We start from the raw sequence: 270042 nt of genomic DNA on the forward strand, positions 1-270042 counted from the left end.
AGCTTTCTTTATTGTGACAGTTTCTGCAACTTGTAAAATTGATAAATAACAACTGTTCAAAATGCTCAAAATATAAATGAAATAGAAGAAAAAGTAAAATAATTAAATAATGTCATGTGGTGTAACAGTTTTTTCAGTGGTGTAACAACAATTTTTGGTTACACCACTGACCGTTATACCACTGATGTATCCATAGTAAATGTAGCAGTATCTCCCAAGAGAACAGATACTACACAAAGCTACATAGCCTATGTTATAATGTGATAAACATTCATCATTTATGTGAAAAACTTTTTTGTTCTTTCATAATAGAAAACCTTAAATAGCACGTTATCCCACTGACACAGTTTACATTGTATTTTTCGGAGCATACTAACATTTTCTGCCATATTTTCTATCACAATGATGTCATCACTGATACATTTATCTTTTTAGTAGCAGGGAATGATGTCACTATGATCTGGGGGATTCCAACTGTAGTACAATATTATTTACTTGATGTATTTTAAGATATTTTTATATAATTTGCCTTGTAACACCAATGACAAAATTTTTTTGTACACAGTTTACATTGTATTTTTCGGAGCATACTAACATTTTCTGCCATATTTTCTATCACAATGATGTCATCACTGATACATTTATCTTTTTAGTAGCAGGGAATGATGTCACTATGATCTGGGGGATTCCAACTGTAGTACAATATTATTTACTTGATGTATTTTAAGATATTTTTATATAATTTGCCTTGTAACACCAATGACAAAATTTTTTTGTACAAGCATACATCTCATCAAATTCATTGTTTTTAAAAGAGAACTTGTTAAGGAGCATAGCAGAAATTAAAATATGAATGTTGTTTTGAAAATAAACAGTGATTTTTGGAATAAAACATCAATATTATTGAAGATATTGTAGGTTAAAGACGTTGGAAAAATTTAATGACAACATAAATTCACTGAAATCTCATAACAAATAATTTTTTTTTATACTTTAAGCAGTAAAATTGTCGATTTTTTTGTTCAACAATGTAGGTTTAAGTTTCTAAAATCCAATGGTACTGTATATATTCCACAGAACATTATTTTTCCCCATTTAAATTGACACTGACACAAAAGGCTGCATATTTTGATAATGACCCATTTAGCATAGCTGCATTCAAAATAAAAACGAACTAAATCATGACCTCAGCTTTGTGTACAAACATACAGTAGCATTGTGCGCAAAGCTCTGTATCTTGCTTATACTTCGAAGCTTGACTCTCAGATTAGAAAATAGAAATTAGTAAACAATTAAAACAAGAGAAAAATGCACTTAAACAAAGAAAAAAAACACAATTTATTTTTCATTATATATATACTTATATGATTCTAGCAGCAAGATTAATCTCTGTTTAGATTGAAATTGCTGAGCATCTTAATAAAACATGTTGCATTAATCAACCATTACGTAGAGATCGTACCAAATTACAATACATGTACCAACATAATGAATAATAGTTTATTATATGTTGTTAGTGCATCAGATTTTGCGCAGGTACATGTCAAAAATCAGCTGACTGATTTACCGGTCTACACGTAAAAATTTTAAATTCTGAAATAGAAACAATGGTTCCTCTCAAGTTAAAAAAAAAGAAACTATAAACATGTTAAACGAAAATCAAAACAAGCTAAAACCACCGTCACAAATGAAAATGTCAACGCATTGAAATATTTAATCTCAATTTACTTCACATAGACGGCACAACTATATTTTTGATGTATCAAATATTCCCTTAGCATGCAAACTGTTGCACAACAAGCAAATTCATCTCCGTTCAAGATGGCTACTTCTAACATAGACCAGTCCTCGAAACTGGATTTCGATATACGAAATATCGAGCCCGAAGTTAAATTGATTGACCCCCATTCTCTCTGTCTTATTATTATTTTCGTAAATTACTCAAATTTGAAACAGAATTAGCCCTTGATTTCCTTCCCATAAGGATGATTTATGCTAGATTACGTAGAATTTGACTCAGTAGTTCTTGAGAATAAGATTTTAAAAAATGACCCCCTCCCCCTTTTTCTACTTTTCGAGGTCTTCTCCACCTTGAATAAAGATCGCTCTTTCATTTCTGCAATTTATATTTGTCTTCCCATAAGGATGCTTTGTGCCAAATTTGATTGAAATTGGCCAAGCGGTTTTAGAGAAGTTCAAAATGTTAAAGGTTTATAGACGGACAGACAGACAGACAGACAGACGAACGGACGACGGCCAAAATGTGATCAGAATAGCTCACTTGAGCTTTCAGCTCAGGTGAGCTAATAAATTATTGCAAAGTAGCATGGTAAACTTTTTAATTTGAACTTTGAGCATCGATAATCCTAAGCATTAGGTAAAATATCTTTACCAATTCTAACATTCCTTAATACCTCCTCTTGGGTCTGACCAGTTTTTTGTGGTTTTTTGGCTTAATGGGGTTCAATGTTTGTGGGTAACCAAAATTTTCTTGGTTCGTGGAGACTTTATTTCGTTGGAAGTACATGTATAATCATGATAATTTTAATAAATATTTTAAAAATGTGTATAGGTTCGTGGAGATGTATATTCGTGGACAGTCAAGTATTACCCACAAAAACCACGAACATTGCCCCCCCCCCCCCCCCCCCCCCCCCACCGATGATGATTCCACAGTATACTTATGTTTGGACTTTCTGTGACATTTATTCGCAGTCAGTCAATATCGGATTCAAATATTTTGAGAACATCCATACATTAAAAATTAAGTTAAAAGGTTCAGACACTCTATGTTAAATACGTGTTTCGTACCTTATCAAGACATGTGAGCATACTACCCTGATTGATTCTACTTTTGAATCGATTATATTGTAAACTTTGGGGTGTTTTAATTAAAAGTGAATGTAGTTCTTATGATCATAACCGGGACCTTGAGAGAATTCGATTTGAAAGTAAAGCTTAAGATTATCTTTAAGAAACAAAGAAAAAGCTAGCATATTTCATATGGAAAGGGATAAGGTAAGGACAACTTTTTGCAGGCTATTTAGATAATTTATCGTGGTGGTTTTAGCAATATAATATGAATGATGTATATTTATTAAAATTAAAAAATATGAAATTTATTATTGATTGAACTAATATGATGATAAAAAAAATTCAAACAATAGATTTTGCAAGGATGTATTACAATAATGGAGATCAATTATTGATGTGCAAAAAGGAAATTGTGATAGAATGTTAAATGAACAAAAATCGACAAAAAATCAGTTTTCTTAAAGGATTTATTTAAATTATGTTTTTATGTGGGGATATGTATGAAAATGACAATTAGATGTTTAGGTATAATGAGTTGAAAAACAGATTCAATTTAAAAACAAATTTTGTTCAATATCTCGGTCTAACAAAAGCAATTCTGTGAAAGGATTATATTAACAGTTAACCAAGAATTGTAATACTGATTACCCAAATACAGTAGCAATATTCTGTAGATCGACGAATTATTGTAGTGACATGTACAGCCTCTTAAAGCTGACATGAATTCATAAAAGCATTTGGTCGCCATATTAGTTTCGATCGCTCCTCTACTGCCGCTGGGGTATATGTACCGGTTGAGAAAGTTACGGTCCGTTGCTTTCCGATCGAGGCATTCAGGTTGCTAGGACTTCTAAATGCATGAACTACACATTGTAGTAAAATGTTTGTAATAAAGAATAAAGGAAACAACAATCAATAAAATACAAAATATATTTATTCTTTAAAAGAATTTCCAATGTATCCGTATTATTTTGAACAGATAGTGCTGCCTTACTTCGTATGCACATCGAACACGTGTGTCGTTCATATAGAGTGAATAACGTCTGCATCTTTTTGAAAACCCCTGCGGCACTACATCCAACACAGTAGATAAACGATAGTTAATCTAAGAAAGTAACAACGGAACATCGTTTCCACCGGTCTCTACCAAAAAAAAAACCGCTGCGTTTCTAAAAGCCATGCAAACATTCACATTGCTAGATCTGTCTCAGTGTGTGGTTTGCACATGTGGGATGGTATAACATACACACGGAAGCGGTCTACAATTATCGAAGATTTTTTAAGTATCTGTGTCTGGATTTCAGTCTGTCTTGTTTCGTCGTTCATTGGATATTCCTTGCTAGTGCAGTGGTTATCATTTTATTTTTGTTCAAATCGCGTTTCTACACGTCTTTTCGACCAAGGTAACGTGTTCGGGTGTATGAAAATCCTGAATGCAGTGAAGCATGAATAGTGCTCTCGGTCTTATATAGGGGGTGTATAGCGATGAGCAGAACAATAAAAATCCACAACTAATGTGGCGGTTGTCGGAGATAAAAGGGAAATAATGCGTATTTATGAATTCATATTAGCTTTAATATCAAAGAAAAGAACCTATCCAAAATCTGGAACAAAATGGATGTCAGAAATCGAATTAACTCAAAAACAATGGAGGAAAATTTATAATCTGCCCTTTAAGTGCAAAAGGATTCTTTGAATTTTTCCTTTTCTTTTTTTTTCTAAAAAGAAAACATTTTCACATATATTATATACCACTATTTGTTCAAATTATATTGTAACTCTTCTGAGGAGTAATATATATATATAGGTACATATACTTTATATCAAAATATTGAATGTATCTATCAAACGAATACTATAGATGTATACGTATACCTTGCAACATATATCTATGTTTATGCGCAATACTTATACTCTGGTACGTGAATATGTGAAAGTTCAATAAAAACACAAAATTAAAGAAAATCATTTTGCCTATTGTTTGCTTTATTTGCAATATTTACAAAGTTTTAAAGCTGATTCAAACTTTGGAAAATACATCATGTTAAATTAAATAAACTTTTGACACAACGCTGGCTTCAGATCTTTGGTCTCTAATTTACAATACCTTTTTTTAAATTATTTTTTATATGATAATACCATCGATTACATCAGTGGCTTTACTTTACAATGCATGACTGTTGATAAATAATTGGATTTGTCAGCAAACGGTTACAAAACTGAATACGTTGAGACTAACGTCCTTCAGTATCAGTTCTTTCCTTTCAGTTTCTTTATCTTCAGTTGTAGGTATTCAATCTCTAGTTGTATCTTCTGTACTGCCAGATCATCCATACTTGTACTGTGGTTCATTAAATGGCACTCACATATTTTCTCTATATTTGCAAAACATGAAAAAGGAAAGACAGAATGAGATGTAAGGATAACATGTCTCGTATAACGCAAGTCAAAACATGTATTAAAACTCTTGTCTTACTCTAACGTCTAGACCCGCCACAATACTTAATAAAAATCAATCGTTTTATGCGATGCACTTTTGAAAACTACGCTGTGTGAAATAAAACTCTTTTAAGGTATTTATATTCTTGATATGTTGTTCCAAAATGCAATATTAAAGGAAATGTTGCTTTTACCAGGACAATCTCCCGATATTTTGTCACATGTTTCGTTGCACTCTGATGGACATTTCTTCTCGCATAACCGTCCAAAGAATCCATCGGGACAACCTTCACTGCAGTTGACTCCATATTTTCCAGGCGTACACTCTATCAAAAAGAATATTATATTTATACATTTGTTTGGGGTTTCTTATTATCAGTACATGTACATGTAAATTGGTTAACTATATTTCGTAAACCTTAGTGATGATATTATGATATTGAAATGTCATTAGTCTTATACCGATCAAATCTTAAATTCGCGACACCTATCAAATAGTCCAATCCACACTTTTCAAAATTGTTTACCTTTGAGGGGTCAACCCAAAGGTCAGAAGGGAAAAACCAAACTTTTTCCTTCTTTAGGCTACCAAATATTTGGGCGTCCTGTGATAAAATTTCTTTGAATTTAATTTATTTCTTCAATGTGTGGGTTGCCCCATCCTAGGGCAATCAAAATTCACAACGGAAACGGAATTTTATTGCCAAATGAAAAGTTACAAACCTCTAAAATACAAAGGCTACTGTAAGAAACCTATAGGTTTTTCCCCAAAGATGGCGGCCAGGGGACATAACTTTTGTAAAGTGTGGATTGGTCTATACAGGACAGGAAACCAAGTCTTGCTACAGGTGTTGCATATAGCAGAACCAAATACTGTGGAATCATATAAATTCGTGGGGGCAAATTTTCGTGGATTATGGGTTTTATGCTTATTCTTGGGGGATGCAATTTCGTGGATTGGTCGGTTTTCAGTTTCAGTAAGAATAGTTACTCTTTCAAAATCTGTTTTCGTCGAGGATGTATATTCGTGGGGGAGGGCTACCCAGGAATACCACGAAAATTGAGCCACCACGAATTCTAATGATTCCACAGTAGTAGGGTATATGTTGTTCGTATCCAATTTAGTTTTGTTTCATAATTATTATTTCACTGAAGAACTTTTTTATATTCCCTGGACTATTCCCACCCTTTGTCCTTATCTTTTTCATTAATATGTATACATTATACAAAACCATGGGCTTACATCATATAACTGTTGAAACATTAATTTATCATATCATTGTCAATTCACATCATTATTTACTTATTCAAAACAAAACGCATATGTCATATTTGTATTTATCTTATTATCAATGTCTTGTATTGCTTCTTTTCAAATTTCGATCCTCTGAAAACCAAAACATGTTTTAACTATTATCATGTTACCTGGGCACTCTCCCGATATTACGTCACATGTTTGGTCACACTGTAATGGACATACGTCCTTACATAAACGTCCATAGTATCCTTCCGGACAAGCTTCACTGCAGTTCACTCCATAAGTCCCCGCCGGGCACTCTAATGAAAATAAAATCGTATGTTCATTTTGTCAGATTTAATTATATAAATTTATTTTTCGGTAATTGTCAAAGTTCAGTATATACCTATGCACCTGTTCCCGTCAAATATATAGTTTGAGCAGCAAATATTGTATCTGTAAAATTGAAAATGGAGATTAACATATGTTAACAGCTGTTCATGTTCTGGTGGTGGTATTGTATGACAGTATCGACCAGTAACCTTACCCACACAGACTGGGATCCACCAAGACTGAGCCCAGACACAAATGGACACCAATAACCAGCAGTGCCGACTTGTAAAGATGTACTGTGTCCTCCATGTCTTTAAAGAGCAGTATATGTGCTGGTGACAACTTCCCTGTGTATTTCTGTTAAATCTATATTTTGCCCTCTTGATTTTATGTAATACATAAATTTTCTCTAACAGGAAAATAACTCTTGTTTCCTCATTCTGATGTGACTTTTGGAAAATCATAAATACAGGAAAAAAGTTTGAATTTATTTATATTTGATACATGGGCATCGTACAATAGCGATGATTTCAAATTAATTACTCAACATAATGATATTGTGAAGGGAAAGTATCTGAAAATAAAATTTCTTGTTTGCCAATGAACATGAACGTTATAATTTCATAATTGTTATGCTACCGATATGATGAGAAAACAGATATCATGCCACGCGTTTTACGATAAAAAAAAAGAAGAAGAAGGAAGTTACTCCTTTGTAGCAGAATATAGCAGAATATTAAATATCAATATTTAATATAACTGACCTTTTGGCGTCCAATAACATTACATTTATAGAGTAAACAGGATATACATAGACATCATCTCACATTTTGTTCAGTAATATTGTATTTTTGTTTCTAGAAAACAGAACCTTTGCTTTTAAAAACCATTGTATTTCAAAGTATACACAAGAATAATTTTTAATTGCATGTTAAGTAAAAAACATATTCTATAAAAAGCAACTAAATTATTTTGATTTTGCAGGTTATTTGCAAAAGTACAACCATTTGTTTAATTGAAAATGACAAAAAAATAGAAGATTCAATTTAAGTACAATACAATAAACTACTGTGTAATCATTAAATTTCGTGGTGGCTCAATTTTCGTGGAATTCGTGGATACCTCTCATCCACGAATGAACATCCTCCACAAATTAAAAAAGATGGTAATAAAGTAACATTCCCTTTTGTCAATACAAGAGAATACACGAAATTACGTCCCAAAAAACCTGTAAAATTTAAGCTATCCACGAAAATTGGCCCCCACGAAATTTAATGATTCCACGGTATACTTTAAAATATATACATTGGCAATTTACGTAAGTGAGTACAAATATAAAAATAGCATCAATTAATCATCTTTTCAGAAAACAAATTGATCGTACTGATCAATCAATAGCACAAAATAGATTCAGAGCTAGCGTCCTGCGTGGTGTCGACGCCATTTCAGATCAATCATTAAATGTTGTAAATTATCTTTCAATGTTAGATCATCTTATCTTACACCAGCACAGCTCACTAACCATCCAATGTAATTTTAAGGAAAATAAATAACGCAAAAGTTGCTCTGCTGTTTTGTAACTTTCCTTTGGACTTTCGATTTTGAACACTTTTTGTTATCACCATGTTTCATAGAAAATTTCAAGATGCATTTCAAAAAGTTACATAAAAAGTCTACTCCAAATTCATGACCAGACTACTTTAATCGAATTGTAATCAATCAAAAGTAATAGCACGCCTTTTTACAATCAACAGAGTATATCTTTTTGATATACATGTAATATGTTGCTACTTTAATGAACGTTGTCATTAAATAGACAAACACAGCTTAAGCGCACTCATGTCCTGTCATTTATTTACAGATGAAATACATGTATATATCCCTTTACAAATTTTGATTTATTATCACAAAGTTTAAATAAGATTAACAAATGAAAACATCAAATAAATTAGCTTATACAATGGTATTCAATAACAATCTTAGAGTCAATCTGAAGCGTCAAAGTTTATAACGTTTATACTTTATTACTTCCTCTTGATTATTTATACAAGGAAATAAGAACAAGATATGTGATTTTATAGTTTTATTTGGCGAACATTGGCCGTGGCATATTACTTTGTGGGATGCCAATAAACACACAACTTTTGGGCAAACCCACACAAAATCAACAAATGCATCAAAATTTATACAACACACAACATATGTTAAATGGCCACCCCGGGTAAACCGCGGGTGGTTACTTATTTAAATGTAAGTTATATGCACAAAACAATGTGAATCCACATCAAGCAAATATTTTACAAACAAAATGGTTTAGCATTTTACCCCCCTTCACAGTTCAATGGTGACAACTTCACAATAATACAAAGCTTACATAGGCCTCAGTTGCTTTGGTGTGCGCAAGCGCCACATCAGTGCTTATGCCACGACATTTCTTGAAAAGAACCAATAGATACGCCTTCCAATGTTATAATCTGCAAAATCAAAGGAAAAGCCAGCAGCAAAAAAACAAAAAAACAAGCATATATCTGCATTGAAAACTTTATTTCCTAAACAAATTGGGAAAGGGTGGGCGGGATATTTAAGGCGGATGCAAGAACTTTACAGCATATAATTTAAAAAAAATTCTCCCATACAATTTTTCAACCTACTCCTATTCAGCAACTTTTGGAAAAGGATGTTGATCCCGAGCTTCCAGACTTAAATAATAAAAGAAGGCCGCAGGCCGATCCCGACCAAAATTAAGATAACCCTTTCCCGTAAAATAAAGTCATCGATTTTATATGCATAAAATAGATGGTATTATTTATACAAGGAAATAAGAACAAGATATGTGATTTTATAGTTTTATTTGGCGAACATTGGCCGTGGCATATTACTTTGTGGGATGCCAATAAACACACAACTTTTGGGCAAACCCACACAAAATCAACAAATGCATCAAAATTTATACAACACACAACATATGTTAAATGGCCACCCCGGGTAAACCGCGGGTGGTTACTTATTTAAATGTAAGTTATATGCACAAAACAATGTGAATCCACATCAAGCAAATATTTTACAAACAAAATGGTTTAGCATTTTACCCCCCTTCACAGTTCAATGGTGACAACTTCACAATAATACAAAGCTTACATAGGCCTCAGTTGCTTTGGTGTGCGCAAGCGCCACATGACAGCGAACAATTAAAGGAGAGTTCGCAGTCATCCCACACATGGGGGAGCACCCAAGCAACTGAAAAAAGCCCCCACGAACCAATGTTCTCTGGAACAAGTTTTAAGGATATACCTGCCCCAGTTGCGACTGGAAGAATTCTAATCCCCCTTGGAAATTATTGAGGAAGAGCTTATTTCCTAACTCGTTGAGATGGACGCCATCAGGCATCAGAAATTGGGACATGTTTCTCAACAGATCAGGGTGCTTAATGTAACAACCCCCCAATTTTAAAACTGATGAGGCAGCTACCCTATTGGCCTTGAGACGGCATCTCTCCATTGCTTTGTTATCATTAGAATACCTCCATTTAATTCGTGGAAGCATCTGTGACCAAACAAGTGTGGACTGTGGAAATTGAACTTTAATAAATTGTAAGTGGGTTTTAATTTTTTGAATTAATGAAAACAGATCAATAGCCCCAATATCATTCACCCCACAGTGAATAATTAAGTAGTCTGGTGATTCTTCATATTGTGTTAGAAAAAAGAGCTTTCTTTTCAGCTCCAAAAACTTCAAACCTGAATATCCTTGCCACCAAATATTCATATTCAATCTATCCAGTCCTAGATTTGATCCCCCCGGTCTGCATACTGATGCCATCATAGCATTCTTGATAATAGATGAGCCCACACACCACACTGTAACTTCAGGGACCTCTACAATTCCAGCAAGAATAAGTATTGAACCTGATTACTTTTAAAAATTACATCTTATTTGTTCCTAACATCTGCCCAATAGGACATCTTATGTATGTCCTATATGCCCTAGACTTCCAACGGCCTGCTTCCATTATAATATCCTGTGTGCACCCAGCCTCAAATGCTAAAGTGGCTGCCCCTATACGAAACGAATGGGCCCTATAATGTCCCTCAACTCCAAGAGCATGAAGTGCTTTTTCTAAAATAGCTGAGAACTGATACCTAGTAAGAGGGTTCTTTCCCAAATGAATGAACAATGGGCCTTTAATTTTTGGTCGAACAGCAAGATAATCAATCAAACCTGCTACTGGACACAAAATTCCCTCAATTCTATCAATGACCAGAGAAACACCCTTCCTATCCTGATCAGTTTTTGAGCTTTTTATGAGTACCAAGAGCTTGGAGTAATTAGCTTGAAACTGTACATCTGTCACTTGCAATATTGAATGAACACCATTACCAGTAGACAATGCAAATTCCCCTATTCTGAGAAAACCAAAGAAAGCTAATAAATATGCAGCTCGAAACAACTTTGTTTCATAGGTATCATGACAAATACCTGGTAAAGTCTCCACAAGTTGTTTGAGTAATTCCAAGGTTATAGGTAACCTTGCATCAGCAGACCTACCAATTCTTCTCATACCTTCAAGAACCTTCAGAACAAGGAAGTTTTTTGTTTCATCAACCAAATTTTGAACTTTGCATTGAAAACTAATGGATGATAAGTAAGACCTAGCCGTAGCATAAGAACATTTCTTAAGTGACAAATAAGAAACAAATTGAACAACGTCCCTGAGTGGTGGGGGCCATAAAATCTCGTACCCAAATTCTCTCCGGAAATTAAAAAATGATCTTAGCCCTGTTTCATAAGATGTCTTGGTGTTGCTGGAGATTGAAGCATCTAACAATTTGTTCATTTGAATCTGTAAATCATGTTGACTAATTCTAATGGAATTGGGTCTGGTCTGGTGTGTGCCTCTGGTGCCAACCTCTTGAAGCGGTACCACTGTTTGCGAGACAAAGAATCTGCAACTTTGTTATCCAAGCTAAATATGTGTTTTGCCCTAAATATAACATTGTTCATCATAAGTCTAAAAACCAAATGTCTTACCAATTCCATAACTCTTTTTGATTTGGAAGATTGGGTATTGATGACACTTACTAGTGAAAGGTTATCCACATGGAACTGAACCTTTTTGTGTTGCAACCTAATTCCCCATAACTCTATTGCTAATACTACAGGTATGAGCTCTAAAAAAGTCATGTCCCTCAAAATGTCTTGGTTGTTCCAATGAGCTGGCCACTGTAGAAAAAACCAACTCCCCCTAAAGTAACCCCCACAACCTAAATGACCTGAGCCTGCACTATCTGTAAATAATTGCAAAATGCTAGAATCTTCCCATACAGTATCAGGAAAATATGCTACCCCATTGAAGTGGTCTAAGAACACAAGCCACATTTTAAGGTCACTTTTAATTCCAACTGATAATCTTATGTGATGGTGTGGCTTAAAAACCCCTCTAAATGCATCATACATTCTTCGAATAAAGGCTCTACTAGACCTGATTGCCTTTGAGAAAAAATTCAGCATTCCAACTAATGATTGCATTTCTTGCAACCTAACCTTTTCTCTACCTAAAAAGCTCTCAATTAGGTTCCTAAGGATATTTACCTTTGCTTCTGGGATCCTAATAATCATCTCCAATGTATCTATTTCAAAACCTAGAAATATTAACTTAGTTGTTGGGCCTGAAGTTTTATCATGAGCTAGTGGTACCCCTATTTCTTTAGCTAAGTGACTAAAAGTAGACATAAGTATTGCACATTCTTGACTTCCACACCTTCCTGCAAAAATGAAATCATCCAAATAATGATCTAAGGTATTCAGCCCAGACTTAAACTGTGTCAGCCAATGTAGAAAAGTTGCGAATGTTTCCCAAATTTTGCAACTTATAGAACATCCCATGGGAAGACATTTGTCTATGTAATATGAGCCATCTACCGAGAAGCCTAACAAATCAAAATCCCCTGGATAGATAGGAATTAAACGAAATGCACTTTTAACATCCATCTTCCCTATCAAGGCACCCCTTCCCAAACTGGCAATCATGTCAACTACACCATCAAAAGATGCATATTGAACTGTACATAAATCTGGATCTATAAAGTCATTGATCCCACGATCACTAGGGTAGGATAAATGAGTTATCATTCGCCACCCCCCATCCGATTTTGGAACAATGCCAACTGGCGAAATGTGAAGGTTGGAAATAGGCAGTTGGTCAAAAGGACCCATAATCCTGCCCAGCTTAATTTCTTTACTTATCTTATCCATCAAATGATCATGGTGTTCAGTTGCAGACTTGAGATTTTTTGAATACACATGAAACCTTGGGCCAGTATAATTAATTTCAAAACCTTTGGAAAAACCATTTTTTAAATAATTAGCAGCATATTTGTCTGGGTATGATTGTAAATACTCATCTAACACTTTAGTTCTAATAGGGGAAGTTCCTAGGGCCCATATATCTTTGTGGTCTTGGGGTTTGTGTTGGGTGTGACACAGGGGGTCTAAACTGGGATTGTCCCTGCAATGGTGCCCTGGGGCGATTTGTGGCCTTGAACACATGGTTAGAAAGGGGACACTGGTATTGTGGATGAGCCCCTGAACATCTTATACACTTATGCATGTACTGACAAGACGGTCTGTCACAAATTCCCTTGAAATTGAAATTATAGCACTTGTTAAATGCTGGGCTATTTGGGCTAAGTGTAACTTTAGATTGCGGAGATGATGTCATAAACATCAACCATAACTCATAGTCTACTTTAGACCATTGTTTGGTGGGATCGATACTGCGGCGAAGTCTAAATTGTTCATCATATTTCTTCCAGCCCAAATCTCCCTCCCCACATCTTGATGCCCCTAGTCTAATGTCATGCAAATATTTCAGAAGACCTTGAAAAGATTCTGGATGGGCCGAAGCATAGATACTTGCATAAACTAAAAATGCATCTGTCCATCTACTGATAGATTGAATCTTTATGCTGGGCCTAACTACCTCTCTTGTGACCAACTCACCCTTATCATTAAAAAATATTCTTTTCTCTGAAGATTCCGTCAGAGAAGTATTATCAAGCAATAAGCTAATGTCAATGTATGACGAACTGATAATTTTTGATTTCAATGAGTTAGAGACATTGCTAGATAACAATGTATGAATGCTATCGACGTATTGACTTTCAACACCAATGCTTGTACCTGATTGAATAGCTAAAGCAGGAACAGGTGTTGGGGGCAAACTTTGGTTCACGGTTGCCACATCTTCACTTTCTATTGCGATGGCGCATTCCCTGCTTCGTGATGGACCTGGTTCCTGAGATGCCTGATCGTCAGTGGATGGAGCTGATCGCTCGGGTCTTGACCTCTTTGACCTTGATCCCTTCCCCTCGTGGTGTCTGCAATTCCGCTTATTATTTTTTGGTGGCATTTCCGCTCATTAAAATGAACAATACACATACAATAACTCACTTGAGATTAAAAACACGATTTTAAAAAAAAATACAAATTATATGTATAGTGCCTACTGATAACACCCTGCTTTTAATCCGGCCCCATCAATAGAAAATATAGACGCCAGATTAAAATTAATGTAAAACACAATTAACTTGTCTATCCGTTAATGAAATTTCATATATATTTAAGGCGGATGCAAGAACTTTACAGCATATAATTTAAAAAAAATTCTCCCATACAATTTTTCAACCTACTCCTATTCAGCAACTTTTGGAAAAGGATGTTGATCCCGAGCTTCCAGACTTAAATATTAACTATTATCATGTTACCTGGGCACTCTCCCGATATTACGTCACATGTTTGGTCACACTGTAATGGACATACGTCCTTACATAAACGTCCATAGTATCCTTCCGGACAAGCTTCACTGCAGTTCACTCCATAAGTCCCCGCCGGGCACTCTAATGAAAATAAAATCGTATGTTCATTTTGTCAGATTTAATTATATAAATTTATTTTTCGGTAATTGTCAAAGTTCAGTATATACCTATGCACCTGTTCCCGTCAAATATATAGTTTGAGCAGCAAATATTGTATCTGTAAAATTGAAAATGGAGATTAACATATGTTAACAGCTGTTCATGTTCTGGTGGTGGTATTGTATGACAGTATCGACCAGTAACCTTACCCACACAGACTGGGATCCACCAAGACTGAGCCCAGACACAAATGGACACCAATAACCAGCAGTGCCGACTTGTAAAGATGTACTGTGTCCTCCATGTCTTTAAAGAGCAGTATATGTGCTGGTGACAACTTCCCTGTGTATTTCTGTTAAATCTATATTTTGCCCTCTTGATTTTATGTAATACATAAATTTTCTCTAACAGGAAAATAACTCTTGTTTCCTCATTCTGATGTGACTTTTGGAAAATCATAAATACAGGAAAAAAGTTTGAATTTATTTATATTTGATACATGGGCATCGTACAATAGCGATGATTTCAAATTAATTACTCAACATAATGATATTGTGAAGGGAAAGTATCTGAAAATAAAATTTCTTGTTTGCCAATGAACATGAACGTTATAATTTCATAATTGTTATGCTACCGATATGATGAGAAAACAGATATCATGCCACGCGTTTTACGATAAAAAAAAAGAAGAAGAAGGAAGTTACTCCTTTGTAGCAGAATATAGCAGAATATTAAATATCAATATTTAATATAACTGACCTTTTGGCGTCCAATAACATTACATTTATAGAGTAAACAGGATATACATAGACATCATCTCACATTTTGTTCAGTAATATTGTATTTTTGTTTCTAGAAAACAGAACCTTTGCTTTTAAAAACCATTGTATTTCAAAGTATACACAAGAATAATTTTTAATTGCATGTTAAGTAAAAAACATATTCTATAAAAAGCAACTAAATTATTTTGATTTTGCAGGTTATTTGCAAAAGTACAACCATTTGTTTAATTGAAAATGACAAAAAAATAGAAGATTCAATTTAAGTACAATACAATAAACTACTGTGTAATCATTAAATTTCGTGGTGGCTCAATTTTCGTGGAATTCGTGGATACCTCTCATCCACGAATGAACATCCTCCACAAATTAAAAAAGATGGTAATAAAGTAACATTCCCTTTTGTCAATACAAGAGAATACACGAAATTACGTCCCAAAAAACCTGTAAAATTTAAGCTATCCACGAAAATTGGCCCCCACGAAATTTAATGATTCCACGGTATACTTTAAAATATATACATTGGCAATTTACGTAAGTGAGTACAAATATAAAAATAGCATCAATTAATCATCTTTTCAGAAAACAAATTGATCGTACTGATCAATCAATAGCACAAAATAGATTCAGAGCTAGCGTCCTGCGTGGTGTCGACGCCATTTCAGATCAATCATTAAATGTTGTAAATTATCTTTCAATGTTAGATCATCTTATCTTACACCAGCACAGCTCACTAACCATCCAATGTAATTTTAAGGAAAATAAATAACGCAAAAGTTGCTCTGCTGTTTTGTAACTTTCCTTTGGACTTTCGATTTTGAACACTTTTTGTTATCACCATGTTTCATAGAAAATTTCAAGATGCATTTCAAAAAGTTACATAAAAAGTCTACTCCAAATTCATGACCAGACTACTTTAATCGAATTGTAATCAATCAAAAGTAATAGCACGCCTTTTTACAATCAACAGAGTATATCTTTTTGATATACATGTAATATGTTGCTACTTTAATGAACGTTGTCATTAAATAGACAAACACAGCTTAAGCGCACTCATGTCCTGTCATTTATTTACAGATGAAATACATGTATATATCCCTTTACAAATTTTGATTTATTATCACAAAGTTTAAATAAGATTAACAAATGAAAACATCAAATAAATTAGCTTATACAATGGTATTCAATAACAATCTTAGAGTCAATCTGAAGCGTCAAAGTTTATAACGTTTATACTTTATTACTTCCTCTTGATTATTTATGATTCCTTTGATAAACTTTAATCGTCGCCATAGAATAAAAGTATTCTGAATTTCGGGATATGCCTTTCTAATGGTATTCTTCTGAATTCTAAGCTAGTATTTTAGGTTAAAATGCATGGTGTTAGGTTTGAGGTATGAAAATATGTTTTGTACAGAGAGTGTTACCGATCTTGGAGAAGGTGAAATTTTTCTATATTTGAAATCTTGTATTCTTGTTCTATGCTGACGATACTTTTATCTCGCTGAAAAAGCTAATAATTTAAAATTTATTTACTGTGTGAAGTTTTGCACAAATTGCATAACTAAGTATACAGCAGATGAATTCTTTTGTACTTCAATGTAATACGTTTTTGTGAATTTTATATATAGTGTGTGTTGTGTGCGTGCGTGCGTGATTTGATGAACGACCGAACACTTTTAAATATTGTAAATGCTGGCATATCAACTCACCCTTAAAAATCTAGATTAGCTTCATAGGTTACGCGGGTCGCTGATCTTATGTATTTATTTTGTCGCGTTTTTTGGTTTTGTTTTTTGTTGTTGTTTTTTTTTTTTTTGTAATTTATGCTGTTTTTTTTTAATTTCGACAATTTGTCGACTTGATATAATTTGGTATTTTGATTGCGTATATACTTTTGAATCAAAATTAATGTGCTCACTGAAATCTTATTGTTCATTTTTAATCTTTATACTTATATACACATGGATGACATTTTATTGGGAATGGGAAAATCGTGTGTTAATAATTGTATACATGGTATAGTGAGAGGGCTACATAAGTTTAGAACTTGTATCCATACATTACTCATTGTAATTATATTGCAAGAAAATAAGTTCAGATCAATTTGTTATTTGAATAGAAAGATATTTATAACCTTGTACCACAAATTAATTAAGGTGTAGTTAAATAAATTGTATTCTAAACCTCATTTTGGATTTAACAAATAGTTAAGGTTTTAAACTGATCATGATTACGCATAAGATAATTACATATACTTACAACTGATTAATACAAAATTTATCTTTAATCATTTATCAGTTTTAAATATACATGAAGTGATAAATATAGTTTTTCTCTAGGCCCTGATGAATCACTCTTGAGGAACTAGTCTTTTTACCTGTGAGAAATAGGACGGAAAAGTGAGATCGCCTGATCGTTAATGACGTCATCCAGGATCTAAGCGTACAGTAGTAGCACAGCTGAGAACACGGGCATACGCACGTGCAATCTGGCGGTAATGGAGGTGGCTGGGATAGAGGATACGATAGTCGGAGTGTGGGCCCTGTATAGGAACGAGAATCTGGACGGATACCTGAAGGAGTGCGGTAAGAGACTCGCGGGGACGGTCGAAGTTTTGATCTTAAAGTATAAATATGTATCTCTGTCTTTGTTTAGTATCTTTTCTATTTATCAAAATACAGGTGTCTATATTTATATTTTTCATGCGTATCGAGCTTTAACTGAAATAAAAAATATCCACGTGATATTTTTTTTTTATCAGAATTGGAATTTTTAAGTTGATTCTGTTAAAAACTAATATAGGTAATAGAGAAATTTTGATTTCATAAAGAACGTTTATGTTCTTAATTGTTCTTTCAGAATATAATTCAAATCTTAAAAAACGTCATGTATGGAATGAATTTTTATCCATCATTTCTATTTTCTTTTTTATTGTGGCTAGGCGTGAACTTCATCCTTCGGAAGCTTGCCCAAGCCGCTAGTTTGTACGTTACTATGGTGATATCTATGGAGGATGGACAACTGAGGATACAAAACAAAGGTCCCAAAAACACAGACCACAAGGCGCCCCTGGGCACGGAAATCTTTATCACGGACCTAATGCATAACCCAATGAAGGTATGAATTGTTAGGGGGGGGGGGGGTATTTTTTTATTTGATTGAACATTAGATTTACAATCTGAAAGTGAAACTTTGAAAATTTTACAGAGCGAACAAAGAAAACAATTGAATTAGTTCTTATCCTGCAATGAATGTACATTTGTAAACAGCATGAGTCATTCAACATTCATGCAGAGAGTAGATTAATTTTCCTGAGCTGTCGACAGAATGGAATGATTTAAACTGCCGAGTACTTTGTGAACTTCCGCGCTGACGTCTGCTTTCTTTGTGTTTTGTTCAGGAGGTACACACGTGGGACAAAAATCAGCTGGTCACGGTTTCTGAGCCGACCCCAGGCTCCAAGGCGCTGCCAACCCGCGTCATCCGGGAACTTGTGGAGGGTCAGCTGGTCATGGTAGGTGACCCGTCTGGGCGGTCCCAGTTTGATTTAGGTCTTATTCTGTACAAGCTATATATACAGGCGTTTCTTTAATGTATAATTACTAGTAATCAGCTCTTAATGACACAGATGATCGATTGTTGAATAAGAATTTAACCATACACAGTAAATGCCACCGTTTCCGTCATATTTGCACGATTTTTTAACGCAGAAAATATATACACACACCTGTCAAAGAAATACAACTAAAACTGATTTAAAGGAAATGAAAATAGTATATATTTTTCACTGACATGTCAGCGTTTTCTATTTTCCATTAAAATTGACAAAAACGAGAAATGTCACGGAGATTTGTAATGGGAAATCTGACATTAATTTCTAACTCACACAATTTTCTTACACGTAAGATGTACATGTAAGATGTACATGTAATTTTTGATGTTTGCAATGAAATATATTCGTAGACTTATTTTTTGGAGGCGGTTCAATAGGGAAAAAAATTCTTCATTCTAGCAAATACAAATTGTTTAAACTTAATGGTTATGAATGTCGAAAAAGATTTTCAGAAGATGTGCTGCATAAACTTAATGGTACAGTGTTTGGTCTACTATTGTGACGCCTTTCATCGCAGAAAACAAAAGAAAATCGACGGAATGCAAGTTGTGACCGATAACAATAAATTTCCGAGGCTTCATTTTCCTATCTTAGTAGTGACCTCCAGAAAAGTGCATGTAAACAAAAATTAGAGTTATTTTCTCATTCATTTGGCTGAAGAATAGAGATAAAATCTATCTAAATTCCCGCTGTTTACCCATGCATGAATATCATCAGGGAGTAACTATGATCAATATTTGTATTTTTTTTTTAATATATTCGAGTGCGTCTAGATGGTTCTTAATCAAAGTGAACAGATTTAATGAATACATGTATATATACATATCGTATTACTTCATTGTATTCCGATTTATCCTGGCCGGACACAGATGTATACATGCATTTCTATTTATATCAACTTAATTTATTTTACTGTGTTTTAATTACATTAATTCTACTCTACTCATTTTTACATTACCAGTTCTACATGTGAATACATTATTTCTAAAAAAAAAAAAATAACAAAAATATTTTATTTCTACTTTCAGTTAGTCATTTTTACATTATTTGTTCTTTTAATTAATTATTTGTACATTTTTCTACTTTTAATTAATTATTTCTAAATTATTTCGACTGACTTGTTTTCTGCTAAAAAATTTCAATATTAAATTTCTACATGTACCTTTCTCCCTTTTTTACAGACTCTAATAGTGAATGACGTTGTCTGTAAAATGTTTTACAAACGGAAGAGCTGACGAATATCCTGGACAATTAGACACACATAAATTGTGAACAGACAAAAATTCGAGCATGGATTTATTGGCGTGCGTCGGCCATGCTTGGCGACCCGCCATTGTGTTGTGATAAATGTGCGGGTATCCATAACTGTTGACCTTCATGTGTACCCGTGTCCTTGACGTGTCTCATTATACAAGTACTGGTACAGAACAAGTACTGCTGTAACATATGGTGGAATATAATACACAGTGTCTTAGTCTGCAAAATTCTTATACATTTTCATGGAATCAAAGATGAAGTAAAAGGAAATTGATCATATGCATTTAATATGTGTTGATGATGCTGTGTTAGTAAAATGGAATGCACTCGGGGTTCTTTTATTTGTTTTTATTCAATTATTTAGTTGTTAGTCAACTGAATGAATTTCAATTATCGGTTTCAATTTGTATGATTTGTATCATCTCAAAAACGGAAAATATAAACATGCCAGTACTTTGATTTTATAGGTCGTGTCCCTATCACTATAGACAAGTCTTCTTTCTGATTATCATTACAAACCGATAAGCTTTACAGAGATTAAAACTGCATTGTTTTGAATTAAGGGACATACATTTTATTTTTATATAGACAAATGTATGGATAGGGACAAGTCGTTGAAAGTGCAATGAAAAATATTCATTATTTTGTTAACTACATGTACATTGAAGAATTGAATCATCAAAATATTTTAGAACGATTGGGATTTTAACGCTACGGATTAATGACTCGGAAAAAGAAACAAATATTTAAGCTGCTTTTGTTCCAGTCCTTTTTTATTTATTTATTTTTTAATTTTTAAGCTATTTCTAAGCTTTAAGGACTTTTTTTTCTCTAGAATATGAAGTACATCCTTTGAAGAGAGAATAAAACTTTCATAAACATAGAATTGCATTTCACTCATTGAAATATACACGTATAGTCCGTAAGAAGTTTACTTACAAACATATCGGTAGTAGTTTTCATACTTAGGATGAGTCAGTTGCTGCTATGTCATTCGTGGACTATGATTGAGTTCTTTATCAGTCTCACTCTGATATTACAAGTATACACCACTTTTTGTACCAGTTTCTTTCAAAAGCCAACCTGAGTCAGATTAACTCAAGAAAGAAACGGCAGTGCCTCCAGTGTAATATTTACACATATATTACATCGGGATCGGGGTCAATATTATGGTGAAAACACGTGTTCATTTCTAGTTTCACTTTTGATCGCACAACATGAGTGAATCAAAGAAACAGAAAATATCGAACGTAGATACATCTGATGGGACGGATTCTGCGAATTCTAAATTGAAGGACGAATTCCGATTTAGTGAGGACCCATCTCTTGAGAAAATGTAACTTATTTACTATGAACTCTTTATAACTGATACATGTATATATACTGTACCCTTATATTGTATACACATGTATTTACCGATCTTGGGCATGTACTTTATGTCCAGATAGCTAGTTGTAAATATACTTTACGGTGATGTTTCAGACGAGAAATGCAAGCTGTGTTCTGTAGGGAGAGGAACTGGGACCAGTTTCATACACCCAGGAATGTACTACTGGCCCTGGTCGGAGAGGTTGGGGAGCTAGCAGAAATCTTGTGAGTTTTTTGGAAATCAACTTATTAAATTCAAATTGTAAAATTGAAATAACTGGAAAAAGGTTAAGAGCAGAGACCATTTCGTTTCTCTCGGCGAAGAAATTGTTCAACGGATTCTCTGAAAAAAATATGGCCCCGTGCATGGTTAAATGAAAGCTGAGCTATTTTCATGTTGCTTTGTTTTGTTTCTGTTTTACAGTCAGTGGAAAGGAGAGGTTGATGTAGGACTTCCGGGTAAGATTACAAGCTGTATACGATGTTACATGCATGGATCAATCTACATTATCTATTAAGCAAACAATTAATCCTAGTGCATTAAATGTTTTGTTTTGTTTTTTTGTAAAATTTTAAAACAAATGTTTAATATTTTAATTTTTCATTAATTGCCAAATAATGTATTAAAACTGTGTATTACTTTAATTTTGAAAACCCTTACTGCAAATGATGTTTTGCTCTCCAGTGCTCACACACTATGTAGAAGTTATTAATAATGTTACAATATTCCATATTAATATCAACTTCAGATTGTTGAACCACATCCAATAGCAAGTGTATGTAAACATGTAAATTGTTTAACTACAGACTTCAGTCAGGAGGAGAGAGATCACGTGGGCCAGGAGATGAGTGACATTCTGATTTACTTAGTGAGGCTGGCAGACAGGTGTCTTATTGACCTACCCTCCGCCGTGCTGCAGAAAATAGAACACAACGCACAGAAATACCCCGTCAATAAGGCGTACGGTAACAACAAGAAATATACCGCGTACGTGGCAGAGGATGCTGGGAAGGCACTCCCCAGTGGGGACCAGTAAATGAATGAGACAACAATATTTCTTAGCCAAAGAGCATACAGCATGTATGCGTGCATGTGGCTACATTTAGTACACATGGGTTTAACTATGTGTACATTTTATAAAAAAGACTGGCTGTCAACTGGGCCCAGTGTCATTGAGAGTTCCTCACTGGTGTCTGTGTGGAGATTAAGATTTAGGAGCATGGACGGACAGACACTTAGGCACCCAGACACAGCCATTGTTTATTACAGGGTCCAATTTTTCTCTCAGCCAAACTGATTTAAACGTTGATTTTGTTTTAATGTTTGATGTTGTAAATAAAGTTTTATGTTCAATTGTTCCTTTTTACTTGTGATTGATAGATTGACTTGCTTTTCTTTTAAGATTTAAAATTAAACCACATAATCTGATATATTATAGCATTTAGCAAAATATTTTTAAAAAATTATACACGCCTTGAATAGTGGCAACAAATGGAGATAATTTTAATTGCAATTAAGAAAATTAGAGATGAACCAGGACCTATGAAAAAAAAAGAAAATCATGCATGTTCAGAACAACTTGGTCAGCGCCATATCATTGTCAATTCATTTCATGCGCACATCAAGAAAACTCTTCCGGTGGAATAACTTACATAATGGTGAATAATACAAAAACCAAAGAATTAAATAAAGAATGTTATTTATGTCTCTGCTAAAACCCTGCATCTGATCCTTTTAAAACAAACTCTATAGTCGGAAGCAAATTGAAAGTGGGGGCTAGACTGGACTGATCTGAAATCTTGACAAGAAAAAAAAGGCTAAATCCCAAAATCATGAAAATCCTAAGGGGGGGGGGGGGGGGGGGGGGGGGGGGGGCTAGTATACATATACTCCCCCTCCCCGGTTCCGACGCTTATCTTAAGTCTATGATAACTTTACCCACCATATATTGCAGTCATATGAATTCATAATTTAGAATACTCAGTACTTGGTAATACATATGTATATGCTTTCGATTAGGAAACATTTTGGCGGGTTTAATAGATTTGGGGAAGATGTACCCAACAATCATCGGGATCGGGGTTTAAAAATGCACGTGTTCGTGGTTTACTTTCTACTTTCGCTTTACAATGAATAACAAGGAAAACGAGACCGGCTATAAATTCAGCAGTGACCAAACACTTGAGAAAATGTATGTACTGATGGAATGCATTAGATATAAAGGATACAACCAAACCTTTTTCTCATTTATTAAAACGATCAATATGAATATAAATATTGTCAGATGTCGTGAGTCTTCTCCCGAGGCTTCACCAGCTGTTCACATAAATCAGTGTTGCATTGTACTAGAACAGCTAGAAATCTGTTGTAAGTTTTATCGATATGTAAATAATTTAGGCTGGAAGAACACCCCAGACCTGAACAGTGTGCTATAACATATATTTCAGACGTGAAATACAAGCCGTGTTCTGTAGAGAAAGGAACTGGGACCAGTTTCATCCACCCAGAGATGTTCTCTTTGACATGGTGGGGGAAGTCGGGGAGCTGGCAGAAATCTTGTGAGTTTTTATGGAGCTGTAAAAGTTGTAATGTGAAAACTGAAACTTAAAGAAATCTGAAATGAATAGAGTGGCTCTCAGAGTAATGATTGATCAATATATAAACAGTTTTGATGCGTTCTCTTTGGAGTTCCTTTTTTTCAGCAGAACACCAATTTTATAAATACATACATTGTTTGCTTTTAATTTTACAGTCGATTTAAAGGACATGTAGAAGTTGGTCTTCCTGGTAAGGCTACAAGTTTTAACTTTTGAGATTTTTTTTTTTAATTCTGTAATGTTGACTATTTTTTTACTTGACTAATGATCAGTATTTTGTAATTATATACCCAATGAAGAATTATTGTTCAACACACTGTTAGTATAAACTTGTATTATGTATGTCAGTGGACCTATTACAGAATTCAGTGAGGAGGAGAGAGATCACGTCGGCCAGGAGATGAGTGACGTTTTACTCAGCCTGGTCAGACTGGCCGAGAGATGTCACATAGACCTACCCACAGCAGTGCTACAGAAGTTCCAGCTAAACAGGGAGAAATACCCGGTCCACAGGGCCTACGGTAAAATCAATAAACCTACAGAAAACACGGCAGAAAAGGATGGAAAGACAGACACTACTGGTAAATAGAGAAAGTTTCAATAAAAAGACAAATAGAACTCTTTAACAGCACAGTCTTTGTAAACAGCAATAACAGATCAGGATACCCGAGTCGGTGAAACATTTCCTCAAAGAGTGAAACCAAAATGTACAAAATGACAGGAACCAATAACATCACAGAGTAAAAATAAACCCTGAATTAGCCTAGTGTTCTAACCCTAACCCAGTGTCAATGGAACCAAAATAGCAGAGAGTAGAGACAAACCAAAATCGACACAGTATTAATAGAACAACAGCACAGAGTGAAAGACAGGCAGCACATAGTACTCTGTTCTGGTAACAGTGGTCTATTATTTTCACAAATAACTCAGTTAGATATGAATTTTTATTATTATTAATGATTTTTATCATTGAAATAGATATTAAACTAACTTCTTAGACCTACGTGTGTGACTAATAATTAATAAAAGGAAAAAAAAGACAGTAATCTGCTCAGTGTTTTTTACAATGTGGAGTGTAGCTGGCTTGAAAGTTTAAGCCTACAAAGTACCGGAAAGGAAAAGTGGGTATGTAGGTTACAGAGGAAGGGACATTACATTGAAGTGGACAGGCATAGCCTACATCCACTTCTTCAAAGAGAATAACCCCATGCTGGTACAAGAAAGGGGAGTGAACTATACAGTAAACAAAATGGGATCGAGGGACTTGCTCGTATTTTATATTACTTGGGACTCTATAGACCAACTCTTACTTTTTAAAAAAAATATTGACCTGGTACTTTATCCCAAACCAATCCTTGCTACTTTAGTAGTATAGCTCCTGACTAGAGTTGCAGGTGTCCTGGTTCGATTCCCGATCCAGCAATATACTAGTATTTAAAATGTAATTATATGCCCATTCCTACTACATATGGTTCGTGGCCGTCCTTATTCAGGCAATATGAATAAGTCCCGGCAAGCTGAACTTGTGTTAATTGTGTCTTCAGGGTTAAAGACCATTTAAGGAGGGAGGAATGTAGTAGCTGGGGCTATATGGACCGTGTATATCGACCTGGGCATTTCAGTGGTAGAGCTCCTGACTAGAGTTGCAGGGGTGTTGGTTCGATTCACGGTCCAGGTATATATTTAGGATGTATCTGTATGCTCACCCCTACTACAGATGGTTTGTGGCCGTCCTTATTCAGGCAATATGAATAAATAAGTCCTGGCAAGGTGAACTTCTGTTCTGTCTTCAGAGTCAAAAACCATTTAAGGAGGGAGGAGTGTAGTAGTTGGGGCTATATGGACCGTGGATATCGATCTGGACATCTCTGTGGTAGAACTCCTCAGTAGAGCTGCAGGGGTTCCGGGTTTGATTCTCACTATTGCCGCTCTATATTTCCTTGTATTTATATGCCCATTCCTCCTTTCCTACTACAATAACAAAAGATACATGAAAGATGGAAAGAAGGGTTGCAGGGACACCAGAGAGGAATAATAGTATTTTGTTATTACAGAAAGAGACCGGGGTCTTAGCGTTTGGTGATTAGTCAAGGGCGGGAACTGCTGGTGTATCATTATAAAATCAAGGACAGCATGATAGGTGCAGATCCGCATGCTCCAGTGATGATTCAAATAACCTAATACAAGTACTTGCTGGGAGAAAGAAAATAAAGTACAATGTGGTTAGAATGTAATATCCCAGTCATTAATGTGATGTACGCTGTAATTAATGTGTTGGTCTAAAAGGAACAGATGAAATCCCTGTTGTATACACAACCAAGTCAGGCAAAAAACTCACAGTGCATGAAACTGTTTGTTCCGAGTACGACAATTATTATGCAAGAATTCTGTTACTCGTGCAGGGACAAACTGACGGCTTCAAATAACATGTAAAAAACGTAAGGATCATATTTGGTTTTGTGTGAATTTCTGGGACGAAATATTTGCATTATAATTTCCTTATACATATATGTGATCGTGTAATTTTTGTAACCAAACTTATTTTAAACTAGTACAACATAATGAACTTAAAATGATTGACATGAACAAAAAATTATAATAAAGACTGGATGAGCTAAAGTGTATCCAAACGAGTTTTAACTGATTATTATTTGATAAATTTTTATCAAAACTACCAACAGGTTTTGAAAAGTGTTCCATATATCAATGTGGGACAAACTCTTTCTTTCAATTTAATTGTGCTGAATTCCTTAAAGCATTCCTCCCCGTCCCACTTTACTTGATGTATTATCTATGGTATAGATGTTCCCTCGTTTGTCTCCAGTGTTTGAGCGTCGTATCGTTCTTGATATACAATACCGGGCCAGCTCTCCATTCCTGGTGACACACGTCAACCCCTCCATTTACTAGATTGGGATTCAATTGTTCAGGTGTAAATTTCAAATTAAAGTTTATACCTTACACCTGTAGAGACTCACTGTGGACGCTATAGATACTAGTTATAACCTCCTGCTGTGTCCAAATTCAGGAACGCATTTCAAATTACAAAGGATTAACTTGCATTTTGTGAAATTTTTAAGACATTCCTGAACACAGAATTATTCTTCATACAGTTTATACACAATTGAAAACACTGATAAGTCTAGAATTATAAAAAGGGCGATGAATATCGAAAATATACATTTCAATGCTTACTTTAAATGAGTCTGTGGTACATATGATATTTCATCACCTATCTATTATTGCAGCATTGTTGCATTTGTAGTGCGTTCGAATTGGATTTCGAGTTGCGCGGTCATATTATAGAAATATTTATTGTTTATTAGCTGTATATAAACATGTTCCTGGTGACAATAGTTCTCATATTATACATGGTCTTTAAAATTCGGACAATATAGGTTGGAACAATTTGTCCCAGCAACGGAGTTCCAGGCTATTGTGTCACAATACATGTGATACGGTATAAAGTCATACAGTAAGAAGTAATTCCTATATAGACGTCGTGGGCCCAAAAAAAGGAATGGGTGTCTATCGGTTTATTAAAAAGATGTAAAAGGAATGGTGGAATTTATCTTATATGGAATATATATTGACGGCTAAAAGTCGCCAAAATTAAGATATAATTTTTAGGCAGTTATGATGTTCCTGAATCAGCAATCATTACTGATGTACCATGAGAAATTAATGTGCTGTCAAGAAAAGCATTCAAATTAGTCTCGATTATCGTATATATATCCGGTGAAGCAAAACTCTTTGCTAAGTTAACACTTTTTTATCCTGATACCAAAAATTGTTAAGAATTGTAACTCACTGAAAATTTGGACGGCTTCAAATAACGTGCCGAGGAATCCAAGTTTTGAGTGAATATTCAGGACAGCATATTTGCAATTTTTTCCTGTCTATATGATTGTGATCCATGAAATGTGTTCCTCAATTTTGACCTCTTTCCAAGTATTGCGCACTTAAGGTATCTCACTCGATCCTTTTTTGATTTCATTGCGCAGATGATCATTATATTTTAAACGAATATGATTTTATTTATTTAATCATCGCAAAAAGATCATTATTTCTTAATTACATAATATTCATAAAGAAAATCCATTTGAATTCAAGAAACAAGCAGGTTTTGGGAGAAACTATTTTTTCGTGCGGAATGCTTTTTATTATACTTTATATATATTGGGATATATTTTGAGAGTGATAGACGTTTAGCATAAAATCATGCAAATATGGAAAATGTCTGAATTTTTGAAGCCAAATTTTGCGATAATTATCGAAGTCATATATCTAAAATTTGACTTCACTTACCCCCATGTTTTATTATGTCAAAATGATACTGAATACATATATCTAGACAACTGGATTAATTTTATAAAATTCCTTAAATTCAGAATGTTTTTTATTTCAAATCAAATTGAAACTATAAAATAATTATAGATATTGTCTATTTTAAGTGCAAAAAGGTCACAAAAAATATGCAGCTTCGTACAATTTTTTTTTCATAACCCCTCATAATACATATACGGTTTTCACGAGGTATATCATACCATCTACCTCGTTCTATAGGCAATTTAGCATTACTTGTTCTAAAAATACAAAAAGATTTCTGATATTTGGAAGGCAGATTCAATAAGTATTTTTCCAAGGATAATGTGGTTTTAAAAATTCTATGGTTAAAACCTTTTGATGAATTATACATTTCACTATTCCATGACTGCTTGAATTGGTCTAGAAGTATATGAAAAACAGTTTTCTTAAGCCACTGGATATTTACATTTTGTTGCTACAAAATAAAAGATAGACAATCATTCAATATTTTAACAATAAATTTAAACCAGCGTCTGTTCATTTTACCCATTGCATTTTGTAGTTTTGACGAAACTTTATTATTTTGTGAAAAGAAAAGTTTACTCCAAAATGCTATCATGCGAACTTTAACATTAATTATTAGTGGGTATCGTCCAAGTTCCCCATAAACCATATAATTTGGTGTTGAAGACTTTAGGTTTAAGATATGTTTACAAAATTTCAGATGTAACTTTTCAACCAGTGCTATATTACCAAATCCCCAAACTTCACATCCATATAGTAAAATTGGTTGAAATCGCATTTAAGGTCAAATTAAATTGGCCATTACTCAGAAGGATGAACACTGACCTCCCATTATCTTTGTATTTTTAAGCATGTTTTGTCTACAGATTTCAAAGATATAATTCTCAAAAAATTCTTGATACAAGAACATTGAAGAGTGAGATACCTTAATCTTATAAAATTTAAGGAATTCGCGTATTAATATTAACATGTAATGCCTATTTCGCTGTAACGTTTTGCGATTGAGAATGTTAAATTTTTAACATCGTACCGTCCCTGTGCTGTCTATATAATAAAGGACCAGCTCTCTAGTCCTTCTGACACACGTCGACTTTTCTATTTACCTGATTGAAGTCCTGTTGTGAACGGTGTAGATTTCAAATTACCATAAATAGTAGAGTTTAATTCTTACACCTGAGGGCCCAATATTCTACCTGTATGGATTCTGGAACTTTATGGATAATGCCTAGTCTCTCGCTGTGTCCAATTTCAGACATGTATTGTACACAACAGGAGTATTATAGAAAGGATTTATTTTGACTTTCCTAAATAATGAAACATTTAACATATCTTATATGTAGTGCAACCGCATTTATAACTAAAGGGGCATGGTCACGATTTTGGTCATATATTGTTTTTCCGTTTTTAAAGGGGCATGGTCACGATTTTGGTCAAATTTTGGTCAAATTTTATTTTTCTGTTTTTATTTTAGGAATGCATTTCTAATGATCAAATGAAATTTGGGTGCCAGTCGATGAGTTTTAAGCAAGATATAAGGCTCACAACTCTTCGTCATGTAAACAAGGCTCGTGCCCTGTTTTTGTTATTGAACATAGGTTCAATATACCAGTAAAAAATCTTTTTCAAGCTGATTAATTTTCTTATTCATTTTAAGCACAAATATACAGTTCCTAACGATTGACACATTTATTAGAGGTCTAAAACTGGATTTTTCACTTCAACATTCAAAATATAAACAAAAGCTTTGTTTACATAGCGAAGAATTGTAAGCTCTGTAGCTCGCTTATAACTCAACAAATGACACTCAAATTTTGGCTGCCTATTAAAAATGCTTTACTGAAGCATTGTAAACATTAAAATCGAAAAAATAATTTTTTACCAAAATCGTGACCATGCCCCTTTAATGTTTACAATGCTTCAGTAAGTCATTTGTTATGGTCCACCAAAATTTAAGTGTCAGTCGTCGTGTTAGAACATACAGAGCTTACAATTCTTTGCCATGTAAACAAAGCTCTGTTTTGCGTTTTGAAAGAAGTGAAAAGCCCAGTTTTAGACCCAAAATGAATGAGATAAACAATAGATACTATTTTTTTATGCTTAAAACAAATTAGAACAAAAAGAAATTAGCAAGAAAAAAGGGCTTACTGGTGTATTGAACCAATGTACATGTAAACAAAAACAGGGCACAAGCCTTGTTTACATGACAAAGATTTGTGAGCCCTGTGTCTTGCTTATAACTCTACTACTGACTCTCAAATTTTAGTTGATCATTAGAAATGCATTTCTAAAGCACTGTGTAAACAATGAAATTTGACCAAAATCGTGACCATCCCCCTTTAAATTCACAATGGAAATCCATTAATACTACAAAGATACGACAAAAAATCATGTCTTCATCTAGATTGATTTGTCATTCGGTATAGAATTACTAGTACGTATTTTCGTTAACTTTGTTATTTATTATAGTCATGAATGAGTAGATCGAGTCACGTGGTCACAGTGTATAGGTAAATGTACTATGCTGTAGTATGGCACTGTTCGCTGTCTATCAGAGAGACACTGCAGAGAAATGCAAAGAATCCCGAACCCCGCTAAACAATTTAAAGAGTTCATTGTTAGCTAGTGCTTATCAAAGAAAGGAAAAAAGCTATGATTTGTCTATGTATAAAGCGACGCAGTAGTACCCCGCGGTAGTGTGGCCCTGTGGGCTGTTTATCAAAGAGAGACACTACAGAGACAGAGTCCCAATTATTTAATATTTGTTTACTATCCTAGACAATGACGACATTGCCAACTAAGCCTAATAGAATCATTCATTATTACGAGTGTGGGATAGTGAAATTCCACCGAGGGGACAAGATTCACTGTCTAGGACGAGGCTTTGCCGAGTCCTAGACCGTGAATCTTGGCCCCGAGGTGGAATTTCACTATCCCACACGAATTTATAATGAATGATTATTTTTCTCGCATTATATTAGCTTAAAAAATGATGTTTGACAACTTTCTGTTGTGACGTTCAAAAGATTACTTTCGGTTTATCCCTCCGCGTGCTTCAAATAGTGCAAGTTAAATGAAAGCATACGACAGTTTTTTCAATTAAAATATGAAAAATTGTAATTAATTATGCAACACAATTACTTAATGGATAATCTCAATGCACTGTTTTGCATTTCCCTACAACGTTTGTTTACGTTTTAAAACGGCGTAGTAATACACAGTGTAAGACAGAAAAATCTCACACTGCTGTCTCACACCGGACAAACCGATCTCACACCGTTGATAATGCGAGAAATTGATATCACAAATCTCTTGCGCCGTGTAAAAATGAGTACCGCGAAAAAAAATACCCGCCAAAAAACAACTCAGCTAAGCTGTTTAAAAGAGGGACTTTCAGTTCATTGTTAGTGCTTATCAAAGAGATGAAAATATTATGATATTTCTATGTAGGATGCGATGTACGCATGTTTGTGTGATGATTAAAATGCTACGGTTATGTAAACCTATCTTTCTATAAACATGATATTGCCCCATTCTTTTATTCATTGGGAGATACGATCGTGTCGTATTTATAAACATTTAAAATATCAAGCTTATGTTTACCAGGTCATGCAGAAAGTTTGATAATTAATTCGATCTTTTTTTGCGCAAGTACAAAATATATATGCATGGATTATGTTACCAAGGTGACGATTAAGAACGGTTTCACAAAACAAATGTGACGTGTGAATTTATGGGACGAAATATTAGCATCATTTTACTTTTGTATATATATGACTACCATCTTTAATTACAATTTGATCTCATCTTAAGAATACACTATGAAGGTCTTAGTTGACTCCTTGGGAGTTACTATGTAGTAAATATATAAAGAATTTCTCCTTATTCTCCGTACTAATATACTGTTCGGATATAGAAATTTGTGTTCAAACACTATTTAACATGGTGACATGTTTAAATTAAACACGCTCTCTCTGCTGTGAAAAATTTAAACTGATTGGATTATCAAAGATCGCATCAAAGTTCAATATCTGATAAAGCTTTGTTATTGGTCAATATATTTTATTGGGCTTAGAAAAATTTACGTCTTTTCATGCAACCAAGTTAAGATGAGAGAGGACTGTACGTCATTATTTGCAACGTATTTCGTTATTGTAACAGATTTGATTGGATCATCTTATATTATTTCTAACATGCGGTAACTTCTTCGTATTCTGAATAAACAGGTAAACATTCATATACGTAAGGTCATTTCTTACAACTGAAGACTAGCGTTCTAGTTTCCACCTACATAGGCGACGGAACCGTAAGGGGGGGGGGGGGGGGGGGGGGGCTAAAGGGGCACACACACACACTTTGTTTGCAAAGTTAGACATTATTTTTTTTGTCTTGCTTGTCAATGTTCCTGATAAATCTAGCCCCCACCACCACCACCACCACCAATTTTAATTTGCTTCCGACTCCACTGAGCCTTACAGAACAAGATGTTTGAGATACACAGATACCCTCTTATCGTGTCCAATACTTTAGTATTAGGAACGTAATACAAACTACGGAAGAATTTAAAAATTTATATTGACATTTCTGAATAAAAAACAATTTTTATAACAAAATAATGTGTTTACATAAATCACTATAAAACTGTAGTCTATTAGTATACATATCGAACAAAATATTGAACAAGAGTTATACAAACATATAAATGCCCTATATACCAATATCTAACCAGTTTACATGTTTATAGAAGATCATTTTTCTTTCAAATACAATGTTTTTCAACACTGACCAACAGACCAAAGTTTTCAGAATTTTGTTTTTAAATTGTATCAGGAGCCAGGTGAATGAATTCATCCAAAACATCATATTCATCAGAAAAATTAACATATTATTATTAAAGTTAACAAGTTTACATGATATGTTTTAAATATCTATGTGTGTGGGAAGGCAGTGTGTGGCCTATTACTATCACATTTTTTAATTTGTGTCTTCATTTTTTTTTTACTCTATGCCACCCATTTAAAAAAAATAATAATAACTTGCATCGTTCGTTACCGTAATCAATGACTGTGAGACATTAAATACAGTTTTGCTTACATCCATACATTGAATATTTATATATTGGAGGGTTGTATAAAAGTCATTGATCACATTGTTTACATATTACAGGCCACCACTATAATAAACTATATATCATATTGCATATTTGGAAACTTAGCACCGTCCCACAACAACACAACAATCAGTCGTATTGTAACATTTCCTTCTCTTCTCTATTTCCATTGACAATTATTTTAGTGCCATTTTTAACCTCTAAGTCCACATCGCCACGTTTCGTCGCATCCTTTTCCGGTACGCTTGCGTATATATCTTTGTTACAACGTTTGTAAATTTGGTAGATAATGGTGAGCACAAACAGAGGTAGAGGGGTCATGACCCCGGAAGCAATGGGTGCCACGGCTGCTATCTCGCCGTCAGGGGGCGGGAAGGCAGTGAACATGAGCAAAATAGCGACGCCCTGGTTTTGAATGCCAGTCTCTATAATGATAGTTTTGACCTTGGTCCAAGATTGTCGCAGAATCAGACTGATGATGCCGGAGAGTATATAACCACAGTACGGCAGCAGGGACCCGGCCAGAATCACCTTGGGTTCAAAGAACTTGAAGATAAAGAGATTGGTGTAGATGCCCACGGAGATGAGGATGATGATGACGAAGAGAGTGACGGGGGTGATGATCTTCATCAGGACTTTGGTCAGGCGCGGGAGCTTGTACTTGATGGCCACGCCCACCAGTAGCGGCACGATCAGGATGATGAGGGCGGTGAAGATGTTCAGGAAGGGGATATCCATCTTGGTGGCCCCGCCCAGCTCGTCAGTGAACACTTTACCCAGCGTGTAGATCCACAGAGGCATCATTCCTGTAACATACACACTCAGGATACAAAACTTTACTTGACAATGCTTTCTTTAGAAAACATACTACTTTAGATTCATATATTTGACTTAGATACTACATGTAGTATAACATTTCTAACACTTAATAATCGCGAGCGGAAGAAGATTTTACGTAACGTTCGTCGTTTAGTTTGAGGAATAAACAACGGACATTACGTAAAACTGGAACATTGACACACACATGAAGAAATTGTCTACGTCCTAAAAATTAAAGGTACTGGCAATGATAGACACAAAATCCTGAAACTAAACCCAAGAACGGAGGGGGTGTCTCGCTATTGTTGACTAGTGGAACAGGCCATAGGTTCCCCTATTTTATTCCATTTATAGCGACCACCTCATCTTCAGGATCTTTTTTTAAATGAAAATACAGGTGTTTCATTGAACTTTCGTTTTAGACATTTTCTCTGAAAATTAAAATAGTATCTTAAATATAATTCTTGTTACCTATTTGTAAAAGTAACAATGTTTTTTACCTTATATTTTGTCAACTGAAATTTAAAACTTGGTTTATAACCAGATCTAAGCGCATTTATTTTTACATTCTGCATCTTCGCTAGCCAAGGGTCTTCGGTCCATGGGGGGTGAAGTGGAAGGAAAATCCCTTGGCTTGTGAAGATGAATGTTGGTGATTACAAATTCTCATTCTCCCCCACGTCTTTAGTTTGCTCTTTTAGCAAACTATGTGAGATACTAGCTCTTAGTAAATAACTTCTTTGTGTCAGAACAATCCATATTACCTAGAGCAGCAATGGTACTAATAGTTGTCATGGTAATCGAGAGTGACAGGTCTCCATCCAATAGATGTGAGTAAATGTTGCTGACTCCGCCTCCTGGACATACTCCGGAAATAAATATTCCAAGAGCCACAGCGGGATCGTTTGGAACAACTAATTTTGCAATAGCAAATGCGATCTGAAATAAACATTAACACAGATATTTTCAATGTCTCATTACCTTAAATATGCGCTCAAAAAATGACATTTTTTTTCAAGTGAACCATTTTTCTCAAGACTTTTACAATAATAAGATCGGATCGGAAGACAATTGATTTAGAGGAGCTCACATTGGTTCAAAGCCTTATTTTCTACTATGTATTCCTTTGATAAGTGAGACATCAGATGTTTTATAACTTGGAGACTGATTAATTTAGGGGAGTAGTGCAGAGTGACTCACCATGGGCATCAGTATGTACTGACAGCACAGACCTATGGCGGGGGCAACAGGACGTCGTAAGTTCTCCTTCACAACATCAATGTCAAGTTTACATCCAAAGGCCAAGGTCACAAACACTATGAAAATGTAAATAAGGACCCGGAAAACCGTATCGAACACCCCAAGTTTTCTAAACACTACCACATTGAACACGTGACGATCTGCCGTAGTCTCGTTTTGGAGGGAGTTCCCGACCTTTTGCAGTTTGACGTCCAACAACGCTCGCCCTATGAGTTCACCATAAAGAGCCAAGGTCAATTTTCCGCGGAGACCCTTCCTCTGTATGACGTGATAGCGAGGAGAGGGTGTAGATGACGTCACTGGGATTGGAATAACCTGTGGACCGGTGTCGGTTACGTTCATCAAAATGTCCGTGGCGTTGGAGCAGTAGAGGACAATGGCGTCCTGCCGGACGGTAAAGACCACGTGACGTTTACTGGAGATCTCCACCCTGTACCGGTCACTGCTGTGATTACAATATAAAGTGTACTCCACAGAAAACGTACTCTCTTGATACATGGTCAGGACAAACGGCTGCAGCGGGCCCCAGCTCAACTCCATCGGGCCCCCGGTTCGATTCGATGCATTGTCTGGTGCCACTTGACCACTCTCAGCACTTATGCCCTCCAGAGTCAGTAAGAGTATCGCTAAAATCCTCAACGTCATTTTTCCCGGAATGTCCCTTATATTCTAAATCGGCGTCTGCATACTTTAAATCCTGTTAAATCTGATTCAGAAATCACATCCGAGAGGTCGAGTTTCTGTGGCCGACCGCTGAGACTGACGGGTATCATGTACACCAAAAGAAAACTGAATGGCGTAAAACTTTAAACCCCTTGCTCATTTTATGGACTGTTAATCGTCAGACACTGGAGCTTAATCGCCAATGAAAACAGGCCTCCTTGGCTATGGATTTCAATCAAGTTCGTCGCAAGGTCTATTTGTTGACTTCAAAACTTTGTATTTGTTTGGAATTCCATGTTCTTATGAAAAACAGCCTGGGGTTATTTATTTAGTCGGTGTTCTAGCTGAAATACAGAGATGAATAAAAATTACAGCAATTTAAAGTAATTTAACGTCAGTCCCACGCAACCTTTTTTCCATTCACTAAATTTCTCCATTATACGATGACTGACCCTAATGAAAGCTTATGTAATCTACATGCACTTGTGACTTTTATAAAAATAAGCTTGCGTGTCTATGTCTGAGTAATACTGATGCCTCTTGTCAGGAAAGAAATGTCCCAAAATGTTCTATGATAGTGGAATGGCAATCACATATTGCTTTCAAAAAATAAAAACGTACAGCAAAAAATATCCATAAAAACAAACACTTAAAATTTGATACGGATTTATCACTCAGAAAGTAAAAATCGTTTTTCGTTGCTGGATTGTTTGCTTTCTCGCCATTTAATTTGGCATTTGTACGTGTGATTATGAAAATCACGCTAATAGTTTGTCAAAAAAAAGGTCAAAAGCAAAATAAAACGTGCTGGATAATTAAAATGGGTGGGTCACTAATAAAGTGAAAATTGTTCTGCTTTGTTACTTTGTTTGGTCTCCGTCCATTAAATTTACATGTTTACTAAATTCGGTGTCCAAAGCAGGTCTGGTCCAAAGCAAACACTGTAGGCAAACAAACTCTCCATGTTTTGTCAACAGACAGCGTCTGCAGAGTGTGACACAAATAAAATAATCGGGGTGAAATGATAAACATTATATTAACCGTGCATATATATGTAACTACTGGTGTGCCCCTGTAAACATTTTACTGGTTATCAGTGGCCCTCAGTGAAGACGATAAGAAAGTCCCATTTATAGAGGAAAAGTTCATCCACCATTTCTACATAGGGACTTTTTCTACTTTGTGAATGTAGCGGAACATGGTCACTGCCCCCAGGGAAAGTACCCCACCGACTACTGGGTACTCCCCTATCGCTACCACGAACAAAACTGTCCATTTTACAGATGCTTAATAGACCATGATGTTATCACAGGCTTCCAAAAAATAAACTTAATACTGGGCATTTATAAAACTGAAGATATCTCACTTATGCTTTGAAACAGAGACGCTTTCACGTCATCTAACTTTCAGTAAAGATGACCAGTGGAACGGACAATTCCCACGCATGCATTTGCAATCGCTCGTTCTAAATTCACTTAGTGATAATAAGGACGGGCGAAAATTAAACTTGAGCGAAAATTCTGCGTTCAAGAGTTCTATCAATAAACAAAAAGGATCTTTCACAAAGTTTTAATAATGTAGGCGAAACTTTTAACGCCTTATATTTACCTTCCAAAATTACAATATTTGATAAAGCTTAAATGTTACCTCTCAGGAATCATTGTCCAGCTCCTCACACCTTTAGGGTTATCATTCCCAACTATCGGGGCTGTGACGAAGTCATTTAGGTTAAAGACCTGCAGTAATTTATATTTGGATATAATGTGTGCAAGTGGTCCTAAAATATGCAGGTATATCCATTTAAAAGTGCGATGTCAGAAACTGTGTACAGCTGATCTCACCTGGGGCCCGGTTCTACAGCACCGATCGCTCACAAGACTATACATAGAAGTACGTGGCAGGCAAATGCCAAAAAACCCAAACAAACAAACAAACAAAAAAATGTTGAAATCAAACAAAGGAATTCATCCATATGTTCCGTTTACCTGATCGAGAGGTTGGCCCTGGGTTTGCCCATTCAGCAGTCATTGGAGTCTTTGGGTGCTAAAATGTTGCTTCTCTGGTACTGAAAAATGCAAATTATACAATGTATTTCATTATACGTTTGTTGCTCAGATTTGGCAGATCTACTCCAAGACAGTTATCGTATTAAATCTATTTAACGCGAATTCAATCCAACAGTTATCTCTGTAATGTGCTGTATTCCTCAAATTGAATTCCTAATGAAGTTGATATTAAATAAAAGCTGACTGTCCGAAGTCTTCTGCATGGGATCTGATTTCCTAATTTACATTATCATATCTAAAGATTTGCCAAAGGACTTTGTTCCCTCTCAGGATGTAGATTAACATTAAACAAGAAAAATTTTTCCAGAAAAAAATATAATTCTTGCATTTTTTGAAAGTTAAGCATTTAAAAAAATCCTGTCATCTCTCCACGTTATTTGTTTCCAACACGCTGGTACACTGAAGCAATGTTGTGATCAGTTCTGTATCTATAATTAGAAATAATTTAACGAGGGTTTTTTTACACCCCGATTTCGTTTTTTTTCTAAAAAAAAAAGAAGAATTAAGAAGTTTAACTTATACACACCATACCCCTCATTCCTAGCCGCTGGTATCAGCTATCAGCCATGAACCAGTGAGTGGACTTCGCTGACGACGGTGACTGACACATGCATTTTTCTGTCAGCATGGACCTTGTGGTGCGATGAAGTGTAGTGCATAGGTTTTTTTTTGTTCACAGCATTTAATCAGATTATAATAGAGATTTTGTCAACAAGAAAAAAAACAGACGATATTTAAGATAGCACACTTAAATCAATAGCAATTTTAATCAGGCACATAGCAACAGGATGTCGCAGCAAACAGTTTTCTTAAATTTACACGTAGGAAACGTTAACGTTTTTGAATTGAGCCCCCCCCCCCACCCCCATTTTGGGGGCCATGTAGTGAAAATAAGGAAATGAAGAGTAAAAGTTATTGATATATTGCTCTACCCCCCCCCCCCTCCTACGGATTAGGATTTTCATGATTATGTATTTTTTGGGGACGAGTCTGCCCCCTTTCAAAAACAGCGCCACGTGCCTTTTAAGCAATGCAATTGTAACAAAATTATCTAAAAACTTTTCATTTGGTTAGTTAGTTGTAGGAGAGAGAGAGAGAGAGAGAGAGAGAGAGAGAGAGAGAGAGAGAGAGAGAGAGAGAGAGAGAGAGAGAGAGAGAGAGAGAGAGAGAGAGAGAGAGAGAGAAGAGAGAGAGAGAGAGAATCACGTACTCACTTTTCGTCCCCTCTATCAGTGATAGCCAGAAAGGAAGATAAATATACACGCAGTGCTCAGATAGCAGACGATCAACACACGCACGTGTGCCTGCTCACATGGATAGTTGTTTTTTGAAAATGAAATTTATGGTGCACAAGAATTTTAAGAGAAGGAACCGGATAACGGAACTAATAAATATAATGATTTCATACAATCTGATTCGAGTGAAGTCCCGACTTGTTACTGAGGAAAGGTCCATGGACCTCAGTGGACAAGTTATGGTCAGACGACACGTCCCTCAGTTTTATATAACTTTCTCAAGGAATTTGTTACTGTCTTTCAATATCTTTGACAAGCTTTCTTGCCAAAAATTAGGGTACCTAACCAGGCATTTGTGCAAACCACTAGAGAATGCAAATTCTTATTTAATCTTATTGAAAAGACATATGAAGTACTTGTATGAAAATTTTTGGCATATATATAAATATTTTTGAAATTATAATCATTTTAAAAATGATAATAAATAATATTAATTTTATTTGGTATATAATATGGTCGTTGAAAAGTACGTTTAAAAATAATTATCATTTTCGAGGAATGTGTCGTCTGACCTCAACTGTAACTGTTGATTTAATTAAACATGATGACGTGAATGGCCCGGCACACATCCTAGTCCGTAAAAAAAAAAAAAAAAAATATATATATATATATATATATATATATATATATATATATATATATATATATATATATATATATATATATATATATATATATATATATATATATATATATATATCTCTGTGTGTGTGTGTGTGTCCCTGCGAGTATCAATGTATGCGTAACTGGTTCATACAATTACTGTTTTCTTCCATACATGTAGCATAACCTTTTTTTATTTACATTGGGGTTGGGGTGGAGGTGGTAAAAATGCTTTTATTGAAATAAAAGGCTTCAGATCGTCCAAGGATTATAATGTATCAATGAAATAATGTTGGTTTTTTGCTACTGGAATTAACGGAACCAGCAATCATAATGCCGCGCATATACATGTGGGTATATATATATGTAGGTAAGATCGATTTTCAATTTTCAAGTGCCCTATGTATTATTGTAAAAAAATATATATTTTTTTATATAATTCAGTAGCCCATTTGATTGCAGATAACTTTTACGGGGAACAAATATAGTTTGTTAAGGTATCATATATCAGGTAGAGCTTTAAAGCAAACCCAACACAATCTCAAGTAAAGCGGAAAATACTCGTATGTTACATATATATCTTCGTTAGACCAAATACAATATTAATACAGCAATAATATACACTGTTCTGCCATTGCAAAATAAATAACTACCGGTATAAATCAAGACACTGAACTTGGAAGAAAATTACTCTACAGGTAAACATCGAAACAAGGTCAATGTTGTCAATGTTTTAAATCGTTTTGTCAGGGGTAGGTAATAAATAACACAACTGGTGAATGTTACAAATGTTTATTGCACTTGTTCAATAACAGAATCTCTTAAAATGACTGCGTTATGTCTATCCACACACCCAATCTATCAACTAGAAACCTCAGCATTTTATACTACCACGGTTCCACAGCATTTACTGCCGAGATTTTTTTACAGGTGTATATACAAAATATATGAACACATTATGTTTCTTCATGTGCTATGCTAAAAACAACTCTACAATTTTTATATAAATGGCACCAATTAGATAATGACTAAGTAAACAATATAACCAGTATATACATGTAGTGTACTGTTATCACTGCTGTATAAATCTTATCAATATGATATCAATTACATAGAACCGTTTTAACAAGACCTTGGACTTTCAGTAGGACGTAACTATCTATTTCTTGCGTCAAAACAAGTTCAAAATGACGCTGGTTCAAGCAAAATTTACACCGATTGCATAGTCTTTGCTCAAAAGCCAGACAAATCTTGTTGATTTCAAAGAGCCATAGCTGAGTCGCCTGCAATGAAATAGACAGGCCTACGTCACATAGCTGCTTAACACAACTACCTAAAGTCCAACCTCTCGTTAAAATGGTTCTAAATCTATATATTTTTTAATGAATGGAATGTCAATCAATATAATCCTGTTTAAGGCCTATTAAGATATTTGGCTCTGATAAATCGTGTCACAATGGGTGAACCTCACAATGGACTACCTTACAATTATAACGACAATGTTGTGTGTCTTTGGACAGGTACGGCATCATCTGGACAGATTTATATCAAATCATGGAACAGAACACACTGAATAAAACTAGAAAACATGTAAACGGGACATACATCAGTCCCAGGCTTTTTACACACCAACACACACACACACCTACCCACATATATAAACATTAAAGGACTGGATGTATACATATGTGAAGTGATGGTGTAATATCAATTTTTTAATGAAAGGACACTTCAAGAAGTCAGATTCAAAAGTTGTAAGATCTGTCATCAACTGGATTAATTTAATATCACACAGTGTCTCTGTGGTCACTTTGAATTGATGAGGATTTTGGCAAGACTACATGTGATTGTCTACTTTTTGAGAGTTTGCTCCCTTGCATCTTAACAACTCTGTAGCAAATATAGCGAGACATTAAGGTGCCTCACTACACCTTGAAATAGTTTCTCAAATTGGCAGAAAATAACTTGATTATGATAGAAAGCATGATGGATATGAAGTATACATGTCAAATAGGTGGAAAAATGTTCAATTTTAGATAATAAATGATATTTTCAAAAATGTCATTCAGTAAACATGAACAAAAGCCCAAGGTGACCTGCAATCACAAGCATGATACTTTAACCACTGAGCTATGACGATACACATCTGAATTGGTTGATACAAACGGTTTTATTAACAAAACATTTAAATAGCCATCTTGTGACGTAGTGTCTTAAAAAGTATAAGTCTTGGTGTAGTGAAGTACCTTAAAGTGAAAGTGAACCAAAAAGAAATCATAATAAAAAAAGATGAATTGGATCAAACTGATACAATAACTTGTTACTAACTAGATAAAACCAATCAATTAGAAAGGTGATTTCAACATTCATAAACAAGAAACTTAAAACAAGATCTACAATCAAATATTTCCAATGCTAGTTTTTAAGAAATTCATTCTAGTACCGAGTGGAGCTATATACATAATATCACAGTCCACTTGGCATTGATTTATAACGCTTATTTACAGCTAAATCCTGGCTCAAATTCTACCTCAGTTTCTATAGCAAAAGCTCAATTTACTTTTTATCAGCTCTTGTCTGATTAATTTCTTTGCAGCACCTAGCCTGATTTACTTTTTTAAGTATCTAGTTGAAGCATTCTTTTTGAGAACTTGCTATTTTAGAAGAAATAACACTAAATTCTGATGTTGATGATTTTTACAATGAGTATGAAAACTTGATTTAAAAAAACTTTCATTTTCCTAAGATTCATATAAAAAAATGAGAAATTAAAGTACAGTGTTTAAAAACTATATGGGCGGTAATACCCACAGACTGGATGGACATTGCAGACCATAGTGTTCACAAATATGATTTACAAGCATCTAAACACTCCTTGGTATGAAATTATCTTACAAGGCACAAATATACAATAAAATGAAATGATTCAAGTTTTGGCACATCTTTACACCGATCACAGAAATTGACATTGTCCATAAGGTTCTTAAGTCAGAAAAAAAAAATCACTATATTACCAAAAATCCAGTTGTCTGATTAGAAACACTCTGAGGTATGTTCCAAACAAACAAAGGGATCAGACTTTGACCTTGACCTTGGATTTCACCTGACCTTCAGAGGTCACTCTCTCTTTGCCTCTTGATCCTCTGACTCTCCCTGGAGGTTCTCTGCCCCTGGGTTGTAGTAGGCGGGGCTGGATTCCTGAACAAACTCTTCCCTGGGGGTGGGGAGGGTGGGACTAGGGATGAAGTCCTCGTCTAGATCTTCAAGGTCAGCATTGGGGCGACTTCGGCGCCGGAGTTCCGTCATGGTGTGAATGGTCTGGTCCCGGCTATCCTGCTCCTCCTCCAGCCAGCTCTGTTCATACAGGGACATTCTAGTGATAATCTTATTTAAAATAATTCATGAATATGCTAAAAATTTATTCTTTTTATAATTATCATTTAAGGCCACATCTTTGCTAGACAAGCAAGAAAATCCATGGTGTCTCTATTCACTCTATATAATTTGCTATCGTAGATGTTAAGGCCGTTGAACAGCTGAGTGATGTCACATGGTTATATTACTTATATATTTAATTTGACAGCATTATTTTGAACTTATTGGTGACACCTGCATGTACAATAGGGAGAAAATGATAAACATATGCATGTAACTGTACTGCGACACAAAATCTGTCAAAATACGTAAACTCCTAACCTTGACCTCGTCCCCGTACATCCGGAGGCTGAAATCCATCTTATTGCGGTACCTCTCGCCTCGGTACAAGTAAGGGGTCTGAAATAAGGACACACACAATCTATAATAGAGCTCACTGAAAACATGTATTTATCAAACATTTCTACTGTAAAAGTAATCCGTCTTCATGCAAGATTCTAGGTCTGCAAGTACCTGTGTACCATACAGAGGGCACTCGATGACTCAATGTTTTATTGTTTGATATATCGGGTATATACCTAGTTCCTTTCACCAGAATATAAATTATTACAATATTGTAAATGTTGTAAGTATTAATTCATGTACTAGTGTACAAAGTCATTTCTCACTTCTCTATTTCTGAATTGATCAGTCTAACATTAAGTAACTATAAAAAGACAACAAGCGATGAAAACAATCACAAATACACTTAACTTGTTTACCAATATTTAAGATACATCTTAATTACCTGTTAACGAGTTCTACCAGTACTTTTTACCTGTAGATCGGTGGAGTCCTTCTGGAGAGCGATCAATCCACCGGTCCATTTATAGTCATCGTTCTCACACATGATCTTCTCCTCATCACTCAGGTAAACGTGTGCTGTCTGTTTAGCATGGTCTGAGACACAAATTCACAATTTCAGTGTTATCATATTTATTGTTATTATTTATTATTTATTGGCTGACCAAAAAAGCTTTCCAAGAAGGTAAGGAAAATTAAGGCAAAAACCTCAATTTTAAAGTATTTGGAATCATGAAAGATTTTTAAAATCATAAATTTTTGCCAAAAAAGTTGATAAGGAAAATTAGGCAAATGCCTAGGTTCTTAAATATCTGGAATCACTTATTTTGAACCATGAACGATTTTAAAATCAAAAAGTTTTGCCAGACTATCTGACTGACATAAGCCAAGGACTGAACTTCGTTATCCTACATGATTGTGATGTAACAAAACACAACACAGACATTTTTAAGTGTTGTCATTTTGTGACAAGAAGGTTGTCAATATAGGGCAAAATAGATTGATTAATTCACCATCAATGTCGTCCAGTTTGAGTTTCCTTCTGTACTGAATACGGAATAAAAACAGCTCCAGGATGAACGCAACAACAATCGTCATGACAACCTACAAAAGATAAAGAGCTAGCTGGGATAACAATAACATTGTTATATTAAAAACTTAAAATAATTTAAACTGACAGTTGCTGCTCATATTTATCCAGGTGTATTGAGGATAAGATAAACTGTATATTCCTAATTGACCACGAGGAAGAAATCGCGAAAGGCACCCTTCGCGGATTTTTAAATCTTGCTTTTATTTTCTAAGAGTTAAAAACTATAAGAAATAAGGATAGAAATTCCGGGATTGCGATTTTATATTCTCGCGATTTGATCCGAAACCGCTGGATTGCGGAATTAAGTACTTGCGTAATAAAAGGAATTTACAGTAGGATTGCTACATGTAATATTAACAAGGATAATCTTCTTGTCCAGATGGTGATAGTAATAAAGTCTTGTCAACATCACACAATACAGGATGTCTTAGAAGAACATAATAATAGGTACATGTATCTAGTCCTAGTCTCTTACCATCATCACAATGTAAAACGTCATAAAGAAGACCCGCGATACTTCTCCTATATGATGTGCAAAGCCATCCTATAAATACCAGGAAAAAAGAACATCATGTTATATTGTCGAAATGCATGTCACATTCATTTTTAATTTGCAAAAATAAAAAATATTTACATATGAATTGAAATTTCAAAATATAACTTACGAAAACAAAATTTTTGAACAAATGTGCTTCATTTTTGCAAAATTTGTAATATACAAAAATACAGCACATACAGTTATTAACATGTCTATGTTTCCACGTACACAGTAAGTAACAAAATTCCAACATTCCAAAACACTGAATAAAAAAGATGTGATTTTTTTCAGGTAAAGATCATTTGAAACATCCTGTAAATTTTAATGATTCTCTATATGATACTCTTATATAGAGAACTATGAAGTGATATACCATGATAATGAAGTGATTACATACCATGATAAAGTGAAGTGACTATGTAACATGATGTAATGAAGTGACCACATACCATGATGTAATGAAGTGACTACGTACCATGATATAATGAAGTGACTATATACCATGATATAATGAAGTGACTATATAATATACTGTAATGAAGTGACTATGTGCCATGATATAAGGAAGTGACTATATACCATACTGTAATATAGTGACTATGTGCCATGATATAAGGAAGTGACTATATACCATACTGTAATATAGTGACTATGTGCCATGATATAAGGAAGTGACTATATACCATACTGTAATATAGTGACTATGTGCCATGATATAAGGAAGTGACTATATACCATACTGTAATGAAGTGACTATGTGCCATGTTATATTAAAGTGACTATATACCATACTGTAATATAGTGACTATGTGCCATGATATAAGGAAGTGACTATATACCATACTGTAATATAGTGACTATGTGCCATGATATAAGGAAGTGACTATGTGCCATGATATAAGGAAGTGACTATATACCATACTGTAATGAAGTGACTACGTACCATGATATAATGAAGTGACTATATACCATACTGTAATGAAGTGACTACGTACCATGATATAATGAAGTGACTATATACCATACTGTAATGAAGTGACTACATACCATGATGTAATGAAGTGACTACATACCATGATATATTGAAGTGACTATATACCATACTGTAATGAAGTGACTATGTACCATGATATAATGAAGTGACTATATACCATACTGTAATGAAGTGACTATGTGCCATGATATAAGGAAGTGACTATATACCATACTGTAATATAGTGACTACGTACCATGATATAATGAAGTGACTATATACCATACTATAATATAGTGACTATGTGCCATGATATAAGGAAGTGACTATATACCATACTGTAATGAAGTGACTATGTGCCATGATATAATGAAGTGACTATATACCATACTGTAATATAGTGACTATGTGCCATGATATAAGGAAGTGACTATATACCATACTGTAATGAAGTGACTATGTGCCATGATATAATGAAGTGACTATATACCATACTGTAATATAGATATCATGTGCCATGATTTAAGGAAGTGACTACATACCTGTATAATGAAGTGATTACATAACATGATATAATGAAGTGACTATGTACCATGATAATGAAGTGACTATATACCATACTGTAATGAAGTGACTATGTGCCATGATATAATGAAGGAACTATATACAGTCGGTTCAAGAACATCTTTTACAACATACACCATAGCATTGCATAGCATTGAAATCTCATACCATAGAAAACAATCTCATAGAATCGCATCCGGCATATCATACCATAGCATAGCATACAATATTATTTTAACTGGGTTTTAAATGTTTTTATATGAAAAAAAATAAATGTTAACATTATAGATTTGTCATTAACTTTGGCTTCTAATTATTTTACTTCGAAATATGTAGAACTCTTCTGTGTTTTTTTTCAAATCTCATAGCATACCATAGCATAGCATAGCATACCATATCATTAAGCCCTTCATTTCAATTTCTCATAGCATAGCATACAATTCTCATAGCATAGCATACAAATCTCATAGCATATCATTAAAATCGCATACCATAGCATAGCATACAATTGTAAAAGATATGCATGAAATGACTGTACCATGATATAATGAAGTGACTACATACCATGATATAATGAAGTGACTACATACCATGATAATGAAGTGACTACGTACCATGATATAATGAAGTGACTACATACCATGATAATGAAGCGACTATTTACAATGATGTAATGAAGCGACTACATACCTTGATAATGAAGTAACTATTCACCCTGATGTAATAAAGTGACTACATACCATGATATAATGAAGTGATAACTTAACATGATATAATGAAGTGACTATGTACCATGCTGTCATGAAGTGACCATGTACCATGCTAATGAACTGACTATGTATCATGATATAATGAAGTGACTACATACTATGATATAATGAAGTGATAACTAAAGATGATATAATGAAGGGACTATGTACCATGATGTAATGTAGTTACTATGTACCATGATATAATGAAGTAACTACATACCATGATGTAATGAAGTTACTACATACCATGATGTAATGAAGTGACTACATACCATGATATAATGAAGTGACTATATACCATACTGTAATATAGTGACTATGTACCATGATATAATGAAGTGACTATATACCATGCTGTAATGAAATGACTATGTGCCATGATATAATGAACTGACTACATACCATGATAATGAACCAGTTGTTAACCACGGTCAGCTCAAACAGCGTCACTGTCAAAATAAGCACAATCATTAACAGTGTTCAATAGAAACCTATTGATAAAACTATTTCACTTAAGGTATCCGATCCATAATAGCCTCAGATTCAATGAATCTGGCTGCATAACAGATATGTATGGGCTTAACACTCTTGAACAAATTGTTCCTATAATTTAAGTATCAATATGTAAGTGTGGAATGTGTCCTAATTAATGACCTTTTCCTTTTTCTTAAGAGTTGTCCCCCTTTGCTTTATTCTATAAAAATTAATTCTAAAAAAATCTACACGGAATAAAATTTATTTTCAATAGTTTTTGTATTCCCATTGATAAAATACATCTTTCCACCAAAACATTTTTTAATATTCCTAGTAATTACTTTTTTATCTTAAAAAATGTGCTTGTCTCCATAGACCTTAATGCAAATCTTTATTAATTAATTACTGCTTAATTAATAATATTTTTGAAAATTTCTCTCGGTAAATCTTTTTCTACAGTAACTCTTAAATGCTTTAAATGAATATCAAAGTATTAAATACATGATGAATATTCAAGGTTGGAAAAATTTGGTCCTAATATGGATCGGATACCTTAAATCAAAGTTTTAGGCTTCTAAAAAATTTACATATCCCCCATAGTGAGCATCTTAAAAGTGACATGGACATGTTTTAAAATCAAATTTATATAATTCCATTTTGACTTATTACATTTCACTGATTTACATGTATTGCTAATGGATAGCCAAAACTTCAACGTCAGTTGTTGAGGTTGATTATTTTAAGGACTGGTCTATGAATACAGGGACTTTGATACTACCTACCCCCGGAGACCATGAAACCTACCCCCAGAGACCATGAAACCTACCCCCGGAGATCATGATGTTGCTGAAGTCGTTCAGATAGTAGTAGCCCTGTGTTCTGCTGTCATTGGTGAAGCGGTAGAAGTCCTCTACGCTTGTGTTTCTACAAAACAAATTCAAAACAAACCTTAACAAACCATTGCTCGACCGATAGAAGTCTTCCACATTTAAGTTTCTACAAATATTATTAAATAATGAAACTTCAACTGAATACCTATACATGTATTAGATAAAGGCCTATCAATGTACGACATCCATGCAAAATCTGTTGCAAGTCATACGTGAACTCCACGATCATTGACTATGTAACAATGTATAACAATCCCATAATACTTAAAATAAGTAGATGTTTTTCATACTAATTCAATAAAATTCAATTTACAATTATGAACAATCACTAAAAGGGGCATTTTTGTCAGAGAAATTCCCTGAACTGAAAACTTGCTTACTACTTATTGCTCCAGTATGGATGACTTACTTGCAGCAGTTCTTGAGATCTACATAAAGGAAGCACTCCATGCCGACAATGGCAAAGAAATAGTACACCAACATTATGACAACCACCAGGCTGAAACCAAAGGTCAAGGTCAAGTTAAAACTAACACACAAACAACTATACAAACCCATTTTATTCATGTTCTCTTCAGATTTCAGAAATCTTTTTAAGAAACTGTAGATTTATCAAGTACATTTTTATGTTTGTGTGGTTTTTACACTGATTTACATGGATATTGGTAACCAATAGCAACAGTGAGCTGTGAACAGTCGGTAACCTTACCTGATGAGTCTGGAGAAGAGAACGAACAATGTCCCCAACACGTCCCGGTAACTCCGCTTGACCTTGAACAGTCTGTGCATACAATGGACAGAGAATTGGAAACCAGTGAGATTTAGTTACAGGAAAGAATGAATCAAAATTTCAAAAATTTGATGTCAGAGCAATACATGTACTTGTCAATAAATCTATCTGACACATAGTATTTATTCATGAAACCATGTAACAAAGTTGATGCTATTCATCCAATTGACAATAACAATTTCTAATTGATAAATCCCTAATATCTTGATGCAAACATGTGAGAGTGATATCAGTATATACTAGTATATTTTGATCCTCGAAGTTAAGAGATATCTGCAGCTGTTATATCTTGATATTAGTAATCTTTAAAATGAAAACAGTAATGACAAAATTTTGTGCTGGTAATAAAGTAATTTATCTGCATTAATTACCGCAGTAGTCTGAATGGGCGGAGTACAGTGATGTAGAAGAATGAGTCGTTGAAGTACTCGCCCAGTAATCCTACCACGCTGGTCATTGTCACCAGGAAGTCAAACCTACAACAGACCGACAACGTTACTATTAATAACACCATCAGTACTCGCCCAGTAATCCTACCACGCTGGTCACCGTCACCAGGAAGTCAAACCTACAACAGACCGACAGCTTTACTTTTAATAATGGACGATCACTGGACAACGTTACTATTAATAATGGACGATCACTGGACAACGTTACTATTAATAATGGACGATCACTGGACAACGTTACTATTAATAATGGACGATCACTGGACAACGTTACTATTAATCATGGAGGATCACTGGTCAACGTTACTATTAATCATGGAGGATCACTGGTCAACGTTACTATTAATAATGGACGATCACTGGACAACGTTACTATTAATCATGGAGGATCACTGGACAACGTTACTATTAATCATGGACGATCACTGGTCAACGTTACTATTAATCATGGACGATCACTGGTCAACGTTACTATTAATAACACCATTACCATCAACAATGGACGTTCAAACAGATATATAGCAGTAGAATCCTACTTCAATGTGAGGAATTAATATCTGTGTCAGATCAAGTGAAGCCATTGCAGATATCAAGATCTTGCTTTTAATTTCCTGACAGTGAAAGCTATGTGAAATTATTATAACATTTTGTGTTTGCAATTCTATATTCTTATTGTTTATGTAGTAGATTGACCCTGAATTAAGTGCTCACAGAAGCTACTGCTGTAACACATGTAAACCCTTTATCAGAATACTTCAAAACGATACTCACAAATCCCAACCGGTTGTAAAATATTCTACTGGACCTTTGCCAAGAATTTTAATGGAAGCTTCTAAAGTGTATACTGAAAGAATCGTGGATAAGGTATGTTAGATACATCCAAAAAACAAATTACATTCATGTTTTATTAAATATGACTGATCTGTCAACATTTATATTTTCTTTGTATATAATCTACATGAAAATATCATAGGAAAAACAAAGAGACTTACTGCATATAAAAATAATGGAAGCCCAGGTAATTGTAAAGTTGTAGTGCTTAACATCAATATTCTCCCCTTAAAAACAAAAACAGATCATTTTTACACATTGCACTGCACTGTCCAATGTAACTATATGATCACCCAAGTCTTTCCTACCTATTCTTACACTGCCTACTCTGTCATTAGAGCGTTTACTATCCATTGCTTAACTCTCAGATCTTTCTTATTTTATACAGTGAGCTCGCTAATGTTAAAAAATCTTCTCTCACAGCATTCTGCTAACTTTTTCTTACCCTAACCGCTACTCTTTGTGACCTTTTCTTTCCTTGACCTCTACTTTAAATAACCTTTCCTCTCCTTGACTTCGCTCTCTATGACACATCTTTCCATGACCTCTACTTGACACTACCATTTCTGTCCTTGACCTCTACATTCCCTGATCTTTTTATATCCTTGACATCTACTCTCCATGACATTTTTTGTCCTTGACCTTTATTTTCCTTGACCTTTACATTCTTCAACCTATTTAAACTTCCTCTAACCTTCACTTACGTGAGAGAGAAATAGTCTCCTCTAAGATCCAAGCAAAATTGACAGCAATTACCAAGTCTGGAAAAATCAGTGAGTTCATGTACATGTATTTGTCAAAAAGATCTGTATCTAACATCCTCAAATTATCCAGTGTACAAAAAATAGTAAAAACTTTATCTTCATATGAACAATTACGTTGACAGTTAATAGGCATACACTGGCAACAGACATATCTTTGATTGGTTTTAGATGATCAGTATTGTTTTTATGATTTTTTTTAGGGTTTGGTTAAATTTAAAATTTGAAATTCATGTACAGGTTATAAGCTGCAAAACGTAAACTCTATCAATAAGTGTCCAGGAAGCATTCCTGGATCTATGCTGGTCTCAAGAAGACCAAGGCATTAGGCATTTTTTCCAACAGAACTTCAGTCCTGGTTATGCTTCAGAATCATTTTATCTCTCATTAGACTTTTAGTCCAAGTTTATATAAATTATAATCTTATCAAACAATACTTACATATGAATCCTTCAAAACCTCGCCAGTTGACAAATTCATTCAGTTCTACAGATGAAAAATAAAATCCAGAAGTTAAAAAGATTTTAATCAATGTCCATCGGGTAAGAGTACATGTCATTGAAACACTTTCATCATTTTTGGCCAAAACTTTTCAAATTGAAGTTTAAAATAGAATTTAACTCATTTTTCAATTTCATAAAATGAAAAAATGAAAAATGAGTTATTCATCTTTGCAAAACAGAAATAAAATTTATCTGCATGTGGCAGCATTTGGCCTAATGTGACAAAGCCTGAAAACTAACAATTCATTTTATTGATCTATCTATAACTTGTATTGATCTGAACTGCTTTATCGCTTTTCATTGTTCTTATAGAAACTTTCAAAGGTTGATCCCATTTCATATATCAAAAGTTTGCATAATATACATTATATATTACTGAAAATGCCCCTCTCACCCCTTCTCTCGATAATGAACCATATACTTCAAAGAATACCAATAAGAGAGCCTAAAATTGACTATAAAGTTAACAAGGACAAGTTTAAGTGATGAATGCTTAACTTTTACTATGAAAAGAGCTACTGTATGCAGGGATATATATTGATAGGGTCATTGGCCACAAATCTATGTATCCTTGGAACTGTGATTTTCACTTTATTCACGAAAATTGATAATGAAACCACAGTAGGTGTTATGTCATCACTTACTGGTACTCTATAACCATTAAACTATTTCAATGACAAACTAGCATATCACTGACATACCCTTTTTTTGTTTATAATTTTCTAATCACCCAGGGCATTTCATGAGGTTAAATATACTTTAACAATTACTGTCAACTAACTTAAGAAAACACTTACTTTTGAAAATGAAGTTGAATGGATATCTGAAATTTGATGACCAAATCTTGAACTCCTCCTGTTTTGGCTAAAATATGATTACATATAAATAGAATCAAGATTTCATTGAGTTTATTTCAGTGCATAGAAATAACACACACATAATGTTTGATTAGCAGATATCTGAATGACAGTCAAATCAATTCATTAATGCCAATAAAGCATGGCAGAATTACTCCTGGGAGCCTCAATACCCTAATCTCTACATAAATTCCTGTAAGTATATAAAACCAATAAACTGTTGGATCCTGAGGGTGTTAGAGATTGGAGACTGACCTGCCACTGAAGGTCAAGGACACTGTACACGCCGTAGAACTCCTCCATACTGAGACGACCCGACCGCGACTTGTTCAGCGTCTTAAAGATCAGGTAGGCATCTAACCTCTCTATACATAAAACAAACACCACTTTATCATCATGCTATTAGAAAAAAGTAACTGGAAAAAAAATTGTTCATTCATAATTTCATTCATTGTACATTCATCAATTGTATTCATAATTTTATAGATACTAAGGAGTCTGGGCCAGTGAGACCTACTTTTTTTGGGTCGGAGGTACCGCAGCATTCCGATAAAGTTCCTGATATTGACTGTGTTAGAATCCTACAAGATAAAAGCATTCAGTCAGCTTGGTCCTTCAGACACTTGTGTAGAAAAATATTCATATGAGACTAATAATTTTTATGTTCAAGATATAACTGAAATATGAATGAAATATTGTTGTTTCCTATATAAACCCTAGGAATAGTATCCACTATAATGATAGAAATTTAGCGTTCACAATTTTATGTTCTCACGATTTGATACAATACAGCCGAATAGCAGAACTAAGTAATTGGGTAAAATAAGGAATCTACAGTTAATATTAATGACTGTTTTGTATAAAGACTTCTAAGGATCTGTTAGCTATATGTATATATTTTGTAACAAAATTATGCAGGCATTCTAAAGGTGCATACCTGTTTTGTAACAAGGAGCTTGAAGGCATGTTGGCAGCCAATCCTCTTGTGAAAATATAACCTCTTTAATTTTCTCTTCTCCAGATTTGAAAACGTATCGTACACAACAGCAAGTAGCTACAACAAGGCGATGAATTACTGTGGAGTTTCCTCTTAGGAAAATCATTAACATAAAATGGTTTAGCTTTGTCAAATTATGACTTGCATTAAAAGCTGCAATCTGCTTGACATCACTTTTTAAAACTTGTAGAATTTAATGTCATTTATTTTGGACATTAAATTGTCCTTTTTTTTCACATAATGATAGAAAATAAAACATTAAAAAATTTCTATAAAATACTTAATGAGGCCGGGTCTAATTTGTTCTGACCTTAATTTTTGATTGATTTTTTTTTACATGAAAAACTAATGATATAATTATAATTTTAAGATAACAAAAAAAATAAGACATTTACCACACCGTTTGTTTAAGGGGTCATCTCAAAGTTTGTTAATTTTTAACATAGGACCCATTGGGATTTTGCTTGAAATGTATCAATTTTGCACATTTTTTACATTTTTTTTTAAACTTTTGCCCTAAGGATTTCTTTTTCTGTTCTATAATTAAAGTTATTGCTAAAACGCATCAAATGGTCAAATAAAAAAAACCTTTCACCTCCTGGTTTTTTCCAGGGGTCTTATCAAAGTTGTTTTTTGTATGCCCAATTTCCCAGATTTGTCAGATTATGGCTATATTTTATTTGACAAAGGCGGAAATAGTGATCTTTATAGTATTATTAAAACATTCAGACATATTTAAGTAATAAATAAATATATGACATCACATAAGAAGGGTCATTAATATAAAATATATGGTTACTGTCTTGAAATATATGAATTAAGCTATATTTAGGCGGGTTAAGAAAATGTGACGGAGGGCTCTTCACGTTTTCGACCCGAGCCCAAATATAGCTTATACATCAAGACATTTATGTTTATTTCACAATATAATATCAATTTTACGCATCAAATAAGCTATTTTCAACACATTTTGCTGAATATCTGCAGTTGAAACTATCAAGCCATGGCGTCAACAAAGCATATAGATGACGCCACAATACAAATGAAACGCTGCGCGAAAGCGTACGTACTCGTTCTGTACTCGGCCTCATTAATATACAAAAAGGAATACTTCAATTTAAGAGTGGGGTAAAATTGTGATACCAGACTGAGACATCATAATAATGGTGAGCAACTGTACAGATGGTGGGGGGAAATGGAGAAGGTCCATTAGATGTTAGATAAATGCTCTGCATTATTCTAATTGCATTAAAAGCATCAAAATATTTTTAAGGAAAGTGTAAGCATATTTGAAAATAGATATTCGGTGACATAACTTCCTCTCAGGAAATAGACTCACCAGATTCATAAGGAAATACAGAACTAAGGCCAGATACACAATGAAAAAGGCAGCGTTGAACCGCGAGCTGGCGTAGGCTGGCATCATCACGTCCGGGAAACTGAAGGCAAGGACAGTCAAGGTTAAAGCACTGGTTATAGCATTGATTTTGAAAAAAAAATTAATGAGCTAATTAATGCAAAAGCTTGAGATGCTTTGTTTTAAAAGGAGGGGGGGGGGTCAGGACTATCAAACAGAAATCACACAATTTTCTTACTTTAGTACACATAATGTGGTTTTTTTTACAAAATCAATTGTTACTGGAAGAGAATTACAAAAATTCATTGTCAAAATGATTTTATTATAAGTCTTTGAATTCTCCAATTTACATTCAAAAGTAACTTAATGATTTAATTTCACATTTATTAACAGCATTTTATATATTGAAACACACTTAAAAACAAAGTGCCAGAAATGGGTGATTTCGCTTCATTATAAGAGTAATTTGTAATATGTGTCAAGTTTACAACATGTTAATAAGTCACAGGGAATGAAAATCACTTCACTGTAGGTGTCAAATCATTATAAACGTGTTCACTATAACTGTGTTTCACTGTATATCTAAATATTTACCGTAAATAAAATATCCTCTTTTATAAAAATTTGTGTTCAATTATGCCCAATATGTTTGCATGTGTCTAACAGCTTCGACATGTTTGTAAATTAGTATAGGGAGTCAACAGTAGCATTGGGCGGCCTCGTTAGTGGTATATGCGGGGTTACAACGTATGAGGGTGCTTACTTTGCAGTGGTCAATAAAACAAAGAGGCTGACAAAGCTGTCCTGTAGAGTGCTGAAATACTGCAAAAGAAAGTCAGAGTCAGTCCCTACAGGTCCAGAGAAGGGGCCCCAAAAGCTACCATCATCACACATGGAATAATACAGCACATAGGAGCCACAATAGCTAGCACATTTTTACACAGAATTGTATCGTAAATACAGTTAAACTCCATTATATTTAAGTCCTAGGGACTAATGGATTTACTTCATTATATCAATAAATTGTAATATCTGTATAACCAATTCGTAATAATAACTATAGCGAAATCACTATTTTCTTTCACTAGACTACAATTTTTGCTAATTGAGGCTTAAAATGATAATACATTCTTTTGATACCTTTAATAATCGGATTGTGAATTAAAGAATTTATGTGAAAATAAATTCATTTAAACTGTTATGTTCAATGATGGTGCAAACTTTTTAAACTGTAGAGAAATTTGTTGTAAAAGTGTTAAAATTCATCATTATTCACCTCTACGGGACTCAAAATTAGTTTGCTATAACCGTAATTCTTTATATCTGACTTCATTATAACCATAAAATTTTGCAAAGATTTGTTAAGAATTTTAACAGAAACTCAAAAAAACTTCATTATAATTTCGAGATTTTGCTTTATCCGTTTTCGTACCTAACGAGTTTTCTGCACAAGCCTAAATACCTTCAACATTTATACATGTACATAGAATTTAACAATACATAGGGCCCCAATACACCCCTGCGAATGTGTTCGGAATGTTTTCTTTATCGTTGCTAAGTATGTAATAAATCCAGAGGTGCTCGAATGAAAGTTCACGAGACTTCACCGAGATTTCTTCAGTTCCTGTGAAATTTCGAGCGGAAGTATAAGTGTTCGGATAAAATTCTCAAAATACGTAAGTACTGATCGATTTTCATATCATATTTTACTTTAATTTATGTTAAAACATCAACATCTTTTAAGATGTATGTCTTATTTCACCATCTAGCGGTTTTTTAAAATTAAACGATGATATTCAGAATAGAGTTATCGTTCGTGTTCGCCCACGTGTAGAGTGGTTGATAATATAAACATTGGGTTGCTTAATAAAATCATAGCCATGTTTGATGCTTGTGGTGTGCAATACCATGTTTTTAAAAAAAATAATGGGTGAATGTTTTGCATAAAAACTTAGTATATCGAGCCATTTTCAAGGAACATTCTGCATAAAATAGTACAGTCTGTTTCACTATTGATGTTATTACTAGGTCAGGCGCGGATCGAAAATTAATTCTTAGGGGGAGATCTCTACTACGAATGTTAGTTGTCGCAACAGCAGAAAAATAACTATTTTTTGTATTGTCACATTTATTTCTAGAACACATTTTATCCACCAATTAATGAAGATAAAGTTTAAAATCAATAAACCTCTAGAATTTATATTTGACTACAAGTACCTAGATTCTCTAAAATAGACTATAAACACGAGGCACGATTTTTACTGCGAAACTGAAAGTGTCAAATAAAACCACGTGGTCTAAAATTTAAATGACAATAACATTCGCAGGGGTGAATAGCTAGTATGTTCTGCCAAATGAATGAATTCATTGTTTAGATAAGCATTATTTTACCATCAAGTATAGGAGTCAGCATTTTCTGTCAAAGTTTCTTACCGTGTCATTGGCAACTTGCGAGAAGAGATAAAATCCTGAAAATAAAAATACACCAAGTTGTGTATACTTTGCTTAATCTGTTAGTTACAAGAGTGAATATGGGACAGGGTTTTTGTCTGTTCCAAAACTACAAGTGTGCATGCAGTCTGACATAAGAAATTTTAAGGTAAATCAAATTTAGAACAAATCTAGAAGTGAAGGGATTAAATATTGTGCTCAAATCTTACCGAGTATGGAGAAAATTAAGATGAAGAACATGAGTAGGAAGATGAGTTCTAGGATTGGAGGCAGGGACATGAGGATCTGACGACTGATTCTGTAATCAAGATTAACAAGATTAATGTGATCATCCAATATACTTATATCAAGTCCAACTCTGACGACTGATTCTGTAATCAAGATTAACAAGATTATTGTGATAATCCAATACACTGATATCAAGTCCAACTCTGACGACTGATTCTGTAATCAAGATTATTGTGATAATCCAATACACTGATATCTAGTCCAACAACAGCATTTAATGTCCATAATCCAATCAAGAAAATCCAGTTCAGTGTAACCATTGTTTTGCACAATACTAGTGAATAAATCAATGCAAATTCATTTTACTTTTCAAAAACATTATAAAACTCTACTTGACTTCAGATCTGATTCTAATCTGACTCCCCTGATATCTAAAACAATGTCCGAGTCTGACCTTCTGACCCTTAGACACCAATACATGTATCAATATATTAGTCTGACCCCTTTTATATCGATACCTGAGCCTGACATTTGACCAATACATGTACAGTAAAACTCGTTTAGTACGAACACGGATATAGCGAATTCTCGGATATAGCGAAATGCTTTTGAATCTCCGGTAAAATTCTTAACTTATCTTAGCAAAATGTACGATTATAACGAATTCGTATATTACGAATTTACGGTTATAGCAACTCATTTTGAGTCCCGTAGAAGTGAATAATAAGGAAATTTCACACTTTTATAACGAATTTCTTTACAGTTAAAAAAGCTGGCACTACCACTTAACATAATAGTTTGAATGAATTTATTTTTCATAACTGTTTTTCAATTCATAATCAGATTATCAAAGGTATCAAAGTAATGTATTTTTATTTTAAGCCTCAATTAACAAAAATTATAATCTTGTGAAAGAAAACATGTATATAGTGAATTCGCTATAGTTATTGTTACGAATTCGTTATACGGATATAGCGAATTACGGATATAACGAAGTAAATCCATTGGTCCCTAGGACTTCGCAATAACCGAGTTTTACAGTATCAATATATTAGTCTCACCCCTTTTATATCGATACCAGAGCCTGACTTTTGACCCCTCTGAAATCAATAACAATATCTGAGTCTGACCTTCTGACCCCTATGATATACAATATCTGAGTCCAACCTTCTGACCCCTACCATCTCAACAACTATATAGAGTCTGGCCTTCTGACCCCTACCATATCAACAACAATATAGAGTCTGACCTTTTGACCCCTCTGATATCAATAACAATATCTTAGTCTGACCTTCTGACCCCTCCGATACCTTTTACCAATCTAATTTGATAGTGTTATCAATATCTGAGTCTGACCATGTGATATCAATATCAGTATCTTAACCAGTCTTTTTGACCCTCTAATAACAATATCTGAGTCTGACCTTCTAACCCCTACGATATCAACAACCATATCGAATCTGACCTTAGCCCCTCTGATATCAATAGCAATATCTAAGTCTGACCTTCTGACCCCTACGATATCAACAACAATATAGAGTCTGACCCTCTGACCCCTCTGATATCAATAACAATATCGAGTCTGACCTTCTAACCCCTACGATATCAACAACAATATCGAGTATGACCTTCTAACCCCTCTGATATCAATAACAATATCGAGTCTGACCTTCTGACCCCTCTGATATCAATGACAATAACTGGGTAACGACATAAATGACATACTAACCATGCATTTCATAGGTATATACAATAGAAATATGTGTTAAAACTTATGTGTTAAAACTTATGTGTAATATTTCAGCGCAAAGAAGCATTTTAACTACAGTTGCTGATTTTGAATTTTGTAATTTAAAATTGATCTGACACAGAAAATGGAAGGTTGTGTTCAGCTAAAAAAAAAACAAAAAGAGTTTCTGCTACATTAACCTTGCTTTCGAAATCTGTAAATGATGGCATGAAAGTTGTAAGTGACTTAGAAGACTTTTGTGTATTAAAAAGCAATTTATACATGACTTTAAATGTTTAGTCAGATCAATTTGGGCACTCGATTACTTTGATTTACTATATGAATTCATTTTCCCAGATATGTTGATAGGTACAAAATATCGTTTTCTTTTTGTTGGTTTTGATTCGGCTGGCCCCGATGAAGACCTTTTCTTATTGGAAGCCATCACACTTAATGGTTTAAACCTTCGGTTTGTCAAAGCAACTCACGATAATAATTAACACTTGCTGTGTCTGTTATATAGCCATATTCAGCATTGTTTACGTAGCTCGTAGATCCAAGCTCAGCTTGGGTTCATAACTGGAAGTCAAACGCGCAACATAATTTACGAACCAAATCCGGAAATCGGGAGATTTTTGGATTGTTCAACAAAAATCGGGTGAAAAGCATGACCCGCCGGGTCATAAAAAATAATCGGGTGAAGAGAAAAAAACGGGTGTGACCCGACGCAAGCGGGTCAGTTGGCAAGTATGGATATCAATAATAATATCTTAGTCTGACCTTCTGACCCCTCTGATATCAATAATAATATCTTAGTCTGACCTTCTGACCCCTCTGAAGTAGTGTGTGTCAATCAGGAAGAGTGGGCGGAGCGCCCTGGTGACCCGGAAGTGATTAGTCTGTCGAATCAGCACCACAACAGACTCTATGAACATAATGGCCAGTGTGACAGACTGAAAAAAGGTGGAATACAAACATTAGTTCCCAAAAGTAGATTTTTAATTGACTGTCCGGTTATTAAGGCAAATTCATTTTAAAGAAAAAATCAAGGTTCTGCTTTTAATATATAGCATTTAGAAATATATTAAATCTTATTTTCTTCTGACAAAATTGTTAATTAAAGGACTATGTGCGGTATGGTCAAATATCTGCCCCCGATTTCAACCAATTTCTAAATAGTATCGTATAAAAAAAATCTTCACAAATCATTGTATAGAGGATGCCTATCACTTTAATCTTGATTTTAGTCATCATTGCTCATTCGCTGTTTATCTATGATGTCACCTAAATGACATAATTCCCGCAAATTTGCAAACAAATGAAAATATTCTCATTTTTGCTCTATATTTTGCATTCGGAAGTATAGAGCGGAGGTCTGCTCAAGTGCGATTTTAACATACGTTTTTCTTCAGATAGTTATACACATTATGCTAAAAAATGGTACTTGAGCAAGCCTGCGCTCGATGTTTCCCAGTCGAAAAACCATCGAAAAACACCCATATTTTGCTACAAAACATCAATTTATCGAAATAATGCAATCTTTCTGACGTCCTTTCTACATTATGACGTCACTGTGGTGTTAAGCTTTTACACCCTTATTTCCAATATGATTTTAACTATCTTTCACCTTAATTTTAAAGCTTTTTCTAAAACTTTGATTTTGGGGGCAAAAAATGCATAAAACCGCACATAGTCCTTTTACACGAATTGTACAGATCTTTAAAGAAACATTAGGTTGAATTTCACCTTGATGGAAGTCCGCTTGTGTTTGATAAAAGTCTTCCAACCTAGCCATCTCATCTTGATGGCTAACTGTAGGGCAAGAATTAGCTGGCCCAGAATCTCCAAAGAACCATGGACCTACAACATAGATTATACATGTCTGAGGAACTCCCCAAAGAGCCAAGGACCTACAACATAGGTTAGACATGTCTGAGGAACTCCCCAAAGAGCCAAGGACCTACAACATAGGTTAGACATGTCTGAGGAACTCCCCAAAGAACCAAGGACCTACAACATAGGTTAGACATGTCTGAAGAACTCCCAAAAGAGCTAAGGACCTACAACATAGGTTAGACATGTCTGAGGAACTCCCCAAAGAACCATGGACCTACAGCATAGGTTAGACATGTCTGAGGAACTCCCCAAAGAACCATGGACCTACAACATAGTTTAGACATGTCTGAGGAACTCCCCAAAGAGCCATGAACCTACAACATAGGTTAGACATGTCTGAGGAACTCCCCAAAGAACCATGGACCTACAACATAGTTTAGACATGTCTGAGGAACTCCCCAAAGAACCATGGACCTACAACATAGGTTAGACATGTCTGAGGAACTCCCCAAAGAACCATGGACCTACAGCATAGGTTAGACATGTCTGAGGAACTCCCCAAAGAACCATGGACCTACAACATAGTTTAGACATGTCTGAGGAACTCCCCAAAGAGCCAAGGACCTACAACATAGGTTAGACATGTCTGAGGAACTCCCCAAAGAGCCATGAACCTACAACATAGGTTAGACATGTCTGAGGAACTCCCCAAAGAGCCAAGGACCTACAGCATAGGTTAGACATGTCTGAGGAACTCCCCAAAGAGCCAAGGACCTACAACATAGGTTAGACATGTCTGAGGAACTCCCCAAAGAGCCAAAGACCTAGAACATATTCATCTTGTTGAATCTTTTTCACAACTCCATATGTGCAAAAAAATACTTGACGTATGCGAACCAACAAAATATAAAATTAATTCTATCAGTTAAGGAAATTGTATTTAATGTTAAAAAACTTAAATCAGTTAGGAATATTAAAAGTGGTTTTTTTCCTAAAAAGCTATATGATAGAGATGATATTCAAACTGTAAACTGAGATGGGTACTTAGCATACATGCTGTATGTACTCTAATGCTTGCAAGGCACTAAGGCATATACAGAACAGGTGATATAGTATGAATATCTTTAAGGGATGGTACTCCAACAAGTAACCAACTGGAAGTACAGTGAAAGCTTATGATATCCCAACAGGTATTGTAAGGTATCAATAATTGTATGAAATGTTCACTCCCACAGGAAGTGCAAGATATTAACACCTGTATGAATGCTTACTCCCACATGGGTTCTTACCCAGACAGGTAGTATAAGATATCAACACCTGGATGGATGTTTACCTTACAGGTAAGGTAAGGTAGGTAATGAATCCTTACCCCTACAGGTAGTGTAAGGAAGGGCACGGCCGGTCGTTCACACGCAGCCAGCAGCAGGAGACCAAGGGCTGCCACCAGGTCCAGAACCTGGAACCACTGATGATGGGCTATCTGATAGGCGGGCAGGGCGTTACAGTTCCGGGGGTGGGTGTAGAACTTGTCGTTGTTCTCGCCTTCCTGTAGAAATATGGCCGCCTCCTGGTAGTTCAGCTCCCATAACTTCCTGTTGTCTCTGCGACTCATTTGGGCAGAGATCGGGATATCGTAGCCCATGTTACCCGTGTCATTGACAATTTCATACTCGGACTCCGCTAACAAAAGAAATTCATTCTGAGTATTAACATGTCTGAATAGAATAAGAAATCATTACAAAGTAACTATATGTCTTGATGACATCTTTGTAACTGCCTAGCTTACAATAACTTACTAACTACTTACATGAACTACATGTTTTTATTAAATTCTATGCTGCAGACTCCAAATGGAAAAAAATATCAAAAATAATTTTAAAAATTTGTAATATATAGAACCACTTTAACAAGACTTTGGATTTTCGGAGGAAAGTAATATCTATTTCTTGTATCAAAACAAGTTAAATATGATGCTAGTTTCGCTGGTTTCAAGTGAACTATGCATAGATTGCATAGTCTTAGCTCAAATGCCAGAGAAAGCTTTTTGATTTCAAAAAGACATGGCTGAGTAGCAAGCAATGACCTAGACAGGCCATAGTCAAAATGCGTTTTGACAACAACTCAAAGTCCATTTAGCTCTTGTTCAAATGCTTCAATCATTGCAGTACTGTAAATTCCTAATTAAACGCGAGGAATTTATATCTGCGTAAAATCGCAAGAAGCATGCCTAGCGGATTTTAAAACCTCCCTATTATTTTCTGGGAGTTGGGAACTATAAGAAATATTCATTTGATAAATGTTCTGCGTTCGCGATTTTACATTCTCCGAATTGATACAAAACCGCAGAATTAAGTACTCGCGTACTATAAGGAACTTACAGTACTCAGTAAAGCTGGTAAAATAAGAGTCAGAAAAAAATTACCATTCTCTAAATCTACAACAAATCTAGATCTACTTCTAGATCTGTAGCAGAAATACTTTCTTCACATCAAAATACATTATTCTCTTACATATTGTATTCAATTTGAAACTTGAATTATTAATTTTGTGTGTTTTAGACAGCCTTCAAATTCCTTCTATAAAATATCCTAAAATACAAAGAAATTCAAATAATTAATTTCTTTGTATATAAATCCTTGATTCAGGTAAGAATAGAATTAATGATAAACAATAAGTAATTTGATTACATTGTTCATTTAAGCACTAAAACATTACTTTTGAAAGATGTTAACTCAAAAGTGCAATGGTGTGTGCATACAAATTGAGTTATGCGCTCTTGCACACAACATTGTGGATTTAAGACCGCATCTTTTAAGAAATAATGCACAAATTAATTACAATTTTATTACATAATTTTATTTTTCATTCTGTTAATCACTAAATAAAACCTTTGGTATAATAATAAATCAATAAATTGAATTCATTTATTCATTTAACAGTTAACAAATTTTACACCAATGAAATGTTTTTCAGTGTAGGTACAAATGCAATTTAACGGGGGGGGGGGGGGGGGGGGGGGGGGGGAAACGTGAATTCAATGTAAATATCATCTATTGGTAATAACATTAAATAAGATCTTTCATGCTTTGATATATCAATAAATTTAATATCACTAGACAGGTGACTTTAACAAATAGGTAATGTGTGCATTTTGAAACAATGGTTAAAATTTAAAACACAAAATGTGGATTTTAAAAATGCAGTGAAAAATGTATTCCTTTTTTAATTGATTTCACCATATACACCTTTATGACATTGTTATTGTAATAACTGGTAGCTTTAAAATTTTATCTCATTCTATAAAAGTGTATGTAAATATAAAATTGATAAATTAAATAATCACACATTGAGTAAACAAATTATTGAATCAGATGTGTTTGAAGCTTTCAATATCATGGTATCCATCATAAATTACTGAATGTTAAGATTCAGAGAAAAAAAAATGACTAAATAAAAATGGTATATTACATGTACATGTACAAGTCTATATGTCAAATGACTATATATATCATAATACCAAATCAGTGATAAAACAATGTGTATTTATTTTAAAAACTACTGGTAATGCTGAAATGTTCCCCCTAGTTAATTTCCTGATCTGATACTCGAGTAAAAGTATGAGTGGGCTAGCGATTAAATGAGAAAATTATTATTTTTTTGTAGGCAAACTTTTAAGGCAATATACATAAATAAATTTGTGAGGAGGATTACATTTTTCAACTTGATTCTAATTTATAAATTAAAAAGATTTAAAATATGAAAAATAGTGCAGAAATAGAACGGAAAACAGCAAAAATCTACCAAAAATTTCCTGGATGCAGTAATTCTATCATTATATTTATAGTTTGTTAAATACAAGTGTGCGGGTCTGTTGAACATGATATATTACATTGGTGAGGCTTTATATGAAATTGTTTTCATATACTGAAGAAGCAGAAATATTTATTGAGTATTTGATTTTGTTACTTTCCTTGGCTTATTTTCAATGAAAATAAATCCTTGATGAAATTTAACCCCGGAATTCAGAAATACAGAATTGATAAATAATAAAAAGTAACAATTTAGAGATTACAAAATGACAGAATTAGTTAGTTAAATCCTTTTCCGTGCCATGAAGGCACATAGGGTTGGTGCTTATCCCCGGTTTCCGTGGTGCTAAGCATAAGCCAGTACCCAATTTCAGCTGTGTGGTCTGGGGTTTGAACCAGCAACCTTTCAGTTACTGGCCTAACGCCCATAACCACTGAGCCATGTGCTTCACCAACTTACAATATGACGAAATTAAATCCCAACAAAAATTTGTTGTTCAAAGACAAAATCTAAGCTAACTAATATCTATGCTTCTATTGTACACACACGACTTTATTTTGCATCCTTTTCATATTTTTTTCCTGAATATGAGTACGATATGAACACGTATCTCTGATGATTGGTACATTTTTCTGTATATTTGTTTTAAGTTTGATTTGAGCCAATAAACTGAACTTGAACTTTACAATGTGCCTGTACAGTAATTATAATTCAGGAGTATTAGAGAACAGGAGATGACAGTCCTTGGCGGCTGTGCTAATGGGGTACAGATCTCACTGATCTAAGAACAATGTGTGAGGTAAATCTAAGGTGATCAAAAATGATGATGTGCTTAGACTCTTTCATAAAAGATTACATGTGTCAGTTGTAGCATAAATCAATATTTGCTAATACAGAGCACACACGCTGATCAGTACAGTATATTAACACATGCTGTCCCTTCCAAAATATTAATAAATACAATACAACCTGACCATCAAAGTGGTTGTAGAATACGAATGCAGTTTGAAAGTTATGTCAGACAAACCTCAATATTTGGACACTAATTTAACTTTATTAAAAGTAAAAAACTACCAATACATATCTGTTCATTAGTATTTCCTTAACCCTTAGAATTTTAATTGTAAATGTACAGACCAATTTCTACCAAAGCCGTGGACTATGTCACCCGGTTAACAGGTGTGTGTCTGTCAGTCAATATATCAGGACTTGATAGCTCATTAGCACAGTACATAGGGGCCCTGGCCCCTGGGTTCAAGTCAATTTGAAACTATTCACAACTGTTTACATACATGTAGTGAACAGAGATGATACGTTGTGCGACTGGTATTTAGAGAATTTTTTTTTTTCGAAGACTTATTATTGTAAAGTGTTGATTTCCTGTTCAGTACTAACACGCAGGAAAACTATCTAATACATTGTAAAAAATGTTATAAATATTAATATGGCATATATATGTTTGTTTATTCAGTTTCGATCTGAGTGTCCTTCAAATTTTTATATTAACTTTGTTATTGTATAAGATTTCCTCCCAGTAAAATCAACATGAGAGAAAAACAAACAATTTTATGACAGACATCATTAACATATATATAATTATATTTTTATGTAAATGATGTTTGATGTAAAAAAAAAATTTTTCTTCTCATGTTTTCATGATATACATGTATAGCGTACATATCGGGCTGGGCCTATAGGATTTCATTTTAATTTCAATTTAGTTAAGTTTCACAGTTTTCAGTGGTGACATTTTCATCGTCATTTTTCCACAAAAATTTCAGCTTGAAATTTATACATCATAAACAGTGTAATGTGATCATCAAGGGTAGGACTGAACACATTATACAGTATCATGTTTCATCACTTGCATCTCATTCCATCTGTTAGGGCTAAAATACTTCCTTAAATGGACACATGTTCGATAAAAAATGTTTTAAAACCTGCTGTAGTCTAGAGAATGTGAACTCTTCTCCTCTGATACTATGGCATCAGACTGAACAAGAGTACTTGTTTAAAAGCTCTAAAAGTAAACAAGTTTGAAAGTGAAAGTTTATCTGTTTATCGGGTAACCTTGTAAAGTTCTTGCTACTTATTCAAAACAATGATCGAGAAGACAGAGTATGTAAAAAAAAGTATACATTAACATTTGCCTCGTTAATTTGTGAGCAATACTTACATATACTTGAAGTCCGCTGGTTTTCACGGATTGGGCGAAGGGGACGGTCTACATTACCCGCCATACTTGTTTATCCATTCGGAAATTCTCCAGTCGTGGGTTCCGAAGGGAAAGTAGTCCTATTGGTATATTCATGCGCTACTTGATAAATAACTTTGTTGAATTATGTGAACATCTGTTTATATTGTTCCAAATTTGAAATTAACTCTCTCAACATGATATTTTGATATATAATTTAAAAGAATACTTATAATCATGAATTGATACATAAGAATATATATAAGATACATGGAACTATCTGTTGCTAGTGTAAGACATGTCAACAAATTAAATGTGATAAGGTTAAATCAAGATGGCAGAGTCCGTTTAGAGTAACTGACACAACATTGTATGTAATTTTTAAAGAAAGGAAAGACAATGGCGACGGGACAAGTGTCGCGTGTAATTACGGAGGCCATTCCAACTGAGCCTACCCTTAAATTACATATGCCACACCCGCCTAACAGTAAGTTTGGTGTTCCTCCAAACAAAATTCGCAATAAATTGCGATTGGATCCATCAAGAGCATTAGAGCCAACAAGAAAAAAGATTTCTACGATCGAGGCCCAGCGTGTGATGTCAGTGTTTGAGGATACGATTTGTAAAGCTGAAATTGTTTCAATCCTTCCATTCATTTTAGAGAATAGAGAGAGGTTTCGAGTAAGCCTTGGAGCTGAACTCTCTTTGTTATTGGATATTCATAAAAACACTGTGGAAAGCTATGAAGAAATCAAACAGCAGCTTGATATTCAGATGCGCCAGAGACGCATCAGAACAGCTAGCACAGAGAAGAGTGAAGGTTTTGAGGATGAGGGAATGGGAGAGTATGGGGCCAGCACAGAGAGTCCTATGCCTGAGGCAGAACAAATGGGTGGGTCACGGAGGAGCAGTGTAGCTAGTGCACGGTCCGTCCGATCGGCCCAGTCTGTGGAGAGCTATGACAGCCAGACAGAGAGGACCATGAGAAGTCTCAGTCTGGTAGCACAGCAGCTCAGCAGCTCCTGTAAAAATATCCTCAGGGCATTCCTGACCAATCCCAATGCCCTGAGCATGATCAAAAACCAGGCAAGACGAGCAGAGCCTTGCAGTATGTTTCTGAAGGATATGTCTGACCTCAGGGACATTTTGCTGAACAAGCTGTTGACCACCCCAGAGGAAGAGAAGGAGAGAATGCAGTACATTCAGGAGGTTTCCAAGCGGGAGAGACAGAACGCCACAGTGATTGAGGACCTGGAGCAGAAACTCAAGGCGGCCATGGATGATAAAGATGAAGAAGTATCTCATTTATTCAGCTTCTGATAATTAATTTCTTGATGTATATTATTGAAAAAAAGTAGAGTTCTTATTCGTAATTAAGAATTATTTAAACTTTATATAAAAAATTTGGAAGCATGTACAATAATATGCAATGGTTATCTCCACTGCTTAATAATTATTTATGAAATTAGAAACATCTTTGACACATAAATTTTTTTAAATCTTATAGAATATCAAAGAGAAAGTCCTCATCTATGAATTGTCATATGTTACACTCTTTTAACAGATCAAGAAGAAGAATTCCATCATCAGAAAGCTCCAGGCAGATCTGCGTCAGATTGAGAAGTTTTCAGACGAGAACAATAAAAGAGTGACCAATGAGGCGGAAAAACAGGAACAAGCGGATCTAAAGAACAGCGAGGGCAAGAAACAGCGCCTGATGACGGAGCTGAACCAGCTGAAAACGCAGCTGCAGAACGCGGTGATGGAACACAGGGAAAACGAGCAGGAACTGAGAAGAGTACGTCTTGTTACTGGTGTAGTGTAGTAGTCACCTCCCCCAGAGTTCACCCCCTGAAACCAGCACAGGAAATATCCCTCTCCATAGATATAGATAATTGATCAAACTTACATTGATGCCTTAGAATTTTTGATCTCTCTCTTTTATATCAATATATTTTACGGTTAGCTTTACATGCATTTCATATTGATTGTAATTTTTACGTATTTTAGTAAAGTTAATTTTTTAAATCTTGAACCAACCCCCCCAGAATATTTTATGTGCTGGTTTTGAAATCTACCCTAGAATGCACTGAGTGTAAAAACTCCTCTGGTACAAGGATGACATATTCCATTTGTTTCATAATTCTTGTTTCAAAATCAAAACTTCTTTCATTTATATCAGCATTTATATATAACCGGTAATTCAGAAATTTATTTTCATTTTCCAGCTTTGCTTTTATCAATTCCTTCAGTCAAAATTTAAATCTATGAATATCACTTTTTGGTAACAAGTTTTGATTCAGAAATACTTTGATGATTTTTCCAAAGAAGTTTGACCCCTCCGTCTATGCCATCCTTGTACCCGTGTAAGTTTGCACTCTGGATAACTTGGTAGCACTTCCTCTGTAGATGTTGTACTCCTAGCATGCACTATCCTCTGGTAGATTTGTCCTCACAATCTCTCCTACATAGATCACATATACCAGTAGATATGTAGATATACTAGTAGTACCTATTATATCTTTGTAGTTCTTAAATAGAAAGTTGTCTAGATTACATTTAGAAACTCTTGTAGATTTAAAAAACAAAACCAGATTTTTATTTTCACATTTATGATTTTTTTTTTCACTCTTCTATCTTCTTTCTTGAATTTGTTAGGTTGGTTTTTTTTTTTTATTTCTAACAAAAGTAGAAACATGAACTAGAAACAATCTGTCAGCATTAACATGAATTAGGCCATAAAAATTAAACTCTTGGTTTTAATTAGGCCAATATTTTCAAAAACAGATGCGGTCGGGTTGTGATAATTTTTTTTTTCATTACAAAAAAAAGATGAAATATTTTTTTCTTTTATTTTAATAATGCGCAATTCTTATTAAAATCCAGAAATTAAAAGCAATGTTTCAAAGCAAAAAAATAGTTACCTTACGATGAATGTATCTATCTTATCAGATTAATTAGCTAAAACTAAATAAAATGAAGAAGTCATCATGTTCTTTAAGAAACACCACAACTACAAGGCTTGAGAAAGCCATGTGTTTAGGCATAATGGGATATTTACCGGTAGTATAGTACAAGCTGCAGAACCTCTCCTTCTGTATACATTTGTAGTTACCGTAAATGACTTTCTTCTTCATACCAAAACTAAAATCATTGCTGTCGCGATCATAACTTGAATGTCCTCTAACTAGAGTTGGCGGCCATTTTCAAATGAAATAGTTAAATCTGAATTATCACGATGATTGCAATTATGTTATTTAATGAAGTCAAGCGTTTTACTGACTTGAGTATCTAAAACAAGTTCATAAATTTATCCGAATTTTTTTATAGATTTTCAAGTGCACATGCGAAATTTTAATTTTGTTCATTTAGTGATAAAAATAGGCAATGTACAATGTTAAATTAGATGTGAGCGGATCTTTGAACCATTTTTTTTGTTGGCTTAGGAATTTCTTTAACTATTATTGGTAAATTTATTTTGAGTCAGTTTTAAAAGTAATAGTAAATAATTAAGTTAGGGTAGATGCAATAAATTTTATTGCTTTTTTGAGACTTTTCAAAAGCAGATTGAAAAAATTTCCAAGGGGAATGTATCATTATATACCAGGTATATAAAACTATAAGGGGTCTATAGAGGATATCTGAACTAGATGTGTAAACTGGAGTACAACATTTATGACAGAGTAACCTCCCCTCTGAGGTGGCACTACATTAACACTCTGTGACAGGTCGGTAGTTTTCTAGTTCTGTGTTCCTTTGACCTGTGTCTGAAGGTCACTGAAGGTCACTCTCTCTCTTGCACTGGATTATGTTTGTCTTTTGTGGTCACTCAAGTAAGCATGTTAATTTCCTTTTCAAAATGCACAAGATTGAATGGGAAAGAATTACATAGAAGGTGACTTAATGTTATTTACTGAAACCCCTGCATTTGCTCATTGCGGACTAGAGGATATGATGTACATTTATAAGGGTTTTCATGATTTCATAAATAATCTTATCTAATGCTTCAATCAAGGTAAAAGCATTTGCAATAATGAAAAAACAGTAACATTTTCCTTTGAACCAGATTTTATCTCTCCTGAAGTTTTTTTATTAATCCAGTTAAGTAGTCACATCTTAGGATCTAGGAAACCCTGAATCTCAAAGTTCAATTAAAATAAAAAAGCCATTAAAAAGGTTTATTTGCATGCAAGAAGTTTTCTTAGGATTGTACAATCCTCGTCGACTTGAATATATCTTGTCACAACCTGTCTCTAATTGGCTGGTAATATATAATTTCCATATAATCCCATAATATGTTAATTAACGGTGCTACTGTTGTGGCGAGCGCAGCAAGAATTACACGTACCTTGCATCATTGTCAACTTAATGTTATTTAGTTATTAACAAACGTCAAAGAATTTTTGAGAGAGAGAGAGAGATTATTTTTTTTGTACCTTTTTTTTCAGGTTCATTTTAAATTGTTTAAAAATTTGTTTACTTTTGAATTCTAATTACATACGTTATCCGTGCCCCGAACCCCTGTTTGTAGGAGTGTGATTTTCCATTTTCAAATTTAATGTTTGACTATATGCAATATATGCATAAATTTTTGAACTGTTTATTTTTTCTCTTTATTTTTTTTTTTTAGTTCAAAATATTTTTTTTTTTTAATTTCCTCCCTACTCTTCCTTTGTACATGCATGCAAAAATGGCTTAAAATTGGATCGATATGACAGTAAAGTATGGCTCTTGCTAGTATATATATTATCTCTCTATCAAAAATTTTTTTTTAAAAACCATGTCAATGAGGCAGGTATCGCAGTCTATACTGAAATAGCTAGTACACAAAATACAGATGTTTGATCCACCTCTAAATATATCGTAGGAAATATTTGTTTACGTACATGTATATCTTGACTCAATACGAAGGAATGGAAGCATGTAAAAAATCTCTTGGATCTTACCAAAGCTTGTGCGATACTCAAAACATGTCTTTTTGTCTTTTTTGGCATAGCACCATTGATGAAAACATTAGAGAGCATTATGGGATGTAGACAAAAAGTTTTTCTTGATGAATCAGTATATAGGTTTAGCTCGTTCTTTTTTCAGGGCACACTGGTTCTTTGAGCTCACTTAGCTCACCCATGCTGCGTGCCAGCGAGCTGCATCTGCTATAATCAACATCTCATCCCAAAATTACGGTACCGATCAGACCCACCCTAACAGAAAGTAATTTTTAACCCCCAACTAAACCTTGGGTTTACTTTTGGGGTTTACTCTGGGTTTACTTGAGTGGACCCAGAGTAAATTCAAAGTTAACCCAGAGTGGACACAGAGAGAAAACCCCCGTCAAAAGTGTATCCCTGAAAGCAGGTGCTACATGAGTATTTGGAATACAAGGGCAGAAATTACAGGCAGTAAGATGATAAGATACAAATGTAAAAGACGGGTCTGCTTCACACTTCAGTTTGAAAAGTGGACCTCAAAAGCAAACCACGAGTAAATTCAAAGTAAATTCCAAGTGGACCCAGAGTAAACCTCAAATGGACACGGGGTTAAGTTGGGGTCTACACTTTTGTGTTAGAGTGGGTTTGATCGGTAGTGTAGTTGTCACAAATTTGTTTATCTTGGTAAATCAGAAAAAAGTCATCACAAATAAAAATTGGTGAACGGTATATTGATATACAAGGAGATGTAATATAGTTTGAAGTATTTTGAAATTCAAGTAATGTAACATATATCAAAGAGAGGTAACTTTATTTTAGTGATCACCCATACTTAGTCAGATATACAGTAACGATCAGACCCAACCTAACAGAAAGTAAACCCCAACTAAACCCTGGGTTTACTTTTGGGGTTTACTCTGTGTTTACTACAGTGGACCAAGAGTAAACTTAAAGTATATCCAGAGTGTAAACAGAGAGTAAACCCCGACCAGAAGTAAACCCCTGAAAGCTCACTGACGCTACATGTGTAATTGGAATATACAAGGAGAAGGGGTTACAGTTACTAACAGTTAACTGTAGTAAGATGGTAAGATAAAAGAAGGGTCTGCTTCACACTTCAGTGCATACAGTTGAACCCAAAGCAAATCCCGAGTAAACCAAAAGTAAAACCTGAGTAAACCAAAAGTAAACCCCAAGTCGACACAAATTTTGAAAAAGCAGGCCCAGCTAAGCTAGAGATCTCGGAATTTAGTTGGGGTTTACTTTGGTGTTAGGTTGAGTCTGATCGGTACTGTAGCTGCTTGAGTTGGACACTGTTGCCAAGGTGAACAAAGTTGCCCAAAAGCATATTGTCCTATACTAATTAAGTCTGCAATCCCTAATAACCCTGAAATCTTCAAATTTAGATTTCATTTAGAAACTGTTGTTTGGCCACTAATGCTCACAAAGTTTGTCTCAAAATGTCTTAGTTCAGATTTTCAAATAGTCTTTGACATGTAGCACTCTCTCTGCATCAGAGGAGAGGGACCCTTAATCAACGATTTTGACTGATTGGCTGAAATAACTGGTTATAAATGACAAATGTCCAGTGACTACCAAAGGATTGGGAAACCTTAAAAAATATAGAATTGTTATATTGTAATTTGATTTTGTTTTTTCCAGAAAAAATTCAGAGTTGAGTCACAAGTTGAGAACTGGATCCAGAAATATGATACAGACATGAATGAAAGACAGGTAGGCCTGACTGATAAAATAATGTTTGATGTTCCATATTGAACAGTCTAAGTTTAAGACTTTTTTCTCTTTAATATTGAAGCTAAAGTTTTCAATTGTGCTTGTCACAATCTAGACTATATGACAAAAACTGTTACATTGAAATAAAGTACTTTTGATTGTTACTATTGTATCTCTTTTTATAGAAGTATGAGATTTCTGTGTTTAACAGAGTAAAGTTTTTATCCTATTTATTAAATCAAAAATTTCTGTTTGCCAGAGTGAGTACGAGGAGATAGACCTGGTGTACACTGAGGAGAAGAAGCAGCTCCATGAGTTGGAGGAGCGGTTCAAGACGCTGGAGGCAGAGTACCAGCAGATCATGGAGGAGCGCCGCGTGGCAAGGGAGAAGCGAGAGGCGGCGGAGAGAGAGATGGCACTGATGGTGAAGGCCGCCACCACTATCCAGGCATTCTGGCGGTCCTTCAAAGTTCGCAAGGCACTCAAGGCCCGCAAGAAGAAGGGTGGCGGCAAAAAGAAAAAGTAAAGCTTTGTGTGAGGTGGCTGTGTTGTCTGCGGGTTGGTGGGGCATGCTGAGTGACATCACTATATTTGTGACATCACTATATGTGTTTCATCACAATAGCATGCATTGTCTTTGTAATTAAATAACTATCTATACCATCTGGTTGTTGAAATGTACTCACATGATATATGTAAACACAATAAATTGTCTGCTTTTGTTGAAGTGTGGTTTTTTTTTAACTTAGACTAAATTAAGCCAGATTTAGTTTGCTATTTACATGTGTAACATTTTGGTGTGGAATTCATGTGGACTAATTTCACCGCCATCATCAGACCTGAGGCACAGAATATTGTTTGTCACTTCTCCAGGAGCTCATCAGAGAGAATTTACAACCCATCAAATATGTATTGCCTCCACAATGTTTCTTTGTCAGTTCATCAAGTGTCCATCATGTTTGGTTTGCACATTATGATTATCAATGTTTTATTTCTCAACAAATTCTTATTTTTATAAAAAAAAATTCATTTTACCAGTAAAATTACATATCTGGTAATAATTCATGTGAACATTTTAAATGTTTATTTTCTATTGCTCTATTTACAACACATAAAGTATGTGGTTTATTTTCACAGTTCAGCTTAAAGAATGAGGCTCACGGAGAGTAATGGTAGCCAGGTTCCTTCCCTGTATTACTGTTTATGAAATCTGGACGTGAAGATAAAACATTGGTGAAAGTTCCTGTTTATGCATTGTTTGATATACATGTTTACCCCCTGTTTTACAGTTGTGTATTTGCTACTTCTAAGATAAATTCTTTTTACATTGTTTGTAATGAAGTCTTTTCTTTATTTTTGAATTATTGTCTGATAGTCAAGATAACCAATATCCACAATTTTCCCATGAAACAACCACAATGTATTCTTGTCAATTTATGAAAGAAGAATTTATAAATCACTAGATGCTTTACAATTATTACTTTGTAATTCTAGCCTTTTCAACTGTTTTTTCAATCTCAGTTAATCATATGTCATGGTTAATTATGACGTCACACGGCGTAAGAATACACGAGGTAATTTCAAAAATGATTTTGTGATGTACAGATATAAATATAAACACGAGCTATGTATTTTCTCTGAAGCGCTATAGTTACCTTCATACCCGTATGATTCACCAAAGAAAGCAACTGATACAGAGCTTACATTATTTCACAATTTTGTTATGTAAAAAAGAAATTTAGCTTGTGTTACCTTTAACAATTATTTAATGCCTGTATTGGCAGTTACACACCTGCATGTACGCAACTCATCAGGTACCAACGTGAACGCAAGCAGGGAGTGCCGCACACTTGCACCAACAACGCAACCTAACTCAAGCAGGGTTGACCGCACACTTGCACCAACAACGCAACCTTAGTGGCACTAACACGCTTTGACAGCATAACGGAATATTGAGTTTCTGGTCAATATGAGAATTCAAGTGGAGATAAATATCTGATAAGTGGAGATAAATATCTGACAAGTCGACATAATTATCTGACAAGGTAAAGTGGACATAATTATCTGACAAGGTGAAGTGGACATAATTATCTGACAAGTGGAGATAAATATCTGACAAGTCGACATAATTATCTGACAAGGTGAAGAGGACATAATTATCTGACATGGTGAAGTGGACATATTTATCTGACAAGGTGAAGTGGACATAATTATCTGACAAGTGAAGATAAATATCTGACAAGTCGACATAATTATCTGACAAGTCGACATAATTATCTGACAAGTCGACATAATTATCCGGTGGCAGATCTATGTCGCCATACGCAAGTATTCGGCAGTCATTTATTAGACAGGTCCATCATTACATTTTACCAAGCGCGATCATGAAATGATTAAACCATGATGATCTTGGAATGATAATTTTTTCACCGGTTACAGAATCAGTTCCGAATAGGTTGGTCAAATGTAAAAAAAAAAAAAAAATGTTTAATTTAGACACGAAGCCTCGGGGAGATGGGGGTATCTACATATAAAAAACTGAATGTTGAAGGAGTTGCCACCCATACACCATTCTTTTTAGCTCACCTGAACCGAAGGTTCGTTCGTCCGTCTGTATGTATTAAACTTTTCACATTTTTGACTTATCTAGAACCACTGGACCAAATTTAACCAAGTAAGCATCCATATGGGGAGTAATGCTAATTATTTAAAAATAAAATGGAGACCTTTTTTGAAAGTGAGATAATTATTAAACAGTGAAAATAGGATGCGTGTCTTAAAAATCTTCTCAAGAAACATTTACTAGTAGTGTCAACATTCTTATCACACTCTGGTTTCAGGCACGTAGCATCAGGGGGGCCAGGTTGAAATTTCCTTTCTTTTTCTTTTTTTTGCTTGTCAAGATTTTTTGGATGAGTCTGCCCCCCCCCCCCCCCCCCCCCCACTTTCAAAAACGATGCTACGTGCCTGGGTTTTCACCGTCGTGATGTTCGGGGAATAGCTCAGCAGATTTGTGGCTATGTGAGGTACTCACGTTCACAATACCTAAGGAATCAAAATCCGTAGAAATTAATTAAAAGATGTTTATTTCGATGAGCCGCAAGTTGGAAAGTGATTTCGAAAAAATCATTTACCAACGCGGTCACTCTACGGACATGAAATTGACCAATCAGGTAACTCATTTTAAAAAGGTTAACGCCCAATTTCGGCAAAATTTCTTTGATGCTTGACACTGTTAGCTAAGCCAAAAAGTGGTTACAACAATTACTCGCATTTCCGCAAAGAACCTGTAACAAAGACAGGATTAATTAACTTGAAGCCCAAACAAAATAATTAAGTTTATCTACGTGGAATACGCACAAATTTCTATTTCAAATAACAACATTTTTCAATTAATCGAACAGTGAAATATCATGAATTGCTGGTTCATGTTACTTATAACTGTTACATTAAAAAAAAGTTTAAAATTTATCAATTTAAACTTAACTATAAACTGTTACAGTACTTTAAGTTTAAATTGATAAATTTTAAACTTTTAATGTATAACATTTACATCACATATAAAGAGAAGATTCTAAATTGTTTAATTTGTGACCCCTGACCAATAATGGGGTCCCAAAATGGGTTTAAAGTTTAACTTAGAAATATAAAGGAAACTGTTTTCAAATCTTCTTCCCAAGAAATACAATTCTACATTTTATTTTTAAGCGATGAAAGCTTATTTTTGAATGTCATCGGTCCTATAACATACCAAGGCTTTGTGAATGCCGCACTATAAGAGTATTTGTCTGCACAGTCTTGATGTGTTAAAGGACCAAGGACATCTCAAAATAAGCATTTAATGATTATTATTTATATTCATATTGCTTTTTATTTGTATAAGGTATATTTGTGAATAGTCGCTAAGCCATTAAATACGCACTTTATAGTCAGGGATATGACTCAAAATATAATGCTAGAAACTTTGTAGAGAAAAAAATCTTTTTTATTAATGAATATATACAATTCAACGTTTATTTTTCACGTCGGAGTACATGTACATGCTAAATTGATAGCTAATATGTAAGTTTGAACCTTTCATTTAATATTAAAATGGTGATTATTCAAAACGCGTAATGACGTTAATATTTGTGCTCATGGCCGTGAATAGGTTAAGTGTTTTTACAGATATTTGAACGTCGCAGATTTCCAATGTGGAAATATTCACTAAATGTAAATTATATTTTATTGTGTATTAGCATCCTCATACCTCATTGTTCTCATAAAAAGATTACAATGACCTTTAAATCTTCATTTTGTATATTTTTATTTTGATAAATTTTTTTTGTATAATTATGTACTAGTTTATTTTAAATACAACTCCGTTATCTTTAATACGTTGTGGCCCAAGATAATAGGTTTGGCCAGGTGATGCATTTTGTATCTTAAAATATGATGCCAAATAATTATGCTTCTTTTTATGCATTGTAAAATCTTGGAATATATGAGAGTTTTACACTTCTTTTAAATAGTTCCATATTTAAAAATCTCGAAGTAGAATGATACAAGTAGTGTTCCGGTGAGCGATGTGACCCATGGGCCGCTTGTTAGGGGAGCAAATATAAAATTGTAGTTAATTGATGTTATAGGTAATAACATCGTCTCAAGCCACGGGTTTTGTGTCCATTCTATTTCGTGGAAATAGAATGGACACAAAACCCGTGGCTTGAGACGATGAGGTAATAAGAAATAGCAAAGCTCAGACAATATTTACATTCACCATTAAGTACGATTCCCTCTATTTCGTACAGAAATTGATTGTACATTCATAGCTCTTTAGAAACTAACAGGACTGAAATCTACCAACCAAGCTAGTGACCTACAATGTACGAAAAATCACGGACTGCACATTATAATCATGATGATGTCAGACTTAAGTTTCCATGGGGTTTTTTTTAATCTAAAATACTGATATACACGATAACTTGGTTCTTCTTTTTTTATAATAATTTCTTTTTTTTTCGATCAAATTATTAATTTGTTTAAAAAAAAAGATGTATATTAAAAATAAAAAGCAAAATATAGAAAGTGAATTGTTTGTTGATGTGATGATGTCTATTCTTTTTCTTTTAAGATTCTAAGACTTTAGTTATGAGAAGTAGTAACCTTCAGTTGATTGTGCTAATGAAAAATAAATACTGTGGATGCCTATCATTAGCTACAGTCCTCTTGGAGAGAATACTGGTATCTTAGCTATAGTCCTCTTGGAGATAATACTGGTATCTTAGCTACAGTCCTCTTGGAGTGACTACTGGTATCTTAGCTACAGTCCTCCTGGAGTGACTACTGGTATCTTAGCTACAGTCCTCTTGGAGTGACTACTGGTATCTTAGCTACAGTCCCCCTAGAGCGACGACCGGTATCTTAGCTACAGTCCTCCTATAGAGACAACCGGTATCTTAGCTACAGTCCTCTTGGAGTGACTACTGGTATCTTAGCTACAGTCCTCTTGGAGTGACTACTGGTATCTTAGCTACAGTCCTCCTGGAGTGACTACTGGTATCTCAGCTATAGCCCTCTTGGAGTGACTACTGGTATCTTGGCTACAGTCCTCCTGGAGTGACTACTGGCATCTAAGCTACAGTCCTCTTGGAGTGACTACTGGTATCTTACTTACAGCCCTCCTGGAGTGTCTACTGGTATACTGTGGAATCAATAGAATTCGTGGTGGCTTAATTTTCGTGGTATTCTTGGATAGCCCTCTCCCTCGAATTTACAACCTCAACGAACACAAATTTAGGAAGAGTTGTTATCGTTACTGAAACTGAAAACCGACGCATCCACGAAATTACATCCCAACGAATAAGCAAACAAGAGGCCCATGGGCCACATCGCTCACCTGAGGAACAATAGGTATGATAAAATCAGCTTAATGGAGTCATAATACAAACTATCTGGACAATGTACAATAATACATGTTGATCCTGTATAAATAAAATCCATTTTCCCCCTGGATATTCTTATGTTTATAATCATTAGTCCCTTTTCTAACAGGATGATTTTATAGTCATATAATATGTTGAGAATTGCAGATCTCAAAAAGATCCTTAACAATTGTTTATATATGGGATATAAACGTACATAAACTCTGAACCTTCTTGTGAGGCCAAAGAATTGTCCTGGGGCCAAAGTCTTAACAATTATAAAGAATCATCTGGCTGATTAGTTTCTGAGAAGAAGATTTTTAAAGATTTACCATATATATTCCTTTGTTAAACTTTGACCCCCCCCCCCCCATTGTGGCCCCACCCTACCCCTAGGGATCATGATTTTCACAACTTTGAATTTACATTACCTGAGGACGCTTCCACACAATTTTAAGCTTTCCTGGCTGATTAGTTTCTGAGAAGAAGATTTTTAAAGATTTACTCTATATATTCCTATGTAAAACTTTGACCTTCCATTGTGGCCCCACCCTACCCTCGGGGGTCATGATTTTCACAACTACGAATCTACACTACCTGATGATGCTTCCACACAAGTGTCAGCATTACAGACTGATTAGTTTCTGAGAAGATTTTTAAAGATTTACTCTATATATTCCTATGTAAAACTTCGATCCCCCATTGTGGCACCACCCTACCCCCGGGGGTCATGATTTTCACAACTTTGAATCTACACTACCTGAGGATGCTTTCACACAAGTTTCAGCTTTCCTGGCTGATTAGTTTCTGAGAAGAAGATTTTTAAAGATTTACTCTATATATTCCTATGTAAAACTTCGATCCCCCATTGTGGCCCCACCCTACCCCTGGGGATCATGATTTTCACAACTATGAATTAACACTACCTGAGGATGCTTCCACACAAGTTTCAGCTTTCCTGGCTGTTAAGTTTCTGAGAAGAAGATTTTTAAAGATTTACTCTATATATTCCTATGTTAAACTTCGACACCCCATTGTGGCCCCACCCTACCCCCAGGGGTCATGATTTTCACAACTATGAATCTACACTACATGAGGATGCTTCCACACAAGTGTCAGCTTTACTGGCTGATTAGTTTCTGAGTAGAAGATTTTTAAAGATTTACTCTATATATTCCTATGTAAAACTTCGATCCCCCATTGTGGCCCCACCTTACCCCCGGGGGTCATGATTTTCACAACTATGAATCTACACTACCTGAGGATGCTTTCACACAAGTTTCAGCTTTCCTGGCTGATTAGTTTCTGAGAAGAAGATTTTTAAAGATTAACTCTATATTTTCCTATGTAAAACTTCGACCGCCCATTGTGGCCCCACCCTACCCCCGGGGATCATGATTTTTACAACGTTGAATCTACACTACCTGAGGATGCTTTCACACAAGTTTCAGCTTTCCCGGCTGATTAGTTTCTGAGAAGAAGATTTTTAAAGATTAACTCTAAATATTCCTATGTTAAATTTCGACCCCCCATTGTCGCCCCATCCTACCCTTCAGGGTCATGATTTTCACAAATTAGAATCTACACTACCTGAGGATGCTTCCACACAAGTTTCAGCTTTCCTGGTCTTATGGTTCATGAGAAGAAGATTTTAAAAGATTTACTCTAAATATTCCTATGTTAAATTTCGACCCCCCATTGTGGCCCCACCCTACCCCCGGGGGTCATGATTTTCACAAATTAGAATTTACACTACCTGATGATGCTTCCACACAAGTTTCAGCTTTCCTGGTCTTATGGTTCATGAGAAAAAGATTTTTGAAAATTTCTCGAAAATTTTCATAAATTCCTAATTATCTCCCTTTGCAAAAGGGCGTGATCCTTAATTTTCACAAATTTAAATCCCCTTAGGCTAAGGATGCTTTGTGCCAAGTTTGGTTGAAATTGGCCCAGTGGTTCTTGAGAAAATGTTGAAAATGTGAAAAGTTTACAGACAGACGGACAGACAGACAGACGGACGACAGACAAAATGTGATCAGAATAGCTCACTTGAGCTTTCAGCTCAGGTGAGCTAAAAATCAACACTCCACGAAAATTGGCCTCCACAAAATTAAGTGATTCCACAGTATTAGCTAGTCCTCTTGGAGTGACTAATGATATCTTAGCTACAGTCCTCTTGGAGTGACTACTGGTATCTTAGCTAGTCCTCCTGGAGTGACTACTGGTATCTTACCTACAGTCCTCTTGGAGTGACTACTGATATCTTAGCTAGTCCTCTTGGAGTGACTACTGGTATCTTAGCTACAGTCCTCTTGGAGTGACTACTGGTATCTTAGCTACAGTCCTCTTGGAGTGACTACTGGTATCTTAGCTACAGTCCTCTTGGAGTGACTACTGGTATCTTAGCTACAGTCCTCCTGGAGTGACTACTGGTATCTTAGCTACAGTCCTCTTGGAGTGACTACTGATATCTAAGCTACAGTCCTCTTGGAGTGACTACTGGTATCTTAGCTACAGTCCTCTTGGAGTGACTACTGGTATCTTAGCTACGGTCCTCATGGAGTGACTACTGGTATCTTAGCTACAGTCCTCTTGGAGTGACTACTGATATCTTAGCTACAGTCCTCTTGGAGTGACTACTGATATCTTAGCTACAGTCCTCTTGGAGTGACTACCACTGTAAGTGTATACAATATCTGTTATCCAGGTCCAATCAAGGATGTACGGGGATTTACCCCGAGTTGTATTTCATACGCCCCAATGTCGCAGGTGACATAGAAAATAATGGAATTTATTGAGTATCAAGTATTGCAAAAAACTAGATCTGCTAAAGCAGGACTTGATTCAGTAAACAAAAAGTTTTCTCAACAGTATAGCTGTTACAGTAATGTATTGTCAAGAGAAATATTTTATATATATCAAAATTTTCTTTGTCCACATGGACCATGGACAAAGAAAATTTTGATATATTAATTATCAATATTCAGACAGATATCAGATGTTCTACCCTACATAACAGAAACTGTGATATCAATTCGATTTTATACATTCAGCATCTTATCATTACAAATTCTTCATTAAAGTAAAATTAGTTGTACACAAAAGGTTTTATAACAACACGTACAAAAACATGTACATTGTACCATATTCTGTAAATTTAAGACTAATGATAAATAAACATGTATAAAACCTGTTAGAACATGAGTCCTAACCGATCATCCCTGTTTATACTGTAAAAGATTCAGATCATAATAAAATTACACTGATCACAATCTCAGTCCAACCTTCTGACAGAAGAGATGATGTTGTTGACAATTGACAGTAAATAGTCCTGTAATATCACTACACTACAGTGCTATCAGGAGGCCTTTGTTTTCTCCCACTGCTCTGGAGTTAAGGTTTTCATCTGGAATGCGTGGATGACCTTTAATTCTTCTTCTAAAACTTTATTCACAAGCCTACAAGAACAAAGATAAACTATTTTCATTTCTTCCACAAAATGGTTTTGTCCTGTTACACTGGTATTTCATTAAAAACCAAAAAATCTGTCAAAAATCTTGAGAAGCCTTAACAAAGAGCCTTGGTGAATTTTAATGCCATTTTTTTTAACTTATTAATTTTCCACCTTTGTCATATTAATATTCTTCATTAAAAACCGAATTTATGTCAGTGAAGAGTTCCACCTGTGTCTCTGAAGAAGGGGAAGCCCCTCAAACTTGGAGGAGACAATGACGGTCTGAAACTTGGCACCACATCCATCTGACATGTCCACAACTTCCTACAAAGAATAAAAGTACTGAGAGTACTGAAGGATGAAGGCAAGCAAAATGTACATGCATGCATACTGTAAACGTACTATATTTGGCGTGTACAACATTTGGTAGAAATTAGTTTTTGAACAAGTTGGAAGATTTGAATTAGCGTATTCCTGAATGTGACTATTCTTATACATATATGCTTGGCATTTAGCGATGTAGTTGATTTAGCAAAAGTCGCATTCCGCCAAAAGCACTAAATAGAATACACAGCAAATGTAGTGTGATAACAGTATTACAACATCTGAGTTATTTAAGAAAAACAGTCTATGATATTTTTTTCTATTGCATCTAGTCTTAAGGCCAGCATTTTTTTAATTTTAGGTTTACAAACCCGCCGCTCGGTTTTCTGAGTTTTTAGAAAAAAAATAAAATTACAAAAAAGATTTTTTTTTCTCCCCGACAGCAAATTTTTCCTAGTAGGAAAAGTGTATCGTCATTGTTATCACAGAGGCATAAAATCTGCTCTTTTTGTGTCATGATAGCCTAAAAATTTCTTACGCATCTTTTTCTCGTGCTACATTCTTCAGAGAAGCTTCTACAAGCACTCTGCTGTAAGTTTCATACTTTGAAGTTTTACCGACAGTGTTGACCAGTGGCTAGACGAAATAGTCACACTTCACTGAACATGGCTTCGATAGTTACCTGTGCAGCTGTTTTCAAGTACATCACTGTAAAATGATTCCCTTTCTTTTTGTGTTGAATTGGCATATGTATTCATTGGCTTTTTTAAACATTTATTTTACAGAGAGAAAGACAGAGAGAGAGAGAGAGAGAGAGAGAGAGAGAGAGAGAGAGAGAGAGAGAGCGATGTATTAGAGATATTATAAATTTCTGCAGTAACTATTCTCATGAACACAATTTAAAGTGACTTGCCTAGTGAATTAAAAAAAAATCATATTTTGCATATTATTGTTTGTGCATTTTCCGTTATTTTCAATTAAAATTTACCATTTCATAATTCATTGCATAGTTGTAATTTGTACATGGAAATTCAACAGGATAAAATACATGCACACATATAGTTGCAGTGATTTTATAGAGTCTGTTCACATTCACAATGTTATGTTTGAGTTTTCTCACATATAAACACCCAAACCAATTTTGTAAATAAAATGTGAGAGATCAATGAAGTTGAATATTTTTTAACTAGTCTACTGCAGAAAACATGAAAGTAATAAATATTTTGTATAGTAATAATTATATACTAGTATCATACAGGAGAAAACATTATGACTTTATGTACATAAAATTTAGGTTTTTTTTTATAAAATGAAATGTTGACATGTTCGACAATAGTCTGACTAGGAACTTTGAATCTTGGGCTAGTAACTTTGTGGCCAATTTTTGTAATTGCACACCCCTGACATTGCTATATGTACATGTAATTTCAAAGCTGTATGTCTAATATTCTATTGTACTATTTCAGTGATATGTTACACAGATGACATACTTTTCATATGCTACACTTGATGCAGTTACACATCACTATCATGAAGTTGTCATTCATTATATTATTAGAATAAAGATGATGTCATAAAAGGGTTTTTTTCTCCTACAGAACTTTACAATTTTGTGGTTCGTAAACCTAAAAATAAGAAAATTGTAGGTCAAAAGAGGTTTTTATTTTTTTTTTATTTCCTCCTCCTACGGAACTTTATCATTTTGTTGTTTGTAAACCTAAAAATAAAAAAATGCTGGCCTAATGATTTTGTGTATCCCCTCAGCATCTGGTGACATAAGACTCCACGGCTTTTCTGTCACCTTGAGACAAATATTTTGGTATTTTGTCCTTTGGCAATTTTACGCAATGTAGTATATGTGAAATAATAACTCTGAGAGATATTACACCTTATGGGTGTTATTTACTCAGGGTTTCAGTTCTCAAATTCCGATTGTTAAAAAGTTCAATGTAATGAGTAAAATTTGTTCTAAACACAAAAAGTATTTATGAAATGAATTATTATTGACAAAACATTCAATAGTTTTACTTTATTATGGAATTATGCTCAAACAAAAATTGACTTTAAGCCAAACAGAGGAAATTCGGACTAAATTTTGCAGATTTTGATTTCTGCTAAAAGTTTTTTGGCAGTAGTCTAAAATTAAAAGTTAGGATTTTATATTAAAGTCTACGTAATTTTGCATATTTTCCGTTGGTTTTACCTCACTTATTCATTAAAATAATCTTATGGCACGAATAATAATAATATTGAAAAATGCTTAAAAACGATAAAAGACATCATATCTCAAAATTTTGATCATTGACCTCATATAAATTTTATGCCAACAGAATAAGGTCAATATAAGTAGTTCAATATCATAAATGTTTTTGTATTATCATCATTCAATTTTTTGTAAAATTGAATCAAAAATGGGTAGGGATTTGAAAACTGATAGAGGAAATTCGGACTGAATTATTTTTAAAAATTGATGCTGAAATCTTAATGTTGTATACTTATTTAGTGCCACTACCATTCGTAAACTGTATCTTATTTTTTAAAGTGTTTAATTATTTTTAATATTTTATAATTAGGAAAATCTCAATCGTAGTGTAAAATTTTAAGGGATTTTTCTTGAATTTTCAATAAATATTCAATTTACTCAAAAAGTAAGTCATTGACCTACTTTTCTGAAAGTGAAAAATAACAATACAAGCAAAGGTCTATAACACACAATAGATGGGTTTTCATTATCATCAGTGGATTTTTTTTTCATTCTGAGTAAACGTCATCCTTATACAACCTCTAAGGCAAGAGAGACAACAAAAAGTTTGGGAGAGTCACATCCAACGTATGCGGGATCATTTTTAAAAGAAGTTTTATCTTTTATTATAATGTTTCAACTGTCTATATTAAACAGACAGTTTAAAGCAACTCATTTTATACTTTTTTGTAAAAAAGCAAATCATGACCTCTCGATTACCTTCCATTTGAAATCTGTCTAGTAGTTTTGAAGTGTTTGAGACTACTAGATGCATAAAACACTTGGAAAAATGACCAACACAAATTTATTTTGACTATTGATATCTTCCATGCAGTATTACTTTTTGGAAATAATTGCTATAAATACCAATAGGAGATTTACATTATGTATTATCAAAAATCTACATTAATTTCACTCATAATTTCTTAATTATTGTAATTATATCAAAACCTAACCTAAACAGTTTATCTTTATATTTACAAACCAAGTATCATTGTTTACAGCCAGACAAATTGATTATGAGTCTGTTTGGGTACGAGTCGGTTTGGATACGACTTTACCTGTTTACTTGATTCCATTTCTCATCCCATTACAGCCCCCAACCCCCGGTCAATTTTGGTTGTCTGGTAATACATAAAACACACATCGAAAACATGAAAAGGGAAGCTTTGTTATGTTAAACTACTAACCAAGTGTGTGATATCGCCGAGTTCCTGAGAGGATCTCAGCTTCTCTTCGATGTGCTCAGTGCTGGACATGTTTTCTTTGCTTTACGAATGAACTATAGCAAAACGAAAAATTCAATGAAATGTTATTCAGCAGGTTTTTCAACGAGTCAAAGAGCTATAAAATGTTACATAACTATATTCTATCTTTATATTTATTAATCAATTCACCTTTAATGTGAAATTGAATGACGATTTAATTGATTAAAAAATTAAAAGTAATTTTCGTTTTGAAAACTTTATCCTCTTAGTCTTGAATGTGACATGAGGCTACTTTCACTTTTACTGACACTTCTACATTTCGGTGGCTATGATTTTGTTTTAGCAAGGTCCAGTGACTGTTTTAAGTTATCAATTTTAGATCTAGTCACAAATAGCCAATGTCCGAGACATTATGCTCCACAAAGTTTTCATACATGGCGATTTGACCGTCATCAAGATCTAGCCGCCTCCTTCCCGTTGGATCCTATTGCACAAAATTTTGTTCGACAAGTCCCGGGCTGTTTGTTTTCGGTCACCTATCCTCTTCCACTGAAGTCAAAACTGCAGCTTGTTGCTTTTTCTAAGCCGGTTTTTAATGATATTCTTGGTCTGACTGATGCTGCAACCTCAGAAGTAGAGTTTGTGGAATTTGTGAGTGGCTCTCTCATTTTGCCTGGTTCTCTCCCTTTGTCACACAGGTATGGAGGGCACCAGTTCGGATACTGGTCGGGACAGTTGGGAGATGGGAGGGCGGTCATGCTGGGGAAGTTTGTCAGTCACCGCGGTGAAAGATGGGAGCTCCAACTGAAGGGGTCAGGACGAACACCGTACTCACGCCATGGAGACGGTCGAGCGGTGCTGAGGTCATCTGTTCGAGAGTTCTTGTGTAGTGAAGCAATGTTTCATCTCGGTATGTTTATGCTTCTGTATGTTATTATACTGGAAATGGAAAAATAAATAGATTTTTGAAATGCTTGCATGTATATGCTTCCTATGTTTGAGACATGTATTAAGATTGAAGGCAAAAGTAAAATGTCTACCCCTATGGAAAAATATGAATTTGGTAGCTCTATTTCAAACAGTAGTAATTTCTTTCTGACCAATTTTTCTTGTCATTGATATTCATATGTATCAAAGTTTTATAATTTCTTAATATATGTATCTTAAATGTAGGTATTCCAACCAGTCGAGCGGCAACACTTGTAGTGTCTGATGATCCAGTTGTGCGTGATCAGTTTTATAACGGTAAACCACGAACAGAGAGAGCTGCAGTTGTCCTTAGGTTGGCTCCTTCCTGGTTCCGAATTGGTTCATTAGAGATATTGGCGAAAAACAAGGAACTTGAGCTTCTCCAACAGCTTTTGGATTTTGTCATCAAGAATCATTTTCCTCAGGTTGATATTAAGGCTAAGGACAGGTACTTCGCTCTGTACAGTACAATTGTGTCACAAACAGCTCAGCTAGTGGCCAAGTGGCAGAGTGTGGGATTTACCCATGGCGTCTGCAACACCGATAACTTCAGTCTTCTTTCTATCACCATTGACTATGGACCTTTTGGGTTTATGGACGAGTACAATCCTAGATTTGTTCCCAATACTTCGGACGATGAAGGAAGATACAGCTATGAAAACCAGCCAGATGTTGGTTACTTCAACTTGGAAAAACTTGGAGATGCTTTAAAACCAGTCCTGATAAGATCTCAAGTGAAACAACTTCAGAACATTCTGAAAGGTTATGAGAGAATTTATAAAGACAAGTTCATGGAATTGTTTAGGAGAAAACTAGGCTTATTGACCATTGATGAAGATGATGAAAATTTAGTGGCTGTATTTTTAAAAATCATGGAGGACACAAAAGCAGATTTTACTATGTCTTTTTGTGAACTTGGAGAAATTGATCTGAGAGAAATATTAAATACGAAAGAAGTACCCAAGAAATACTGGGCACTGACTTCAATGGCAGACCATGAGTGGTTCTGGAATTGGGTAGATAAATATAAAATCAGGCTAAAGCAGGAAGGGATAGACGAGGCGACTCGACAGACACTGATGAATAAGACCAACCCCAGGTACATACTGAGGAACTGGATGGCTCAAGAGGCCATAGAGAGGGCTAACAACAATGATTTCAGTGGGGTCCAGAAACTACTGAGGGTCCTGGAGCACCCCACAGACTGGGACCCAGAGGCGGAGCGTGCAGGGTATGCCTCACGACCCCCAGACTGGTCCAAATCTCTGAAAGTCAGCTGCTCCTCATGATTCTAGGAAGGAATGATTAACGAGGGAGGGGGAGGCATTGTGTATACATGTTTTGTTTGCATTATTAAAGTCTTTGTTTTTTGTTTTTCCTTTAAGTTATTTGTTTCTTTGGTCAGCAATTTTGTAGCCTATCCCCTGTTTATTTCACTTAGCTATATTATATTGGGGGTGTCAGGTACAGGTACTGTATGTGAGGCGTTGTCGCACAATTCATGGTCATTCTGCTACTGTACAATACATAGTATGCTCTGTTTCTTTAGGTGACCATTGTTTAAACTGTAAAGAAATATTTGAGTCGAAGGATAATCACAATCCTTAAAAATTTATAGAAAAGACAATTCAAGTCATTTATTCTCAAGAACCACTCAATTTATACACACGATACAATATCATATGGCACATGAGGTACACAAATATAAAATCAATATTATATTTGACATAGGCGTCGGAACGGGGGGGGGGGGGGGGCTAGGGGGGCTTAGCCCCCCCCCCCCCTCCCCCCACGTTTTTTGCAAATTTAGACTAACCATTAGGCACATAGCAGCATAGAGGGTTTAGCCGCCCCCCCCCCCCCCCCCCCCCCCACTTTTTCTCGCCGGAAATGTAATTGCTCCTAAATTTACATTGAAAGATTGAGAATTAGTTTTTTTTTTCAATACTTCTGAGGATTAGTCACACCCCCCCCCCCCCCCCACTTTCAATTTGCTTCCGACGCCAGTGTTTAAATATAATTGTCAAGGGTATGAGCATGCAACTAAATTGTCAATCTATTTGAGGTTATAAGAATTGTTAAACAGCATCGTGGAGGAGAGGTTTACTAATTTAGTTTTAATTAGATTGCTAAAATGTGCAAGTCAAAGTTCTACCAATAAACAGGGTGGGGTGCATAACGATGCATGCAACAAGTATGAATGAAATGGAATTTTGGAAATAAATTCATTGAATTTCTTATATTTTACAATCATGATGACACGACAATTTCCTTTTCATCACAATTGCATAGTTTATTAATAAGTAATTTTAGAGAAAAAAATATTTTGTGTTAAAAAGAGGAAAAGAAAAAACTTTGAAATTTCCAAACATATATTTCTCACAGGGTGGGGTATTTGGCGCAAATCCAGGATTGTTTCCAGGGAGGGGGTTGAACTTTGCCCCTACTCTCCCACTCCTCAAATGGTTTTATTAAACAAAAATCACAAAAAAATTAATATATTGAAATAAACTAAGACCAACCTGTCCTCAGAGCTAGAGCCGCAATACACTAGGGCGATGTGGTGTAGAACTGTTTTATAGAACATTTCTTCTATCCTCCCCAACCTCTCTCCCTGTAGATACGAGCATAGCCTGGTATTACGCTACAGTACAGTACATTCGGCACTAGAAAACACCCTCGGACGATATATTCATGAACGAAAAGCAAGGTATACAAATCAAAGCAATGTATATTCTAGTTTAGGACATGTATAGATCGACATGGTGTCATTTTCCCACAAAACGAATCGATCTCTGCAGTTCTCTAGCACACAGTAGTAAGCATGGTAAGGGGGCGGTTGGGAGATGGCTGTTATATTAACACATTGTATTTTTTTTCAAATAGAAAAATATATTTCTTTGGGACGGTGTCCCTACCACTACTAACATAAGGCTTGTGCATCAGATAAAAACGGTTTAGTATTTTAGTATACATGTATTATAAAATAAACGAAAATTATATATAAGATATCGGATGATAAATATGTAAATACATCATTATGATAATACACAGCTGTCACATAATGTGAATCAATAAACTGAAGTGATGGTCGATAAAAAGGAACGTTTAAGGTAAATCATATCTTTGGCACGCGGAATAACTCTTGTATGGGTAGGGTACTGGCTGAAATAAAACCGTCATATATTTCCTGATACCACAACCCAATATACCCAGCTATCAATAGCTATTATATACAAGAGCTTCTGGTATCAACGTATCAGTGAAATCTCTGAAGCGGTGAAGTCCCGAAGTGTTTGACAAACATTTTTCAAATATTTTTGTTTTTAAATTATATTAATTGATGATGTATAGAAAATTCCTATTTAATCTTATGCATTTAATGTCTAGTATAAGTGAAGTGTTGTAGATGCTTGACTTTAAAATAACAAGTTCATTTTTATTTGAATCTACGAAATACCAAAATAAAAAACAAATAAATATACGGTATTTGTTTATAGATTGGTTATTTGATAATAAAAATGAATGGGTATCACAAAAATAAGCGTTTGTAGTTAACTTTCAATCGATACGAACTGAGGCACATCTGTAAGTAATGTACATTTGTACATGCAAAAAAAATACTGTGTGTAAGAATGATTGGTATATAATGCAAAATAGACACATAGAACTTCATATATGGATACGACATCAACGCAGCAGTAATAAGACCACGCGCAAACAATGATTAAACCATGCATACACAAACTTTAAACAGGATTAGGACGTACATGTATTGCATCCGCACAAAATTTTAACTGTAATAAGACCATGCTCAAAACTTTATGCAGTAACTATATATAGACCATGGATGCTCAAACTTTGAACAGTATTAGGAAGTTCTACGCACACACTTTGCTCTGCTGTGTGAAACTGACGCTGTTTCAGCGAAATATACATCCACGGATGAAGTCGGACGAGTGTCATTGTGTTCAATGTACGCATACCAATGGCTGGAGAGTTAACCATAAGAAGACCCCGCCGTCATCAAATTGGAGTTTATCACGTTCTGCCCAAAGTCCAAGCTCTTGTTAAAACGGTTCTAATTATTTGCATAAACTTAGAGCTGTTACAGTCATCTTTCCAAGTCAAGGGTTTCTGATCCGCACTGCTCCTCAGTGTAATATTTGTCCAAATATGGTCCAATGAGATATATTTAAATGATATATAACCTCTAGAGGTCATGTGCATCTTAAATCTTTTTAAAAAACCTAATTTTGGCTTTGGGAATTATTTCGATATTAACCTGTAAAATTAAGAAAAGACTTCATTAAATTTGTTCATCAAACCATCGTCTCCCTCGCTCACAGAAGAGAAGGGCAGATAGTATAGTATCCCTCTAAATGAGAGACTGGGGTGATTGTGCAACAAAGTACGTCCTCATTGGTGATGAATTTCATTATATCTAAGAATGCTGGGTCTTAGAAGAAACGAGGGATAAAATATCTAAACACGAAGTATTAAAATAAGACCAAATGTTTTAAGGTTCTCTGAACTTATGACCAATAAAAAGAAAATTGTGAGTCTTTATTTCAAATATTTTCTATGCTGTCTGTTTCCCCTTAGTGTTTGGGTTTGGGTGGGGATGGTTAGTTGCATGCTTCGTATCTTACTCCATTGTTTTTCTTATTCACTTCTTTCCTTTAATTTTTTTTCCACACTTTTGGAAAAAAATGGAGGAGTTGGTTCATTACTTTTTATTTTAATCAATAAGTACTAGTAAAAATAAGGCTGTGAATAGCAGCACTCCCCCTAAAAAAATCATTTAAAAACGATACCTTTACATTTTGAATACAAAGTAATTTCATATTTGTATGGATATCTGAAAATGGCTAATAATGTTAACACTATCGCCTATCTCGGAGGGGTGTTTATGTATGTGTACATACTCCAGGCGCCCGTGATCAAACGTTGCAAAAGATATAAGGGTATACATTATATAGATGTCACTGTGATCCATACAGGTACACTGTCAATCAAAAGATAAAGCTGTCAATCAGAGACATAGAGTGGCTTTACTTGTTCCAGATATAGTTTCTGGTTCCATCATAAAAATTCCAATGTTTGACATGTACGTGTTTTATGTAATTACGATAATTGAACGGGAGCACTTTAGTTTGGTTTTTTTAAAAATATTTATTATATATTTTATTTATCTATTTACTTATGTATTTATATAATGATTCAATCAATCATAGTGTATCTATCCCCCTTTATTTAAAGGTACAATCAATCCTATAATATTGAACCCTGACAAGTCGCTCTCTCCATGACATTTATTTATTTATTTTTTTTTTTTTTTTTTTTTTTTTATTTATTTATTTATTTAATAAATTAATTATAACCCTGTATCTATTCCATTTTATTCATTCAAAAGTACAATCAATCCCTGACAGGTCGCTGTCTCCACTATCAGGTAAAGAGGGTGTAGGCGATAACATTAAAACAACAGATGATAAGAGACACACAACAACCCACAATTCACGCTCTCTGGATCAACAACCACTTGACCCGGCTTGACTTTGAGGTTTTGGAGATTTAGATGTAATTTATTACCCATTAGAAAACCACTTTTACTTCGACCTGTGTCGCAGCACCTTGCATAAACTGCACGGACAAACAGAATACTGAGTCAGATGTACATGTTGTAAATCTGGTGGAGTATAGACAACACAAATGAGGAAATTGTGTAAACAGTTCACAAAGAAACCAAGTATGAGGAAAATTGCTCTTATAGATACATATATTATCCTACATATTTACTGTATTTCTCAGTTGTCACGTACTGATGTAGTGTAAAGTGTCAACTGGGGGATGAGCTTGGATGGAAGAAGAATGTCTACAAATTAAACATGTATTTTTATCCTTGTTGTGCCAACCTTCAGTAGGTCCATGGTATATAAGAACTAATAAACTATATTTTCTTCTATATTGTATTCCATATACTATAGTCAATCTTCCCGTGTAGGGTACATACAGTATGTTTGTACAACATACAATAGACTATTTCCCCGTACACTGTTAATACTTCTGTTGTATTTCGTTCTGTACAATAAACACACCTTCTTTTCTCAAAAGGTTTAAATAAAACGACTGACAAATGTTTCTGTTTGACTTAGATTTCCTTCTTTGAGTTAATTCAATTCTTTACCTCGACTGACAAAGTCCAGAAGATAAATGACACTAATTACTTGTTCTTTATTGAATTGCCACTGCCTTATAGACACCTTGACCCGAGACTGTGGAATTCGGAGAGAGATCTGAGGTATGCGCTATTACAACACACGCTATATGCTGCAGGGCCGGTCTCTTACAGGGACAAAGTCACTCAGGTGTGACCACAGGTAGGACGCGCTTCAATACTCTAACGGTCGTGGGATATTATTCATAGCTAGGATTTGTCATCGTTTTTGAATTACACAGGAAGGGAGTATGTGATGTTGTGAATTTTCGAATTTCGAAGTACTGTAAGTGAATATTAAAGGATTGATAGAATATACCTGTGAGGTGTACGATTTGTGGACAAATCCAGGTAGGATCTACCTGGTTATCGATTCCTAATTAATACTGGATCACCGTACCACAATATAAACACATTCAAAATGGCGGAGTCGGTACGGTTTTCAAAAACAGCCAGTGTTGTGAGTTTTGTGATCTTACTTTTTCACGTTGTGACATCGTCCACAAACACACCAGTAATAGTCCCAGCAGACGCCGGGGTGGGGTACAGTATTTTAAAACTTGATTGTGATAACTCTGACCTACAGTTAAGAACCAAAGATGTGTTTGGGGATTTTTATGAGAATTTTGTGATGACGGAGTCCGGTGATTTGGTCCTCAGAAGACCGGTCTCTCCCCTGGGGGGACAGAGCTATCAGCTGACCGTTCTATCCCACAGGAACTGTTACGATAACGTCCCCAAGAAACGGACGTTCGACATCCGAATTAGGAGCACGTCCGAGGTGTTCCCTCAGAGACTGTACACAGGGTACACCGGGACCACCGATATCCTGGGCTCACTGGTCACTCACCTGTCTAACATACAGGTGAGACCAGAACCCCAGCAGGAATTTGTTTTACAGGGATTTTATTCCGACTATTTTACCATTCTGCCCTCAGACTTTAATGATCAAATCAGGGTTGTTCTTAACAAAGAATTCCCCATAGACTTCCCTAAACGTGCTTTTTATTTTACCCTTTTATCCAAAGTTGGGAATGAAGTTCGAGGCCACACCGGCATCGAGATTTTGCGAGTGGAAAACCCTCACCAAAAACAAACACAATCTCAATCAGTGTCAAACAATAACCCGGGGTCACCTCGCCTTACTGCCACATTTGATCAGGATCTGTCAAACAGCGCCAGTTCTCACGCTTTACGTTTGCGACGTCAAGCCTCCGCCCCGACCAGCCAGCAGACGGTGGAGGTCTACGAGGACTCCAAGGGGGGAGCGGAACTCTTCTCCGTGGACAGGAGCCAGGTGGCTGGGGACAACATCCGGTTTGAGATTCGCTCATCAGAACCAGAAGACGTTTTCTCTATTGACGTGGACACCGGGAAAGTGAGCCTAAAATCCAACGCGAAGCTGGACTATGATTACGGCGGCGTTCAACAGTACGTCATTACTGTTGACGTCAAACGTCAGGATGACGGGACAGGTACATAACGTCATTCAACCATATACGTAGCTTAGTCTAGGTATCCACAGTTCAATCTTCAAACAACACAAACATGCACTTGATACAATCTCTTTTTTTTTAAAAGGCAAATGAATGCAAAGAAATCTATAAGAAAGCTATGAAGCATGCATCTAAATTAGCAATATGAATTACGTAATCGCTTCTCAGTATCCCATTCCCTTTTATATTGTGCAAACAAAATGACAAAAACGATGGCTCATTCGCTTTGAATTTAAATTCAAATGTATTATATTTGAGTAAAATGGAACCCTTTTCATATTTCTGGTAAAGTGTCCTTTTCATATTTCTGATAAAGTGTCCTTAAAATACAAAATGAAATAGATGGGGCCTTGCAGTTGTTTGGTCTTTCTCGCGATCTGATTGTGACCCTGTAAGCCGTGGAACCGGAAACTGGTGTTTAAATGTCCCAGGACGGTTCTAAATCCCCCATGACAATTGTGAAATAAGATTACAAGACAATAGATCAAGGGTACGTCATGTATTAAATCTGTCTGTTTTGTTGTAGTTTTGGTTAAGCTACACATAAGTATGTGTGTGTATTCATCGACTTGTAAATGTTATATGTTGATAATCTTGGAATTTTAACTAGCGTGGGTTGGGCCTAAACATTATGTCATTTTTATATATAATGAAAACAACTTCATTGTTCACATTGATATAATGGTACAAGAGAAATGACAAACAATATCTTTGGTATTAAATGACCTCTATTTCTGGCCTTTTGTAGCCGGGCCGATCTGGACAGGTGTGTATGTCTGTCTGTATAGTTCTACCCTCTACGGCATCCTGCATGTGTTAATAGCACCCGTAAACATTTTCCTTGATTTTAAGGATTTTAAACAATTTACTAGTTGTTGTTATAGCGTCCTTTTTATTTCGTTTTTTTTTTCTTTTGGTGAACTGAGTTCCCCATTCATTGTACGCCTGTACCTGGGACACGTTTGATCTCCTGGAAACACTTGTTTTCTGGGGGACATACATCGGCCGCTGTCTGTGTCCTGATGCCTGGTGGGGGGAGGTCAAGATCCGTGATAACACTATCTACTATCTTCTATCTACTAATCACTGACCACTCGTAAATTCCTGCCCCTCGTACTGAGGGCTTATTGTTGTCTGTATCTCTGTTCGCATCTGTAAGCATGACATTCGTTATCCGCCAATATCATTTTAATGTTGTTTGGTTATTTTAACAAAAGACAGATTAAACAAGACTTTATTGATTATTATGGGCGCATGCTGGTCTCGGAGACTGGGAATGACATCGTGAGTTCAATCAGATACTCTCTCGGAGTTGTAAGTCCGCTGGACGTGACTCACGCGGATTTATGTGAGAGAGTAAACATTGACTGAAAGGCCATTCAGAGATTTACCCCGTCACTTAGTCCAAATATTTGAGCAGGTTACACCTTTGCGTGAAGCACTGTATCCCCCGAGTCATCGGAGGAAGCAAAGAATGCTTGTACTATCGGAACGCGGTCATTGAATTATTCAAGTCGAACTGACACCTCCAACAAAGCTCGAATTTCCAGCATCTGACGGTGAAAAATCGAACGAAAACGAAATTTTAAACTGAAAATCGAATTTGATATTTTTATGAAATTACAATCGGGGATTATGTTTGGTAAATATTGTAGCTTTACACAAAGGCCCCATTAATCGTATTAGTTGGTCTGGAAGTCTTACTAAGCGTACGTTCATAGCACGGTATTGTGTATCTCTCACCTTGATCAACACGTGCGCTTTTACCTGCAGAGTTTAAGACCCCAAATTTATTTATTGTGTCCTGATATTCCATCTAAAATCATTTATTTTCATCTTAAATTGCAATATAAGGACAGCGATTAACTATTAAGAGGCGTAATGATAGAATGAACAGTAATAATACAAATTGATCGCATGAATCATCGCCAATTGATGCGTTTTACCTTGTACAAGGTGTACAAAAAAAAATGCTATTCTGTCCTGTCTAATTAGTTTTCTTTGAAGAAACAATTTGAAATATATTTGCTATATACTAGGGTCTTTTGGAGTTAAAATTTCAGTAACATATATATATATAACCCCAAATTTTGTTAAGTGTCAATTCGGTGATCGTGAACATATTTTCATGCACCGTGAAAATATTTAAGTCTTCAATGTTTAAATATAGACAGCAATGCGTCCTACGTAATCATACACACATTCCAACAGTTGTTACTTCGTCTTGGTTCATCACACATACTTAGAGCCGACATAAACTCTGTTGTGTTTCTATATTATTTAGTTAACTTTTCAATAACTTACACGTATATTTATATACGAATATGCCTCTCTTAACCGGCCATTTTCTCAATCTGTTTCGTTTGTTGGTGTCTTGCCTTTTTTTTGTTTTTTGTTTGGTGCGTATTTTTATTATTCTGTAACTATATTAGATGACTCATAATAGATCAAAATGTAAAGGAAATAAAGAAATTTTAAAAGAACTATGACACATAGCTTAAATTTCATCCGTGTGTTAGTCCACCAAATTGATTTTTAGTACTTCTTATTTTGTCGTTAAGATTTTTATTCGTTGTTATTAATTATTGATTTCAACATTTGATTTAACGTTCAACATAAAGCTTTTTCAGTGAATGATAAATGGTCCGCGAATCGTCCAATACAATTTAATTGTATATCAACCAATGTATGGTTATACAATTCTAAGTTCATTCATTTGTCGACAAAATCAAAGTTGTTGCACTTAAATTGCACATGTATCATTATGCAACAATCTTTTATGAAAGGATCCTTTGTTTATTTTAAAAAAAAATAATTTTACAAGAATAACTGTGATAAAAACATCCTATTGCTAGGTTTCTGGGTTATATATATATATGATTTGATTTCATTTTGTCTCCTTAATAAAAGAAATCGGGATCGGCATACAAAATAGTTTGCCCCATCATCTGCTAATTTGGTTTGATTGGGTGCTTTTTGATTGTGAATACATTTCTAAAGGCACGTCTATTGCGCTTAAAAAGATAACACTCTCTATTTGTATTTTTCTTGCTTTTCCATACAGTCCTTCACGTGGTCCAGATAACGGCGAACATCCTTGACAGGAATGACGAACCCCCGCGATTTATCACTAAACCTGTCCCTTATCTGGCTGTGGTGGCATCCAATGCTCAGGCGGGAGTGTCCGTGTTCAGGATCGAGGCTGAGGACGTGGATGGGGGCCCAGGGGCTGTCAAGTACTACAAAGAGAACGGTAGGTACTGGTGTAGAAGGCACGTAGCATCGGAGGGGGTGGGGTGGGTGGGCCGGGGGGGGGGGGGGGGGGTAGGCAAGGAATTGAACAGTGAAATTGAAAGCAATACTTCCTGATATGATAAAGTACTATGTAGACACTAAATAATAGTATGTACTGTAGGCTGTAGAGAAAATTACATACTGGTTTAAGATGTAGTGTACAGTAAAGCCTCATTTATCCTGACATTAGCATTTATTTATGTTTAATCCTAATTCATCAGTTATTGATGTTTAATCAGATATTGCTCTCAGAGTGAAAATGTACAGCTTACTGAGTTGACATTTGGATGCCCCATTTTACTACTTCCAATAGTATATATTTTTTACTATGTGCAGTAACCAGTATTGTGATTTTTGTGGTAGTGGGAAGTAGCCCGTATTTTGAGGTGGACAGAGACACGGGTGAGATTCGGACAACGGAGGCCATTACTAGCGGATTGGACTACGTCATTAAAGTATATGCCCTAGATTCCAAGGCAACGGTCCAACAGAAGACCGGCCCCGTCGATATCAATATTCGCCGTGGACAGCGACCTCCACAGTTCTACTCCTCATCCTATGTAGCGTCCGTCGAAGAGTCCAACCAAGCAGATCAAACGTAAGTCTTCATTGGCTCTAGCCTATTGTAGTACTTTATATTGTCACACCTGTAAAACACTCTTCTTACTTGTTTAATAACTTAGTTAGAGTACTTGTAAATTTTAATTTTTAATGTCTTTATTTTGATCTTGATTATTGTTTCAATATTGTTACGTATGTGCGAAGATTTGTTACATATTTCTTTTGTTTTGTTAGAGTAATGCTGATATTAATTTTGTATTTTCTTGTTTCAATTTTCGAATATTTAAAGATTTGGTTGCAAGACTAAATCTATGGCTTACTTTTCTTATGATTTGTACTTGCTGTATTTTCATGATCTGATTCTGTATGGACGACTCTTTCTCTCTTGCCTTACAGTGTTACAGAGAACAGGTATCATTGCTAGCTTGTCCTCTTGTTTCAGATTCTGTCCAATCATAACCCATGAGAGTGTGTGAACTACCTTAAACTTAACTCTGTACTACATAGCTACCTCCCCCTACCTTATTTTCACTTTCTATATAAAAATCCCCCATGATATTTCCAGTCTTCATATAGAAAATGAAGACTGGAAATAGCAAAACTAGAAAACTGGACATCTACACAGTTCCTACCCTCAGTAGTTTTGTATAACCATGTACAAATATATAACATTTTTACTAGTACATGTATTATACTGTTGATGTCAGAATGCATTAGACAAAAACTGCATGCAGGAAATTAAAGTTTAGTGAAAGATTAGATGATGTAGCTTCTCCAACAAAGGACTGACACAAGTAGATCCTAAATGATAATTATATTCCGCCAAATTATTGTAAAAAGAATTAGATTCCACAGTAACTTGTACCAGGATATTTCTTCATGTATTCCAGAGATAGTGTATAGCTGTATTGACATAACATTATGACATATACTGTACATATTTTGCCGAATGTGAAGTACCGGTACATCTTACCTTTAAATTTGGGTCAGTTTTTATTGTGCACAACTACCAACATAATTTTTGCATGTTTATTTTTCATACAATATATAAGTGATTATGAAATTATTGAAAAAGATGACAGCTTATTAACAGGATATACAATTTATTACTTATGTAATTATGATAAAAGTTAATGTTAGTGTATTAATGTATATTAAATATATATTTTATATGATGTAACTGATAAAATATTATATAGATATTATAACATATATCAGTAGCGGAAATTGAACATGATGTAGTCTTCCTCTAATGTTTATATCTATATACATTCAGCATTATTAGGTAAATGTGCAGTTTTTCAGACAGTATGGTAATACCTAGCTAATAGAGAGTCAATAGTTGAATGTAATAAGTAATGAATGGGACACAGAGAAGTGAAGGATTAATCAGTAATAAAGTTAACACCTCTCTAGCATTTTAATAAAGACCATCAGACTCAGACAGATTAACTTAACAATAGGCAAAATAGAATAAGTTCTTCGTATGTATGCACTGAATGAACTATAAAGCGTGACCAGTGGTATGTTTACAAGACTGTTAAATCAAATGAAGCACGTTTTATTCATAAGACAAAAGAATTCTTAGACTTGAAGAAAAGATCAGAGAGTTGTTAGTTGTAGAGATATTTCACCTTGGCTTCACCAGGTATTACCTGTACAGTGATTAGTCAGGTGAATCTGTGATCTGTGAGTTACCTGACACTTCCTGTAGGCTGGCTTTGATGACATAACCCTCTACTGAATGATGTCAGGTCACCAACAGAAATCGTAGCCAGCCCCTCAGTTTTATGTTTTTGTTTCCTTTTAAACACCCCTGTCCCAGCTTTTCTGAGTATTTCAGCAATAAGACTATTTGTTTACTTTTATACACGTCACCCCCTGTCTTTTTCTGATTAGACCACTGCCGCTAGGACTTACTATATGGTTCAGTGTGCATTTCTTAACAAGTTTTGTTCACTGTGTTTGTTTTTGTTTTGTTGACACACATTATTTGTTGATGCATGGAAGTGTTTCTTACAAACCGGCCATTAGGGGCCTCTGAGAAACATCCTGTAAATACACAATCATTAACCAGACATTTTGTGGATACATGTCTATGTATGCAAGCTTTCTGTGACAAATGTCTGTCATCAGACAAACAATACTGTACACTTACATCAGACAAACAATACTGTACACTTACATCAGACAAACAATACTGTACACTTACATCAGACAAACAGTACTGTACACTTACATCAGACAAACAATACTGTACACTTACATCAGACAAACAATACTGTACACTTACATCAGACAAACAATACTGTACACTTACATCAGACAAACAGTACTGTACACTTACATCAGACAAACACTACTGTACACTTACATCAGACAAACAATACTGTACACTTACATCAGACAAACACTACTGTACACTTACATCAGACAAACAATACTGTACACTTACATCAGACAAACAGTACTGTACACTTACATCAGACAAACAGTACTGTACACTTACATCAGACAAACAGTACTGTACACTTACATCAGACAAACAGTACTGTACACTTACATCAGACAAACAGTACTGTACACTTACATCAGACAAACAGTACTGTACACTTACATCAGACAAACAGTACTGTACACTTACATCAGACAAACAGTACTGTACACTTACATCAGACAAACAGTACTGTACACTTACATCAGACAAACAGTACTGTACACTTACATCAGACAAACAGTACTGTACACTTACATCAGACAAACAGTACTGTACACTTACATCAGACAAACAGTACTTTACACTTATATTAACTGATGTACAGAGACAGAGGTGAACTGAGTATCTGTCATTAATATTAATGTTAAAATAATCTGTGCTTGGATCGAGGACTTATATGAACCAAATGAATCATTTTAACACAATTGCTTTTGAATGAAAGAAATCCAAGGTGTACCAGGTTGTTATTTTAAAAATATTACTGGATATAAGTTTCAGCTACTCAACAGGGTATAAGTCCATTGATTGGTTCATAGAAATGCTCTTTGCATGCATGTATGTATATATGGAATTTACAGGCGTATCTTAATGATTTGACTCAATGACATTTTAAGTCTGTCAGTTTGTGATGTCTTGTACAAAATAGCTTTGTTCAGCTGAATTCTGATATACCAGTAGTTATTTTGTATCTGTGATGGGTGAATGAAGCTGCTTGTGTGTTAATTGTTTGATCCACTCACACAGTATCTAATCAGATTGAAATCCCAGGATGTATACCAGTAATAGTGTAATCAGAGATGAATTATGTCAATTAATAAAATTAAGGAATTAGTTCCTTATGATTAATAGAATCATGAAATAACCCAGTAGATATTGCTATTCATTATAACATGGAAACAATGATCAATGTTATTTTATCAGTATATATACATGTGTATTTACCTACACTGTTGTACTGGTTATAAGTCTAAACATTTCTAATTCAATTCCTATCCTACTTATTGTCCTTTTCTTTTATTTCCAATCCGTAGTATTTCTATTCTATTAATCATTTTGATCATTTGAAAAATCGTATCTCAATTTCATAAAGGGCAACATACCTCAAATTGAGAAATCAAATTCTTTGCTGTGAAGTGACTAGACTAAGCATCAAGGTAATTGAGCATGCTTTGATTTGGTCCTGATCTTGTTCCCAGGTTCCAGGCGTTCGATGTGGACGGTAATCCGGTAGCCATTGAGGCCAAAAACTTCCAGTCCGGCGGGGCGACGCGGTACTCTGTGTACGAGTCACTAACCGCAATTTCGACACGGTTTGCGGTGGAGGAGGGTAAGGTCAAGACCCTGAGGACCCTGGACTATGAGAGTGACCAGCGCACCTTTGATCTGACCGTGAGGGCCGAGGACACACTCTCGGGGTTCAGCAGTGACGTCAAGGTAAGGGTTTGGTTTTGATGTATACAGAGATATAACACTTGCTGAGATAAACTGGTTTAATGTGATTCATGTGTTATGTATACATATTGGTACAAGTTTGATTTCTTTTGGAAATTTATGATCACAAGTCCTAATCATATGAGTGCAGATGGAGGGAGAGCAATATTTGTGTTTACATTAGTCATCTGAATGTCGATCTGTTGCTCTGTGATACTGGTGATGAAGCCAGTGATTTGACAGTACGGTGTTGTTTGTTGACATTCTCCTACATCTTACCTCTACAGCTGACAGTTCACCTCCTGGACAGAAATGAGTTCACTCCCTTGTTCAGTAAATCCACCTTCACAGTCACCGTGGATGAGGACATTCCAATAGGAACCAGTGTAATAGAAGGTACCAGTTTAAGACTGCGGTCACAATCCATTCACTGCCCTGCTTGCTTTTATCTAATTGAACTTCTAAGTACCAGGGGGTAATGTAATTTTAGAGTATGTGTAAAATAAGTGTAATTAGGGCCCCGCAAGGATTTGCGGGTGCCCTATAGTAATCACTCTGTCCGTCCGTCCTTCTGTCCGTCCGTCCGTCTGTCACTCTTCCGTCCACAAATTTCCTGTTTTTTTCTAATAACTTTTTTTATGGTTGCCCAATCAAGTTCAAATTTGGTATGGTAGTTCAGTAGGCAGAAATACATATTTTGATGCTAAGTTTGGTTCTCTATGTCTTCTGGTTTGGAGCTGGGGTGGTGGGGTAGATTCATAACTATGCATAAGAAGAATGGGCAAAGAGAGATAACTGCTGAGAATGAATGGGCAAAGAGAGATAACTGCTGAGAATGTTACCATTGTATACATGGAAGGCTGTGCAATATTTGTCCTTTGGGATTAATTAACCTTCCACAGGAAGAAAATCCTAAGCTTTATCTTTATCTGTCACATTGAGATTAATTACTGCACTGCCTGTGTCTGCAAATGAACTTTGTTTTGAAGTTAAGGTCAATTTTGAATGATGTGTAGTATTGTGTACATTCTTTGAAATATGGATTTGAAATATAATATTCATATTTTTTGGGGTTAAAATACCGTACACAATGATTTATGATAGTTTTATTGAATAGAGGCAAAGCCTAGGTATCATTGCATTGGTATCAATTCTTTGTTTTTTTAACAAATTTTATTTCATCCCATGTTAACCCACTTTATCCCGTGGATATGACTCATTGGATATTTTTTTGATATTCCAGAGTTGTGACTTTACAATGGGATTTGCCTAGGCATAATGAAGTAAAAATAATGTAGAGTTTTATAAACAGTGTAAACATTGATTGCGGTGTATAAAATATGGGATAAATAGAATCTCATGATTTGTAGTATAATATGATTTTTATCCAACTTGTGTGTTTTATCCCCTCACTAAGGCTCAAGAAAAAAACACTTTAATTGTTGGATGAAAATCATATCCAACTACAAATCACGAGATCCTATATATTCCAGTTCTTTACATCTTCTGCCGGGCATTTATTTTTCATCATTGTTAATATAAAGAGGATGGAATTCAAAGTTTTTTTCACTTCTCTATATTAATTGTCATAGCGGGGCCCTTCCTGACTGGTCAGTTTTCTAGTTTATATAACAGTGCATTTATATGTAAGGTAGCTGTCATGTATATACCTGTGTTTGGTAGCTGTCATGTATTTTTACCTGTATGGGTAGGTGTCATGTATTTACCTGTGTGGGTAGCTTCATGCTTTTACCTGTGTAAGGTAGCTGTCATGTATTTACCTATGTAAGTTAGCTGTCATGTATTTACCTGTGTTAGGTAGCTGTCATGTATTTACCTTTTGTATCTTTCAGTATCTGCCTCAGACAAGGACGGTAGCACCGTACTGTCGTACACAGTGACCGACCCGACTTTCTCTATTACCACCACTGGTAACGGACAAAAGGGAGTCATCAAGACCAATGGGTAATCAATCATTTTGATTGTTTTGTGTTTAACATCCCATCAAGATCAAGAGAAGTCACAAAATTTTAGTATTGAGCTTCTGATGATAAGATATGAAATAGTCAGAAAGTGATTGAATGTACATACGGTATACATTTGGCTCTGATGAAAACCTTGACTAACATTTGCAAGATTATGGGTCAATGTATTATCCTTATTAAAAAAAGTATTGTTTGTAACTAAGATGCGACTGTGTATATTACAGGACTCTGGATTATGACAGGAAGTTTCCGCATTATTATGAGTTCAAAGTGATCGCCTCAGATAATGGAGCAACCCCTCGTACAGCAGAGGCGCGAGTTATTGTTACCACAAATAATGTCAACGACCAGGCTCCGCAGTTTGACGACAACAAGGTGGCCACTCTGATGGGCAATGCGGAGCCTGGGACCACTGTCATCATCGTCCGTGCAGTGGATGAGGATGGGGATGCCGTCACCTACAGTTTTGATGGTAGGATTGATATACAGTTTTAATCATACCAATTGATATACAGTTTTGATGGTGTGAGTTACAATGGTACGATTGATAAGCATTTTGGCGGTACTATTGATAGAGAAAATAATATAAAGTCAGATAACATTAGTTTGCTATGGCGTTCATAGAAATCCTGCTGTTCCCATATTTTGTGGATTTTGTTGCTACCACTATTCAAACATTCAACAAGTATTCTATCAAATGGCATCCTCAGCTAATTATTGGACACAGTCTTTATTCATTACCTATTAAATTTAATCCTCATGATTATGTTCCCATGCGATGAACTTGTGAAAGATTGGCAATTTTAGAAATTGCCATATGGATGGCAATTTCTAGAACTTAAATGCTTTTCACTACTGGTGAATTTTAAAAAGTATTATTATTGAAGAATGAACATCTGAAAAGAATAGAGGTAACAACATATATGTTAACCTTCAGTGATGTAAAATAGGTAGATTTTGAACTGAAAAGTGGAAGCATTGCGCACGGCCTTTTTTGCATTATATTTCAAAGCATACTGTGGTTTCATTAATATTCAAGGGTACCTATTTTCATGGATGAAGTGAAAATCACAGTTTCAAGGATAGGTAAATTCGTGCCCAATGACCCTATCAATACAAAATGTAAATAGAAGTTGCACTTCAATGAACATTTGATTTTATGGATCAACTAAACAACAAAATCCACGAAAATTGGTATACAACGAATATTGATGAAACCACAGTATATTTTTATGTACTATATATGTTGTAAGGGTTTCTGATTAGCAGTTAAAGATATCAACTAAAATATAAGACTTTTGAAAATCAATTTTGTAATTTTAATTAACACATGCAATAAAAATGTTTGCATGCATTTACCATCATACTGATTACAGATATTAAATACTTTAACAATTGCCTTTGTTTAAAAAAAGGTTGCCAAAATTTTAACATATAAGAGAATTTAGAACTAGTAGGAAATCGTATATTCTTTTTTAATATGAAAAACAATGTTTACATGCTATAAATCATGCAGAATTGCAATTAACTGCAAGTCAAGTTTACTGTTATGGCCAAGTTGAAAGATATATTCAGTATTAAAGCCACATGTGGAATTGTAAAGCTTCTTTTTCCTTTGCGATGATAATATTGACATGTCTTGTAACTAATGTAATTATGGGAAGTGGCCTTTTTCATCGTTCAAAGTAAAACACATGCTTGAAAACGTGTCATTAACCTAACTTAAAAAGCGTTTATAGGCCTCCGATTCAAAATCATGCGCAACCAGACAAGATTTTTTGACCACTATGGCTTCCAAAATAGCTATCTTTTAAAACAAGGTTAATAAAACCGGTAGGCGGGAGACAAAGCTAAAAAGCGGTAGACTTCCGAGTAAATTGGTAGAGTTAATATGTATGGTAACAATCCTTTTATGTGTAGAACATTTTATGATTGTAAGCAGATGAAATCTTAATCACTTGATGTATAGATTTAGGTAAAAACCTTGCAGAACACTGCAGAACTCTCAAGATGACAGTAAAAGCTACAGTCATATTCTGATTTTAACAGGTGGCATGACAGTGAAGGATGTTTTTGAGATTGACCAATCTACAGGAAGAATCAGTCTGAGGGCGGGGCAGAGTCCCCCCACAGACCGGGACCAGATCTTCCTGAATGTCACAGCCAAGGATGACGGATCGTGCTGCAGTAACCCTGTGCGGATCCTCAGTAGCACCGCACTGATCACCATTAACATCGAGGACGAGGAGAACCAGAAACCCAAGTTTGAGAACTGTAACTACTCCCCGTCCGTCAAGGAAGAACAGGACCCAGGGGTGGAGGTCGTGAAGGTAACCACAAAGGCAATATCAAACTAAAGTGCAGAAATAGGAAAAAATGCTGAAAAAAGGGGCAGTTTAGAGCAAAAAGCACAAACAATATAAATGTTAAGTAAACAACTGATAATAAGAAAACAAAAAATTCAACAGACTAAGAAAAATAAAGCAGCCAAAGCAAACAACAGAGTCTGTAGGTGTGATTTGATGGTAATGTTTTTGTGATGCGGTGATCACCTGTTGATGTGTTTCAGGTGACAGCAACAGATCGTAACAGAGGACAGAACGGTAAACTAGAGTATTCCATCACCAGCATCAAGGAACTGGGGGACAACCAGGAAAAGAACTACTTCAGGATCAACTCCACCACAGGTAAAAACATACAGATGTACAGAAATATACCATAATGGTAGAAACACAAAGGTGACAGAAGTACAAAAACACAGATAAAACCAACAGGTAAACAGAAGTAAAAAAACACAGGTAAAACCAACAGGTGTACAGAATTAAAAAAAAAACACAGGTAAAACCAACAGGGTAACACAAGTAAAAAAACACAGGTAAAACCAACAGGTAAACAGAAGTACAAAAAATGTGAAACACACCATAAAAGGTGAAAACACACAGGTGCACAGCATTACAAACACACAGGCAAAACATACATGTACACAGACAATACATACATGTACACAGGCAATACATACATGTACACAGGCAATACATACATGTACACAGGCAATACATACATGTGTACATATCAAGGATGTACAGATAAAATCCTCTTTAAAACACAAGTTTTCAAAAATGTAATGTCAGCAAAACATATTTTTATGTTATACAAAATTAAGCTGATCTAATTTGTCCATCTTTTAGGTCAAATCTACACCAGGGAAAAACTTGACAGAGAAACTCAGTTCTCCAAGAATCTGTTTATCACTGTGAAAGTCCAAGACAAGGGAAGTAATCCGCTGGATGACTACTGCACTTTTCCTGTCAATATCCAAGACATCAACGACAACGACCCAAGCTTTGGTACGACTGATTACACGGGTCGAGTACTAAAATCCGCACCGGTGGGGACAAATGTGCTAACTATCAAGGCCACGGACAAAGATCTGGGAAGTAACGCTGACATTCAGTACTCGCTGATTGATAACCCGAACAGTCTGTTTCGCATTAACGCAGACACTGGCGACATAGAAGTGAGCGGATCTTTGCAGGCCACAGTAAGTACTCGCCTACCAGTGAACCTCACCTAATGCTATTACTATTAAACACAGTACATGAAAATGTAGGTCCTGAGAAATTTTAAATGAATGAGATTGTTAAAATATCTTTAGACATAGAAATAATCTATTATTTACAAAAAAGTTTTATAATTAGTTATAATGACTGACATTTCAGGACACCAGCGTCATTCTGAAGGCCAGGGCAACAGATCAGGGTAATCCGCCCCGGAGTGGGGATGTGACGGTCACCATCTCCTTGACGACCGATTCCAGCGTCCTGCCCCCTCTGTGGAACCCCATCAATCCGACCTACACTGTAAAGGAGTCAGAGGGCGTTAACTTTGTCATCGCGACTCTGACCGCCCAAAATCGTATCGACGTCATCCAGGATCCCTCCCTCATCTTCAACATGGTGGTGAAAAACAATGGACAGACCGAGCTGTCGGACAGAACGGAGAAGTTCCTGATTCGCAGCAGTGCAGACACGGTCAACCTGACCATCCTGGAAATTCTTGACTACGAGACTCAGAAGTCCTACACACTGAACCTGAGAGCAGCGGTGAGTGTTGAGTCAGACTCAGATTTTGTCTTGTGGTTCTGTCACGAGTCATACTCAGACTCTGTCATAGGGTTCTGTCTTATCACTTTGTAGTTCTTTGAAATTTGGAATTTTCTGTTAATAAGAATCCCTCATCATATTTTTTCTTAAATTATTTGTTAAAACATCATACATGTATATTTACTGTGGTACTAGGAATATTCTGTTCAGTGTTACTTGCCATTAAGAATTTAACTAAATTGGCACCATTATTTTTATCCTATAATAAATGTCCACTAAACTTTGATAGAATGTGTACGATACACCCATCAACAGTGACAACTACCCAGTGATCCAAGTACAAGACGCCAACGACGAGATCCCCAAATTCCTGAACATTGACCCTCAAACAGGAAACATAGGACTGAACGTGCTGGAGAATGAGCCGGCAGGGACCGCCGTACAGAGTGTCAGTGCTATAGATGCTGATGAAACGGAGGCGTTTAAAACAGTAAGGGAATCTATCAACTGAGTGTTAGTGCTTTAGACACTGACAAAACAGAGACATTTAAAATGGCAAGGGAATTAAGAGCGGGTCAAGGGTATAAAAGTAATGACAGTTACTTCTAGAGATTCATCTAATATAGAGATAAACTTTGCAGGATTATAAATTTTGATAATTATCTGTCTGATCACTAGTGACATTTGACATTGTAGGTGACATATGCCCTGAATCCCAACGGAGGAACTACAACCAATGAGTTTCAGATTGACCCAAACTCGGGCATGATCAGTTCTCGCATGCAGTTTGATAGAGAGACCAAGGATTTCTATATACTAAAGGTGTACGCCATCGATGGGGCTCCCTCCTCCAGGGGGACATCAGGCGCCCACAATACAGGTCAGTTCAAGTGTCTGGGAGTGGGGGTTTGGGGGGGGTTGTATTGAGATGCCTGCAAAATAAGTCATTCGGATTTCAAATCAGAAACAGCTTTAAAGAATCAGAAACAGCTTTAAAGAATCAGAAACAGCTTTAAAGAATCAGAAACAGCTTTAAAGAATCAGAAACAGCTTTAAAGAAAGTCAATTTTTGTGTATCACTGTCTGGTTTAATGAAGACATGTTTGTCAATATAATCCCTGTATTTACCCTTTATTCCTGTTTGTAGGATCGGCGGTGGTGAGGGTATCCATTAAGGATGTAAACGACAACGAGCCGTACTTTGAGCAGGAGCTGTACACGGCCTCGGTCAGGGAGGACTCCTTCACCGGACAGTCCATCATCACCATCGAGGCCAAGGACCGTGATGGTCAGTCAAAGCTACATCTTACCCCGGGGTGTTAAACTTACACAGGATCTCTTGATCTGAGACTCACTTTCATAAAAGGAATGTTTAGAGGGAAAGTAAGACTGAGATCAAAAGTGAGCTCGTTTAAGTTTTTATGGCGGCTGTAAAACTTACAGAGGATCACTCCTGATTTCAATCTTTCTCTTCTACTGTATATTCCTTTCATATGACTGAGACTTAAATCAAAAGTGAGCTTATCTAGGTTCATGACCCCAGGGGGCCAGCACTCTGGCTGTTTATTATATCTAAGAGTATATTGTAACAAGAATTATTGTAATAGAAAACAAGCTTAGTGTTAAGGTGGTGTGGGACACTTCCATGTTGTGACGTATTGTTTATCAAAAATACAGTAGAGCCAAGTTAATTGTATAAGTAGTTTCTTTCCCAATATTGTTACCTAGGGCAGTGGGTTAGAGGGTTCACTACGAATCTGTACGTCATGAGTTTGAATCCCGCTGGTGGTTTTTACAATTTTTACCTTAGTTTTCAACATTTTTAAAAGGTATTTTTTGGTTAAATATTGTAAAATTTTAAAATTCTAAACGGGAGAAAGTATTTGAGTGATAATATACTTTAATCCACATTAATATCGACAGATGTCCCATACCACCTTAATGTCTTTTCTTTATTCAGATTTGTTTAGAATGGAAAAATGGAAAAATAGATTAATAGAGAAAGTATAATTTGTTATAATTAAAAAAAAAAAACTCTTATTCATCAGTGCATTGAACTTGAATGATTTATCAAAACGAAAAAGAAATCATATAATTTATTAATAAAAAGTTTCCCATACACATAACTGTATTTATAAATAAACTGAAACTTTCCGTTTTTGTTCCTACAGAGGCCAAGTTTACCTACTCCCTGTCTGGCTCCAGCCTCTTTGCTGTCAAATCTGGGACGGGGGAAATTTATGTGGCTGGAAATCTAGACTACGAGACAGAACCAAATGCAAGTATTTTATTGGTATTTAAAAGGAGCTATTATGTTATTGAATACCTTCTATGGCTTAAATTCAGTTGAAGTTAACTCCTTTTTCATAAATGAATTGTTGCTTTTCTCTCTGTTTCTTCATCATTTGATTTAAATTAATCACCTGACTTGAGAACCTTATATTTTTTTGCTGACAGGTTGGAATTTATCACTTGAGAACCCTTTTTTCTCTTTTTAATTTCTTGAATATTGGGTAGCTGAATCCCACATTTTAACATTATCAGATTCTGTGAAGTGTAAAATAAGTCAGGAAATGTTTTAGAAAAAAAAAATTGAATTTCCTACAGGGACTGAACCTAATAGTAAATTTAGATTGGATGCAAGATTCAATTTTGATTTGTAAGTTTAATGTTACTAAAACCAGTTTACACATTTAGTAAAGGGTATACCGGGTAGATTGTTTGTTTCTAATAGGTTTACAAATTTAATGATGGGTAAATTGTTATGCGTCTTTCAGGAATACAATGTAACGTTAGTGGTGAATGATGGGAAATATAGCAATCAGACCACGGTACAAATCACCATCATCGACACAAACGACAACACGCCCAAGTTTGACCAGAACACGTACGTCGTCCGAAACCTGATAGAGGAGACGGTTTACAACAAGATTCTGATCACGGTAGGTAGAGGGAAGATATATATAGCTCTGGCTATAAGTCAGGAAATAAAAGTTTCAAATTACTCGGTAAGGTGCTTTAAGTGAATTGCTTAAAATACATGTACATTTTGTTGTATATGATAATCTGGTAAATCTTGGATATTTTTTTATTTAGACTTGCCTTTAATTGACAGACATTTAATTTTTGTTGTAAATCATTTTAATTTGACCTAAAATAGAACTTAGGACAGACTATAGTATGTTTTTATTGACTGGCGTGTATTTTCTTTTTGTCAATAATATGTTTGTTTATACATAGGTGCGTGCCACAGATCCAGACATCCACAGAAATCCAACCAATGAGATCGAGTACTCTCTGTCCCAGGATGATGCAGTCATCAACAGCCTGTTCTCCATCGACCGGGACACCGGCGCCATTTCCATCAATGGAAAACTGGACCGTGACCAACCAGACGGGCGGGACGTGTACCAGTTTACCGTGCTGGCCGTTGATGAGCCGGCAGCAGAGTCACACCTGACTGGTTATGCTACGGTTCAGGTGTTTCCGCTGGATGTCAATGACAACCAACCTAAATTTGATAGCAACTCTCTGATTGGTTCTGTCAGAGAAATGTCTGGCGTTGGTATGTACTCAGACAATCGGTAGTAAATGACTGAATAAGATTTAGATTCTTAAAGTCCATGTATAACTAATTGACCTCTTTGTTTTATGTAGATGTCTCTGTGATGACGATCATTGCTAAGGATTATGACGAAGGGGCCAATGCCAAGGTCACTTACCTTATCACCCCGGGGACACAGGAGCCTAGCCCTGCCTTCAAAATCAACAACGCAACAGGAGTGGTGGTGACCACAGTTGGCGACCTTGATAGAGAAAAGAACCCAGTCTACACATTTCAAGTTGTTGCCATGGACGCAGGAACACCTCCACTGTCAGCCACTGCCACGGCAACGGTCAACATCAAAGACATCAACGACAACAACCCAGTGTTTGAGAAGAAGATTTACTCGGAGACGATTCCTGAGACCCAGGAGGGATTGATTCTGACCATCCGAGCCAACGACCTTGACATTGATGATACTCTGACCTACAGCCTGATTGGTGACAATGACAGAACCCACTTCCAGATCACGGTCGATGGCCGCGATGGACGATTGGAAGTCTACACGGTAAATGAACAAATTCTCTTTCAGTTTGATTTAAAATGTATTCCTGCCTCATACATTCTGATTAATCCTTCTTTTTTACAGAAACCTGACTATGAGAATCCTAGCCAGAGGTTCTTTAATCTGACAGCAGAGGTCTCCGATGGTCTGAATACAGACATTGCGTACATCGAGATCACGATTCAGGACGTGAATGACGAGGTTCCAATCATCATCCCACAGAACGTGGAGATCAGTCGACAGGAAGACTTAAGTGTCGGAGAAATCCTGGCAAAGTTCCGGGCGACCGACAGAGACCAAGGCATCAATGGACAGTTTGAGTAAGACAGGGGGATTGTCGCCAAATGCTATGTGTAATGTTATATCTGGCTTGCTTGTACATAGTGGTGGGTTGTATAATTATACTGATGTAATGTCATTAAGGGCCTCTATGTACAATACTGTGGTTTCATTAATGTTCCCCAGCATCAATTTTCATGAGTTTAGTGAAAATCATTTCTCAAAGATACTTAAATTCATGGAATAGGATTTTTCAGCATGGTATGCAATTCAGTAAAGCTTTTCAATAAACATTTTCCTTTTGTTATCAACTTGGCAACAAAATCCTCAAAAACTATTATAATTCCACAAATATTGAGGAAACCAGAGTAATTGTATAATAACACATGATGTTATATTATCAACAACATGGGTATTTTTATAATGATACACAGAATGCTATTTTGTTGTGAACAATAAAAGTTTTCATGTTCCATTTAAAGGAATTTTTACTGTTATCAAAATATCTTTCTATGACCTAAGTTATGTGTTTTTTTGTAGCTATTTTATTTCTCGAAAACCAATAGACGAGAGGCCAGACTACTACTTCCAGATCGTTCAATCAGGGCTCAATGGCACCGTCAGTCTAAAGAACTCACTGGATTACGAGGCAGTACCTAAACACATCGTACGAATCCTGGCCATCGATAGAGGTAGGACCCAGGACCCTGAGAACGAGTGTTAGAATTACTTATTGTAAGAATATAGGTATATGTCAGTGAACATTCAATTATTCATTTCCAGGATACCCACCGAACACAGGCACGGCCACTCTAACAATTAATGTAGGCAACATCAATGATAATGGACCCACCTTCAGGGCTGTACCTACCCCCAAGGTCATGGAGGGGAGCCCCCCTCAGTTTGTGACCACCCTGTATGGAGAAGACGCGGACGGTGACCCCTTTGGAGCCCCCTTCACATTTGAACTGCTCTGTCTTGCCAACATTTGTGACAAATTCTCCTTAAATTTCAACCCCTGTGAGTATTTGTTGAAATTTGACTTTTAATTGCATGTTCATTTTTGATAGAGTTTCTTTCTTCTATTGGTACTTAATTTGTCTTATGCATCTTATTTTATGAATATTTTTTTTCTGACAAACAAATCTGATGATTGTATTTTATCATTAAAAATCATAGTGGAAAGAATTGAGATCACAAGGTATCAGTGCCATCACACTGTAAGTAGTACATGCAACTTTGTCTTGTAATGGCATTATCTTTTTCCAGCTGGAGATAGTGGTAAAGGGATCGCAACCATCAGGTCAAAGGTCGAGTTTGACAGAGAGGAGCAGAAGTTTTACTACCTCCCGATTAAAATGACTGACATGCGAGACCACGCCCAGCAGTCCACCCTGGGAATGACGGCCACCACGACGCTGACCATCGAGATTGGGGACGAGAACGACAACCCCCACTCCCCCGCTCACCAGAACATCCATGTCTATAATTATAAAGGTGATGCAATGTTATAATTATAAAGGTGATGCAATTTTACAATTATAAAGGTGATGCAATGATATAATTATAAAGGTAATGCAGTTTTACAATAAAATTACAATAGAAATTGATGCAGTGTTATGTAGTGTTAAATTAAAAAGGTGTCAAAATATTGGAAGAGAATTTTGTAAGTTTAGCAGCATTTTACTACTGTGTGATCATTTTAATTGTAGTTTAATGAGATACTTATAATTGTTAATGCTCAAATAAATTTTCATTTTAAAGTACCGGTATGCCAAAATTTTATGCTTTTTTTGGTAAAAATTATATTTTGATTAGCTCATTAACTACTTTCTACTAATTCATAAACTTTTGTGCATTCAGTTTTCCTGCCTGTTAATGATTTCTGACTTTTGTTTGTCTAGGACTGTTTGGTAACATTGACATTGGACAAGTGTCGGACACTGACCTAGATGACGATGATATAGATGACAAAACCTTCACCCTGCAGGGGGACAACCAAGGGATGCGGTATTTCAAGTAAGTCACCAAGGTTACCATTTACAGTGTATGTAAAAAGTCGTGCTGAAAAAATAGACTTCGAAGCATGGTTTAATTAATTGCCTTCTTCCTAGGAGTTGTGTAATGTAAGGTATAAAAGGAAAAAAAAATAAATTTTTGTTTGATATAGGGTAGACAAGGATTCAGGTATGGTCCGAATGTTGGAACACGTTCCCCCGACAACCACTGGGTACTTATTACAAGTGAAGATCCATGACCGAGTATTTAGCACCCTCAATGTAGTTTCCACGGTGAGAGTTTACATCACAGAATTACCGGAGGAGGCCCCGTATCGTTCCGGCTCAGTCAGACTAACAGGTATGTGACACTCAAAATAGTAAAACTAGAGAGACGTGTCAATAACTTCAAACTACATGTACATATATCTTACCTCCTGCTAAATTCTAAAATAATCATTGGCTTACAGCAGTCACGTAGAGGCTGTGTATATTCCATACATAGTCAGTAGAATATATCACCCCCTTTGAGCATTATGACGTCATTAAAGAGCATTATGACATCAGGTTTTGTACTCAAATTGAAACTTGTGATATTAATACAAAAGCTTGATTTCCATTGTTTTATTTACTTTTTATCATTAAAAAGTCAGTAAGATATAATCGTTACATGGTTTTTAGTTGACCTAATATGGTTTATACATGGTCAGTAAATTCCATATGGAATTTACTGACCATGTAAAAACCATATTAGGTCAACTACAAACCATGTAACTAATAGTATTATCATGTAGTTTGATAGATATGTTCAATATGTTAGACTATTTAATGGAAAGGACCAACTTGCGTTTCAAACAATTTATGGCTAAAAGTTTGGCAAATTTCATTTTTAAACAGTGAACAAAAATACATACAGCTTATCAAAACTATACTTTCTGTAAGCATGTCCAAACATGCCTATATATATGTATATTATCAGAAAATATGATCGTTAGCTTCTTTTTTGTTGAAAAAACTTTTCCCATTATTATTTTTGTTTAAATTGTAGGAACTACCCCTGAGGATTTCATCAAGAAGCCCTCTGGTGGAGAAAGCCCATACACAAAGTTTCGCAAAAGAATGCAAGAGAAGTTAAAAGTCCCAGAAATAGCCAACGTCCAGATTATTTCTGTACAGAAGACTAATGTGGACGGCGAGGATTACACAGACGTTAGGTACGCAGCCTACGGATCTCCGTACTTCCAGGGAAGTCAACTGGACGCCATTGTCAACCAGAACAGAAATGAGGTCAGTGAGTCAGATCTATCGTACATTGGCCAGTTATTGAAGGCTGTCGGGAATTTTGTGAAACAAACTTTGTTAGTAAATGTTTATAATATGTTATTTTTCACTAAATGAAATGTGTTGATTTGTAGTTCCAACAAGACACGGGAGCCACCATTGCTATGGTTGGAATAGACATGTGTTACCGGGAGGTGTGTGAGGGAGGGGGATGTAACAACAAACTCCTGGTCTACGACGAGCCCAACATGGTGACGACTGACGGACAGTCTGTGGTGGGAGTGAAGACCGGGGTCACAGCGGAGTGTGCCTGTACCGTGTCCACTAATGTCCGCTCCTGTACCCCTGACTACTGTCAGAACGGAGGGACGTGTCAGACCAACGATTGGGATGTTATCAGGTACAGACTCGGGCCTGCTGGATACCCTTATTGTATTTATGTTAAAGCTCATAATGTAACATAAAACTAGTGACCTTAAATCTCATAAATACCGACCAACAACTGGGACGTTGGAAAGTACAAAAAAACGGCTAGACAGTTAATGTGTATACATATACTAGTTAAACATGTAGCTTTAAATCTGTGATATGGATCCTTATTAAAATGAACATTCATCACAAGAAAAAACTGATTCTTTTAACTCATGATTAAAGATGTAGTCCATTTTACTATTACAAGACATGGGGGGAAAATATTGTAAAATTATTTTAAACAATAGATACGCAGGTTATTTGCTTAGATTTCTTTTTCCCATGAAATGTCTAAATGTCCAATTAAACAAGACATATGATTAGTTTCCCATCAGATTTCATATAAATGATTTTGTTGCAGCTGTAAGTGTTTGGAAGGGTTCGATGGTCCGCGGTGTCAGGTGACCAAGCAAGGCTTTAATGGGACAGGCTATGCCATATACAACCCCTTACAGCAGTGTGAGAACTCCCTCACCAGCATAGAAATCATCACCACCAAACCCAACGGTCTGCTCTTGTACAGTGGGCCGGTCAGCAACATCGACGACAACGCTCCCCAAGACTTCATGTACCTACAGCTGATTGGAGGGTACCCACACCTTGTGATGGACCACGGGTCAGGAAATGTGACCTTGACCTTAAATGGTAATAATGTGGCCGGTCAGCGCAAAATGAATCCACTCAGTGACGGAAACTGGCACAGAATCGACATTAGAAGACAGGGCAAGGTGAGACTTAGATTGATTCTGATTATTGTTGGAGAATCATGTATAGCACTGATTATTGCTGTGTTTCACTCATGACCTGCCTGTGTGTGTCTGTAGACTATAGTTAGTGATGTCTACAATTGTTCATTGTCTATCGGCTGATAATGTTAAGAATATTGCCTGATATTGCTTTGTTTACTGTCACTCATGAATGTCCTCTTTTGTAGTATGTGACATTGACAGTAGATCACTGTCTGTCAGCTGACAATGTGGAGGGGGAGGATCAGGACCGATCGCCCTGTGAGACTAGTGGGCTGACGCGCGGTGAGAACATCTTTCTTAATGTCAACGCCCCCCTACAGATGGGTGGACGATACGTAGCACCAAGTTATCCAACAGGTGTCACCAGCGAGAAATTCAAGGGCTGTGTCCGCAACATGAGGCACAATGGAGAGGTATTCCATAATAAATGTCTATATAATTTATGGAGTGTACCCTTTTTATAAAATGTATTAGCTTAGTTTATATTGCATCAAACTCAATCATTAAAAAATCACAAGGTTATTCATGTTGAATGGCAGAAAAATTCCTCATTGTGGTGTTCAGATTGTGGTCCTGTTGACATAACCATTGTTTATGTTTGACTGTTCCTCATTGTGGTGTTCAGATTGTGGTCCTGTTGACATAACCATTGTTTATGTTTGACTGTTCCTCATTGTGGTGTTCAGATTGTGGTCCTGTTGACATAACCATTGTTTATGTTTGACTGTTCCTCATTGTGGTGTTCAGATTGTGGTCGTGTTGGTGATTTCCCAATGATTATGTTTATCTCCGCCTGTAGACTGGACTTTACACATTTACCTTACACGGTGATTATTTCTTTCTACAGCTGTATAACCTGTACACCAAAAACTTCTACCCAGGGAGCAAAGATGGCTGTCCAGAGGAGGACAATGCCTGCACTGGCTCTGTCAATCAGCCAAAGAAATGCGGAGACAATGGGCGGTGTGAACTGGTGGCACTCCCTGGAACCACGCGGTGTGTCTGTAACCCAGGCTTCCGCGGAGACATTTGTGAAACAAGTGGGTTCCACATTTCAATGTTTATGAAAATTGCCTTCCAAGGAACTTCCATGTTTAAAGCAAAGAAAACCCATGAGATACTGTAAACCAACTTTTATTCGTGTGCGAGAACCTTGTTGTCGCAAATATTTCTCGCCGCTAACCAGCCCTTGTCGTTTGATGCTTATCACAACTTGGGTCTAGATATGGCTTGGTTGCGAAAATTAGTCTTTGCAATCCAGGTTATATCCAGGAAATCGCGAAATAAAGTCGCAGCGAATAATAGTTGGTTTACAGATATAAAAATGATACCAAGTCTTATCTAAAGATGTGAGAGAAATTAGTTAAATACAGAGTAAAATCAGTTTTACATACGTTCTTTTCACAGACACGACCCACAAGTTTTTCTTGAGCCAGAGCTACATGGACTGGGCGCTACAGCAGCAGTTCCGTGACAGTCTGGTCAGCAAGAGAATGGATGTCCAGCTGATTTACCGGACGCGTGACACCAACGGCATGATATTCCACGTCACGGGCGAGGGCATCGGAGAATTTATCAAACTAGAGGTAGAGTCTCATATTTTATCAGAAAATTCTAGCTTAGAAATGAAAGGTTAGAAGTGTTTGCCAGCAGTGTTGCTTGTGACCTCTGATGAATTTGTGAAATGATTCAATATCCTTTATGATTCCCTGATTTTAGATTGTGGACAATGTGATACAAGTCTTGTACAATCTTGGAGATGGTAACAAAGTTCTACAGATGGTTAATGTGACAGCAGCCGACGGTTTTTGGCACACCCTGTACTTCCAGCGCCGGGGGCGGAGCATTGTTCTGTCTCAGGATGGAGGGGAGGGTCCAATGTACGCAGAAACCATCGCTGACTCCAAACACCAGGAGCTCACTGTCAAACAGACCCAGATCTATGCAGGGGCAGAGGTCAGCTACGAACACTCCAAGGTCATTGACCAGACCAACGCCAAGGACCTGGAGAACTGTGAGTGTCACCCTAACATCAGTGACTTTAAATAAGTGTTATAGATTTAAATATCCATGGCAATGAATTTTACTAAATTCATGAAAATTGATGACAAAATAATTTGATGATAACTACTTATAAGTGTATTTTATGTACATCAAGTATTTCCACACAGGTTGGTAATTTTTAGGAAATTTGCTTTCTTTATTCAACACAAGAGGGTTTGTAACTGTTTGAAAATGCCTTTACTTATAAAACTAATTGGTGGTGTGATTAATTTTAGCTTGTCTGACGGACATCCGCATGGATATGAAGTGGTTTCCAATGACAGCGGCAGAAAACAGCCAGAATGTGGACATCAAGCTGGTCGATCAGGCGGAAACCAGGGACAGCTGTTACCGTGACGACTGTGCAGGAATTATCTGTGCCAACGGCAGGATCTGTGTTCCCTTGTGGGGCATGCATAAGTGTGTGTAAGTAGTCTTCAGAAGGAACATCTATTGGGATACCTAATCTTAGTCTTGTATAGAATGCATTTGTATCTGTAAACTAGATTGCAGATGATTTAAAGGAGCATGGTCACGATTTTCACCAAAAATTACTTGCCCAATTTTAATGTTTACAATGCATAAGTAAGGCATTTTTAATAGGCTATTAAAATTTGAGTATCATTCGTTGAGGTATAAGCGAGTTACAGGGCTTACAATTCTTTGCTATGTGAACATAGCATTTGTTTACATTTTGAATGTTAAAGTGAAAATTCCAGTTTTAGACCTAAAATGAATGTGTTAAACAGTAGGAACTGTTTATTTATGCTTAAAATGAATGAGAAGATAGACAAATCAGCTTGAAAAAGATTTTTTACTGGTATATTGAACCTACGGTACGTAAGCCTTGTTTACATGACAGAGAGTTGTGAGCCTTGTATCTTGCTCATAACTGTATGTCTGACTCTCAAATTTCACATGATCATTAGAAATACATTCCTAACGTATTGTGAATAATAAAAACAGAAAAATTGAATTTGACCAAAATTGTGACCATGCCCCTTTAAGTATAGCACCTGTTGTATTGACCTCTATGTAGTGTGTTGACCTCTATGTAGTGTGTTGACCTCTATGAAGTGTGTTGACCTCTCACCTCTCTCTACAGGTGTCCCCCCCATCACAGTGAAGTGGGACAGTCCTGTGTGTTCATTGACTACTGCCAGACCTCCCCCTGTCATCACCAGGCTACCTGTGTGTCGGACATCAACAACAAAGACTTTGGCTACACCTGTAGATGTCCGACTGACATGGAGGGTCGACTCTGTAATGTCTACAAGCAGCCGAAGGTCGATACTAATGACCCCGACAATGCGATGATCATCGGGGTTGTCATTGGCGTCGTCCTGCTGCTCGGTAAGTCCTTTGTAATGCTGAGCTCTTTAGTAGGCCTAGGATGTGTGGAAAATTCTCTCCATTATGAGAACAGATTTATATATATACATGTATATCTGATGATGTTGAAAAATACTCTCTATAAAAGGAAAGGCATACACAATGTAGAGAAAATTCTATTATTCCACTATAAGACTAAAAAACAAATTTAAATATTTTCTGTCCCTATGACCAAATAACTAGCATAAGATTATGAAGTATGCCCTGATGAGCCCTATAACATGCACTTACTGGGATTGTCTGTTCAGAAATTAATTTGTTTCATGCAAGATTGCAAAATATTTTGGAATTTGAATCGTTTTCATATCATTAGTGCCAGATACTAATTATATTCAATAACATTGCAGTTCTGGTAATCATCGTGGTTTTCTTGCTCATGAGAGCTCGAAACAAAGCAACTGATCAGAAAAATATCCTGAATTACGAGAAAGAGGACTACGACATCCGAGAAAATATTGTGGACTATGATGAAGATGGAGCAGGTAAAGGGAGATCACTCACAATCTGTAAATAAAGGGAGTTTAATCACACACTGTAAATAAAGGGAGATCACTCACAATCTGTAAGTAAAGGGAGATCACTCACAATCTGTATATAAAGGAAGATCCCTCACAATCTGTAAGTAAAGGGAGATCATTCACACGCAGCAAAATCTATAGATGCCCCAGATATCCTTGTGTAAACCTTTTACAGGGAACTCTGAGGGATTTGTGAAAATTATTATTGCTGATCAACTCTTTATGATGATAAGTCATCAATATTAGCTATAGAGATCAAACAAATGGATTGAAACTGTATGTTTTTAGATGGTGTTAGACTTGGACATTGTCATTTATTTAAATGCATGACTGTGTTTGTGCACTCTTTATTGATCAAGCTAAATGTGCTTGTTTCTGCTAACAGGTGAAGACGATCATGAAGGATATGACATAAACCGACTGAGGAAACCTGCTGACATGACGCGCATGGATAAACCAATAATGGCCGCCCACAGTCGACCTCTCAAATGTAAGTCAGGTAAACTCAAATGGGAGTCTTATAAACTCAAATTTGAGTCATATGTACTCACCCCTCAATTGTAAATCCTATGTACTTTCTGCCCAGAGTTGACCGAGTCCCATAATGCAATAAGATAATATTGACTACATGTGGGTAATGATGTTTTGTACATTATGTTGACAGCTGGCCAGCCAGGAGGTACAATAGGAGATTTTATAACTGATCGTCTTGACGATGCTAACCTTGACCCCGATGCTCCTCCCCATGACACGCTACGAGATTTCCAGTACGAGGGAGAGGGAAGTGATGCGGGCTCACTGAGTTCCCTGAACACGACATCCTCAGGCGGTGACCAAGACTACGACTTCCTGAATGAATGGGGACCAAAGTTCTCTAAACTAGCGGACATGTACAATAATTACGAGGACGATTCTGATCAGTGAAGTCCATAAAACACCAAATACTACAAGTCGCAGCAGTCATCTCTTCCGAATCAAAAGTTTTCATTGATTCTTGTTGCAAATTCCTTAAAAAAAATTTCCTTGTACTCATATTTACTTGAACAAATGGAAAATGATCAAACGATGAATGATTCAGAATTTCAAATTACATGATACTGTTTCTTTAGTTAATTTCAGAATATAAAAATTAATTAGAAATAGAAATGTTATTTAATATATGCATTTACATGTATCCGTTTATTTTAGTTAGGACAATACTCATTGAAACTGTGTTTACACTTAAGGGTATATGAGATTTACTTTGTACAAGACTCAAGATCAATTTTACTGTGGATTTTGTAAACTTTTATACAGATGTTTTTGTATTATGTGTCCATTATAAATGGATGAACCACTTTTGTAGAATATTTGTCCATTAATCAGTCCAACTGTCTCTTATGACGCTAATCTAACTCCCTGGTTACCGGGCTCTGTGTGTGAGTGAGGGTCACAGCTTTGCTAGGTGTTGTCATGGTAACCTACACAATGTAAACAAACTGTGATAGCGGACCCTGTGTAGTTTGTCTGTGTGTCTGTCAGTGCTATTTGTACATTTATGTAGCCATTATTTGTAAGCAAGTTATGATTTGGTATGAATGAATGAATATGAATGGTGCAGTTTTGTAGTAAATTTTTTTCTTCAAAATATGACATTACTAGGTAGTCTTTGTTCATTTAAATGTTATTGTATAAATCATACAAACTATGCAGATCTGTACCCGATTAATGCCATTAACACCCCCATTTTTTTAGCTGAATAAATGAGTCATTCACCATATTTTATCAGTTCAGGGGTGTGGTTTACCATAAGTATCATCGTGTGAATGTCGCATAACTTGTTTTACTGGAGAAATCCTTTATAATGATAGACTAGGTTCTGACAGACTTATGTTTCCCTGTATGTTCTGTCACATTCCAACCATCCAAACCAGAGTTTTTTATTCTGATGAAATTTGTGCATATCATGTGTTTTTTTTTCTTTATGCCTTCATAGTACATGTACATGGTTGTTTTTGTAGATATAAGTCATAATATTTTTCTATTGTTTATCATTTAACTTATTGTCCAAAACATATTTTAGAAATTAAGATTTAAAAATAAATTTTTCTACATATAAACATGGAGTTGTTTTCTCATGTCCAAAGCTGGCTCCCTGTTCATTGTCACCTTTGAAATACAAAACCTACACGTATAGTCTGGGTTTTACAAAAGAACTTACGACTTAATCAATGAATGTTAATTAATTACAAACTTATCAATGTTTTATTCTCATGGCTGTAAAATACAACTATGGATATTGGAATGGTTGTATATAATTGGTTTTGTCTAAGTTTTCTTCATTTAAGATTTTTTCATAGGACTGAAAATATTTATGACTTTGTCGTAAGTGCTTTTGTAAAACGCAGTCCAGGTTGACAAGATTCATACAAACAAGAAATAGTATCCATTAAGGGCTGCATATTTACATATGTACTATTATAATGAAATGCAGTTATTCTAAGTTCTAAATCTAAAAGTCAACCAAAATGGATACCGTAATTGTTAAAGACAAGAACTGCCTAGTAATAAAAACAAAACAGTTAATATAAGTGACCATGATCTCTGATAAAATTAATCATAGGCCATTATTTAATGAAATTCTAAATGCAAGATACATGTACAATGAGCAAATAAAATATTATACTCTCCATTCAGAATACAACGAAGGAGTCGATTGCTTAGAAGTTCTATATGGCAAATGTCCACTAGCTCTGAACAGAGAGCATGTTGATATATGAGACAATGCCAGTCACTAAACATATATAGTTTTACATGTATAATACTGATGTTTGAGGGACTTTGTGAAATGTAGGTGCTCACTTCTTCTTAAAGATTCTACGGCATACAACATTGTTCACGTAGATAGTCTGTAAAGAAAAAAAGCAAACATTTATCAATCTTATTCAATTACATTCTTTGATTTGCTCTGATAAAAATTGTTGGAACAAATGAACAATCTGATTTCAGTCAGATCTGACATTTATGTACACATACATGTATACATGTAGTAATAAATCCGAAACAAAGGTATTTGATTGTTTTAATTGAATGAGACCAGAAATGGATAAATACAGGTGAAAAAACCCAGACTAATTAGGTGACCGAATCTCAAGTATTTAAATTATGAAAATACAAGGACACAATCCATCAGCTGCTTGTAGAAACGCTGCAACATAAAACATCATATTCCAGTAACTCCACAGAGATCAGATGGGATTTACATATATATATATTTCCACGGAGAAACAGTGCGATGTACTTGGTGTTGGATTTACACAGATTCTGTGCAGGTTAATACGATTATACAAAGAGGAGCAGACTACAGTAAACCAACTAATATTCGCAAAGACTTAATTACGCAATTTAAAGGTGATAATCTGGTCAATTAATTTTTGATGCCAAGTCATATCCACACCCATTTTGTTTATGACAACCATACGACAAGAATTTGTTTGCGACGAGAAATATTCCCAAGGAAAAGGCTCTTGCAAAAATTTCTCGCATGGAAATTAAGGTTGGTTTACAGAATGCTATAGTACACTTATTGAGGTGTGCATTTCTATGTTAATTGAAGCGAAAAAAGAAGCAAGTAAAATACTTAATGTGGTACATTATGAAGAAATCACTAATGTATGCGAGACATTGCGAGTCAGTGGTTTGTTGGTTAGACACATACATGTATATTGGGGACTGATGCTAGCTAGGCTGCTGTGCGTGTTCCTTTTTTTGGAGGGGGGGGGGGGGGGGTAATTGGACAATTGGTTGGTTATAAAGGAGTTTGATGTCAAATTTTGTGCTGAGGTGTGTATGATTTTTCTCTCTCTCTTTCTTTTTTTTGGGGGGTGGGGGAGTGGTGGTGGGTTGATTGGGTGGTTAATTGGTCGGTTGGTTAGATAAGTACCATGATTAGCTCCCCGTCCACCACCTCTCTCTCTACCCGAGTGGCCTTGCCGTTGGACCCCTCCACAGGTTTAGCCTCAGTGATCAGTTTCCCGTCCTTCCATGTGACCAGGGCCTGAAACAGGGTCAAGTGTTAGTAAACAATAAACAAATGTGTACCATGATGAGCTGGCCGTCCAGCACCTCACGAACCACCTTCGTCTCTTTGGCCTTTGACCCTTCTGTTGGTTTGGAATGAGTAACAAGTTTTCCGTCGGTCCATTTCACTACCGCCTTAGAAAAGACAATTTAAAACAAGTACATGTATAATCACGACAGCTGCAGGGTAACAGAAGTAATGCAAAAGGAAATGATTCCACTTCAGATTGCTTGAGTGTACTTACAATACAGTTAATGAATGGGAATATATGAAGTTCTATCATCACTTTCTGATCATGGTGATACACAAGGAGAATACTAACTATGGATCACAGCAGGAGAAACAGCGACAGAATAGAGAGTGTTACCTCCAGCTTCTAGTCTTACCTACACACCACTGAGCACACTAGCAATGGACAATTAAATGTCTTATCAAATACAAGAAATGATCAAATTCTTAATAATTCACAAAACTTTTTAGTTAAGATTTACAGCTCATGTCATATTTTACTGACAGTTTGATAAATCATTAGTTGTCCTCTTGATTGACCTCTTGACCCCTGCCCATAAATCTGTAACTCCTGGCTTCTACACTTTACAGCTTATAAGAATTATTTTATGATTATCAAGAACCCTTTATTTTGGAAGAGAGAGATAATAAATCTGAGGGTGTTACTGTCAGGATTCAGTCCCTTGAGTAGTAAACAACTGTAAGATCATCGTGGGAACCTTACGGGATCTTTATCCAACGTTGAAAACACAGTACAGTAAAAAGTAAAATCCCACACTTTCCTATGATGGCAATGGATAATGGATATCAAGAATTTGTTCTGCCTATTGTTGTTCATTCTTATCTAGGACTTTGTGTTCATGCATTCTAATCTTGAACTCTGATTCATAAGTAGCATTTTAAAAATAATAAAGAGGTCCATTATCTAGTTTTGTTCTTCCCCTGATTTACTCAAGACCCCCTCTCTCCTCTGGTTTCCACCCCTGTCCATAGTTACCTTCATGGGGTTATCCTGGGGGTCGTTGGACTCCACCTCCGTGTCCAGGTGAAATTTGTGGTCCGAGTCTTTGGGTCCCTTTGTGTTGATGCGGACTTGTCCATCCTCTACGGAGATTGTCATGGTGCTACTAGCGGCCGCCGCCAATTTCCGCAGGACGAAATTCACTCCTACAATGATTCAAACTCCCAGGAATCTCCAAAATACTGTTGTTACCAAATAAACACAAAAACTGACATAAATCTTTGAAATCACAATATCATTGACTTCCTGTCTCAATTTTAGGTGATAATTTTTAAATGATCAACTGTATAATTATACTAAGCAGTCATTTAATACAATAAAAGCTATTAATATAAATGATTATTATATTTAAATTTCTTTTTAATATTTACAAAAATTTTCTGCAATTAATGTACATGCAGAGAATATACCTAATTACTGGTACATGTATATTTGTAGTTGGCATATGCAACATATATCTCCTTTTACATGCATGCAATTCACCAGAGTGTGCAGCATGCAGCTATTAATAGAAGATATTTAAAACACCTCAAGGAAAGACCATCATTGACACAATGGAATCATTCTGTCTTCATTATTTACTCAAGTCAATCTAATAACATAAAATTTCACAGGGGAAGATTGAATTTTCTCTTCCTAAAAAAATTGTAACTACATGTATGTGGTTTATAACTGTTGTCAGGGTAATTAGGTCAGAGCCTTCACTGGATTAACTAGAGGGTAGATGACCATCTACATGTAAGACGAAACTCAGTAAAAGGGGGGGTATCTATGGGACAAGGGAAACCCCCTGTCTATGAATAGAGAAAGAGAAAGTACATGTACAATATATAGATAGAGCTGCTTCTTCAACTCACCCCCCCCCCCCGTCCGCGACAGCCTAATTACCCTCACCATTCAAATCCCCCCCCATCCTAAGTAACAAATCGGTCAATCCGTCACATACATTACAGTCCCCTTACTGCTTATATACAAGTGGTAGTTTCAATCATGTGACTCTTTTACAGGTGTAAATTCCCAACACCCAGGTAATAACATGGAAATCGGGTCACACTCACCTATTTCTTTCAAGTATTCGTCCAGATTCTCATTCTTCTGCAGTACCCAGACCCCAGCGACTGAGTTCTCGATTTCTGCCAGAGCCATTTTTGTAGCGATGTCAGTCGAAGGCTTACGATACAAAGTTCCAGCGCACGAACATTGCCCTCGGGGGAGTGATGTTTACAGTCTGACCCTCAGGTGATAGGACAGCCGGTGTGATAAAGTGGGACACAGCGACGTCGGCGAGAATTCGTATCGATAGGCACACGGCTTATATAATCGTTGTCAACATGCACTGCATGCAAGATAAACACAAGTAAGGGTAATACTAAAACAGGTCAGACATGAAATATGGGTCCTTAAACACTGTGAATGATATATTGTGCATCAGTCCACGACAAAAAAAAAAATACCACAAACATATGTATATAGGCCTAGGCTACAGTAAAAGTGTAAAATTATATCAATGCAAGTGTTTATTTATCTTTTTTTTTGTCGGGTTGTTTATAATTTTTGTCGAATACAAAATTATTCTACTAGGCTAATATTTATCTTTTATAAAAAAAGAGGGACAACTCTTCAAAGAAAGTAGAGCACAGTCATTATAAAAAGTCTATTTAGAAACTATTTCCTTCAATAATTATTACTATTTGTTAAGTGAAGTTAGAAATGATAAATGCACGCAGTTTATCATGTTGTGATCACTGTATCTATATTTAATATAGTTTTTTTTGTTTCATCTCTTTATTTGGTAAGAGTTATCTGACTTCAGCCACAAATCCCCCTGGTCAATGTGCCGCATACAGCATGTATGTAAAACTCGAACAAAATTGGGGTTGTGAGAATTATGTATCAGTAGTTAAAAATTTTGACCCCATGGCATCTCTACGTAATTTTAAAATTTCCTGTCACAGGTATAGCAAATTAAAGTAGGTACATGTAGATTTACCAACATCCCTAGAGAAGATCGATTTTGTTCTAACATTATTATATGATGAAACTCATTTTTGTAGTATATCTAAAATTTCAATTTCACTTCTAATTTCCTTATTTTCATACCATTTTTTTTTACATACTCCCAAAAAGGGGGGGGGGGGGGTGGGGACTCCATGATATTTCAATTTTTTATATGTAAATTTTAAAAATTTAGTTGCTGCGAGAAAAAGTTGAGGGGGGGGGGGGCAGGCCCTCCTGGCCCACCCTGATGCTACGTGCCTGGATTTAAACTACATGACATTTGCATGAAGCCATCATTGTCAGCGATTCACCCCAAGATGAGTTCACAAGATTTCTTATGTACCCAAAACATGATGATGATCTGAAAAAAAAATCTTCAGGTATAACTAAAAAAGAAAATTAGAATAATATCATCATCGCCTCTCAACTAATAGAAAATAAGGAATTCCGAAATCAAAAGGTTTAGCCATATCTGTACAAAGAAGTCAAAATTATGCAACTACCTTTAAAACTACAAGACTAAGTATTGAGTTATAAAATAAAGTCGATACGAGTTGTGGAGATAGATTTTATCTTCATTCCCCTTTTTAGATGTTTTATTGTTTAAAAAATATGCTGATAATCTGCAGTGGCGTCGGAGTGGGGGGGGGGGGGGGGGGTTACAAATTATTGGCATAAACACAATTACGATAATTGGCAAAGGCCCAACATATGCCCCCCCCCCCCAAAAAAAAGTACTATCAATATTTATCATCAAGCATCAGTATAAAATTTCTCATTCACATGAGGGGAAAAAAGTTTTTACACTTCGGCAAGTGCACCGTTTTTGTGTGATGAACATTTATTGATGAATGAATATTCATTACTAAAACATTGAAATAGACAAGTGTCTAGGTAGCATTGTTAATGACAACATATTGTGTGAACTTTAATAATTTTAAACTACTAAAAACTGCATGATCTCTCTATTTAAAAAAAATAGTTACAATGAACAGCATAAGTACATCGTTCAAAATTACCAAAACAATTTGATAAAATTTAAGCTTTGATGAATTTAATAAAATCTTTGAATTTTCTTCTCGTAAACACTCATAATATTATGTAACACTGGTCTATTAATTATTCTTTGTTTTAAACTTCATAGAATGTACATGTTTGCAGCAATGTGGCGTTGAGTTAATTTTCCAGTGAATTTGCATAAAAGCAACGACCACCATGTTTCACATGACCGAGATTGCTGCTCGATATGTAACACTTTTCGCATGACTGATTTAGCTTCCGGTTATGTAATATTTTCCACATGACTGATTTGACAGGTCATTATGTAACTTCTCATAATTGTCAGCCGGAATAGCTCAGTTGGGAGAGCGTTAGACTGAAGATCTAAAGGCCCCCGGTTCAATCCCGGGTTCCGGCACGGAACAATCCGGCGGCTGACAGCCAACTCTTTTTGATTTTGTATGAAAGATAAATTCACAAACTATTTTTCAAATGAATATGAAATCGATATCTATTTATGACGTTTCTTATCCTTTAGCCTAAAAAGTTGCGCGTTACAAACAAAATAAAATTTTCACATATACATGGATATTAATGTGATTAAGGAAGGAGTCTTTTCTGGTTTTCGACTTGTCAAACGTAAATTTATTAATTATTCATTAAATCAAGATGAAGGAAATTAAAATAGTATATTTTTCTTTCTTTTTTTATTATTATACAACTTGGCATAGAAAAAGTAATCAATGTTTAGAATCTAACAAGGACTATATTTTTGGCGTTATATTGGCGTAGGAAAATATCACATTTCACAATTCGGAATTGCTGAAGATTAATGAGTCTGTTTTAGCATTTTAAAAACAATAACATTAATGTTGGATTTTTTTTTACTAATGTGAACTAATGATATGATACTTGGGTTTCAGAATATATTTTTAAAATATGATTTGCCTATCAAATTACATTTTTAAAGCTTTTTAAAGCGCCCATTCTATACATTGATTTTTGTGGAAAAAATCACTAAAATCTGTGTCTCTCTCTCATCAAATGGTCAAAATATTAGCTTATTCTGTCATTTTATATCTTTATGTAAAGTCTTCATAATACATAAAAATCAGAAATATGTTATTAAAGGAAGCATAAAAAAATAATCAAATTCAAAGTTTAAGAAAATTAGAGGAAATGCTGGCTAAGCAATATCAATTTTAGTGTAACAAACGAGTATGGTATAGATGTACTTCGTTTATTGTTGATATTATTATTATTATGGTGACGCTCCTACAAAACATAATACACATATAAACTTCACAATCATAAAGCATCACAATTGATTCAATTACTATAATGACACATATGTTCAATTACGAAATATTGTTTTTCTAATTATCTTATATTTAATAAATGATGGTCATAAAAAGAAATAACCCTATTACAATATTGAATATGCAATGTTGCAGATTAAAAATATACTCTGACAATATGTAAATGCCATAGTCAATAATTTCTCAAGTACACATGTACCTACCCTAAATAAGGGTGAAAGGAACTGTATTACATGTACTGGTAGATAATATCTGAAACAAACCATTTAGACATGTAACTATGCAAAATATGCATGTCTATAATTGTATAAAAATATATGTAAAATCAATATCACTGTACCCTTTTCAAACATTAGTCTGTATTCAAATCATGAGTACAATTCACTGTGAAACCTTTAAACTTTGTAAACTTTCTTGATAATTTCAACATATACTCTCATCTGTGATACAATGATTACTTTGATATAATTACTGATAAAAAAACTAACTTTACTTCAATACAATATAGTAGCAGTACAATTATTTTACTTACAAAAGTTTTCTCAACTCACAACTGGCCTCAGCAATGGTCACAAACAAAATGGCTATTGTCCGAAATTTATAATCTCTATGATAATTGAAAATCTAACAAAATCAATTTCTTTATAAAATTGCTTTCAAGAAAAACTATTAATATCCATACACTATATGAAAAGTACCTTACATTATCATTATCAAAATAATACTAATTCACATATGTGTTCAAAATGTTCAAACCATTTTCCTATAGATTAACTAACAATAGTATGATGTAATAAAAAAACACATCTTGTTACATAAGCATCCGTAGCCTACTGGATAAGACAGTGGTCATCACTTCCAGCGGCCAGGGTTCAATCCCCAGTGGAACCTCTATTTTTTTTATTTGAATTTTTAAACTTATATATAAAATATGTATTAAAAAAATATAAGATATACAATTCTTCATCTCACATATTCCCCCACTTTGTTATTGCTGCCCTCAGCAATGGAACAAATTTTGTTATAAAACAGGATGAATACATTATGAGGTGAGAAAAAAAATTTCCAGTCAGTCATAAAAAAATTCATTCATATGAACAGTTTATACAGCATGAAAGTAATACACAATTAATACTGTTTCCACGCTTCATTCAACTTTGTTGCCAATGCAGTTCCTAAGTTAACAACTGCATCACTAAGTTCTTGAAAGTTTTTGTTTTGAATCACAGTCCTTTGTACAGACACAATAGATTTAGGAAGACGATTCGGATTTGAATGTTTTCCAGCGGTAGCTCGCGTGGAACGTCTTGGCAGAACAGTTGGCTGTTCTGTATCACTTGCTGTATTTACTGTTTCTTCTTCGATATCTTCATTTTGGTCGCAATGCATCACCTTGAAATAGGAATCTTCCTCATCGGAGTCATCAGAATTTGTAACTGGAATTTCCACATCTGGTTCCTCTGTAATAATTTCACCGGTGTTAAGAATTTCTCTTCTGTTCACATTTTTCACTGGTCCTGAACCATCTGCTAACTGAATAGAATATACGTTATCACTTAATGCACTAATGACTTTATAAGGAGTGGGGTCCCACACATCTTGAATCTTATTCCTTCCTTGCACACGATTTCGGATTAACACTCGGGTTCCTACAGGAATAACACTTTCCTTTGCACTTTTGTTATAATGTTCTTGTCTTCTCTCTGCATTTTCCTCTAAATTTTTCCGTGCGTGATTAAATGCAATTCCAAGTTTCTCTTTATGGTTGGAAAGGTACTTATCGATGCTGTCTGGGTCTGGAGTAGATATTCCTAACAAATGGTCAATGGGTAACACTGGTTCACGACCGAACATGAGAAAATATGGCGTATATCCAGTTGACGAATGAATTGTTGAATTGTAAATGTACACTAATTCTGGTAGATGTTCCGTCCATTTCCGTTTCTGTTCTGGTGATAAGGTCTTTAACAAATTATGCATAGTTCTGTTATATCTTTCAACTTGTCCGTTTCCTTCCGGATGATATGGGGTGGTTCTACTTTTGGAAACATGATACATATCACAAAGTTCTTTGACGATGGAACTCTCAAAGTTTCTCCCTTGATCACTGTGAATTCTCCTTGGTATGCCATAATGGAAAAACCACTCTTTGATAAGAACTTTTGCCACTGTCAGTGCTTTTTGGTCTTTCGTCGGAACAGCTTGTGTGAACTTACTAAAAATGTCTGTCATGACAAGCACATTCTCTCTGCCATCAGATGAAGGTTCCATTATAGTAAAATCTATCGCTAAAATGTCCTGTGGCTGATATGCTAGTAAACTAGTTATCGGTGTTCGTATAGATGGAATAGGAGCTTTGGCTACCATGCATCTTTCACAGCTTTTACAATACAGTTCTACATCTTTCACCATGGTTGGCCAGTAGCACCGTTTCTGAATTAACGATAGTGTTCTTTCACATCCCTGATGTCCTGCATGGTTATGGAGAGATTCTAACACATGATCCTTCAATATGGTTGGAAGCACAAGTTGAGTTATTAATCCAGTTTCCATTTCTATGGTTCGATACAAGATATCTTCTTCAAACTTTAATTTGTCTCTTTGTTTCAGAAGTTTCCTAACGTCTTTGTTTTCTTGCTTCAACTGTACTGTAGTCGGTTTGGTAGAGGACCTCAACCAGTAAATAACACGGCTAATCAATGGATCATTCTGTTGTAATGACGCTATTTCTGCTGTTTCATATCCTGGTAACGTTGATGTAGCATCTATTCTTGATTCTGCATGTATGGCATTAACAGAAGTAGGCGTAACAGATATTTCCTTCGATAAATCCATCAATGGGGAACTACACACGATACTCTGAACTGCAGTTTCAGAATGACATGTCACAGTCCTAACTTTTGGAATAGGTTTTCGACTTAATGCGTCAGCATTTCGATTCGATTTTCCAGATCGGAATTTCACCTCAAAGTTGAACTGTGCTAATTGGCTAGCCCATCTCATTTCCGTAGCTCCTAACTTTGCAGTCTGAAGATAACTCAATGGATTGTTGTCCGTATAAACTATGAATCGAGATCCAAGTAAATAATCACGAAACTTCTCTGTTACGGCCCATTTCAGAGCAAGTAACTCTAACTTCATGGAACTGTAGTTGTTCATGTTTCGTTCTTGCGGTCGAAGTGTTCTTGATGCATAGGCAATAACAACTTTGCCATTTTCCTGTTGTTGTGATAACACGGCACCAAGACCATCCATACTTGCATCAGTTTCTACGATGAATTCACGTTTAAAATCAGGATATCCAAGTACTGGCGAAGATGTAAGTTTCTGTTTTAGAGTTTCGAATGCATCATCACATTCTTTTGTCCACGACTCTGGAATGGAAATCCGTTTCACTTTCTTTTTCTTTGTCGACTTCTTTCCACCAGATGTAAGTTCATGTAAAGGTCTTGCGATTTTGGAAAAGTCTTTCACAAAGCGGCGGTAATAACCAGCCATTCCCAAGAAAGATCTCAATTCTTTTTCTGTAGTTGGTTTAGCCCACGATTTCACAGCTGCTGTTTTATCTGGGTCAGTAGAAATTCCCTCAGATGATACAATATGTCCTAAATATTTAACAGATTTTTGGAAAAACCAGCATTTTGAAGGTTTCATTTTGAGTCCATGCTGTTTAAGTTTAGAAAACACAATATCGAGTCTAGCAAAATGTTCTTCGATAGATTTTGAGAAAACTAAAATGTCATCAAGATATAATAACAAAATTTCAAAATTTTCTTCACTAAAGCAAGCCTCCATCAGTCGCTGGAAAGTGGCTGGACTGTTGCACAGTCCAAAAGGCATGCGAAGGTATTCATAGAGTCCTCCGGTACCAACTCTGAATGCTGTCTTGGGAACTGATTCCTCATCCATCTCCACTTGATAGTATCCTTGTGCCAAATCTATGGAACTAAAGTACTTAGCACCATGTAACATGTCAAGAGTCTCTTCTATCCTCGGAAGGGGGTATGCATCTTTGATGGTCTTCTTGTTCAATTGTCTATAGTCGACACATAGCCTTATACTTCCATCCTTCTTGCGGACAATAACAATGGCTGATGCGAAAGGACTGTTACTTTTTCTGATGATTCCTTGATCCAACAGCTTACTCAAATGTTGTTTCACTTCCTCCAATTGATTGGGTGGAATTCTTCTATGTGGTACACGAATGGGTATTTCGTCAGTTAATTTGATCGAATGTTTAACTAGAGATGAATGTCCCAAATCAGAATCATTTTGACAAAATGCATTGGAATGTTTCTTTAATAGGGCGTCAAACTGTGCTTTCTGTTTTTCAGTAAAGTCTACATCACCAATGTGGAATTCTACATCAGATTTCACATTCATATTGTCTTCTGCTTTTTCATCGATATCACAATGATCCTCTGTTGACTTTACTATTTCTACTTTATGCAAAGTTCCAATTCTGCTTTTGGGTTTTAGCCAAATATCTTCGTTTCCTAAATTTAAGACACGAACAGGAATCTTTCCATTCTTTACCTCACTTAGTGTGTCTATTACAGAAATATTTCGTGGTAATGATCCAGTTGCTCCTTGAATCGCTTGAACAGCTGCTACCATTTCTTCTCCTCTCCGATTTTGACGCGTTGAACCAATGACGACTTTCATTGAACAAGCTGGAATTAAAATGTCTTCTTTTCCTGCCACTTTCACAAATGATAACCGATCACAGTTCTCTGTTAAATCAAACACTGTTGATATTCTGTTCCAGTTTTCTTCTTCTTCTCTGTTAATGTACGCAGGTGTAGTGTTATCAGTTTTCAAAACACGGTTAACATATTTCAGAATATTGCATCCCAGAATTCCTTGGACAGAACTGGAATTAGTATTTTTGGATACAAGAAATCCAACACTATGAAATACACAACCAAAAAGTTCAATGTCAAGTTCTACATAGCCTAGGTATGGAATGACAGTATTATTTGCAGCAACTAGTTTCAGGAGTCTTTGAGTATCTCTAAGTTCAACGTTTGGAAAGAATTTTCTATATACAGTTTCACTCAATGTAGAGACTTCTGATCCCGTGTCTAATAAAAATGTTACATTAACTAGTCCATTCAGTTTTACTTTTGTTGTAGGACACTTTGAAATACTGATTTCACTTTGAATGCTTTGGTGTTGTAAATCTGTTTCAGAGTCTTTCCTGAGTGGCCCCTCATCAGTTAGACTCCCCACTGAGAGGGTGTGCCTTTTGGGTGATTCATTGGTCCTTCTTCTTTTCCACGATTATAATATCCTCTTCCGCTATTATAATATCCTCTTCCATGTCCTCTTCTGTTAGAGTAACCCCGGTAGTTTTGGCCTCTGTATCTTGGAGAATAGTTTGGTTTCTGTTTTGTCATGGACATCAGCATATCTATTTGTTTCTGTTGGTGTTCTAACATGTTTTGTTGACATTTCACAAGTTCTAACAGATCTTCGCTGATCGGAGTTTCAGTTGATACTTTGTTGACTTTAACTGATGGTGTATCATCAACCCACTGTAGCATCCTCTGTCTGAATTCAATAAACGGTAATTTAGGGTTTTCAAATGCAAATCGACGCACTTCTCTCTTGATCTGTGAATCCATGATACCATCTATGAATTTATCTGTCACAACTTTGTCCATGGTTTTCATATCACAACCCTCTTTCTTCGCAATCAATGACGCTAATTTCATGAGAGCCAGAGAATATGTTTCTAATGTTTCACCATCGTTCTGTTTTCTCTCGTAAAATTTATGACGAAGTTGAGTTACAGTATCTTGCACTTTATAAGTGTCTTCAATGATTTTAAGAATATCCTCTGGAGTTTTCTTCAGTTCTGCTGGTCTTAGACGAACTTCTGTTTTAGCAGATCCAATGAGGTGGTCATTGATGAATTCAATTTTTCCTTCTGTTGATGGAATACTCAGTATATGTTCTCTCATATCCATTAGCCAATCGTCCACATCCGGATCACTGTCATTTTCAGGTCTTCCTGCAAACTTACTCAGTTTTCGTTCAGATTTGATGTATACGGTAGGCTGTTTCTGCTTCAGTTGACTTTGGGCAAGCTCCATAAGTGTAAACTTCTCTTTCATTTTCTTAAACTCGGCCTCAATTGCAGGATCCATCGCTGATTTCACATACACTATAAACTATAGTAACGAAATGTTCCTCGACGTCACCAAATCTCTATCCTGATTCGATGTCCCAGCTCTTCATAAAATGTTGTAAGTTCCTCTCCTCAACATCAGTGAAGAAGTCTGGTGAGTCATCATCGAAATCCCACTTCTGACACCATTGTAACAAACGAGTATGGTATAGATGTACTTCGTTTATTGTTGATATTATTATTATTATGGTGACGCTCCTACAAAACATAATACACATATAAACTTCACAATCATAAAGCATCACAATTGATTCAATTACTATAATGACACATATGTTCAATTACGAAATATTGTTTTTCTAATTATCTTATATTTAATAAATGATGGTCATAAAAAGAAATAACCCTATTACAATATTGAATATGCAATGTTGCAGATTAAAAATATACTCTGACAATATGTAAATGCCATAGTCAATAATTTCTCAAGTACACATGTACCTACCCTAAATAAGGGTGAAAGGAACTGTATTACATGTACTGGTAGATAATATCTGAAACAAACCATTTAGACATGTAACTATGCAAAATATGCATGTCTATAATTGTATAAAAATATATGTAAAATCAATATCACTGTACCCTTTTCAAACATTAGTCTGTATTCAAATCATGAGTACAATTCACTGTGAAACCTTTAAACTTTGTAAACTTTCTTGATAATTTCAACATATACTCTCATCTGTGATACAATGATTACTTTGATATAATTACTGATAAAAAAACTAACTTTACTTCAATACAATATAGTAGCAGTACAATTATTTTACTTACAAAAGTTTTCTCAACTCACAACTGGCCTCAGCAATGGTCACAAACAAAATGGCTATTGTCCGAAATTTATAATCTCTATGATAATTGAAAATCTAACAAAATCAATTTCTTTATAAAATTGCTTTCAAGAAAAACTATTAATATCCATACACTATATGAAAAGTACCTTACATTATCATTATCAAAATAATACTAATTCACATATGTGTTCAAAATGTTCAAACCATTTTCCTATAGATTAACTAACAATAGTATGATGTAATAAAAAAACACATCTTGTTACATAAGCATCCGTAGCCTACTGGATAAGACAGTGGTCATCACTTCCAGCGGCCAGGGTTCAAGCCCCAGTGGAACCTCTATTTTTTTTATTTGAATTTTTAAACTTATATATAAAATATGTATTAAAAAAATATAAGATATACAATTCTTCATCTCACATTAGTATAAATATTTACTCCAATTTAGTAGTATAAGCTGATAGACATTCTGATATTCTATCATTTCATTGAAGAATAGAATCTTCAAATCATTAACAAATTTCTACAAAACTACAAAGAGCTAAACTTTTTTTTATCATCCTTTACGTTGAAGAAAAAGGTAGTGACCTTGACCTGACCTTTATGCGAAAAAAGGTCAAATTTGATTAAACTGATAGAATCATTTGGTAATATGATCCGTTTGACTGTGTCAAAATTTCATGAGTTATAAGAAGTATGTATGATACCGAGAAGACCCCTTCCTTAAGCTGAATGTGTATATATATGCTTTTAGTTTATTTAAGAAATTATTGATTTACCATTGTTGTTATTCATAACAATAGTGATCGTAGCTTGAAATACTGAGACCGTCAAGAATACACCAATGATACACTCAAGAGATTTAAATCATCTTCTTAACATCATCATCATCATCATCATCATCATCATCATCATCATCATCGTCATCATCATCATCAGCAGCAAAAGCCGAACAAACGACGCAACGCTATGAATTGTTGAAATGATGAAGGATGACACATGCCATATTTATGTGGTGTTCAGATATGGACCCTGACGCTGTCGCGAAACAAGCCTTCGTTTTATTACAGTTTTGAACACCACACCTTTGCCCAAACGGAACTTTACACAAAACGCCGTCACGCTTAAACAACGTGGCACAACACGCAATCGCGCTAACACAAATCTCACCGTGGAGCTAACGAAACTTCAAATACCTCGACGTGGAGTGTTGTTTTCGCGAGACGGCGAGTTGTTTGACGGAACTCATTTTGATTGAGCTATATTTGGCTTTTGCGATGGCTGTATCCTGACTCTATATACTTGGGTCATCCCATCATATTTGTAATGGTCATCCTGTTACGTTATCCTTAATAACAATTTATACTGTCCTGTTAAAAATTGTCATTCTGTTGAATTTGGCTCTGAGAGTGATACGTTGATTTATGTCCAGGTGAGCTTCAAGGCCCCTGCACCCAAAGTCAGCATGCTTTTAATGAAATTCACATGTCAAAATCGGGTAATGAGCTTATTTCTTAAGATACAACTGCCTGGATCTTTTAAGAGTCGCTATGGAAACTATACATTAATATCTATGGATAGAAACAAGATGAAAAACTGATTGCAATTTATTTACCTTGTTTTTAAACCTTAGTGGTAAAACACGTGCTTTACTTGTCTAGCTTTGAGGGGTAATCGTTTTTGGCATTGATTGTATGAGAGAATATGATTGCACAAAGTATTAATTCTTCAACAAAATTCAAAACGCACACATGAACGACCACCACATCCTGGGTTGCCGACGCTAATGAACATTGATCAGGTAAACATTACGAAGGTTATTGGCCGGGTATGAGGTGGTATATTTATCACAGAACAAGGTTTTTTTCTCTGTTTCAAATAATAACTAGTAATAGATTCTATATATCTAACGACCGATCGGCTATCTCGAGCGATAGGCATATATCTATCCGGGTATTTTATTTTATTATATTGTTATTATTATTTTAGTATAAATGTGTGTGTTATAGTATGTATAACTATATGATCAAACTATAGATAATGTAAATGATATACCGGAATGACGAACTGATTTTTAAGATACAGGTAAAGCTTATACTGTCGTAAAATTAAGCAACAAAATTACAAAGACTAGACTAAGTACTCTAGGTCAAAGGTTTGTTTTCAAGGTTAGATCGACATTATAAATGATTGCAATGAGACATTAAAATAAACTACTATCTCACGATGAAGCTCTCCAATGCAAAAATAAAGTCATCTGAAATGTGACTGAATGGAAAGCCGACTGACTGTCACCCTTCATGACCTTTTAGTTGACTAAGTGACACCACTATGTCATTCTGTCACCCTTCATGACCTTTCAGTTGACTAAGTGACACCACTTTATCATTCAGTCGCCCTTCATGACCTTTCAGTTGACTAATTGACACCACTATGTCATTCAGTGGCCCTTCATGACCTTTCAGTTGACTAAGTGACACCACTATGTCATTCAGTAGTCACCCTTCAGGACCTTTCAGTTGACTACGTGACACCACTTTGCCATTCAGTTACCCTTCAGGACCTTTCAGTTGACTAAGTGACACCAGAATGTCATTCTGTCACCCTCATGACCTTTCAGTTTACTAAGTGACACAACTATATCATTCAGTTGCCTTTCAGGACCTTTCAGTTGACTAAGTGACACCCCTATGTCATTCAGTCACCCTTCAGGACATTTCAGTTGACTAAGTGACACCAATTGGTCATTCTGTCTCCCTACATGACCTTTCAGTTGACTAATTGACACCACTATGTCATTCAGTCACCCTTCAGGACCTTTCAGTTGACTAAGTGACACCACTAAGTCATTCAGTCACCCTACATGACCTCTCAGTTGACTAGTTGGCATCACTTTGTCGTTCAGTCACCCTACATGACCTTTCAGTTGACTAATTGACACCACTATGTCATTCAGATACCCTTCAGGACCTTTCAGTTGACTAAATGACACCACTATGTCATTCAGTCACCCTTCAGGACCTTTCAATTGACTAACATACACCAAATGTCCACACGACTCTGACACTTTTTCTTGAATGATATTAATTTCTAGTAAATCGTCATTTTCATTACGATATGCAGCAAACACTAATTCGAATGAAAATTTCACAAACAAAATATTATTTTTCATTATGTAAAAAGGCTCTCAAAACATGATAAACAATTCATACATTGAACACATAAAAAGATGGACACATCTGATAATAAATACTGGTATTAACATTTCTTGAAGGTCGTTTTAGCCGTGACGCCATTGCATGTTGCTGTCTGAAATAAAAAAGATCGGTAAAGTAAAGAACGTAATAATGTTTTGTGCTCCTTTCCAGACATAATTTTGAAAGTTGTTTGACCGTAATCCTTACCTGTACGAGATTCTCCCCCTCTATCTCCCTCACTATTGTGTTATCTTTAGATTTGCCATCCACAGCCCGCAGACAAAGCGTCATCTTTCCGTCGGAATATGTCAGTTTAGCCTTAAATAAAATGATTATCATTGAAAGTGCTGAACGTATCGACAGCTGTGATTTAATTAAAAATATAATCTCTATCATGACAAATAAAAGCAGAGAAATTACTACTATTTCCGCCTGGAAACGTCAGCTTATTCTAGAATACATGCTCTCATTAAAATCAATGTCTCCATGGACAACAAGTCTTTACAATTTTTGTGTTTTCAATCATCGATTTTTTGAAATCATACAAGTATTATCATATAATTTGCAAAGACAAAGAACCCAAAATATAAAGAAGGCACAGCATTATCAACACTGAACTATGTATAACATTGATTAGTAATCCCTAGCAGGGCGACAGATATCGATTCGGGTACATACGGATACTTTTAAGTCAGATTCATTTGTAGAAATCGATATCAATGCATTAGATCTAAGATTAAATCTTTTACAGATGACTGTACATGTATATCATCATAGAATTGCGGTACATGTATGAGCATATCTGTCTAATTAAGGATGATAACAGTTAAATCGATGTGTAGCGGACTCTGACGTCGTACGATACTGACCTTGTATTTGTGGTCGTCGTCGTTGACGTCGATTTCATCGTCCAGCTTGAACTCGTTGGTGATTTCTTTGATGGGCATCTTCCTGACCACCTTCACACACCCGTTCCCCACGCTGATCAACAGTTTGGGGTTGAACTGGGCAGCGGCCTTGCGTTTGATGACGTTGATGCCTAGAGGACAATTATAGTACAGCAAAATGACAAAAAAACAAAACAAACAATACCGTAATGCCAGTGGCAGGTATTGGTATATACACAACGAAACTTTCAAAGACAAGTACTTTAAAATGTCCTAAATAAAGACCAGCCTACGAGATACATACATTTACAAAAACCAATAAAAACAACTAACAATTCCAGCTTATTTCCAGAAAAGAACGCATTTTCGTATGATGTTTGCTGGAATAATTTTTGTTTCTGATCAATCCTGACTTTTAATAAAATCGAAGAAATGCCTAGACAACTTCTCTTCGGGAGGACGATGAATGCGTTTGCATTGAAATTTTGTTGACAATTTTAGTTCAACTTAAATCCCAGCAATTTTCGAAACTTTATTGAAAGTTTTAACATAAAAATATAGTTTGTAATCAAAGAACAATTCAATATACAGTTGTTTTTTTTCAATCGATTTCAAAAATGTATTGCAACGTTTAACATAAAAATATAGTATCTTCTGAAAGAACAATTCAATATTCAAATGACAAACGTTGTACCATCAATAAAAATACGTTAATAGGAATTGGTTATAAAACTCAAACTCACCTAATGCCTCTAGAAATCCCTCCACATTCTCCTTCTTGATGCACTCCCAGTTTCCCTCAAACTTTGACTTGATTTCCTCCATGTTGACAGTTCAGTAACGGACGTGGGACTGATTCTGCTGGCTGGCTTACTCTGAGAGCTGGGAGTCCTCAGCTCTTTTATACAGCCGGGGGTCGTTCTACTTAGTCAACTCAGACCAGTTCTACTGAATACAAGTTCCCGGCTTAAAAAATCGACAGTACACACAGGGGAAATTCAATACGCTTGATTGATTTTAATCCCGTTTTTGGATTTCACAATTTTTTGACCGAGATGCACTTTGGGCAAATGATATACAATTCGCCGGCGACCACCATGAGAACTTGATGGTGAATAAATAATCAAATAGAAAATTTCATGTGTGTGGGCATCTTATGTACCTGTAAGTCTCAAACAAATGCAAAACCACCCTTCTTAACTCTGTAGGTACAGAATGCCACAGAGCTGACTGGTCTGCAGTGTGACCATTCCCACTATAGACAGGTTTGCTCCTCAACATTGTTCTTTCTTGATGTAGTTTTCTATAATGATACGACAATAACATATCATTTATGACGCTGCAAAGGGACTAACAATGGGTTGTTAGAAGCTGATCATGTCTAAAAGTGGCTGGCTGTTATATCTGCACATAATTTCAAGTAACCTCAAATAATGTTGATCACAGCTGCTTTATTCTTTTAAAAATGAATTTTTATTCTTCTATATCATCAATGTTATATGTTTCCTGAGGTTAAGATATCATTGATTAACAAGTAGACAAATTGTCCCTCAGAAATACAACGTAATTTATTTGGTATACGGGTAAACAAGGCTATACATATGTAAAAGACATTTACTCTATATTATTTGTTTTAACCCTTCTTGGACAGGAAGAAAATGGCCGTTAGCAAAGTACGAGGGTTGTCCCAAAATAATGTAGACAAGACAGATAATTTATAATCTGTTCACTGCAATTTCATTAGACTTATATGTTTTCTTCAATGACCCTCTGGCAAACAATGCTGAAAAGTTCAAATCTGTACGTTATTTATTTCTCGAGAAAATGAATAATTAGTAACAACAAGTTTTGTCAGGCGGCGCAATGTGCGACGTCGAAAATTTCCAGTTCTACGTTGTTCCTAAACCCTCCACATCGTTTACGATAACATTTACGTTTTATTTCCGAAAATGTCTTAGAAAAAATAATATCTTTAAACATGTACCCAGTATGTACATTTAATATATATTTCTAGTTTTTTTTTTTTTTTTTTTTTAATATTTTTTAAGTACAAACGATCTGTCTGCTCCAAACTTGTCCTGTATTACTTATTGTCTAACGTCCGTCTTACCGAAATGTGTCGTTTAACATTTTGACGTCAATTGATATCGTTCGGGGTTTCTTTTTTCTTTTTTTGCCACATATTGTCATCAAACTTGTTCAAATTTTTTGAAAGTTGTTTAACTACTTATTCATAAAACGCATTTCCCATCGATTTTGTTAATTTCATTTACTTCCAAAGCCGCTTAGGATTTATTTCATGGTCTTTACAAAATTGTATCAGTTAATGCTGCGCCGCCTTAAACGCTGACAACGTCATTTTATTACTAGTTAACTTTTCAACTTTTCACAAAACGCGCTATAAAATATTTAAAAGTTTTGTTATAGCCAAAACATTTTCTGAGTAAATAATAGAACTACCATCAAATATTAGTGTATGGTTTTTTTTTTTAATTTTTTCATTCGAAAAGTACTTTTCCGCCCAATTTTCAATTCATTGTTAATTTTAACTTTTTGTTTTTGACATTGCGCTGCATGTCGAATTTCTGATCTAACATGCTTTCATTTCACTAATTTAATCTCAAACAATATTCGATTTTAAAACATTATTTGAATGTAAATTTCTTGTACCCTTTGTGGCACAAATTTCATCTTCCTTGGTCTTCGATTAACTGAATAACGCCACTTGTCTACGCTATTTTGGGACAACCCTCGTATAAAGGAATAAAAGTATTTTTTAAAAAGAAATTTGTCTCTTTTTTAATGATTCAAAAATACCACTGAGGTTTATTGAAATTATTCAAACAGGATCGAAAAAACCCCTGAATGTGTTAATTTATAATGATATCAGAATACCATTTGCGTAATACAGTCTGAAAATCTAATTATGTTTGACCAGGTTGAATAAGCATAGTAATTTTAGACAGGAAACTGGGAAAGACAATCAGGTGCACTCAATACGAAAATTATCGACCAGATTTGAAAATATTCAGTTGTTAAATAAATCAGCGTATATAACCTGCTATGTAGAGTTTGTAGATCAAATATGACACTCCATATCAGTGTATGTACGCTTGTATATTGGGGCATAATTATTAATTAGCCATCTGTTTCATTTCTTTAACTAATCAATTTCTTTTAAACCTATTATATACACAACAATATATTTATATATACTGGTAACGATTTATTATTTAGTCACATGTTCTTAATAACAAATGGTATCAACCACACCAATTCGTGGTGATGTATTCCGAGTTTCGACCTGTTTTGAATTTTCTTTCATTCCAATTTCTGACCTGAATGTAATTAATTCAGTCATTCCATATTCTGGTTTGAAATCAACACCCAATCTCTCCTCAAATCGATCAAAACATTATTGACGTTTTATAACAAAAATAGACCACCGGTATTTAAATATCACAAAAGACTTCACACAAAGCACGCATAAACCCGCTTTCACCACTTTCAAAATATTTCATATCTTTAACAAAGGGTTTTGTCAAATTTATAAATGCATCATTGCATGATTGATTTGTAATTGTACATATAACATGAATGACTGTGAATGGTGAATATGTGAATTGCAAATTTTTGTTATGCATATTAATACTAAAAGGAAGGACTTCTGCCAGGGTTCACGACTTTCCACCCACCCGACATAGTTTTTTTTATAGTTTTTTTCATAGTTTTTTTTCATAGTTTTTCCTCCGTGAGGAGGTAATGCAGTGACATACACATTATGAATTTCCAGAAAACATAAAAAATAACAAAAGCGCGTCCGATATGAAAGTAATGGCATCACAATACGATTGGCTCTGAAATGCAGGGCGGCGCATGAACGAAAAAGACGAAAAATATCAAGATATAAGGATGCAAGATAAGAATTGTTCAGAGCACCTTTCTTATAACCTAAAATAATTTTTTCCCCCAAATGATATTTGTTATTAGTCGAAATATCTTCTAATATCTTCTCTTAAGGTAGCTCCAGACTCGTAAAATTCTCTGAGGAAAGTTGAAAAACCGAACTGATTTCGACTTAATAGACTTAAATGTCATCAATTGTTAGAAAAAATATACATGTCATCACACTTTTTGAGATGCCAGATAAACATAAACTAAAGCATACTTTAGCATTAGAAAAATGTATTTTTTTCTGTTTAAAGTAAAATCTTGTAGGCAGAAATTTGTTTTTCTTGTTTAATTTTAATGTCAACTTTATCAGAAAACTAAAAATTCAAAAATATTTTAAAATTAATCGTTGGAATAAGAAAAACTATAGCATTTAGACATACAACTGAGAGAAAGGTCAGAAAAAGAGTTATTTCCCCTTTGCATAGATAAAATATATAAAAATTTGGAAATTTAGAATAAAATTAAGTGCGAAAATATCTTTAACCTACCAATAATTCTAATTACATCCATGTGATTATATTCACATAAAATAAATAAAACTATCTTGCACAATTTTTAAAGAATTAAAAGTTTTACAAAAAGGTGTGACGTCACAGAACACTGGATCTACTTTAATCTATGTATGCTATATTGTTAACCATATGTCTTCATTTCTGATAAAAAGAACAATAAACTTCAATGGAGCACTGCGTTTAATATCTATGTGCCTAATGAACATATGAAACTGTAATTGTAATATTTAACAACAGCACAGCATATGTAATGCATAGAAAACTATAAAATGATGTAATGTAAACATTTTATAGTTTAGGCTTTTGGAACATAGCCTCTGTAATTATCTTATTGTAAAACGTTATCCGTCAGGTCTACCTTGATTAAAAAATTTTTTTCAGCCAATAAATATTATTTAGAAGAAAAACCCCTCAAATATATGAGTCTAAAATGAAATATTTACTTTAATTTTAAAAGAACCCGAAAAAGATGATCGTAGTTTTACCACAACCATTGATGACAACAACAAATTGGGTATAGGAAAAACTGTCATTATGATGGCAGATTAATAATCAGTATTATTCAATTCCTTTATGAAAAAAACCTCTTTAAACATTTTCTTTGACAGAATAATAATTGAACTAAATACAATTTTCTTTCTTAAAATCATTTTGAATTGCAATGAGAGAAACTCTTGAATAATATTTAAACCGTAAATATCATTTGAAGAAATGCACCATAATAATACCCAAGGTTCATATTGACGTCAAACTAATGCTTAGATTAATCTCGATCCTACATATGTAAATACAAATGTAAAGTACAAAAAATACCTTTTTTTAAAAAAAATTCATCAAACATACATCTTGTATTTGGAAAATAAATCTAGATAATAACAATAAAAAATTCAACATCAACTTTAACTACATTCAATGTATTTATTTCCTTATCTTGCAATACATTTCTAATTGAAAAAAAAAATCAAGGTTTAAAATATATAACGCAATATCGACAAACTGATTTTTTAAATCTAGAATTTATTAATTTAGGTGTATAAAACCCCTGAAGATTAAAAGTCAATAAAATATTGAGTTTCTGTGTGTGTGTTTTTAAAGTTTGTAACCTGCCCAACTAAGCAAATCTTTACACTGTAATTTGTCAAATTTACGTTGTGATTAGGTGTTTGAATATAAATTATGATATACGTTATTTATTTTCAATCAAATTTAATTAATTTAGCCGCTGATTATGTAATTAGGCATAATTGTCAGCCGGAATAGCTCAGTTGGGAGAGCGTTAGACTGAAGATCTAAAGGCCCCCGGTTCAATCCCGGGTTCCGGCACGGAACAATCCGGCGGCTGACAGTCAACACGTTTTGATTTTGTATGAAAGATAAATTAACAAATTATTTTTCAGATGAATAAGAAATCGATATCTATTGATGACGTATGTTATTCTTTAGCTAATAAAGTTGCGCGTTACAAACAAAATAAAAAATTTCACATATACATGGATATTAATGTGATTAAGGAAGGAGTCTTTTCTGGTTTTCGACTTGTCAAACGTAAATTTAATTAAATGTTCATAAAATCCAGATGAAAGGAAATTAAAATAGTATATTTTTCTTTCTTTTTTATTATTAAACAACTTGGCATAGAAAAAGTAACCAATGTTTAGAATCTTGCTGCAAATTAATGAGTCTGTTTGAGCTTTTTAAAAACAATAACATTAATGTTGGATTTTTTTTACTAATGTGAACTAATGATATGATACTTGGGTTCCAGAATATATTTTTAAAATATGATTTGCCTATCAAATTACATTTTATAAGCCTTTTAAAGCGCCCATTCTATACATTGATTTTTGCGGAAAAAATCACTAAAATCTGTTTTTCTCTCTTATCAATTGGTCAAAATATTAGCTCATTCTGTCAATTTTTATCTTTTTGTAAAGTCTTCATAATACACAAAAATCAGAAATATTTTATTAAAGGAAGTATTCCAATTCAAATCAAGTAGTCCTTTAATAAAATATTTCTGATTTTTGTGTATTATGAAGACTTTACATAAAGATAAAAATTGGCAGACAAAAATCAGAAATATTTTATTAAAGGAAGTATTCCAATTCAAATTAAGTAGTATAAGCTGATAGACATTCTGATATTCTATCATTTCAAACAAAATTTTAACAAATTTCTACAAAAATACAAAGAGCTACACTTTTTTATATCAACCTTTACGTTGAAGAAAAAGGTAGTGACCTTGACCTGACCTTTATGACAAAAAGATCAAATTTGATTAAACTGATAGTATCATTTGGTAATATGATTCGTGTGACTGTGTCAACATTTCATGAGTTATAAGAAGTATGTTTGGTCACAAGAAGACTCCTTCTTAAGCAATATATATATATGCTTTTAGTTTATTTAAGAAATTATTGAATTACCGTTGTTGTTATTCATAACAGGATATTGATTGGTTAGTCATTTAAAATAGTGATCACAGCTTTTAATACTGAGACTATCAAGAATACACAAATGATACACTCAAGAGATTTAAATCATCTTCTAAACATCATCATCATCATCATCATCATCATCATCATCATCATCAGCAAAAGCCGAACAAACGACGCAACGCTATGAATTGTTGAAATGATGAAGGATGACACATGCCATATTCATGTGGTGTTCAGATGTAGGGCCAACAGAGTTTACTGAGACCACCATGCTGCCGTGCTGTCGCAACACAAGCCTTCGTGCTATTACAGTTTTGAACACCACAACTTTGCCCAAACGGAACTTTACACAAAAACGCCGTCACGCTTAAACAGCGTGGCACAACACGCCATTGCGCTAACACAAATCTCGCCGTGGAGCTAACGAAACTTCAAATACTTCGACGTGGAGTGTTGTTTTCGCGAGACAGCGAGTTGTTTGACGGAATTCATTTTGATTGATCTATATTTGGCTTTTGCGATGGCTGTATCCTGACCCTATATACTTTGGTCATCCCATCATATTTGTAATGGTCATCCTGTTACGTAATCCTTAATTAAAATTTATTCTGTCCTGTTAAAAATTGTCATTCTATTGAATTTGGCCCTTACAGGGATACGTTGATATATATCCAGGTGAGCTTCAAGACCCCTGCACCCACAGTCAGCATGCTTTTAATGAAATTCACATGTCTATATCATTATACATTAATATCTAAGGATAGAAAAAAGCTGAATAGCTGATTGCAATTTATTTACCTTGTGTTTAAACCTTAGTGGTAAACACTTGCTTTACTTGTCTAGCTTTGAGGGGTAATCGTTTTTGGCATTGATTGTGTGAGAGAATATGATTGCACAAAGTATTAATTCACGTACAAAATTCAAAACGCAAACATACACGACCACCACATCCTGGGGTTGCCGAAGCAAAAAATATTGATCAGGTAAACATTACGAAGGTTATTGGCCGGGTATGAGGTGGTATATTTATCACAGAACAAGGTTTTCTTCTCTGTTTCAAATAATAACTAGTAATATATTCTATATATCTAACGACCGATCCGCAATCTCGAGCGATCGGCATACATTTATTCGGGTATTTTATTCTATTATATTGTTATTATCATTTTAGTATAAATGTGTGTGTTATAGTATGTATTACTATATGATCAAACTATATATAATGTAAATGACATACTGGAATGACCAACTGATTTTTAAGCTATAGGTAAAGCTTATTCTGTCGTAAAATTAAGCAATAAAACTACAAAGACTAGAGTAAGTACTCTAGTAGGTTAATGGTTTGTTTTCAATGTTAGATCGACATTTAATTATTAATGATTGCAATGAGACATTAAAAAAACTACTATCCCGCGATGAAGCTCCCCAATGCAAAAATAAAGTCATCTGAAATGTGACTGAATGGAAAGCCGACTGATTGCCACTTTACATGACCTTTCAGTTAACTAACTGACACCACTTTGTCATTCTGTCACACTTCATGACCTTTCAGTTGACTAATTGACACCACTATGTAATTCAGTCGCCCTTCATGACCTTGCTGTTGACTAAGTGACACTACTTTGTCATTCAGTCGCCCTTCATGACCTTTCAGTCGACTAAAAGACACTACTTTATCATATACTGGTAGTCGCCCTTCATGACCTTTCAGTTAACTAGTTGGCATCACTATGTCATTCAGTCGCTCTTCATGACCTTTCAGTTGACTAAGTGACACCACTATGTTATTCAGTCACATTTCACGACCTTTCAGTTGATTAACTGACACCACAATGACATTCAGTCGCCCTTCATGACCTTTCTGTTGACTACTTGGCACCACTTTGTCATTCAGCCACTCTTCATGAACTTTCAGTTGACTGATTAGAACAACTTTGTCATTCTCTCAACCTTCATGACTTTCAGTTGACTCATTGGCATCATTTTGTCTTTCAGGTACTCGTCGTGACCTTTCAGTTGACTTTCATTACATTCAGGTACCCTTCATGATATTTCAGTTGTCTTATTGGCATCACTTCGTCATTTAGTAACTCACCATGACCTTTCAGTTGACTAATTGTCACCACTCTGTTATTCAGTCGCCCATCATAACCTTTCAGTTACTGTAACTGACTAGCACAGCTATGTCTTGTTTTAGACTTTGAATTTTCTGGTTATCATATGTTGTAAATTTTGCCACATGGTAAATTCAAAATTTACAACATGGCAGCTTCATTCTGTGTATAGTCTTTCCAACAATCGGAAAAAGATACCCCCCCCCCCGAGTTCTGACGGGATAATCCAAGAGGTAGTGACCAATACAGTCCCAATATCCCTTTCCAAACAAAGATCCAAAACACAAGTGTCACTCTATTTATGCCTAGATAGATGGTCCATATTCAATGAAATCAATTAAATCGGAAAAATCGCATCTCTTGAGAACACAGTTTTTTATCCGTCGAGCTGTGCCATGAATGTTGACATTAGTTAAGTGGAATTAGGCATTTATTTATTTTACAAAAAATGTCCACAGGACTCTGACATTTTTTCTGCAACGATTCACTAATTTGAATGAAAATTTCACAAACAAAATATCATTCTTTTATTATATAAAAAAGGCTCTCAAAAGATGATAAACAATTCATACATTGCACACATTAAAAAAATGGACACGTCTGATAATGAATACTAGTATTAACATTTCTTGAAGGTCGTTTTAGCCGTGACGCCATTGCATGTTGCTGTCTGAAATAAAAAAAACCTCAGTAAAATAAATAACGTAATAACATGTTTGTGGTCCGTACCAGACATAATTTTGAATGTTGTTTGACCGTAACAGAACAACATAATCCTTACCTGTACGAGATTGTCCCCCTCTATCTCCCTCACTATTGTGTTATCTTTAGATTTGCCATCTACAGCTCGCAGACAAAGCGTCATCTTTCCGTCGGAATATGTCAGTTTAGCCTTAAATAAAATGACAATCAATCAAAGAACTGAAAGTATCGACAGCTTGATTTAATAAAAATATAATCTCTATCATGACAAATGAAAGCAGATAAATTACTGCTATTTCCGCCTGAAAACGTCAGCTTGTTCTGGAATAAATGCTCTCATTAAAATCAATGTCTACATGGACAACAAATTTTTACAATGTTTTGTTTTAATTTTCAATCATCGATTTATTGAAATCATATAAGTATTATCATATAATTTGTAAAGACAAAGAACCCAGAAATATAAAGAGGGCACAGAATCATCAACACTGTACTATATATAAAATTGATTAGTAATCCCTAGCAGGGCGACAGATATCGATTCGGGTACATACGGATACCATTTGTAGAAATTGATATCAATGCATTAAATCTAAGATTAAATCTTTTACAGATGATCGACTCTACATAAATATCATAATAAAATTGCGGCACCTGTATGAGCATATCTGTTTAATAAAGGATGATAACAGTTAAATCGATGTGTAGCGGACTCTGACGTCGTACGATACTGACCTTGTATTTGTGGTCGTCGTCGTTGACGTCGATTTCATCGTCCAGCTTGAACTCGTTGGTGATTTCTTTGATGGGCATCTTCCTGACCACCTTCACGCACCCGCCCCCCACGCTGATCAACAGTTTAGGGTTGAACTGGGCAGCGGCCTTGCGTTTGATGACGTTGATTCCTAGAGGACAAATGTAGTACAGCAAAATGAAAAAAAAGACAATACCGTAATGCCAGTGGCAGGTATTGGTATATACACAACGAAACTTTAAAACACAATTATTTTAACTGTACTTAAGAAAGACCAGCTTAAGAGATCCATACATTTACAAAAATCAATAAACACAACTTACAGTTCCAGCTTATTTCCAGAAAAGCACGCATTTTTGTATTCATTTTGCTCTAATAATTTTGGTTTCTAATCAATCCTGACTTATAACACAATTGAAGAAATGTTTATACTTCTATTCGGAAGGACGATGAATGAGTTTGTACCGAAATCTTGTTGTTAATTTAAGTTCAACTTAAATCTCAGCAATTTTCGAAACTTTATTGAAAGTTTTAACATAAAAATATAGTTTGTAATCAAAGAACAATTCAAAATACAGTTGTTTTTTTTCAAATTGGCATACGTTGTAACATCACTAAAATTACGTTAATAGGAATTGGTTATAAATGAATCAAACTTACCTAATGCCTCCAGAAATCCCTCCACATTTTCCTTTTTGATGCATTCCCAGTTTCCCTCAAACTTGGACTTGATTTCTTCCATGTTGATTGGTCAGTGAGTCTGATTCCGCTGGCTGGCTTATTCTGAGAGCTGGGAGTCCTCAGCTCTTTTATACAGCCGGGAATCGTTCTACTTAGTCACCTCAGACCAGTTCTACTGAATACAAGTCCCCGGCTTAAAAAATCGACAGTACACAAAGGGGAGGTTCAATACGCTTGATTGATTTTAATCCCGTTTTTGGACTTCACAATTCTTTGACCGAGATGCACTTTCGGCAAGTTATATTTACAGAATTCGCCGACGATCACCATGCGAACTTGATGATGAATAAATGATCAAATGGTAAATGTCATGTGTGTGGGCATCTTATGTACATGTAAATAATTATATCTCAAACAAATGCAAAACGACCCCCTTAACTCTGTAGGTACAGAATGTCACAGCGATGACTGGTCTGCGGTGTGACCATTTGCACCATAGACAGGTTTGCTCCTCAACATTGTCCATTCTTGATGTAGTTTTCTATAATTATTCGACGATAACCTATCCATTATGACGCTGCAAAAGGGACCAACGACGGGCTGTTAGCAGCTGATTACCGGAGTATGTCTAAAGGTGGTTGTTACATCTGCACATAATTTCAAGTAACTTTAATATCTTCATATGCTGTTGATTATAGCTGGGTTTATTTTTTTAAAATTAATTTCTATTCTTCTATATCATCAATGTAATATGTTACATAAGGTATACATATAAGAGGTTTACAAATAGACAAATTGTCCATCAGAAGTACAGCATAACCTATTTTCTACACGGAGTAAACAAAGCTATACATTTGTAAAAGATGTTAACCGCTTTATCATATAGAATTTTTTAACCCTTTTTGACAGGAAAAAAATGGTCATTAGCAAAGTTTAAACGAATTAAAGTATGTTTTAAAAAAGAAATTTGTCTCATTTTTAATGATTAAAAAATGCCACCAAGGTTTATTGATATTATTTAAACATGTTCGAAAAAAAACCCTCTGAAAAAAAACAAGAAAGCGAAATCTTAAATATTAAATATAGTTTTTCGAGGAAAAGATGTCACATAATAATAATTCAAGAATACAATTTGCTTAATACAGTGAAAAGATCTGATTTTGTTCGACCATTTATGTTAAAATATGTGTTCAAATTTGCTAAACCTCGACTATAGAATCAAAATCATAGCAACAAATGCGAGGTGTAATACTAGTAATCTCTCTAATCATTGGTACCATCATGGAATTCACGAGTTCCTTATTCTAAAAGCGAGATACGTGGTAGGTTATGACCAGGTTGACTAAGCATAGTAGTTTTAGACAGGAAACTGGGAAAGACAATCAGGTGCGCTCAATACGAAAATTATCGACCAGATTTCAAAATATTCCTCATCACCAGTCGTTTAAAAATCAGCGTATATAACCTCCTGTGTACAGTTTGTAAATCAAATTTGACACCCCATATCAATGTATGTACGCTTGTATATTGGGGCATAATTATTAATTAGCCATCTGTTTCATTTCTTTAACTTATCAATTTCTTTAAAACCTATTACATACACAACAATAAATTCATATAATAGTTATGATTTATTATTTAGTCACATGTTCTTAATAACAAATGGTATCTACCACACCGATTCGTAATGTTGTATTCCGAGATTCGACCTGCTTTGATTTTTCTTTCATTCCAATTTCTGACCTGAATGTAATTAATTCAGTCATTACATATTCTGGCTTGAAATCAACACCCAATCTCTCCTCAAATCGATCAAAACATTATTGACATATTATAACAAAAATAGACCATGGGTATTTAAATATCACAAAAGACTTCACACAAAGCACGCCTTAACCCGATTTCACGACTCTCAAAATATTTCACATCTTTAACAAAGGGTTTTGCCAAATTTAATAATGCATCATTGATTGATTTGTTATTGTACATATAACATGAAAGACTGTGAATGATGAATATGCGAATTGCAAATTTTTGTTATGCATATTAATACTAAAAGGAAGGACTTTTCTCAGGGTTCACGACTCTCCATCCACCCGACATAGATTTTTACTCCAGTAACTGAATTCCCACAGTAGAATTGATTTAAAAAATAAAACATCACAAAGTTTTTTATGATAGGGAAATATTTCAGTTAAAGGACCCTTTTCATTCATTGATACTTTATTTCCTCCGTGAGAAGGTAATGCAGTGACATACACACTATGATTTTTCAGAAAACATAAAAGATACAGAAAGAGAGGGTAAAACATGGTAAGTACAACACAGTTTACATAATATATTTATTCTACTATTATTCACAAAAGCTCGTCCGATATGAAAGTAATGGCATCACAATACGATGAACTATGAAATGCTGGGCGGCGCATGAACGAAAAAAAAACCGAAAACTAGCAAGGTTTGGTAAGGACGCAAGATAAGAATTGTTCAGAATACCTTTCTTATAACTTATAAAAAAATATTTTTTTTCCCAAATAATATTTGTTCTTAGTTGAAATATCTCCTAATATCTTCTTTTTATCCATGTATGCTATATTATTAACTATATATCCCCATTTCTGATAAAGTAATCATGAAACTCAATGGAGTAACGCGTTCTGCTGTCCAGGTTCTGATCTGTGTTGATATTCCTATTCATTCTCCTTCACAAAATTTTGCTCAATCTATGTCCATTACCATTTGAGTTAAAAAAAGACTAAGACTTAATTGTTCTCTATGGTTTGTGTGCAGGATTAAATATAAAATAGTATATTCTATGTCGGTACAAGTTCAGAATGATTTTCATTCTAATTTTTTACTTCAAACCGACAACTAACCGTTCTTTAAGCCGACTTTAAAATCATGTTGTGACCTAACGAAGAACGTACTCCTTAATATTTGATCTGGTACACAAGTCCAAAAAGGACAAATCCTTTTATTATTTCAAGTTGTCTTGATCAAAGGTGTTTCTTTAATCTCGTATGAAGTTACTAGTATCTAGTTTTTTTTTACTTTACGTAGATCATTTACTAGCTTTGTAAGGTATAGTTTGATAATGTGACTACAACCAATTTGGTAAAGGAAAAACTATCACCATCAACCACTTTCTTCACAAAAAACTCTTCTACAATTTTTTTTGACAGAATACTAATTGAACTGAACACACTTTTCTTTCTTAAAATCATTTTGAATTGCTTTTAGAGAAATTCTTGAATAATATTTAAACTAAAACATGATTTAAAAAAATGCACAACAAGGTTCATATAGACCTCAAACTAATGATAAGATTAATCTCAAACTAAGGTAGCTAAACACAGTTTCGTATAAAATCCAGGGGGTTTTTCTCTGGGGAAAAGCATGATGGGTAGGGATTTTCCTGCTATTTTTATGCGGTATACATGAAAATCAAATTTTTAAACTCTCAGTTGCATAATATAGTGAATTATCTTTCGAATACATGAAAAAAGTATGTAGAAAAATTTTAAAAATTAATTTTGTGAGACTCTAAAATAAAGGGCGGTAACTCCAAAAACATCCCGATTTTACACATGCAGAATTTCATGAATTTTTTAGCGGGTAACATAGCTTTTTAAAAAGCTGGCGAATGTACCCTGAAAATACTATGAAATGATGCCTTAGGACTTGTTCTTGAAAATGTACAGAAATAAAAATGGCTGATTTGGTTGCATTCTGCTTTTAGGGGGAGCCTAAAATGCATGGGTGTACTGCATTTAGAGGCATCCTTTTGTCTATTTTCCGCATGTTTTGAGTGCCAAATAAATCCTAGCATTAAGTTATATGTGCATTATTTTTAAATATTTACAAAATTCACAATTTTATCTTTCTATTGATATATAAATATATATGTAACATATTTTAACAATTTATTTTTATAGGGGTTAGTTTTGCTTGCCCCTCATCTGAAAACGTCCTTATAACGTTACATATAAAACTGTGTTTTGCACCCTTAGGCATGTAAATAAAATGTAAAGTACAAAAAATACCTTTTTATAAATTCATCTTGTATTTGGAAAAAAATCTAGAAAATAACATTTAATAAATTCAACATCAACTTTAACTACATTCAATGTATTTAATTCCTTATCTTGCAATACATTTCTAATTGAAAAAAAAATCAAGGTTTAAAATATATAAAGCAATATCGACAAACTGATTTTTTAAATCTAGAATTTATTAATTTAGGTGTAAAAAACCCCCTGAAGATTAAACTCAACAAAATATTGAGTTTCTGTGTGTGTGTTTTTAAAGTTTGTAACCTGCCTAACTAAGCAAATCTTTACACTGTAATTTATCAAATTTACGTTGTGATTAGGTGTTTTAATATAAATTATGATATACTTTATATATTGTTGATCAAATTTAATTAATTTAGCCGCTGATTATGTAATGTATTATAATTGTCAGCCGGAATAGCTCAGTTGGGAGAGCGTTAGACTGAAGATCTAAAGGCCCCCGGTTCAATCCCGGGTTCCGGCACGGAACAATCCGGCGGCTGACAGCCAATAACTTTTTAAAAATAATATTTTAAAAGCTAAATTTCCAAATTGCATTAGTTTTTACATACCATCTATTGTTCAAGGGAGTTACGTTTTCTGAGAATATCAGGATCTAACAAAATGAACAAGTTGTGTTTTCCTGATCAATGTTTCTATCAGAAATCAATGCAACATAATATTCATTTCATGTGGTTTCTGTGATATAAGAAAGTACAAAACCATTAAATTTATTAAAATTAGAATTAACAATGATAAGATATACCATGGTTACTGATCCTATCAAAACAAAATAATAGAAAAAATTGTACTGAACTGAACATTCCAGTTTCATTTATCAATTCAAATAAGTCCACAAAAATGGTAATAAAAAAAAATGAAAATACATCCAATATTTTCTCTTTTTAAATTAACTATATATATTGTATTTTTTTTACAATGTACATTGCATAAATATCATATGATGAAAATATAACATTTTACATTTTTTATTAAAAAATTTACATTGTATCATTTTCATTTGTTATATACATGAAATTGTTTAATATTTGTTTGAATCTTAGCTTTAATCTATTAATTAACTAAATACGTGAAAGTAAGTTTTAAATTAAAAAAAAAACAACTTAGAAAACTTACAGATGATGTTTTTGCTTCTGTTTAAGTCCTAACGTCCTCTTCATACCTGACCTAAATACGCCACCTACACCTTATGTCTGCCTTCAACTTCTTTAGATTGTCTTCAACATTACCTACTAGAGGTTTTAAGACAATTTCTCTATTTCCTCTTCTTCTTGTCCCTTTGTAGCTTTCCTCACTGACAACACTTCCAAAGGTTTGGGGCAGTCCACATCAGACAGTAACCCTGCTTCATCTCATCAGAGTTTTCCTCCGATTGTACTGTTAGCTCAATGACTACTACCGTCTTGGCTCGTTCGGACCAAGGCATCATGCTCGGTCTTAATGGTAGTCTTTCTTGCATTTATATGCAAACTATCAAAACATATTTATTCTTAGTTTCAAACTACTGTAACAAACAACGATGACTGTTTTCAATCCCTTTCTTTCTTTATCAAGGTTTTGCATCCTTCGTCATATGTACTAGTATTGGTTTTTGTTTTGTTTCTCTTTAACCTTACTAGTAAGCTTCATCGAAACTTAAGATGTCTTCAACTGCACAGGGCTTTTGTGGGTGCAAATGTGACACATATATGGGTAAGTTTGCCCCTTTTCTCACTAATATTACAGAGATGTCCTCCTTCTTCAGCCATGATTTTACAGTAAGTTTAGGCTCTTTTAGCTTGTTCTTTTTCTTTTTAAACCATTCTCCCTTCAGTATGCGACTGGGTTTAGATACTTTATGTTCACGATAAACTTCATCGTAGTTTGTCTTTCATTATACTAACAGCTGTATGACTACAATTGTCTTGTGTCCTTCCAATCCATATATACTCGAAGTTACCAGTATCTTACTGTGTCAAACACAGATTATTTTCATACATGTACTTTTTTTTCCACGTTCCGTATCCTCCTTCCCGGAATGTTGATTGCTGTTCCTTTTGTTCTCTCTGTTTTTACCACACCGACGAGCTTCCTCGAGATTTTATGATATCTGGAAGATCTTAGATTACAACTCTACTTCGGAACTAATGAAACGTGTTTCTTTTCCCCCTTTCCGTTTTTGTCTACAAACATTTTGTTTGGTATACATTCCTTTATACACAGATCATGATATACAATTAAGACCTAAAACTCACCTAAAGTGAGCTACTTTTGATTGATAATATTTTCTTTCGTAAGATAAGGTTTGCTATATAAGATTATTCGAAATCAACGTCATCATTCTACCTTCTCAGAGTGTCTTTCCTTTCTTATTCAAAATTACATTTATTGAGCATTAACTTTAATTTACAGTCTCTTTTGTTGAATTCAATCAAAAGAGAAATAAACTATAGTTAATAAAAGGAACTTCTTAAAAAATAAAATACTTATTTGCTAATTTTTCATGAATAGATACCTGTAATAAATATTTTATAGGTGATCTTTAATATTTTCGAAGTGCATGATTCTGCCCATTATTTATTCTATAGCTCTGCTCTAATTAAGGCTGGTTGGACGTACTATAAAGATATACAGCGTATATTTTATTGGACACAAAGATTTGCGCTCGAATTTTTTAGAGTTTTGTTTATGACTGAAAAATAACATTTCCAACTAACCTCAGAAAGTAGTCGAATTTACAAGGCAATTAACAACTTCACATTGTTAGTGGTGTTTAATAATACTCATATAGAATATAGATGTTAAGGAATAAGAAGAAAAAGTTTAGCTAAAGAACGTTTGAGGCTGGATAGTGAAAAAAAAATAACCATTTGATTTTTTTTTTAATTTTTAAGTATGATATTTCAAGCTAAATACTTTTATTATTAAAAATTATCCATACAGAGCTCTTTTTTAAGGAGATAAACATACCCTAAAATGGCTACGACTCTCCGGTCTTCTTAAAAAGTTTTCTTTAGAATATGCGAGACTTTAGCTGTACCATCTGTCAACCGACATGTTCCCATAGAGCTATGTTTTGTACATATTAAAAGCTTATTTGCCAATGAAAATTATAATGTATTTTCCCAATAGCCTTATAAGTAAGCAATTGACAATCATTAACCATGAGAACCTCAAATAACACCATATAAATAGTTGTTTTTGTAAATATTAGTTTTTTAAATGAGTATTTTGTTTATCAAATTTAACTTAATACGTCAACCTCAGTTCAAAGTTTGTAATATTGGGTAAGCCTACAGAAAAAAGTCATCTCCTCTGTTAGATCATGCCTTTTGTAATGTCTAATCTGAATCCATCTGCTGCATAAAATGTCTGAAGTGGTCGACAAAACTTCATAGATGATAATATTCTCCAGTAAGTGAAAAACCACAAAACCACCACACCTTGCAACTGTCTCCAGGTGTCCAGCAGCAATACCAGCATAATCAGCGAGATGGCATCTTTACCGCCTCTTCTGGATCTGAAGCTCTTCTCAATTCCAGAAGTCTTTACCATAATCAAACCGCCTTGGTAAGTAACTACTACAACCAATTTCAGCAGATAATATCAATGCATTTAAACCGTTTCAGTTTCTTTCTCTAGTAAGCCCAAGATTTATCCCAGTGTATCTACATCTATACAGCTGCTATCCCTCGGCTTGTTTGGACACCTCACTATATCGGATTGTAGTCATGTGATTACCATGCCTTCTTTTCCCGGAATGTCGTAAAGTTGTTTCAGTTCTTATTCTCTTTCTTAATACTGTCTCCAAATGTACAGACCTAGCATAACCTTTCGTGTACAATCTGATGTACCTTTCTCTACCATCTTTAACCACGATGCTGCAATATAAGTAGTTTACTGATTCGATTTTGTGAATCAATTTTTCAGCATTTCTTAAAAAATGCCTAAGATATCGGCATTTCTTTCCTTTTTTTATTCAATCTCCTGGAAATAGGCGTTATAGTTTCTTTTCGCTGAATTAGGCAAACGATAGATAAAAAGATAAATAAAGATAAACCGTGGCCAGCTAGATGAAACTTTAAAGCTACTTCGTGTGCTTCATTTTACATGAATGAATTTAATGTTCATTCGGGTTATGAATGTATCGATCATTGAAGAAAAAACTACATTACCCGCTGACGCGGGATGTGTATTTTTCTGCAATGTTGCCGCCTTCATATCCCACAGGAACCACCAAAGAAAGTATTTTATTGTTCAAAGAAGAATATATCTAAAAGTCTTTTCCCAAAGACGTCCTGCGGCAACACACCCTTCCTCAAAAAAGCAAGTAAACAATTGCTTTAATTGTAAAATTAATTTAATATTTTTATAAATATACAAAAATATAAACTACTATAATATACAACGTATTGCACAATATTATAAGAACTGAAATAAAACTAAAATGGATATTAACATTTTTTAAACGTCGTTTTTGCCGTGACGCCATTACACGTTGCAGTCTGAAACAAATGAAAAATATTGGTAACCAATTGAGTGTGGATCTGTGGAGGTACAATAGATAAGCTAAAGATATAACTGTGGAGGTACAATAGATAAGCTACAGATATAACTGTCATGCATTCATTTAATATATAAATTCTATTTTTGGTTAGGGTCCAAGAAGCTAGTCAGGAAAATCTTACGAACAATTTTGATTAGTTTAATGTTTGATCAAAACTACGAGTGGGGAAATAAACACTATTTTTTTCATTTTATTAAGTTATCCAATATAGCCATGATATTGATGCTGTTTCTTTGGTTTCATGGGAGTTACGTAATGGCAAATCGACAACAATATCACTTGGATTATGATTGTCTTTTTATGATAAAGCTGATATGTTATTTGTACTAATGACAATAAGGATAATTAGTTCAATCAGATGACATAGCCATGGATTCCTCACTGTTTTGTTATGATTATGATTACGTGACAGAGATGATTCGGTCCTTACCTGTACGAGATTGTCCCCCTCTATCTCCCTCACTATTGTGTTATCTTTAGATTTGCCATCTACAGCTCGCAGACAAAGCGTCATCTTTCCGTCAGAATATGTCAGTTTAGCCTAAAAGAAATATTTGATGAATCAAAGCACAGAAAATACGAATGAAATTTGCAACAACAACAACAACAACAACAAGAAGAAAAAAAGAGAAAACTCAAAACCCAACAACAGCAACCGAAATAGCGTTGGTATATATTTTACTTTTACATGACAGCATCTAAATCACTTTTGACGTCTTTGCTGACCTTGTATTTGTGGTCGTCGTCTTTGACGTCGATTTCATCGTCCAACTTAAACTCGTTGGTGATTTCTTTGATGGGCATCTTCCTGACCACCTTTACACACCCGTCCCCCACGCTGATAGACAATTTGGGGTTGAACTGGGCAGCGGCCTTGCGTTTGATGAGATTAACTCCTACAAGAGAACAATAACATTTTCAAATTATGATTAAATTTTAAAAGAAATTCATACACCAAACGTAACCTGGGTGATATTTGGACAATCGTTCTATAAAAAGTAGAATAAGTATAATGCTCTTGGATACACATATTAGAAAGTCTATAAAGTTCATTATTATTTAATGAAAAATGACAGTAACAATTTGTCAATAATCTTAAAAATCCATATAGCGAAATACAAATTATTTATCATGTATATCTTATAAATATTGACAACCACATTTTTCAGTGACCGTTTCTTATTTAAAAAACATGATCAAGCACGCAAGACTAAGAAATAATAATGTGACACACTGAAGAAACGCATTTTCAAACAATTAGTCAAGCTTAATTTGGTCTAAATATTGTTTGTTTCGACTTTGTTGTGTGGGTCCTTTAAATTGTTGATAAAATATAACCCCTGCCTATTGCCAAAACCACTATTCTTCAAGAAATGCATTGTCTGTGTCACGGGTACTCTTAGTCTAGTAGACCACCCCCACCCACCCACCCACACACACACACGTCTGAATGATACAGACTATGGAATGGCGAGTATTGCCCAGTCAGGACGGATAACTTTCAAAATTGATACCAAGTGCCACATGAAACAGTTTTCTAATTTTCTAAGACCAACTAAAATGTTTTTCACACTTTTTTTCTTCCATTCCGTTTATCATTATTATTGAGGTTTTTCTGTAAGACATTATACCAAGTAAACGTTTTAGAATATAAAATAAGCAATGATTTTATCATAATAATGTCTTACTTTGCTTCTGATAACAAAATCGTTTGGAAATAACCAAATTAGACTGTGAGTTTTGATGCTTTTCAGTATCAACTTCCTAATAAGAGTACAATTAATATAAACCACTACAGTAACTGGTTTTTTTTCAAGAAATAAATGATTCGTTTAAATTTCAGAACAAATTAATATATGTCTGTTACATTGCCTAATTCAAACTCACCCATAGCCTCCAGAAACTTTTCCACGTTCTCCTTCTTGATACACTCCCAGTTTCCCTCAAACTTGGACTTGATTTCCTCCATGTTGACAGTTCAGTAACGGAAGTGGGACTGATTCCGCTGGCTGGTTTACTCTGAGAGCTGGGAGTCCTCAGCTCTTATATACAGCCGGGGGTCGTTCTACTTAGTCACCTCGGAACAGTTTTACTAATAACAACCGCGGCTGTACATACATTATTTTTTGATACACATGATTGATTTAACCTTTTATCATTTCACAATACTCTGACCAAAATGCCTGCGGGGACACGCCGTTGACCAGCATAAGAACTTGATGATGAATAGCTACGTATGTGTGAAGGAATACCTATACATACAATTATTATTCACGTAAAGATGCTATATCACGTCATCGAAACTCAAAGTTCTCAAAAGTTCTCGCTTTAACTTTAACGTTGAAATAAATCTACAAAATGTACGAGTATCTGCTTTATCACGAAATGTTGAATCAGAATTTGCGATAGAAGTTCAAGAAGATAGTGATCGGGTAGAGGGGTGGATTATAGTGGAAAAACATTTTGTTTAAGCTCTCAAGAAATATTTATTAATATTTTTAAAATATATGTTTATTACAAAAATTAAATTCATTTTTACCAAAAGACTTAAGTCACAACTCACAAGCTAAGAGTTCAAGTATATAATTACCAACGAAGTTTTACTCACACACAGAAATTACAGAAATGAAATTTTTATTTAGAAAAAAAGTCAGGAGATACTTAAGTCATTTGGAGTTAGAAATAACGAAAAATAAAGAAAAAATGAAATTAGAAAAGAAATTAAACTTATGAACAATGGAAACTTCAAAAATATTGAAGTTTATGATTTTGAATGATAACATTTTATATTTCTGTTATTCAAATGAAAATGCTTCATGACCAATTGCACAAACAAAAACAAGTTATGAATAATGAAATTGTGTCGTTATACAATGGAAACTAAACACAACTAACTCAGGACGGAAAAAACCAACGTTTCCAATTTCTGAACTTTTTAACCCCCCCAATCAATTATTCAACTTACTGATTTATAAAAGAAATTCCCTCTCCCTTTAAGTCGACCAAAATACTATGTGCTGAATAATTAATCAACAAATAAGTGTGATCAGTAGACCCCTTACAGGCTCCCAATGAGCTCCTAGCATTGTTATTTAAAAGTCCGTACCAATGTTCCACCCTCTTAGAAATCGTCATCTTATATAGATTTGATCAGAATTAAAGATTAAAGAATTATGAAATTAATAAATGAAAAAAAAATAAAAAAAGCTATTTGACACCCTCCCACGCACACAACTTACGACCTAACCGATCAACCGAGTCATTCATTCCAGTTACTGACCTTACGTCGTCGATGCTGTGTAAACAAGTACATATATATCGTAACAGAGAAATAGCGTTCCATTTACTAACCTCCATATCACAGGGAAAGTATTAAGCGACACAGAGACACAAAAACTAGTTTTGTCTTTTAGTGCAGTTAAGAAAAAGATATTAAAATGATAACAAAGTGATTATAATACTTACCTGGCAACTGGTAGGTATTGCAAATGTTAGAAGTGTTAATCTTTAATATAAGCATACATTTTTACCGATATTATTTTAAACATCTGATGTCTATATGTACATGCGTGTAATCTTAATAAATAGTAAATTCATGGAAGTTATCGAATTTATGTGGGAAAAAGTATTTTTTAAAAAGGACCTAAACACGATTTGAAAACAAAATTTATTTATGAATCTATAGAATGATTTACTTGCGCTTTTTTAATGATTAACAAAAATCTGAAAGTTTGAAGTCAAGTTACGAGTGAGATACAAGATTAAAAAATCGTTGTTATGTAAACAAAGCTTGAGTTGTATACAAATTTGTTGACAAATAATGTAAAGTAATTAAGGATATTGCAGTTTCTTCGACAAAATGACTCGTGGAAAAAATGATGTGTTCAAAAATAATATTATCAATAGAAGAAATTGATCGATAACTAACCTTTAACGACCCGTTGGAATGCCCATGGCTACCAAGTGCGCCCTATTGTTAGCAGAATTTATTAAAGGGGCATGGTCACGATTTTGGTAAATTTTATTTCTCTGTTTTTATTATTTACAATGCTTTAGGAATGCATTTCTAATGATTAAATGAAATTTGGGTGCCAGTCGATGAGTTTTAAGCAAGACGCAGGGCTCACAATTCTTAGTCATGTAAACAAGGCTCGTGCCCTGTTTTTGTTAACATTGGTTCAATATACCAGTAAAAAATCTTTGTCAAGCTGATTTGCCTATCTTCGTTGATTAACACATTTACTTGAGGTCTAAAACTGAAATTTTCACTTCAGCATTCAAAATGTAAACAAAAGCTTTGTTTACATAGCAAAGAATTGTAAGCTCTGTAACTCGCTTATAACTCAACAAATGACACTCAAATTTTGGTTACCTATAAAAAATGCCTTACTGAAACATTGTAAACATTTAAAATCAAAAAATTAATTTTCGTCCAAAATCGTGACCATGCCCCTTTAAAAAACTTGTACGTGAAAAAAATAAACCACCTATTTTGTATTAATATGAAGCAGACTCTATTCAAAAACTTGTACGTGAAAAAAGTAAATCACTCGTTGTGACCTTCTACTCCAAATTCAGGTATATCGACGACGTGTTATCAATTAACAATTGTTCATTCCATACTTAATTCGACTCGATATATCCCAATGAACAATACCACAGAGTGCGCGTCATTTGTTTCTTTGATGGTAACCTATAAACAAAACTTTATGATAAACGCAATGACTTTAATTTTGCTAAAGTCAACTTTTCTTAGTCATGTAGCAATATACCTTCATCACCTGTATAATTATGGAGGTTTTGTCTCTCAGTTAATTCGCTGGGGCATGCTCTTCGTATGAACAGTTTCTAAGGCGAGGCAAGCTACTGACAAACAAGTTGATAAAACAAGACTATATCAGCAGTCTCGTCTGAAGTCATCTTTTCTTAATTCAAGGTCGATACAACGAGCTTGTCAGCAAATATAATCTTCAACTGGGCCGCATGCTGACTGGCGTTTTTTGTACTAATTGTTAGACCATAATTGATCACCTATTGTGTAGGGACTTTTACGTTTTCCCCTATTTCGACAAGTAGCACACGGTGGATGTAACCGGTCAGTCAGCAGAGGATACTCCCTCCTCTATGGCACCTGATTCTGCCTCTTTTGTTCTCCTGTTTTGTATTTTTTTTTGGACTTTTATTTTTGGCACTGTTCGTTATCAACACATGTCATTTCAGCACAAGTCGAATCTCGAATAATTTATCAAATATAAGAGGGTATTCATAATAAACTTCAACTTTGTTTTATTTTCAATCAAATATCATTTAGCAAAATATGGCGAAATTTTATATTTATGAAATGTATCGTTTTTCAAAGATTCAATTTGAAGTACGCTGGTTAAATTCATTTTTAACAAAATCGAAATTGTTAGTTTTATAATTTCTCTTAAATTTCTAGTCTCGATGAAAGTAAGGCTTAAATTCTTCAATAATTTTGATTCATGTGCCAGGCATCAGAATCCTTGTAGTTAGGAACACATGAGTTGTCCGCTCTTTGCCGAAGCCACAAAGTAAGAACAGAGGAGTTGTCTGTCTTTTGACAAGTAGATTTTTAAGGATGATCATGTTACACATGTCCAGTAGGCAAGAAGGTTTAAAGGGCATGGTCATTATTTTGGTCAAAAATCATTTTTCCGATTTTTATTTTTACAATGCTTCGGAAAGACATTTTTTATAGGCAACCAAAATCTGAGTGTCATTTGTTGAGTTATATGCAAGTTAAAGAACTTCTTTGCTATTTAAACAAGGCTTTTGTTTACATTTTGAATGTTGAAGTGAAAATTCCAATTTTAAACCTAAAATGAATGTGTTGAACGTTATGAACTGTTTATTTATGCTTATATGAATAAGAAAATAGACAAATCAGCTTGAAAAAGATTTTTTACTGGCATATTGAACCGATGTAAACAAAAACAGGGCACGCGCCTTGTTAAAGGGACATGGTGACGCACAAATATCGAATTTTTTACACAATTTCAACATATTTTATATATCATATGAAAAGATGAACTTTTGAAAAATTACGGTGTTCAAAAGTAAATAAATCAAATTAAATAGAAAAAATAGAATTAGACATTGGGCCAACACCAAAATATTGAGTTTTCCTTCCGCTTCATAGCCACACAAGCGCAGGGGATAGTAAATACTGCAGCGTGGCATACATCATAAGCCAGAAGCCTCTCATTGAAACATGATGTCTTCAAGAACTAAATATTTATGAAGATGCTTTGCCTATTTCTTACCACAGACACCGAACAACTTCAAATTCAAATTCTTTTTCAGTGTGTCAATCCCACTGTAACTATTGAAGACAGAAATCGCAATTATGTGACACTAAACCAATGTCCAAATAACAACTCGGTTTGTTTACATGTTTAATTTCCAGATGCGTTTGATTGACTTGCAAATTGATAGGTGATGACTTATGACGCGTGAAACCTTTGGTATGATGAAATTTCGAGTAGCTCTTCTTATTTCCGTTGTCAGAATCAAAAAGTAAAACATTTATTTTGAGTCACCGTGCCACTTTAACATGACAAAGAATTGTGAGTCATGTGTCTTGCTCATTAATTTACGACTGATGCTCAAATTTCATTTGATAATTAGTAATGCTTTCCTAAATCATTGTAAATAATTAAAACAGAAAAATAGAATTTGACCAAAATCGTGACCGTGCCCCTTTAAGTAAAAAATGAAGTACTATGTATTTTCAGTTTGAACTTGTCATAGATACATAATTATAGATACACACACAGTGAGGTCAAGAAACGGTGGTTTCCTTGCTATAAGATTACTTAGATTTCATAATTTATATGAGCTCTGAGTGGACTTCGATTACATAATATGTCTACGCTATGTAACATCATACTAAAATGATACAATTCTAATAACCATGTATCATAACGGAGATTCTATAGAAATTGGTTAAAGTACATGCGTTATACATGTATAGATAGAGTGTGTCCGTGCGTATAAAATGGGGGTGCGGGAAACACAGCTCTCCAGTTGTCATATGGAAGCTGTCTTTCTGCCTCCTCTTTTTATACAGGCTAGATAAATTATAACGCTTGCGCACATTCTCAAAAGTAAAGTTTATAGATTCAGAGGGTTCAACTAATATTCTTTTTCAAAGATTTTTGTAATAAATATTAATGTTGATAAATTTCATTGTATTTAATATTGATATTTATTGTTGAAATGTCATATTAAATTGTTATATCTAAATAAAAGAGTAGTCATCTGGAAGCTGTCTTTCTGCCTCCTCTTTTTATACAGACTGGGACACGGGCTACTCCCCATGTAGAGGAGGAGACATTCCGGAAACACCTTGGCTAGGGCACCCGCCAGGTGTAGGCATGTTGGAACAAAGATCTCGAGGATCTATGTAAACTAAATATCATCTATCTATCTTTTATCTATCTATCTATCTATCTATCTATCTATCTATCTATCTATCTATCTATCTATCTATCTATCTATCATCTATCATCTATCTGTCTGTCTGTTGGCTAAAGAAGAAACTAAGAAAACAAGTAAAAAATGCGATGTCATCCTAAATTCGAATGTGCCATAACTGAATAATTTACAACCCACGGGAGAAAGATATTATCCAGTATTTCAAACGTTATAAATAAACACATACAGGAAGTAGTGGTTGAATTATGTGCATGCTAACTACCACCAATACGAGGAATTTGTTCCATCTCGTACCCCCTCAAGATGCATGTGTCATTTAGTACGACCTGGACGTATTGAACAGAAATAGACACAGCATTCGATAGTCCCATGACCTGAAACACTTCTTAAAGTCCATGTTAATATACATACGTGTTGTTTCAATGAGCAAGGAAACTCTTAAAGAACAATGCTTTAGGAAATAAAACAGATCATGCACAGAAAGCCTGTCCACTTAAATTCCCTCAAGAAAATACTTATTACAGCTTTGGACAGCCCAACGGAAAACGCAATCGCTAATATTTACTACAGGAGACAGTGAACAACGAATTTGATGTCACGCCCAACCTTACAACTTGTTAAAGATGTAATGCTATGAGATGCTCCATAACGCAGTTGAGAACAAATGTGAATGAAGTTGGGATCTTATCCAAAGTAAACACAAGTTCGCCTATCTAGAAAACAGGTTGCGGTCCTTTTTTGGCGGGGGCATTATATCCCAAGCACTGATCCACGCACTATCTCGGACATCAAAACATTAATAAACATTTGTTTATTATGGAAATTTATTGCAAGAATTAGACTAGTATTTTCGGTGCTGGAGTTTTTCGCTGTTCGTTTATTTCGAAGCACGTACTTAAATACCTTTAGGCCCAAACTACGTTCATCCACTAGAATATAATCTGTTTTAAAAAGTCCCTTCAATCGCTTCAGGTTTCAAAACACAATTAAAAATAGAAAGTCTACAAGTTACTTACTGTCTTGTCTTTAAAAAGGACTTTAATACGTGGACCATGTTCATGTGTTTCTAATGGAAACGTGAAAGTCTTAAAATTATCAACGATTCCACTTATTCTAGCCCCTGTTTTTGTAGTCCCGACCTTTTACCTCAGAACAAAGATTGGTAACCTCGGTAAGTCGTAGAATGTCAAAGAAAACCTTAGGATACCAACAAGCAATTCATAATGAATACAAATTGGTTATATGATACTAACAGTGAGGTAAATGCAATAAAGTACTCAGAAGTAGATCACGTGGTACGTCATGACATACCGACAAACAAGCAGAACATGTCAACAAATCAAGTACAAATAGGTAGAAAATGCCAAGAAGTACACTCGTAGGTCATATAACAATACGCTTGTCGTAGACCAAAGAACACCTATGGTTTGATAACCATTGGATATACATGTACCCTGGTTTCATAAAAAAATCGTGAGCATCAATTTTCGTGGATTTAGTGAAAATCAGAGATCATAGGATACGTTAATTCATGGACAATGACCACCCTCTCAATTAGTTAATAGAATTTGCATTTCAATGAACATTTCATTTTGTGGATCAACTAAAAATGAAAGCCATGAAATAGTATATAATGAATTTTTTTGATAAAACCACAAAGGAATAGTTACATGCAATTTTCAGATAGCAACAAGTGGATATGTCATAGTATGAGAAATGTCATTGGATACCAGTGATAGTAATGTTTAATCATAGTCACGTAGGAAACCAAAAAAGCAACTCGCTGAAAACAATTAACAATTAATCAGAAATCAATACAAAGTGCAATGTTAAAGCCGGCCTGCCTGTCATGCGCGTTGCGAGCAACATAAATACACAAAAAATAATTAATTTAATGAAATTGTTCAATCGCCAAGTATCAATATGAATGTCGAGGTCAAATGTAAACAGACACGAAACATAAAAAATACACCATACAAAGAGGGCCGGGTCTGTATGGGTCCATCTGTTGGCAGTCAATCCGAGATCTGTGACGTCATTTAGTTAGCAGGAAGAAATATAATGTTCAGTGTTATTCCACTCCTATATCATCTCGGCCTCATCGATGAAGTAAATAGCAAACGATTTCCTTATTCAGGCTAATTGCTTTAAATATCAGATGGATTCTTTTTTTTTATTGCTCTCCGTATTCAAATGCTAAAACAGGGCCCGAAAACGTGTTAAAGGGATTATATCCATATAAATCATATCGTGTTTTTGACATTTTGTTTTGTTTTCGTTCCAAGGTATAAAGACATTGGAAATCATTCTATGTTAACTTCAGTTCCCAAAGCGGAAGTTCTTCTATCAACCGGAACTCCTTCATCATTAAATGGAAAAAAATCTTTATGTTTCTCCCTTGACCGTTTTCCTTTCTGAAAACACGTTCTCAAGTCATCATTAAAATTATGTAATAATGCAATTAGTGCAGTTAGCCTGTTTTGTGTTGGTTATGTATTCTTAAACAATAATTGCCGTTTTCCAGGCCTGGGTGCCCTGTCGGTCGTCGTGAAGTCTGCTGTTGCCAGACGCTGCCTAGGGGAACCGACTTCAATGTTTGCGATGTATCAGAACAACTCAATGCAGCACAGAAAGGGAAGGATGGTACAACGGCTCAAAGATTATAGCGCCATTGTATGCATTGTAGAGAATAAATAGATGTATTTAATTATAGATGAAAGGGAGATGCATACTATGGTGGCATATCTCTGCCCCTTGTGTGCAAGTTATTTTTCTATCAAATATGTCGACATGCAAGATAAATATATTGACATGCAAGATGGTTATGTCAACATGCAACATAACTATATCGACTTGCAAGATAATTGCAATTAAATGAGAATTAGTAAAAATGTCAAATATCGCGAACTTGTAACACCAAGATGCTAAATTTTATAAAAATTTTATCTTATTGGAATTTTTCTTGCATGTTAACATAAATATGTTGCATGTTGACATAACCATCTTGCATGTCAACATATTTATCTTGCATGTCGACATATTTGATAGAAAAATAACTTGCACATAAGGGGCAGATATATGCCACCATAGCATACAGTTTAAAATATGATGAAATAAATGGTACATAACAAGAATAATAAATTGTTATGAGAGGTAGATATGGGAAGCCAACGTTACAAAAAGCTCCTCTAGAACCTTAGTGCCTTTTCGGAAATTAAAAGTTTTTCAGCCTTGAAGAAGAGTATTACTTTGATCTTTTGGTGCCTTCACACTTACAGGGATACAGGCCTGGCTTCATCATTTTTAGGTCACTTATTAAGTCTTTTGAAATTAGTTACACATGCGCAGCATGTTATTTATATGAACGTAAAAGATGGACGAAATTAACCCTGTCCAACATATCCTTGACAATTTATGTAACCATTAAGGCCATCAGAATTAAAATTTCATTTCAAAGGCTGATTTTCTTCTTGTTGCATTAAGATGTCATAAAACTACCCACTCAATTTCCAGTACTAGAGTCTTGTTCACGTCAACTTTTATGAAGTCTTCCTTTTTTTGTCTCTATCGCTGTAGGATTTTAAATAATTGGAAAACCACAACATTACGCCTCCACGTTTGCCGATACTTAAAGACTATTTCAAAGACCGCTGACGTCAGAGCACCCGCTGGCGGCGAGGAAAAGTCTCGGGATAAAATGTCAGTTTGTTCAATATTTGTCCAATTCTTTTATCAATATTTAATGACAAACTCTTGATGATGTTGCTATTACCATCCTCACTCGCTCTCTTTTTTCAAATACCTTAAACAGTTATCACTATTGATGAAAGCGAGTTTATTCTGGGGAGGTGAACTTCATTAACTCGTGCACGACTGACACCGGATGTAAAAAGGCTGCTTTGTTTTTTCACGACGGCAGGCAAAAAGTCTTCAGTGAGCTTTAACGAATGTAAAAGTGTCAACTTCAGTTACATTACGTTTAGTGAAGAAGGAACGGATTTAGGGTTCTGTCCTTAAGAAGGGTTCATGTCTTAAAAATACTTGTAGTTGCATGCTGAAGAACTTGTGATAAAATCGGTCAAATTGGACAATCCCTGTTCAGTCGAGACTTCAGAAGTTCTGGAAAGGGGGAGGGGTTATTTATAGGGTACAGTCTGGATTACTGAAGATGGGGGGAAGGGGTTACATTTACACACGTGATACACGATGCGGGGGGCAGAGCATGCGTGCGTTCCTGCTAAAATTGATGAATTTATGTGTACTGATTTTTTGTTCTATTATATTTTGGTTAATTGTACGTTGTTTTTCTGTTTGTATTTTTTCTGCGACGTGAAGGGGGGTTAGTGCTGATTAAGAAATTGTACAGAGAGAAATACGAGAATGGTTTTGAGCAGGACGAACCTCCCCTATACTGGATACAGAATGAACACAGCTATGTGTCATATCTGAGCATTAGAGACGTCACTAGGGGATTACAAAGCCATTCAGAAAAGACATTAAGTTTACATAACTCTAATTTACAATATGAGATAACCAGATATCAATAAAAGAGCTTTTAAAGGCTTAGTCGTAGGAATTTCATAATTTAATTTATTTCATAGATTCATTTTATGGCTATTGTAGGAGAAAAAACCAGAGAACCCACTTTCATTTAGCAGTTGGTTATGAATTCATTATGGCGTATTAGGTTTGCAGTGGTTATATAGAATCGCGGGATGAACAACTTAATGAAAAAACTGTTCACCCATAACGCATCATTGCTTGGGACAGATTGAGGATGTAGACAGTTTTACAGATAATTACAGGAATAAGACATTTCTCTTCAAAACATATGAATAATATAGAAATTTTGAATCTGTTATATTCATTTGGTTTTTTAAACAATGATACAATGGGATTCTTGTGTAGAATACTTTTGAGAGTGTCTTTTATTAAAATTTACTTTTACATGTCTTCAACTTTCCTTAACACTTCTAGTGCACATACCCAATGAACATGCATCCTAAAACAAATGCGTTAAGATCAACTAAATATTAATAAAACTGAGCGGGCAAAAAATTTTACATCAGGGTCACGTGACGTAGACAGGCACTCCGAGGTCAGGGAGTACAGAAAATTAGTCAAACATGCCTGTAATGTGTCGGGGAATGCGCCGACAGGGCTGCAGGTGAGAAGTATGCACCAGTCGTTTGTCGGCCTCTTAGCAATGTTAACGAGAAAACCCAGGGGTGCTATCTGACTGAGGAAATAATGTGAAGGCGCGGGGAACCTTGGGATACTTACCCAGAGTTCCGTTGATCTCGTTACCTAAATTTACTTTCAGAGAGCATCAAAAATGCAATGCGGTGCAGACTTAAAACTTTCGGCTCCTTTGAGGTCAATTGTTATATGCATTGTCTTAAGATGAACAGTTGTTGAGCAGGAGTTCGCGGCCCTGTGAAGTAAAACAGAACCCCGGCGATTAACATTCCGACATCCAGGTCTGACTCTCGATTTCTCTTTGTTAACAAGATGTGTCATGCAATAGGCATATAGGTATTATGGAAACCTCCAGCACTCCCCTACCAACTACATTCCTTTTAGGAGCTTTAACACTTTCAAGTCGAGCGGTGTGAAAGCGTTTTGATGTTCATGCAGTTAAGCTATATCAGAAAACATGCAAGCCGTATGCCTCATGGGTATAATAATTAAGATCTAATAAAGACAAAACCCTCAGCTTTAATGAAAATAATATCTGGTCGTAGAAGACGATGAATCTAACATTTAGTATAATTGATTCATGTCATCAATTAGGGAAGTAAAGCAGAAAGATCTATGCACTAAAAATACAAAAATTATATAATAAGGGAATGGCGCGCATTTAGTTGAGCATCAGGATGTTTTCGTTTTATTACTCGGTAAAGATCGGAGGTAAAGGAACAAACTGTCTTCAAAATTATCAAAATTGGGGAAGTGAATGCTGTTCTATTGGGACTTTTCTCTTATCGTTGATTAATCGTTACTATCAATCTCTGTAAAAGTTATTGTTTTACTCCTAGTTATCACATTGTTATGGAGGAATGAAAATAAAACCTATCCCTCTTGCATCTCTGTTCTAGTTCAGATATTTTTAAGCACTCAATGCACATGTCTGGCCAACTGAGAGCACCAGGGGCGCATCATGTTTTAAGGAATTTTAATACGATCTCGATCTGAATAATAAACAGACCAATTTGAATCGATTATGTATCTATAAGTATCTAAGAGTGTGCAGGAAATTATATTTGGTTTCGGTGCCCGCTGTTTTTGTTGACAGCTAATAGTTTACTAACTCCGAGCTTCCAGGTATAAACACAACTTAATTTAGTTTATCTATTTCATTTTTCATTCAACAAAAGTAAAAAATAATAGATACAATACTCATATGAACAACGCTAAAAAAAAAGAAAACATAAAACGCTGTAAATAACATCATCACCACCGAAAGAATACTGTACGCACGAAGATCAGGAAATGGCGAACGTCATACGTTGACCTGCAATTATCAATATGGCCTCTTGTTTGACTCCGGTCCATTTAATTCTGAAGGGGCGTAATGGAAAGAAAACGACAATTACATAAACTCAGTGGCAACATAATCGTTAAAAGAATGGCCAATGCAAGTAAGGCACCATTTAATGTTTCGCCACTTGGAAGCAAATCGCGTGATCTGAAGAATGAGAGTTGGTCTGGATTGGAATCAAATTTTCCGGAAAGACACTGTGGCTACAATATCCTCGACGGTGTATGTCTGTAAACAGAAAAAAATGAAATATAAGGTTTGTATCAAGGTATCGGCTGATGAAGACACTGTAATGAATAATAACAATGTGATGGTCGATCACCATTATTATATCTGGCTCATCTTACATATTCTGTGCTACAGAAAAATGAACTAATTAATAATTAAACGCGACATAAATTCCGATGTACTTATTACTGAACTTTTTTTCTACAAAAGTATGCCATTGATATACATATACGTTAAAAAATACAAAATTTAAGATACAAAATTCAAGATTAAAGATAGCACAAATGAGACGAGGAGAGACACAATAGAAGTCCGAAGGAATACAAAGACAAGACTTCATAGAAGTTCCATTTATTCAAAATAAAATGTAAAGTACAGTCAAATTTTTTTATCTCGATCTAGATGAGACTGTTTAAAAACTTCGAGATATCCAAGTAATCGAGATATCGAGGATAAACTATTTAAAAAGTAAGTGGTTGGGACTTACAAATAACTTCGACATATCCATTGTATTCGAAATATCAGTGTACGAGATATCTAAGTTATACTTGGTACGATGTTGATCAATTAAAACAGCAAGAGCGTCTAATTAAATCTAAAATGACGTTTGATCGGCATCAAGATAAATCGTCATCCTTCACTTTCTACATTTTGGTTTATTGGTTATGTAGGGAATTTTTATTTTTTATAATTTTTTTCTCTATAAATCCATTTCTATTTTATGCACTGAGCTTGACACGTGTTAACAGATTAAATAACTTGCTCCCATCAATACCAGAACCCCGTCTGGCGTGATTTGTGATGCCTCCACTGTCGCTATCATATATATATATGCAAAGCTGCAAAAATGTATACCATGCGCTTAAATTTTGGTACGGTAGACTTGTGAAATGTTGAACATCAATCAAACGCCACGTGGTCGTCACCGGAAGTAGCCAATATACAGAAATACGCGTGTCTTATATGTTCTATTTACACAAGAGTATTTTATTTACAAATCATATATACATCTATCAGATAAAGTCTTTGGTTTTTGGAATTCCGAGCGCGGTCAATTCTTTGATGTTGTTGGCTCAGTTTTGGGAAGCCTGGGTATAACCCATCATATCGCGTGTTTACGGACACTGTTTGTGTTTAGTTTGTACTGAGCTCTTTAATCATGTGCCGGGGGGGGGGGGGGTCTTCAACACCAGAAATTGAATGAGTTCAATACAGTTATAAACATATTGATTACAAAACTTACTGATCAATGAACCGTGCACGACATTAAATTATATTAAATATCTCAGAAGCAACCTTGGTAGATCACACATGCTAGCTGATTCGTTACTAATGTAAGCGTTTTATCTAAGCGGAATCAATTTGTCTCATACAGAATTATAACGCGTTCATTTTGTGCGTTTTATTTTACCTTGTATCTTGCCCAAAGCAGTTTACATCATATTATCTCGCTCGTGATCGTTCTTTCTCTTTCATTTTGCTTGTGTTTTATGTTTTGTTCTATTTATAGTTGGAATAATTTGTCAAATTCAACCTTTCCTTTAAAGCAAAATCTACTTTAAAAAAATGATAACATTGTACTGAAATATTTTTGAAGTTGACGAAATTTTACTGAGTTTAAATTACAATTAAAACTTTTATTGAATTAGTTTTGAACCATAAATTGAACTTTCATAAAAGGGCACACGACATAGAACTACAATTTCATATCGAAGGGTTTTGAACTTGCAAAATCATTTTCTAATAAAAACTGAGGAACCACATTACAATATAATAGACTAATTTTTTTAACATATAAACGTCGCAAAATGGAGAATCCTGTGCCATTGTATACATGTACCTGGGTGAGCTTATCCCCGGCGACCTCCCGTGTCAGTGTGTTGGGCTTCCCCTTGTCGTCCGCCGGTACATTGTTAATCAGGATTTTACCGTCACTGAAGGACATCGTAGACTGACAATAAATTAAAACAATTCAGAAACCTGATCAATTGTCAATTTTTAAAAAATTGCATATTTACAATTAAAATAATCAAGCTAAAGTTTGGTTAGAAAAGGAGTTGAACAATGTGTATCATGAATACAGAACACTTTGTATAACTAGCATCTGTATCATGTATACAGAACAATTTGTATGATCCCGATCCATCCGTATTTGAGAACATAAATTTGATGTAATCAATTACAAATAACTTCATTGAAGCATTTAAAAGATATCTTGTTCATTTGTCTAGAATGATTGTTTTGAATTTATTCGAGCTAATAATATCGTTTGATTGAGAAAAATACCCAAAGGTTAAATCAATTAGGTACAAAGGTGCAGTTTACACCAATCAATGCATTAATCTTGTCTGTATGATCTGTTTTCCTTGATTCAGATCCGATTCTAACCCTGACCTAGGTTCTGAGTGTTAGATGTTACCTTGTACTTCCGGTCGTGTTCCACGATGTCGGTTTCCTCCCCTAGTTTGTGCCGGGAGTGAAGGTCTTTGATCGGGGTTTTCCTGGTGACGACCACCTCGTCACCTTGCACCTCGATCACCATTGTAGGTTTCATGGCTGACGCCATTTTCTTCATCAGGAATCCTACACCTTTAATCAGAATGTAAATAATGTAAGGCGGTACGACATGAAGGTCACGTTGTGCATTCATAATAATTCAAATTGTCAAGGTCTCGGGTCGCTGTGTGCGGAACAGCTAGGGGGCGGACAGCGATGATAGGTATCAGTATAGAACACACTCTGCTCTCTCTGACATGTGTACCGACTGTAGTCAGTCAGACAGAAACGTGTGTCTGTCTTTGCCCACTATTCTGTATCTGTAATATGGCAGTGACGTCAAAACAAAATGTGTAATGAAAAATATATTGGTCGTCCGTTTGTTTGTCGGGGTTTGTCTCTCTGTCCGCTTAGTTCTCTGTCTATTTGTCTGTCTGTCTGTCTGTCTGGTTTCTGGTTGTCATTCCATCTGTCTGGTTGTCTGTCTTTTTGTCTGTCTTCGTCCGTCTGTCTATCCGTCTGACTGCATCTGTTGTCGAGATTGCTTTGTTTGCTGTACAATTCTTTATTTGTCTGCCTGTTGTCCGAATGTACTTTAATTTTGATTTCATTAGTTACACTTTTTTATTCATACATTGGGCATCATTAATAATGCTAATTTAACATCATTACGAGGTCACATGTCCTCTCGTCTGGTTTAAAATTACACTAATATTTACATAATTATACTCATTAATGCCAAGAATTACATGCATATGCTGAGCAATTTTTTTTCTTACGGTTTCAATTTGAGAAACACATGCTCCCGTGAACCCAGAAATATGACAGTTAAATTAATCTACAACATGCCCAGGCACTGATATCGAAGCTCTGTGGCCTCGACCAGCGTTATTAATGACAAATGAAGTGATGTCAAGGGGTCCCGAGTAAAAATAAACACTGGTTATATCGGGGAGGGTGAATGCGTCCCGGAGAATGCGGCCTGGCAAATAAGACGACTCCCGGCCTTTGTCAGAAGATCGTTCCTTGTTCCTTCTGTCAGTCTACAGACAACGCTAAGTTCAATGTACTGTTTGTACAAGATCGTCTAAGGAAATCAAAATCAATAATCTTTTATGCATCATATTTGTCATTAGGCAGGGTGTATCCATTTTCAATAAGAAAGAAGTACAAACATGTTTTAATTATTTCAGTATGTTTTACACACATCATAAAACCCCGTGTCTGTCACAGAGTGTGTAATTTACGGGTTGCGTAGACACGACATTTAAATTAATCTATAAAAGTTATAAAATGAATAAAATCGACCATTTTATGTGTATACTTTTATATCGTACACGATCTCTCCAGAGTTATGAATTCCTTTTTAGGCGTACACCTCACAAGCCGGTAGATCCTGGTGATGGCGTTATACAGATATATATGGTTTTTATTTTCCTCAATACTTTCACCGAGACTTTAAATAAACAAGCCCGCTGTTTAAATCATTACGCTTACGTCAGAGTAATTAGACAGAATGCAATGAATGTGTTAATTTCATTCTTATTTATTTTAGGATTGCTAATTAATCAAGTTCATGATTACAAGCAACAAAGGTATTTGCAAAGAATTTGACTTTTATTAGACTGATTATACAAAATAAAAAAAAATTAAAGAAGGATGACGTTTTAATGCTTGAGAAAATTCAGAATTTTTTTATATTAGGAAATTTAAAAGAAAAAAATGTCGATTTTCGATTTATTTGATAAATTTGTTTTCTCCATAAAATTTTACAAAAAAATATAATATATCTCACCCATTGCTTCGAGATATTTAGCAATATTTTCCTCGGATTCCATTTTCCAAGTTCCACCGAATTTTTCGCTCAGTTCTTGAAGAGCCATAATGTTTGAAGAAAGATTATCACACTGCACAATTAAAAAAAAAAGCCAAACAATGCGGTCAGTTTCCCTTCTGGCATGCGCGGCCGGCAGGGGACAGTCGGTACTTCCGGTGAAACGCGCACCTGTTTGCCGAGAAGAGTGAGCGAGAGTGTGGTTATCTCCGGCGTCAGTAGGGAGAGAGGAGGGCTGGCTCTGTTAAAGCTCCAGCTACAGCGCCGTCCTCTATATCATCAAGTTGACATCACTACCAGTTTCTCCTTAACTTCTGAGAGTAACAGGTAAATCAGCATACCTGTTGGCAGCGCGCACTGTAACGGCAGAACTTACCGTTAACGATTGCGGCTGATAAAGAAATAAATGTGATTTATGTGGATTTTTTTTTGCTGTCTAATGAATTACAAAAGAGCAGTGTTTTTTGAAGTCATTGCCTTACTCTCGATGATTTTACTTTTGTTATAGGTGACCGGATATAAGAAGTAACAAAAACTGCAGTTTTCTTCTATAAATGTATAAAAATAAATATATATAGAATATATCAATATTCTATAGATAAGATGGAAATTAATGGTCTGAATTCCAAGTGGGTCAATGTGCATCGTTTATATTGTCACAGTGATGAATAGATTGCCAATCTGCAGAAGGAATGCATTGAATCTCAAGAATGAAAAATGAGGGAAAAATAAAACAGGAGAATGAGATTTATACGTTCTAATAAAGTTAATCGGTGTGAAATGGATAATGATAAATTGTGTAATAACTGCAAGAAAAATATTTCAAAAAAATGTTTTTTAAAGCGTTCCTCATGATAGACTGATTCTCTACTTCCCCTGTAAGGTGGCGTGACCGCATTCCTCTCCTCATTGTCGCCCTGGATTGGCCACTCTTGATCAGAGAAATTTTGTCTTGTCGGCGTTTTTATTCCATTATTTTTAACTTAAACAAGATTCATCATTAAAAACTCGTGGGAACATGATTAGGCATGGTATTTAGAATAACAAAGGAAGTATAAAAGCTGACTAGGAAAATACGCTAGCACAGCATTTTACCGAGCAAACACATATACACGGCAAGATAAAGGACATGCATGTACAAATCATCACTTTTTGTATGCTCAACTTAAACATTGAGTCTTTAGTAGTGTCGGAGTGAAGAAGTGATGGTGGTGGTTGGGTGGGGCGAGGGGGGGGGGGGGGGGGGAGATCGTTGATCGAATACCCAGACGCATCCAATGAAAAAGCCTCAGCCAAGAACGCAGGAGTTGTCTTTCCCGACACCTAAATATATTTTTGCACAAATGTTCACAAATGAACTCAACAATTCTATCGACAAAGTTTGAGAACTGATTTTTGCACACAACTGAACTTGCTTCTAATGCTGAAATTTTTTTATTCAATTAAATCAGCAAAGTCATTCTAAGAACGAAAACCAATATCTATATACTTACTTTAAATAATCATTTCAAATTGCATCTATTACTGAGTATGCACAGGTAATCATTATTGTAAGTACAAAATAACTGCATTGTATTAAAGTATTATGTCAATGTGAATTAATCATATAAGTTCTTGTTGAACTAAAAACAATTGATATAAACAGGCATATTCAACGTATAGTTTTATATTTTATATAATATGCATATTGTCTTTAGTTACCTTTTATCTCTATGCGATATGCTTTTTTGCTGTTTTCATTTATTATAAGTTCAACGTGGCATAATATCTTTATGAGCCAGATGTTGTTTGTTTAATACTTAGTGTATGAAAATGTGTGTACAAGTCACTAAAAATAACCTGCCAATTATACATACCGTATATACATGTATATGTATTCATATTGTTTCCCTATTCGTAATACTCAGGATGCGAAATGTTCAAAACAAACCAATTCTATTCAGATGCTGCGAAAAAATAAGGAAGTTATAGTTTTGATACCTAGTAAAATAATGGGTTATAAATTACATAGTTTTAAATGGAAAACTAATTAAAAAAAAGACATTAAAATAATTATACAATGTTTGTCACAAACATAAAAGCAAAATTAAAACTGGCTAAAAAGGTTAAAAAAAATTAAAATTGCTTCCTCACTGACCAACCGACTGAGCGAAACAGGAAGGAAGCAGTTGTCAAGGAAGAACATGTCATTGCTCGTTTACCCATTTGCTGTTCGAAACTTTCAGTACCAATTTAACAGTGTTTCTGTGTGTTGCAATGAAAACCTGCCTATTCTTACTGGCACAAATAGTTGTGCACGTCTTGTCGAAAGAATCTCCTAATGCAACATGTGAAGAGGGCAGGTAAGATTGATTTAAAGAAACAATATACCGATGAATTGTTCTTTGTTTAAAATTAAAATGAAATAATATCAATGAATTCAATTTTTGTCTAGATGCTGCGTGAACTTTTATAAAGATAAATTCAACGGATTTTGTGTTGGTGAGTTAATAATTTGTCCATGTCTTACATACATAAACGAAACTAAAGAATTCAAAGCAAAAAGAAAAAAGAAAACAATTTTGATTGGTCGAGATTTGTAGAGTGTCCACTTGGTACGCATGGAGTGAACTGTACAGGGACCTGTCCCCCTCAGTACTATGGACAACTGTGCAAAAGCCTGTGTAACTGTTCCATATTCCAATTCTGTAATAACAAGTATGGATGTTTGGAAAATGAAACAAAAAGTAAGATAAAAGAACTAATTAATAAAAAAAATCACATACACAAAAGATATCATTTATGATTAAATCAAATTATCAATGTATTTATGTGATAACTTCAGATTTGCAGTAATTATTATATGTTTTTCCTTTACCTTAAATAAATTGATAAACTAGCGTGAAAATATTTTCAGTTTAAAGCAAAACAAGAACATATATAGTAACCTATGATGAAAAGTAAAAATCCTCAATGTATCTTTACAATAGTTTCAGACTTGCATTTAAATCATTTGCAATTGTGCTGAAATTTGATAGTTTGTAGTGTGGAATATATTATGGAGTAGAACCGATAGAACATTTGAAGGAATGCTATTTGTTTTAAGATAGAATGACAAAAACTTTAACAGTGTCCTCTCTTAACGATCAAAAAGTTCACAAAATTACACATACGATGGTATTGTTTCACACACAATAATAAAGAAAATTTTTATAAAAATTTAATCTTATTATGCAGATGGCAATGACAACATTTGGAAGTATGTGGCCTTTACACTTATCGGATCCATTTTCACCATGGTTGTTGTTGGACTCGTAATGTTAATGAGATCCTTGTAAGCATATGTCATATGTATTTGATCAGTTCCTAAACTGATTTGCACGACTGATGCAGATTTTCAATTATCAATATTGCAATGTTTTGTGTCTTAAGGTTAGCTAAAAGATGTAGTCTTTGGAGAGAAATCCACGAGTCAAACGAGAATGAAACAGGTAAGTACATGCACACATTTTAAGTCCAGTTATGTATTTTGTTTTGTATACTTACTTCCCAATCAAGTGAAAAAAAATACAGACATCAGGTATAAGAATATAAATTTAAATTCAAAAGGAAACCCCGAGGAAGAACATAGATATGAAAGACGCAGAAGTTTACCATCAACAGAAGGGGTAGAAAATGAACAACCACGTGGTCAAGCTGAAGAAAACAACTACACAGATCTAAGGCGCTCTGCTCTGTTTCCTATCTATGACAATCCTGACGAGAGTATGCCTTGTACAAACTCTAACACGGCACCAGCTGATGCCGCCAAGTCCTTGGCTCTATGGGATTTATCAATTGATGGAGAAGATGACAGTTCTGACGAGGAAGAGAGTGAAGATGAAGGATATGGACAACTGTTTAAACACGAAATGTATAATGTTTTGTCACTACGCAGGACATATCCTGACAAATCTATCCATGTAAGACCATTTTCAAACGATGCAATGATAAACAGCTCTTCAAATGAAACTCCAGATGGATACCAATCTATTCAGCTAGCGACATCCAAAGTCCCCGAAGAAGCATCCAAAAAATTGTCAAGAAGTTTGTGTGAGAAGGCAACCATACGACAGAGCCTGATAAGTGAAACAATTGAAGAGTACATTCAGACCTCAAAAGTCACACGAAATCTTGACGTACATGAAGATGAAGTTGAACAACCGTGCATGGTGATTACAGGCGGTAACAGTGAAATACAGAGCACTGGAATCGACCAACCTTCGAAAAAGAATACCCGGCCGTACAGTTTGGCCAAAACAAGCTGGTCCTCTGACTTAACGCAAGATAAAATTACAATCGCTGAGAGCATTGATGAAGATGATGATGAAAATGAATATGATGATGTAGATAACAAAGATGATGATGTAAATAAAAAAGGTGATGAAAATGAATATGATGATGTCAATAAAGAAGATAATATGAACCAAGATGGAGATGCAGATAAAGATGACGTAATAAATGATAATGATGGAAATGAAGATGATGTATATGAAAAATCTCGTCCAATTACCCAAAGCAACATGGGAAATGAAACCTCAAAAGGAAATGATATAATACAAAAGTCATGCAGAGAAGCTGAGTGTGAAAATCAACCAGAGAAGACAACGAAGAATGAAGAATTTCCGGAAGTGTCTCTTACCGATTCTCCGGACGATAATTCTCCGAACCAAGTATATACACAAGTTATAAAGAAACGAATGCTGTCATCAACAGAAAATGAAATATCAGAAAAAAATCCAGCTGAGGTTGACCCTCTTTTATCTAAGAAGACCATTGGTTTTTCATCCGATGAGAAAGTTTTATCTGAGCTGTCAGGTTCAAGCCTTGTAGCAACTGATGAAGGAAATCTGAAGAGCAGTGCGGACAAAGACACGTCAGAAAATGATATTTCAGATATAACATACCGTTTGATTAATATTACCACCAACCTTTAATCTTGTGTCCCTCATGTGGTGTTAAACATCTTAAAGTATGTTCTGCAATAAATCATTGAAGTCATTGAAGAAGAACTTAGACTAAATGTGGTATACATGTATTTGTTGAATTATAATATCATTTAGGTGAAAAACATTTTCTCTTAAAAAATTAAGAGTATATTGTTTTCTTATTTATTATTGGTTTTATTATTAATAACTGATCGTAAACATTGTTTATTGCACTTTCCCAGCCAAAAATCCCCAAAATGTTGAACGTTTGAGCAAACACTTTACATTTGTAGATATCAATGATGATTTGACAAACACGACCAGTGCACATGGTATTGTTGTGTTTTCAATGAAGGAAGCGTGACTTTCAGATTTACATGGGAACCTGCTAAATATATAAATAACAAAGAGTATCATGTCCATGTTTCCTTATCAAACAAGTTTCTTCCAATTTAAAAGCACGTGACTGCTGTAGAATATTAGGGATAGGTTCTTTGACCTATTGAGTATTAGGATTGAATTGAGCGTATGTGGCATTACGTGAAAATATACACTTATGCAAGTATACCGTGTTTAATTCAACTTGAATCAACACCAGTTACTGCCATAGAACTATATTTTCTAAAAGCTTCCTCCTTGAGTTTCGTCCGAAGTTTTACCCATGCAACCCATCTACTGAGGAAAACGTACACACAGTCATCCAATATCGACGTTTCCGGAATTATTCTATGCTATTAAAATTTTAGAAATCTACAAGGAAGCTAAAACACTGAACATCAAGCTCTGCCATCACAAACACTTCATTTTTTCAGCCTCCTATCGGAGAACCTACCTAAAATAAATGGACACACTTATATTATAAGGATTCCCGAGAGGTTGTGCATTGTGAATTTGTGAATTTTAATAAAAACCCTGCTGTAAACGATTTCCCTGGGGATCAAACAACAACTACCTGCATTTGTTTGGTTTAAATGTATGTCAACAAAGCCTTTCTGAAATCAGATAAACAACGCTTTTTCAGTAATTGTAAATGAAATTGACTACACTATACAAACTCCAAACATTAACAAAAAACCCTTATAAGTTGAAAGCTCTCTTTTGATAATGAAAAAATATATTAACTGTTTAATAAAATAACCAAAATATGACCAACGATTTTTGGTTGGTTAGAATCTTGAGGATTTGTTTATACCATTTTTTATGACTTGTTAATAAAATTGAGTTAATAAATAGGTCGGAACCTGTTTGTATGCAGTAAATTGTTCAAATGGTTTGCTTGCTGGGGTATACACGTATAGTTTAAACCGAATTTTCAAGTAGAGCTTAAACATTGTATTTAGTTGTCATATTATTTCATTTTTCATTAAAAATAATTATATCCGTGCGTTCTAAAGAAAGTTCGGGTATATTATTTCATCCGTCCGTCTGTCACATTATACTTTTTCAAACTGCTGTTATATCCTTTAAACCAGCAAACGAAGCTATTGGAGTTTTATTTGGCACATGATTTAATTTTGTTTGTAATAATTATATAGACCACATTTTCTATTGCATAAAATGTTAAGATTATCGATTATCTTAAAAAATAATATGCAAATGGTGTTACCTAAAATTTTACATAAAGGACCGCTCATTTGTATTATGAGATGGGATTTCATCCTTTTTGAATATTGTGATTTTAAAAAATTACCGCAAATTTTATGTGGCCTTCATTTTTACTAAAACTTGTACAAATCTGTGTTATTAAGGGGCAAACACTTGTCGGAGTATAACCTTCTAACGACAGCATCTAGTTTCAATTGTTGAACTTTAAAGTTATTAAGTAAAACTAAATGAGTTACAGTAAAACAAACAAGTAACACAGGTCATGTTTTATTAAATAAAGAACTAGGGAAATTGTTTTTAAAAACAAGTTCTTGATACAACAGGAAAAATGTTGTTTTGTCTCGGTTCAAATTTATATAATTTTGAGTGCACTTCATTAATTATTGGCTGACAGCGAGAACTCAACATATGCAAGCATACATATTTCACATACATATGTTGTCATTTACCCAGGTTTTTCAATGGGCATTTAAGGAAGATATTCCTAATTTGACAAGTCGGAAGAAGTAAGAATTACCTTTTTTATCCATCTCATTGAACAGAAAAATATTCAATGTCTGATTCTGCTATAAATTCTTTGAAGATTAATTTATGAGAGCCTTATGGTGGTGATCATTTTTTTTACTATAATAATCTCTTTAAAAACAAGAGTTTGTATAAACATATGGAATGCCATTCAAATTTTGAATTTGAAATCTATGGAATTTTCTTAATAAGCCGTTCAACATATTTGATAAACAAATGAACGCAATAACTCGATTAATTTCAACGCAATCAGATATCAAAATGATATTTCTAGTGCATTTTAAAGAAAAGTATATTCGCTAAATATTTTCACTCTATTGCTAGTAGAAGAAGTCAAGTTTGCAAGTCTTTTTTGTTCACTGTAAACCGGAATTTTTTGACCGAAATTGGAGTTTTACAATCTGTCAATCTGTCAACCAGAATTGTCCTATACAGCTACAGTTTTGTACAGTTTTTTAAATAAAGATATATGTATAGTTCTTCTGAAGAATATGTTGAAGCCAATTTATTGGTAGATTTTCCTCCTATAATGGCCGGCTACAAGAATGCAAATGAAGAGGTGGATTGTGGTAGTGCTTGTTAGCGCTATCTTGAAAGATTGCGTTTAAAACATTGTCTAATGGCGTTTTTTTTAAATTAAGACGTAGGAATGAAAGAATTTCAAGTGTTTGTAACAAATATTGTTCTCTTGGTTTTCTCAGAAGATATTCCTTATTTGGCATGTGTCAAAGGTAGATTTAGGAAATTACCTACAAATATTTTAACATTTTAAAATGAATATATTCTAATATCTATTATCGATTATTATTTCATCATTTTTTATATAGATGATGGTGTAACTTTTAAAAATATAGATAGGTCGGGTCGTTGTCAGTAAGTGTTAATTAGCATTTGTAGTTTATTTCTGATAATTGGCGAACAGTCTATACAGGATACATTTTCAGTGAATGTAGTCAAATTTTAGAGAGTCAGCTTGGTACGTATGGAGTGAATTGTACAGGAAGCTGCCCCCTCTGTACTATAAATGACTGTACCACATGTACAACGAGGGTGATTGTCCTTTAAATCTTTGTGACACAAAGTTTGCGTGTATGGATTTTCAAAACACCAGTAAGAGATCTTACTTATTATTTGAATATTTCTTAATAGTAAAGCTTTTTTTAATGAAACATTTATTTATTGAGTTTATTAACCAAAATCAAAATTTTTTTTTTTTAAAAAAAATGACAAAACTAATGAATGAAGTATGTAAAGAGAACCAAAGACACATAAACGGTACAATCATTTCATACATATTTAACTATTACGTAGACGTTGCTATTACAGCCTTTGTTGAACATGTTCTTTATTGTTCAAAACTTCAGGTGCTTACATTCTAAACAAAGTATATTAAAGGATGCAAAACGTTTAATATGATAAGTTGTACACATGTCTTAGATCACCTACCCATTGAGCTGAACACTAGCATGCACGTAAAAAAAAGATGTTTTCTAAGAAAATTGATTTTAACTTGTCTTACAGATGGCAGTGACGACACGTGGAAAATTGTCGCCTTCACGCTTATCGGATCCATAACCTCCATTTTAGCTGTTGGACTATTAAAGTTGTTGAGATCTTGGTTAGTTTTCTTACTTATGCATTAAAACTTTTATTAAAAATAGTCTACATCTTATATTTAAGTAATTTAACACTATCATTTGTTTGTGGTATAGGAATTGGTTTTTTATTTAAAGGCTTAGCAAAAGATGTAAACAAGAAAACATTGTGTTGAACGGGAGTCAAACAGGCATGGACAACCTTACTCCAAATGGTACTGTTTTGGAATTTTTTTCCAAATAGTATCATTGATTAACACATACACTACCAACATATTAAATGATATCAAAGAATACATCAATCGTAACTATACTGGTTTTAATTTAAAGAAAACCACATGGAGGAAAATAAATACGAAGAACACAGAAGTTCCCCGTCCTACGATGAAATTGAGGCTGAGCATCCCTATAACATATTTGTTGAAAACAACTATGCTGATCTGAGGACTTCCGATTTTTCTCCTATTTATGACAATCCGGGTGATTTTGAAACTGAAATAATTAGCGCACGTTGATGCTAATTAGACCTTGGCTGAATATATGTAGCAGTTGAAAAGTTGCCTATCGGAACAATTAAATGTGTATGGAAGGTTCTTTTGAGCCGCACCATGTTTAATTGTTTTGTAAAGTATTTATGGTCAAAACAATTCATGTCAGGTTTGTTATTGATATATCTTTTTGATATATTATATTAGAGGAAAAGTATTTGCTTCTAAAAAGTAAATCGAAGGAAGGGTATTTGAAGCCTCAAACGTGAGGAATAAGTTTTAATGTTATGTGTTAAATAAAGACAACTAATAGTTTTTGTAGACGGTATAAACCTTCTTGCAATATCATTAATGGTGTGCGGAAGAGAAAAATGTCATTAAGGTTAAGTAACAATTAGAAAATAAATTTTAAACGTTGTAAGTTATATACGTTTCTTAACATTAAACATATAAACAGAGTAAAAATACTCCAACTCAAATTATATCTACGTCATATATCTGCAAAAACTAATAAATGATATTTGATATTGTAGCACAGTTGATTAAGGCGTTAGTTATTTATCTGCAAGTCATGAGTTTGAGATCTTTATTACAAACAACTATTCTAGAAGTGATGATACATGTATCCTGAATATGTTGTTTTTTGTTCTGATCATATAGTATTTCTTAGAAATATTTTGAACTTGTTAACCTTTATTATCTGCTAACTCATTGTTTTTTAAGCATTTTACAGTTGTGAATATGATTTTGCAATTTGTACATATATGAACTACTGTATTTATAAATTGCGAATTTCAGTGTTTGCGATTAGACAATTGTACGCAAATAGAAACTCATGGTGAATCTTGCGCACTGATGTCAGTTTTTTCTGTGCAATGACATAGGTTTAGAAAGTTATTTAAGAAAAACTACTTAACTAAAAAAAACATTGCTTTCATACTTTTGGTTGAAATGAGCAAAGAAAAGAAAAATAAAAGTTTATACAAATGTTAGTGATGGCTCGCACAGAAAGCACTCAATCGATTTTGTGCGACCAGTTACATAGACTCAAGATATTTAAAACTAATAGGTGAATAATAACTTAAACTAAACATAAGTTGTAGTTCACTTTTACTGTAAATGTTCTCTGTCCCAATAGCGTGTCCAAAGATATTTATGCTGCATATTTAAACGATTTTTAATATAAATACACATACATGTGAAAGAACTGCAATTAAAATCGATGGAAGGGAAAATTTCCAAGATAACTTCATTCAGAAATTATCTTTTTTTCCGCGTAAAAATCCACAGGAACGAAAACAGTTTTCCTATGGAGATTCATAATAGAAAATGTTGACATCTTTTGTCAATTCGGAAGCCACTCGGAATACCTCGCACAATTTTTCAACGTTATCATCCGAGCTTAATGATGACTGATGCAATGCGCAATTCCAGTAGACTTTCTATTTTAGCTGTGTATTAAAGCCTGAAAAGCAAGAGGAGGCATTTCAAAAGGAAAAACTTGGAATTTTGTTCATACTATTGAATGGACATCGTCTGAATCAAAAGTATTTTATAACTATCGAATAATTTAAGAAAATATGTGGCAAAAATATCAAGAATAGGCATTAATAGAACACGGAGTCATCCAATAATTAGAGAGTTTTTTTATTCGATCACACTTTAGTTTACAAGAGCTTCTATTGGAACTACAACGTCGCTATAACCAAAACCGGCTCCTGACATTTTTTATGGCTTCTAATGGAAGAACTTACCCAAATCAAATAAATGCACTTTTATTTGAGGGATCAAGTAAGCTGCACTGTGTATATCTTAACAAAATCCACAAAAAATGTTGCCGTAATCAAACAAAAAGAAGTTTTGTTTTTGAAGCATATCAACCATATCGAAGCAACTAAAAAAACGAAATATTCACAATTACTTTTATGTCCAAAATACTTTAAACTAAAACTTCAAGTTTGTGGTTTGCATCCAAAGCTGATAAGAATAAATATAACCGCGTAATAATTAAAACCCACATATTTAATACTATTTTTATATCTGTAAAACGTCATGATATAAATAACATTACTTTTAGGTAAATTTGACAAAATATGGCCAATGCTCTCAAAATTAAACTCTCAATTGCATAATTTTGAGGAATATTTTGATACGAAATATTCAAAGCATGCAAATAAAAATACCTAAATGATGAGCGCCAGGAATTGTTAAAATTGCCCGGAACTAAACCCCTTCCATTTTTTTGTCAGTTATACCTTTTCATATAGAGATTCAACCATGTACGTATAATATTGTTTCCTTTTTTTGTTAAATTGCTCTAATTGTATGGAAATTAATAAAACCAATAACACAGAAAAACATAAATGAGGAACAGCGTTGTGTTTTTGTCACTCGAACAAAAGGGGCTGACTTAAAAAAAAACAACCTATAATTATGCGGTGCTTGATAGAAGAGGAAAATGTTGTTTTATAGATAGTTTAAATTGATTTATTTTGAGTGTATTCATTTAATAATTGACTGACAGCCACAACACAACATACTAGTAGAGAAACGTAGATATAAACAAGTATTCCTTTTAAAGGAATGATCGGCAATAATGATATATTGATAGCTAGAAGCAATCAACATGATCAGTTTGATGCAATATAATAAAAAAAGTACTGTATTTTTACAAAATATAGAATATTTTGAATCTGTACACCATAATTTCATCAGTATAAACCGTCAACAAATTTAATTTTGAAATAAATTAAGGGAAAGCCGTTCGTAAACTCCTTGTCTAGTTTTATAATTTTAACGTAATTATTAAATGTTAATGTATCTTCTTCTTCTTCAGAATACTGAGTATGGCTCTTCAAAGAGCATTAACATGTATACAAGGAAAGAGTTGAATTAAAATAATTTATTGCGACTGAAAACATTGAATGCCATCATAACTAACTATTGAGGTCGCATTATAACGTGACCTTGTTTTAAAATCAAGCCATCTTTTTAGCTACTATTATGCAACATCATTAGATCGAGGTCAGTTCATATGATTTAGGTCAGTTCATCGAGGTCAACTGCATTACTCAATGAATCTTTCGATTGAAATTCTTACGGGAGACAAAATGTGCATTCTTGAATTAACAGGTCATATATATATATATATATATATATATATATATATATATATATATATATATATATATATATATATATATATATATCTTGTTGGATTGTAAATGATTTCATTACTTTTAAGTGTGCAAAAAGAAATAAAATGAAAACAGTGCAGTAGGTGCTTCTTAAATCAAGTTGACATCATTGCCAATGAAAAATCGATGTAATAATTGCAAGGAAACTATATAAAATCAAGTTTTGTTTTTTCCTCTCGAAAAACCTAACCCTTGCCAATAATAAACAAACGTGTTTAAAACTAATTTTCCTACTTCCCCTATGAGGTGATGTTACCGCAATTTACGTCTTAATGTCGCTCAGGATTGGTTAATCTTGATCAGAGCAATTTTGTACGGCGGGTGTTTTGTATTTATTTTCTTTATTTCACAAAACTATTATTATAAACTCATGGTTGCATGATAAGGCCTTAGTACTGAATCTGAAAGCTTGTCTGAAAATGGCACTAGCAAATACGAAAGCCGAGAAGGATCATTCGAGATTCGAGATTCGAAATACGAGATTCGAAATACGAGATTCGAAATTCGAGATTCAATATCTAAATTAACCAATCAAATCATGGATCTGAAACCTGTATCCTAGCAACATCAAACTGTTCTAAATAAAGATCATACGTACATGCTCTTTCCTACAAATAAATGTCTTAATAGCTCTTATATAGTGGTTATAAAATGGTTAAATTAACATTGATGAATTAACCCCACACAGTATAAACAATTAAATTAGAAATAACACTGTTGGCTTTGCGAATCTAAGTGGTTTTGTTTGCCCTGTATGTATTTCCCCCCAACAATTTTAACCCGAAGTGTATTCGTCCCAACTGTGTAAAAATCGGCTCGCGAAGAAAGATCTGTTTAATCTAAATGTTTTAGCTATGAAACGAAACTCAAAAAAATAATCGACATGTCAAAATATAGGTTATGATAAAGTTTTAAACCATAGAAGATATAATGATTTACAACCTCAAAGACAAAAATCCAGATAAGAATAGTGTATTGTAGGGTATGGCAATGCCATTGTCGATATGAGAGAGAGAGAGAGAGAGAGAGAGAGAGAGAGAGAGAGAGAGAGAGAGAGAGAGAGACAGACAGACAGACAGACAGAGAGACAGACAGACAGAGTGTGACAGACAGACAGACAGACACAGAGAGAGTATTGTAGTGTCAAATTCAGTTTGATTTAGAATTTGAAATTGATTTGATTTGTTACAAGCATATATAGACAATAATTAAGCCTCTAAAACGAGAAAAGAGAGGAGGTAGCTAGGGTAGGGCAGACCAACTAGCAAGCTTTAATTTTAACGGTGTTAGCGCACCTGTGATTTACATCGACTCTCTCTCTCTCTCTCTCTCTCTCTCTCTCTCTCTCTCTCTCTCTCTCTCTCTCTCTCTCTCTCTCATCACCTAGCATTTCCTTTTCCATGAGGGGGCTTGGGGTATTTGTGATGTCTTACATTAGCTAGCGAAAATGATAAAAAAAAACATGAAATTTTCTTTAAATTGTGTGCGGATGTTGTACGCCAATAATCTGTTTTCAGTATATACATTTCAAGAGGGGGGGGGGGGGGGGGGGCGGCTATATAGTCCTAAATAATTTGTCAGTTATTCTGTCCCCACTTTGTTTTCTCTTCGTTTTCCTGGTTTTTATTATTTGGCTCGGCAAATTAATATAAAGCTTTCTGTGTAGCTCCATAACGATGCACTGTAGATAAATTATGAGTAGTTTTACTTTTGATAAACAGGTACATATCCGTACTTGATTTTTAATTTGACTCTTATAATCGGATTTAATATTCCAATAATTATAGGGTAGGAAAGAGTAGACGGGACTTTTTTGCGCATATCCTACTGTACCATTCATTCAACACAGGTATTAGCACTCATCGAGTTCGACTTGCTTTCCTTTTCTTTCATCCACTGGATTTAAAGCTATTAATTTTTGAAAATATTTTGAATTTATGGCCTGATTATATATAAATTAGAGCTGCGCTGGTGCATATATTTACCCAAATGGACCAAAATATAACCAAATGAATCTTAAAGTTTTGACAAAATTAGTTTTAAACGTACGACTCTTTTTTTCAATTCTAATCGGGTATGTCCTTTAGAAAAATCTTGAACCACACACATTTTAGCAAATAAAACGACAATTGTTTCATTTTTTTATGGGGAGGGAGGTGGTGCCGGTAAAGGACATGTATTGCTTGTGGCAGTTGTGCTATACTCTCATTTGTTATAATCGGTAATACTACATATTGATATAAAATGAAAGTTTCCAATTACACTGTACATAGCTTCTATCACGCATTTTGACCCGTGCGATAGTTTAAAACAATTTTCAAAGCATTTAATGTAATTCAACCGATCATTTTTGAAATTTTAATTTTCTGGATCCCCGCCTGATACGTCCGCCTTCCTGTATATTAGAATTACATGTACGTTGACCATATGTACACATTAGCTTAATCGGTTATGTTATGGGACGATAACATTTTTTATCAATGTTTTTGCAGGATATGTAACAGATAACAGCCTATTTGTGGGTTTTTGCACTGATTATTTGAGATAATTTGCCGCCATCTTTTATGCATTCCACACACCACTCACAGTTTCTTTATTTGGTGTTCTGTGTGTATGGCGACAAATTGGTAAATTTGCACCACTCACCCCTTGTAGCTTCATCCTGATTACATTTTATCTGGGTAAGTGTAATGTAGTAGTATATTAAATACACACATCTTTGTTTGCAGTGCTTATTTACATCTTTAGAGATTTACTTACAAAAAAAGTAAACATTTATATGACTATTGTCAATTTTGGTGCGGTGGGGGGTAGGGGGTAGGAAACTACAGAGAAACTTAACTTGACTGTGAAACATATGCTTTTATTCTTTCTTGTTGATATATCAATGAATGAATTATAACAAAATATATGTACAACAATTAATTTTGAAATATTCATGCACAATCAAAGAAAGGGTTTTACTGTTCTCTGCACAAGAAATCATGAGAAATCGGCAATGTGAACAAATTGGCACCCTATCATCCCTACTTTTAATTGTAGAGAGTAGGCATCCTTCTATATTGAAAACAATTCCAAAAGTAAGACTCATAATAAGTTGTTTACTGAGGAAAAGGAAAAAAATGTATTTATTAATAATTCCGTATGATGTGATAATATCTCAATGATTTGTTTATAATCATAGTACTAGTGTATCACTGTATGCATACACAAAAACGATAAGTAATGCTTATATTTATTAGTGAAACAGGACAGATTATTTATATTTAGATTATTTAGATACATGTACTAATCTTCATGCGGGGATCTAGAAAGGAGGGGGTCAAAAGATCTGGACCCCCTCCTCGGGAAAATTGGAGCTTATCAAATTTACATAGTAAATTTTTTAAAAATAGGCCTAGGACCCCATACAGAAAAAATAGCTACGCTTATGAAGTTCTCTACCATAACCGCATTTTTACACAAAAGGGGTGAATAAACCCGGGTTTTAAACTATTACTGCTGGTGAAATACCTTAGGTTCAAACGCATCAGGTGGAAATGCACCAGGGCAAACAAAACCACTTAGATCCGCGAAGCACACTGCATTATTATTAGTCTACTTAGATATTCTGTGTAAAAGTAAATACAAATAATTATTTAGTTAGGTAGGGAGAAGTGAACATAGCATTTATTTGTAAATAAGAGCATGTACGTATGATTTTTATTTAGAACAGTTTGATGTCGCTAGGATACATATTTTCAGATCCTTGATTTGATTGGTTAATTTAGATATTGAATCTCGAATTTCGAATCTCGAATCTCGTATTTCGAATCTCGTATTTCGAATCTCGAATCTCGAATGATCCTTCTCGGCTTTCGTAAGCAAAGCATTTTAACAAACAGATACACAGTAACGTAAAGCAGCTTTTTATGCAAATTCATAATGCTTCTTCGCGTTTCTATTTGTTGTTTTAATTATTTTTTGAACAAGGTTTTTAGTAGTGAGGTGGCGAAGGTGGATAAGAGTGGGGATGGATCAAATCCAGTAATGTATTTTTAGGCTATGAATAAGATTTTTAGGAACGCAGAAGTTATCTTAATTAAAAATCTAAATCAGCATAGTTATTCTCAGATTCGAAACCAATTTTTTTGACGCAGTAAATGTTATTATTCAATATGATTTTGAAATCATGCCATCTATTATCAATTGTTTGAGGCAGAGAAAAAACACTATTTGTAAATATTGATATGCAGAAATCAATACAAATGTTGATATTGATTAATGTTCTGCAATGAACAAAATTTAAAAAATGGAAAAAAAAATGATTGATAGACTGTTATGTTGACAAACTGTTTATTTTGGTTGTAAATATATCTCACGGGAAACACACTTTTTTCTATCTTTTCTTAGAAGGAACATACAAATAATGAATACTTACAACTTCAAACAATATTTAATACGGAATATGATGCTGTTTCTGATATGGCTTTATACCGTTTGTAAGCATTGGTTCAGTTTTATCCCTACATACAGTGATTTGAAACCGTTTATATCCTAGCAACTCTGCAAAAGAATTTGTACTTCTTTCTGGTCATTTGTGTAAGAAACTAATTTTTCTATAACAATTACTGACAAAGTGATTTAAAACACTATGAATAATGAATAACTAGGATAGTAAAATACGAATCTATTAGGTATACTTCATTTAAGGAGGCCGATTCGGGGTTTTTTTTGCGGAAAAACTACAATAGCAAAACTCTTCATTTTTAACCATATGTCTTGTAACCCAATTCTTATTACTTTGCAAAGTTTCAAGAAAAACAGCCGTCTGGTTCTATCTCAAAATGGAGGTACATTTACTATAGGAATATATAGGCAACTGTCATTTTCCGCACATCGAAGCAGATTAAAAAAAATACTACAATAGGTTATTTTCTCAAATTGTTATACATGATTGGTAATATCATTCCCTACCTTATATGTAAAAAATACTAAATTCTACTGTCTTGTTTTCAGTGGGGGCCATCTCAAATATTAAAAGTTTGCTATAATATTTGGAGCTTTACAAATGAAGATTGGTAAAATGGATCTATTCAAAAAATAACAAAAATGTCCACGAGGAAAGCATAATTCTGTGTATGAAATTTCAACGGTGTACAATTTGTTCTTTTTCTTTTATGTTATTTCTTATAACGTACTTCTACAAAGCTTCATTTTATCATTACGTGATAAAAGCGTACTGGCAATGCTCTGCTACCGCACAACGGAAAAATCATTAAAAAACAAAAATTTTCTTAAAAAATCAAAATATTTTTATCTGTATTTTATTTATTGTGTTCAATTACATAAATGACATCGTAAAAAATTCATAAGAATATCAATCCACTGTATTGTAATAGAATGCACAAAAACATGCACAATGAAAACTAAAGTCGGCATCCTTAAATTCAGATAGCATCTATTTATTTTTATCTTTTATGCACAGGTTATCATAATTGTTGATAAAAATTAATTGCATATTAGTAAATTATTTACAGAGGTGGGTATTAATTTTATCATACAAGTTCCTTTAAAAAAAGAAAAAGAAAAAAAAGACAACAAATAAAACAATATGAAAAGGCGTATGCAATTGTATAAAACGTATAGTTGTATGTTAATATATTATGTGTATTGTTTTCCCTTTCATTTTATTTTAATGGACACTTTTACTTTTTTTATTTATTGAGTAGCACAACGTTTTAATAAACCAGGTGTTGTTTGGTTATGTTAAGTGTATAGTAATGTTTATGTACATGTCACAAAAAATAACCTGCTAATTAAATACATCGTATATACGTGAAATCATATACTTTCCTTATTCTAAATACACAGGATGTGAAATATATAAAGCAAAGTAATTTTATTTAGATGCTGTGTAATTATAATTAACGTAATGAAGAACTATTTAAAATTTCTTCCTTACTGACCGACCGGCTGAGAAAAACAGGAACGCAGCAACTGGCAAGGAAGTGCATTATATTGCTTGTTTACTCATTTGGTTTTCAAAACGTTCAATACTGATTTTATAGTTTTGCAATGTGTAGCAAAATATGTCTGTTGTTACTTGCACACATTTCTGTACAAGTCATGTTGGAAGAATCCCCTAACGCAACATGTGGAGAAAGGTAAGATAACCTGAAAGAAACACTATGCATATAAATTGTTCCTTGATTTAAATGAAAATGATATAATATCAATGAAAACAACTTGTGCCTAGATGCTGTCTAAACTATTACAATGATGAATTCAACGGATCGTGTGTTGGTAAGTTTATAATTTGTCCAGGGTATAAAATAGACACTTTTTATTTCAAAGCAACACGATAATTACTTTTTATTAATCGAGTTTTGTAGAGTGTCCACTTGGTAGGTTTGGAGTGAACTGCAATAGAACATGTCCTCCTCAGTACTATGGAAAATTTTGTCTCAGCGAGTGTGAATGTCCTTTATACCTCTGTAACAAAAAGTATGGATGTTTGGAATATGAACCAAAAAGTAAGATTAAAATACCGATCATTTAACAAAACCAATAATCACAAGAGATATATAGTTACCTTTGACAAAAAGTAAAAGTCGGCAATGTATTTCTGCGATGATTTCAGACTTGCCTTAATAACCATATCCTTTTACTTTGAGTAAATTTATTGACCAGCTTTTGAATAAAATCAGCTTTAAGCAAACCAATAACATACATAGTAACCTAGGATGAACAGTCAACATTTTCAATGTGTTTTTCTTGTAATAATTTCAGACTTGCATTATTAAACATATCCAATTGTGCTATATTTTGTTAATTTTTAGTGTGGAACATATTATGGAGTAAAAGGGATAGATATATAGAGATAGACATTGGAAGCTATTGTTCTTCTTTTTATGATAGAAAAGCTCATAAAATTATTAACTGCACACCCACAAACACACACAATAACTTATATTGATAACAATGTTGAAAAAAATAATTCTGCCGTGTAGATGGTGATGACGACAAATGGAAGTATGTGGCCTTCACACTTATCGGATCCATAACCACCATGGTTGTTGTTGGACGAATTATATTGAAGAAATCCTCGTAAATATAAGTCTTTAATATATAATGAATTTCTGAAGGTATTTCTACAACTGATTCATACAATTTTAAATTATCAATATCGAAATTTTTTCTACCTTAAGGTTAGGTAAAAAATGTACTCGTTGGAGAGAAATCAACGTGTCAAATGAGAATGAAACAGGCAAGTAGTCACATGTTTTAAGTACAGCTATGAATTTTGCGTGGCATATTGACTTCCGAATCAATTTTCACAAACACAAATAATAATAAAATAAATTTGATTTGGTAAGAAAACACTGAGGAAGAACATAGATATGAGAGACGAAGAAGTTTACAGTCAATGGAGGAGGTAGAAAATGAACAACCACGTGGTCAAGCTGAAGAAAACAACTACACCTATCTGAGGCTATCTGCTCTGTTACCTATCTATGATCCTGACGAGCGCATGCCATGTCCAAACTATAACACGGCACCAGCTGATGCCGCCAAGTCATTGGCTATATGGGATTTATCAATTGATGAAGAAGATGACAGTTCTGACGAGGAAGAGAGTGAAGATGAAGGATATGGACAACTGTTTAAGCACGAAATGTATAATGTTTTGTCACTTCGCAAGACATATCCTGACAAATCTATCCATGTAAGACCAGTTTCAGATGATACAATGGTAAGTACCTCTTCCAAAGAAACTCAATACGGATACCAATCTATCCAGCTAGCGACATCAAAAGTCCCCGAAGACAAAGTAGAAACATCCAAATATTTGTCAAGAAGTTTGTTTGAGAAGGTAACTATACGACAGAGCCTGATAAGTGAAACAATTGACGAGTACATTCAGACTTCAAAAGTCACACGAAATCTTAACGTACTTGAAGATGAAGATGAGCTACAGGGCACAGTGATAACAAACTATAAAAGTCAAACAGTCAGCACAGGAAACGCCCAACCTTCGCAAAAGAATACTCGGCCGTACAGTTTGGCCAAAACAAGCTTGTCCTCTGACTTAACGCAAGAGAAAATTCCAATAGCTGAGAGCATTGATGAAGATGATGATGAAAATGAATATGATGATGTAGATAACAAGGATGATGATGTAAATAAAAATGGTGATGAAAATGAATATGATGATGTCAATAAAGAAGATGATATGAACGAAGATGGAGATGCGGATAAAGATGGTGTAAATAATGATAATGACGGATATGAAGATGATGTATGTAAAAAATCTCGTCCAATTATCCAAAGCAACACGGGAAATGAGATCTCAAAAGGAAATGATATAATACAAAAGTCTTGCAGAGGAGCTGAGTGTGAAAATCAACCAGAGAAGACAACAAAGAATGAAACATTTCTGGCAGTGTTTCTTACCGATTCTCCGGAAGATAATTCTCCGAACCAAGAATATACGCAAGTTATAAAGAAACGAATGCTGTCATCAACAGAAAATAAAATATCCGAAAAGAATCCAGTTGAGGTTGACCCTATTTTACCTAAGAAGACCGGTTTTTCATCGATGAGAAAGTTTTAATCTGAGCTGTCAGGTTCTTGTAGGAACTGATGAAGGAAATCTGAAGAGCAGTGCGGACAAAGACAAGTCAGAAAATGATATTTCAGACATAACATACCGTTTGATTAATATTACCAACCTTTAATCTTTTTGTGTTGAAAGCGGCCCTCATGTGGTGTAAAACATCTTAAAGTATGTTCTGCAATAAATCATTGAATTCATTGAAGAAGAACTTAAACTAATCATGGCATACGTATATTTGTTGAATTATTATATAATATCACGTAAAACATTTTCTATTTAAAAAAAATAAGAGTATATTGTTTTCCTAACGTGTTATTATACCTTCCATCTTTACCCGACAACCAAATTTTTTTTGCTCTTTTTAATGTTGTTATAGTATTAAGATTACTTGTCGTAAATCTTGCAACATAAATCATGCATGTATATATGAATTTCAAAGAGTAAACTAAATCGTTTCTGTCAGAATAGATAAATTCAAAATCTTTCAAAACAATATGAATAGCATATTAACTGCAACCTTTTCCTATAAAAGGTTTAGTCCCGATTACTTGTAAGAATATACTAATAACATGGAATTTTAGAGATAATAAACATCACATGATTACGTAAAATATTTAAATTTGCATTTTCAACTGTCTTTGTCTGTGATAACATTACGAATCAATTTTGAACCCTAAAACCCAATAACTTCATTAAACATGAATGACACAGAATGGGCGTGTATTATAGCGTCACAGAAAAAACGGTATTGGCTGTGCCGAGTAGCAATAAATAGCATGTGCTACATAAGAAATAGTGGTTTTGAAATAATTTTGTTTTAAACTGTACAAATTGGAAATTATTTACATATAATAATAAGGAATCATTCTTTGAGTATTATGAGGTGATAAATTTGGTCAAAGTGTTGTCAAATCTATCATAAAACATTAGGGATATATTGGATTGACCGCGCCCCGACCGAAAGTATCACCTCATAATACTCAAAGAATGATTCCTTATTCCTTTAATATTTTCAACTGTCTTTGTCTGTGATAACTTTACGAATCAATGTTGAACCCTTTACCCTGAATTCATAAAAGATGAGCTACATAAAATAGGCATGTCTTCTAGCATAACCGAAAAAACCGGTATTGGCTGCGCCGCGTAGTAATGCATAACATGCACTAAATAAAAACAATAGTGGTTTTAAAATGTAGTTACAAAGTGTAGAGATTGGAGGTTTTAAAAATTGATCTATCTTATTGGACCAACAATATCCAAAATTAAGCATTCAATGCTTATACTGATAATCATTGCGATGTTTATCTGTATGAAATAGTATTGATTATCGCTTTTATTAGTAATATGAATGGGAGATGGAACATCCATAAACCTTTTATTTAGCACTTCGTGGGTACAAATATAGTGCCAAAATTTTGCGGGGATAACTATTTTTTTGAAATAAAATAGAAATGATTGAACGATTTACTTTCTAAGGTACGCATCAAATTGGCTTTGTAAGTTTCAACGTTTTAGTTTATCTGACAATAATTATTCTTTTCAAAATGCGTGTTGATGTTCACTTGTGCTCTTGTGCTTAGGTTCCACGTGTGCTTTTGAACAATGAACGGCATAGATTTTCAATGCAAATATGAGAGGAAATATTCACTGATCGTAAATATTTTCCTCGCCAAAAACTCCCAAATATTGAACGTTTGAGCAAACACTTTACATCTGTAGATATCAATGATAATTAGACAAACATGGCCTGTGCACATGCTATATTTGTGTTTTCAATGAAGGAAGTGTGACTTTCAGATTTCCCTTCGTTTTACATCGGAACCTGCAGGATATATAAATAACCAACCAGTATTGTTTCCGTGTTTACTAATTAAAATGGTTTCTTTCAATTAAAAGCAAATGGCTGCTGTAGAATATTAGGGATAGGTTCTTTGTCCTGATGAGTATTAAGATTGAATTAAGCGTATTCGGCATAACGGGAAAAAATACACTTATGCAGGTATACTGTGTTTAATTCAACTTGAATCAACACCAGTTACTGCCATAGAACTGTGTTCTCTAAAAGTTTCCTCCTTCAGTTTAGTCTGAAGTTTTACCCATGCAACCCATCTACAAAATTTTAGAAATCTACCAGGAAGCTAAAACACTAAACATCAAGCACAAACACTTCATTTTTTCAGCCTCCTATCGGAAAACCTACCTAAACTAAATTAACACACTTGTATTATAAGGATTCCCGATCAGTTGTGCATTGTGAAGTTTTATGAAAACACTGCTATAAACGATTTCCCTGGGGATCAAACAACAAGCTGCATTTGATTGGTTTTGATGTATATCAATAAAGCCAATCTGAAATCAGATAAACAAAACATTTTTTTTTAATAATTGTAAATGAACAAAATATTGTTCGACTTAAAAATGACTACACTATACAAACCCCCGAACATTAACAAAAAACCCTAATAAGTTGAAAGCTCTCTTTTGATAATGATAAATATATTAACTGTTCAATAAAATAACCAAAATATGACCAATGATTTTGGTTGGTTAGAATCTTAGGGAATTTTTTATACCATTTTTATGAAATGTTTAATAAAATTGAGTTAATAAAAAGGTCGTAACCATTTTGTATGCAGTAAATTGTTCAAATGGTTTGCTTGCCGAAGTATACATGTTTAGTTTAATCGGAATTTTCAAGTAAAGCTTAAACATTGTATCTAGTTGTCATATTATTTAATTTTTCATTAAAATAATGATATCCGTGCGTTCTAAAGAAAGTTCGGGTATACTATTCCATCCGTCCGTCTGTCACGTTATACTTTTTCAAACTTCTGTTATATATTATAAACCAGCAAACGAAACTCTTGGAGTTTTTTTGGGAGGGCACATAATTTAATTTTGTTTGTAATAATTATATAGACCACATTTTCTATGGCATAAAATGTTAAGATTATCGATTAACTTAAACATTATTAAGCAAATGGTGTAACCTAAAATTTTACATAAAGGACCGCTCATTTGTATTATGAGAATGAATTTCATCCTTTGTGAATATTGTGATTTTAAAAAATTACCGCAAATTGTATGTGGCCTTCATTTTTACTAAAACTTGTACAAAACCGTGTTATTAAGGGGCGAACACGTGTCGGGATATAACCGTCTAATGACAGCATCTAGTTTCAATTGTTGAACTTTAAAGTTATTAAGTAAAACTAAATGAGTCACAGGAAAATAAACAAGTAACACAGGTCGTGTCTTGTGAAATAAAGAACTAGAAAAATTGTTTTTAAAAACGTGCTCTTAATTCAACAGGAAAAATGTTGTTTTGTATCGGTTCAAATTAATATAAATTTTGAGTGCATTTCATTAATTATTGGCTGACAGCGAAACTTAACATATGCAAGCATACATATTTCACAAACACATGTTGTCATTTACCCAGGTTTTTCAACAGGCATTTAAGGAAGATATTCCTAGTTTGACAAGTCGTAAGAACTCAGATATACCTGTTTTTTTTTATCCATATCATTGAACAGGAAAATAAATATTCAATGTCTGATTCTGCTATAAATTTAATAAAGATTAATCTATGAGGGCCTGATGGTGGTGATCATATTTTGACGATAATAAATTCTTTAAAAACAAGAGTTTGTATAAATATATAGAAAGTCATTCAAATTTTAAACTTGAAATCAATGGAATATTCTAATAAGCTGTTTAACACATCAGATAAACAAATGAACGCAATAACTCGACTAATTTCAACGCAATCATATATTTTTTTTTTGTTGCACAAGTAAAATGATATCTCTAGTGCATTTTAAAGAAAAGTTTTGTCGATAAATATGTTCACTCTATTGCTAGTAGAAGAAACCAAGTCAGCAAGTCTTTATTGTTTACTGTTAACTGGAATTTTTTGACCGAAATTGGAGTTCTACAATCTGTCAACCAGAATTGTCCTGTACAGCTACAATTTTGCACAGTTTTTAAAGAAAAAGATATATGTATAGTTCTTCTGAAGAATATTTTGCAGCAAATTTACTGAAGCTTTGTCAGATTGAAAAAAAGAGAGACTTTGTTGTGTCCTTGTTAGTTTTGTGCTAATTTATGTATGTTTAAAGGGCGTTACTTTAAACTTGTAATTGAAGGGTACTTAGTATTCAAGAAATTGTAATATTATTAGGGATAAACATAGACACATATCGTTAGGTTTTCCTCCAATAATGGCCGGCTACAAGAATTCAAATGTATAGGTGAATTTGGTAGTGCTTGTTCGCGCTGTCTTAAGAGCATGTCTACGAGAAAACCATGCAAATATGGAAAAAAAGCTGTGGTAGCAAGTCTCAAGAATGAACATAATTTTATCATAGATTTAAAGATTTTGGTAGTGCTTGTTCGCGTTGTCTTAAAAGATTGTGTTTAAAACACGATGTGATGGCTTTTTTAGAATTTAAACGTAGGAATGGAAGAATTTCAAATGTTAGTAACAAATATTGTTCGATGGTTTTCTCTGAAGATAATCCTTTTTTGACATGTGTAAATAGGTTTTTCATCAGGCATTTCAGGCATTTCATCAACTATTATAGAGAGCTGGTGTAACGTTTTAAAAATATAGTGTCGGTAAGTGTTAATTAGTGTTTGTAACTTTTTTCATAACAATTGGCAAAGTCTATAAGGATACATTTTAAGTGGATTTGGTCAAATTTTAGAGAGGCAGTTTGGTACGTATGGAGTGAACTGTACAGGAAGCTAACCCCCTCAGTTCTATAAATAACTGTACCACATGTACAACGAGGGTGAATGTCCTTTAAATCTTTGTGACAACGTTTGGGTGTATGGATTTTCAAAACACTAGTAAGAGAACTAGCTTATCATTTGAATATATCTTAGCTTAATCGTAAAGCATTTATTTATGAAACATTTATGTATTGAGGATATTGACCAGAATCAAATTAAAATAAAAAATAAAGACAAAACTAAGGGATAGTGTATGTAAAGAGAATAAAAGAAACATAAACAGTTCAAACATTGTTGTGTATACATTTTATTATTTTATTTTACATACATATTTTACTATTACGTAGCCGTTGCTATTGCAACCTTTTGTTTAACATGTTATTGTATAATATTTTAAAAATCAGCACGGGCTGGTATTCTAAACAAAATATATCTTGAAAATGCGAAGCGTATAATATGTTAAGTTGTAAACATGTCTTATAGCACCTACCCATTGAGCCGAACACTAGCACACACGTAAAAAGGATGATTTCTAAGAAAAGAAAGAACATTTGTTTTAACTTGTCTTACAGATGGCCGTGACGACACGTGGAAAATTGTCGCCTTCACGCTTATCGGATCTATAGTCTCCATGTTAGCTGTTGGACTAATGAAGTTGTTGAGATCCTGGTTAGTTTCTTACTAATGCATTAAAACTTTAATTAGATATGGTTTACATCTTATATCTAAGTAATTTAACACTATCATTAGTTTGGGGTAAAAGAATTCTTTTTTTTATTTAAAGGCTTAGCAAAAGATTTAAACAAGAAAACATTGTGTCTAACGAGAGTCAAACAGGCAGGAATAATATTCCTCCAAATGGTACTGTTTTGGAATGTTTTTTATCCTAATAGTATCATTGATTAACACATACACTATCAACATTACAAATGCTATCAAAGAATATAAAAATGGCACTATACTTTTTTATTTTAAAGAAAACCAAAAAGAGGAAAACAAGTATGAAGGACACAGAAGTTCCCCGTCCCACTATGAAATGGAGGCCGTACATTCATATAACATGTCTGTTGAAAACAACTATGCTGATCTCAGGACCCCAGCTGTGTCTTCTATTTATGATAATCCGGGTGATTTTGAAATCGATTTAATAAGCGCATGTTGATGCTAATTAAACCTTGCTGAATAGAAGTAACAGTTTAAAATTTGCCTACCCTATAGAAAAGTGTAAATGGGAGGTTCTTTTGAGCTGTACCATGTTTAATTGTTTTGTAAAGTATTTATGGTGAAAACAATTCATGTCAAACTAATTGCTATTATATATTCTTTATATATATTATATATTAAAACAAAATCATTCACTTCTGCATAGTAAATCGAAGGGTATTTGAAGCTTCAAAGGTTACGAAAAGTACTTAACGTAATATGTTAAATAAAAAAAGCGAATTCTTATTTCAGAAAGTATAAAACTACCAGCAACATTATTAATGGTTTGCAGAAGAGGAAATATATAAGTTTAGTAATAATGAGAAGTTAAATTAAACGTTGTAAAATGTATATGTTCCTTAACTATAAACATATAAACAAAGTAAGCATACCCCAAATCAAGTCATATCCAAGTTAAAAATCTGCAAAAAACTAATGATTAATAGTTGATATTCTAGCACATGGTTTAAGCGTTAGCTGTTTATCTGCAAGTCATGAGTTTAACATCCCTTAAACTTGTTGCTTTTACCATTAGAGAACTTTATTACAAACACATATTGTAGAAATGAAGGTTTTCTGGATATGTAATTTTTAAAAAAAAAAGATTAGAACATGGGTTAATGGGAATTTAAAGGCAAAATTCAAAACAAATCATTTTTACCTAACACCTCCAACTGACATTTAGGCTATTTTATTTTCAAACATCGTCATTACAAGCGTTCTGTTGTTGTTGTTTTTTCAGTTAATCATTTTCAGAGAACAGTGTTTAATTAACCGTTGATTAATATGCATTATTAACTTATTTTTGGATTTGATCGATTCTATAACAAACCAGTGAAAGTAACTTGTAAAACGATTTGTTTTCACAAACTGGTGTATAATAGGACCGACGATATCTGGATAGAAGTACTCAATACTAACTAGTATATGAATAGTTGTTTTTGATCTAGATTTGTTTGAAATAATATTTTCGTAATTGGTTTAAAGCCATCACAAATGCATACAAATGTTGCCAGACATATGAATAATAGATGGAACAGCCATAAAGCCTTTTATTTTGGTGTGATTTCCTTGCTAAAAATATAGTGCCAATACTTTGCCGAGAAAACTTTTCTTTGTGATAAATTAAAATGATTTAACAATTTTTTTAAAATCTACAAATCTAAATGGTTAATATGTTAGTTTAAACGTTTCATTTAATTCTAGAAAAATTATCTAATCAAAACTAATGTTGGTGTTTAATAGTGTTCATATGCCGTGATGAGATTTCACATATGTTTTTGAACATTGAATTTCCAATGCAATAATGAGGGGAAATATATACTGAATGTAAATATTTTAATGCATTTTTCCAGTAAATCATTGAACATATGAGCTAGACATTTATTATTGTACAACTCAGCAAATATTTAAAATCGAATTCTGCATCTCATTTGAAAATGATATAAAACGATTTTTTTAGTAGTATATTATAAAAAATGAATAAAAATGATATTGTAAAATTTAGTAGTCATGTAAATCATCTTAAAAAGTATTTGACATTTAGTATGATTCAATTTATCTAGGTAATGTAAACAATCTATTCATGCCATTTAGTGATGACGAAAGGCATGAAAAATCAAAGATCCGAAAGAAAATTACAAAACAAGAGCAAAACAATTACGGACCTCTACAAAAGTAAGAGGTAGGATCAGGTGCAAATGGAGTGAGATTCCTCTGCTTACATGTCACAGCCGTCGTGTGCTTTTTGTCGTAGGCGGAAAAAAGTCCGTAGACAATTAGGTGATTAATTGTGGTCTATAGAAAACGTCAGTCTAATGCGACCTAGTGGAAGATTGTTTTTGCTGACAAGATCGTTGTATCGACCATAGAATGTACGAAAAGATGACCTCAATCGGAATTGCTAATGCTCCTGCTTTATAACCTTCTTTGTCAGTAGCTTGCCTCGCTTTAGAAACTGCTTATACGTAGAGCATGCCCTTGCAATAACTCGATATGCAGGTGATGAAGGTATATTGCTACATAAGTAAGGATAGTTGATTTTAGAAAAGTTAAAATCATCACGTTTATCATAAAATGTTGTTGTTAGTTTACCATCTATGTCCCTTTCTATTGTCCTTTTATACAATACCTTTAATACGTGTCTCGAAAACATGAACCGTATACATGCTATAGCTTTATTTTTATTGAAGGAGGTGCGATTCTTAACTTTATATTCGGTTTACATTGGAACATACAAATTATAGAAATTATTGCATGCCAACTGGTGTCGTTTCAATAACTTCCCTGATTTAGAAAAAAAGGATCTTTTAAGTTAAATCATGTTGCTGTCGTAGAATACGGGGATGGGTCATGTGTCCTGGTAAGTATAGGTTTGAATTTAATGTGTTTATTATTCTATGAACATTACACACTTATGCAAGTGTACAGTCTCTGATTCACTTGAATCAACACCGGTTACTGCCATGAAACTATATTTTCAAAATGTTTCCCTATTTTTAGTCTGTAATTATACCCATGCAAATCACCCATTGAGGAAAAAGAGCTCGGAGTCACCCACTATTGACGTTTCCGGAATCATTCTATGCTATGAAAATTTCAGGAAGCTTTTATGCTGAACATCAAGCCCCCGTCATCACCAACTTCTCAATTTTAGCCTGCCTTTAGAGAGAGTACCTAAAATAAATAAATGTACTTGTATTTTAGGAATTCGAGTAAAGATGTGTACTGTGGTTTCATTAGTATTCAAGGGCATCAATTTTCGAGGATAACGTGAAAATCACAGTTTCAAGGATACGTAAATTTGTGGCCAATGACCCTATCAATACAAAATGTTAATAAAAATTGCACTTCAATGAACAGTGTTTAATTTTGTGGATCAACTAAACAACGAAATCCACGAAAATTGGTATTCAACAAATATTGATGAAACCACAGTATTTTGAATTTCAATGAAATCCACATTGAAAACAATTTCCCTGGAATCAAACAAGAGCAAACTGCATTTGATTGGCTTTGGTGTATATCAACAAATCCATTCTTTAATAAGGCAAACGAAGGTTAAACAATGATTTTTTTTACTTAAAGATGACTACATGTTCATACATAACCCCAAATAAAAAAAAACAAGGGGAATATGATTTGTAAGCTCTCTTTTGTAATAATGATAAATATATTAAATATTAACTGTTTAGAAAAATAACCTAAATTAGAATGAATATATTTGTTTGTTGCATAAGTATAAAGACATTGGTAGTGTATTCTAAAAAATAATTTAGTTACATAATATTTTCACTCTAATGCTAATAGAGAAAATCAAGTGAGAGGGTTTTTTTTGTTATCCGTAAACTGGAATTTTATTGCACGGAACTAGAGACCTACAATCTGCCAACCAGAATTTTTCTGTAGCTACACTTATCCACTTAGTATTTATATTGGTTCCTTTAATAAAAATATAGTTTTTCTGAAAAATGGTTTGAAGCAAATTAATTAGTGCTTCGTCACCGAGAAATAAATGAGGAACTTGCTTGGCCTTTGTCAAATTTGTGCTGATTTGACATATTGTTTAAGAGTATCACTTTGAAATTGTAATTAAACGGTACTTGGTACATCAGGAAACTGTAGTATTGTTAGCAGTTATCTGAGATACATATTGGTCTTTTTCCTTTGATGTATGACCGGCTGCCAAAAACAGATGTTCAGGCTAAATGTGGTAGTGTTTGTTTACGCTATCATTGAAAATGTTGAAAAATAAAAGAATTATTGCTGTAAGATACAAATATTGTTCTATTGTTTTTTGATGATATTTTATTACAACATGCGGGGATAGGTACGACAAATAAACGAAACCCTTTGAAACGTTAAAAAAGTAATATTTAATATATATCATCAAATTCATGAAGCAATTTTTGTTTTGAAGCTGCCAGTACTTTTCAAAAGATACATATACATTCAACGGGTCGTGTGTAGGTAAGTGTTTTTTTGTATTTTTCATTATAATTGACTATTAAATTATACAGAATACATTTTTAATGATTTTTAGTCAATTTGTAGAGTGTCCCCTTAATACACATGGAATGAACTGTACTTGAATCCGTCCACCTCATTACTATGGGAGATTCTGCTACAACCAGACTGGTGTGAATGTCCTTTTCATCTCTGTGACAAGATGTTTAGATGTATAAAATTTCAAACTACCAGTAAGAGATTTTTATCATCATCTGAATATATTTCAATCACAAGCTTTCATACATGAAAAATTCATGAACTGATTTTATAGACAATCATCAAATTCCCAAAAACGTTAATGATAAAATTAGAAGAATTTCTCGTTAAAAGATATCAAAATGTTTTTTAGGCCTGAATCATTATCTAATTTTAATAGTGTAATTAGTATCTCAAAAGACACTGTTGCATATTAATAGGAAATTAAATGAGATTTGTACATTATGTCCTTATATATTTAATGTTATATATTTTGGCAGTTACATTTAAGGTATTTGATGTATAAAGACCACATTTTGTGCCTAATAAATAAAGGGTCCGATATTCTTATTCATCATATCACTTTGAAATACATTTTCAATATTATGTTTTATTAAGATAGTGTAAAAAGTGATTTAAAATTCGGAAAGATCTCTTGGTTAATACATGCATAAACTTTCTTCTTTTTTTTTAAAATAAGAAATAATGAAGGCTTCGTATATGTTGTCAGTCATGTGAATTTGGTTCATTTCAATTTCATTGTTATCTAGCAATACATATTAACTAAGTTAAAATGACTAAAAAAACATTGAATACCTTGATTTTCAATTTTTTAAAAACACAAATATAAAGACATCCAAAGAAGCATAAACGGTATAAACATTGCATTTACATATTAAGGTCTATATACGTTTATAATCTTTATCTACCTCACCGTTGCTCTATCGGCCCTTAATTAAATATATTTTTATATTGTATATTGTATTCCCCTTGAAAAACCATTTTACTTCGTCGCACAGAAGGCGCTGGCAATACCTGGATGTATGTAGCCTTTATATTTATCGGATTCATTACCACCGTGCATGTTGGTGGAAAATGATGTTGATGAAATATTGGTTAGCTTTATTACTAATCCATTTAAAATATATGATATTAACTTTTGGTATCAGATTGAAAATAGTCTACATCTTATATATAAGTAATTTGATATGATGATTGTTCTGGAATACAGACTTTTTTCATTTAAAGGTTTGAACAAGAAATCATTTTGTCTAGCCAGAATCAAACAGCCAATCTAACTGTGTTTGTCCCACGAAATGTTTACATGAGCATTTTCATTTGTTTTGTCTACAGGGTGACTGATTTCCACTTTCAAATAATTAAGGACAAGTCTTTGACATTGACTCTAGGCTGCGACCCTTTTGCTAAATATCACATTCACTTCCGGCCTGTTTGAATTTTCTTCACAGCTGTAAGATTAAGTTGCTTATAGAAATGACGTTACACTTATAAAAGAAAAGAAAAAATTGTAAAAACAAAAATAACAAATTAAAAAAAGTACAATGTGTCGTAGAAATAACTCCGACACCAATATTTACATTTTCTTGCTGTTTTCTCAATGTTCATTTTGGCCTTATTAAGTGTTTATTTTTCTTTTTGAATTATCAACAAAGACGAGTATCAATCACAACAATTTGTCAATTATGTTAGGTATAAAAAAAATGGGAAATTTACGTTTTGACGTTTCGTCAGGCGTAACTGTAATTTCTCTGTGCTATTGATGAATAGACTTTTCAATAAATAAAATATAATTTTCAATTTAATCTTTTTTTCAGGGTGAACACAGACATTTTGTTGAGCGTATATTATTAAATCTAAAAAGTAGAACTTCCCTAACTCAAAATATACACAAATCAGCAAAAACAACTTATTGATATTGGACATTGTAGCACAATTTGTTTAGGCATTAGCTTATAGTCTGCAGTCACTCATGAGCTTGAAATCCACTGATTTTAATTTTATCTCTAGAGGATCTTTTAAATTACAATTTATTACAATAGAAAATGGCAAATGATGGTATTCTTAAAATATTGTTTTTCTTTCAGGTCATATACTATTTTATATACGTGTGTTGGACTTGTTAATCTTTTCTGTCTACTTACCCATTGTTTTTATACACAAATCACAATTGAAAAATTGTTTTGTCATTTGTACAAGTATGAAGTACTAAATATGTGGAATAAATTGCGATTTTTTAAAAAAAGCTCTGTTTGCAATTAGAAAATTGTATGCGAAAAAAAAAATCAGGGTAAATTAATAATAATAAGACCTTTCCCTATGCAATCAAAAGGGATTGAGAAATTCATTTCACGTCCCTCCTATTCTTAAAGAAACTTTGCTTTTATGACTTTGTTGGAAAAGAGCAAAGAAACAAATAAATGTTTAAGTCCACTTCTACGGTATTATTATACTGATGGAACACAGTATTACCCCAAATTTATACAATGGGAGAACTTACTGAAAATAAATATATGAAATTTAAATTTTTGGAATTTGAGTAAATAGCACATTGTAAATCTTGACGAATGGAAAAAATGACAATAACAAACCGTGAATCATCTCAGAAATTCATAAAACGAAATGTAAATTCAAAGCAGAGCAACACAGGATCCACGATGAAGTCACCAGTTACAATTCAGTTAACAGATCGGCAGAGGTTCATCCTGTGAATTACAAAATTGAGATTGTGTTCGTAAATTTACGATATTTTCAGTCTTGCTAGTCACGAACAAAATAACTGATAAAAAGTTTTGAGATGAGCATTTGAACGTCACTTGTAGGGGCAATATAAGTTCCAAAAACAAAACTCAGAACAATGAAAAATGTACTTTCTTTTTACAAACCAAAAAGCACTTGAAATTATTAAAAATAGGCATATAAAAACAAAACAGAATATAGCTGTTTTATAGATCAAAACGATGATTGAGCTACCATCAACATAGAAAAAGCGTCTGTCTTTGTCATATATGAAATATTATTTGTTTGCAATGTTGATTATATTGAGTGTGTAACACATTTGATGATGATTTATTCAATCTTTATTCATATTTTTTCTTGTGCTTAATGCATGCCCAGACACAAATCCAAAATATTTTTTAGGAAAGGAAAGGGGGGGGGGGTACGTTGACCCCTACTCCGCTAGATTTGTGCATAATAGATTAATCACTTAATCGTCTATACTCTATCCCATGATATTTACGCATTTTTAAAAAAGTATTATTATAATCATACATGCATCAGGTTTCAAACGATGTCAGTAACTAGTAAGAAAATATTCCGACATTTATTTCTTGAAACACCCCCGGCTTGTTTGCTTTTAACTCAGGGTTAAAGACAAAAAAAAATTAAGGAGGATTTTGCATTGCAAGGAAGATGATAACGTTAAAAAATTGTGGAAAGTAGTGACTTCCTAGTGACTTTAGATATGAGAAAAAATGTCAACAGTTTCCATTAAAGATGTCCTTCAGAAATATGCTTTTGTTCCTGTTAAGTTTTAAAGAAAAAAACTGTAAAATAAAAAAAACATTTAATTATGGTAACAATAGATAAAACACGATGACGTAAGCACCATTCAAAATCTCTATGTAATTATATACATAGGCTTTTTTTTATATCATAAAGCAATACAAACACGCTATATCATTTTGCTTGAAAAAAGTGTGATAATGTAAGAAATCTGGGTTAAATTTTAAAATGAAATTATTACAAAGCAGGTGGAGCGGGAAACATAAATTGGTTGCTTGTATAAATAGCAACATATACAAATCCTATCCGGATTAACAGCCTATGAAGGAAACCGATTTTTAAGGAAGAACAGAATTGGTTGATTTTGACTTTGAGAATTTTGAACTTCAAATAGCGTTTTTATTATATAAATGGCGCTATGATTAAAACGTTGCTATTATTTTCTCAAATTGCAGCATTTAGCAATGTTTTGTCGGAATATAGATCTGAAGAAAAATGTAAAGGGAGGTAAGACAATTAAAAGAAAATCGTCGTGGCGATGAATAAAAATTGACATGTTTGTGAGATCAATTTTAAAGTCAAATATCTATGTACAGATGCTGTGCTAACTTTTATGAAGATCAATACGGATCGTGTCGGGGTAAGACAATTAACACAGTTAATTTGAATTGATTCACACTTTTAAGTTGTATTACTCTTATTCACTTGAAAGAAGAAGGTACAGTTTCTTTCAATATTGCCCTAAAATTCAAAAGTTGTTTAAAGCTCATAAAAATACACAAGTACCATTTTGAACATGTGTGTATATAAAGTACCAAGTTATACATTTTTATTTTGTTTCAATAAATAGTTATGACCTAAACATTTTTGGCATATTTCTAAGATTTGGTAAAAACTGATGAAAAATGGCACATTTTCAATAGTTTTTCGAAGAGGAAAATGTGTCCGCAGCTGTCGCCCACAACGAATTTAATATATATTATGTGACATCACATAATAAAGTTATTATGTGAGTTTCATCGTGGGCGACAGCTGCGGACATATTTTTCTATGAAAAAACCACTTAAGAATTGGTGTCTTCTGCTCAGTTTTTTGAAAATTACGGGAAAATGCACTGTTTGTGACATCACAATTAAACTTGTGAAAGTCTAATCGGGTAACTATATATAGATTCTTAGTTTATGGGTATGCTTGTGTAAAGAAACGTTACATTTCAATTTCTTGTGATATCTTTAAAAATCACTCTTAAACAGGGCAAAATATGATTGAAACTGTACCTAGTAAGAGAATTAACACAGTTAATTTGAATTGATTCACAATTTTAAGTTGTATTGCTCTTGTTCACTTGAATTTAAAATTAGAATGCCCGCATGGTACATATGGACTGAACTGTACTGGGATTTGTGCTCCACAGTATTATGGGAGATTATGCCTAAGCAAGTGTGACTGTCCCTCACACGATTGTGACGCAAAGGTTGGATGTGTAAACTGTGAGTTTTGAGGTATTTTTTAATAATTAAGTCATAGCATTTTAAAGTTGTAAAAGTCTTGAGATTGATGCATAAATAGTGTTTACTTTGTGAGTATAAGGATATTACAATTGTTTGTAATTCAAAGCAGTTAAAAGACAACAATAGATATTTTCGTAAGATTGCTATATAAGATTAGTTATCATTTGCAACCTTATTTGTAGGTAATATAACATTATATCCGCTAGACTCTATGAGTCATGTCAAAATGCAAATTATTCCTTTTATTTAGAGTTTTACGAAGGTAGCTACATTCATTACAAAATAAAAATAAAACATCAAGTGTACCATAAGACTGTTATGCAAAGTTTCTCACTTTATATTTCTTTAATGTCCATTCTAATAACGTAACCTTAACAAAACTTTATTTAATCACCACGTCATAAATCCACAATGACAACGCTTACCGACAGAATAACGACAAAATCAGCGAAAGATTTTTTAATCTGAATTTTGTTTAGTATACATGTATTTTAATTTATAATATTTTCATTTTCCAGTGTCTTTGCCTATGATAACACTACATATCGATTTTGTACTATAGAACCCATAATTTCAAATGACGCCAAACTGAGGCGGCAGCGGGGTTTGCCTATTTATATTTAAAAATTAAATCGTATGATGGTTTAAAATTATATAAATATAAGTAATAAGGAAGCATTCTTTGAATATTATGAGGTGATAAATTCGGTCGGGGCGTGATCAAATCTATCATAAAGCCCTTCGAGCTTTATTGGATTTGATCATGCCCCTACGAAAATTATCACCTCATAATACTCAAAGAACGATTCCTTATTCGTTTAAATGCATCCCAACATTTTACAAAGGGATGAATATACGGTAAATAAATAGAATGCTGGACACCTCTAGACGCTGTTTAAACCCTTGCATACAATGCTTGCTAGGAAACAACCACCTTAAATGATATATTGAATGAAAATGACAATAACAAACCGTGAACCATTTCAAAAAATTCATAAAACGAAATACAAATTCAAAGCAGAGCATCCTCTGCTGACCGGTCACACCTGCCGTGTGCTCTTTGTCGTAATCAAGGGAGAAATCGGAAAAGTCCGTAAACAATAAGGTGATCAATTATGGTTTAATGAAAGTTACATTAAAATCCATTTTAAATTGCAGATGATATGGACAAAACCTGGATGAATGTGGCCTTAGCACTTATCGGACCTGTTGTCATCTTGGTTCTTTTTGGACTGCTGTTCTTAATTAAATCATGGTTAATAGCATAAAAACAAATAGATCTATGATGATCACTAGTTTAACAGTAATATACCATAATAATATATTATATCGTTATAATCTTAGATAATATCTTCCTTAAACTTTTATGTCTTTAGGGTGGCCAAAAGGTGTACCTTCTGGAGAAATGGATTCATGAATCAAATAGGCATGTGCAGTTTTTTTTTACCTTAAAAAGTACAAATTTCATCTATTTCCTAATTAAAAACTAATTTTTTGCATTTAATAAAAAAAAAAACAAACATGGATATGACATGATTTGTAACCAAATGTGCACATTTTCCCAGAAAATACCGAGGACGTACATGGATATGAAATTAGAAGATTTTTACCGTCCAACGACGCAATAGAAAGTGCAGAACCACACGGTATGTCTGACGAAAGCAACTATACCGATCTTAGGCATTCTGCTCTGTTTCCTATTTATGACAATCCTCACGAATGCATGCCATGTCCGCACGAAAATGCAGCCCCAGTTGATGCTCTATTGGATGTATTGATTGATGAAGAAAATGACAGTATCTGGCCGTACAATTTAGCCAAAGCAAACTGGTCCTCTGACTCAACGCAAGATAAAAATCCAATCGTCCAAAAACAAAAAATATAAAGATGATGATGATGCAAAGGAATATGATGTTGTCAGAAAAGATAATTTAATGGATGATGATGTTGATGGAGAAGAGAATGCAAGCAAAAACGATTTATAAAATGATTCTTGCTCAAAGATCAAAATTAACGGCGGAAGTAAATGTTATGCTACTAAACTCCTGCAGAGATGCGGAGTGTAAAAAGTATTTAGAGAAGGAATTATAAGATGGAAATAGTACATCATCGTCTTTTCCCTGAAAAAAATTACTCTTATCAAAATATTCACATTTTATAAACAAGCAAATGCAATCATCAACAGAAAAAGGAATATGACAATGGAAACCAGCTGAAGTCAATCCTGTTTTTTAAGAAGATCCTTATTTTTTTAATCAGAGGAGAATAAACACATTTTCACTCAAAATGTCCGGTTTACAAGTGTTAGGCGCCGTTGAAGAAAACACTAGGAGTAATCTGGAAAGAGGAATGTCAGGGACTAATGTTTTACATGTTTTATTCAGGTTGACATCCTTTAATTATTTTCTCTGAATGTTGAATGATATGGCAGATAATATATTAAATCTTTCTAGATTTCTTCTGGAAGAAATCGGTAAACATGAGCATCAGCAAGACATATAAGTTTTCTTTTAAAGTATACAAATAATATAAGGTTTAAGAAAAAATTATTTAACCATAATACAGGTATATTGTTTTATTGACGTCTTGTACCTCCATTAAACATCGAACTGACAAACTGATATTTTTATTTGTTTCTTATTGTTTTATAATTTAAATTCTTTGATTTAAGAAATATCTCACCTTATACATTTTTATGTCGGTAATGATTTGCTCGCTGCTAAAAAACAAAAATAGACGTGTGTATGAATTTAAAAAAAAAAATACAAGTTTTTAATTCATTCAATTTTAAGATTACACCAATAAAATATTAAAGACATTTAACTCACATGTACATTATGCAAATTATATTATCTGTACCAACATTAGTTGTTCGTTGTTAAAATTATCGCTTTATTCACACGATTTCTAGTTAGATGTGTTTATATTTCATACTATAGTGTAGTCAGATATCTTATTCACCTGAACACGTGATATACGACGCAAGGCATGTAATGCATGCAGAAAATTACGAGGTCATTAATACAGAGAACATCAGGCCCTGTTATCACCAACTACTCGAATTATTTTCGTCCAGTAGTAGGAAAGACACTTGTATTTGAAGGATTCGAATAAAGTTACGCACTTTGAATCTTACTCAAATCCACTATGTAAGCCATTTCCCCGTACTTCAATCTGCTTTGTTGCAATCTGCATTAGCTTTGAAGCATATTATCAGAGACATGATAGAACGACTTTGAAAAACAAAACATTTACACTATACTTTATTTGATTTTAAAACTGGTCAAATTTGAAAGAATGAAGAAAAAAACTATAGGCACAATATGAGCTAAATATTTTTGTTTCCTTTATGTTATCTTGACAATGGCAAATACTGGTATTTTTAATAATTTGTCGAAACTTAAAAGTCAAATATTACATTACAAGCAGGATACAGAACTCGAAATGCTTTATGTAAACAAAGCTCGAGTCTTGGTATTGCTATCATATGTGGTATTGGTTTGAGTGTCAATCAAATTATGTTTTTATGTTCATAATATTATTAATGAACACATGATATCAGTTGATATTATATAGCACGAGTCAGTAGGTCAAAGAAATGGTAATTTCTGTGACTTGCATTATTTGTAAGCAAACACAAGATTCGTGCTCTGTTTGCATAACAATGACTAATTACTTCTGTATCTTGTTTTTAATTTAATCTATAAAATCAAACTTTTTGTCAATCATTCAAAACACTTTAATACATAAAACTTTAAAAAATTGATATTAATCCAGATCTAGGTCTCTTTAAGCCCGGCTTGATGAAAAATATTGGTGATGCTTAAGGTTTGTAACTTCAGACATCGGCAAAACTCTCAAAATCATATTTTTTTTTGCTCATATAAATGGAAAAATGGTTGTCAAAATAACCATGATGAGAATAATTTTTTTATGATAATGATAGAATATAAAACATATTTTTAGGTTATTTAACAACATATAGCCAATTTTTTTAAAAACAAAATGCTCAATTTACATCTGGAGGAAATTTTTTTTGATTATTTTTTGCCTACAGAAAACTATTGGCCAGAGAGTTGCTATAGGAATTTCCCTGTAGAGCTTCAGTTCTGTACCTTATTATCATATTGTTTCCTATTTGATTAAATTACTTTGATTACAAAAAATAAATGAAAAAAAAACCCCTTATTACAATAAAATGAATAAGGAACAACGTTGTGTTTACTAAAGGAATAGCGACTAAAAAAACAACATGTAATTATACGGTGCTTGATACAACAAAAATTGGTCTTAGCAATAGCTGAAAGTTATTAAATAAATTCAATAAAAACAGCTGACTGTAGAAATACACAATTGTTGATATTAAACTAATTTACTGTAACTGTAAAAACTTTTAAAATCTATAATTTGTTCTCATTATTTTTTAGTTTTTATGGAATTGATAATTCAGTACAAAGGATTATGAAAACCATCTTTGCAACTTAAAATAAACAAATGGAATTCTTAAGGTAGCCTCATTAACAATAAATACAACTAAATCCGAATTTTTATTTCTATTAAGCGATTCCGTTCGTCCAATTCCGTTACTAGTACAAATAAACTTTGTTTTAACGGCGTCTTATTTTGGCTGAAACTTAAACAACCATAACTTAAGAAAAAAGATACCTATGTATTTTAAATTGTTTAACATATTTTGGATTAATCAATGAAACTTTCAGTTGTCACAGGATGTTTCAAAAATTTTGAATTTAGATAAGAACAAACCTTTTATGCTTTTACATGAAAGCAAGGTCTGAAAATTTTCTTCACCGTAGACTTTATAATTATCTATTTTTCTACATAGAATAGTAATTTCTTACAGATTAATATATATATGTATTTAAGAACATGATACCTTTTGTAGCTATAGCAACAAGAGTCTACTTAACATGTATTATTGACTCAAAAACTATGCAGGGTCAATAATGTATAAGATGTACTCAATTTAAATAGTTTGCACGCGATTGGCATTGTGTGATCTGTGCTAAATTTTTTTGTACTATGAAGGTCTGTACCACAGCAAGTATAAATCTACAGTACATCTCTATGACTCAACGAATGGATGCAATGGCTCTCAAACAACAAGTGAGAATAAATAAGATAGTCAACATTGAAATAAACGTCTACAAAGTATTGAACAATTATGGATTTAAAAAAAAAGCATTACATTTTAATGCATACAGAACGAAATTAAACAAATTTATTTTATCGAAGGAATAATTTGATTTTATTCGTGTTATATGTATACGAGTTTAACATACGTTTGGTTATATAAATTGTCAAATGATAAATCAGATAATTCAATGCAGTGATAAGTTTGTTTTTAGAACAAGTAAAATATTACCCATAGTTACTGTTTTAAAGCAATTGTTTAGTTACGAAATGTTTTCACAGAAATGTGATAAATAACTATGTTGATTCCATTTTTATATACATTTGTTTAAAGCAAATTAATTAAAGCTATGTTACGGTGAAAAGGGAGGAACATCGCTGTGTCCTTATTGATATTAGTGCTGATTTTATATAAAATTTCGTAAGGAAATTAGTTCTAAAAATGCTTGTAATCATACATTGATTGACGAAACAGGAAATTGTGCTATTGTAAGTGGTCAACTCATATATATATATATATATATATATATATATATATATATATATATATATATATATATATATATATATATATATATATATATATATATATATATATATATATATATATTGATCGTAATCCCTGACTAGCTGACTGCAAGAAAACCAATGTTTAGCTGAAATATGGTAAAATATTTAACGCCATAATTTAATATGGCGTTTTAAGAACGGTTTAAATACGTTTTATTAATTAAAGACGTTACAATGAAAGAACTTCTGCTGTTTGTAACTCAAATTGTTTTATTGGTTTTCTCTGAAGACTACCCTAATTTGACTTGTGGAGATAGGTAAGATGATTGCTTTTTAAATACAATGATCCTAAATTTTTTTTTCATTTCATCGGTCTATTATTAATTAAAATCATTTATTTATAGATGCTGCTCTAATTTTTATAAAGATGTTTTCAACGGAATGTGTGTTGGTGAGTGAATGTCTGCTACTTTTCTTAGTTTACTCTGACAAACAAACTCTACAGTTGACTTTTAAACGACTTTTATTCGATTTGTAGAGTGTCCGCTTGGTACACATGGATTGAACTGTACAGGAACCTGTCCCCCTCAATACTATGGGAAACTTTGCTACAGCAAGTGTGAATGTCCCTTACATTTCTGTGACCGAAAATTTGGATGCATTCATATTCCAATCAAAAGTAAGAATCTAATAACTTTATCATTTAGATAAATATCTATCAGTGGCAATGCACATTTATAATATACACCCAACTTATAAACGTATTGATAAAATAGACCAAACAGGTCATAATATTGACAAACACAAGTGAATCGTGACAAGAATGTGCAGTTTTGACCTCAAGATTAAGATCAAATGGTTTACACCTGTTCACTCTTTACCAGATCAAAATCATGAAGGATATTTATGATGATTGTCTTGTGATCGGCTTCGACCGATGACAGTTGTGTCTATATGAGGCATCTGGGAAATTGTACTATTTGCGCACGTATGGCGCCTTACACTATTTTATAATATATGTAATGACAGCCTTTTGTAAGTCTTTAATTATTAATATAATATATAATTACTTAAATCGTCATTCGAATTCTTGAGAGTAAGCAGTTCATGCGATTTTTTCTGCAATGATCGCTACCTTTATAACCCACATGAATCAGTAAAGAAAGCATTATATTGTTTATATTTTAATCTTTCTTTAACAAAATAATAAATTGTTTGTTAAAAGTAAGTAAAGTTCACTTAAGTGATGTAAATGTACATCCGTGCCTTAGCTAAAAGAAACAAATAAATCGTCTCTTTTGAGAATGTTTTGTCTGACATCATCAAGATTACTTCGTGCAGTCCGTGATTTTGTTTAGGTTGCTGTAAGTTATGACCAATTGATTAACGGGCCTGTAGATATCAGTCTTGTCAGTTTCCTGTCAGTTTCAGTCGCTGATTGTTTTGACCAATCGATTAACGGGGCATTTAGATTTCAGTATCAGTATTTCTATTGAGCTATGGATTAATTAAAACTTTCTGTACGAAATAGACGGGATGGTACTCGGTTAATGTGTATATATTCAAGAAAATAACTGTGAAAGTAAATGTTAATTAGCTTTTTTAGTATCACATATCCATGAATCTGGGAAAATTACTTTTTAAATGCGATTACAACCTTAACTTTAACACATTTTAGCGAATAGAGGCTCGGGTATGATAATGCAACTCTCAGCGATCAAATTCCTCTGATCGAAATGACGTCACAATAAGAAGCATGATGTCATATTTTACTCAGAAACATGTGATTTTAACTTTATCTCTGGTTTAAATTATAAAAACTACAGGCATAAAATATCACTAAAAACTCTTCTAACTGAATATATCTTCGATTTCTCTCTATTACGTATAATTATCATTGATGACGTCACAAGCATGTTTAATAGAGAAGCTTATGTCGGGAGACAAATCATCGGAATGCAGTGTAAACAATGCCGAAATAAGACATAGTTGATACAGATACCTAAATGACAGATGAGTGTCAGTTAGGATATAATCAGGAAAATACAGGCATGGCCATTTTGTTTTATCAGCGAGTGTTATAAGGTAAGCAGATCAACATTTATATGGCTTGAGCAGCCTTTCCTCTGCCAGTGTATACATAAAAGGCAAAAGTGTAACACTATCCCGGATATTATGAAAGATGACTTTGGTAAATATCAACGGTATATGACTTAAACTACTTAAAAAGTGCTGCCAAAATCCTGTGATTCGTTGTTTTAAATGAAAAGTACGTAGTATTTTCAATGAAATTATAGAAGTTGAGAGGGTTTCCGATAAATATTTACAATATTTATTTTATGCGATTAACAATAGGATTCTAGCAGTTATACTTATATACCTGAACTAATTGCCGATCGAATTATTGTAGCAAACATACAAATGAACTTCAGGGTAGTGTTACACTTTCTGATAAGGTAAAAAATTGATCTATTTTTAACTGTCACGTGATACCATTTCACTGCAGCTTCAAAAATCTCGTCGATTCCGAAGTAGAAAAATAATATCTTGGTGAACACATTCACTTGGTATTAATATTCCGCACTGTTTTCATAAAAAATAAAAAGTTTTCAAATTGATCATAATTTTCACGGTCATTGAACTCAGAGTTGCCTTAACCTGCCCGCGGGTTTATTGTGTGTTTGATTACACATACAGGCGTATAGCGACTGCAAAACAAAAATACAATAGCAGACATTGAACTATTTTAAAAAAAATCTTTTTTACTTTGCATTGTAGATGGAGGTAACAACCCATGGAAGTATGTAGCATTTACACTTATTGGATCCATTACCACGGTTGTTGCTGTTGGACTCATTGTTTTTACGAGACCCTGGTTAGTGTTCTTACTAATGCATTAAAACCTTACCGATTTTTAGTTTTTTTAATTTGTTTATATGATTTTTATTTAATCGAGAATAATTTTTTTTGTCTTAAGGATGATCAGAAAATGTAAACAAGAAATAAAGGAGACAGACGAGAGTCAAATAGGAATGAGCAGTATTATTTCTAATGGTTTGGAATGTATTTTGTAACTTTTTAATTAATTCAAGTATAATCTCTCAATTTATTGAACAATTAATCTCCCGTAATACATCAATGGTAACTAGCAGTATTAACAAAAATATTTTAAGGAAACTTCATAGAGGAAAATAAATATGAAGAAAACCTAAGTTCGCCGTCCCGGGATGAAACAGAAGCGATGCATTTATATAACATGTCTGCTGAAAACAACTATGCTGAACTGAGGACCTCCGCTCTGTCTCCGATCTATAATAGTCCAGACGATTTCAACACCGATCTAATGCAGACCACATTGATGCTAACTAGACCTGGTCTAAATAGAAGTAACAAGTGATGATAGCTACATATTCAAATGAGAAAAAGAGGGCAACGTGGTTTTAGAAGAAAACAAACTAAAAACGAAATCATTTCAGGGCTATTTTCATTGAATACCCTTTGACGAAACTACATGTACATATCGAAAAATCAATCATTATCACGTCTTAGAAACTTTGATAAAAATATCTTGAAAAATTTCAGGAAGTATCTATTTTGCTTTTCATAGGTAATCGAAGAGTGTTTGAAACCTCAAAAGTTATCGAAAAATTACATTTGGAATGTGTATATAAATAACAGGGAAGAGTTTTTGCAGACGATATCAAACTAAAAAGGCAACAATTATATCACTAATAATCTTAAAAATAGAATTTGCTTAAAACATGTTACATACAATTGATAAACCTTCGCATACTATTAATTGATATTCGATATTGTGGCAAAATTTGTGAAAGCTCTAGCAACGTATCTAGAAGACATGACACTGAAATCCACATAAATTGTGTATTTTTTAACCTTCAAATTCCTTCTTTGCAAGTCATGATGAAATAGTATGAAGTTTCTATTTTCCAAATTATGTTCTCTTTTCAAATTCTATAGTTTTTAAAATATATTTTTTGACTTAACCTTTTTGTATACACTAACTTAATTTGCATGATTGAGATATCCTTTTTTGTTAGCGATTCGACAACTATACATGAAAATAAATTTATGTTGAATATTGTGCATTGTTATTGGATGTTTTCTATGCAATGAAAATAGTTTTGAGATTTATTTTTTAAACTTCTATTCCAATCGAAACCTTGTTTTTATGATTTTGTTGAAAAATCAGGAAAATGAAAAATAACCTTACTCATAAAAAGAGAATATTTGTTGCTATCATGTTTACTTAAGGTAGCTCGCGGGTTTACTGCTTGTGAGAAAACCTACCCTGAAATTTTGTCCGCGTGATTGATAGGTTTCAGAGTTTTATTTCTAAAATCTATATGAGATTCGTCTGCGTGGTAATATTGTTATCGTGATTCAAACACAGTGTATTTGAATAAATATATAATTATATATATATATATATATATATATATATATATATATATATATATATATATATATATATATATATATATGTGTGTGTGTGTGTGTGTGTGTGTGTGTGTGTGTGTGTGTGTGTGTGTGTGTGTGTGTGTGTGTGTGTGTGTGTGTGTGTGTACTATTGCTGAGTTATCATAGACGTTTTCCATGCTGAGTTATCTTGAGCAAACGGAATTCCTTTGTGGGGTTATTTGTGTGAGAGAGAGATAAATCACAGTAACTGTTGTATTTCATTCTCTATTTTTGTGGTTTACGTTAATTCTGCATTTTGAGAAGGGTTAGACTACGCGTATGTTAGTTGTGATTTAAATAGGTCCGAAAGAAACGGATCTCAACACTCTTCATTTCTATTGTACATTTATAAATATATTGTTTTTGGTTCTACTAACAAGGATCATCCTCTTGCCAGATCTGTAAACTTTTTCAATAACTCTTCACATTTCGAGCGTAACTGTTACATTATCAAATATTTCAAATTTCTGAAATAGTTTTTATTGAAAGTACGAGTAGATATGACTATTTCAAATCGACATTGAATATTATAAAGATTAATGTTTAAGTTATCTTAGTAAATATCCTTCTCTCATGTATGGCAGTTTGTTATCATTTACACATCTTTACATTCTTATGATCAGACAAAAATCTATCATCCGAATGTGTTTACTTTACTAAATCATTTTTAATATATTATAAGTTTCAAGGTTAAACAACTATTAATGAAATAGTGTTTTGCTAACAATTTTTTTTGCACAAAAAAAACAAGTGGTGTGCATCTTCCAAGTTTCTAATTTAACATTTGTTTTAACAACTATTCTTAATAGCTTCAATTTCTGAGTAAGTAATCTGTCAGCAATTATGTTACTGAGTCTAAAAAAGTCAAGTTTTTGGATAGGTTTGAATTTACAGGAAAAAGTATTGTTTTACAATGGAATTAATTCTTTTATAGTTTTCTGGCAAACATTTTTTTTGGTCCAGCTCAGGAGTACTTTTTTCCAGAAACAATTATGTTTTTATATATATTCAGCACCTCTTGACCATAAATTGCGAACACTAGTATTCATTTCAGCTTCTAAAATATGTATCCATTTAGGCGAGGAATGAAAAAATCTTCTTATCCAGGTTGATTTAAGGGCTAACATAAATTCAATTTTCAATATAACAAATTTTGTTTGCTTTTATATTGCATCGATTAAGATAAGCATGAAGAATACAATGATGCCTTTTAGATATCTATGGATAATAACTAGAGTAAATATCATATTAAAAAAATTTTTAAAAGCTGCTGGATATATCTTTTTTTAACTTTATGTGGGTATTCGTGGTATTTATACATTCCACTTAGGACTAGTTGGAAGAAAAAAACAACTTATTCTTAATCATTCGATACATCATTTTCTAATCAAAAAGCAATCGACTTATAACAATACATTGATATTTTAATTTTTAACGAATCAAAACCGTTTATTTATATAGTTTAATCATTTTTATATTGAAGACATATTCAATAATGATACGCAGTTATTCAGGTCATTGATATTACATAATAAAAACATATTAAGAAGACAGTGTGATGGCAGTAAAATATATATTGTGAAGATAATATAAAATATATACATTTACATACATAAATAAAATTCATATACTCAACGTAACCAGACACGGTTTCGTTACGTACAACAGAATATATGATTAAAAAACAAAGCACCTTTTTCCTTTGTCTTTTATTATTTCAATAGAAATACACAGCCTTTAAATATGAAATTTATGCATCTTCCTATATACTGGTTTATTGTTTACTATATTTTGGTTTAAAACAATCTAAGTATACATAAGCTGATATGAAAATATTAAAAAACCACTGTCTGCTTCTCATTAATCTATGAGTTGATCTTACTTAATAACTAGCAGAATTAATTCCAAAAAGCATGTTTTTAACCGGAAATTCGACATTAAATACTGGTTTAAAATAACGTTATATCTAAACATATCCTTAATGACCAAACATGTATTGAACAGGAAGGGTGGACTTAAACGCTTAAATGATTAGAAAAATATTTGAAACACAGTGTATTCATATAATATATGAAAAAAAATGAAACAACATTTACAATTATTTTCTAATTTAATTGTCTGCGTTTTAATCGGAGCTTGTTCTAATCAAAGATGTAACGAAAGGTAAGATAATAAATTGAAAAAAAAACATGTTTCTAAGTGAAATACTGTGGAATCATCATTGTTTGTTGGGGACCAATGTTCGTGGCATTCGTGAGTAACCCTTGCCAACGAATTTACATCTCCATGTACGTATGAACAGGCGTTTGTTTAATATTGATTTACGAAATAGAACTTGATACCAACGAAATTACGTCCCCACCAACCAAGAAATCTGTGGCTTACCAGAAATATTGACCCCTGCAACTAAAAATGATTCCAAAGTAGTATTAATACAATTTTCATTAACTGACAGCAGTATTTTAATCATATGTTTAGATGCTGTGTGAATTATTATGAAGATCAACACGGATCATGTATTGGTAAGAATTGTTTGACCCAAACCCATTGCTTTAAAATGATTGAAATTAATTTTCTTTACAGATGTTAATTTTTGTCATGTTTTTTTTTTTGATAATGTACGTATCTATTAGAGTGTCAACCAGGTACATTTGGGGTTAACTGTACTGGAACATGTGTCCCATTTTATTATGGAAGACTATGTCGCAGCAAATGTGATTGTCCTTTATACCAGTGTGATTTAAAGACTGGATGTAGAAAAAGTAAGCTTATGATAAATAACATTAGGTTTCTGTTAGACACGCAATTATCTTAATGATTTGTAATGAGTGCCTGCTGTATACATAATGATAGATAGTATATATAATAATATATAATAAAAAATTGATAACTGAAATTTGAAAACAAGTCTCTTTTTCACGCAAAAATATTATAATACATTTTATGGAGGAAAAAAAATGACAGAAGAAGTTAATTTTATTTATCGTTTTAACGATACCCACGTTTCTGAATTGCTCTTGATTTGATTTTTAAGAATATCAGGGAAGGAACGAAGTCTCTTATTTACAAGGAGGCTAAGTTCAATCAATAGTGTAAATGTATCATAAACATTCGAAAGTTATCATGATCATAAAGAAAGAAAAGTTAAGCTGCTCTTGACTACAATAAGATTTTTACAACAATATAATCTTAAATGATATCGATTTGTTCAATTGAAAACAACAATATTTGCTGATATGACGATCAAGTTTGTCTTACAGGATATGGATGGGATACGACGCTAACTCTTACCGGAATTGCAATTATAGTAGTTCCTATTGGTCTACTGATTTTAACAAAATTCTGGTAGATATACAAACACCGTATTAGTACCATACTATTCAAATTAAATATATGTCAATTTGTTATGGTTATCATATCTTATATAATTCCATTAAAATTACATCCAAATATTTTGTTATATTATTATTATTGTGTTTCTAAATGACACGATTTAATTTTGTTGGTCCAAAGGTTATACAAAAAATGTATCCAGAGGAAAGAAATTAGCGTGACAAACGAGAACCAAACAGGTATGTTTTGCAAATTATATACCCAAATAAACCATTTTCTGCATATCCCTTCTTCTTTAATTCACTGTTTTATTTTTCCGCAGTCATATATAAAACTCTCATATGTAAGTATTGTAGCCACATGTTCTATACTTTAATAGAAAATGTCGAAGAAGAGCGGAAGTACGAGCGGCTTTCAAGTTTATCGTTCACCGAGGAGGAAGGAAATATACAACAACGTGGACAGGTTAATGAACACAACTATACCGATTTGAGGCTGTCTGTCGTTTCCCAGGATTATGATTATCCAAATTGTGAACCAGATCAAAAACAATATGCAATGCCAACAAAATCCAAACAATCCTTGTAAGGATGAAAGTTAGAATTAGGAAGGTGATAGATATGAAGAATGTTGACATTTATCTAAGCCTTGAGTGTATCATAGTTTACCATTTTGCAGTGAATCATCAGACTAAATGATTCAAGTCATGTCGCATGCAACTGTTTAAACAATAGGTATTCATCAAGTAAAATACAAGAGAAGTATAAATCTGTTTTACCAACTAATTGATAACTTAAAATAACACAGAGTGGAAAAGTTGCATGTAATAAAAGCTTAAAGTTAAAAACTGTTCCTTAAAGGTATTTTAGAGCTACAGATTAATAAAGCGTAAAAATACAGTGGATATGTACTCAGATTTGCAAATGAACTCCAAACGGGTACAAATAAAGAGAAAAATTGTCCAAAGAGAATATTAAAAGTGAACACATACATTTGTGCTCAGCTATTACATGTACTTGGACAAATATCCCTTATCAGACAATATAAAGTTTAGAAACACCCAAATGACCGTATAGTTTGAATGTCCGTATGGTTAGATGGCTGAAATACTTTACTAACACTTACGGCCTAAGATGAAATATTCTTCCAAATATTGACGCTTTACACAACTAAGCAAGTTACTTTATTTACAAATTAGCACAGCCTGAAAAAGACTAACTGCATACAAATATTTTAATACAGATGCATATCATTTTTGAGTTCAATGTTGTATCTTACTACTTACAAGATAAACAGTTATGCCCAAAATAGTACATTAAGCTGTTATTATACTAAAACACATGTTTTCGTCATAGAAAGAATAAGGTAGATCGTAACGCATACGAACGACACTGATAAGAATACCACAATTAAGAAATATAATCCACAACACGTAAAAACAGGATCACGTTACTGCAGATTCAGCAATGTGTGGAATAGAGGGTTGATACAAAATGGATATATATTGGCATAAATACTTGTAAGAAGTATCAAATGCGTCGTTCTCTCTGCACTTTCGAATCCATTTGATACAGCACGGACTGGCGGATTTAAGGTCTAGTAAGTTGAGGTTCAGTAAGGGTTTTGCAAAGGCTTACCAAAAACTAAGTGTTTATGAATATCTAAATGTGACATTTGGCTGCGAACAAGATTTTTTATAGCTAAACATTTGGTCTCAACTGGTGCATCATATAGTTATCTATAGATACATATCAAAGATCTGTAATAAACTTTCTGATATTTTTGAGAAAAAAAATATATCTTTCATTGGTGAAGTGTTTGGAGGATTTGGCCAAGATAGTACTTTACTTCCTGAAAAGTGTCTGAATACAACCCATACTTTCTGCTATATCGTTGCTAGTGCAACGTTTCTGAGTTCGATATGGGATTCAGCTGCTATGCCAGAGAAAATCCGACAGTGAAATTTTGAACCAAGTGTTTTTCTCGCCAACAACCCCTGCTGAAATGGTAATTAATTCTTTGCATTATCGATCCTAATTTATTGACAGATATGGGGTGTTTTTTGAACTATTGATCTTCGTGTGCCATCGCGCCTTGCTGAGTGTGAGTTGGCAAGTGAAACGGTGCATGCATAGGTATTGGAGAAATAAGAGGATATTTTTTGGCAAAACTTGTACGTTCTTATCCGACAACGATCAGAAACTTCTAAAAAGTCCGACATTTTTGGTTTTACAACGCGAACGTCTCGAGAATTTACTCCCTGTTGGGTGTTTGATTGCCATTCATTGAAATTTTAAAATTCAGCACTGCTGCTGTCTTTTTGTATAAAGATGTTTCCAATAACAATGATATGTGTTCGTCGGAGCCCCTGAGGTCAAAAGGTTTAATGTTAAAAGCCACATGGAATTGATCCCACTCTCTGGATTGTTTTTACCAAACAGCTCGTATCCCATAACTTATTACATTATCCGTAAATGTATATCTACATATGATTTTTTAAAAATATATTTATTTCGTAATTCGAGCCATCAGCAGAGCTCTGGACGCCAAGAAAAAAATTGCATAACAAATTGCTGCCTGAACGGGGGTGTTAAGGAAGTATGTGGAATCTGAGTTGCATATAATTCCGTGAAATCACAAATCTTGGTTATTATGTACATAGTCAAATAGCATCGAAACGTAGACCAAAAACAAATAAAAGATACTGAAGACAATTTTTTTCAGAAATTAGTTTGTAGCACGTAGATTTTTACATTGATGACGTCATGACTAAAAGTTGAATGTCGTGTGAATTTGATCGAAAAACATTGTAAACATAATCAAAATATAACTAATCTAAGAACTCTAGTAATGTACTGTGGTGTGATTTATTGAGAATTGAACATAATAATACTGGAAGAGATGATAGTTTTATCAATCATTTGATAAAAGGTATGTAAGTTCGCTTTTATTTCTCGGCCAGGCTTTCCTCTGTTGTTGTTTACGATATAAAAATCCAACTAGAACACCATTACCCCGTATATATTGAACTTGAAATTTTAAACGTATCGTTAGTTTGATCAATGCCGAATGAATAAGTATTTATATAAGAAGAACATAGACTTTTTCAGCGGTTTTGATTAAACTTAGATGTTTTGCCTTCACTTGGCATGTTTATTTTATTTTGGAAACCGCGGGATGGTGTTGTTCTATCTCATTTTATGTTAAGGAATATACGTAAGCTATTTATAGTTGTCACGTGATAATCCACCAAAATGGCAGTAATGTTCTTCCCGATTTTATTGTACTGACATCTATTTCAAAGGATAATACTAAGTTTTTGATCTTATTCAAAATAGTTATTTAATTTCACGATTTTGAATATAACAGTCAAAATAAGACTCTAAATTGCCCATATGCCCATTTAACACCCCTGCGTGCGGGGTTAGGGAATATTTCAATTGCTCGCCTTTCATTGGGTTTCTTTCAAATGAATTTCAGCAAATTCATATAACATAAAGTTTTCCAAGAGTATTTTTTTGTTTTTTGTTTTGGTTTATTCTTTAACAAACAGAACCTTTGATTAATTTGAAACGTATAGGTATACGATTGTCAGCTTTAATGTCGTAGACAAACGTACAGTTTTAATCCGATACTAGGAGAAAGGTAAACATCATCATAAAAGGTTTCATCATTTACAATTATTGAAGATAATACTTCACCTATACCCTCTCCTTCTATCTTTGACTGACCTTTATTTATTTTACAACGATTGATAAGCAAGTTCTACAACTTATATTAATATCTCTCGTTGCACGGATGTTAGCGCAAGGGGGTCATTGGTGTGGGAAGAAGCCGGAGTACCCGGAGAGAACCCACGTGTCCAAGCGGGCGACCGCCATACCCTATCACATACAACCACTGTCGATCACAGGGATCGAACTCGGGCCGCAGCGGTGAAAAGCGAGTGCATTGTCCACTACGCTACTTGGACACCTCCTTCTATCTTCACATCTGTATTGCTAAAAAAGCTGTTTACTGACATATTTGTAACCAAACTATACATATATAGTATGTACATGTTTAACGAAGACGTTACTTGGCATAAAAATACACTTTGTATTATCAAATATGTTTTACATAAGTGATATTCCCCGTATATTGAGATAAACATGTGACTAAATTGTTATTAATTAATCATGTTCTTTTTCTAACATATTTTTATAAAGGTGTGACTTATTGTATCTGTAAATGTAAATTAAGATACATTTACATTTCTCATACTGTTTTTGAGATACGTATATTGCTCTCCTTCTCTTTCTCCCTGTATCACTCAATATATCTTTGTTATCGTTAACACACAATAACATTTATATTTTAATTGCTATATGTGTTGATGAGCCATATCTTTAACTATACCATTCAATGCCTTTTTGATAAATAACCAGCGTTCCATACGATCAACCATTTCATTATTTATTTCCAAAACGTTATTATATTCTCACTGTAAATTGTTTTGAAAATGCATTTGAAAATATATACATTTTAACCACGAAAAAGTAAACAAAGATTTTCAAAAGTTGTAAATAGAAATCTAAAAAGCAATTTGTAAAATCAATGTTTATAATTTGATTGAAAAATGATCAAATATAAAAAAAAATATTAAGACAAGAACGATTGCAGAAAAAAATATACTAAGGGATACATAAGGTAGGTGCAGTTTGTACCTTTATCGTTGTCATGAGTTGAAGATATAAGTATAGCATTAAATTTTATGAACATGTAACTTTTATTCTTGCTTTCATGTCAGTTTTATATTCGTTTTAATGCATTGTATTCTCTATCTGAATCCATGGTTGAAATAATATTTACAGTGAAAACATGACAATAACTAACCGTCAACCATTTAAAAAATCCATAAAACGAAATACAAATCAAAGCAGAGCAACGTTAAAATGGATCTCAGAAAAGATAGAGATAGGATCAGGTGCCCAGGAGGAGTGAGCATCCTATGCTGACCGGTCACACCCGCCGCGTGCTCTTTGTCGTAATCGGGAAAAAACCAACGCATAATCCTATCGTCGTATCGTTGGACAACAGAGGCAGGATATCAGGAACAAATACAATTTTAAAAAATAAAATAAAACATAAAACAAAACACAAACAAACTACATGACGAAATTGTTATTTAATTTTGTTATGAAACTACAGGGTCATTCAAGGAATTTTCTTATGACATGTAAGACAAAAATGAACGTCATGTGGATACTAACATCATGAAGATCCATTCTCTTCAATAGTTCCGAGTTTAGATCAAAAGGCGTAATTTAAAACCTTTTACGTAACTCGAAAAGTCAACTTGCGACTGTTTAAATTACAACAAACAAAACAGGCTTACAAAAACAGAAATACTTATTACACCAATTTATTGAAAATTGAATGATTTGAAAAAAATGCCCTCTTGAAAAATAAACGTATACAACAAATTGGTTCAATGGATCCATTCAAACAATAATGATCAAATTCAACCGTTTTCCTGGCACATCCTATTAAAAAACTAATTGCTTTTTGTTCGTTTAAATTATCAATATTATTTTCCACAAATAATATTATCGGCATAACATACACTTTTAAATATAATTAAAATAAAATCCAGATAAGTATTAAAATATGCTGTTGCAATGCAATTCGCTTGGCTCTTTATCTCAATATACAAGATACACATTACCATATAACATTGAGGGACTTGTAGATGTAATTAGTACCGTTTTACTAAAGCATGAACACTACATACGGATGGTTTTTCACGGTACTATATCAACGTACTTTCCCATTTCCGTAAATTATAGAGGAAGATACAACTATTGCATATACAATGTTGTTTGTTTTAAAATGTTAGTTTTATTTGTCTGTTTCCAATAATTTCCCTAATAGGTAAAATAAATAATAATGCAATTGTCAAGTTTGTTAGAAGCATCATGGGACTTAAGGCGCCTTGCTTAATTTTGTTATTTTATATAAAGTCGATCGACCTTTGTACGTTAGAGTAAGCAGATCATATCTTTGGCTTTTATCGAATTTTAATCCTTGTGACTCTGTATGTGAATGAATATTTTGTTCGGTTTTTGCTTTTTCAGTTCCGGACGCTGCTGCCACAATTATTTCAGAACTAATGGAATATGCAAAGGTGAGATTTGCTTTGAGAAATAATTTATTTTTTTATTAATAGCTTCATACAAACAAAATTTCATTCGTGATAATGTTGACAAAACTGTCGACCTACTATAAAACCTTTTAATTTCTAAAAAGGCAAGTCAGTTGGCGAAAAATTTTGTGAGTAGCTAGGAACTAAATGTATCATATACATGTATATCTATGTCCTCACCTGCACATACTAAATGCCAATAACTACATATTCCTCCATGTTTCTGAACGAACCAGTCCTCGGTTAAATGAAAAAACTATAAACGCATCTTTATATACGGACTTCTTGATGAACAACTATATGCTATTTTTTAAATTGAACGTTTAAATGATTTGAGGAAGAAATTGGGTTGTAAGCAAATACACAACGTAGTTACATAAAAGAAGTGCCAAATTCCAAACATGAACATTTCCATGAGTACATGTATGAATTTGGTTTGTGCATAGTAATGTTTACATAAATTTTACACAAGTTATGTTATTTCAGAGAAATGAAAAAGCAACGTAATATCACAATAAATATTTTACATATCGTATTTTTCTTTAATACAAACTTATCGTAATAATTGCTTTAAATGACAGAATGTCCGCCTGGAACGTTTGGTACAGATTGCAGTTCAAAATGTCCTTCTGGATTCTTTGGAAAGTTTTGTCGACAAGAATGCCTTTGTAACACGCATGATTGTAATAGTACGTACGGATGTGCGCTCACTATAGGTAAAATTTATACATTATATAATAAGAAGGCGAAAAAAATATAATATAAATTCGTCTTTAATAAAAAAATAATGATAAACACTAATCCGTCACAAATATAATCAGTTTGTGTTTTTTGTTTGAGAGAGAGAGAGAGAGAGAGAGAGAGAGAGAGAGAGAGAGAGAGAGAGAGAGAGAGAGAGAGAGATGAGAGAGAGAGAGATATGTATCAAATATCGAGTATTTCAGTAAGGTACTGTTTAAAAAAACAGAAGTACATTTGTATTTTTTTCTTTTATAAGGCAATCGACACATTCATCGAAACCTTGTATAAAAAAGAATCTCCTTTATGATTTTATGATTTTGAACAGGCTCTCCAAGAAGTAATTACTTTGTAGAGACTACGCCATTGATTACACTACCCACCACATCCCCACTTCCATGGATGAGTACAACGTTTGTTTTTGTTGGGTTTACTGCTGTGTTGACCGTTGTACTTGCATTATACGTCCTAAGGACACGGTTTGAAATTCAATTTCATTTCAGCATGAAATTTAATTGTTTGTTGTATATGTAAATACAATATGTTTTAGTATCAATTCATTTTAAATTATCTATGGTTATTTAATACGAGAAAGTAACGCGGATCTTAAATAAATATGATAATTATATTTTATATTTTTCAGCTTTCGGCTACCAATAGATAAAGCTGTTTTTAAACTAAACGCTCGATTATGTTAAGTTTGAAAAAAAAAATCAAATATAGAAATTGATCTTTTGTTTACTGCTTCAAATTATTCATAATTTTATCTAAATTCATAACCTTAGCATATTCTCATGATATTATTTCACAAAAGAATAGAACATTCGGAATCAAAGCTTAAGATATTTTTCATGCCTGCCTATGTTTCCATAAAATCCCAATTAATTTTAATAGGGCAATCCAATCGAAACGTGGCAACGGAAACACTGAAGAAACATTAGGTACATGTATGATTTGTCTGAATATTTTTTTTCTTCAGGGTTATCAGTAATAAACAAATTAAATTTGGTCATTAGTGGTAAAACCATAAACATATTGGCTAGAAATGTTCTCAGAATACCTCGGAATAAACAAAAGCACCGGCCTTGTATATAGCACAATGTTGCTTGTTATTGGTTCATGTGAATAGATAATTATTATTTGAAACATATTAGTTCATTGTTTTACAGGAAAAATTACCCTTTATCATTAATTATTTTATATATTTGTGGAATAAGAAATTATTTTTTTTTAGTATTATGAGTTGATAATTTGTGGCTTGGTACTGGTACTGTACCAGTTATCGGCTAAGATCAATTATCGGCTAAACTGAGGGTTCGGGTTTATACAATGTAGCATGCGACTATCCGAATTTTTTTAAATTCAGTCGTCTGTTTCGAGTAAAGAAAAGTAAGTTTGCTTGAAAACTTTCTTGAATATGTTTTAAACATGAGCTTTAACGATCATTGTTTACCACTGATTTACATCTTTGCACTTTCAGCCGTGGGGAAAGTGACGTAATAAGTTAAAAATAGAATATGACCTTTTTGTGATACGTAATTATATCCCTTCTTTGATTTGACATATAATATCAATGCATATTATATTTCTCAACAATAGGAATTCACTAAATTCTGAAGGATTCATGGTGCAGTTGAACGCCTAATTGCACAATTATGTATTGAACAGCATATGTTTTTATGTATTACTGTATGATGATAAACGGATAATTTTATGAGTTTTGTTTATATATAATAACCCCACGACCTTTAGGCTGACCCTGCAATGGACATAATTTAATTTTCACTTTGCAGAATATGAAATCAACATGTAAAAGAATTTTACTGGGTCATTATCACGAAGCCGATAACTGGTACAGTAAATCGTAAAAACTCGGCAAATTCGGAGCGTGCTAAATAACACAAAAACAATATGTTTGGGTTCTAAATGATGATATAATCTAACGGATTGATAAATAAGGAGTTCACCATTCAAAGTATTTTAAGTTGTATTCAAATTTATCAAGAAATAAGGAAACACGAAAAGAAAACGTAAAATTATAGCCGATAACTGGTACAGTGCCAGTAGAATACAATAAAGGTTTTTATGTTATACTCTGTCCCGAGTTTTTGTTTCCACCACTTTTTGCTTGATATTTCGAAAAATCATAAATACCTTTGTGCTAAAACTATGTTCATAAACGAATATGAAAAATGTCCGGATTATCTGTTTTGAAACGCCCCCTCTACTGCTTCAGGTTTCAATACACATCCAAAAATAGAAAGTCTACGGGGATTTTGCATTGCATCTTGTGAACTTTTATGAGTGAAAAATTATAATTGTTCAATGAAGATATCTTGGTAATATTCCCTTTTATCGATTTCAACTGTAAAAACTTCTATTAAAAATCATCAAAAAGCAATAATATGGGACATATTTGATCATGACCTAATTCTTCAAAGAATGATTCATTATAACTTCTTTTTATATATGATTTAGCAATTGTACGATTAAATATTAGAATATTGACACATTAACGTGATTTTTATTTCTTTTAATTATAATAAATAATTAATATGTATAAATTATACGTTGTTTGAATTTATTGATTGTACATTACAAAATTGATTCATAGCTGTATCACATAAAAAGACATGGAAATGTAAACATTGATCTATTTTGTAGTTTCATACGAGGTTACCAATTCTCAAGATATAGACAATGAAGTAGAGGGAAACCACGTGAATGCTTTACGTGTGCAACATAATCATAGGATATCAACGGCAGTTCCTCAATTACTTAAGCGATGTACTTCCTACAAAGTCTATAATAGACCTTGGACAGAAGAAGCAGCTTTATCTTTTGGTCGGTGTTATATATTTTGTATCTAAACTTGTAAAAGTATAAAAAAAACTTTCAGATGAATGATTTTATCTTGTCGTTTTGAAAATTTAGTCCTAAGTAAACATAAAATTTATCTTTTTTAGAAAGAGAATCTATATGCGAGCAGGATGAGTACGATGAATGTAAACCTGTCGACGAGAGGTCTATAAATGATAACCTGATCTCAGATAAACCTAGAAAAGCAAGATCGACACAATATAAAACAGTTGACAAAGCTCGAGTTTACCCGGGATCAAAGCTAAGACCGTACAGTTCTGTTAAACACAATAGGTATTCAAAGAATGGTCGGAAAAACAGTCAAGAAAGAGGAAGGGAGACTGTTTGTGAATCCAGTGATTTATATGACGACGCCTTTTCAAAAATCAAAGGTAAGTCCTAATTATCATTTTAAACTAATAGAGTACTCATTATAGAATCATATACATATTATTCTTCAAACTCTGATAATATAAACATGAACAAACGCAAATAAGGTTGATTATTAAAAAAATGCCTATTAAAGGTTAATAACCAATGAGACTTCGGTAATATTATCTACTTGATATGTTTGTTATGATATAACCGCTCCAGAGGTTTTTGATAAATAAAATCTAAAGTATAAATTAGAATACTGTTATCATGCACAGTGTTCACAGCATCATTAGCTTCATGTTACAGGCAATGACTACGAGGACATTGGATTGGTCAGTAGATATGAAGCAAGTAATAGTGAGGACAAGTCCGACGAAGACTGTCTCACTGAGTCTAACATCTCCCTTACTGAAGAAGAGGAAGACACAATGTCGAAAGATAAAGATAAAAACATTGTTCCATTACGGAAAACAGATGAGGGCGCAACAGAAAATATATATACTTCGTTAGATTTGAACAAATGCGATAAGTTAGATGTTAATGAATATGAAACCGAAAGATCGGCTTGCTATGAAAATGAATCAGAACCAAATGAATGCACAAATCATGAGAACCAGGAAAAGTGGAGCGACGGCTGTTCCAACTGTGTCCTTTCTCTAAACGGTAACGCCTCATTCGACGCAAGTAATAAAGAGGATATAGAAAAAGACAGTAACGGGATTCGTTTTTATGAAGATATAATATAAAATCAGGAACCAGACATTGATAAAAACATGAACAGTTTTGAAAATGTTGATATTTGATCATCAATTTAATAACTTATTCGTGTACATAATTAAAAAAACTTATTCGTGTGAAAAATGATTTTTTATTTATAAGTCATACAAAGGATGAGGATAAATGATAAAAATTATTGAATGTAACACACAAAACATAATTTTTTACAAGGAGGTGTCTATTAATTTTTGTGTGATGACAACAATCTGCTACAGTCTTTTTTCTCGTTTTGCACTATATACTGTACATTTTTTTTTCTAATAAACAAATCCTATACTTTTTAACAATAACAAATTTGAAAATCATTGATGATAGTATTATTAATGTCAAATGCTAGTACTGTTATCCACGGAAGAGGAATCAGAACATAAACTTAAAACATTGTTTGTCAAAGATTTCCCAGAATATTTATAATATATGTATATTTAAAATGTGTTTATTTTATGTTTATTGACAAGAATAATAAAATCTTTTAAATTCGGTTAATAAAAACTGGCAAATTATCATAAAAAACCCCATGATCAATTACATTTTTACGGAAAAATTCATAACAATGAACAGAAAAGAAGTTGTTGAAATATTGAGCTCTAACCATTACATGGAGGGTCAATGTCTCTTTTTGTTTCATATAGATCTATTGTTATAAATCGTCGAAGCATTTAAATATCTGATTCGATCTTTCCTTTGCACTTTTGATTTTTAACACTGTTCTTTATCACCACAGGTCATTCAACAGCCTGTTTAGGCTTCTTTTCTGTAGTTAAGTTTTATCTGAACATATAGTCCTTCTTTTTGGGCAACATATATTTTTAGGTAATTGACGATAGCGTTGATTCCTTCTCCATTTAGTCTAACAAGTTTTATTTTTGGCAAACCGTATGGACAAATGATAAATCTAACATAGTTATCTTGCTTTTAATGTTTAAAGAAAATTTCATGATTGAAATTTGTCTTAAACGTAATTCGTCCTTAAAGTTGAGGCGCATAATTAATATTTTACCTGCCGATATCGTTTTCAATAATGTAAGCATTTTCGTGATTTAAAAACTAATGTAAATACCCCCAACCGACAACAGGCAGGTGTTCAAGCTGCACTATGGTCTTAACCGATGTCAAAATAAAACAGGCCCAAATTCTATTTCCCTGTCTTTTCCCTCTATCTGTTGATAGCAATATCAAAATGATTCGAAGCCCACTCAATAAAACTATTATGTATGATTTATAATGAACATTTTAATGCATGTGGTCCTTCATGGTCATATTGGTGTATAATATGAAAAAGAAACTTTGGTGTTATTAACAAAAATACTACATGGTTTATTTTTGTTTCTTTTGCTTGTCACAACGACGGATCGAGCTTATTGAAGGCCATCTAATTAAAAACAAATTCTCATTAATACATCCCCTAACATGCAATATGCTGTCATATTACATAACTTATAAATAATAGTGTATTTTGCTGTTACAGTGTTGACGTCTTCCTTCATTTCTTTTTAAATTCAACATCTAAATTAAAGAAAAAATATATATTCATTTCTATGGTTTAAGGTCTAAAGAACATTGAAAATAAACGGAAAGATTAATCCTGAAACATGTAAGTGGGGGTCTTTCAGACATGGTGGATTTTAACCTCCCCTTAGCAAATTTTTTTTTTATTATTGGATTATGATAATCTACAAGTGTGATAAATTTACATTGAGCAAAAGCTTAAAGCGTGGCATTGGTTGAACTCGTGTATGGTGCATTTTAATTAAATTTGAAATTCTTTGGATAAAAATACCCTTTTTAACACAGTCCACAGACAGTCAAAGTCATTATATTGTGAAACCTGTTAAAACTTATTCAAGAGGAAGCAATGTAATTTTAGCATAAATGCTGTTCAAATATTCTCTATTTTTCCTTTATCTTATTATTGAGTTTCCTATAAAATACGATGAAACAGAACCCTTTATCTTAATTATTTTTGAACGAGGATGCGGCTATAGATATGTTTCTTTACTTTAATTAATTTTTTTATGAAATGGTATGATTTTTGTTAAGTAAGGTATGTAAATGCAAAACAAAACGAAACATAATTTTCATATCTTAATTTTTTTTTCCTTTCGGTTATTTACACTACATAATTATAAAAATATTTTTTGATCATTTGTTTGGGACACTGCTGTCACAGCTATTTCAGAAAAGATGAAAATCGTTGGTAAACTAGATGTGACTTTATAAATGTTTGTTCCTAGCTATCTGCAATATAAAAGATAAATTAATCGATTATTCGAATCTTAATGTTAGAATGTCCGCATTCATATACTTCTGGTTTTTTGGAACACTTTGTCGACAACAATGTCAGTATGATGCCAGTGATTTTAATGTCACATACGGCTGTTCCTCCGCAATAGGTACATAATGCTATATTAAAGTAAAATGCTTTAAAAAAAACACTGTTTCATTCGTCATTTACATTTAATTATTAAAACTATTTTTAAAAAAAACGCATACTAATTCCGAAATGTTTTCAAAAAGGCAAGAGAATAGCTGCCTTCTGATTTATAAATAATCCATACAGACTTGAAATTGTTAAGATTGTTGAACATCATTTCAATACTGCAATTGTTGATGCATCAGATTACAAAGCTTAATCCACTTTTTACATAATTTATATATTATATATCTATATATTAATATCTTTACTTTAGCAAGAAAATAGAAAAAATATATCAATATATATAATTTCTACTTTTCTTTTACAGACACCGATCCGTTTGGTGCACTGATAATCCGATCATCAATGTCTTGGATGAGTGCAACTTTTGTTTTTATTGAGAGAACAATAGCGTTAGGAATTGCATTAGCAACACACCTTTGTAAAATTTGGTATGTTATTTCCTATGAAGTATCATTATCTGGAATAATTATTTTATCTGTATATGACATATAACGTTTACTCGGTGTTATAAAAACATGATCAAAAATCGTTACTTCTAAAAAAAAAAGTGCATTTAAGATACGATTCATATGGTAATATGTCAAGTTTACACGTTTTATATCATTGTTCTAGAAATGGTAAAATGGACTTACAATTTGGTTAAATTCATAAAACTTGCTATCATTCATGCGGTCAATTGTTCAGAAAAGTTCTTGGATCGAACTGGTCTTCCATTACAAATTAATTAGGTTTTTTGAATACCTTTTTTCTGACAGATGCACATAACCTATTACAAGTATATAAATGATTAATCAAATAATCATTACTTTCATTTTGAAATATTAAATCTTAAAATGATGAGAATGAAGTCCTGGAATACGAAGAACAGTATAACCAAGCAGGTGAATTACAAGCCCAACTTCAACACCTTTAATCTACAGAGGTTCCTAGATTTCACAAACGATGTTCTTTGAATGGAATGCACAAGAAATCAAATCCAGTTGAGGAGATTCACATGTTGGTTTGCATCAAACGTTTATCTTTTCGATTTAAAGTCTTAACACACATGTAAAAATTCAAACAAAACATCGTTTTTAAGATTGTGTGCATGTACTAATTATACAATAATGATTAATCTTGACGCAAATAGAGCAACTTGGCATATAAGTATATCATCTTACAAATGTGATGTTAGAAAAAAATTGTACTCAGAGGAATCATAATTGAGATATAGGAAACATTATTCGAGGACCACTACTAAAAAATGAAAGATGCGACCGTACCGTTCCGTTCAATATCATATGTATTTACCTAACGGTAGGTCAATCTACAACAAACACCAAAAATAAATCAAAAGAAAAACAAACTTATATAATGAAATCATCTAACAATATTAGTGTATAGGTTAAAACTATTTTATACCAAATAAAAATTAATCCCTTTTAACGTTTTTAGAAACGTTTTGATAAATAGGTTACATATTTAACCAGTTAATAACCGAAGTAGAAGTTTTACTGTAATATATCTAGTTTCAGTGTTTGATTATGCTATCTTATACACTAGCAAAACATTTACGTAAAGGTATACCTCTGTGTTTTATATAGGCCTACTGTGGAATCATTTGATTTCGTGGAATTCGTAGTTTCCTCTTACCCACGAAATAACATCCTCCACGAATTGTTAATTAGGATAATAAAGTCATATTTTCTTTTTGTAAACATATATGAAACACACGAAATGACGTAACATAAACCTGTAAAATGTAAGCCATTCACGAAAATTGGCCCCCCACCAAATTTAATGATTCCACAATATTTGTTTAATTTAAAAAAAAGTATCTTGTACACCACTGATAAAGTCTTTTACAGGTAATGAGTATTCTTGTATGAAATCAGCCAGGACACAGCCATATCAGGTATCCAACAGATATATTAGTTCTGGGTATTGCTACATAGAAGAATTGAACGCTAACATACCAAAGGACGATTCAACGCAAATAAGAATAGAAATATGTCGAAAAGAAAATTTTAAAAACCCTGAATATATATATATATATATACTTCGTTGCATCTAAGCACTAGCGATGCTCTGAATGTTGATGAATGTGAAATTAAAAGATTAACATACCATAGAAATGAATTTTTACCAGATAAATATATGAGTCATGGGAATCGGGAAATGTTCGAAGGGAAATGTGTCGAATATAATTCTTCTCCAAGCAGCAGTTCCTCGTTCAAATCAATTGATGAAAAGGATGAAAAGGGGAATATAAATGATATTCCCATAAAAGATAGTCTAGATTCTTGATTATTCCTGAAAAAGGTGTAAAACATTTATAATTCGGATTTTTGAAAATGTATATTTTACGTCCGCTTATCTGTGCATGTTAGATATTCCCCACATAATATACCAAAAGTTTGAAACTGACAAACCCTAGATTTTCTGCAGCAATGTATATTTTTCCGTAGAAAATATTTAGATTAAATAAATGATTTAAAATATGATTAAATAAAAAAACGTTGTATCCCATATTGAAAGAACATGTATCTATCAGGAAGAAAAATTATTTTAATAGTTAGAAAAATAAGACCTATAAATACTCTGTTTTTTATTCTTACATATTAAACTCAGATGCTGTTCATTGGACAAGCTAGAGAAAATAATATTTCGCGGCACTAGTAAGCAAAAAAAGAAAACATGGTTTCATATTCATATCATTATTAGTTAACTCCGGTTTTACAACCTCGAAGAAAAGGCAAAAGTTATATGGGTTTTTTTTGTTTTTTTTTTGTTTTTTTGTTTTTTTACATTTTATGCCCCCTTTCGAAGAAGGGAAAAGAATATTGCTTTGCTGCTGTCTGTCTGTCGGTCGCTCGGTCCACCAACAGTTTCCGTTCATTTTCTTTGCAAAGGATTACAGGTTTATCATAATATCTAGGTCAAGTTCGATTTTGGGTGCGATCGAGCAATTTTCAATAGAGTTGTGCTCTTTGGACGTAGCTATATATATATATATATATATATATATATATATATATATATATATATATATATATATATATATATATATATATAAATTCGCAGTTTCCGTTCATTTCTTAGCAAAGGATGCATATATTGAAATGAAATTGGTATACAGGTTTATCATACTAATATCTAGGTCAAGTTCGATTTTGGTGCGATCGAGCAATTTTCGATAGAGTTATGCCCCATGGACGTAGAAAAATTCCAATTATTTGCAGTTTCAATTCATTTTCTTCGCATTAAAAAATGACAATAGCAAACCCTGAACCATCTCAAAAATCTATAAAACGAAATACAAATTCAAAGCAGAGCAACACGAAACGGACTCCAAATAGATAGAGGTAGGATAAGGTGCCTAGGAGGAGTGATCATCCTCTGCTGACCGGTCCTGTCGTATAATTTAAGGTCCGCCCTGTAAAATGATCCGGCCGGACCTTTAATGTTAACATTTAGGGTCCGGCTTTCCCCTATAAGAAAAGGTCCTACCCGTAGTCACTTATTAAAAGTTCTCTTAAAGTAGTTTTCTTTTTGCTCCTGTATATGTATCTTGAAGATGTCTTTGTTTAAGTAATCCAATCGGACATTTGCGTATCGTACATGTATGACCGTATTACTAATTAAATTACTTTTGGAATATTAAATATTGATAGCGGGTTAGATTTAGACCAATTGTATTAGAATCTGAAAAAAGAAAACCAGGAGTATTTTCACAATAATTTGCACACACTATTTAGTCCCTTTGTTTTTAAATCTCTTCCGGTGTAAATGTATTAACAGAGGGTTTCACGACAGGTGAACAGGGGTAAAAGAAGCCCTGCAGGCATTCACACCTGTGCTAATCAGAATACACCCCTGAACTGTGAAAGAAAAAATGTCTCCGCTGTAGTGTTCTACACAACTTAGATTGTCTTTTTAGCTCGTGCTTTGTTTAATTTTCAGTAGGTCAGGAACGTATGATTATATACTAATAATTTATACTTCTCTAGGTAGATTTAACATTTATTTAGTGTATGATAAATGATAAGAGGCCGCATACATGTGTATGGATTACCTGAATAAAAGTGATATACGTTGACAATATAGTGAACATACGTAACTGTGGTAACTATAAGGGGGCTTGAAAAAACAAAAGGAAGTTAATTAGAAGACAAATGTACCTATTATCAAAAAGCATGTTTTGATTGACTACAGGTATATGTAGTGTTTATTCATTCTTTCTTTATTCACTTTAGGCTTAACAGCCCACCCGTATTCATGTACATATATCATAGAATATTTCCTCCAAAAATATAGTTTGATATATTTTTTATGAAAAGATCATACAAATGACACACCAATAGAAAATAAAATTCCTCTTACACACAATAAATATTACAATATACATTTTCTTCGAATTCTGAATTCTGAATTCAATCGACCAGTTTAAAAATTAATAATAGTCTTATAGTGTGGTAATAATCTCTCTCTCTCTCTCTCCTCTCTCTCTCTCTGTGGTTTTTTTTCCTGAAAATATACACGCATTTTTTTGTTTTTAAAAAAGTAAAGTGTTTATTCCCGACCGTATTTGAGCACCTCAAAATTCTCAAAGATTGATTCAATATTCCTCTATTTACAACGTCTGTATATAATGATGCATAATTATGCAGGATTTGGAAACGAGTAAACACTTAATAGATAAATCCGTTTCCATCGATAAACTCTACAAATTTCAAATTTTGGTATGTCCAAGTTAGGATTTCTCATATATGAAAAATTAAAGTTGAACTAACAGCGTACTTACAAAAATTGCGTTGAGGAAGAAATATAAGAAGCAAGGTATATAACCTGTAATATGTTACAAAGTTCATTCATTCATTCTTTATTTCCTCTTTCCAGAGATTGTAAACACATACATATCAAAAATATATTAGTAATACAACATCATACAATATATTAAGTTAGTCTATATACAAGTATTATATATATCTACACACAGTATGCAAATAAATAAATAAATTTCTGAGATTTGTTCGAGTTGCTGACCTTGTCAGCGGACGACTCGTGATAGGGTTCGGTAGTGGAGCGAGGCACAATCTAGCACTAGATGATTATTGAGTTTTTGAAAATTGCTTGTGTTATTTTCATCTAAAAACGCACACGTTTTGCGACCGAGGAGTATCAAAAAAAGGTCATCGTATGAAAGAGCACAGAGTTCGCTGCAGAGATAGACACTCAAGTTCGAGATCTCTGTCCACCAGGCATTACGGATTGCGTAGGTTACAGAACAGGAACATGTTACATGAGTGAAGAAATCATAAAGTATGGCGCCACATAACTGACATGTATTTAGGTTTTCGTAAGGTTGATCCGAAATTAATTTGCAGATAAATTTACACTGAGAGATTTCGTAGCAATTTGTAGGAAAACGCCAAAACTTAGCTGGATCCTTCTCTTGGAATATAGCTAAAATCGTGAGAATCCGGGATCAGCGGAAATGCGGGATTGTCGGAGAGTTCTGTGACGTTGATTAACTGCTTGATTCACGATTTTTTTCCAGTTTTGCTGATTGGGAAATGTTCCAGTATCCAACCACTGTTGTAAAAATTCTAGGAGATTATATTCTGTCAGCAAATTCAGAATGTCGGGTATAAATCCAAGTTGATATTTAGATAGGTTTTCTAGGAAGGAGAAAAGGCGGGTTAAGAAAATCCAGTTAGCTAGAATCTCGTAGTTTAGAAGACAAAGTCGTCCCAAGAAGAGGAGCTTTCTTTTGTCAATTTCAGAACTGATGGGGTACACACCAAAGAGGCTTTCGCAAATATCTGACCTTGTTTTGCGTGGTAAATTTTGCGCCGTTTTACACACCGAGTGTTGGAATACGTGTTACCGCTGAGTATCTTTCGCTGACAAGTTGTTCCAAAGCTCGCATTCGTAAAGCACAGAGGGTCTTACTACAGTTTTGTACATACTTGCTATTGTCAGTGGATTAAGGTAGGGAGAACCGATATCTGAAAGTGCGTAAAAGGTAATATTACCCTTGCGGCAAGCAGAATTGATGCGGTCTGAGAAGTTACACTTGTTGTTCACTAGAATACCTAAATGGTTGTATGTGTCTTGGGGGGAAATCGTGTCATTGCCTAAATACCACACATGATCCGAATTTGGTTTCCGTTTGCTGGGGGTGAAATTCGAGGACGCACAATTTTGACGCGTTAAAGTTAAACCGCCACTTTATAGAGTATTCATAAGCGATATTAAGCATGTTCGTAGTGCTCGTGCCGTTAAACCAATGCACGAGATGTCATCAGCCAATGAAGGACAGTTACTTGTAATATTAAGTATGGAGTAAAAGACTGACGCCCTTACTAAAAGAGAGAGTGTCCAAGAAAAGCAGGCTTGTATTGGTATAATTTCAAAAACGATGCTTCGTGCCTGCTTTGATTTACCCCGAGGATCTTTTAATTTAGGAGTAAGACCCAATACTATGGCTCAAGAAAAGGTCCGCCCGTCGTTGAAATACTGGATGCAGATAATCAATATGCCTATTGATTCTTACTTTGATATACCCCGAGGATCTTTTAATTCAGGAGTAGGATCTAATATTAAGGCTCAAGAGAAGGTTCACACGTTGAGAAAAACTTGTTAACAACTGTAGTTAAACAATGAATTAAGTACAAGTAGTTATTACATATTGAACAAGTTTTGATGTTCATCTAAATTACATTTTTATTTAGGGGGTGTCCCTAAAAAGATCGTAAAATTAATGTAATAGTTAGAGAAGTTACCGTAGTAAAACATATTATAATTAAGTTTTATCCGACGACTGTTTAAAGAATGTGACAAAGGCCTGAAATCCATTGCAAACGATTGTCCGTCTCATTTAAATAGTCTTAAAATATTGAGCTATGTTTGGGCTATTTGTCTGACGGTATTGATTTTCATCTAATGGCCTTTTTAGTCTTTAAATTGGGGGAGGGGCCAAGAAATGCATTTCATAATGTTTATATGATACTTGTGAAAAAAAAAATAATGCTATATGTGGGTGTAGCAGGCAGGAATCTAAAATAAAAGAAGATAGGGGAATAAGATAGCGCAAATGCCCATTTGATTTCGTCTTAAAAAAATTCCAATTTAATTTTTTCCAGTTAAATATACTTGATAATGTAATATTACAAGTTTACAAAAGCCCAATTTCAAACTATATTCAGTTTTGAAAATCTAAACAAACGATAAGAAAAACACCCAATAAATTTTGAAGTTTTAGTGATATCGAAGCCACAACCTAAAAACCCTACCTCTATGATGTTACCTATTGTCCGGTGCTCTAACCACTGAGCCATTTCAGTAACAACATGACCTATTGTTAAATGCTACATAGGACCTCAACCACGAATTTACGCACTTGTAGTATTTTTCTTAAACGCTCAATTCCTGAGATACAAAATAACATTTTTAAAGTATAGTGGGTCATCTCTCTAAGTTTTTGTTGATTGAAATTGGTTTGATTTCCTTTAAACCTTATTTAGACTATGACAAAAATATGGAGCCCAGACCCACTCTATAAAAGAAAAAGCATTGAAGTTCTTAAAATGACACTATTTGGAGGTTTTGACACGCATACGCCAGTTTAAATCAACCTATTCCAAATATTTAACATATTTAAAGGTTTTAAATCGATGTTATGGTAAATATACATTGTTTTCAATAATTTAGAAAGAAATAATGAGATGTGTTCATATTTTAATTTTATAGTATCTTATCTATCCTTAAATAGGCAATTTACACGCCTTATTCACCCATCTTCTTTTACCGGGGTGTCAACATTTGCCTTTTTCACACAAATATTTTCCTTTTAAGAAACTTTTAAACTGAATCACCTTAAATTCATTTAAGATACAAAATGCTAAGACAGCCGAAGAAATGTGACACTTGCTATTGTTATACTTTCATGTTAAATACTGAAATCTGATTGGTTAAGACGCAGTTAATAATATTTACTATTACCCTCAGCGTTAGCAACGCACTTGGCAACGGGTAACATTAAAAAATGTTACATGCGCGAAAATTATGCGCGTACGGTTCGCTGTAGAATTCACGTTATTCCTATATAAAAGCAGTAAAATTTTCTTAAAATTTTTAAAAAAGACATTCAGTATAACAAAATAAATAGTGCCTGTTTGGGAGGATAACAGTTGAAATTGACACCCCTCGAAAACCATTGTCAACCTCCGCTTCGCGTCGGTTGACAATGGTTTTCTCGGGGTGTCAATTTCAACTGTTACCCTCCCAAACAGGCACTATTTATATAATATTACATTCGTTTAATTTCTTATGAACAAATCAATTCCTTTGAATACTCCCCTTCTTTGATATTAACAAAGACAAAAGTCTGATCCAAAAATATAATTATAGAAAAAAGGATCAAAGAATTGAACAGTTTATTATAATTAGCATAACTTACCCTAGTGCAAATAAAAAATAGCAATAATACATACCGCTTGCAGGTATCGGTATTTAACTTAATTGTAAAAAATATTTGATTTTGTAACGTGTCACGTTTTTAAGCGTGTATCATATTGGAAAGATATGCAAAAAGAGGACGTATAAAATGTCCATTGTTTACATGATTATTTCAAACAGTCAAACACCGGAAGGTGTGAACCCTTCAGGGTGGTGTTTGTGTATATAACACCTGACTGAAGCCATTGTATAATTAGTGACACCAATCAGTTTCATTTCCTGTTTATATAAGATCTACTGGCAAAATTAATGTTGAAATAAAAAAAAACCCCAGGTTTAAACTGTTTTTTTAATGTGAGTTTTAACTACGTGTAAAATTATGTATTTTCATTTACACTTCGTGATGGATGTTTACAAACTCACCTTGGTTAAGTACTCATTTTAAAGAATTACAAACCAATACCACTTTTTTTTATTACAAAATACTCGAAATTGAAAAAAAAAAATACAAATGAAAAAATATATACCCTGGACCTTTTATGTTAGGCGGACCTTTTCTTATACGGGCCGGACCCTTTTAGAGCAAAGGCGGACCTTAAATGTTAACATTTATGGTCCGCCCCGGACCATTTTACAGGGCGGACCTTAAATTATACGACACCGGTCACACCCGCCCTGTGCTCTTTGTCGTAATCGGAAAAAAAATCGGAAAAGTCCGTAGACAATTAGGTGACAACATAGGATGCACATTTTGAAATGAAATTTAGTATACAAGTTTATCATAATAATATCCAAGTCAAATTTAATTTTAGGTACGTTGAAGCATTTTTTGACAGAGCTTTGTACCTTAGATTTAGAAAAAAAATTAATTATTTGTAGTTTCAGTTCATTTTCTTCGCAGATGTTTCCAAAAGTGTGTTTATAATAGAAGTGTTTTACAAACATCTATTGTTAAAAATAATTTCAATGTAAAAAATATTTTCGATGAAAACATTGAGCATTTGATAAGTCGAAATCCGGATAACAAACGTATTTGGTCGGTCAGACATTATACCAAAGCATGACTGTTTATATTAAAAAAAAAATAACTATCCAAACATACATGTTTTACCTTAAAATGAAATCTTTTGCAATAAATTTATATACTAGAAATTGATTAACAGTACATATATTAGAGAGGTTTACACGTTACAACTGCTAAACAAGAAAAGTAATTGAGCTGGTACGCGTAGTTCCAACTTGTAACCTACACGTACACGTACGCGTACACGTTGGGTTGCTAAACCTCTCTATTAATGGGTTTTTACTGGTAAATTATATGACCCATGACAAGGTAGGTAGATTTACGAGATCTATTTTCATTAGAAAAACAGCCTTAAATGATGTTAACATGGACTTTGATGTTTTGTAGGGAATGGTTGAATCAAATGTAAAAAGGTCGTACGTTTTGATGCTATTGAATTTGGTAAAATTTTGTGATGTAAATTTTTTTCCTCGTTCACTGTTAGGCGTAATTTTACCGTATATCAGGTTTTTTCCGCGTGTATCCAATTTCCGCTTTGTTCGCTACGATTTCCGAAACGCGGAAAATAAAACAGCGTAAATTTAATACATATGGCGGAATCGGAGGAAAAGCGCCAAATAATAGACTTGTAAGCCTCGTTGTTTATTTAATATTCCATTGACAAGCTAATTAAAACGGTCGCTTTCCTTGTGTATACTGATGTCTAATTATACCTGAGCTACTGGTTTATGTAACGGTACATGATCTATTTATCTATGACTGTTTGCGTCTCTGAAAATAATTATTGGTAATTATTTCACATTAAGGAAATCGTGTATATGGTTTCATTGTCTGAAAGAGCGACAATTTGGATACTTTTCCCCTCTTACCTCACAGGTTTAAACAATCGTAAATTATATTTTCAATGTGACTTTGAAATAGTGAAGATTTGATTCGCGTAAATTTTATATACCGTTTTAGGCTCTGATTCGCGGAAAAAAACATGACGCGGAAAAAACCTGATATACGGTACTTCCCTCTTTTAGTTCAAAGTGAGCGAGTGAAGCCAAATTGCGCTTTGACGTAACAGGAGAGAAGCGATAAATTCATTGAGATATGTACAAAATATTGTGGGTGTTTTTATTTAATACACGACTTTGACATTTCATATTGAATCTTTCTAAATTCAAATGGTTGTTTTCAACAAAGTCCACCAGTTTATTAATAAGCTTGAAATGTTGCCTAATTATCATCGTAAGATAATGGCATAATTGCACAACGCAAGTTTCAGAATTTCTGTCAAAATAGTATAAAAAAAGAAAAATAAAACCGAAAAATCATTAATTTGTTTATTCCATCCCCTTCTAGAAGGCATGGCATATTTTCGAGCACAGTTGAATCTCCTTCACCCAATAAAGCTTTGGGCAAGTTTTGTTGAAATTGGCAAAATGTTTTTTTTTGGTTGGTTTTTATTTATTTTATTTTTTTAGAAATATTTAACAATGTTTACGACGACAACGATAACGACAGACAACGGACAATTTGAAATCAATGAGGAAGACATATATCGGAAAGAGGGTGTACATTATTTGAAGAAATCAAATGAATATATTTACATTTATAAAATTTTAACAAAAAATAGCTACCCAGGTCAAATCACATGAATAACATTGTTTGCACTTAAAGAGCCCAAAAAAGAACCCAACATTTTTTAAAGATACATAATAATGCTAAGGTAGCAAGGGACAGTTTCGGATAAAGTACCTGTCAATATTTTTGTAAAATTGAGAATGTGCTGACTTTACACAGTGAAATTGCAAGTTACAGACGGGAGGTAAAATAACACGAAAAGTAGGTGGATGGGACATTGTAAACTATACACCGGTAAGCTGAAAAATAATGAAAAATTAGCAAAATATGAAAGGGTTACAAATTTCATAAAACCAGTGTGAAGAGAATTTTACAGGTTTTGACTAGTAATTTTCTTCAGAATTTTGCCTTCTAAAGAGTGATTTCAAGGTATTTGTGCTGAATGGGAACTGAGAAAATTCTAGTTACAGAGTTCCGAAGACATGCATCCCTTGGCTACAGTGAATTGTATAAAAAAATGTCCCCTGCCACCTAAAACTATTTCTACTGACAAAACTGTAGAGCCAATTTTATTTTCATCGACTGTTTATTTTCTTTCATCGTCTCTATTTTAAGATTGAAATTATTTTGAAATGTTTAGTTTAAAGTGAAGCATGTCAGCAAATTCTCCAAAGTTTGTTTACACCCATGAAATAATTGTAAAATTCCACATCGTGTCTTTTCTACACCTTACAAAAGAGGTGAAGTTCGAAACCCGAACACTGTAAACTATCTTAACACTGCATATCATTTTTAAGAAAGTTACTTGTTATTTGTTTAGCTTCACACTTGTGTGAATTTATTTTTTCTAAACAAATATTCCCTTACTGTTTTATTTTTCCGTGAAGTTTGATAATATTACACGTGTTGATATATACAAAAATTGATTTCCTCGCATGTTTGCATTGAAAATACACTTTCAAATTGCAACCCGTTTGATAATATGTTTTTCTTTTCAATTCCATGTTATAAAATGTTTACCAAATAAAAATTAATTACATATATTAATCGTGAAGGTTGATGTGCATAGCATATGTTAATCATGTTCACTTAGTAGATATTTTTTTATTGTACGTTAGTTCCTCTAGCTTGTATCATGGTTTTGTTTTTGGAAATATTATTGATTTTAGCTGTTTTAAGTGTTTTAAGCTTGGTGATTGCTCGTCATGCGTCATTTGATGTACAGTATAAAATCAACTTATAGTATTTAAGCATGTATACTGAATGATATTTAACATTTAAATTTAAAACTATAGTGATCGAATTAGATTTCATTACGTATCTCAATGATTTGAAATATTTTAGTTATTTGTAGTAACCTGAACTGCGAATGTTCAAAATATGATATGATTTTGTATAACTGATTTCAATGAAATGTTTTGTGCAGAGCTGCTAAAAAGCGTAAAAGAGTCTCGTTTCATTTTATTCAATATATCTTATAATATTTATGCCATATAAACAACTAATAAGTTTTTAGTAAATCCTGTGTTCATGAAAATGACACACACATTGACACATGATGTTAATTTTTCAGCCTCATAAAGATTACATGTCAATAATGATACACTTTTTGGAAAGTAATTTAATTTGGGGTTTTTGAAAGGTCTTAATATTTTTATCCATAACTGATCACGTTCCGAATCGACGAATATTATGTCACCATCATCAATATTAACCACCTGATTCCTCAATCTGTAAAAAGTATAACTAGAAACTAACGGTGCATGTTGCACTCTGCCACTATTGTGCCTTTACTTATTATCCTCAATCAAATTACAATTAAACCCAGATTACAAAATATGATTATGTAAATGTCGCCTTTTATAATGTCAAATCAAATTATGATTGTTTGATCTTTGTTCCCCAAAATTATCTTACATCCAAAATAATAATAATTGAACAACTCAAAAAAATAATGACGGATCGTGATGCAAGAGAGATAACTCTTATAAATTAAAAAGCAATATAATCAATATATAAAAGCATTTTCAGACATCTTAGAATTCGTCCATTTACTTAAAAAAAAACAAATATCCCAAAACACATTACAAGTTTGAAAAACATTACCCCTAGTCCCAAACCTTAAGTCCTAAATACATTTATAATTGGAGGTTATTAACAAACTCATATTTTGTTCGTTTATATATTCATTCTTAAGTCTATCTGAGTCACTAACTTGGACTCTTGAAACTTAGTAAATCTTTTTACTATGCAGTTCACAATTGTATAATGAACACAAATGGTTGTTAAAATGAGTTGCTTGTTTTAAAAACATTAATTGTAAAATTTGAAACGAGAAATCACTCTGAAGTAATGCACTGAATAAGAAAATCGTTTGCATTTATATGATATTTGCAGCATCATATATAAATGGTTATTAATCACTCTTTTTTAATATATGCATTTAAGTATTTGAAAACACTTTCAACACGCAGTGTTAAATGTACCATGTGTCTGTCTTCAATACTGCCATACCTTATGTCTATTTATTTTTGTATGGGTTATGATATATTTTGTTCTATAAGAGTAAAATCAAGCCTTTCACACCTCTTTGTTCCTTGACACGGAACATCCGGTTTCCTATTTAAAAGGAAATCAAAAGAATACATTTCCTATTTCATATTTTACCCTACAAATAATACGTTTGATCTTTAACACACGTATAGGGAAATAACCAGCTATCATGAATGCGTTCTCCTTTTTATTCTAGAATGTCAACACTAAAATCGCTTTTATACAGAGATTAGACTTATCGTGATTTGAAAAAGTCTAACACGTTCTTAATAATGTCATTATAATTTAGATAACAAGACTTGTTCAAAATAATGTTTAATTTTCAAATTATGTAAATAAAATAAACCAACTTTATTGAAATTTTAATGAGACTGAAAGCTTGCATACATATTGACATGTTTTTTTAGATAAATGTAAGTAAAATACACATGTGAAGTCACTTTTTGTTTCAGTGAAAATGATGTCATAATTCACATTTGATCTTCAATGCAAAAATTAGACATCAGGAAACCAGAAAATAAGACATAATCTTTACGGACAAACCTCTATCACATGTACATTATCACACTCAATATTGTTTTTACTAGTAATTAATTAATATCAATGGTATAAAGAATTGAAGAGAGTTAACTTTTTAATTAGAATTATGTGTTTTGTTTTAAAATCTAGATTGAGAGACTTTCTCCGTCACTCATCGTAAAATCATGATTGGTCATTTAAAACACATAATAGTAGACTTTTAAACTACAATACATAATATATTTTGAATATCTAATTAAATCTCGTATTATTTGTTTTGACCAAAAAATTGGACCAATGCGTTCATATCACTGTGTAGCCTGGCACGGGATATCCGTTTTTCTTCTTTATAGAAAAAGTGAAATACTATATTTCCTCTTTCCCTTTTTTTAACACAGATGAAACATTTGATCTTTGAGGTAAGAATATATCACATACAAGGAAATAAAAATAACGAATACAAAAAATCATGAAAAAAACGTTCATATTTGTTCTCAAACAATGTCGACAACACTATATCCGTTTTGGTGAAGGTTACGGCTTATTCTAATTAAAAAAAATCTAAAACGTTCTCGATAAAGACGTTGTATTTTAACTTCTTAGAATTATTCAGATCTTTGGTGTTTAGAAACGTGTGCGTAAAATGAACAAACCTTACTGATCCATCACTTCGACTGAAAGCTTGCACACAAAGTAACACGTTTTGTAGAAATTTAAAATTATCGACCGTTAGAGGTATTAAAATCAATGTAAGTAAAAAACACATCTTTTCCTCGTTTTAGTGAAAATGATGTCATCAATTAAACACAAGAATAAATTCAGTTAGCTCTTCAAAAACCTACGTACTTCATTAAGAACTCTGAAAATAATTAGTGCAACACAAGATAAAATGACATTCCAATCATGATGCATCGATTGGCAAGATTTTTAAATAATAGAAACAATGAATTTCTCAGCAAAAACAACATGAAAATAAGGTTGATCTGGGACAAGAAAACTACACCTATTTGGCTCACATTGAATAAAAATTTAAGCCTTAGTATTTCCAGCATTTTTTAAAAATGAAACGCTTTCCTATGCATTAATATTGTGGAAAGTTAAAAATAATATTTCAATGATCGATTGGCTTTTTTCAATTGGTTCATAAGCAGATTAATCTTTTTTGGGGGGTCGTTTTTCCCTTTTTCATGATATGTAGTGTCCTTCTCGCGACTCTCTTTGTTTAGAAAGAAGCGGAGTCACTTTCTTTCAAGGCACCCCACGACTAACACCTTTGCTGTAACAATAACATCCATTATCATTATCGAACCAAAAGCGCCTATGCGCTTTAAAATCTTTAAAAATCCGCCACCTCCCATCTACCTTAACATTGTTGATTTTTTAAGTTTATTTTTCATTTTTTATTTCTTTTTCTTTTTTTATGCGTGTATTGTAATGCATATATACTTTTTTTTGGTATATTAGCGCGTTTTCAGACGAGGAATTTGTTTGACGATAACGTAATCAGTTTTTGATATTAGTTTTTCAATACAGCTAATTCATTAAATTCATATTTGTATATGATTTTCAGTTATGTTTTGAAATTTTTTTATAATGACATCATATTTATATCAAATGTATTAGTGTAACATAATTTAAATGAATTTCAATTGTAGTATTACCTAATATTATTTTATTTAAGGAATGAATTCAATATTTATTTGTTTTATACGATATAGAATGGTTTAAGGCAGTTTATTTACGCTTTATAAACCGCGTATGTATTGAAAGATGATGGCGTTGGTCATACGTCAAATAAAGCACAAATGTCATAGCCCCTTCACACGAAAACCAAATATGGATAAAGAGTTTCAAAGGGCAACTACTCAAAATATTTTAAAGCTAACCGAATGCGGTTTCTATATGAAATAGAATTGAAATGAGTAGCTGAAGCGTATGCCAATGACGGACATATTGCCAAATATTTATTCTCACCAAATGGACAAACAGATATCTTCGGCAGTCAAGTTTAACAATGAAGTTGTGACAACACAGTCCGAGGGAAAACAAACATTTATATGGCCATTAAATGATGCTAAAACTTCGTATTATATGTCGATTATTTCTCCAAAGGAAATATTTGCTTTTTATCCCATGGTGTACATTTTTATTGTTCAAAAAGTAAAGGGATGTTATAGAACATTGTTATTTTTTACTTAAGCCACATTATAAGTAATTATTTATCGTGATTACTATTGCCTCAGTAACATAATAGATATGAAATAACTTTTTCCCCTAACATTATAATAATTTGTGTATTCTGCTTGATTAATGTGGCAAATTTTATTGTTCAAAAATGTATATTTTTAGAGATCAAATAACAAATTTGCGATACAATCATTAACTGCTATATACGTACAATTGGTGATCTGATAGCAATCAAATTTAAATGAAAATAAAGATACAATTTATATAAGATGTATGTAAACATCTATCTTTGGCTTTTGAGTACGTTTATCCGTGTAAATTTAAAGGCTATCATTTAATAAGACAAAATCCTGAAAATGACAAGTGTTATAAACAATTGTATATTGTAGATAATCAATGGTAGAAACTTTGTATTCTATATTTGTTGATCTTTTTAATGAACTGTCATTTTTGTTTGCTTCTCAAAAACAACCTTTCACTGTCTTTGACAATTCAATATCGGGCATTTTTTTGTTAGAATTTGTGAAATGTCTATTGGTATTTTACATACAATGTAAATATGCATAATAGATGTACGTGTAATATACCCCCAGCGTTTGTCCATCAATTTAGAATCGCATTTGTTTCCCTATCCTGGATGCATAAAGGAATATTAAAAGTTTCACATCAAACATGTTTTTAATACTAGTATAATATTGTTATATTATTTATCTGTTCATTTTTTTAACCCCACAAACTTGTTAAATGCTGACTTGTGATTAAATATCTCATGTTACTTGCATATAGTATTGGGAATACCAGTACTGTGATGTAGTGGAATAAAGTTTGATGTTTGAAATGAAAGTACCCTTCATAATATTGTTATATCAATACCTGAAACTAAGTTTATTATAACAATCTAAAAATGTTCACCAAACAGTTAAAAAAAAGTATAAAAAAGATTGTTTCCCTTTTTTTAAATGAAAAAAGTTTCATACAAATTGAATTCAGTATGAGATAGATTGAAGCTGAATTATAAAACTATAGTACCTATTTGGTTGCATTTGTTTTTCGAAATGTTGAGCACTATAAGGGGCTTTGCTTTTTTGGTCTTTAAGGACTAGAGCTAAAATTGATCATCAATGCAGAAAATTATACAACAGGAGACTAGAAAATGAAGACATAATTTTTACAGACAAATCTCTATAACATGCACTAAATTACTTTCATTGTTGTTTTTACTAGCAATTTATTAACTACAATGAAATAAAGAAATTGAAAGAGTTAATTTTTATCTAAAATAAATTGTTTTGTGTAAAGATTTGGATTGAGAAGCTTTCTCCATCACTCATTGTAATATAAAATAATTAGTACCTAATTATGAAATGTTTGAAGTTGAAATGACACGAGCAAATTTCCAAGCAATAACGTTTTTTGTTCTTCAGTTAGATCAGATTGATAATAAACTGGTTAGAAATGAAAAACGTCAAGCAAAATTCTAATATTCGATCACATTGGACATAGAATAAATCAATGTTTTCCTATTTTGTCAATGCAAAATGACTTTGGATATTTTGACTGAAATCGAGTAAAGTAATTAATGAACCGAGAACACATCAGAAAAAGAATGCATTCTATTTTTTTTCAAGTAGATTACTAAACAAAATATAAAAATGAACAGTTATGACATAAACGGGTTAAAGGTCAAATGGCATAAAATTCGATGCAATCAGTGACAATACAACTATGTAGTAAACTGTTGTTGTTTAGGTCCTTTTACTGCCAAAATAGTTGAATGCAAAACAATCGTTTTATATGATAAAACATATTAAAAATCTAAATGTTTGGGACGACTATATATTATGAACGAGTTTAATGTTTTCTTTAATACAAAAATCAAAACATATGATTTGTGTAGCTTCAGATATTTACACAGTAGTAGGTTTTTAAACTACAGCACATTATATATTTTAATTAGTTAATTGTATCTCGTATTTTTTGTTCTAAAAAAAATGGACCAGTGCTTTAAAAATAATAATGATAATGTTCTTTATTTATACAGGATAGCACAATTAGCTTACACAACTAGTTCACATTGTGGTCCTGAAAACGAATTTACAGAGAGCAACTATATATTTAGAATTTGATAGAACATACAAAACATGTATATCTGAGAGTTTAATAAATATACATTATATGTGATTTAAACGACATGTAATTGCCAAAAATAGAGCCATGCAGTATATAAATCTTTGATGAACATGAAATTATCACTGCAACGCCAAATAAAAATAGTCCCTGCAGTAAGCATATTTAAAAGATTCTAAAGGTGGGTGGCATGTTAAAAAAGAGATAGATTATTCCATAAAAGCGCTCCGTAAACTGTAAAAGATCTTCTTAAATATTCTGTCTTTGCCCTTGGAATGTATAATGAATTACTTTGGCTTAATCTGATTGATCTTGTATTTATTTCATTTCCATATTTAAAATGTCTAGATAATTTGGAAAGCAATAATAATTGTTCTGTACACAAAGTAATCTGCAAGAGGCATCCAATTCAATTGTTGAAGCATTTCTGACGTTGATGAGTAAAAATATTTCTTTAAAATCACCCTAGCGACTCGCTTTTAAAGTTTACATAGTTTATCAAGACCATTTTTGTTTCATATCACTGTAAAGCTTGACACGGAGTATCCGGGGTTTTTTTCTTTATAGAAAACGTGAAATAATATATATCCCTTTTCCCTTTTTACAATACATACAAAATATTTAATCTTCAAAGTAAAAATAAATCCCGTACAGGGAAATAAAAAAATGAGGAATGCACTTTCATTTTAGTCCAAACATGATCATAATAACAAATCCTGAATAACTTTTAATTTTTTTTATCTTATTGAATTTCTACAACACTAAATCCGTCTTTTGGTAAAAGATTAAAGCTTATTGTGAAGATACAAAATATAAAACTTTCTTCTTGTATTTTAAATTCTTAAAGTTAGTAAAATGTTCAATGGTTAGAAGCGTGTCCGAAAAATGAGCAACCCTTACTAATCAAACACTTAGCCTGGAAACTTACACACACAGTAACATGCTTTGTAACCAATTTGAACCCATCGACCGTTAGATGTATCAAAATTAATAAAAGTAAAAAATAACTACGACTACTCCTCGTTTTAGTGAAGATGATGTCAATAATTAACCTAAGAAGAGATCCAGTTATCACTGACAGAATCTACATACTTCTCCAAGAACTCCGAAAATAAATAGTGCAACATAAGAAATTCCCATCATGATACAGCGATTGACAAGATCTTCAATGATCGAAATAATGTATTTTTTAACTAAATAACAATTTGGATGAAAATAAAGATTGATACAGGACAAGAAAACCACACCTATTAAGCTCATATTGGATAGAAATTCAAGCCTTCGTACTCCCAGCATTTTTTTTAGGAAATAATTTCACGAAAAGTCTTCAATAAGAATGTTGAATGCCTTAGCATAGATACTTGATGTTGAAGGCAACATTGTGACATGTAGATTAATATCAGAATTATATGACAGGCACTATATTAATATTTCCAATTCATTAATATTGTCTGAAGTTCAAAAAAAAATAGTTCAACGAATAATTGACATTTTTCAATTGGTTCATAAGCAGATTAATCTTTTTTTGGTCGTGTTTTCCTTTTTCATTACATATAGGTTCCTGACCTTGTGATACACATTGTTCAATAAAAAACGGCTATGAAAAAAGGAAGACTTCAATGTTATATATTTTAGTGGAAATACCTGAGACATGGGGATCGCTGATTTGACACGTTTTTGCAATATTTGTTTCGTGTGCCTCGTTATCAAAATATGCTGTTTTCTGATATGTAAAAGGTTTGTAGACTTTAATACATTTCTCTCTTAAATGTTATTTTTTGATTTGTAGGCATTCAAGTGTTACATAACAGCATTCAGTAAAAAAAATTATAGAAAACAAAGTTCGTTTTCAATTAATGAATACAAAATGCAAAAAAATAAAACAGTGAGGAATTTTTTCGTTGTATTCACCATTGTGTCAGTTGATGGAATGTCGGAAGCTTAGATATTGTGCTTTGGATTTCTTATTTCTAAATAAACAGGACGTTTTTTAGATTGTTTCTCAATGAATTAGATTTTGAATTATTTGATTTTTGTTACCGTATTCTATACCAAAATGAATATTTGATTGATATGTCTCATAACAATTTAATATATATTATAGCAATGGAAGCTGTGCTGTGAATTTTTACAAAGAAAATGGGAAATGCATTGGTATTGTTGTTCAAACTTTATCTTTATGTTGCATTTTATCATTTTTTTCCATTTAGTAAATTGTTTTAAGTTATCAAATGGTTATTTTTTAAAATATTATATTCATTTATTTAAATTCAAAAATACGAAATATAACTTGCATTTGAATTTGAAATTGTAAAAGTACTAAGCTTTCCTTCTCCTTCTTAATGATGAATGGTATAGAATGTGTAAGAGGAACATATGGATTCAACTGTAACAAGACTTGTCCATCTAAATTTTTTGGAAAGAAGTGTAACGAGAAGTGTAATTGTTCATCAAATCAACGCTGCCACCCAGTTATCGGATGTCTTGAAAAAAACGTAATCACAGAGAGACTATCAGTACAACATCTGACTGAAACTCCCAATTTTACAGGTAGAATGATATATATATATATATATATATATATATATATATATATATATATATATATATATATATATATATATATATATATATATATATATATATATATATATGATATGTTATATATGCTTTGAATTTATATAATGTATACGACTGTAACCAGACCTGTCCATCTGGGTATTTTGGACAAAAATGTAACAAAAAGTGTCAATGTTCATGAAATCAAGGCTGCGACCCAGTTATCGGATGTCTTGAAATAAACCTATCGATAACCACAGAGAGACTATCAATACAATATCTGACTGAAACTCATAATGTTACAGGTAATTTTCTAAAGTTATATATGCTAGGAATTTATATAATATATCTCTTTTTATTGTTATATTTAGACGTTTTCAAAATCATTTTAAACGATATCAGTGTAAAGAAATGTTCGAGTTTCATTTAATCAATAGGTAAATCGTTTAAGATAATGATTTAGATTTACAAGTAATGTAACGCAGTACTGATAAGGTTACACATCGCTTTGATATGATAATAAAGGCATACTGAGATATGACGTCACAAAACATACCCCTGTTCCGTATTTCCATATAAGGAAAATATACTGTAAACAGCAGTTTGAGCAAAATGAACAATTGATTTAATACTTTATAGGAAAACCTTTAACAACGAATTACTCATAGATGTATCTATAAATTTACAACAACGAGAATATACAAAGAATTTCAATAACAAATATTTCATATGGATGTGAATCGGCGTCCTTAAAGCGCTCGTCAGACGCTGTATTTGATGTAAACATGTGTAGCTGGTGTTCGCGATGATAGCAATCTTTTGATGATTTATCAGGTATGTAGAATAGATGTCAGTGTATTTGCAATGGACCAGATAACTAAATAACTATTTTATTGTGTATTTATACAGTGGATGAATTTCTGATCAACGTATTGTGTTTTTTCGTGCCAAACATGAGACGAGACTGCATTGTTTACATTTATACTGTACAATGAACATGTATAGGTATTTTGTCTGTCCGTTAAATTGTTACTCATTTTCTTCAGAAAGTTAAATCGACACGATCAAATCAGTCGATAGCATTTGTACAGACAATACTAAGCTTTACTCTAAGTCTGAGACTGTGCAAAAACAGCTGATTTGGTTTTCTAATAATCAGAATAGTACAGGCTAAAGGATTATATACAGCTGATTTGATTTTCTGAAAATTAGTTGACCCGTTGATAAACAACTGCTAAATTAAATGTTTCTGCTGTGTTGAAAATTCTTTTATGATAGTTTACTTGTTTAATATTTTTTTTACACACCATATTCATCAAATTGCTAAAAGATGTTCATGCACATTAATTATCATTACTAGCTTTTTATATCTCTCAGAAAATACTATCGTAACACTGTTTGAAATGTTATAACAAACAAATAACTGAATTGCATGTCACATACTCATCTGTTTTTCTCTAAATGAGTAATATATATATGGACTTGGTATGTTTGTTTAGAATAAGCATGTGAAACTTTCAAAATAATAGTTAAAGTTATAAACATTTTAAACATTCAAGCAAACTAGACTTTTAAGAGAATGCTCAAATTGCTGTTGACATGTAGGCCTATGTATGGGCATGCAAATTTGTATAATTTCCCATTAATGTGTTTACTTACAGAGAAATTTAGAAATTGTCAGAATTATTTGAAAAAAGGGTTGAAGAAAAAGTACACGTATGTGTACTGTTGATAACATATTATAAGTATAATATTTCCTCACTAAAATAATGATCAATCTGATGATACTAAATATGTTTGCTTTGTATCAATTAAAAAAGAATCATAGTGTATGTATGGTGTCATGTCGAAAAAGAGATTAAATTAAAAATAAAATTTCAAACCTAAAATTTTGTATGCTTCATGATTAAAATTTGCTCATCAACATTGAGCATATCAACATTACATGGTATGAGATCACAGACTGTAACTGCACCAGCTTTATAGAAATCCTGTATTCCTACATAAATCATTAATATGAGAGAGAGAGAGAGAAAGAGAGAGAAAGAGAGAGAGAGAGAAAGAGAGAGATGCACTGTTATGGTTATGCCCAGTAAAGTAAAGGGGTAACAGTGATTATTCACATAACAGAGGTAAGGTGTCGATCATTTCAAATTAAATTTAAAAAAAACTGTTTAAAAGCTGTGTTATCCTAAATGCAAATATTTACACAATAAAATGCTTATTGAGATTAATAAATTCCATTGTTTGTCAAATTGAAGACAATATTTCTTCCATTTCAATCTTTCAGTCATTTTAATTACATATTTAACTTACTTAAAAATCATATTCATTTCAGCTGGCACCTCCTATATTTCGGGATTTGCATACATGATGTTCTTATTGGTGAAGGAGTCAAAATAAAAAGTCATACAATGAACACATTGTAATTATATCATATATAAATAAATTGAAATTGTTAAGTGTTCATGCATATACCGGTATATCAAGTTTAAAATAATGTTGTCACTGAAAAGATTATCATAATAAATCTTCCAGAAAGTCATTTATCATCTTAGTGTAAATGATTAAACAAATAAACCAAGTACATATATAATTGTTTTCATGCTCATAGTTTTTAAGAAGTGGCGGAGAGGGACATATACATAAGTCAGCTATATTATGCTGTTTGCATCAATAAATGATGTAAAATAGGCTGGTGAGAGAGTCTTAATCTCCTCGCAAAAGAAAGTTCAGAATTATTTAAATTTTATATTTTGAAGTGAACCAAGAATGACCTTTAATTGCCCATTTGCAGGATTTACACACTCTCTTTTATTATCAGTAATGAAAAATATGCAGTTGGAATATATTTTGTGAATAAGTATATATGCACCCCTATCCAAACACCCCCCCCCCTCCCTTCAAAGAAAAAGAAGAAAGAAAATGAGTAACCTTAAAATCACTATTCATGTGTAGATCTATACTGTAGCTCCTATCACCCGGGAAATTCTAATTTAATTCACACTTCACATAGTAAAATGGCTTGGTCCTTGACCACCTGTAAATAAAGTAAATTCCTAGGACCACCCCCCTCCCCCGTAAAATGTTTCAAGACAACAGCGTTGTATAGGCTGCCGTTATATATAGATAAGAAGTCATAAGGAACAAGCATGCACCTGGCATTAAATATTCTTATAATCAAAACATACCCCGACCTTATAATACAGTGTATAGTGAGGTAGGGGTTATTTTTTATATTATGAGGAAAATTCAAATCATATCATGTCTTACATGTATTATAGAGGGGTTTCACCAAACCCAACCCACCTCTTAAATAATTTTCACAATCAGGGCTAATATATGTTTTTTCTTTCCCCCAAAATTAAGAAATTACTAACTCTGTGCATGCATTAACCTAAAATTGATACACAACTGTTTTTGTTTAAATCTTTATTTACAACAGAGGAATTGCGGGCGATTAATAATAACCATATTGTCCCTTTTAAAATGAATAAAACAGAAACACTATGTTTAAAAGAATCATTTGCATAATGTACAGATGAAATGTATCTCAAAGTTAATTTGGATTAGGTGATACAATGACACCGTGACTTTTATTTAATAGAGTTACCGCTTATAGAGTTATCTCCCCTTTTCGGATCACTTGCGCGTTTGAAATGTGTATTGATTTGAGAGACCTTCCTGATTGACAAATTAAATGCAAAAAGACAAGGACAGGGCGGCTATGGATACTGTTGAACTTGGTATGTTGTTTTTTTTCCTTTTTACATGTACGTAATGAAAACTGGTGCTCATTTGATGAAAAATTAAGGTACATTTTTTAATTTTAATCGAAATGTACAAAAATGCGCTATTTTTGCAACAAATAGCCAGTTTTCCTAGAAATTTGTATAGAAAAAGAAAAGGAATCGATTACATTCCAAAAGGATTCATAATCCAAATTGGTTATGTCCCTCTTGATAAATGCTTTGGCTGCATCAACAAATGTATGATAACCAAATGACTGTCT

General features: G+C 33.7%; 20 protein-coding genes, 2 long non-coding RNA genes and 3 other non-coding genes across 32 annotated transcripts; 14 read left to right on the forward strand and 11 right to left on the reverse strand.

Annotated features, from left to right (window-relative positions):
• Positions 1–5041: 5041 nt before the first annotated feature.
• On the reverse strand, positions 5042–7195 carry LOC105341438 (scavenger receptor class F member 1). Its single transcript, XM_011447984.4, has 5 exons — positions 7038–7195; positions 6897–6946; positions 6679–6810; positions 5448–5579; positions 5042–5189 (listed from the first exon to the last, which is right to left on the reverse strand). The coding sequence occupies exons 1-5, from the start codon at positions 7130–7132 to the stop codon at positions 5065–5067; spliced, it is 534 nt and encodes a 177-aa protein (XP_011446286.2). The 5' UTR covers positions 7133–7195; the 3' UTR covers positions 5042–5064.
• Positions 7196–8893: 1698 nt separating this feature from the next.
• LOC117680776 (uncharacterized) lies at positions 8894–14546 on the reverse strand. The gene is made up of 2 exons (XM_066080664.1): positions 14003–14546; positions 8894–11746 (listed from the first exon to the last, which is right to left on the reverse strand). Exons 1-2 carry the CDS (start codon positions 14229–14231, stop codon positions 10746–10748), a joined length of 1230 nt encoding a protein of 409 aa, XP_065936736.1. The 5' UTR covers positions 14232–14546; the 3' UTR covers positions 8894–10745.
• Positions 14547–14580: 34 nt separating this feature from the next.
• Positions 14581–15119, reverse strand: LOC136274186 (uncharacterized). Its single transcript, XR_010712508.1, has 3 exons — positions 14946–15119; positions 14805–14854; positions 14581–14718 (listed from the first exon to the last, which is right to left on the reverse strand). It is a non-coding gene; the product is annotated as an uncharacterized lncRNA (long non-coding RNA).
• A 2784-nt stretch (positions 15120–17903) lies between these two features.
• On the forward strand, positions 17904–20719 carry LOC136269454 (fatty acid-binding protein, heart-like). Its single transcript, XM_011447983.4, has 4 exons — positions 17904–18103; positions 18460–18635; positions 18919–19032; positions 20313–20719. The coding sequence occupies exons 1-4, from the start codon at positions 18016–18018 to the stop codon at positions 20364–20366; spliced, it is 432 nt and encodes a 143-aa protein (XP_011446285.3). The 5' UTR covers positions 17904–18015; the 3' UTR covers positions 20367–20719.
• Positions 20720–21240: 521 nt separating this feature from the next.
• On the forward strand, positions 21241–23112 carry LOC105341437 (dCTP pyrophosphatase 1). Its single transcript, XM_011447980.4, has 4 exons — positions 21241–21724; positions 21871–21981; positions 22181–22215; positions 22564–23112. Exons 1-4 carry the CDS (start codon positions 21606–21608, stop codon positions 22791–22793), a joined length of 495 nt encoding a protein of 164 aa, XP_011446282.3. The 5' UTR covers positions 21241–21605; the 3' UTR covers positions 22794–23112.
• Positions 23113–23853: 741 nt separating this feature from the next.
• Positions 23854–25087, forward strand: LOC105341436 (dCTP pyrophosphatase 1). Its single transcript, XM_011447982.4, has 4 exons — positions 23854–23948; positions 24205–24315; positions 24510–24544; positions 24717–25087. Exons 1-4 carry the CDS (start codon positions 23887–23889, stop codon positions 24941–24943), a joined length of 435 nt encoding a protein of 144 aa, XP_011446284.3. The 5' UTR covers positions 23854–23886; the 3' UTR covers positions 24944–25087.
• Positions 25088–33240: 8153 nt separating this feature from the next.
• LOC105341434 (ileal sodium/bile acid cotransporter) lies at positions 33241–39242 on the reverse strand. 5 transcript variants are annotated; one of them, XM_066080665.1, is made up of 6 exons: positions 39133–39242; positions 38521–38600; positions 38183–38271; positions 35813–36879; positions 35377–35551; positions 33241–34599 (listed from the first exon to the last, which is right to left on the reverse strand). In XM_066080665.1, exons 4-6 carry the CDS (start codon positions 36515–36517, stop codon positions 33923–33925), a joined length of 1557 nt encoding a protein of 518 aa, XP_065936737.1. In that variant the 5' UTR covers positions 36518–36879; positions 38183–38271; positions 38521–38600; positions 39133–39242; the 3' UTR covers positions 33241–33922. The 5 variants fall into 5 exon arrangements, with proteins under 5 accessions (XP_065936737.1, XP_034339497.2, XP_065936739.1 ...); XM_034483606.2 differs by having other exon boundaries at positions 39128–39221; XM_066080667.1 differs by lacking the exon at positions 38183–38271.
• Positions 39243–41275: 2033 nt separating this feature from the next.
• On the reverse strand, positions 41276–68409 carry LOC105341433 (two pore channel protein 1). The gene is made up of 26 exons (XM_034483609.2): positions 68276–68409; positions 63659–63969; positions 62200–62313; positions 61276–61406; positions 58706–58794; positions 58479–58513; positions 56809–56867; positions 56028–56127; positions 54629–54745; positions 54209–54272; positions 53947–54056; positions 53632–53698; positions 52773–52817; positions 52275–52331; positions 51732–51797; positions 51511–51583; positions 50662–50766; positions 50210–50281; positions 49910–49999; positions 49437–49534; positions 48539–48585; positions 45785–45853; positions 45230–45320; positions 44692–44813; positions 44196–44273; positions 41276–43853 (listed from the first exon to the last, which is right to left on the reverse strand). Exons 1-26 carry the CDS (start codon positions 68337–68339, stop codon positions 43617–43619), a joined length of 2511 nt encoding a protein of 836 aa, XP_034339500.2. The 5' UTR covers positions 68340–68409; the 3' UTR covers positions 41276–43616.
• Positions 68410–68598: 189 nt separating this feature from the next.
• On the forward strand, positions 68599–76287 carry LOC105341432 (dynein regulatory complex protein 10). Its single transcript, XM_011447970.4, has 5 exons — positions 68599–69589; positions 69858–70091; positions 74884–74955; positions 75215–75477; positions 76093–76287. Exons 1-5 carry the CDS (start codon positions 68693–68695, stop codon positions 76100–76102), a joined length of 1476 nt encoding a protein of 491 aa, XP_011446272.1. The 5' UTR covers positions 68599–68692; the 3' UTR covers positions 76103–76287.
• Positions 76288–83635: 7348 nt separating this feature from the next.
• Positions 83636–88160, reverse strand: LOC105341431 (bolA-like protein 2). Its single transcript, XM_011447969.4, has 3 exons — positions 88069–88160; positions 84542–84636; positions 83636–84316 (listed from the first exon to the last, which is right to left on the reverse strand). The coding sequence occupies exons 1-3, from the start codon at positions 88135–88137 to the stop codon at positions 84217–84219; spliced, it is 264 nt and encodes an 87-aa protein (XP_011446271.1). The 5' UTR covers positions 88138–88160; the 3' UTR covers positions 83636–84216.
• A 180-nt stretch (positions 88161–88340) lies between these two features.
• LOC105341430 (protein adenylyltransferase SelO) lies at positions 88341–90388 on the forward strand. Its single transcript, XM_011447968.4, has 2 exons — positions 88341–88996; positions 89260–90388. The coding sequence occupies exons 1-2, from the start codon at positions 88369–88371 to the stop codon at positions 90342–90344; spliced, it is 1713 nt and encodes a 570-aa protein (XP_011446270.3). The 5' UTR covers positions 88341–88368; the 3' UTR covers positions 90345–90388.
• A 4965-nt stretch (positions 90389–95353) lies between these two features.
• Positions 95354–124828, forward strand: LOC105330338 (neural-cadherin). 3 transcript variants are annotated; one of them, XM_066080668.1, is made up of 38 exons: positions 95354–96750; positions 97520–97537; positions 99836–100024; positions 100429–100663; positions 101023–101037; positions 104320–104557; positions 104842–104950; positions 106408–106519; positions 106764–107011; positions 108589–108869; positions 109109–109226; positions 109728–110080; positions 110259–110642; positions 110932–111132; positions 111339–111522; positions 111790–111930; positions 112814–112920; positions 113420–113584; positions 113883–114207; positions 114300–114754; positions 114836–115071; positions 115571–115722; positions 115814–116050; positions 116300–116527; positions 116935–117049; positions 117201–117388; positions 118076–118314; positions 118443–118708; positions 119141–119507; positions 119714–119941; positions 120376–120568; positions 120936–121114; positions 121248–121542; positions 121808–121997; positions 122677–122924; positions 123311–123445; positions 123867–123971; positions 124146–124828. In XM_066080668.1, exons 1-38 carry the CDS (start codon positions 95697–95699, stop codon positions 124403–124405), a joined length of 8793 nt encoding a protein of 2930 aa, XP_065936740.1. In that variant the 5' UTR covers positions 95354–95696; the 3' UTR covers positions 124406–124828. The 3 variants fall into 3 exon arrangements, with proteins under 3 accessions (XP_065936740.1, XP_034298863.2, XP_065936741.1); XM_034442972.2 differs by lacking the exon at positions 101023–101037; XM_066080669.1 differs by lacking the exon at positions 97520–97537 and having other exon boundaries at positions 95355–96750.
• Positions 124829–126046: 1218 nt separating this feature from the next.
• On the reverse strand, positions 126047–129940 carry LOC105341427 (fatty acid-binding protein, heart). 2 transcript variants are annotated; one of them, XM_011447962.4, is made up of 4 exons: positions 129630–129940; positions 128548–128717; positions 127562–127675; positions 126047–126369 (listed from the first exon to the last, which is right to left on the reverse strand). In XM_011447962.4, exons 1-4 carry the CDS (start codon positions 129715–129717, stop codon positions 126319–126321), a joined length of 423 nt encoding a protein of 140 aa, XP_011446264.1. In that variant the 5' UTR covers positions 129718–129940; the 3' UTR covers positions 126047–126318. The 2 variants fall into 2 exon arrangements, with proteins under 2 accessions (XP_011446264.1, XP_011446263.1); XM_011447961.4 differs by lacking the exon at positions 127562–127675 and adding an exon at positions 127404–127517 and having other exon boundaries at positions 129630–129935.
• Positions 129941–131913: 1973 nt separating this feature from the next.
• Trnaf-gaa (transfer RNA phenylalanine (anticodon GAA)) lies at positions 131914–131986 on the forward strand. The gene has a single exon. It is a non-coding gene; the product is annotated as a tRNA-Phe (tRNA).
• An 11027-nt stretch (positions 131987–143013) lies between these two features.
• On the reverse strand, positions 143014–144886 carry LOC105341423 (fatty acid-binding protein, intestinal). The gene is made up of 4 exons (XM_011447958.4): positions 144702–144886; positions 143941–144110; positions 143279–143389; positions 143014–143183 (listed from the first exon to the last, which is right to left on the reverse strand). The coding sequence occupies exons 1-4, from the start codon at positions 144781–144783 to the stop codon at positions 143133–143135; spliced, it is 414 nt and encodes a 137-aa protein (XP_011446260.3). The 5' UTR covers positions 144784–144886; the 3' UTR covers positions 143014–143132.
• Positions 144887–149674: 4788 nt separating this feature from the next.
• On the forward strand, positions 149675–149747 carry Trnaf-gaa (transfer RNA phenylalanine (anticodon GAA)). Its single transcript has one exon. It is a non-coding gene; the product is annotated as a tRNA-Phe (tRNA).
• A 3741-nt stretch (positions 149748–153488) lies between these two features.
• LOC117680300 (fatty acid-binding protein, adipocyte) lies at positions 153489–155272 on the reverse strand. Its single transcript, XM_011447959.4, has 4 exons — positions 155093–155272; positions 154414–154583; positions 153758–153868; positions 153489–153646 (listed from the first exon to the last, which is right to left on the reverse strand). The coding sequence occupies exons 1-4, from the start codon at positions 155172–155174 to the stop codon at positions 153596–153598; spliced, it is 414 nt and encodes a 137-aa protein (XP_011446261.3). The 5' UTR covers positions 155175–155272; the 3' UTR covers positions 153489–153595.
• Positions 155273–159576: 4304 nt separating this feature from the next.
• Positions 159577–159649, forward strand: Trnaf-gaa (transfer RNA phenylalanine (anticodon GAA)). Its single transcript has one exon. It is a non-coding gene; the product is annotated as a tRNA-Phe (tRNA).
• A 3953-nt stretch (positions 159650–163602) lies between these two features.
• LOC105341424 (fatty acid-binding protein, intestinal) lies at positions 163603–165847 on the reverse strand. Its single transcript, XM_011447960.4, has 4 exons — positions 165620–165847; positions 164459–164628; positions 164163–164273; positions 163603–163670 (listed from the first exon to the last, which is right to left on the reverse strand). Exons 1-4 carry the CDS (start codon positions 165699–165701, stop codon positions 163620–163622), a joined length of 414 nt encoding a protein of 137 aa, XP_011446262.3. The 5' UTR covers positions 165702–165847; the 3' UTR covers positions 163603–163619.
• An 11668-nt stretch (positions 165848–177515) lies between these two features.
• On the reverse strand, positions 177516–182565 carry LOC105341422 (fatty acid-binding protein, heart). Its single transcript, XM_011447957.4, has 4 exons — positions 182251–182565; positions 180379–180548; positions 179800–179910; positions 177516–177959 (listed from the first exon to the last, which is right to left on the reverse strand). The coding sequence occupies exons 1-4, from the start codon at positions 182336–182338 to the stop codon at positions 177909–177911; spliced, it is 420 nt and encodes a 139-aa protein (XP_011446259.3). The 5' UTR covers positions 182339–182565; the 3' UTR covers positions 177516–177908.
• On the forward strand, positions 182491–193723 carry LOC117680678 (uncharacterized). Its single transcript, XM_066080671.1, has 5 exons — positions 182491–182616; positions 190330–190475; positions 190887–190983; positions 191099–191175; positions 191291–193723. The coding sequence occupies exons 2-5, from the start codon at positions 190403–190405 to the stop codon at positions 191473–191475; spliced, it is 432 nt and encodes a 143-aa protein (XP_065936743.1). The 5' UTR covers positions 182491–182616; positions 190330–190402; the 3' UTR covers positions 191476–193723.
• On the forward strand, positions 184357–190317 carry LOC105341441 (RNA polymerase II subunit 5-mediating protein homolog). The gene is made up of 6 exons (XM_034442975.2): positions 184357–184631; positions 184724–184770; positions 184872–185015; positions 185506–185602; positions 185701–185759; positions 185878–190317. Exons 1-6 carry the CDS (start codon positions 184546–184548, stop codon positions 187242–187244), a joined length of 1800 nt encoding a protein of 599 aa, XP_034298866.2. The 5' UTR covers positions 184357–184545; the 3' UTR covers positions 187245–190317.
• A 7914-nt stretch (positions 193724–201637) lies between the features above and the next one.
• On the forward strand, positions 201638–203835 carry LOC105336282 (suppressor of Mek1-like). Its single transcript, XM_066080670.1, has 2 exons — positions 201638–201734; positions 201836–203835. Exon 2 carries the CDS (start codon positions 202054–202056, stop codon positions 203239–203241), a length of 1188 nt encoding a protein of 395 aa, XP_065936742.1. The 5' UTR covers positions 201638–201734; positions 201836–202053; the 3' UTR covers positions 203242–203835.
• A 3936-nt stretch (positions 203836–207771) lies between these two features.
• LOC117680682 (uncharacterized) lies at positions 207772–209237 on the forward strand. The gene is made up of 4 exons (XR_010712510.1): positions 207772–208098; positions 208554–208650; positions 208766–208842; positions 208959–209237. It is a non-coding gene; the product is annotated as an uncharacterized lncRNA (long non-coding RNA).
• A 28345-nt stretch (positions 209238–237582) lies between these two features.
• LOC105326965 (uncharacterized) lies at positions 237583–242928 on the forward strand. The gene is made up of 8 exons (XM_066077828.1): positions 237583–237702; positions 237794–237843; positions 238443–238577; positions 238928–239078; positions 239494–239540; positions 241264–241443; positions 241566–241850; positions 242140–242928. The coding sequence occupies exons 1-8, from the start codon at positions 237635–237637 to the stop codon at positions 242577–242579; spliced, it is 1356 nt and encodes a 451-aa protein (XP_065933900.1). The 5' UTR covers positions 237583–237634; the 3' UTR covers positions 242580–242928.
• The last annotated feature ends 27114 nt before the right edge of the window (positions 242929–270042 follow it).

This window comes from Magallana gigas, chromosome 3, assembly GCF_963853765.1.
Source record: "Magallana gigas chromosome 3, xbMagGiga1.1, whole genome shotgun sequence".
Classification (NCBI taxonomy): domain Eukaryota; kingdom Metazoa; phylum Mollusca; class Bivalvia; order Ostreida; family Ostreidae; genus Magallana; species Magallana gigas.

Excerpts from the sequence above, each read along its gene's own strand:
- LOC105341438 (XM_011447984.4), bottom strand. The coding sequence starts at position 7,132 with ATGGAGGACACAGTACATCTTTACAAGTCGGCACTGCTGGTTATTGGT. Across the intron at positions 5,580-6,678 it reads AATATCGGGAGAGTGCCCAG|AGTGTACGCCTGGAAAATAT; the intron begins GTAACATGATAA and ends TCTTTTTGATAG. Across the intron at positions 5,190-5,447 it reads AATATCGGGAGATTGTCCTG|AGAAAATATGTGAGTGCCAT; the intron begins GTAAAAGCAACA and ends TTGCAAATATAG.
- LOC105341431 (XM_011447969.4), bottom strand. The coding sequence starts at position 88,137 with ATGTCCAGCACTGAGCACATCGAAGAGAAGCTGAGATCCTCTCAGGAA. Across the intron at positions 84,637-88,068 it reads TCGGCGATATCACACACTTG|GAAGTTGTGGACATGTCAGA; the intron begins GTTAGTAGTTTA and ends TATTCTTTGTAG. Across the intron at positions 84,317-84,541 it reads CCCCTTCTTCAGAGACACAG|GCTTGTGAATAAAGTTTTAG; the intron begins GTGGAACTCTTC and ends TTGTTCTTGTAG.
- LOC105341423 (XM_011447958.4), bottom strand. The coding sequence starts at position 144,783 with ATGGAGGAAATCAAGTCAAAGTTTGAGGGAAACTGGGAGTGCATCAAG. Across the intron at positions 144,111-144,701 it reads GGGATTTCTAGAGGCATTAG|GCATCAACGTCATCAAACGC; the intron begins GTGAGTTTGAGT and ends ATTGTCCTCTAG. Across the intron at positions 143,184-143,278 it reads AGGGGGAGAATCTCGTACAG|ACAGCAACATGCAATGGCGT; the intron begins GTAAGGATTACG and ends TTTTTATTTCAG.
- LOC105341430 (XM_011447968.4), top strand. The coding sequence starts at position 88,369 with ATGAGGCTACTTTCACTTTTACTGACACTTCTACATTTCGGTGGCTAT. Across the intron at positions 88,997-89,259 it reads TGAAGCAATGTTTCATCTCG|GTATTCCAACCAGTCGAGCG; the intron begins GTATGTTTATGC and ends TCTTAAATGTAG.
- LOC105341424 (XM_011447960.4), bottom strand. The coding sequence starts at position 165,701 with ATGGAGGAAATCAAGTCCAAGTTTGAGGGAAACTGGGAGTGTATCAAG. Across the intron at positions 164,629-165,619 it reads AAAGTTTCTGGAGGCTATGG|GAGTTAATCTCATCAAACGC; the intron begins GTGAGTTTGAAT and ends GTTCTCTTGTAG. Across the intron at positions 164,274-164,458 it reads ACGACGACCACAAATACAAG|GCTAAACTGACATATTCTGA; the intron begins GTCAGCAAAGAC and ends TATTTCTTTTAG.
- LOC105341427 (XM_011447962.4), bottom strand. The coding sequence starts at position 129,717 with ATGGCTCTGGCAGAAATCGAGAACTCAGTCGCTGGGGTCTGGGTACTG. Across the intron at positions 128,718-129,629 it reads CGAATACTTGAAAGAAATAG|GAGTGAATTTCGTCCTGCGG; the intron begins GTGAGTGTGACC and ends GAATCATTGTAG. Across the intron at positions 126,370-127,561 it reads TGGACGGCCAGCTCATCATG|ACTATCTACGTGAACAATGT; the intron begins GTACACATTTGT and ends TTTTCTTTACAG.
- LOC105341433 (XM_034483609.2), bottom strand. The coding sequence starts at position 68,339 with ATGGCGGGTAATGTAGACCGTCCCCTTCGCCCAATCCGTGAAAACCAG. Across the intron at positions 54,746-56,027 it reads TGTATTTCCTTATGAATCTG|CTACTTGCTGTTGTGTACGA; the intron begins GTGAGTCTATTT and ends GCCTTGTTGTAG. Across the intron at positions 51,798-52,274 it reads GGAGACTATTTCTCTCTCAC|GGGAGAATATTGATGTTAAG; the intron begins GTAAGTGAAGGT and ends TTTGTTTTTAAG.
- LOC117680776 (XM_066080664.1), bottom strand. The coding sequence starts at position 14,231 with ATGCCACCAAAAAATAATAAGCGGAATTGCAGACACCACGAGGGGAAG. Across the intron at positions 11,747-14,002 it reads TGCTTTAGCTATTCAATCAG|TGGTACCGCTTCAAGAGGTT; the intron begins GTACAAGCATTG and ends TCTCGCAAACAG.
- LOC136269454 (XM_011447983.4), top strand. The coding sequence starts at position 18,016 with ATGGAGGTGGCTGGGATAGAGGATACGATAGTCGGAGTGTGGGCCCTG. Across the intron at positions 18,636-18,918 it reads TAATGCATAACCCAATGAAG|GAGGTACACACGTGGGACAA; the intron begins GTATGAATTGTT and ends TGTTTTGTTCAG. Across the intron at positions 19,033-20,312 it reads TGGAGGGTCAGCTGGTCATG|ACTCTAATAGTGAATGACGT; the intron begins GTAGGTGACCCG and ends CCTTTTTTACAG.
- LOC105326965 (XM_066077828.1), top strand. The coding sequence starts at position 237,635 with ATGGGACTTAAGGCGCCTTGCTTAATTTTGTTATTTTATATAAAGTCG. Across the intron at positions 239,079-239,493 it reads TTATACGTCCTAAGGACACG|GGCAATCCAATCGAAACGTG; the intron begins GTTTGAAATTCA and ends TAATTTTAATAG. Across the intron at positions 239,541-241,263 it reads AAACACTGAAGAAACATTAG|TTTCATACGAGGTTACCAAT; the intron begins GTACATGTATGA and ends TCTATTTTGTAG.
- LOC105341432 (XM_011447970.4), top strand. The coding sequence starts at position 68,693 with ATGGCGACGGGACAAGTGTCGCGTGTAATTACGGAGGCCATTCCAACT. Across the intron at positions 69,590-69,857 it reads TGGATGATAAAGATGAAGAA|ATCAAGAAGAAGAATTCCAT; the intron begins GTATCTCATTTA and ends CTCTTTTAACAG. Across the intron at positions 74,956-75,214 it reads CAGACATGAATGAAAGACAG|AGTGAGTACGAGGAGATAGA; the intron begins GTAGGCCTGACT and ends TCTGTTTGCCAG.
- LOC105341441 (XM_034442975.2), top strand. The coding sequence starts at position 184,546 with ATGAAAACCTGCCTATTCTTACTGGCACAAATAGTTGTGCACGTCTTG. Across the intron at positions 184,632-184,723 it reads GCAACATGTGAAGAGGGCAG|ATGCTGCGTGAACTTTTATA; the intron begins GTAAGATTGATT and ends ATTTTTGTCTAG. Across the intron at positions 185,760-185,877 it reads GTCAAACGAGAATGAAACAG|GAAACCCCGAGGAAGAACAT; the intron begins GTAAGTACATGC and ends TAAATTCAAAAG.
- LOC105341434 (XM_066080667.1), bottom strand. The coding sequence starts at position 36,517 with ATGACGTTGAGGATTTTAGCGATACTCTTACTGACTCTGGAGGGCATA. Across the intron at positions 35,552-35,812 it reads AGTACATACTGATGCCCATG|ATCGCATTTGCTATTGCAAA; the intron begins GTGAGTCACTCT and ends TGTTTATTTCAG. Across the intron at positions 34,600-35,376 it reads TAGTACCATTGCTGCTCTAG|GAATGATGCCTCTGTGGATC; the intron begins GTAATATGGATT and ends TGTATGTTACAG.
- LOC117680678 (XM_066080671.1), top strand. The coding sequence starts at position 190,403 with ATGTACAACGAGGGTGATTGTCCTTTAAATCTTTGTGACACAAAGTTT. Across the intron at positions 190,476-190,886 it reads TATGGATTTTCAAAACACCA|ATGGCAGTGACGACACGTGG; the intron begins GTAAGAGATCTT and ends CTTGTCTTACAG. Across the intron at positions 191,176-191,290 it reads GGACAACCTTACTCCAAATG|AAAACCACATGGAGGAAAAT; the intron begins GTACTGTTTTGG and ends TTTAATTTAAAG.
- LOC105341436 (XM_011447982.4), top strand. The coding sequence starts at position 23,887 with ATGAATAACAAGGAAAACGAGACCGGCTATAAATTCAGCAGTGACCAA. Across the intron at positions 23,949-24,204 it reads GACCAAACACTTGAGAAAAT|ACGTGAAATACAAGCCGTGT; the intron begins GTATGTACTGAT and ends CATATATTTCAG. Across the intron at positions 24,316-24,509 it reads GGGGAGCTGGCAGAAATCTT|TCGATTTAAAGGACATGTAG; the intron begins GTGAGTTTTTAT and ends TTAATTTTACAG.
- LOC105341437 (XM_011447980.4), top strand. The coding sequence starts at position 21,606 with ATGAGTGAATCAAAGAAACAGAAAATATCGAACGTAGATACATCTGAT. Across the intron at positions 21,725-21,870 it reads GACCCATCTCTTGAGAAAAT|ACGAGAAATGCAAGCTGTGT; the intron begins GTAACTTATTTA and ends GTGATGTTTCAG. Across the intron at positions 22,216-22,563 it reads GGTTGATGTAGGACTTCCGG|ACTTCAGTCAGGAGGAGAGA; the intron begins GTAAGATTACAA and ends GTTTAACTACAG.
- LOC105341422 (XM_011447957.4), bottom strand. The coding sequence starts at position 182,338 with ATGGCTCTTCAAGAACTGAGCGAAAAATTCGGTGGAACTTGGAAAATG. Across the intron at positions 180,549-182,250 it reads TAAATATCTCGAAGCAATGG|GTGTAGGATTCCTGATGAAG; the intron begins GTGAGATATATT and ends TTCTGATTAAAG. Across the intron at positions 179,911-180,378 it reads AACACGACCGGAAGTACAAG|TCTACGATGTCCTTCAGTGA; the intron begins GTAACATCTAAC and ends ATTTATTGTCAG.
- LOC105336282 (XM_066080670.1), top strand. The coding sequence starts at position 202,054 with ATGGAGGAGGTAGAAAATGAACAACCACGTGGTCAAGCTGAAGAAAAC.
- LOC105330338 (XM_066080668.1), top strand. The coding sequence starts at position 95,697 with ATGGCGGAGTCGGTACGGTTTTCAAAAACAGCCAGTGTTGTGAGTTTT. Across the intron at positions 104,558-104,841 it reads GGTTCAGCAGTGACGTCAAG|CTGACAGTTCACCTCCTGGA; the intron begins GTAAGGGTTTGG and ends TTACCTCTACAG. Across the intron at positions 114,755-114,835 it reads GACGATTGGAAGTCTACACG|AAACCTGACTATGAGAATCC; the intron begins GTAAATGAACAA and ends TCTTTTTTACAG.
- LOC117680300 (XM_011447959.4), bottom strand. The coding sequence starts at position 155,174 with ATGGAAGAAATCAAGTCCAAGTTTGAGGGAAACTGGGAATGCATCAAA. Across the intron at positions 154,584-155,092 it reads GGGATTTCTGGAGGCATTAG|GAATCAACGTCATCAAACGC; the intron begins GTAAGTTTGATT and ends TTTGTCCTCTAG. Across the intron at positions 153,647-153,757 it reads AGGGGGACAATCTCGTACAG|ACAGCAACATGCAATGGCGT; the intron begins GTAAGGATTATG and ends TTTTTATTTCAG.